Below are 288,358 nucleotides of genomic sequence, written 5' to 3'. Positions count from 1 at the left end.
AGACATAGTTGCTCAGGCAAAAAACACAGGGGTCACATGAGAAAAATGAGATGCCTTCCACAGGGGATGGAAATACTAAGAAAGCATGAACTTTAACAGGCTGAATAACCTCTTTCTTTCTCTGGTGAGAGGTTATGTTATCCTCTCAGTTGTTTCTTCTGAAATAATTTAATTGAAAACGTTGTTCTGGTTGCAGCTTGGTAATATTGTCAGAGGACTTCTTAATTCTGGTCCCAAATTTGCATTCTAACAATATATTTTGAAGACTGAATGTCTGGGTATTGTTAAGCAATGCTGATCCTTTTAGCTTCATTCCTTGAAGTATTCAGGTGAATTAGTGTAATGTGCGAGGATGTCAGGACAATCTATGTAATGGTTTAGTGTCATTTAAATGGTACAGTTTGTGATCTGCTCTGTCTTTTTTGGTGCAGACTAGTGAGGATTTTAGCTGAACTATTAAAGAAAATGCTGATGTTAAGCTCTGGTGATATTTTACAAAATGTTATCCTTTAGACAGTGTTTTTTTTTAGCTGCAAGGACTTCATGACCTTGCAATCACTATGAATTCCAGGGTGGTTTTGAAACTCTACAAGGGAAAATAAATCTAGATTATAATAATCTTCATATGATTTAATAGCATTTAATATTTTTCATGTGACACCAAAGTACGGCAGAGTTGTACCAGTGTGTTGAGGACAGGGCTGTCACTTAGTGACCTAGACGGTGTTTAGGAGTGGATCACCGTTAACCTTCTGAAATGCAACCAAAATACCTGCAAAGTTTTTCTTATGTTCCCCTGCAACAACATAAGATGGAGTCTGACTGGCAGTGACTGGCAGGGTGTTGTGGTGCACCAGTTTAGTTGTTCTCTTGCTCTGGGTGATTGGGAATTTGCACAGAATAGTTTTGTATTGCACTGTATAGCTTATGTTACATCATGTGGTTTGTTACCCCATTTCCCTATCACATGGTCTTTCCCTCACCTGTCCCGGTACCACCTGGTGGTCTCTCCCCTGGCCCCTCCTCACTGGTGTCCCACTGGCTGTGGACCTCTCCCTCTGTCACCATCCCGGGGGGTATAAAAGCTCCCTACTGCCAGGGAACGCCCTCTTTTCTCCCATGGGTTTGTCTGCCTGATGTGTGTCTTGGAATAAAGGACAACGTTTCCCACGTGGAGGAGAGCGCTTCTCTAATCTTTTACCTTTGTCTATGAAGTATCGTGTGGGCAAGGGTCCATAGCTAGCCGGAGCGGACCCCAACAGCCCAGGAAACACGTTTCTTCACAGGGAAGAGTTGCTCTGCTGGGAACCTGGGGAGTGCAGCAGCTGGGATGCCAAACAGGAGGCAGCAGTGTGTCCTGGCAACAGGGCAGGCTGAGAACAACCAGGTGTCTACCAACTTATACACTTGTTGTCAGCTCTGTGAGACCATTTTAGTGTCCTGCATCCATTTGGTTTAGTATCCTGATCCACTGTGGGGCTCTCCAATAAAGACACATATTATCTAGAGTAAATTTAACACAACTGAGGGGGGGCTGAGGGGATTGGGCTTGTTAGGCTTGAAGAAGAGAAGGATTTTAGGAGATATAACAGTCTGCTGTACCTACCACAGGTCTCCAAGAAGGCAGTCATGCCCCTCATGGAGGTCCATGGAGGGAGGGTAAGAGTCAACAGTCACAAATAGACACAAGAGGGTCAACCCCGTGGGCTCCACCTTAGGATATTGTCAGTACCTCTGCTTTAGAACCTCTGTGAAAGACGCTCTGCCTTCAGAAACCTTTTGTCTTTGACTGTAAATTACCTCAGACTTGTATCTGGGAATTGATTGCAGTTTTACCCAAGTCACTTCCATGAGGAGGCCCTTTGTAATATTTTAGTATCTGAAATTCTTTGTATGTTGGTTTCTCCTTTGTTTCTTGCTTCTTCAGGTCTTTGGTTAAGATTCTAGCATCTCTGGAATGGGACCTCCTATAGGGAATATTTTGATTTGATTCATAATTTTACTAGCAATATTTAAGTAAAGTTTTATTTCTTTAAGCACTAAAAAAAGTGTCACATAACAGTAAATAATAAAGGATTTAATGCCAGTTAAGAAATGTTTTTGTAGTGCTGTGTTGCAAATCCAGCTACTTACAGAGGGCATGCAGTCCCCTTCGCACACCTGTGATAGGCTGTTGAACGTTTGTGTATTTTTCTATATTTATTTTAATCCAGTGTCTTTTGCTACAGCCCTGATACAGAAGTTTTTGAGAAAAAACATTTTATTTTCTTCTCTCTTTTTTCATAAATACCATGCAGTTTCTCAGCTAAGCAGTTAAAGGTCAAATTTTTATCTTCTGTAATAAGAACATGAGAAAAAAACAAACAAGAAATGTCTGCATAAAACCTTCAGTTCATTTGAAGTATTTAGAAGAATGTTCTTTCAAATCTGGGAGTTAAATTTACAGTTTGTAATCCTAGAATTCAAATAACACTATTTAAAATCCTAAATAATTTCTGTGTAAAATAGATCTGGGACTGAAGTGAGAACTGAGAATATTGCAAAAAAATTTAAACTGCCTCTTTATGAGCTAGACTAACACTAGAAAACAGATTGCTGCATCATAACTAACAGCTTATAAGCTTGAAAAATATTTCTGTATGTGTGCAGAAATAACAGTTTAGAGATCATTGCTCCATAGTCCATATCCTAATTCAGATATGTTCATTGTAACTGAAATTCCTTACATGTAAAAATTATGTTTAACCTCACTGTGCCAGAGAAACACAGTTCCTTTGATGTATTAAATGGTCAGACAGAGTTATATAATGGAAGCACTGATAGAATTCTGGCTATATAAATACACACTATTATATGAAAGACAGGAGAGAAAGTTTCACTAAAACTTCAATAACAAATTATTTTAATCTGTACTCAGCCTAGAATTATTCATTTAGTGGAGGTACTGATATTTTCACAAGGTCTACAAAATAAAGGCAGTCATTTGAAGTTGCATAATGCAAATTAAATACGAACACAAAATGATACAGGATTATCTACAAAATTTCTTCTCACTGTTGTCATATATCACTAATGCTACCAACTGCAGTGCTGGGGCAGTGAGCCAAGCTACAGGTGATCTGACTTTATGACTTTTCAGGATTTCATTCCTAAAAAAGCTATCATTTCAATCTAAGCATAAATCAGTAATAGTAGTGTAAAACCACAAAGAAACAAAATACATGGAGGAGAAAAAAAACACATACCATCTGAAACATGCCCACACTGAAGAAAATGTATGTAGCTCTTAAGGTGAAGTGAACTTTTTGAGCTGAACTCCAGGTGGTAGCATGGAATTGACCTTAGTGATCTTGCCTTCCAGTAAACTGAAATATTTCTTGATTAAATTACAGTTCATGATTGTTCGCAGTAGTTATCCTGAGGTAAGAAGAAGAGCTTTCTTAACAGAGGGAAAGAGAAGGGTGAAAGTGCAGGAAACATTGCTATGCCTGAAAAAATGAACATTATTAAGGAAGGGCTTTAGTGCAGCTTGTACAACAGTCAGACACTGAAAATAACTGTAATTTGCATTGAGCTATTCATAGAATCATGGGATGATTTGGATGGAAAGGGACGTTAAATATCACCTAGTTCCAACCCTTCCACCATGTCAATGACATTTTTCACTAGATCAGCTTGCTCAGGGCCCAGTCCAATCTGTCCTTGAACACTTCCAGGGGTGTGGCATCCATAACTTGTCTGGACACTATTATAGAGTCCTGACACAAAAAGACAGTATATAGTAGTATTTCTGAGTTTCAGCACAAGGAGTGGAGTTTGAGCAGTGATCAAGAGAAAAAGAAAATACACAACACAATATGATACAGAAGCCTTAGGCCTTGGTTTGGCTTATTAATGGAGAATTTGATCCTCTTTCATGAGTCACATTATTATAAACTTCAGAATGAATTAGAAAAAAAGGGTCACTATTTAATGTGAAGTGCATTAACTTGACCTTTTCCCTCTCTTAGCTTTAAAAACTTCATTTTAAACAAAGTATTCATAGTTTCACTTCACTCATATCTTAGAGGTTAATTAAATAGTTTGAAATTCAGTATATTGTTGTGCTTTTCCTTAAGTATGTCTGAATGTCACCATTAACATAACGCATAGTTGTGAGCACCTGAATTTGAGCAGTGAATTTTTGTGCTCCTACTCCATCAGGCAAAACCATGTAAATATTTTGGTACTGATGAGCAAAAGCAATTAGCTCCAAAGATGCAAAGGGTAGACAATGAGGTGGTTTTTTCTTGACTCTGCAGACACAGACTAAATGGCATCAAATCAGCAGTGGCAGTTACTATTAGCCTGCAGCTATAGCAACACTTTTTCCCCCAGCAGGAACAGTTGTAGAGCAAGGAGTGTTAGCAGCAGCCACAGGGGTATACCTGGAGAGAATATTAAAAATGTCTGTATGCAGCACTGTCATATCATGGAGAGTGCTGAAATGTAGAATGATTTCTCCAGTACAAAAAAAAAAAAAAAATCTATTAAAATTAATTCTGAAATACCTCTGGGATAAATTTGGTGTTGAAGAATTCTGCAAGACGTGCAAATACTTTCAGCTTTGATAAGGGAATTCATTAAAAGCCAGGAAAAGTGGGTAACTAGAAAATTGAAACTGCCACAAATTTCCACAATAGTCCAGGACAGTGTGAAAAGATATTTATATTACCCTTTTTGTAAACATGCTCTAATTTTAATTAGGAAACCTCATAGCAGTTATCAGATTTCAGGTGCAGTTTTATGCACATCTAACTGCTTAACAGCTAAATGACTGTCCAGTGCAATCTTCTAGCAATCTAAATTTAGGGTTGTGTACATTCTCAGTCCTCTTAAATCTACCTCAAGCCTTCTCTGTGCACTCAAGAGAAATTTAATTTAAAAAAAAAAATTTATTGACATGCACATCAGAGAAAAGACCACATACTGTAGTGTTACTTCCAGAACCAGCAAGGTCCATGCAACTATTTAGGTTTGCAGGTCACTTGGAGAGAAAAAACACAAAGAAGGAAGTACATTATATTTGTCATGGTCTGTGCAATGCTTAGTCTCAGAGGTCTAATGTCTAACTGGAAAAGATTGAATTTAGATAATTATCTTCAGTTTCTTTATTAAGCCAAATCATCCTATGCAAATTCAGATATCTCCACATACTAAACACTTTGGGTTTAGAATAATCTCTTTCTCATATCTCAGTTATAAAAATAGCTGCAGCATTTTGTTATCCTGATGCGTCCCTTTTTAAGCACTTACTATAACATTTATTTTCAAAGTATCTTCATGTTAAAACTTTGCTTCTGATAGTTGGCTGCTACAATAAAAATACTGTTACATTTGAAAACATGAGCTATCATAGAAACATTTGGTTGAAAAAGATCTTTTGGATAGTTGAGTCCAATACAGCATTACCTAGCCCACCACTAAACAATGTCCCTAAGCACCACATCTACATAAATATTGCCAGAATGGTGATTCATCCAAGGCAGCCTCTTCTAATGCCTAAGAATCTTTGTGTTGAAGAAATTTTTTCTAATGTCCAATTTAAACTTCCCCATGTGCCATTTGAGGCCATTTCCTCTTGATCTCTTGCTTATTACTTGGCAGAAGAGGCTGAGCCCCACCTCTCTACCACCTCCTTTCAGGTAGCTGCAGGCAGCGAACACCCTCATGCTTTCACTACTTACCAGTGACAGTCCAGTGTTTACAGAGGGATGAGGTCCGCCCTTGAGCCTCCTTTCCTTGAGGATAACCAGACCCAGTTCACTCAGACACTGCCCATGAGACTTGCAAATATACAGATATACAGCAAATCATTGTTTTTCATTGATCTAAATAATAAAAACCTCAATATGGACTAAAAAACCTCAAATATTAAAACTGTAAATACAAGTAGAAGTGTTATTAATTTATGTGAATATAAACTTATATGCAGTTTTCAAAGATTTTTAAGCTTTTACAGATGTAAAAATGTTTTAAAACGAAGAATTAAAACACACCTCTGTCAAATTACTGTAAGTGAAGGTTGGATTATGTCCTTTCATTAATGAAACATAGCTAAAAGCGACATGGTAGAAGTGATTTTTTTTTTTTTTTAATGTGACTAAGTATTTAAGTTTAGGTGTCAGAAAAAGAGATGTTTTTCCAAAACACTGATTGGACTTGCTCTAAAAACAGATTCAATAACATGTTTAATGTTAGCCATACAGAATAGAGATATCCAAATTCATTAGTCATATTTGCAATCCGTGGCTGTTATTCATAGATTTGTTAAGCTACAAACAACAATTTCACTTTAATTATTCTTTTTATCTAATCCGTTACATTCTCAAGTCCTCAATCTCTTGTTATTTTGCAGTGTTTATGAAGTGCTTTGAAGTAATTTAAAGTTATTCCTTTGGATGAAAGGGACTGCATTATTAAAATCTCTCTAAAGTTACTGAGACATCAAACACCCCATTTCAGTTATCCTCATCTCCTTGTCTGGCTATGCATACAGAGAACAAACATAATTTGCTACATGTAGTTATCTCAGCCTTTTCCAAATCACTGCCAAATCTGAGATTTCAGATCACTATTTAGAACTGTGGACTCTATGAACTGTTCTGATTTGAAATCAACCCTGTATCCTCTTGTAGTAGATACAGTTATTTTAATTATAGGAAAACTGATTAAAGGTGTCTCACCAAAACCTCTGTAGTTCTATAATCCATATTGAAATTCATTGAACTTCATCACAGCATTGTGGAAGGAGAGCTTAATGACATGGGAACACCTTTAAAAAGGATTAATTTTTTTTATCACTAGGTAGGTGATAAACCTTTATTTATTTCAGTTCTCAGCTCCACAAATAAATTCTCCTAAATGAAGCTGTGATTATGAGAACTCTTCACAGAGGACATAATTTAAATACTGCCTTCCCTTCCCAATGAGGATCACACTACCTTGTTACTTCGCATAAAAACTGTTTGTAAACCTTGCCTAAAAAATAAACTAAGAAGGTATTTGATACAGGGAAAAGACAATTGCTAAGAGGGTGCAATTAAAGTCTCATTCAGTCCATCATTTCCTGCATGTAAGCATGGTAAGTAGAAGTAGAGAACAGCAGTCTTAAAGCTTGACCTCTTCAGGTTTACATGCACATTGTAAAGGAGAGAGATATGAAAATCTGTTTCTGCTTCTCAGAAAAACACAATTGCTATAGAACCCAGAACATTACTGGTCACAATGATCATGTTATTTAGACCAAGTCACTAAAGCCCTGCTTAATTGTTAAACAAGGAAGGATTAAGGATTGAAAGTTGATCAGAGCTTCAAATATTTAGATTTCCTCTAATGGAACAAATTGTTTTCAGTTATAACTATATAAAAAATAGCACCAGAGGTTTGTGCATGTGCAGTCAACAGCAACAAGGCTATTTGATTGTAATTCTGAGAACAAATTATACTGACATAACAATTTTCATATAAATCAGAGCAAGTCTTTTACTGGTTCCCTATAAGTCCTTAGGAGCAAAAAAAATTATATATTTCACATATTATGGCCCTTCTCATTCATTATGAATGAGAACTGTATGAGAACCAATGAAAACTGTACTCCACTATCTCCTTTTATATACATCAGCTATTAACACAGTTTGATAGACTATCATAGTTATTGACTTCATTTATGGGTTATAATAAGAGATAAACAGATGTGCAACATATTCCCCATTTAAAAAACTTTCTGATTCAGCAGGTGACATCTTATAGAACAGGTAAGTATTTTGCTGTGTCTGTGTGACATACAATAAACAAGAAAGACTAATATGTAGAATGATGTTTTCAGTGTATTAATTTTTCTAGTTTGTGTTGGGCTTACTGCTATTCTATCCTAGCACTTTCCAATATTGCAGTCTAATATAGCTTTTCTTTTAATGCATACTTACCTCATGCAAGTTCCAGACCAGCTACAAGTTACCTTACAAATTTCAGATATGAGAATTAAGAAGAGATTGGGACCACTTACAAAGGAATTAATAACAATTAGTATTCAGTGCAATTTCAGACAAATGATAAATCAAATCTGCCTTTCAGAGCAGTGATCATAAATGCATTCTATGTTAATATGAAATTTGGCTACAAAATTGAGACTAATGGCATTTTTAATCTCAAGCAATACTGCAGGAACAAAATAGTGGTTATAAAGTTGCTACACAAAGCTTGCCTTTCAAAATCCTAGGCAAGAATTAGAGAAAACTGCACTCTAGAATATGCAGTGTCCACTCTTAACAAATTCTGATATGAAGCCATTTATGCTATAAATGTCAAACTTATAGATTAGCCTACACAAATGCTATTAATACCATTCCAAATATCTTTGTTGTTTAAAATTTCCCTCTCTTTTTCCCTCCTTAAGCCTTTTCTCTGTTTCTGACTCATCCATTAAAAGCAGAGCAGTTTACTTTTTACATATTGTGCCTGTTGCTGTGTAGACTGATAAACTAGTACCTTGCTACTAAAAAAACTAAGAGTGTTTCAAAGAAACACAAACACACATCAACTATTAGTTTCTCTCTTAATATCAAGGTGTTTGAACACTTCATTTGGCTTTTCCTGAAGGTTTCTTTATGTGGATTTTAATGAGTAGAAAATAGAAAAATACATTGGAAATTTGCTTGAAATAAATTACAGTTAAAGTTCCTCAAAAACAGAAATGAGTGTGATAATCACAGATGAAACTTATAAACCTGAACTGTCAACTCATTATCCTTCTGTTCCAAAGGAACCACAGAGGAGACTGGCTGTCACTGTACTCGTGTCTTGCCAACAACTTAGTGACTGCAATAATTTACGAATGAGAACACAGAAGTCTTTCATAATAAGCTAAACAATTTATTTCAGTCTTGAAGTACTGGCAGGAAATAATATTCAACTAACACAAATGAACTTGCAAAAATCTTGCTGGATAGATTATTCCAACCTTGTCTTCCCTCCTTAGGATCTTCATAGCAGAAGCATGAAAATATGGGGAACAAGAAAACACTAATGAGTCGAGGGGCCAGTTGGGAATATAATTGGGATAGTAAAAGATTGCATATTTTAGTTAAGACTTTAAAATGAATTAGAAGCTGAGCTAAGTTAGTGATATAGCTAGCAAGAATCACATAACTTAGTTAAAGAGTAACAAAGATATTAGGAAAAGTAAAGCTAGGAGTGACAGGGATAGATGTAGCAAACGTGAAGGAGCAGAGACCACAGAAATACCTTGCCTTAAGAATAATCAAACCAAAGTCAGGAGAGGCTTGGACCGCCACCAGCAGGTCCAAAAGTCCTGCCAACTGGCCATGGGCGAGGAGTTCACCATGAGGAAGACAGCTTTCTTCCTCCCACACTCCACTTCCTTATTTCAAAATCCCACTGACCCAGTTAAGGGAGTGAAATTGCGCAGCTGTATGGATATTCAGCTGCTTATAATACAAAGCAGGCAGGCAATGATAGTACATTATGTGTCCTTAGAAACTGCTTGGATATGTAAAACCTTCTCTGTATAAATAGAGAGCAGGAGTCTGTGACTTCTTGCACATGTACTTGGAAATGATTCCCCATGTGTCCAGCACTGCAATAGATACCCTTCTTTTGAACTGTAATTAGTTGAAAAGTCATCTGTCAGTGCTTCACTAGAAGTTGGTATAGTTTCTCTAGGCAAGTTTTCAAACATTACAAGAGTGCATGACTGATTGTACAATACTGTTGTGATAGTTGATTTTGGAGGGTAAAATGCCACTTGAATTTCTTTTTTCAAATTGTGTAAATGTTAAACATATACACATATAATTATGCATAAGGTTTCTAATGTGTTTGCAAAATTCAGGCAGGGGTGTTTAAGAATGCTGATGAAGAATGGTGAAGATATTTCTTTTCTGGTGAACACACTTCTTTACATAAAGGGTGGCAGAGCACTGGAACAGGCTGCTCAGGGAGGTCATGAAGTTTCCCTCTCTGGGGACACTCAAAACCCACCTGGATGCATTCCTGTGTAACTGGCTCTGTGTGACCCTGCCTTGGCAGGGAGTTGATCTGGATGATCTCCAGAGGTCCATCCCAACCCTAAGGATATAGATAGCACCTGAGAGGAAGACAACAGCTGACTTTCCATATAAAAATTTTTAGTAGAGTGAAGCAGCAGTTTTCACTATGGTTTGCATGTGTAAGAGCCCTAGCAGATCCCTTACGAAGTTTGGCCAGTGGGGCTGGGGACCAGTGTGGCCTTAAGCAGTCCCACAGAACTGGTGGCTGTGGGGAGAGGCTCCTGGGAGTGCTGTGGGGAGACACGGCCAGGGCTGACCCCTGCCCATGGGGGCTGTTTTCAGCCACGGCACAGGCACCTGGTCCTTGGTAAACCATGGTCCCTCTGCACAGCCACTGCTCCTGGTCTGAGCCCAGACCTGCAGGGGCTGATGTCCTGGCCTGGCCTCAGCCTGGCTCCATGCATGGCAGCCTTGCTCAACTGTCCCCAAGGCTGTGTTGAGCCTGGTTCCTGTCAACTTTCCCCACCTGCAGGCTGGTGTTCTGGCACAGCTTTGGCCCACCCCCAGAGAAGTGTCATATGCTCGGGACTGGCACTACCTCCAGTTGCACCCTTGTAATGTATATATCTCTCTGTCTAATTTATGACCATGAAGTGATAGTTATATGACATTTATGACAACTGTACACTTTCAACAAGTGATTATAGATAGAGAGTAATGAAGTTTAAGAAATGCCATGCATCTAAAAGAGCTACTTAGGCCATTTTCCTCAATAAAACCTGAAATGCAATACACTCCTTCTGATGTCTATACCTTCTCATCAGTGTTCCTGCTCCTTTGCCAATCACTGAAATTGCTTACAAAGAGTAGCTATTTGTTATTAAAGATAATTTTATTATCACTTACATGCATGCACATCCACACTCCTGCTTTGATTAGTGGGACAGATGCTGTTGTCTGAAGGTGAATATTTGGCTTGTATGACCTGTACTATGAGTTTAATTTGAAAGTGGAATTAGGTTGAAATGACCAGATGTCCTGGTTTAGCTGACACAGCTGGGAAAATCAGGGAGTGAGTCCTCCTGGAACACTTTTTTGGGCACATGAAGGAGAAGAAAATGATTTAGAACAGTCAGCATAGATTTACCAAGGGCAAATCATGCCTGACCAGCATGATTGCTTTCAGTAATTAAATGATGGATTTGTGGATGACAGGAGAGCAGTGGATATCATTTGTATCAACTCTAACAAGGCTTTCAACAGCATGTCCCACAGTGTATTTTCATAAAAGCCACAACACTATGTTGCAAGTGGCTACGCAACATTAAAAATTTGGCTGGATGGTCATCCTCGGAGGGCAGTGGCTAATAGATTATGATCAACCTGGAAGCATGTAAGAGAAGTACTGCAGGGCTATCCTGGGATTTGTCCTGGTTACCATCTTCACAAGTAACACCTCCTGGAGGAGGTGAATGGTGTGTGCTATGCTCAAGATTGCAGATTACATCAAAGAGTGTGTGTTTGGGTGTGGGGGGACATGAGCTGGTTGAGCTGTTGACATGCTTGAGAGCAAAACTGTCATTCAGAGGAAGCTAGATATTGGATACAGTGTGTATCCTGGGAGGTTTTAAAGATTGAACTCTGCCAAGCCATGAGAAATCTGGTCTGATTCATGCTGCTGCTTTGAGAAGCAGGCTTGTCTGTAAAGGTCCTGAAGGTCCCTTCTATCTGGACTGTTTTGTGATGCTTTCATCCAGCATAAGCATCATTCCCTATGTTCTGGCAAAAATCTTTTGGTTACTCATCCCCTGTTTTTACCTAGGACTGAAGTATTTCCTCTTATATATACAAAAAGCAGGCTCTTTGGAAGCTAAGCCGTTCATGGCACAGTGCAGAGAAACTCAGCTTCTGAACTCTGTGGTGACCTCTTTGTCATGCTACACAATTTTGAGAAATTGCCTTTAGCATTGATAACTGCATTGGATCAAGTAATCTAAAACAGTGGGAATGTCTTTCTTACTGTCACCTACCACAAAAGCTGGCTCCCTGAGTCACCATAAACTAGGGCTGCTTTTGAGAGTGAATTCAGTATTTGTAAGGAAGCACAAAAACTATGTATGAAACATGGAAATGGCAAAATATAGATATAGAGGGAAAGGTGTTTACAGTATGAGAGATGAGAAGCTGTTGTTTGTAAGAATATAAAACAGTATAAAATATCCTACTAGGTCAGACCAGACATCAATGTAGCTTGTTATTCTGACTCAAAGAGTTCCTAGAAGACATACTGTTTTGGATGAGCATGAGAGCCTAGATAATTTCTGTGACCTACTTGCCTATTCATGGCTTGTCCTTTTAATATATATTTACGGATTTTTGTGCAGAAATTTTCTTCCATCTGAACTTGCTGATATTCTCTGTCTCCATAATCTCCTGTAGCAGAACTGTCTGGAACTTTGCTGTTGATGGTGCTGTGTGAAATACCCTGTTATTTTTTAAGAGCTCTTCTAGTAGTAACCTTGAGTGCCTCAGGCTGTTGCAATGAGGGATTTGGAAAAGAGCAACACAGAATTCAGGTTATCAGTTGTAATATATGCATGGTGTAATATTAGTGTCTTTAAAATAATTAAGATAATCATAATTTCTAACAGTGAGACAGGAATATTTTCAGGTGTGGAAAGTTGAATGAGGGTACTTTGGTAAAGAGAAATGTTGAAAAAAGAAAAGTCTGTATCCATCCTCTGAACACTAAAAGATCCTTAAATTGTTATCTTATTACTTCTCCATTATCACCCACAAGCTAATATATTAAAACACAAGAGGGAAAATTAGAAAATATATTATTGTCATAGCAGAAGAGTGCATGAGTGGCAATTTTCTAGCAACTTCAGAAACTAGATATATTTTGTCCCTTTTATTTTTTGCAAAAAAATAATCTGAAAACCCTCAATAGTAACTTTGCGTTATTCTACCAAATCAGATCCTATTACTTCCTATTATTAGGAAGTTTTGGTTTTTTTTTTTTTTTTTATGGCCATCAAGAAGAAGCAGCAGGAATTTTTCTTCAAAGTTAGAACACTTGAAAAGAAAAAATGTGAATGGGGTTTAGTATTATGTCTCTACTAGACCTACAGTCTTGGGATTTTCAACAAAACACAGATCTCTACTGAAATGAAACAAATTTACCAACAAAAATACTAACAAGAGTGAAACTGAAAGAAAATGATGTAGCTGTGTTGCATTTCACTATTACCAAAAAAACCCTTGCCTGTATAGTCCACGATGCTGTAGGCTTTTATAGTTAGATAATTACTCAAGAATGCAGTAAGCATTTTTTTCTCACCAAAATATCTATAACATCTGAGGATGTGCATGTAGTAATTTTCAGCAGATAGTGTGTAGCAAAGGCCATGGGTGAACATGTGGCGAACCAAAGGTCTGGCTTGATTCTTAAATTCATACTGTATCCTAGAAAATTGATTGTCAGGGTCTGATTCTGTAAGACTACAGGCAGCTTTATTAGAATAATATGCACTCTATCTCACATCAAATTCAGGATTAAGCTACTACATCAAGAATTATTTACTACACTTTTAATGTTATGTCCTACTTATTTTCCCCCTCCATACTTATCACTAAATAATCTTTAGGGGAAAAATGACTCAAATGGATTGTATTCCACTGCTGATGGGCCTTCTATCTGTTTCAGCTTTGTAGCACACTTTTTTCCTCCCATGACTTTCCCTTCTGTTGACATTTTTCTAACAAGCTAATGAACTCTACAATAAGGCTGCAGCACTGTATGTCAGAAATATGGAAAATACATATGTTTATGTAACTCTTATTCTGTGCTTAACTGTTGCCCCATAGGGAAAGTACAAAAAGGATTTTGGGGGTAAAAAAGAAATTAGAATTCTAATTTGCCACCAAGTCCATGGGACATTAAAAAGAATAATATTCTCAAAACATTATAATGGATCCATTGCCTTCCTAGAAATTTCCTGAATCTCAACATATTCTCTAACAGCTTGTACATGAGAGACAAATGCTTTTGGAGGTCTAGAATACAACTATGGGTAGAAGCAGAAAGACACACTTCAGGGTGCCACCACTTTTAGCCTGAAATGGAGACTTACATAAACATAACATTAGCTGGAAGTTAATTTTATGTTAAACTATGACTTTCAAAATGAAAAGAAAATCTCTTTCAGGAGAATTAGACAACATGCAGTTCTTCAGCAAAACAACGAACCCAAGAAACTCTCTGTTGTGTAACGCATCCTTATTCAAAGGATGACACCCTATGTTGCACCTAAAATTTCAGAATAAGAAGGTAACAATTCATGTTTTCTACTTGTCTCCTCAATAGTCATGATTACAACTTAAGGACATATGACACTCTGACATATATGACATTATGTCAGTAAATACACTATGTCAATGGATCCTTCTGAAAGTTGTGACAAAATCTTTCATTTGACTAAAAATTGTCTTCAAATGTCTAAACAACTGTCACTGTCCCTGGGGTTCTTGTATTGCCTCTCTTCTGTGAACTTAGTGGATCTCCTAAGTCCAGCAGTGCTGTACAGTATGTGATTGATGTTAGATAATTAAAACCTTATCTGTCTGGAAGCCAAGTGTGGTAAGCTGTAGTATTTATTGATACTGATTCAGGGACCTACCAGTGTATACGTCTGAATCTGTCTGTAGCAGCAGTAGTGCAAGAGTTATTGATAGAATGGTTTTATACATCTTACAGCTATTCTGGGCCTGGGAGTCATATATTGACATAATTTCTCCTGGTAATACAATGTCAGATAAAAAGAGAAAAGAAGCATTCTTATTTTTACATGTTTATATAAGAATATCTTATATATTCTTTTTAATGGTAAGTAAAACTTATTGCCTGCTGCTGCCTCTGACAATGTAAGTCCAATGGTATATGTTACAAAAGAATTGAACACCTTATACAAAGGTGCTTGTCATTTAGAGACTTGATTGTATTGGAATTCCTAAGCTTCCAAAAGCAGCAAGAAGGAAAATCAGTAGTTGCTTTGTAGAGGAGCATAAAACACTGTGAATTTTGTTTGAAACAGAGAAATGTCCTATTGATTGATACAGGGCAGAAATGTTTGTTAGCTTGTTACAATGCTAGATGAAAAAACTCTAGAAATGTCATGAGGTAGACAGGCAATATATATATTCATGCATATACAGTCACATATCCAAACAGATAAAAGAAGTGATGGGAATAACATTCCCCATTCATTTTGCCAGTTATTCTCCCAACACTCTATTCTTTTAAATAATTCCTCCTCTTCCTGCTGTTTTTCTAGACATACTCCTATTTTCTGATCTTCTGAGATAGATGGAAGATTATATGGATTACAAACTAATATTTTTGGGGCAAAATCTTAAAAAATAAAAGAACAACCTAATTTTTATCTCAGAATAACTGCTTGCCAGTTAACGTTTTGGCACATCTATCTATTTTTTAAGATGAAAAATCTATACATGTGTACAAGAGTTTGGAGTTAGCACATTGCTGAAATGAATTCAGGCTTCACAGGGTATCTCCATCTTTCTCTTCATTTTTATTGGTCACATTTTTAAGATTTCGTTCATAGCTATTATTATTACAGACTTGAACAAGGAATTGCATATATTTCTGGTATTTTATTAGAGGTACATTTTTGTATTTGCATACTTTTTTTCATTCCATGTCCTTGCTTACTTTTAAATTGCATATATTTGGTCCAGTCCATAGTAGTGCAAGTTAGGTGCATTTCACTAACTTTTATATTTGCTGCATCAACTTAACTTCATATTAGTACGTGATCCTTGTAACTAAATGTGTCATAAAGCTTTAAGCATGTGATCATGTTTCAGCATTTGTCTTTGAAGACAGTAATAGGGTTATTGAGCAACAAAATGATAATCAGGAGTTTTAGAGGTCGCTCATTATATACTGTATAAATATTTCATAAATTCCCCACTGTTTACAGATAGCAAGAGTTTAAAAATAAATTGCAAACATTCAGTATATAAAGCAGTTGATTGAGTTGTTAATGCTTGTTGGCTTTTGGGTTTTTTTTAAAGCTATCTATATGTTTATGTAAATTCTAACCTCTACATGACATAGCTTCATAGCCTGGTCCAGCAGAATATGTCATGATAAAATTTCCAAGGGTCATCACGTGCAAGTTCATCTACACTGTCAAAATGAGTTATTTTTAAAATAAGCTAAAACATGCCACTTGGTAAATATCCTTAAATCAGTAAGAATATCTTCTTGCCTTACTTTTTCTGGGTTTTAGGTATGCATGTTTAGATATATAATGGATGTAGAGTTATATAATTTTCAAAAATAATGTTTGTTTTGGAATTTAGCAGTTTCAATATTGGCATGAGGCCTGAGTGTTTGGTACAGTGACTGGATATATACTGAATAGCTCATACATTTTCTGGGACCTTTTGCAACCTCATATCCAGATGTTGGCCTCGTCCCAACTGCACATAAGAGTAGAACATAGATGTCCACAATTCTTCCCCTTCATAAAAGATATCTTTCATTGTATAAATAGAAAAGGATTTGTTTTGTTTTATAATTAAGCTGTACTAAAACACCAGAGACCACAGCTGCTGTTGAGTACAAATTTAACTTGTGCCACCTCACATCCAAAACTGTAGTGCAATAGGATAAATTAACACAAAAAATCCATTCTAAATTAGATGATCACTCTGTTAGTGAGGGGGTCTGTAGGGTCTTTATTGCCTGCTTTGAAGCCATGTAGAAAAGTAAGAACTAAATCCCTATTTCCCTGGTTCCTTAAACTTGCCATCCGGATTTGCACTGTAGAGAGACTGAAAACCAATTGTTTCAGTACATTTAGTGACTGCAATAATTTAGGAATGAGAATACAGAAGTCGTTCATAATCTGTTTCAGTCTTGAAGTACTGGCAGGGAATAATATTAAACTAACACAAATTAACTTGCAAAAATCTTACCGGATAGATTACTCCAGCCTTGTCTTCCCTTCTTAGCAAAAAGCTGAAGTCTGAAAACAAAGGCAAAAAACCATAATAACAACTAAAATCCAAACCATGCTATCTACATTTTCATTTCCATGGTATTGTGGAGCACATGGGGACCTGACTGCTAGATGTTCTTCCTACTTTCAGAATAATATAAAGCTCTCTCTTCTGAGAAGGAAGAAACATTAATTAATTAGTTATTGTATATTAGGAAGAAATTCTGTACTATGAAAGTGTTAAGGCACTGGATCAATTGCCCAGAGAAGCTATGGATGGCCCATCCCTGGAAGTGTTCAATGCCAGGCTGGATGGGGCTTTGAGCAATCTGTTCTAGGGAAGATGTTCCTGGCCATGGCAGGGCATTAGAACTAGATAAGGTTTAAGGTCACTTCCAACCCAAATATCTATTATTCTTTGATAATGCTGTCCAAGTAATTCCAATTTTAATGGTTTTCTAAGAAACTGCTGTTTTGCTATGATAAATCTCTTTTTCAGCTCCTAATGAAAATTACTTACACAGACATGTGTGGCATAAGAGATACTACTAGTCAGTCCAGTGCCCATGTGCTCAGAGAAGTTATTTCACTAAGACATATGCTAGTATTAAATATTATCATAGAAATAACTATTGTCTCATCAACAGACATCAATTTTTATGTTTTTTTTCTTCTTTACCCCAAGATCTTGAAAAACATTGTAGCTTCTAGTCCTGAAATGAAAACTGAGTATTTCCAATCTAAAGAATTTCAATGCACAGTTAGATTAAAATTCTTTTCAGGGGGCAGTTTTGTAAAAAAATTATTACATTCACTGATACATCTTAAGGAGCAAAAATATTCCTAGTTACATATAGATTGTAATGACAAGTTATTTTTTCTTTCTGTATATATTGCTAGATAGTTAGGAAAATTAACAGTAAAGGTCAACGAAGACTAGAGATGCATTCTAGAATTTTATTTATTTGCCTGAGTCTGTTCAGCTGCACATTGTTCAGTAACTGGCCATTTTGAGTCAAATTACCTACCTAAATGAGCTGAGCAAATGCTGGCTCAATTTAGTTACATACTATGAAATTTGTACTTTGAGTTATTCATTTTAGTGAATAGTTTGCTGAAGACTAACATTCAAATAGCATTTACCATTATCTTGTTAATAGGCCTTACTGCTCTAAATCTACTAAGAATGCAAATAAATGATAATTCTGCACTCATTAAGGAAATCTCCTGTGACTTACTTTGGTTAAATGCTCCAACAGGCATGTTTAGCACTTCTTTGGGGTTGGTAAAGTTCCAAAAATCTGTAAATTAAAGTTCTGTGGAGTGCTATAAAATATGCATAATGAAACCCTGGATGTAAATTAAGAAGATTTATATTTCGGGATTCTGCTTACGTTATTCAGTCTGAATGCTTCACAGGTTTTTATGAAGCAAATAAACTGTTCTTTTTCTTGAAATTCATTTTGAATGGTCACCATGGATTCATTGTTACAATACTTAATTCACATCATTAAAGACTGAATTGCTCTTTTTAATCTATATATCATACTGAAGTGTTATTGCACAATACCTTTGAAATCTAGGTGCTCCATCTATGGTAGCAGTACATTGAATTTTCCTGTAGACGTAAGTAGTTAAAATAGAGTTGGAAACAATGTTTATGAATGTTCTTGTACTTTAAGCTTATGTGCTCATTTGAGTCACACTTATGAATTCCATTAATCATATCCAATGAAAATTAACTGAAAAAAAAGTTTATTTCCAAACATCTTTAAATATTATTTATGGAAAATAAGTACAAATTGTAGTATAAACTAAAATACCATGTGGGTTTTTTGTGTGGTTTTCAGCAAGAATGAAGCTAAAGTGCTGAGGTTTTGTGCAACTGCCACCCAGAGTTGTACATGTGTCAAAGAAATCACATCAGGGCTTTGGGTAATCTTTAGCCTGAAAAAGAGAAAAAGCATGAAGAAAGAGACCCTGAGGTGCAGTTATTTTCTAGGCAGCTTGCTGCTGTGGAATTGTTTTGTTCAGGAAGAAACTGTCATCCAATGCGGAGGATCATATTTTGTATTTTAACAAATTGCTTCATTGATGGTTCAGTTCTAGATGTGTTAAACTAAGTAGTGGTGAGTGTATTTCAGATTTGTTCTGAAACAGAATTGTTTTGATACAACAAAATTAACCACAGAATTTTACTTTTTGGCTCTACATGCATATTTGTGTAAAACTGCACCATTTTTAGAATAAAGACCTACTATAGAACTGACTGTCTTTGGCTTCTAATTTTTCTAATTAGTGGTTCTGTTTCTTTTGGGATGAGGAAACTCATTCTGTGGAATTCTGGAAACAGTGGTATGGAATAATTCAATCAAGATAAACTAAAAAAAAAAAATAATAGCCAGAGAATTATATGTAAATAAATAGCAAGAATGTTGTTAAACCAAATATTGTAAATACAACATAACATTTGAATGGTTGACTTTTTAAAGTTTGAATTTCTCAAATGCAATTTAAAAAAATATTTTTAGATTTTGTTTTGGTATTGCCAAGGAATTTTCAGAAATTCGCAGCTCTACTATAATATAGCATTATACTAATCGGGTTTATTACACTGTATTAAATGTAGTCCAGCATATGTTCAACATATCTATTTTTGCAAATCTTTCTTATTTCAAAATATTTTATATTAAAAAACCCTAATATACATGTGCTGTGTTACTAAAATACTATGGTATTACACATAATTATGTTTGAACACCAGGGATTATAAAATACCTTTGGAAATTATCAGCTCAAACTGTTAGACTGTCTTGTAATGGAGAATAGAGAAGCAGATTAGTATTTGAGCTTTTGCATCACATTACTCTATGATGATAGAGTACATCTGAAAACAAGTCAGTGATGAATATGAGAACACAGAACTTAATTGAGGGGTGCTTTTATAATAAATAGTGCATATACAGCACCTCAGATTTAGAGTAGAAATCCAATTACAGATATATGATAAAACAATTTAAGATGGAACAGCTATACATATATTTGCATGAACATCCACATACTCATCCAGAAATAAGTAACACATTCTTTTCAAGGAATTAGCAGGGAGCAGAGTCAAAATTGAAATATGGTGCTAAGGAATGCAGAGTCCAACAGGATTTAATCTGGCATTCCATCATAAAGAACAATTTGACTTTAAAAAGTAGCACTCAGAATCAATGGTTCCTGGCATAATACTCAAACTGTTTGAAACCAGGCTATATGGAAGTGGATGGAAGGCAACATCCCTGGTAGTATCCTACAGGTATAGGGACTGTAGGTAGGGATCCTACAGTAGAAGAGAGGGCTTTTGAACTGTGGAATATCTCCAAGAATGGAGATTTGACAACTCTGTGCAACCTGTTCCACTGTTTCACTCATTGTGAAAGTATTTTTATTCTCCAGAGCAGGAAAAAAAAAAAAAAAAAAAAAAAAAAAGGAAAAAAATCACCCTGTAGTGTTTTAAACTCAGCTTGGTATCAGGCGCCCACAAAGCTGATTTACAACTTCTCTCTCAGAGGGACGGGGGAGAATGTAAGATGAAAAGATAACTAGTAGGTTGAGACAAGGCAATTTGCTAAACCAAAAAAAACGACAAGCAAAAGTTTGCATGCACATAAGCAAAGGGAAAAGTTACTCTCTACTTTCCATTGTCAAGCAACATTCAGAGGGAAGCAGGCTTCAGCACACACAATGGTTGCTCCAGAAGCTGAATATTGTAGAAAAACAAATACCCTCAATTCGTCCTGTCTCCCCTAGTTTTTATATCTGAGCTTACATGATGTAGTACGGAATATCCCTTCAGTTAATTTGGGTCAGCTGGCCTGACTGTGTTCCCTCCAGGATCTTGCCCACTCCAACCCCTTGATAAGGGAGGAGAGAAAGCATGTCAAAGAGACAGCACTACTCAGCAATAACCAGAACACTTGTGTGTCATTGGCTTTATTTTTGTCCGAGAAATCTATCGAAAACAATCGCCGACTCCCCTTTTACGGGACGGGACAGTCATCGCCCTTCCAGCTACCAGTGGAAAGCACAGCACCACTAAGGAAAAACGAACTCTAGCTCAGTGAGACCCAATATACGGCCGTAACACAGTTCATACTTACATGTGCATACATACATGCTTTTATGCATTTTACTATGGTTGGATTACAGTATCACATTTAAATGAGATCAGAGTGAAGCTTTTTTACTGTGCAGCCCTAGAAACTGTACCAAAACTAGATTATAATATTGGCCAGTTCCTCAGTGCTACCAGGGCTTAAAGGGGTCTTCTCAGTAATTATGCAATCATTTTAAGTTCAAGCAGTGTGGATAGAGTGTTATCATCATTAATGTATATTAGCCAGTTGTATATGTACTATATGTCTCTGGAATTATTTTACTCTGATGGTTAGCATATTTGGAAGTCACACATTCATTTTTATTACTACTCATATTACTGAGGTTACATTGCACATCTACTTGAGAAAACATATTTTTTAAATTGCATGTGTATATAACCCTGCATGATAAGGCAGGCAAGATATCTTATGATAACATAACTAAATGTTTAGATTGGCATCTTATTCTAGATTAAAATTACTATTGTATTAGAATGCTAAATATACTGCTTAACTAAAAATATTTCCTCATTGTTCTTTTAAATTCTTTAACAGAGCTCAATGTTGGCATTTTGCTGAAACCAAAAAATTGTGACAGTATTCATAATTCATAACTGGAGTATCATCTCTCCCCTGTAAAAGACTGCCTCATTCTCTCATAGGCATTCTAGACATAAGATGGAGTTTTCTTTCATTATGCATTTATTTTAATTTCTGGTTATGTTTTGTGGTTTTGACCACCACTAGTATGAATCTGCCAACCAATGGAGTCCTACAAACTCCCCTTCCTCTGGGTACTTGCCTGCTGCTAGCTAATACTTTGAATACTTTTTAGTCAGCGCTAGCTAATTTCCCTGGACAGTTCTTTGGTTCATAATTTGGCAAGCAAATGACATTTACATCATCTGTGTTGTTTTGTTTTGTATTTTCTATCTTTACTGTCTTTCTTTTTTGGTGACCTCTTACTGCTTGAGAACCCTGATGTAGCTTCTTGGCTCAAGAGAGACACATACAACAAAACAGCAGATATTTAGCAATTAATTGATTATGAAGGGGTCTTAAATTACCTGGTTGCCTAAGGGAATACTGTATTCCCCCAGAACAGTCACAAGCTGCTGTGCTTTGAAGATCTGCAGGAAGAGAATGATGTGGGAGATTTTGATTAGGGGACCAAGGGTAGATATTGCTTGAGTAATGGGATTTGTGCCACTCTATTATGTTCAAAATTCAAAACTCAAGATTACATATGACTTTTGTCATTATCCTTTTAATGAAAACTACAGTATGTGGCTGTGAACACAAATCCTGCTAAGTAAACTCAGGAGAATTACTTCACTCTACACTGGGATTCCAATTACTGTGGAAAAAAATCTGAACAAGAAGGAAATGAGCCACCAAAACACTACAAAATTTTACTGTAAGGACATAATCAGGTACTTTTTTTTTATTTCATTGGTGAATTCCTTAATTCTTCTGTCTACATTATGTGAGAATAAGAATGAGCAATACAAATTTCTGTAGCAACACTGCCTTTCACCCAAGTATCTCAATGGATTTTGAAAGTAGTGATTGATAAGTCTCACAATTACTAAGGTACTAGAACAAAGCACAGGTGCCCTGCCTGCCTTAGAAATTAATTACAGCCAATACAAAATTTAAGATTAGTGGTAAGAAGCAAGGCTTGGTTTCAAGACTATATGTTTAGTAGGGAGATAGCTAGTAATTTTACTTTAAATTTGGCTACTATTCTAAGGTTAATCAGCTCCCTGAGAACTGCTTCACTGTTTTTGCAATGACTGGTAACTCTGGTATCCCAGCTGCTGGACAAAGATAATTAAGAATATTTAAGAGACACTTGGAGTGAAATTTAAAAATATGTTTATTTCTTTCTCTTTTAATCAGCTACCTCACCAAAGCAAACTATTATTCATTATATTAATTCATAAGAGTATAGAACTTTGGTTTTTTGAACTGTATTTGATTTTGAGAAGTGGTGTAAATGATGACATGTAGACTATTAATAGTATTATTAAGTACTGAAGTAATAATATCTCAGCATCTTTTAAAATCGATGTCTTTGTAGTATAGTTGATTGCATTTTTCCCATTAAAAAGGATTTGTATTCAATATCAGATATCCAATAAGACAGTTTTATTGGCATAGTATAAGAGTTGAAGAATTTTGGAGGCTGAGCAGTGCAAGGGAAAATATTTCTGAATTATGTCTGCCGTATCTTAAAGATTTAAAAACCCTTAGTTTTTTGGGGTTTTTGGGTTTGGGATTTTTTTTGTTTGTTTGTTTTTGTTGGTTTTGTTTTATTTTTTTTTTTTGTTGTTGTTGTTGTTTTTTTTTGCAGTGGCACTGTGTTTCTGGATGTGCTTTCCCATGCCAAATCAGAAAGAAAATATTCTAGTCTATTATGTATTAGAGGGGCACAGTGTCAATATATGTCATGAAATTATATGAATTTTTTACTTCATTATAATTATTTATGACTTAATATTTATGTTGGTTCATTATTCACAGGTGCTTATCCTTCTAACAAAAGCCAAAGATAGTTCTTACTGACTTGATTTAACAGTGATAGTAATTGCGGAGATTCCCATGCTCACCATTGCTATGACTGAAATTCTCCGGGCAACCTGTTCAAGTGCTTCACTGCCCTCTGACTAAGGAATTTCTTCCTCACATCTAACCTAAAGCTCTCCTCTTTTAGCTTAAATCTGTTCCCACTTTGTCCCAACACTATCTGTCAGTTTAAAAAGCACTATTATTATAAGTCCCCTTTAAGTACTGAAAGGGTGATGGCTGTCTTCAAAATGGTAATGACAGCCGTAATAATCTCAATAAACTTTTCTGCACACAGATCAAACTCAGAGCACTTCCAAAATAAATAGCTGATTAGGGTGACAGCCTTTAGAGTAGAGCAAAATCTACTTTTAAAGTGCTTGTCATGATGGGGTTAGTCTATAAAGCTTGAATGGCCTCAATTTTTACAGAAGATGATACGACTTTTCAGCAGCAGTAATCTCAGTTCTTCTCCACAATCCTGCTCCACCACTTTCCATTTATGCAAGTGAGTGTGAAGGGGAATCTTCCAGAGAAATAGGGTAAATAAAGCTGTAATTCAAGATTTTCCCTCATGCTGAATCTTTCAAGTCATTCTGTCTTGCAAAGGCAAGGAAGAAAAAGGAAAACGTCAAAATGCTAACTCATTTTAAATCTTGATTTTCAATAATTTCAGAGTGTGATTGCAGCAGAACCAGAAAACCAGAACCTGAGATTCATTCCAGCTGCTTTCATGGCTCCACATTTCCTTATTTTCTGATATTTCTATACTTTGTACTCTACAATAAATATCAAACTTTTCTAATCAAGGACTAACTTGACAAATATATTGGAGAATGTGTTCGTTTTTAAAGCACATCAAATTGCATTTGTGGAAAAAGAAAATCCAACACAGGACATACAGTCCAAGTCTGAAATTAGGTTACAAGCATGCACAGCTCTTCTAATGACTTCAGAAATAGGTACTGTTCTGATATGATTGCTGCAGTATATCAGATGCTTGCTTTTGATCAGCATGAGCTGATAAAAACCAGTGCTGCAGTATGGCAGGGGCAAAGGCTGCTCTCCAATGGCTTTTAAGAACATAGCTGGCAGATCTGCTAGTAAATGCTATTGATTGATAGAGTCAGCATTATGTCATCTGGCAGGCACACTATTTAAAGAATGAAGTCATTAGTAGTGTGCTGAAGGATATATATCCTTCACATTCGTTATTAAGAGCCGGAAAAAGCATAATTCTTACACTGTCAATAAAAGAGTAACACATACAGCATTTGCAGACACATATATGCCAGGTGTTGTGTACAACCCATTCACAAATGTTATTGACAAGCCTGTACTTCATGACTTTTCTTCTATCAGTATATAAATATGCAAATATAATCCCAGTTGGTATCATGATAATTTTTTTTATTTTACTGTGTTCCTTTGCTATTAATGAAATAACAAAAGTGGAATTTTAAAGCATTTAAAAAGCCGTATACAGTAACTGCTTCAAAATTATGAGATAGATTCTTGTATAGGAGATCAGGGCTTTTAAATCACAAAGTAATTCAGGCGTTTTTATCAAAAATAAAATCTACTCTAGCATCCAGGATTACCTACTGATTTGTCACAACTTTATTCTGTGAAATAAGAAGAGGTTAATTGTTCCAGGCTGGAGTGAAAGAGAAAATAGAGGGATACATTTCATTCTTCATGTTATGCTTAAAATGTTGTTTGTATCCTGAATACCCAGAGACTGAATAAAAAAGTTAATAGATCTTTTCATGCAACTCCTCAGGTTGTTACCATATCTGCCAAGTGAAGCAGGACTTGGCACAGTAAGCAAGCATGCATGATCTCCAGGGGAACCTGAGGGCCGTAAAAATTGTGACAATAGTTGAAACTAGTTCTTTTAATGTCAAGAAACACTATCGCTTTGTTTTTTTCTCTTTTAAATAGTGGTCTGAGCTGATAATCTGATAACAATTTTTAGACTTATTTTAGATACTTTTTTTTTTTTCTCCCTGTCTGGACACATATCTAGTAGTCCTAGAAGACAATATTTGGAAACTACACCTGTCACTAAAAAAGGAAATTCACTCCATCCATGAGTACATTTGTGAATTCATATTCAGATACTTCCATGATCATTAGAGAAAACTCAATCAGTAGCATCCGTGTGGCTGTTATCTGGTTGTTCTTCATTAGTTTGTGCTGAGTTAAACACGGATTTACATTTTTAACTATATCAAGTTATCTCACTCTGCATTTGACACAAATAATGTGAAAATAGGCTGACAGACATAAATGGACCAAAACATGTAGTTTGCACAGGGAGTAACTTTATTTTCTGGCTGACTTGTATCAGAAAAATGTTTTGTACATGTTCTATGGCTTGTATAAAATGCACAAAGTAATGAGGCTCATAATTACCATGCTATTGTCATTTCAAAGCATTGAAATGCAAAAATTAGCATTATCATTAGTTCCACAAGTTTTTTCCACATAATGAAAACAATTAATCAGTATAAACTGAATGTTTCAACTGACTAGCAAGGAATGAATTCACAGACTCCTTGGAAGTAGTACTTGCACATATTTTTTACCTTCTCCATTATGCATATATGAAGATATTAGATGTCTTTTCAAGTGTCCAGGCATAGAAAATGGAGGGAAAATAAAGCTTATTCAAATGCTTACCTAAGGCAGGATCAACTATATCTTCATCAGTCCAGATTAGAAAAAATTATAAGTTTTTTTAAGGATTGATTTACATAGCTCTGGAAAATCATAGCTTCTCTGAGATTATGTGTTTTTATGTTCCTTTTGTTAAACCTATTTGACTCTCCATGGGCTTGGAAGCAGTTTATTCACTTTTTCTTGAAAGTTCCTCATGATATTTCCTCATTCTTCACCCTAAGCTTAGCATGCATCAGTCATTCAATCTTTTATCAATGCTGATGTCTTTCTAAGCCTCCGATCACTCATGTTTCTGTCCCCTGATTACCTCCAGCTTATGCACAAAATTCAGTGCAGCTCTCTAAACAAGGTTTATTAATGTGAGAGAAAAACATTACTTCTTATGTTGCAAACAGCATGAGATGTCCCTCCTGTGCAATATGACATTTAAACTTCTGCTCAGTTTGTATGTATGAAATTCCCAGGTTGCCTCTGAACTATTGCTGCCTGGCTGGTTACTCCCCACTGTATGTCACATTTATTTTTCTGAGGCATGGTGTGTCGTACTGGAGTTCTGCAGTGTTTCCTTCTTACTTGCCACTCCACTGTCTGATCTGTCTTGGACTCTTTATTCTAGTCCCTTTTCCTAGTGGTCCCCAGGGCTTCATTTCATGTGCCACTTTCATAAATGTTCCCTTTTTTCTACCATTCACAAAAGTAACAGTAAAAAGAAATCATTCTCTTGCAAAACAACTCCTGATAGAGCGCTCCATTCTGACAGGGAACCACTTATAACAACTTTCCAAGTACAATTTTTCTGCTAGTTTACACCCCTTTTATCTGCATCATGCTTTTCTAGCTTGTTTATCAGAATGTCACATCAAAAGACCTAGGAAAGGGAAGTTGTGACATCTGCTGCTTTTCCTTTCTTTTTTTAGGGTCTCCTAACATGTCAGACAGGGTGATTAAATTGGTTGACAGAATGTATTCATGATAAATCCATGATGACTTCTCAACTCTTTCTATTTCTCCATGTAGTTAAAGGAGTTTATTCTAGTTTCATTGTTGCAGTCAAAAAGTCTACAAATATAAACACTTGGTTCTTACCTTTTAAAAAAGAGAAGTATGCTTCCACATTTGTTTTCTGAAATTTCAAATATCATTTAAATTTCTCCAATTGCTAAAGGCAATTGATAAAGGCTCCCACTTTTTACTAGCTGTAAGACTGAGTACCTTTTCTACTTAACTGCCCCCTAAACTACTGCTCTCTTCTTCTTGCCTATTCTTACTGCTTGGTATTAATTTTTTAATTTTTTTTTTAATTTATGGATGGCATGTTTATAAATAGAAATATAGCTGTATTATGCAAAGACAGTCTCATCACACTTGTTTTTCTCAGCTTTCATGTACTTTATTTCAGGTTTTCTATTGTTACGAACTGGTTTAACATAGAAGACCAAAGGAAGTTATACCTCTGTGAATAAAATGGATCAGAACACAGAAAGGTTCAAAATACACCCAAGAAACATGATTAGAACCAAACAAAGTTGGATGCTGGTGCCAAAAAATTGCTATATTTCATTTAATAGTAAAAGAGGCAAAGAGAAAGAAGGAGAAAAGAAAGAAAGAAAAAGAAGTGTGCATGGGGGTAAGGGGACAGAGAGAGAGTGACAGGATTAGGTAGAAGCAAATCACCCATCTGAGGGTCCCAATGCCATCTCATTGCTCCTCTCCATCTGGTCTGCTGGTGAGGGTCTCCTGCTGCTGCACCACATCAGAAAGTACAGACTCCAGTGGATTAATACACATTTCGGGCCACGTGGGAATGTCCAGGTGCCTCCTGAGGGGGCCGGGTTTGACACTGTCCCTTGCCACACTGTGGATCTGTTGCATCGTGGTCTGGTGCAGAGTCTGGGGACCCCTGGGGGGCCTTTGAGGGCCCTGTCACCCCCTGTGCTGTGGATAAGCTGTTCTGGGGTGAAGGGCCCCTCAGCTGAGCTCTGCACAGCAGAGCATGGGCGCTCACTGAGCCTCTGACCAGACCAGAGGCTTTCTCACCACACACCCAAAACCTCTCCTCCCGCAGGCTGTGGTGTGAGGGGCTGTGGAGCCTGGCAGCTGAAAGCCCTGGCGCTGTGCTCTCCATCCTGAAGGAGCTAAGCTTGATCCCTCTGTGAGGGTATTTATCTCACCTCCAGAGTCAATCTCATCTCCATCAAGAATACTTCAGGGCCTCAGTCAGGACTATTCAGGGCATGGTGGTCTTCTCTGCAGCTTTTGTAATACAGTTTTGGTGTAATAGGCAAAGGTCCTTCATGAAAATGTTTAAGGCTTAAATTATAACATTTCAGTCTCTGACACCTATTTACAGTCTCTTCTTCAAATCAATATGATTTACAGATAATAATAAACTATTTGTGTTTATAGAATAAGCTTATGAAGGTATTTAGTCATGTAAAAATTGCACAGAACATTACAATTTTCTTGAACTGTAGTAATTGTTTGCTCAAGAGTTAAGACTGGTTTAAGATTTGCGTCATCCACCTATTCTTTGGGTGACTGATGCATTTGTCTCAAGCTATTAAGTTTCTATTAGATATGACCTGCTTATTGTTTGCCAGGTAGTTTGATTTCTTTTTGAAGAAGTTATAATCTCTAGAGAAAAAGCAGTTATGAATTCAAGGTGAGACATTCTCTAATCCAGTCTTTTCATATGCAACAAACAAATATTGAATCCAATTCAAAATTTTAAATAGGTAAAAATGTTTTCTGAGAGACTCATATAAAAACAGAAACCACACAGTTACATTCCTAGATCACATTATCAAACTGTATCTGGAATTTATATAAAGTATAGTTAAGTGTTTAAAGACTACACTATTACAGGAAGGTAGTCTGGTGTCATACTAGAGGCAATGTGATTTTAAAAATTGCTTTGAGGTAATATTTTTCTATTGTGTATGAGTCTGAGAAAATGAGAGCTATGAGTTCTTTATATATTTAGAAGTATAGGGAATTGATTGCTGTCTTAGAGCTGTAAAAATAAATGATATTTCATCTAAAGATATAAAACATGGAGTAATTTAATGAGAAGTTAAAATAGTCATCTGAGTATTGACCAATAGAGAACCAAGAGGTGTTTTAATCCCTGATTGTGGGAGAATTGTTTGAACCCTTGTTACAGAGGCAAATGTTGATGTTTATTGAATGCTAACCTAAGATTTATCTATTTTAGAAATATCTATTATTTACAAATCACTTCAGCAGCATGAGTGTCTCTGGGATATTTGAGTACTAAGTCTTAATCTCAAGTATGGTATGTTCATCTAAGGTATGAACTGAGTGAAATGGAGAGACCTATGTTCACATTCACAGATTCAAATGGTAAATTACACTTCAAGAATAATAAGCAAGGATTTCCCGTCTTCCGCCCTCCCCCCCACTCTAATTCATGTCTCTTTCTTTTCCTTTAGAGCAGAGCAGCTACTATGCCATACACACAGGCTTCACTGGAGTGCTGTCAAATGGGTAGGACATAGCTGAAACTGCTGATTTAAGGCATGATACATGTTCAGAATCATATGGAGTTCCAGAGTTTTTCGGTCAGCATAGTCTATTAGTAGCTCATTCTGCAGTAATACTTGAATTTGTTGTATATTTCAGGCAGGAGTTAACTTAATCCCATGGACTTTGGTGACCAGTCAGATCTGATAGTCTATTCAGAAGTGTGAACAAGTGCATAGCACTGAAAGACGACAAACAGAATCACAGAAATGCATCACTTCTAAGTCTTCTTCTAATGTGTTCTATTTTCCTGTGAATTCATATCTAAGTAAAGGTATCAAAGGATTTTTTTTCTCCCTAAACTGTTCTAGAGTGCTGTTCAGTTAAGGCCTGCCAACTTTCTTACTCGAGTGATTTTGCACCACACCTTTATTAGTTAGTCAATACAAATGCATCCTTTGGACCTTAATCCTATAGACATTAATTCAGCTGCATTTGGTAGTGACAAGCAGTGATAATGAAACCACATATAATAGCTGTAAATTAGGGATATGGAGAATAAAATTGCCATGAAAATAAATTTAGTATTAATGTATTTGACAGCACAAGGAACATCTAATCATTTAAAAATGGTTTTATTAAACCTGCAAACAATAAATATTCAAATTGCCATATGATTGTGTCTGTAAACTATATATTTCTGTCCTATCTAAATATATATTTAGAATTACAGAGTCTTGTGTGTTGGAAATGGTCTTCACAGTTCATGTAGTCCAAAGGAGTTGGACTGCAAAGCAGTTAAGAGAAGGCTCATGGCTTTGAATATATTTTACCTATCAAGTTAACCCACTGGCAGTTTACTTATTCCTCTTATTTTGCACCTAGCTTAGACATTGTGGGTAGGTTTGAAAGGAAAAGGAAGTATGAGAATTTCAATGGAGAAAATTTTTCAAAACTAGGCATATTTATTACATTTTGTGTCTTACAGTGGTTTTCTCTAATTTAGTAGTTTGGGGCACCTGCACACACCCCCCTTGTCTTTCCCTGACCTGTTCCTGAATGTCTTATTAACTGATTGCTTGTCATGAAATCTAAAATAAATTTCTTCAGCCCTGGTTTGATTAAAAAGACAGGGTTAAGCATCTTTTCCTGTGACAGGTGGCAATCGGTGCTTTTTTGTGTGCTTGTGCAGATGCCTGTGTACAATTCCAATTGCTGCAAAGGCAGAGCGAGTGTCAGGAGCATGTGGTTGTGATGGTGGCCACAAGGTGTGTGACTTTTGTTGGGGGATGCTCTGGTAAAGTTTTAGTTTCATGAGATCTGGTGGAGTATGCCTCACCCCAAAGTGGCAGGCCCCTGAATACAATTGCTATTAGCAGTTTCATTGCTCTTCAGCACTGCACACAGTGCCACAAACAAACAAGTATCCAGTTTGCATGGCAGAGGCCATGGAATTTAAGGTCCTGAGAGGAATGAGCAAGACAGTACCAGAATTACATCTCTGGACTTCAGAAGAGCACATTTCAGCCTGGTCTGGGAGCTGTGTGGCATATCCTATGGGAAATTATCCTGGAATTCAAAGGGGTCCAGGGGAACTGACTCATCTTTAAGCATACCTTTTCAGGGCATGAGAATTGTCCTCAATTGTGCCCAAAGAGGCAAGGCAGAAGGCAAGTGTGGATGAACATGGAGTTCCTGATTGAGCTCAGACATGAAAAGGAGATATACAGATAGTGTCAGCAGAAACAGTCTTCATGGAATGGACACACAGACATTGGTAACTCATGTAGAAATGAAATAACGAAGGTCAAAGCTCAGCTAGATTTGATTATCCTGGGGGCCTTTTCCAGCCTAAATGATTCTATGATTCTATGATCTTTTTGGGCCCAGAGGTGAGACTGACTGGCCTGTAGTTCCCCAGGTCTTCTTTGCTTCTACTTTTAAAAATGGCCATTATATTGCCCCTTTTCCAGTCAGTGGGTCACTGGACTGCCAGGACTCTTCAAGTATGATGGGTAGTGGCTTAACCACTTCATCTGCCAGTTCCATCAGGACATGTGGCTGCACATCTCATCAAGTCCCTGGTACTTGTTCACCTTCAAGTTCCTTAAATTGTCTGAAACCTGTACTGCTCCTATGTCGGGAGGTTCTTAATTTTCCCTGTTCCTGCCTTTGTCTTCTGAGACTTGGGAAGTGTGGCTGGAACACTGTGCTGATGAAGATTGACATGAAAATGTCCTTGAGTATCTTAGCCTCTTCCATGTCCTGGCAACCAGGTCTCCCATTTTCTTCTGGAGAGGACCCCCATTTTCCCTAGTCTTCCTTTTTATCACTGAGGTACATATAGAAGCTTTTCTTGTTGCCTTTGACATCCCCAGTCAGATTTAGTTCTACCAGGGCTTTAGCTTTCCTGACCCTGGCTGCTCAGACAAGTTGAATGTGTGTTGGGAGCATGCTCTTGCAGCCAAGGAGACCAAATTCATCCTGGGCTGTGTTGGCAAGGGTGTAGTCAGCAGGACCAAGGACATGCTCGCTCTGTTTGGCATTCACAAGACCTTATCTGGAGTACTGCATTCAGCTTTTGGGCTCCCTGCTGCAAGAAGGATATTTATGTTTTGAACTAAGTCCACGAACAGTCACCAAGATGGCTGAGGGCTGGAGCATAGGGTATAGGTGTGGGTTGGAGAACTGGATTTGTTCAGTATTGAGGAAAAGGTTCACAGTAGACTTTGTTGCTGCCTATTGGTATCTCACTGGAGGATCCAGAGGAGCAGATGCCAGACTCCTCACAGAGGTGTACAGTGATAGGACAAAAGAAATGGATTTAAGTGGGAATGTAGGAAATTCTAATTAAATGGAGGATATAGTTGGTTGGAGCATGGTGTGAATAACAAACACCAAAGTCGCAGGTTTGTTACTCATATGGCCAGTCACTGCAATGCTGAAATTGATGATCCTTGTGGGTGCCTTCCAACTCAGAACATTCTGTGATATTTATCTTTTTTATTATAGTGATGATCAGATGCTGTAAAATTTGTATGTTGTTTGTCCAGATTTGACTGGCCATGGCTGTGAGTAACCTGGTCTGCTGTAGACTTGCTTTGACCGGAGAATTGGCACAGTTAACTTCTGGATCAGATTTCAGTCCTAAATCATTCTATCATTCTCTGAAACCTTTACACTGGATGGAAGAGGGAAGACTTAGGAATGGCAATACAAAGAAAGCAAAAAAAATAAGCAAAGAAACACTAGATGAAGGCATAGCATGATAAATTCTTTTTCTTTCAGCTGAAAATCGTTCAAAATATTTATTGCAGAAATTTTTGAAACAAAAATCTGAAGTGTGAGGTCTTGTCTGGGGTAAATTGGACAAATTTCAATTTACCATTACTTTTGCAAATTTCTTTGTTTTTTCTTAGCTCTACTTGAATGAATAATCTTAGTATTGTCCAGTTCTGTTTTCTGGCCTTTGTTTGTTCTTTCTTTAAAAATCTTGTTATTTTAATACGTAAAAGTTTCAGAACATCTGCAGAAAAAAATCAAGAATGGTTATAATGCCATTGATTATCTATGCTTAACGCTGTACTTTATTTAGTAAAGAATAAAATGACTCAATAATGGGTCATAAGTTCCAGGCTAATTGATCTTCTTTCATCTGATGAGACTGCCTTAAACAATAATTAGTTCTAGCTGTACTTTGTATATCCAAGTGGAAACACTGAACCATATATCTTACATCATCACCGACCCTGGTAAGCAAAGTTGTTGAAAAAACCAAAAAACAAAAACAAACATCAAAATGATACAAACTTTAGCTATTCCATGGCACAAAGAAATTAACAAAAAAGAAATGAGAATTCTTAATGCTCCATGGTACTAGAAGAGACCAGTCAAGCAGAAAAGTTTATTTTAAAACACAAAATTTTGTATCCTGAAACCCACAGGCAGTTTCACAAGTATAACTTCTCTCTCCACTGATGAGCATCAGAGTCATACTTTATTTGAGACTCTAAATCCATGTCACTATTCTAAAATGCATTTATGAAGAAAATTTCATTTGTTATGTAGTGAAGGAGCTTTACAGTTTGCTTTTAAGTGATTTTGATTAACCTCAACAAGAGCTTAAAATATTTCAGAGTTGGAACTTTACAAGAAGATGTAAGATTTCCATAAATGCATCAAAGCAGAAAAGAATCAGGAAACCATAGCAGCTATGAGGTGATTGTATAAATTAACAACAAACCAATAATTAATAGAATTATTGTCTGTTACAAAATTCTAACAAAATTACATTCATAAACTTTAATACTTTTCTAAATAAAAATGGTCCATTATAAAAACATGTTTATATATAACTATATTAATACATACATATGTGTGTGTATGTGTATATATGATTTTTAGTGTATATAATTTCTGAACTTTTGATGTGACTTCAAAAAGTTAAAATCTAGCAAAGGAATTAATGAAGGTGCACTGATGAACATTAAGTTCATTGAATGTCAAATTGTGTTATTTCCCAAATGTTAAAATAGTACTTAATAGCCTTTGATGCAGCAAAATAAAATAGATGTTTTCTTTGATATGCATGTGCAGAACAAAGATGGCTTTGAAGTCTGTTTTTGTGTATTCCTTTAGCAGCAAAAAACTGACATATGATAGTAAACTTACAGTTATTTGAAAGTTTGAAAGCACATGAGACTTAAAAGGAAAAGTAGGACAATTTTCTTGACAGAAAAGTAATGCTACCTTTAGTGTCAGTGATACTAATTGACTGCACTTGAACTTTCCCAAGGCTTTAGCTGATCAGTTTGTTTAAACTAAAGGGATACTGTTGTGGACAGACTTTATAAACCATAAATTATATAGAGAAATAATAAAATGCAGTTGGAAAAGTGAATGATTTAAAGTGACTTCTCATTCATTTTGTGTCCAGCTGCTGTTTGACAGTAGATTTTTCAGACCACAGGCCTCCACCAGATAATAAAATGTAGGAATGTCCCTTTGCACATTCTGAAGAGGGATGCAGAATTTGATACATTGCCTTGTCTTGATTAGCTTCTTATGAAGACTGTAAACAGCTATTTGAAAGGATATTTGTCCTGCACAAAGACTAAACTAAACCAAATCTCCCTACTGCTTTGTAATATTTAGATACAACCCAAAAACTTTCTGTTCATTGTTTCTGTACCTGCACTTCAGATTTGGTAATAAAATACATTTCTGTTTCAAATGCCCTTGGTGAAACTTTCTGTCTGCCAGCCAAATAGCTCGTCAGATTCTGTGCCTCTCTAAATTTGCTGTAAATCAACAACAATTTTACAATTGTTTTATATCTACATTTTGATGACTGATGAATATATGAAATTTCTTTCACTTATGTCTCTATATCCAGTCTAAAATTAGGTTTCTTTGGAGAACCTTTGCTGTTCTTGTTTTCCTGTTCAGTGGCATTAATGTTATGCTTATCTTGTTGTCAACCAAGTCATTCTTCAACAGAATTAAATTCAAAGAATATCTAAAATGCAGACTGCACTAACCTGAAGATTTTGTCTTATTTCCTCCAAGTACTGGAAAAATATGATTACTTTTTCTGTCTCCTAGAATCTTCCCCTGTACTTTAAGTTTTGCTAGGGAACTGGTGGCTCACAGATATCCTAAACCTGTAGTAGTCTGTCAGGCTGCTTCTGTGATGTCTTGGGCAGCAGAGCTGGTGAACACCTGACAAAGAAACTGGGCAGACTCACGCCCTTCTGCCATTGTTCTTTTTTCTCTCTGCCCTTTCCTGACTTTCCATAACCTCCCACCACTCCTGCTGTCTCTGCCCTATAAACAGAGCCCTTTTCCATAGGCTCAAAGTAGCCTTTTTCCAATCAACAAATGTGGAAATTCTTCTCAGTCGTAATTCCCAGTGACGTCATCCAGGGTCTGAGACCTGAGTATTCAGTAACTGTCTTGAAAGAGGCTTCCAGTTTAGAATCAATGGACAAAAAAAAAATATTCTAGCTCTCTTCACTAGTATCTGCTTCATGAACACTTTCCTAGGCTTCTGAGTAATGTCAGGATCAAAATACACGTTAGCATGTGGATGCCTACAGTATATTTGTTGGTTTTGAATACTGAAGCAGGAAGGGGATGCAGAAAAGAAAGAGGAAAAGAAAATTAAAGGAAAAGAAAAAAAATACGCCAAAAGCATATTCTGTAGTCTTCAATTTTAATACCTTTCATTTCTTCTGAAAGGTTGATGTCAATGTAAAGCTAGCTCTTGTAACAAATGGAAATGGGGTATAAATGAGAGAGGCATTATCAGCTAGATGTCCTGACCTATGTAGTTACGTAGACGTAGTAGTAGATTATTGTTTTTAGGTATCTAGGTCTACCCAGGGATCCCTAAAGTATCCTAGACATTTGTACATATTATTTTGAAAGTATTTGTCAGAGACCTAACAAAACAGAGATTCTTTACATCTGGAAGACACAGAAAGACATTTATTATTCTTCCAGCCTTGGTGTAACCACTTTCTGAAACTGTTTTTAATTAGTCTGGATTATTGAGGATTTGAACTTTCCTGTTGGAAGAAAGAAGGATACAATTACATTTAAATGAAACAGTAGGAGGCTGAATCAAGTCCAGAAAATGTTCATGATGTGACATTTGAAGTATATTTGCCATTGATTGAGAACTTGCCCAAGAAAATCAAAGTTACATATGGTACAAGGAAGGAAACAAATCAAGGTTTACAGTCATAGTTCCTATAATAGAAAAATATCTCTGTAATAAAAACATGTTGGCAGGAGACCCAGGTTTACATTTAATTTCAAACTCCTAGAAAATTACTTTGACTTAAAGTAAAAGACCTGAATGAGATGAAAAGTTAAATAAGATTATGTTATCTTGAATTCTCAATGGAAGCTATTGTCCTACATAATTTATAACAAGTTTTTCTTTGATCTTTTATGTTTACAGAGAGTATTACTAGTGAATACAAATTTTAAAGCTAAAATATTCCCATTAATTCTACAATTTATACTTAAAGTAATTATTTGGATTTAGTTTATTATGGGTGAATGAATGTTGCAGTGACAAACCAGTCATTAAAAACTAAATCCATGCTTCTACATGTACTTACCAAATCTGCCTACAGGGTTTCCATCTCAGTATATGGATCATATTCTGTAGTTATGACAAACTTGCAGCTAACTGAAAATTAGTTGCTATTTTAAGCTAACAAATTACCTGATTCTTGCTCTGTCTGCTGTTTAGGTTTCCATTTATCTGGCATTCTTGGGAACTCTGACGTAATGGGCTTACACATTTGTTGACATTTTTAAATTCGCAGAGCAGTATGCCAGAAGAACAGCGAAGCTGGCAGTTGAAAATATTTAGTTGTATTTGATAACTGAAAGAAAAAAATATCCTGAAAGAACTAGTTAGACTGAGACTTGGCATATTGGCAAGAAAATTAATAAAGTCATTTCACTCCATCACTAAGAAGCACAGACTGGTAAATTTTACAAAGTACGTTTTCTTACAGGCATGTCTGGAAATTTCTCATTTCTCATAGGTCAGAGAAAAATCACTGTATCAGATTAATTAATTTACATCAGAATGATAACATAAAACTAAAAGACAACTTTGCATGTATAAAAGACTAGAATCTTCAAAAAATTGGGTGAGGATTATCTGTGCCTTTATTTCAAAGAAAAAAACAAGCACTATTAATGACCTTGTCTGTTTTCTAGTTAGTACAGACTTTTGGTGATTCCTTTAATTTAGATATCTGACATGTATTTTTTCAAGCAGGAAGTGTCTAATTTTAAAGGTGCCATTAAATGAACTGGAACTAAAGGAAAACTAAGTCTTAAAATCATTTTCCTTTTCTTCCTGGGTACAGCAGAGTGCTCCAAGCCTAGCTGTGCTTAGAGGATTATATATTTATTGACACCTCCATCAGTTACAGACTCAATCTAGCTCATGACACTGGAGGCCATAGAGAGTTCTCCCTTTGTAACTGAAGCACATGGTCACATTGTTCTTTGGAAATTTATGAAGCCAAAAAATTCTTATGAAGCATAAATATTTAATTTGAAAATTAGAGTTTCTGTCCCTAATCTTTCAAATTTTATGCATGAGAACACAGTCCTTTTGAATGGATTTTAGAGATTACACTGTTGGAGATCAAACTTTGTAGTTGCACAATTGTTTGCACAACCTTGCAGAAGATGGAAAATGCAACAAAATAGGAAATTAGGAAAACATTTCAGACTCTGCCTGAAAAGCTGCTTTAATTTCTATTTAAAATTTCAACATGTCATGCTATTTTTCGAATAGCATTGGATTTTCCTTTCTAGCAAAACCACTATGCTAGTAAAACTAGAGGGAAGAATATTGATATTATCTGTTAAATATTTTGTCCATATCAATAATCATTCTGTGTCTCTTGTTCTATGCTGGATATGCATTTTAAAATTAACTTTAAGATAACTTGCCTTAGTTTTTAAATTAATAGCCTATTTTGTAAATAGCATTTTTTAAAAGAAATTAATAAAATAAAACATTAATTGGGGAAAAATAGATGATTGTGTATCATTGTCCCAGTGTAAATTGCAAATTAGATGTATTGCACATGATGATCTACAAGGTTCTCTCCACCCAGATGCTAAAATCATGCCACAATTCAACAGCCCAGGTGGCTTTACCTCTTTGCTGCCATCTTGTCTGTTTCCATTGCTGTAGCCACAGCCACAAGGCATTGGCAACCATCCTTGAGTCACTATAGAAGTAAAGTATTGGCCATTTTTTTCATTCAGCTATGGTAGAATCTAAAGCCAGTTGGATAGCTTTCTCCCCTGCAAACTGACTCAATTCACCTTCACTTTCAGCAGTTCCTGTGACTTGTTGTGGGGGACTCTGCATAGCAGCATTCCACCTTCCTATATTACTACAGAATCCATCAGTGAAAAGAGTATATTGTTTCTCTTTTTCTGGTAGGTCTTTGTACAGTGTGTCCTTCTCTGGCAATATTCTGAAACCTTAGCTTTCTCTTTATTCAATCCATGATCACTTTCAAAATTCCTGGGTTTCCTGTTTGAGCCCATTGTGAGTTCAGTGTGACCCACTTACTCCATGTAGCATGAGTTGCATGATGTATAGAGGAGATCCTCCTGCTCAATGCCCAGGTTAGCAGCAGCAAATGGGATGCCAGAAGAAGCTATGCTTCAGTACCAATGACTTCCAAAACAGCTCAAACCCCTTGAAAAGATGCCAGTATCTCTTTTTCAGCTGGAGTATAGTGGCTTCAGATGCTCTGTACACCAGACATCAAAAACCTGGGGGTTGACCTCTAGTCTTTTCTATTGCTTTCTGCAAGAGCCTTCAGGCAAGGCCATTCTCCCTAGCTGCAGTGTAGAGCATGTGTTTGAATCTCTTGCTCTGTCCAGAGTGGCGCGAGAGGTACTGAATGGACTATCTCCGTTTGATTTGTTCAATGGCTTGTCATGAATCAGAACCCTACTTTAAATAATTTTTCTGTGTTGCTTGATGGAGAGGGCTGACAATCAGGCTGTAATCTGGAATGTGCGTTCTACAAAATCCCACAATGTGCAAGAAAGATAAAAAAATTACACAATGTGTAATTTTTTGCTAATTGGTTCAGACATTGATGTTATTTTGTTGATCACAACCATTGGGATTTGACAATTTCTATCTTGCTCTTTTATTCCTAAAAACTGAATGTCTTGTTCAGGTCCCTTGACCTTACTTTATTTTATGGAAAAACTGGCTTTCAGAAGGATTTGGTCTATTTTCTTCCCTTTCTCAAAAACTTCTGATGTATTGTCACACACAATGATATCATCAATATAGCTTCACACTGTTGCAGTCTGGATCAGTTCATGTTTGATGGTAGGGTTGTGTTTCCATCCCTCGACAGTTAGTTCCAGGTCTTCTGGATTTCCTTCCAAATGGAAGCTAACAGCATCCTGCTGCTGCCCAAGGAACAGACAAAACTGCATTAGCAATATAATTTTTGGCTTATTGCTTGGCTTCCTTTGACTGCAGTTTGTATTTAAGTTCCAGCGTGTTCAAAACAGCAGCGCTTGGGGGTGGTGTGACTTCATCCAGGCCACAGTAGTCTACCATTAGTCTCCACTCGCCATCGGCCTTTTGCACTGATCATATGGGACTGTTAAAAGGTGAGCGAGTCTTGTTGATCACTCCTTAAATCTCCAGTTCAAGAGTCATCATATGGATGAGAATCAGGGAATCTTGGTGTGCTGTTGCTGTCAGAGCACCATTGTGGTAGTGATTGGCAACCGTTCTTCAACCTTCAGGACCCCCACAAGAGAAGGGTCCTTTGGGATGGCTGATTCCGGCATGGATTGGTCCTTTGGTTCATCTGCAGTGCCTCTCACTGGGATTTGCACAGCCATGATGCCTATCACTGAGGTTGGAATAACCTGCTTCCTGTCACCAGGTTGGGATAGCCACGTGTTGTTTTGTTATTGTGTTCAGAGATCCTCCCTTGCTCTTGAAGTTACTTAATAGAACAGGACTCAGTAGGCCTGGGCCAGGCCTCACCACATTGCAGTGATTTGTGTCTCTGGATTGCAAGTGGACAGTAAATTTTCCCAAATATTTAAGTAGTTTTTCAGATTCTGCACTTATTCAAGGGCAATTCCAAAAGACTGGAACTGTTCGAGGCTCTTGCCCATACTACCTCACACAGCCTGCCACTCACAGCTATCCAGGCTCAGGGTAGATCTCTGGATGTTATTCTTATATAGTTGCTTATACCTTAAACAAGACCAGAAGCACATTTGGGAGACACAGAAATAGGAACATGATAGTTTCAAAATCCCATCAATATTTGAAATTCTCAAGAACTATTTTAATTTTGGAGGAGAAGATGGATAAGGTATCTCCCCCATAGATTAGCTCTCTGAGGAGAAAAGGTAAAAGGTGTAATTATTAATAGTTCCCAATAGATGGCTCCGGAAGTACAGAGTTGATGGCAATACTGAGTACAAATACCAGATTAGTGTCACGACCAACAGTTTTATCATCTCATAAGTCAGTGTTACAAAGTACAACAACATGATAACCTAAACCCAGCCCCCCCCAGAGACGAACAATACAACAGGGAACACGTACTACAAATGTGTTACATGACACAACTAAGAACACGTGCAAAAGCTCTGAGAGCAAATAAATCAACATTGTTACCAGCAACTATGAAACTAACATAATTAATGCATCTAAAAAAATTGTTTTAATAAACTCTAGTCCACTCTGTTGTTATCTCAAACCTTCAAACCCGATGTTGGTTTGCAAAAAGGACATAGTGTAATGTGACAGGCAGTTAACACTACACAGGGGCTTGCTCACTACTCTCTGCCTCATATAGATAGGGGAGAGAGTTGTGGGGAAAAAAAAGGATGGATTGACATGCAGACAAATCAATAAGACAAAAATTGAAGAGAAAATAATTAATAATAATAATAATAGAATTCAAGTACACAAAAAATATTATACACAATGGAATTTCTCCCCACCCACCAACAGATGCCCAGCCAGTTCTGGAGCAGTAGCTCCCAGCCAGTTTTCCTCCTAGTTTAAATACTGAGTGTGACACCATATGGTAAAGAATATCCCTTTGGCCAGTTTGGTGCAGCTGTCCCAACTCTGTCTGCTCCCTCCTTCTTGTGCCCTCCAGCCAACTTACTGGTAGGATGGTGTGAGACACTGAGGAGTCTTTGACTTAGGGTAAACAGTGCTTAGCAAAAACTGAAACATTAGTGTGTTATAAACATTATTCTCATCCTAAATCCAAATATATCACTGTAGCAGCTAGTAGGAAGAAAATCAACTTTATCCCAGCTGAAACCCAGACACAGTACAACAGAGCTAAACTCAGTAAACAGTGCCAAAATAGAATTGCTTAATTCCAGTGGATTTAGATCACACCTACACAGCGATGTGTGACTTCTTCATATCTTCTGAAGTATGTGAGATGAGGTCCAATTCAGCACAGTCAGATTCCCGGTTCTTCAGTCCCATTGCAATCTAGAGTCCATGCAGAGATTCCCTAGAGACTGCTCTGTTTTGAGTTGACGCAGTAGAGTCCCAAAGGTGTCTATTAAATGACAAGGTTTGTGCTTCAGGCTGAAGACCCTGGAAATACTGTTAACATTGTATCAAAATGTGAATGAATTATGTCAGCATTCATTAACCTTGCTTAAAAAGTATTCTAGCATAATTTGAATATTTTCTAACTTGGCTGGCTATACAGATTGTATTTTTTATTCAGCTGAATATACTTTAACTGTAGCAATTTTTTTCTCTTTGCTAAAATTGTTATATTTTCGAACTCACAGCTGTAACATGGTTCTCAGTATCAAATGTCTCTTCTGTTTGTGGAGTCATAACTGTAATGAGTGCTTACTTACACTGTGACAGTAAAGCCAAAATGAAGTATTCTTGTGGTTTTGCTCTAGAAACTCCAGAAGGGGAAAGAAGCAATAATAACAGAATAGGAACAGGGCTGCCTGTTTTAAATGCCTGGCAGTTGTCTAGCATTAGTCCCCACAGTATGTGGGAGAGATTTAGCATTATGATGGTGCCAGAACTTTGCTCCTGTTTTCACTTCTGGTAATGTGTTCAGGGAGAAGAAATTACTCAATTAAGAAGTTATTTCAAATCTACATTAGCTACAAAGCACTCAGGATAAAAAATAGGAAGCTGAAACATTTATTTTATATATTTTTACATATATACATATATATATATATAAATATCATGTAAATTTACAGAATTAGCATCCAAGCTTACCTCCCACTTTGCTCACTGCAGCAGCTGTATATATGAATCAACTCCACATAATATTTGAAGTCCTTCATCTCAATATTATATATATATATATATATAATGTAAATTTACGGAATTACCATCCAAGCTTACCTCCCACTTTGCCCACTGCAGCAGCTGTATATATGAATCAACTCCACATAATATTTGAAGTCCTTCATCTCAATATTTCTTTAAGGATCTCTGAGATTGCAAGCTAAAAGAAGACCATAGATTGATTGAATCTTTATCCATCAGCCTGAGTATCTTAGCAGGAACCAAAAAAACAAGATCAGAACTGAGATGTGTAAGAACTGAAGGATCAAAATTTACTGAGGTCAAAGGAGCTAACACTTGCAAAGTCAGATTGTGTAAGTGATCATTTTCACAGAGTGAATCAGTTTTGGAGACAGTCTGACCTCTCATAGTTAGGGATCCTGAGACATTTGCAAGACTCCATCTCTGCTAAACTTTACTTTCAGGAAGGTTGAACACTTCAGACTTTGCCTGAAGAACTGTTGAGAGAAACTGGTTTGCAGTCCAGCAGAGTGTGTGGGTGGGTAGAAATTCATTGACACCACAGCATCACGAAGAGTAGCTTAAAGAAAGCACAAATGCAACCTCTCTGAGAACAGTAGATTTAAAAAGGACTTTTGTTACCTTTCTTCAACTAAAGAAGAATCAGCCAATCAATGAACCAGAAACTGTGCATCTGATTGAAATTCTGTGTTGAGTCTCTTCAATAATTCCTTCGAACAATGAAAAGCAGCTTAGAGCTGTTGAGTGGAAAAACAATCCTTTGATGTCAGTTGTTTCTCTTGGATAGATAAGCTTGACTTTTCTAGTGGAAAGGAGAGAGAAAGGTTTAAAAGTAAGTAGAGACTGGGGCACATTACTAGCTTTTCTAACGACATGTGATTTAAATAAAATCAGTATTTCAACATAGTTATGATATTGCTCTGTTAATAGATAACTATCTTTCTAAATAGTTTGAAATCCAGATACTTATTTGATTAAAATTAGACCATCAATTTCAATCAGTCTGCTCTGCAATAATGTAAATAGTATATTTATTGTTAATTTACTGTTATAATTATGTTTTTTGAAAGTATTCTATTTTTTTCCATCACAAAGTAAGCCTTGCAGATAACTTAATTTCACTAGAACTATCAAAGTGTGTAGTTAATAACAGCCAGTCCAGGTTCCAGAATTACATTTGGGTCCTGTGATAATTCATTAACAAAGTTCATAAATATGCAGAAGTAGAAACCTACAGGAAATAATTAAAAACTTTTTCCATCACTTTCAATTTATTTTAAAAGCAGCTTCTTATTTTTGCTGTTATTAGGATGCTTATCCTAAAAGTATTTATTGGCTTTGAAAATGTGTATGTCAATTTTGAACATTTTAATTTTCAATTACTGGGTTTGAACTTTTATTTTTAAAGATGACTAATTACTGCAAAATTAAAACAAACTTTCATTTCTGAGTGAAATAAAATAATTAGGGCTGACTCGGCCTGTTTTTCCTGTTTCTTTCTCGATTATACCACAAACCAAAGTAACATCTCAAAATTACTTTTCAAGTAATTCAGCTACCAAACAAAATAATATCTCATTTTACTTTCATTTCAATATTATAGGTTGATTTTTTTTCCTTGAAATAGTTCCAGATAATAATTATACAGTGACATAATACTCTGTGTCTAGCCCCATTAAAAGGAAAGAAAAATTACAGTGTATACTTTTAAACAATACTCTCTAAATCACAAATTTTAAACCTTGTAATAGAAGATGTAGAAAACTGGGTTAGTTTCTTAATGTATTTTATAAAAATTTAGTGATAGGATGTTACTAAGCTAGTTAAAAATGGAAATTACTTTGGTAGTCACCACATCAACACACCTTTTGACATGAATTGGTAAGCAACAGTACTCTAACTCCTGATAACCTGTAACTTATTACTGGGTTTTTTAGTCACGTATGTAATGTGTGCTGCATGGAGGCTCTTCTAGATATGCACTTGTTCTACCCTCCCTTTACTCCTACTAATCAGATACCCAAAGTCTTATAAAATTGATGGGAACTCTAGCTGTACGTGATTATTGGATTCATCTGTCTGGGTTTTTGTGTTGGTTTTTTGTAATGTGTGCCTCTCTCTGTTCCATTTGCCATTCAGCAGTGATTAACTCAGATTTTGTATTTGACCCGGCCATACAATAACACTGTATGAATCATATAATACTGTAATAGTGAACTTTAATGAATGACTTAGTCATTTGAAATTTTATTTTTTCAAATAAAAGAAGTGGGTTTTTTTTTTGTCCAGGGGTATGATTTCTCCTTGAAAAACAAATAGTAATGAACCTGAGAGAGTATTTTGCATATCCAAATTTATGGTTCAGCATTCATTTTCAGCAGTGACAGCTTCAAAATACGTTTCAGTTCTGAACTCTCCATAACAAAAATTAAAGCAAAATTCTCATTTTTAATTGCAGCAATTAACAGTTAAAATGTGAATGAAGTCCAAACTTTCTTAACATTAGCATTTCTAATCATCTTATGTCCCATTTTTACTGAGGGTTATGTAGCAACTTAATTGCTTCATAATAACTTGTGATCTATATTTGCAGAATGATTTTTCTTTACTTCTTTGCTTTACTTACATAATTCTGCATAATGAAGGTTAGGGTTCATGTTCTTCTATAATTTTATTCTTTTTTTTTTTTTTCCTTATAATATGAAGAGCTGAGTTAGGTAATTTCAGCTGATTCATGCATATTTCTTTTTAGTCTTGTATTATGATTTTGTGTTAGGTCTGCATGCAATGGAATTACTTGTCCCCCACAGAAGCCCCCATAGCACTATGCTCTGCACTGGTAGCTGGAAAGGTTTGGTATCATATCAGTGTTTTGGCTACTGCTGAGCAGCTCCAGCACAGCACTGGTGCTGTCTCCACAAAATTCCACCCCTGAACCAGTAGACTGGGCTTGGGCAAAGTTTTGTGAGGGGCACAACCAGGACTCCTGGCCCAAAATGACCAGACAGAAATATGTTACGTTACGTATGTTGTCAGATCAGATATAAAAACTAAGAAAAGGAGAAGCAAATAAATGGACATTTGTTATTTACAACATTTGCCTTCTAGAGAAACCACTATAGTGCTAAAGCACTGCTTCCTGGGAAGTGGCTGGAAATATCTTGCTGATGGAAAGTAGAGAATAAATCTTTGTTTCATATGCTTGTCTGAACTCGACCTTCGCTGTTGCTTTAGTAAAATATCTTTATCTTGACCTATGAGGGCTTTTTTTCATCTTCTGTTCTTCACCCTAGTCCTGCTGAAGAGAGGAGTGAAAGAGTGGCTTGGTGATCAACTGGCACTCAGCCAAGGTCATCTCACCACAGATCTACCTATGGGTTTATTAAACTTTCACCAAGTCAGTCAATAGTAATTTGAGTGAAAAAAATCAAAACAGGGATAAAATAATCTAGAATTTATACAGTTTCAGTTTCAATTGGTTGGTATTCATAAGCAACTATATGTTCACATTTTAAAATGTGGCTATTTGAATTCTCAATGCCTGTAAGAGCAAAAGCTAAGCAAAAGATGCATGTGTTTAAAACTGCAGTATTACACTGAAGGCTAAAATCTTCTGCAAGGTTAATAAAGCAAGTATATTTTAAAATGTTGCTTTTGAATTTATCCTAATTCTTTTCTCAGATACTTTTATGGTAATGAGTAAATGATAGTTTACAGAGATCAGTTTTCTTTTGTACATAGAATCCTCTGTGGAGTATAAAAAAAAGTCCTTTACAGAATAAGGATTATAATAGGCAATCAAAAATGTGAGAAACTCTAAAAGAAAAATTAAGGCTTCTGTGTCCAAATGGCAAATGAAACATTACAGGAGGTAGAATATGATGCTATTCTAACTCAGAGATGTTTACACATTTTTAAATTAATAGCTTCTGAATAAGACCCATTTTTTTCCCACACAATTTGAAATGCATAAAAATTTCAGAGCTGTAATTATAAAAACTTTTTACACCCAATCTATTCTCAGGCAAATTTGACCATGTAGATTGCATCTAGTCTGATTACAGCCAAATCAGACATTGTCCAGTGTTTGATAGATTTCCATGACAACTTTAGAATATCTCATCCCAACCTTTTATCTGTATTTCTTAACTGTACCTTGATATTTGCAGAGTGTAAAAGTCGAGGAAAGACAGAAACATGTGGAAAACCTTCTTGCTTGTTTCTAAAGTCTCTCTGGCATCCTCCCATGCAGAGAACAAAAGAAAGGCAAAAAAATTCCTTGAAAGATTTCCCCAGTGTTATACAGGAAGGGAAGAGCATATGGTTAATTCTTTTTGTGGTCACTTTAAACCCTCTACTGATTCCCTAGGTGTGTTTCTTTTGTTTTGTTTTCCTTAATTGCTTTTTATTTGTTTGTGGGGTTTTTTTAATTAATTTTTAAGTTATGATGTGGAGTGTGGAATCTCATATGTATATAGAAATGCTGAGTGCAATTCTCCTCTGGGAAGATAACACTGGTCACATACTATGTGTGCCAAAACTACAAATTCTAATGAAATTTGTATGTGTTCTACTGGGAACTAAACATTGATTGCACTGGAACTGCTTATTTTTTTGTCTTGGATTATTAAAGCCTCTAAAAATTTTCACAGAAATTAGGTAGAAAAATTGTTTTAAATATAGCAAGTTCTGCTAGAGAAATTTGTAGGCTCCATAATATAACTGGAAATTAAATTAGTCTGTTAAGTATTGTATAGAAGAAGCCATCTATTCCACATAATTGGAAACAGATGGACATCACAGGTCTTCTGTAACCCTATGTGATTTGGTCTGTTTGCTCTTCAGAGGGATGGGCAGAAGACTACTAAAATGCAAAAGACATGGTCATGGTCACATCAGAACAACCATGTTCTTTCATTAATAAGTCCTCCTCAAAACAGGGCTTATTGGCTTGAGCAAATACACATTTTGGAACTTTCTAGTTCTGAGTTTCTTGAGTTTTAATCATCCAGCAAATCCTATGTATCTGTAAATAGATATACAGGCCTATCTGCAGTTACTTATCCTAATATCTGGAATATTGTGTCCACTTCTGGGCTACCTGGTACAAGAGAGACTCATAACCACTGCTTAGAGTCCAGCAAAGGCCCACTAAGATGATGAGGGGATTGGAGCATCCTCCCTATGAAGGCATGCTGAGAGAGCTGGGACTCTTCCTCTTGGAGAAGAAAAAGCTCAGGGAGATCTGTGTATGTGAATACCAGGATCTTTTCAGTCATATGCCGTCACAGGACCAGAGGCAAAGGGCACAAGCTCATACAGGAGATGCTCTATGAACATCAGGAATCACTGCAAAGGTGACTGAGCATTGCCACAGGTTGTCCAGGGAATTTTTGGATTTTGCAACCTTGAATATATTCAAAAGACATCTGTAGCCAGATCTAGGTGACTGTACTTGAGCGGGGTAGTGGACCCGATGACCTCTAATCTGTGTGTGCTTTTCCTTAGGTTAGTCTTCTCAGCAGTGATTCAGCCCAACATTCAGCTCTGGCCCCTCCAGTCTTATTTGCACTGATACCTTTAACAGCATAGGGAATAGTGCTCTCAATCTCTATTAATGCTCTACAATTTATAATGTGATCATCCTAAATGCATGTTAACAAGATTTTAATATAACAGCATTTGATAAAATATATCAAACTAATCTAACTGTAGTAAATAGAGCATAAAATGTGTGAGGTAGATATTGTTGAAGAATAAAAATCAATACAGTTATTTACTTCTCATCTGCTTCAGGAAGTTTTTTCTTAGATATTACTTAACTGCCACTGAAAGGTTTTTTCCATCCTCCTTTGAAGAATCTGCTGGGAGACATCTATAGACCCTCTTATATTAGCCATCTGGATAGTCCTCTGCAATTATAGAAAATTTCATACAGATATTGCAGGAATTGTTGTTTTGTGAGGTCCTCCTCAATTAGATGTTTGCCAATGAGAGAGCTAGCTTGGATAAATACTTGCAATTTTCTGTTTAATCTTTTTTTTTCCTCATGGCTAAACTTCATTCATGTTTGATAATATCCCATTATATTGCTTGCAAAGGAGCAGACTAAGTTACGTGTTACTTAAAATCCTAGCATGTATCCAGATTCTGCCAAAATTGTCACCTAAAACAGACCTGGCACTCTAAAAAGAATTTGAAGATGATGCTCATGGTTTAGCAGTTTTGTAGTTGCATGGCTCAGCCATATTATTCTGGTTAGATGAGCAGCTTAGGGTTATACTGTTTGTGAGTTTTGTTTAGTTAGATTTTTTCTTTTGTATTGTTATTCATTCACATTTCTTCTGTGATGTAGGACTACTTGATTTGAAGTCAGTCTAAGAGGAAAAATATTCTTCTGTAATCCCCTGTGCTTACAGAAAGTGTTTATAGTGTAATAGTAATGTGTAGTTAAATTCATATGAGACTTTACATTGCATATTTCAGAATGTTAAAAATGACATACAGCAACTGCTGTAATTTCCTCAAGTGTACCATTACCATAAATCTGACAAAGATGTGTTACTTTGCTGCTGTGTGATATTTTATTTGATTAAGTATGTTGATAATTCTTACATGCCTTTAATAGAACAGGTGATATTTTGCAAAAACCCATCTGAGTCAATGTAAATATAGATTGTCTGTGAAGTGATGCAACAAGTTGAGACTCATGAAACTCAAAAAACCATCTCTTCTTACTTCTTAATTTTCTTTTTCTATTTCTTTTTTCCCCTTCAATAATATGAAGAATTCTAACAACTGAGTGTGGACCAAAATTTTAACATCACTTGTATATAAACCTCTAACATGCATGGACATAAAGTGATGACAGTGCATTTATCTAAGATACACTATTACAGCCCCAGCCAACTGAGTGTTTGTCGGTTCTGGTTTGAATGAGTTCTATCTCCCCACAGGCACCCTCCTTCCCCCAATAATGTTGACTAGCTTTGTGGAAAATGGAAGCAAATAATCTGTATAAATATTTAAACCCAGAAAAAATTACATTATTGCAATAAATAGGTTGACAACAAGCATCACTATTGTTAACAAAGAGCAAAATGCAGACAAGAAGTTCTGACAATTCATCTGTAATCAGTCTCTTTAAATTGTGATTTTTCCTGTATCTGGCTTGGATTATAAAAATGAAAGGTGTTTTCTTTCTATTTTCCTATTTTAAAAAATACAGACTATGGCTTTCTTTGTAAAGTATTTTACAATTTAAAGGACTAAAAATGTAATAGGTAAAATTAGCTATTTTAATTAAAAAGTTAAATGTGAATTTTTGAGATGGCTGTAAAACATTAAAACTGTTATCCTCATTTTATGGAGTAAAAATGGATATTTAAAGCATAGAACTGCAGTATAGAAACTCATTTGGGTAGACTTGGGGACAGAAGAGGAGAAAAGCAGCTCTTCAAGCATAATGTCATACACCTTGTGCTAACAGTACTGAAGTACTTTAGGGAGTTCATGGAAAGCCTTGCTTCACTGTGCTTAGGAGACTTGTTTCACTCTGCATTTTCTTCTGGACTGACAATTCTTAGGAAAGGACACTAAAATGCAAAAAACATATAAGGCAGTCATTTTAGGGATCTTCTTATATTTGTTACTTCCACATATCATCTTGTTGAGATCTCTGACTTGGGCTTAGGAAATAATATTAATGCTCCTTGGGCTTAGGAAATAATATTAATGCTCCTGTATGCATTTGACCTACTGCTGTTTGAGTGACTGAAATGAATCATATTCTGAGAGTCTTGGAGAGATGTGGTAAATATTAGCCTTGCAGGAGATAGAAGCGTTATGTGTGGGAGATGCTGGCCTTTCATAAAAGCTGTAAATCCATAGTGCAGAAGATGAGATACAATTAAAGATAAAAATGTCCTTTTAACTGCATTGTTCCTGCTTTTTCAAAAGTAGAATGAAGAATGCCATATAAAGAAATGAAGATGAAAGTTCATTCCTTCCCCCAGAAGTCAGTAATACCTTGTTATTTAAGCCATGCTTAAGAGAATGAGGTAAATACTCTGTGACACATTGTAGAAGCAGCACTGTTAAAGCAGTTGTTTTTTATTAGGAAAACAGATTCCAAGGCAATGACCTGTACCTATTAGTCAGAGCTGGAAAACAGCAGTGTGACTCTGACAGATTCAAGAATAATTTATTTCTGTTTTTCACTAGGATGAAACTGAGAAGTCTTCAGATTAACTAGAAGAAATATTTACTTATTAATTTAAAGCAGTAGAATAAACTAAGTAGTAGCATGGAGTTATAAAACTTTTCAAAGCAAGGGATTGAAACAGGGATTGAATACCTTACATTCCATATGGATAATCTCACCATGCATTTGAGGCTTATGTTTTTTCCCTGTTGTGCTTTCTTTCTGTTTTGACAAGTCGTTCAACCCATAATGTCAAGACACTTTAGTTTTTGTACTTTAGATTTTGTATTGTAAAAAGTTCTCCACTTTTTTAGGTCTGCTTCTGAGGAAGGTAGTGGAAAGCTTGTATTTTATGTAGAATACATTTTGTTCTGGTTAATTACCTAGCATAGAATTATCTACAATCTTACTAGAAGCATGAATGTAACAGCAATGAAAACCAAAATTGGACTTGGTTAATAGCAGTAGTGGTAGCACAATCATAGAAGTTGGAAGACACCCACAAGGGTCACTAAGTCCAGCTCCTGGACCAGCACAGGATGACCTCAAGAGTCACACCATGTGCCTGAGAGTATCATCCAAAAGCTTCTTGAACTCTTGTGAGGGTTAGAGCTGTGACCACTTCCCTGGGGAGCCTGTTCCAGTGCCCAAACTCTGGGTGAAGAACCTTTCCCTAATATCCCGCCTAAACTTCCCTGACATAACTGCAGGTCACTCCCTCAGGTCCTGTCACTGGTCAACACAGAGAAGAGATCAGTGATCAGTGTCCCCCCACCCTCATCCTCTCATGAGGAAGTTGTAGACTGCAGCGCTGTTTCCCCTTAGCCTCTTTTCCAGGCTGAAGAGACTGAGTCATCTCAGGCAATCCTCCTGGACCATTAACCAACTTTTTAGCCCTCCTTTGGATGCTCTCTAATAGCTCTATATTCTCCTTATACTCTGGCACCCAAAACTGCACACAGTATTCGAGGTGAGGCCACCCCAGCACAGAGCAGAGCAGGACAGTCCCCTCCCTTGCCCGGCTGGTGATGCTGTGCCTGATGCCCCACAGGACAGAGCTGGGCGTTTGGCTGCCAGGGCACTGCTGGCTCATGTTCAGCTTTGCATTGACCAGGACACACAGATCTCTGTCTGCATGTCTGCTCTTCAGCCCCTCGTTTCCCAGTCTGGATATACATTCATGGTTGTCCTGTTCCACCTGTAGGATCTGGCACTTCCCCTTGTTAAACTTCATACAGCTGATGATAGCCTAACCCTCTAACTTGTCAGGTTCTCTCTACAGGGCCTCACAGCCTCCAAGCAGGTCAACAGCTCCTCCCAATTTGATGTTGTCAGTAAGTTTATTTAGTATACCTTCTTGTCCTGCATTTAAATAGTTTATGAAGATGTTGAAGCAGAGTGGCGCTAAAATGGAGCTCTGTGGAACATACACTCTTGTTTATGGTTTAACCACCTAGTACAGTCTGAAATACACTTTTTCACTTAAGTTTTTCCTGAGTACTATTTTGCTACCTAAACTAATATTTTCAATATATTTAGTGCTGAATATATTCTTGTTAAGAAGCTTCTGCAGTCTGGCAAGTAGTATGATAAAATACCAGCTTTGAACCTTGATCAGACAAACAAAGTACTAAAAAAAGCAGAAAAGATTAGAACATCTAGAAGGAAAATTGATATACCAAATCAATATATCTGATGTGCCTTGTGATACTGATGCAGAAACAAAGATGACACAGCTGTGGAATTTGCTTAAAAAGCTTACAACTTAGCTGATATATACAATAGCTGTTCTTGTGAAGTGCAGATACTGGAGAAAACAAATGGAAACATTTCTATTGTGCTGACAAGGAATTGGGGAATAGAGGGAATTGCTGAAGCCAATTCTCAAAGCATTTGAATTAATTATTTTGTAATGAAACAATTTAATTTTAAGGTAGAAATTATCTTCAGCTTAGTCTAACTAGGTAGGAGTAGTGTATTCTTATTTCTTAAAATAAACTTTTAAAGTATGTGCTCGGGGTATAAATATCCCAACTTAAAATGTTTCAGGATTCTGAAAATCCTTCTGCATTTGAATTTCCCTGTATGTTTGTCACATGCTTCTGAGAAATTAGTGTAATGATGATACCTTGACCTCTCTGTACAATCATTCATACTCCATGGAGCAGGCCAAGGGGAAAATACTGGACTGACGTATTTATTTTTCTCTCTGCTGAACACACATTAATGGTAAAACCTCCTAAAATCATGATTTTTTTTTGTTTAGTTTATGGCTAATGTAGAAGCCTATTCTTGACATGCCTCTGTTAGGTGAACCAAGAACAGTTATGTTACCTCGAGGAGAACACTGCTTTATTCTCAGTCCTTTCAACTTAGCTGGAAAGATAGCTCTTTTCATTAACAAGTTTCTAAAAAAATCTTCCATGAAATAGAATGAATCCCATATGTGGTGCTATGGATATTTCTGTGCTGATGTAGGATGCAGATTTACTAAAAGCAATAGGTTAGTACAGCCTATCAAGTCTGTGCATGGCCACGTCCGTTCACCTTTCCTAAATCTTTCCACATTCATTACTTCTTTTCATGTAGGAGGCACATTCTCTTGGCTTTCTTTTCTGTGAAATAAATAGAGAAAAACACGTACATTCAAAAAAGATGCAGAAGCCTATGAAAAAGAAAACACTCCAGTGCACACAATTCTTCCCTCAGGGACAGGCTGAGAGGGAGAATGAATTGCACATGACAGCTGTTAGGGTTTGGTTTTGTCTAATGCAGTGCAGACAGACACTGGAAAGGGTGGCATCGAAAGCCCAAACAAAATGAAACCTATCACTGAGCTATCAGGAAGTTGTGTGGAAATGCACATTCCTGTGGTTGTATTATGCCTGTAGATAAAAGTTAGCATCTAAGACCTGCATTTTCTTCTTTAATTGACACAAAATGCTATATATATATATATATATATATATATATATATATATATAATTTTTTTAAAATCTTGCTTATATAGCATGTAATGGCTAGGAGAAAATCCAAAGGAAATATTCATCTATATTCTTCACACCTACTCCTGCAGCACTTTACAACATGCAAGTTACTGAATTTAAAACATAAATATCTTCAATCTTCAGTAATATTTGAATTCCACTTTATTTTCAATAATGAAATATTAAGAAATAGAATTAAATTTAAGCAACACTGATGAAAATAATTTTAAATAATTTATCACTCCTTAAAATTTTGAGGGAGTCCATGGCTTCTTTTGCATGTGTTCTTCCTGCTTTGCTTTTTTAAAGTCTTCTATAACCAAGGCACGAGTGTGATGAGAGGAAAGAGCAGAACTTGGTGTAGATGGAAGGCAGAACAAGATCTTAGGCCAGCTGTCATCCCAAATAAAAAGAAATTATAAGTATTCCTGGGTGTTGTTTTCATATTATTAATTCAGGCCCCCCACCAAGCAATAAGAGACTCCCTTCCATTAATCCCTGAAGATATTTACAAGTGCAGTCTTTTGTAGAAGAAATGAGAAACTTTCTTTTTTTCTCTTCCCATCTCTTCCTTCCTTCCCTCCTGTCTTCATCTCCCTGGAATATTTTGGCTGGATTGCCAGCCAGAAATAGGTAGGAACCTGCTGACTTCTGGCTTCTCTTGGACAAGTGATACAGCTTCCATTAAACACACTAGTTCCCACAATCGAGCCAGAGAAACAGATGGAAAAAGTGTAAAATAAAGCTGTGTAAGCTCCAGTGAGGCAAAAAATATATACTTTTTAAAGTTTTGTTAGCTTTCTACAAAAATGGCACCCTAGGGAAAGTTCTGTCACTGAATTTTATAGGCCAGGTGTTCATCTGAACAAAAGCATAAAGAAAGAGATGGGCTTTTTCTAAAAAAAGAGCAGGGAGTTTGCTGCTTTCTCAATTATGTGAATGCTTTCACAAAAGAAGTCAACAGGGGTCCCAAAATGCAACTTTAAAACCAGCTTTAAAAGCTTTTTTAAAGTAAGTATTTAAATATTGTAAAGGTTTATTTCCAGTTTCCATTTCCCCTATATTTTTTCTGTTTTAGAATGATAGTTTTCGTTGCTTCTGAAGTGCTGAAAATTACTTATAAGAAGCCTTGTAAATGACAATGGGGCTTTTTTCCCTCCCTTTACTTCAGTATTCTGGATGTGTTTTAAAAAATTATTTCAAAGTGAAAATGAGCATGTATGAAAATTCAGTTATTTACAATGATTTTTTAAGATTTTTTTCCTTATTTTATGTTTTGACCTAGTTTTGACCAATGCTTAAATGTTTAGTTCTGACTGATTGATAATAAAATTGTGCATCACTAAGGCTCTTGAAGCAGTCCATGTAAGTCAATTTTATTTGTTAGGGGTTTTTTTGTGTGTTCAGTGTTCCTTCTGGTGTGAATAATAGTAGAAAGCTTATATAGGAAAGAATTATGATTGAGAGAACTATCAAGGGAAAACATGGGATGGGAACAGGCTCTTTAATTTTGTCTTTCTTCTTTATACATAGTGAGAACTTTTATGAAAAATATTGGAAAATAATTTTTCTTGCCTTCCATAAATAGCAAATCTTTTATATTATTGATTGTGTTGTTTTGTTTTTATTGCTTTAAAACTAGTTGACTAATTGGTCCTTCCTTCTGTTTTGAGTGGAAAAATAAAATACAACACCTTTTTTTATCTGGGAACTCAAAAAACCTCTGAAGGCTCTTATCTGTCCTGAGAGCTTTTAGTCTAACATTGTTCATGTAGAAATTTCTGAGGCCATATGGACACAGTAGGTTTCACAGAATTCTTTTCAGTTTTCATCTATGTCTAACATATTGCTATGCACAATCGTAACTTGAAAGACAAGACAGTTCATTTAAGGTTTTTAAAAGTTATAAAATACCAATAGATTTCTAATAGCAAGTTTTAAAAATATCTGGATTTAGATGAAATTATATAGGTAACAATTATGAGGTTTTTGACCCAAATGTTGACTACCTGAATTAAAGAAAATCATATTACATCCCTAATAAACCCAAACCTTGTATTTGCAAACTCTGGTGTATTTGCAAATTTGATGTGCAGATTCTACATAAACATTTTAAAATCCCTTTGCTTACACTCACAAAACATGAGACAGTTATTCATCTGAAGGTCTTTAAGTAACCACCCTGGAATGTAGATGTAGATTTCTCCTTGCAAAGAGAAATATATTTGAATAAAGTTTCTTACATGCCATACTACTACAATGAAGGCTGCCTGATGCTATTTGCTTCACAAGTTAGTCTGATATTTAATGAGGGAAGCAAGTAAGTTGTGATTATGCCCTGGAAATCTGGGAAATGGATCCTGGGAAGATGGTATTTTTTGATGTAGTGATCTGCTTTAAGCTCCTGCTTTAAATACAAAGAATATCTTTCACAGCTACCATCAGTGTTGTGTCAGCATTTGCAAATAATGAGACATAAGCAATAGTGAACATAGTAAATGAGGTTGGTATTAATAAAAAAAACAAACATAAATGGGACTTAAAATTTCACATTATAATTTTGGGCAGGTGTTCAAATAGAGCCTAGGGTTACATGAGCCCTATACGTTGGGAAGATTTGGCTTATTAAATTGCCTCCACCATGTCTATCTTCTGGAGCTAAAATACTCCAATAATTCCACTTGACTACTTTCCTGCATAAGTTAAAACCTCAGAATTTGAGGATTTGAGTAACTGCAAGGGGAGACGGGAAGACTGAACTATGCCACCTAGACTTCTGTAAGGCTTTTGACATGCTCTCACACAGCATCCTTATCTCCACATTGGAAAGAAATGGTTTTGAAGGGTGGACTATTCTGTGGATAAGGAATTAGCCAAAGAGTTCTTCAGCCAATTCCTAAACCCAAAACCAGTGACACATTGAGAGTCAATGAGCCAGAGGCTTGTGGTCCATGGCTCTATGTCTAGGAGGCCCTCAGGGTTCTGTCTTGAAACTGATATCTTTATCAATGTCACAGACAGTGAGATCAAGTGCACCCTCAGCAAGTTTGCAAATGACACTAAGCTGAGCAGTGCAGTTGACAAGACAGAAGGATGGATGCATCTGGGGGGACCTGGACAAACTTGAGAAGTAAGCCTGTGAGCCTAACCAAGTTCACAAGTGTAAGGTGCTACACCTGGGTAGGAGCAATCCCAGACATGAGTACATAGTGGGAAAAGAAGTCATTGAGAGCAGCCCTGCTGCTGGACATGTGCTAAGAATGTGAGTTTGCAGCCCAGACAGCCAACCTCATCCTGGGCTACATCCAGAGTGGCATGACCAGGTGGAGGGAGATGATTCTGCCCCTCTAATCTGCCCTTGTGAGACCCCACCTGCACAGTGCTGTGTCCAGCTCCAGGTCCCCAGACATAAGAAGGACCCATCGAGGCGAGTCCAGAGGAGGACCATGAAAATGATCAGATGCTGGGAGCAGCTCTCCTACAAAGTCAGGCTAAGAAAGCTGGGATTTTTCAGCCTGGAGAAGAGAAGGCTGCAGGGAGACTTGTTGAGGCCTTCTAGTACCTTAAAGGGGACTTACAAGAAAGCTGGAGAGGGACTTTTTACACAGGCAGATTATGCAATTACACAATTGTAGTTCCTTTTGGCAGGAACTATTCCTTTCAGATGTGTTGTATGAACTGCTTGTTTCTGGTTTGGTTTTTTATATTATAGAAAAATACTATTAATTAAATTCAGGACATAATTTACTTTTTTTTCTCTCTCTTTACTTTACTCCCTTACCTCTGTATCAAAGACAGACACTTAGATTTCTTACTAATGGTTACATTCTACTTACTTCCCAAATATGCATGCAAAAATGTCTATTATAATATATTTGAATCCTATTTTTATTAACTGATGATTTTAAGTTTGATATCTCAGAATGTATGTTCACAACAGCTGAAACATTTGGTAAATGGGAAGTTCTGGTTCCATTATACATTGATAACAATACTCAGACTTCAGTGGGCTAAAATTAAAGTGAATTTCTTAAAAGGATTTTGTATGATATTTGGAGGTTTACAACTGTCTAAGAGACATCTGAAATGATATATTTGCCTATGGAGAAAAACCTGACAAACACTGTGGATTTATTTAGAGGTACTTATTTAAAATTTTGATTGTAAATAAGAAATAAAATTAGGAAATAAAAGAAATGTATTTCTTATGTCTCTTACTATTAAGAATTACTAGTATTTTTGTCTGAAATGATAGCTATCTCCTAAAATGCCTTCACTGCTGGACTATTTCTAGCGGAGATACAAATTATATCACTGTATTTTGAATCACTAGATAGTACTGCCATTACTCGAATGACACACTTTATATAAAAAGACAGTCAGATTTCCAAACTGTTCCTGATATCCAGAGGCTACTCATGATTTACATTTAAAGAGCTGTGAAGAAATTAAAAAAAAAAAAAAAAATAAAAAAAGAAAAAACAACTTAAACCAGTAACATACTGTGTGTCAAATTGGGTTTGGACACAGTCTGAAGCAATTAGGATTACTTCATTTAATAAAAAGAACACTCATGAAGACTGATATGGTATAAGGGTATTAATTTGAAGTGGAGATTATAACTTTATTTTGACATATGCTGAATATTAGCCAGACATATCACAGAAAAAGAAATTCTGGGATGACAGCATGCAGTCTGACTGAGCATCTGCCTGAAGCATTCTGCAGCAAATTCCAGATTTAAACATCTGTCCAAGAAAGAGGTAAGGTGGATTTCTTATTAATTCACTAGATGGGTATTTGCAGTTCTTTATTACTTTATTGCGTATTAGTTCTGCTAATAAAGAGCTGAAGAGGAAATAAAGAAATGGTGAGGAGCGGGAAAAAGTTTGTTTTCATGGGTTTATCACTTTATGTTTCATTCTATTTTTTCCAGGACAGCAGTAGCCATGCTGTACCTATAAAAACTCATGCCAAACACAACTCTGCCCTTTTCAAATCTTTTTAAACTCCTGCCCAGAAAACCAGAGAAATCAGAAATACACAGCCACCCAAATATGTCATCAAGTGACTTACCAATGGAGGATTTTCCATAATGCAGACAATATGCAATGATGTTCAATAGGCGACCACTGAACAGCTTAAAAATATAAGGAGAAGTCTTATGTCCAGCAAATGACTGAACAGGCCTCTCCTCTAGGCAAAGACCTGGTTCTATATTGGATATACACATTTAACAGAGTATGTGGGGAGTGTTCTGCAGGCTGTTAGGGCACTGATCCTTTGCTACGATGAATTAAGCTGTACTGATTTAGACTGACTGAGAACTGGACCATATTTATAAACATATATACACACAAAGACTAACATTAGTTACAATTGCACTAGAGAAATAAATGTAGAATAGGTAAAAGAGATAAATGGCATGGTTAGGTATTTATGGCATGGAAGAGAGAAAGCTTTTGGCACTTAGTTTGTAGCATGTGGTGCCTGAAAATAGAGCCAACCAAAAAGAAAGGGTAAAAATAGGGTTAGACAATAAGGACGTAATCAGTTTAAATTCAATTTACTAGAAGCTACTTAAGAGAGAATTCTTGTATACATACAACTTTTCCTCAGTTAAAACTTTGTATTTTCTTAATCTTTCTTATTTCAAAAGGTTCAGTCATGTAGGTATATTAAATGATTAATTCTTTTAGAAGCGCACTGTTGGAATGAATCTTTGAAAACACAGTGCTGGGTATGTAATCGGTCTTCTTTAAAATTTCTGTAGGGAGACATTATTGAGAAGTGGTTTCTTAGGATTAATTTATGAGAGGTAAAATAACAATATGAGATGAATTACTTCATTTCTACTGATCTGTTTTTTTTTTTCTTTTCAGATTGTTTTTCTTTTTTTCCTCTTTTGCCATAGAGTAGAAAGTGGTAAGAATACATAACAAAATACTTTATTGTTTATATTCCCATACTACACGGGGGAAGATTAAAATACTAAAGAGTAAGCAAAAAAAATCTGAAAGTCAGTTTGTTCTCTAGAAATTACTTCATTTAAGTTGACCCTCTTATAGACCTTTCATAAGCATTTTCTGTCTTTCATCTGCTCAACCACTGCTGAATAACAACCTAATAACTTCAGTGAGTTATTTCAGAGACATATTTTTTCTGACACATGCTGCCTCAGGCTTCTCCTGAAAACATCATTCTTGAGATTTTGGCAATCACTTAGTGTCCATCATTCTTTGCCATTCTTCCAGTTTTTCTCTTTGTATTTTGACTACTTCCCAGGCATCTGTTCTCATTGTCTCCTCTTAAATTTGTCTCCATTTGGAAAAACGCATCAAGTTTCCAATAATCAGTCCACTTCCAGCTCACAACCATCCTTTGCTTAGAACAGTCTCACAGTTTGCAAATGCAAGAAATCATTTGTGACTCATTCATGTAGTATTTGTCAACTTTTCTTTTTAGAACACTTGTCTGATAGATCTTTTCCTCAAGGCAAATGTAAACCCCATGTGTTCAAGATTAGAGAAAAGCAATGTAATAACAAATTGGAAGAATAATTTGCAGATGGCATGTATTAATTAAAGAAGGCTATACTGGATATAAAAATCAATCCTTCACATGCAAGATCTTCAGAACTGAGCTGTTAAAAATGTTCCCCAGAAAGGGGCAAAGCTTGGCTGTTAAAATCATAACTGACAGAGTACAGCCTATAGTATGGTTTATTTAAATGCAGTGCTCAGTCATGTGAGTGAAAAATTGGTAATATTTCTTCTTTATACAGGGGAATGAAAAGTCTCAAAAAGACAGAGTAATGTTATCATTGCAAGTATTCAGAAACCACATTTCTGTTCTTACAGCAGGAATCACAGCTTTGTGTACTTCAACAACAGCTTGTCAATGTATTTGTCAGTATGTAGGAGCAGTTACAACCTACACTCGCTATTATCTGTATTCTCAGGAACAGTGTGATATACAAGGGAGGAAAGACTGAATAGCTGGGTGGTTTTTTTTTTTTTATTTAGAGTAATCAACTGAAAGATCTAAACTACACCTCTGTGTTAATGGTTCATTTACTCTTAGGAATTCATTTGTGCAGCACTTCAAACAAACTGTGCTTGAACATTAAAGACTAGTGGAACAGATCAGTTACTCTTTTAGTTAGTCTTTGCTGTCTTTGTCCAGGAAGAAAAAATAATTCACTTTGACAGGGTGAAAAGGTGGACTTGTATTTTTCTTTCACTCAGGTGGAAAAACAAAGTCTCCAAAAAACCTCATACTCTTGCCTGGCATAACACTTGTTTTTTTTCTTGTCAAATTGTTAAAGTTTTTCCTCCCTGTTTATTTATGTCTGCTTTTTCTTTTGTTCTGAATAGTGGATACTATGCAAGCCTTTCATACAATCCTGACCTTTGTTCAAAGAGCAAATAAATAATCCAGACTTCTAGATGTTGGAGTGAAAATGGAAGGACAATGAATTTAAAAGACAGCTTTAACTATGCTGTGGCTCTGTGACATGTCCATGTTATTGAGATTAGAAATTGTACCTGAATAAAAAAGAAGTGCTGCTGAATTTAGCTTTCTGTCTCTTGTTTTCTACATAGAGTTCTGACACAAATACTAAAGATCTCGCGTCTCATAAAATCAGGAGAGTTAGGTACCTTCAAATAATATTACAAAAACTCTTCACTGTAAATATGAACTACATACATCTAGTCAATACTTGCTTGGTTCTGAAGTGCACTCTGAAGTCTTTCATCTGACTTACGACTCCAGGCAGACATATCTTTTCATTTGATACAAATAATCCACTTCTTCAGATAACTGTGAACAACATTCCATTTTCTTAAATGTACTTTTTATATAAAATGTTCCACTGGCTATAGAATTACACAAAAAGTAGAAGCATTAGGTTGTTTTTAATAACTTTTAGGATATTGTCAACCTACTCTTTAGCTCAAGTTGTGCTATTGCATAGCTTTGAAACACAAGATAAAGAAAGAAGTGAGATTCTTTTAAGCTGTACTTATATTTCCATCTTCTATTAAATAGTCATTTAATAAATTCTTCTTTCTTAAACAGAGAAATTTCACCTACTCCTATTTAACTAATCTTTCCCTTGTTACCCCCCCCCCCATGCTATCCTTCACTCCAGCAGATTAATTTTTGCCCAGTTTTCCTTATCTAATCATAAAATGAGTAAGTTAATATCACAAATATCTGGCTGTAATGAAAGCTAATGGAAGCAATTGTCTGGTTTCACAAGATTTATTTATTTCCACGGGAATTGTTTTAACATCTATGGAGGAGACGAAGCTTTATGTCTGGACTCTTAGATTTTTAGCCTTTTGAGAAATTTTAATTTTTTTCTTGAGAGAAATCAACCCTGAAATAAATGACTAAAATAATTAAATATGATTGGAAGGAGCAAGGAAGAACTCTTTGTGCAAAGTTGTATTGATGATTAGCCATTCATAATCTTAGGTTCAGTGTGATTAAAGCATTAAGGGCTACTTAAAAGGCAACTACATCAGGTAACTTATAGAATTTATAGAATAGAATCAAAAATGTTTCCTTCACAGTAATTTCACTTCATTTTCACTTTTTTTCCTCCACACAAATAAAAAAGGATAGCCTTTCATAAAATGAATTCATTGTTATGATACTGGAAATATTTTACGAAGTAAAAATTGACTATAGAGAAAGTAAAATTACTGCAGTATTTTACAACCAATTACAAAACCTAGAGATCATTTCAACAGCAGACCTGGTATAATCTAACACACTAAATCACCATGGTAGTTCTCAAAAGGCCCTGAAGAAATACTTACTTAAAGCACTTTAGGACAATAGCAACTAAAATGAAATAAGATTAACCAAAACTCATGTCAACAGTATACTATTTCCATTTTTCTGACTGATTTAGAGTTGGCACTTTTTAGATAAGCAGGCTTTTTACTCAGTTGAAGATTTTGGCTGGTTGTGTACATACTCTCAAAAATCAGCAAGGTAATTGTAGTTTTGGTTTGGTTAGTTAAACTTCAGCCCGGGCAATGCTTGCATGTATCTTGACCATACTCATCAGATCTTAAAGTTATGTCTTAAGAAGTTATGTCTGAGAAAATTCTATTTTCAACTACAGAATAGTATGTGGAAAGGATATGAAGTATATCCAGTGGGAAGTGCTGATGTTCTGGCTAAGAAGTATACAGTTTCCCCATCCTTGCTTCCACAAAAAATTGTCTTAGCATCCTGGAAGGGTCTTAGAGAAGTAGTTATCTTCATGGAAAATTTTCTATTCTCTCTCACTCTAATAATCTGTTAATTTCTGTAACACTATCTTCAAATAAGAAGCAACAGCAGACTTTATTTTCTGTCAGGGAAGTAATTTCCTTATTCCACACACAATGCCTCTGAGGGTATTTCTGGCTAGGTACTCTCAGAATACTCTATTTCATTAATTAAATACACGTACTATAGTGTAGTGGTTTGACCTTGGCTGGACTCCGGAGACCCATCAGGCCTCTCTATCATAACTTCCCAATCCAGCAGCACAGAGGAAAGAAAATAAGATGATCAACACATAGTAGATTGAGAGAAGGAATTTTATTGAAGAAAAAAAAAAAACCAAAAAACCAAAACCAAAACAACACCCAAACTTGTGCCTGCGTAAGCAAAAGGCCATCTCAGACAGACCTAATACATACAGTATATTCTTTATATGTCTTTTTACATCGGCTTTATTGTTAACATTTTTTCTTGTTTGGTTTGGATTAGCCAGGGAAATAAAATGCATAATTTTAAGTATTTTTTTAAAAATAAAAATACTTTCCAAGTACTTTTTTTACAAATTTATGAATATGAGTGTGTGTATGCCCAGAAACCATAAATAATAATGATAAACTATTTCATATGTGATCATTCATTTCTATTTTATTTGGGATCTTTGTAGTCATTAAATTAGGTAGCGGAAATTAAATTCCATTCTATACTGCATTTTTGATTCCTTGCTTTCTTTTCTTGGAGAAACTAATCTATCCTGGTTTCCCGACTGACAGATATACCATGAAGCTACAGAATAAATGGTTCTTCAAATTTTAAGGAAAACTAGGCAAACCCTGAGCTCACATCATTTAAAAATTCCCCTAAATGAATTGACTAGTGTAATTTTTATGTGCCATCTAGTTATAAATGCCTTAAAACTGCTTTCACACAAATTGAACTACCTAGTAATTAATATACAAATACTACTGAGGAAGTATAAAAGTAAAATAAATCATATTTAATGCTTTTATTTTCCCTTCTCCAGCTTTAATCTGTGTTCATGGTTATTCAATTCAGTGGGGATGTATTTAGGCCTCAACCCTGCAAAACACTAAAAAACAATTAATATTTTAGTTAAAACTCTATTTAGCACATAGGACTGCTGCCTACTAGCTGATTTACTTTTTTACAGTGTGTGATTTGTGATTCAACACTTATAATTAATAATTGAAATAAAACTTTTCTTGAAATCAGTCGATTTCAGAAGTAAAAGTACTTCTGAGCTCTGGAGTCAGCACCATGTCTCATCGGGGAATTTGAGACATGTGTGCATAGAGTTGGAGATCAGAAAGGGCTTTGAGACAGAAAGTACCAAATATTATAGGAAGTATTCATCAGGAACAGCTACACAAGGTGGCAAACTTGTGCTGAGAAGGAAGAAAAAAAATTTCACTTTTAAAAGGCCATTATAATTATACATTTATATAAAAGTTTCATAAATAGACATTGTTTCTGCTGTTTATTCCAGGACAGTTACCCGTACTGAATGCATGCTTCACAAATGATCTGTGATGATCAGACCTTGTCTAGTTTGGGAAGAAAATAAGTTTAAAAACACTCTTCAGAGGCAACTAACTTGCTTTTTGTTAAATGTTCTTGTTTAATTTCTATTTTTTTTCACATGCTACCTAAAAATATATTTATATACTACCGTGTGTGTGTGTTTGTGTACATGTCCATATATCTAGATAGATATATAGATAGACAGACAGATAGGTAGAGATGAGTGTGTGTTATATTAATTTCAGAAAATGGAAATATTTATGTGTGTATTGCAGATTTGTTCAAAAAACATGCAGTCTGGAAATGATCAGCATACATATATCTCTGTGGGCAGATATTTATCCAGAATGGATGTAATATTTTTGAAGAGTGAAAAGCTGACTCAGACCAGTGTTGGTGGTGGGTGGACCTCTTACACACTCAGCTTGATTTGAAAAGTGGAATCCTGCCCAAGGAGATGTGCTGCTCCAGGTAGTTGTCTGACACGTTGTCCTCTTTAGAGAACTAACAGCACTTAACTGATTTGCACAAGGCTATATACTGGTAAATCAGTGTCAACCTCAGAATATAAATTTTTATACCTTTCTTAGCTTGTAAGTATAAAGATAAATGGCTGCACAGTTGTCAGACTCCATTTAGTTTTAATTCAACTATTTTCTACTTTATTTCTCTTCCAGTGGTTGAATTCACTCTCTGCTAACCTTCCATTTCCTTGTTAATAACTTTATATTTCCAACACTTGATTTAGCACCAGTGTGAGACTCTTGACTTATACCAGGTATATTTATCTTCTCCAAGACACAACAAATCCAGGCTTCTGCTATATTTTACATAAACTTTTTTACAGCATATATATATTGCATAAATCTAAACTTTTCAGCAAAACTTTAATAATGCAAGCCATAATGCAAGCCATTACAGATACTTTGTCTGAAGATAATTACTAGCTGCCTTTTAGGTTTATACTGTAAGTTAATAGTGTAGCAACAGAACACATAACTATCAAATAGGATTTTATCTTTTGCTCATTATCAGTACTGACTTGCTTCATGGAATATTGCAAGAAGTTGTCAAAACAATTGACCTGGGAAATATGTTCCTTCATAAGAATGTGATCATGATTAGTATAATTCAATTGCAGAATGATGGTAGTGGTGCCTGATACTAAAGTACTGATGCTTTCTGATATTTCAAGTAACATCTAAAGCCAACAGAAAAGGTTCGGTGAGACCTGACTTCCCAGAACTGTTGTCAGTTTGATGTGTTTCTTTGTAGAGAAAGCCTGACCTTATACACTATTGTTTCTGTAAGACATCAACAGTGTCAATGTGAACATGGAAGTAAACTGATAGAGGTGTCTTTTTCTTAAAATTCAGATTGGAAGAGGAAGAAAGGAGACATAGTCTGTGAGGATCTTGTCTGTGCACTGGTCACAGTCCACTTGAGGTCTAAGTGTAAGCATTTTAAAGAAAAAGGGTTTATGGCTACTTGGCAGCTGTGATAATTATGACTTGGGGCATAATTGCAAAAGCTAGTAACAACAAAAAATGATTTAGGAACAGAGCAATCCAGAAAAGTCCTTAACTACGAACATGATTCAGTGTTATGTTAACTTCTACCTTTTCTCTTTAGAGTCCATGGGGAAGATGCCCTCTCCACTCCCCCATTATAATAATCTTAAGGACAGAGTGTATACAAGTGATTCACAATGCAATTGCTCACCAACTGGTGACCAATGTCCAGGCAGCTCCCAAGCAGTGGCTCCCATCTAGCTTTCCCCCTAGATTACATTCTGGGCATGATCCCTATAGCATGGAATATCGCTCTGGCTAGTTTCTGTTTGTGTGACCTCTCAACTTCTTGTTCCCTCAGCCTGTGTGCTGGTGGGATCATGTAAGAAACTAGGAAGTCCTTGACTTAGTGTAAACACTGCTTAGCGACAACAAAATCGTAAGTGTTATCCAGGTGTGGTTTCATCTGTGCCGTAAAGAAAGGTGGAATTTTACCCTGATATCTCAGATAAACACCTTGAATATTCCTGAGCTTGGGTGTGGTAGCATTGTAATATTTGTCACTTGGTAGTGATACAGAAGACTGAGCAAGAGTCACCCTCCCCTCTGTGGTGGTGAGATTTCTCCTGGCATATTTAGGACTCTAATACTTATAGTCCCAGACTCTTGCATCAGAAGGCATTGAATGCTGGATTTCTCAGCTTGCAAAATGGTTCTGCTTGTTATCAAATGACCTTAAGGTTTTCTTCACTAGTTTTAATTGAATAATATGAAGCCTGAATTCAAACATGTCTTTGGCAGCCATGAGGAGAGAAAATTGTAACTTCTTCACGATTAAAAGTTCAAACTGTGATGGCTGTAGCTTTTAACTCCATAACTGGCTTTTACCCTGATCTCTGTAATCCTGTTAGCTTCATCATGTTGAAGAGATCATGACATTTTCCAAAGCACCTGGGGGAAGCATTACCTTCCAGTTCATTGACTAAGCTTTTCTCTGGGACAGCAGTGTCACCCAGCTGTGTCTAGTCTTTTTATGCTTCACAGAGTGGCTAAGGTTGGAAGGAACCACGGAGGTCAACTAGTCTGACTGCTTAAGTAGTTGCAATTAAGGTTATAGTGATCTTTACTCCTTTGTAGTAGTATATTAATATTTTTAGCTATTTCAAATAAAACCCAAAAACAACCTCCAAACCAGCTAGGATTAAAAGCAAGTGCATGGAGAAGATGAAGATTTACCATGTCATTTGAAATAAAATTTATATAGGAAAACTGTAGAAGAGGTTATAATAAAGAGAATGGTTGTGCTAATAAAATGCGTTTTTAAGTGATTTGTAGCATAGTCAAATTCTGTCTTGTTAGTTACTAATCTTAAAAATACTAGATTCCTAACTAGGAATGAGGTTAAATTATACTTCTTTTACGCACTTGTGGCATGTAATCTTGGACAAACTAGATTTGTGTGTCTTTTTCACAAATACAAAGGAGATTATGTTTTCCTTGGTGAGATCTTGGATAGGTACATTGTAATAAGTGGCATTCACACTACATTCAAAATAAGCAATGGGAATTGGTAATTTCTTGAGTGAGAAGAATAAGAATTCACTGAGATTTTTTGAGACAGAAGGAAAGAGAAAGAAATAAGATAAAGTGTGACAGAGACACAAAGAGGAAAAAAAATGCAAATCTATAAGCTACATCCCACTTAACCAGATTGGTATGCCCACATTTGTTTGGAAAATGGAACTTTGGTAGGTAAATCGTCTAGTTTGGACAACCTGTAAAATATAGAAACAAGTGCTAGCTAACATAGCTTCTTCTAGATTTATGGGAAGATTACATAAACTGATTGGTGTCATGTCTTAAAATTTAGGATGTGTTTCAGCTTTGTGAAAGAAACTTAGTCTGAAACAAACAAAAAACTGTTATGACCTGCATGATGTTAGAAAAGAGAGTTTTTCTAGTTCATACTTTGTCTGTTTGAAAAATATTAAATTTAGGATGAATTATGAACATAGTGTCAAAAACATGAAGCCGTCTCTACTCCCAAGAGAAAATAGTAGCAACTTGAAGTAAAAGCAACTGTTTTCTCATTATATTTATTCATAGAACAGTAAGTTTTGACAGGAGATCAAGACCTCTAAGCACTATTGCTATTGTAATTTATTTAATACAGTGAAGGAATTCATCTTAAATAGGGAGTGTTTTGACACAGAGCTGAATTGATGCCTCTGTATTAATCTTTAACTGGGCTTTAATCATTACTTTTTGTTGCAATTTATGTCATGAACTTCACTTAAGCTGATTACTCATTAACTGTTTAAATGGTGTGCTATGCACTTAAAATAATATTTGAATGCTCTTTGTCGTCAGCAGGATCAGGGCAGTGATCATGCCCATGTGTGGTTGAGGCCACACTTCAGTTTTGGGCACTGCCCGACAACAAAGTCATTGAAGTGCTGGAACAAGTCTAGAGAAGGGTAACAGAGCTGGTGAAGGATCTGTCTGATGAGGAGTGGCTGAGGGAGCTGTGGGTGTTTAGCCTGGAGAAAAGGAGGCTCAGGGCAGATCTTATTGTTTCCTGAGAGGAGACAGTAGGAAATTGTGGGCTGGTGTCTTCTCCCCAGAAACAAGCAATAGGACAAGAGGAAATGGCCTCAGGTTGTACTAGGGGAGGTTTAGACTGGATATCAGGGAAAATTTCTTCACCAGAAGTGTTGTCAAGCATGGACCCTGCTGCCTGGGGAGGTGGTTGAGCCCCTACCCCAGAGGTATTTCAAATACCTGTAGATGTGGCACTTTGGGACATAGTTTAATGGTAGACCTGGCAGTTTATGTTAGTGTTTGGACTTAATAATCTTAAAGGTATTTCACAATCTAAATTGGGAAATAAAATCTAAATCATTCTATCCTATGATTCCACATATTTCTCACTGTTTTACATTAGCATGAATACTTTGGATACCTGGTATATATACCTAGTGTGTATATATATATATATATATATATATATATATATATATATATATACTTTGGATAGGTAAGAAAGGAAGTAACATAGAAGGGTGGTATAAATTCATTGATTTATCATGGGCTAGGCACAGATGTTAGAATGGTTTTCAGATTCTATGTCTTGTAGAGAATATCACCCGGTTTGTGATGTTATTAAAATTTCACAAGACTGTCTCTTTAGAATGAGAAAGAAAAAAAAGGAAACGTCCTTAGCTGAGAGGAGGACCTAGTTGCCAATCACAGACTGTGGAGTTTTTTAGTAGTACAACAGATTATTTTGAATTGTTTAATTGTATAAGTGTTTTCTAATTAGGAATATTTGAGCACTGGCAAACTAAGAATATGCTGTGTTTGGAATTAGGAAAATTCAATGCATAAATATTTACCTACCTAAGTTCTTGTTGGGCAAAGAAACATAATAATCATAACTTCTTACTGTCTTAGTTACCTGTCTTACTGTCTTAGTTTCCTGACAGATAATAAATGATCTGTGTATGTCTTGTATGTACGACTTTGACTTCCCAGTGTAAAACTCTTAACATGTTTTTGCTCTTAAATAAAAAATGTTCCATTGAAAGCTAATATTAGCTATAATCAGTGAGTACATTTAAAATGACAAATGGTTTGCCACACTCTAATAGCTTGTCATCTGTTTTTGAAATTCTGTTTCTTTGAGAACAATAAAAAACTTATTCTCCAGGTAACATGTATTTTCTTCATTATTCCCCCTCACCAATCCCTAAAAGTAGGTGAGCCATCAATATATATTATGGAAATTTTCTAGCATAAAACCAGATAAGAATTAGAAACATTGAGCCTTGCTAAAAGGTAAGTCTTTTGAGTCAGAAAGTGCTGGACAGAAGGAAGAAGTCACAAAATGGGACTAAGAGAAAAATATGAAAGAGGTATTTGTCTGGGATCATTAGTTGAGTGAAATAGCCAAGGGGTATAGTGGATGACCCCAAAGACTCTGGTAATAGAAATGGGATGAAATTCAATAGCACAGCATGAAAGGTCATGCACTAGGGGTTAATAACAATCATTTTTGCAATAAGGTAGGAGCTGATCAGCTGAGGGGCAGTAGTCAATCACAGGATGGCTATAGGTCTCCAATGCAATGCAATCCAAGGATATGTTAGCTAATATATTTCTAGAAGAGAAAAAGAAATCCACAAACCAGTACAGAAACCTCATTGTAATATTAAGAATTGTTTTGATCATCTTGTTTTCAAAATTCACATATTTATTCGTTAATAGGTGCAAAAAGGTATTACTGAAATATCTCATCTCTTAATGCTTAAAATAAATTCTGAGAGGAGGTATGATTCATTCCCTATAATCACTTAAGGAAGGTGATTATATGGAAGGTGTAATATTTATATTTATAATAGATGTAGGAAGGTAAGTATCAGTACCAGCCATTAAGTCAATGTGTTTTGCTGGGATATGAACAGATGCACATTAACTGTCTCTGGGTCAAATTGTGTGGTATTTTAAAGGCCAAAAGCAATCAGAGTTGTGATGCTCTGGTTTGGCCTGCTAAAATAAGCAAAAGTCACCAAAACAAATAACCTAGATAAAGTGAATCTTTATGAATTTCAGATTTTTTGGGATCCAGCTATCTGTAAGATCTAGTGCTGTAATGGAAATAAAACTTTTTAGCCAGGTCTATGGTAGGGGGTGGTTGGGATTTTCTATTCCTAATTTCTGTGTGGAAAATTACATTAACCAAGGATTTGGCTCCAACCTCTCTCTATGATCTTCACTGACCAAGTATATGGAAAATCAATATTTTCATATTCATACACAGACAGTATGTGTCTATGATGGATTAAAAAACTTCACAGAAGAAAGGAGAAGCTGAAAGATACATTTAAAGAGGAATGTTTCAGAGAACAGTTCTGGCATATAAATAGATTTTGGACAAATTGAGGATTAATTTTTTCAGATGCTCTGGTGAGTGAAGGAAAAAGGGGGAGAAAAAAGCTGTTTTGGAGCTAAATATACTGCTCAAGATAAATAAATGAGTTAGGGTTGAAGAATAGTTTTTCAGAGAAGCATAGATGTTCAAAGACAGATGCAGGAGTTTATTTCTGACTTGGTAACTAAGTAATTATCAATGACAAGATGATTATTTCCATGAATCCACTCGAAGAGGAGTACTTACTTGCTACTTATTTATATGTAATACACAGAGTAGCAGGCTCATTAACTTTGACTTTGGTCAGCAGAGAAAAAGGATATGATGGAGGAAATTAGCTTTCCTGGTGGTGAAAGGCTCTGACACCTGCCATGGCTCTTTTCCTGACTTGCAATTGCCTCCGCAATTTGCTACTCTAACTGAATGCTCCCCCAAACTCAGGGCACATGGTAATTCACATGTGAGTACTTAATTAATTGGCTCATTTAATCAGTGTGTGAGCAGAAAAGACCTTATGCTAGCAGTATTTCTCCCCAGGAGAGCTTGCCCATTTGAGAGGCATGGTCTCCATGTCCCCTGATAGCAATTAACAACTACTGAATTGCTCCACTGAATAATCATGAAATTCGGCTGTCTCGGACCATTTCATGTAGTCTAATAGTGCTTAAATTTAGTATCTTCCCAAACTGGGGCCCATTAGAATCAACAGTGAATTCATGTGCTTTTTTGAACTAGTTTAAATGAATGCCTTATCAAGAGATGAAACTACTTCATGCTTGATGTTTACACATTGATAGTCTTTTGAATATTTTTACATCTATTTGGGAAAAATTGAAATTGAAAAATTTATATTAAGTGCCTTTGAATTAAAAGCCTTCTCTAAATAATCAAAATAAATAACAGCAAATACCAGCGTAAATTTGTGTTTCAGCTTAATAACTAAAAGTTAAAACTAAATATCATATTTGTGTACATATTTTTCATACTAGCACTTGACATAATTTCTACCAAATGTGATTTTTTTTTTTAATTTCTCTTCAGGAAAATATGGTGAACAAAGAAACATTAGTCTTGTATGTTTTGTTTAATATCTTGTTCAGAAAATAAAACTTTGCCGAGGTGTTGTTTGAAAAAGACACACTCATCATTTGGCACCTTTGAGTGAAGCTTCTGACCAGTAAGGGTCATTCTTAAAAGCAGGATCTCAACATCTGAAAAAAATCATAATGGCAGTTGTGAATGAAAGTAGTATTTCTCTATATACACTGCTTTTTGAGTCTGTAAAGAGCCCTGACCTCTAGAGCTTCAGGTTCTTGCTGTGAAAGAGGTATTTTCTCCACTAACTCTCGACATCCAGAAAAGCAGCCTTTGAAGACAGAGATCATTTGAGCCTGTATGCTTCTTCTAAAAACAATTAAATCCAACTCCAAGCTGTTTGAGGTTTTCTTTTTGGATTTCAGTGCTATGAATAATTCACCCAAGATGAACTGGGACTACCAGTCTGTTTGGAAAGGTCATCAGCCCTTGTCAGAATTTTATGAGAGAACATTCTCAGAGGTCTCTCAGATTGTCTGTGCAGGGCTGGATATGTACTTTTCTTAAATACTCAAATAAAATGGATATTTCAGTTAAATAATGAAAGCTAATCATATGTCAAGCAAAATGACATAAGCAGCATTGTGGTATCATTGCAGTAATGTGAAAGTGTCATTGACTTTCATCTTTCGATTGCCAGACTAGATTCCCTCTCTCTACTCATCTTAAAGTATTTTGAATGCCTTGATAATATGCGGTTACATCCAATTCACATTAATGTAAACCAAGCATATTAAAAAGTACTTTAAAGCAGCACTGACTTTAAAACAGCAAAACAGAATAAAAGGTTCCCATTTTTGATACTAAAGGACAGTTTTTACTATAAAGTTTCTACATTCTTAATCTCTATATACCCACTCATATTTTGAAGAAAAAAGATTGAGTGGAAAAAGTATTGAACTTAAATAAAGCAATAAGAGATTAAAGAAAAAGCCTTAAAAAGAAGCCTTATTTTTCAAATGGCTTCTATCACACTTTTAGCTCTAATGTAATTTTTCCTTTTACTTCAATCAATTTTTAATTTATTTCTTTATTGTCCCATTTGGTATGCTTTTGCATTGTTCCCTAGATAATCTGCATTGAGTTTGGTTTTTTTGTTTGTTTGTTTTTTGCATAACTTTAGTATAACTTCAAGTTCTGTCTCACAGGTAGTGTGTATCAGTCCTTCTCAAAGATCACAAAATTATCTCCTCTTCATTCTTTTCAAATACTGTCCATAGAAGCACAGAATGGTTTGGGTTGGAAGGGACTTTTAAAGATCATCTGGTGTCCTCCTGTTTTGTCCCCCTCCCTCACCCCACCATGGACAGGGACATCTTTCACCAGACTAGGTTGCTCAGAGCCCCATCCAAAGTGGCCTTGAACTTCCAGGGATGGGGCATCCATAATTTCTTTTGGCAACCTCTTCTAGTACCTCATTACCTTTACAGTAAATAATTTCTTTCTAATATCTTATCTAAACCTACCCTCTTCCAGTTTAAAGCCGCTCCCTCTCATTCTATCAATATAATACTCTTGTAAAAGTCCCTCTGTCTTTCTTGTATGCCTCTTTAAGTTACTGGAAGGGTGCTAAAAGGTCTCCCCGGAGCCTTCTCTTCTCCAGGCTGATCAATCCCAACTCTCCCAGCCTGTCTTCACGGGAGAGGTGCTCCAGACCTCTTCTCATCTTCGTGGTCCTCCTCCGAACTTGCTTCAATGGGTCCACATCCTTCTTATGCTGGGTGCCCCAGAACTGGACACAGCACTCCAGGTGGGGTCTGATGAGAGCAAAGTAGAGGGGCAAAATCACCTCCCTCAACCTGCTGGTCATACTTTTGATGCAGCCCAGAATAGGCTTGGCTTTCTTGGCTGCAAGTGCATATTGCTTGCACATTTCCAGCCTTTCATCCATCAGCACCCCCAAGTACTCTCCTCAGGGCTGCTTTCAATCCATTTTCCACCCAGTCTGTATTTGTGATTAGAATTACTCTGACTCAGGTGCAGTTTCTTACACACGGTGTAGTTGAAATTCATGACCATTGCACAGGCACACCTCCCAAGCCTGTCAGGGTCCATCTGGATAGCATCGCTTCCTTCCAGAATATGGACTTCACCACATATTTTGGTGTGTTTGGCAAACTTCCGAGGGTACCTTCTATCCAATTGTCTATGGCACTGACAGATGTTAAAGATGGCCAGACCCAATACCAAACCCAGAGATTCACTGGTCAAGACTTGGGCATCAAGCCCCTGACCATAGTTTTTTGATACAATCATCCAAGTAACTCCTTTCCCATCAAGTAGTCAATCCACATCTCTCTAGTTTAGAGAAAGTTGTTGCATGGGACAACATCTACTTGCACAAGTCCAAGTAGATGACGTCAGTTGCTCTGCCATTATCCACCAATGCCCATCACAGAGGGCCACTGAAATTTTCAGGCATGATTCTCCCTTAGTGAAGCCCTGTTGGCTATCACAAATCACCTGCTTATTTTCCATGTCCTAGCATAGTTTCCAGGAGAATCTTTCCAGATCTTCCATGATCTTTTCAGGTACTGAGATAAGACTGACTGGCCTGTAGCTCCCTGAGTCTTTCGTTTTACGTTTTTTAAAACGGATTTTAAAATTATGTGTCCTCTTTTCCAGTCAATGGGAACTTCACTGGACTGCCATGGACTTCACATGACTGCCTTCTCAAATATAATGGATAGTGGCTTATCCACTTCCTTCACCAGTTCTGTCAGGACCTGCAGATGTGTCTTATCAGGTCCCATACAGTTGCTCACCTTCAGGTTCCTTAAATTGTCTCAAACCTGTACTGCTCCTACAGTGGGAGCCTCTTCATTCTCCCAGTCCCCCACATTTACCTTCTACAACTCAGGCACTGTGGCTGAAACATTTGCGGGTGGAGACTGAGACAAAAAAACCCATTAATTATTTCAGCTGTCACTATGTCCTTTGTTACCAGGTCCCCCTTTTCTTTCCAGAGAGCACCCACATTTTTTCTGATCTTCTATCACTGATGTGCCTACAGAAGCTTTTGTTGTTTCTATTTACGTCCATGGCCAGATTTAATTCTGTCAGGGCTTTAGCTTTCCTAACCTGATCCCTGGCTGCTTGGACAATTTCTCTGTTTCCCTTCCAGGCTACCTTTCTTTAATTTTACATCCACTGTAAGCTTCTTTTTTGTTTTATTATTACATTTAGTATGAACTCTTACAGAAATTGTGCTGTAAATGGTTTCTTTTTACTATTTTCATGGGACAATAAAAAGGCCTTTATATGTTTTGTTTTCCCTCTGTTCTTCAAAAAAAAAATCAGCTCCACAATACTTTAATCTAAAAAGTTTTCTGAGGATTAGTTCTCTTAAGAAACTTAATACCCAAACCCAAATCCTTGTCAGATGACATAAATTTGAGCACATCTTCACATATGCCTGCCTTACTCATACCACAGGCTTCCACTTTATGTACCTATTTAAGGAACAATCACAGGAAAAAGTGACAGACGTCTCCTACAGTAGATATATGCCTCTGAAATCACTCTGAAGTCAATTCTAGAAAAAGTCACTAGAAGATGATTAAAAAAAAAAAAAAAAACGGAAAATATCTAGCATGTTAATTGAGTAATCTTTTTAACTTTAAAAAATTTTTCAACAATGTTAGTTACACTTGTGCAACTGCAAATGCCCTTCAGAACAACAAAGACAGTATTGGACAAAGAGAAGGCATTTCCAGAAATACCTGGTTCAAATTAAGGTAGTTTTGTTATTAAGTTTTTCAACATCTAACCGTATCTCAGTCTAGATAAAACTTACAGTAATATGTCCTGGATAGACTGGAATCCAGCATCAACAGACAGGTGTGTTTATGTCCTCCCTCCAGTCAAGAAATAAGGTAAGATACTTACATCCAATTTTCTTGTTTATATACTGTAAACATGTAGCAGTATAAATAAGAGAGAGGAGTCATCAGCTCGCTCTCTCACATTAAAATTGCAACATCAATAAAAAAGAGAGATTTAAAAAGAATTAACCGAACAGTTTAAGAGAAGAATGATATTAGAGTTGCTATGATACCTTTAAAATTGGACATAGAAATTTCTGCTACATTCAGTGTTCAGTGACAATTTCAACATCTAAATAGAAGTTACACAAACAGTAAGACCTAGTGCAGCAGAATGGGAAGTTGTATTTAGTTGGGTTTGTCATGTTTTTATGAAATTATTTCTGCCTATTATAATAATAATTCAAATTTATGCTAAACTGCTGAAAACTACAATACTTTAAAAAAATATTTTTTTCAAGAAAGACGAAAGAGATTTTTTTGTCACTTTTTTAAAAGTCTGAAACTGCTGAATTAAAGATTAGTTAATTTTTCTGTAAAATAAAGCAGGGATAACTTCAGCAGAAATGAAATTAATTTAATCTTTGTACTATCTCATGTTTATGCAGTCAGAATACAGTAAGAATCTGTATATATTTTGCAAATTCACAGACAGTGAAAAGTAGTTGTGCTCATGTCTCTTTGAATAGAAATTAGAACATGTATTATAATAAATAATGGCAAACAGAAACCTACCCTTAGCTATGGGTTGTGCAAGGTTATTTTAGCATATAGTGCCCCCGAGAGTTCTAGATTGTTGCCAAAAAATTCTTCATGTTCAAATTAATTAATGGGTACCAAGTTTAACACAAGACAACAGCCAGATTTAAGGAGAGAACTATGCCATTAGCCTAATTTAATTTGAGGTCAGGATTAAAACAAAATGAAGAAACTTTAGATTAAGAAAATGGTTTTTACTTTTTAAAAATATTTGGTATAGCTGCACTAATAGTGTCTTAAAGACACTTTGAAGATTTTTATATCCCATTTACATTTTCAGCCATTTATTTTAAACTGATTTGTCTGTCTTTGAAAGTGATTAATGCATGGAGCCTAGACACACTGACTAAATAAAAAAAAAAAACCAAAAAACATTCCCCTTAGGAACACTTCACTGAAAACATTGTCCTAGTTACTAAAATAATAATTATAGTGAAAGTTTCTGGAGATAAAATTATATCAAAATATGCCTCTGAGCTTAAAACTTTAGTCAAGCTAAAATTTAGCTTGACCCAAAATTTATTGAACCAAGCTATGTGTTTACAGAGCTATTTGAAGAAAACATAGCTTGATAATAAATCTGAGAATGAAAATAGGAATACATTCCATACAGGAAAGGCCTTTTACATGATTTATTAAAACATTTTTTTACAGACATATTCTCTCTACAGTGAGATTTTATTCTGATCTGAAGCACATTTATGAGATAAGAAGAAATGATAATATTTCCCAGAGCTGCATTCTTTTTAATTAAATTTGCATTCCACTTATCTGTGATAGATAAGTAGGCCCTTGATGGGAGATTAAAGTAAAATGATGCCCCTTACCCAACATTTAGTTATTTTTGTACATGGATTTATGAATTTCTTGGGCAATAACTTTAGGTTAAAAAAATGACAAACGTACCAACCTGTGTATGCATGTGTACTCACATTTGATAAACAGAAAAAAAAAAGTGCAGTTTGCACTAAATTGTCCATGTTTGAATCCTAAGTTTACTTCTAACTGCCTAAGGGCGTTTTGCCCCTCTTGAATTTTAAATACTGAATATCTGTTTAGTCTGGACCTTTAACATGATTCTTGTCATCCGAGCTCCTACTTCTTTATATTAGGTCATATGTTTATAGTTCCCTCAGCCCAAATTCCATTGATTTAGTATAAAACTATTGCACCTAATCATTACATTAAAATCAGTTTTAGGCACAATACAGTTTAATTTTTCCTAGTTATTGTCCACATATTTTAGACTGAAACTATAGCATGTTAGCAAACTTTTCTTAGCTGATACACTCTGGGTAGGAATCATAACTGAAACTGCATTTCTGAAAATCTATACTGAAATTTCCGTTCATATTTGTTACCATTTCCCAAACTGGATTTTAGGAGTTGTGGCTAGAGCCATAATGCCTACCTAATGGATCATGAAAATTAAAAAAATGTAGAGAGCTTCATTAATTCAGTGCTTTACAGCAACAATTCCAAAAGTGTGCTGTACCATATGGCTGGAAAAAAAAAAAAAAAATAAATGGCAGCTGTTAATCCATTTGGTTAGGAACATGACAGAAAAGACTTTGTTTTGTCTTCAGCATTTATCTTTGTCTCACATATTGTATCTTATGTCTCTAATATTGTTAACTTATATGCTTAGATACAGCATATATATGGTTGTAAATAAACTACCAGTAAAGTACCGAAATTGTGCAGAGAGGATACTAAAGGAAAAAACCAAGGACATCAGGCAAATCCAGAGAGTAAAGCTGATGTGTGTATTTCATTACATGTCTGGTTAATAATTTGCTAATGGTTGATACAATGATCTGAATCTTTCTTGCAGCTCCCCCATTCCCTTCTTACAGCTGTTCTCTCCAGCTCTTACAATCCAGCATTAGAGATCCCGTGTGAATTCATTTCATTCACTAAAAAGGGATCTCACAGCAGCTTTATGCTGTAAATATAAAGAAGAAATATACAGCTTAGAACAGTTCAGCTACATATTTCTTTTCCTTCACTGATAAAAATTTTTCCCCATTCTTTGTGAAATTACAATATTGGTGGAAATCTTGCCTCCCCATACCTGTATGGAAAAAAAAGCTCATTTTTTCCTTTCTCAATCTATAGCTTTTATTCTACTGAGCAGTCCCATTAGCTCTATGAAGAAGATAAAATGGAAGAGCTGTATGATGAATTGCAGTTTCTATCTTCCTTTATCCTACCTTCCTGTAGTACAAGTATGCTCGTAACGCATACATTTTTTAAAGTCATGTGCCATTCTTATGCATGTACTGTACATTTGACTAATATAAAATATTTGCCAGGCAGAGAAAGCCTCTTCTGACAGTTTACTTATGGTCGCACCTCATTCTTTTCACAGTATCACACTTTAATGGTTTATTTCCAAATTTGGATGTGGGCGAAGGGGGAAGAAAAAAAGAAGGTAAAACATAAAAATTCAAAGGAGACAATTTTCCACCTTTATATTCTCTTCCAAAAAAGGATCAAAACCAATTTAATTCTGTAATTTCCACAGCTCTCATCAAATAATGAATTTAGGAGTTGTGTGGATGATCAACTTTTTCTACATAAAAAGAACTATATTGTCTGGTCCATGGCATATTTCAACATTAATTCTGCTTTCAGTCTCACTGAAATAATTCTGTGTTCTGCCTGCCCTTGCAGCTCCTTATTCAACACTAAGTTGACTAAAACAAATTACAGAGAGTGGTTTGAAGTTTCCAGCATGGGGAATTCTTGGCTCCATAGACATAGGCTCTGAAGGATTTACTCCTGTAACAGGCCTGTTTCTGCATTACTTTGATGGTGAATAGTAAGCAAAGAAGCAAAAATCTTTTTTTCCGGAACAACAGGTCAATACTGCATGCATATTGGAAAATACATTTGAAAAAGTAGAATTACTGTCTGGGCAGACATCATTACTATCACTGTTGTCTTCTACTAGTTAGTGAATGAAAAATAGTCTTGAGACCTTACAGAAGGTGCCCTATATGTTTTCCTTTTGTTTTTTATGTTTTTAATATAAAGAGAATTTTGGTTTCACTCTTAGGCAACACATGTTTCATAATCCAGGGGAATCTTAATTTTTGTAGAGCTATAATTATTTTTCTGCTGTTCAGATATGATATCAGACTTCATCAGCACTACTCATCAGTACTACTCATTCTCTTTGAATGCATCCTTTTATCATGACTCCTCTCCATGAGGAGAAAGAGCAGGTGAAATAACTGTCCTTTTTCTATTTTCTTGTTCACTTAATGTGATAGAAGTTTTGATGCTTTGACATAAATAATCTCAGGGCTACAAAGGCTTAATTTCTCCAGACACTTTATTCTTTTAGGAATTCTAAATTAAACTACAGATTTTCTTCATTTGTTTTGTTGCTTGGAGAATCAAAGCACATGGATCTGACATCATAAATAATACTACATCACCCTACCATGAGCTCAGTTGCTTAGAGCATGCTGCTCATAATGCCAGTGTGTGGGTTCAATCCCCATATGGGCCATTTACTTAAGAGTCGGACTCAGTGATCCTTGTGGGTCCCTTCCAACCCAGAATATTCTGTGAATCTGTGAAATTAGGACCCATCTAGGCTACTAAACATGGGACTCTGGAATTACATTAAATGAGAAAAAGCTGTAGTCTAACTCCCCAAATACAAATCTGGAATCGACTTCAATGGGAAAACTTATGACACATGGCAAAAGTTTCCATTAATTAGTGCAGTACCCATGTGTTGTCATGTGTTGGCATAGAGACAACAAACCATGACTGAACAAATTTGTTTCTGGATAATTATGTGCCCTTTGCCCTGAAGGTATTTTCAATAGAATAAGAAAATTGGATGGATCTGATGTTTTGTGGATGTGTTTGGGAGAAATGCACATTTTACCTAGAGTACCTGAATTTGGCTTCAGACTTTGTTCCTGTGTGAAACAGTTCTAATTATGCGTATTGAAAGAGACTTGCTGAGAGGGACCAATCTGATTTTACTTGATGCGTGTGACACACGCGGTGACAAGTGGCCGCAGGGCTGTGCCCGCGCTGGGAGCGCTGTCCCCGGGGAGGCTCCGCCTGGCAGCCGAGCGGGGCACACAAAGCTGCCGCGGCCGGGCTGCCAGCGACCCCCCTTGCCGGCGGGGCAGAGCCCCTGTGCCCGGGGAAATGCCCGGGAAATCGGGCTGTGGGAGGAGCTTTAGCACATAAAACCAGCGAAGGCACCGCCATAGGCCGGGGTGGTTTTGTGGGCCTGTAGGAGGGACACGCAGCCGCCGCTGCTCGGCCATGGCGCCCGGCCCGGCCCGGCCCGGCCCGGGAATCGCGCCGGCTCCGCTCCGCTGCGGTACCGCGGCGTCCTCACATCTTGTTTCTCTCTCTTGTCTCTCTTTTCTCCTCTTTGCTCCCTTCTCTATCCGCCCTTGGTAGGAGCACTTACTTCCTTTTCAATAAACAGTTCTCAGATATAATATTGCCGCGTTTGCGCTTTATTTTTGTCCGAGAAATCTATCGAAAACAATCCTCCCCGACTCCCCTTGTACAGGAGGATGGGACAAGAATATTTGTTAAAAACATATTTGGTTTTTAATGTATGGCTGGCAGATTGCTAATTTGAAACAATTTCATATTTTTGGTATGGATAAAATAATTCTAGAATGTTGACAACATTTTGAAATATAGTAGTATTAAATTTCTCTTAAATCACATTTGAAGCCTGATCAGCTTTGGTTAATATTTTTGATTGCACAAAAGTTTTACTGTTTATAAAGTTCTTGCTATGGCACTGACCGCTACCTTCCTGATAACACAGGTGCCATGCAACTGAATGAAGTTCAGCTGTTTCTAAAGTGGCTGAGTCCATGTGAATTCCTTGATGGCACTGACAGTACAGATCAGAAAGTTGTCACATGATACTGGACACAGGGTAACAAGACTATAACTGTTTCCAAGGCCTTACATTTGTGCATTTATACTGCCCTTTCCATTTGGAGGTACCAATGACCATTTTGTATTTCGCAGTTTTTAGTAGTCTACGTTTAACATGGTATGTTTATCTCTGATTTTTTCAGCTGAATTCTTACAGACATTTTTTTTTTTTAATGAAGCTGGAACTTCTATTGGTCTGCTGCATTTTTTTAGGTTGTTTATCGTGTATTATGTAAACTGCTACTTTCAAACTGTTGTAAATACACCCACTGTCTGTGAACTTCATCGTAGAACACTTAGCGATTTTCAAGCAATATGTAAACTATTTTTGTCGTATTTTGTGGTACTAAAGCCAATTTAAGTTTGAACATTTTTTTATTAGCTGAAATGATGCTGCTTTTTCACTGCCTATTCACATGGGATACACCAACCAAACTGGAAATACTCAGCTACAAATGCAACAGCCTGTGATGTTGCACAAGGGATTTATTTTTACTTATGAGAAGATTCTGTGCTATAGTTTGTTGTGCCACTGGTACCATGGCATCTGCTATTTTCATGGCTTTTCTACCTAAAAGGTAAAAGTAAAAGACATCTAGGGAAGTTTTAGATCACATTAAAGATCACATATTCACTCAATATATCCAAGGACATAGTGGGAGCAATATATAGAGTTCATTTTATTATTCAAAGTTAACTTTTACAGTCTGCATACTGTGATTCTTCAAGTTGGTTGCTTGAAGTTTTGTTTAAAGGGTTTTCTACAGAATAAAGTTAGTTCAATGTAATCCCTTTTAGAGTTGAGCCATTACAGTTTATTTTTTGTTCTCAAATAGTCTCTTTATGTCTTGAGTGACTTTGGGGTGTCAATTTATTTTCTATGAACTCTTTCAGTGGTGCTGAACAGCATATTTTCTATGGTATCTGGAGGAATATTCTCTAAAGAAACTGTTCATTTCCAAACAGTCTAGACATTTATTGCCTCAAACACAGTATTTTTATCAAGATACTTATTCAAGAGTATTTTCAGTAGCATCAATAAAGCTCATAAAACTGGTTTTAAGCACCAGTGAAGCTCGTAAAACTCATGAGTTAATAACCTTATTTCGTGATTATCGTTGGTTATTTCACAGTCTGAGTACTGTATTTTGGTGAGTAACAACTGAATCAACTAATAGTTGCCAACTAACATTTGACAACTGGTTTGACGTCTCTGGCAGTAACTGAATAGTTATGCATGAAATGTCACGAATAAAATTAGTATTAACCTGTATACTGAGTTCCGAGATCTTCCTTATCTTGTTTGTTTTGGTTCAATATATTGAATGTTAGGGAAAAATCCTGTTATTTCAAGAAAGCAAGTAAAACTTAAAGAAAGCAAAAAACCATTAAAGAGCTTTCAGACAAGCAAGCAGATTTAGAAGGTTCTGAGAAGAAAATATAATCCACTTAGTATGCACTGGGAAAGACCTTTATACATAGAAGAACATATATATCAGGAAAAAATAAATTAAAAATATACCAAAAGGGAAAGGACAGCCCCATTCTCCCTTTGTCTCTATACAAAGTGAAGAGAAATTAATTTGTTCTAATAATGATGAAATTAGTCATATGTATTGTTATCAGTCACAAAAATAGTATTATCTCTGCTGTACTTTCTCTGCTCTTAAGTGTTGCCTACTTTTATATGCCTTCCCTTTTATGCTACGTGTGGATATTTACATGGGTATGAAAGTAGTAATCCTAGACCTCTGATTCACTCTCTTGGTATAGGTGGGGTGTCTGTATTTGTGTTGTAAGGAGTCAACTGCTTGAAGAAACTGGAACTGAAACAGACATTCCTCATTCACCATCTGAATGGACTTTGGTTTAAGAAAACAGGGAGATTTATGCAGAACTCTGTGTGTGTCTGTTTCCTCGACCCTCCAATGCATATATGCTTTATGCCCCTGAATGCCTGTGTTTTCAGTGAGACATGTGAAAGTGTTTGGTGGAGAAGGCTTTGTGACATTCACATTCTCTGAAAAAATCTCTTCACACAGGATTTTTCTCCTGGGAAGGTGAGAAGCCTCAGAGAAAAGGAAAACAATTCTTATCTCATTTGCTTCTCCTGTTTTGTGCTCATGTGGAATGTGTTTGGAGATTGTTTACCCACAGGTGATTGTTTCATTCAGTAAGTATCCTTTCTATATTCTTTAGCATAGTATAGTATAGTATTCTTTAATAAAATATAGTATAATAAAGTAATAAATTAGCCTTCTGAGAACGTGGAGTCACATTAATCATTCCTCCCTGCCACAAGAGTCCCTGCAAATACAATAAGGCTTAGTCATGGGATTCCTGGCTGGAAAGGATCCCTGGTACACTCAAATCTTCTTATGGGCAAAAGAGGAAGGTGGAAAAATTCTTTACAAGATGGTAAAATAATTAGTTTATATTCAAATTGTTCAGCACTTCTCTTTTCCGTTGTTTTTAGATATGGTTTTAATTGAATGCTTAAGGTTGCATTCCAATAGTGACCAAACATTGTTATTTTATAAAATACTTTCTGGGATGAAGAAGATTTGCTATACCAGTTTCTTTTTTAAAGAAGGAAAATGACCATTTGATGATTTATTCATCATCAAATTTGATGATTGATAAATCATCAAATGTGATTTATTAACTTGATTATTCTGAGAAATATTTCTTCATGTCAACATTCTTACAGTCACAAAGATGTGTGCATGTACAGCTTGAATACTGTTGTGTGAACAGGAGTATTCAATAAGAAATGCTCACAAACCACTATTGTATCACCTAGATTCAAAGTATAATAAGAAAGATGAGGGTGACTTTTTAGTAAGACCTATGCAGTGGGACAACAGGCAGTGGCTTGTCACACAAAGAATTAAGTGTCCTGATGTTGCAACAGTGTTTGGAAAGTTCATGACTCAATAGGATAATATTTTTTTTTCAATTTTTGTTGGCACTGCTATGACAAATAAGGCCACAGTTTTACTGTCCCAAGATCATGCCTGAGATGCCTGCTGTGACTGTTCCCTGATTTTCAAAGGTGTATTTAATTTAACATTTCCTGATTTCTTCAGTGGCACTGCAGATGAAGTGTGGAGAGAACATCAGAAATAGTTATCTATAATTGCACAGCAATTACATAAGGTGACATTTCTCACAGCATGCAACATATGTGACATTTCTTTAGGCATTCTGTAACATGATTTTCTTTTCTTTTTTTTAGTAGATTCAATATGAACTGTGATGCTATTGATGTGTTCTCTTATTAAAAGTTATTAAAAGGAAAAAGCAGTAATCTTACTCTACATCTCCAATTTAATTTGATAATGTAATTTTATATTAGAGGGATTGAAGAGTTGCATAATGTCTCACTACCTCATAGGCTATGATTCTTGTCACCTTTCTTAAAGAGAAAGTCAATTCTTAACAGTTTTTTTTTCCAGGCTTCTAAATAAAATGTAAAGTAATTTCTATTACTAGAAGAATATAGATGAGGTCTCATAATTGGAAAATTGCAGCTGAGGGAAGGTGACTGGAGACAATGCTACAAAAAGAATGCTCTGTGCTGCTGTTATTTTTGATGTGTGAGACAAAGATTTTTTTTTTCCCATTCTTAAATAGTTTCATTTTTTTTTCCACACCAGGATGGGGTTGTTGATTTAATCCTGCAAGAAAACTTCAGTTATGATATTCTATGACTGCATTTTAAGAGAATCAAATTTAAAAGGCATTAGGTGCTGTTAAAGTGAATGTGAAGTTGCCAGGACTCTTGTGGTGATTTATTATTTTCTTTGAAATAGATTGGAGAACTATGTCAATAGACTTACACTTGTGGTGTGACTTTTAATAGCAAGAGTATGCATTTGTCTTTTAAATGATACAACAGATCATTTTCCTATTTTCACAGTAAAATTACAGATTTTTTAATGAGAATCCCAGGAGTTGGGGGCGACTGGAGAAATGCAGCTCACTATTTCTGATAATATTCATTACCTTGAGTCATGATTATTCACTGTGCTAATCTTTGAGGAAGTAATAAAATAAAGAGTCTTCCTTGGTCCTTTAAAACATGTGAAGCTGCTGTTAGTTATTAAACAGCAGTTAAAGAGACGTTAGACTGTTTTGACAGTGGGGGAAACAAATTAGAAAACAATAATGAGTCTGAATGAGCAGCAAAAGACGTGCCTGTCATGAGTGGCAGGTGATGCTTAAAGAAGTTGCGTGGTTTGTCTGTTTTTAGAAAAAAGTACCTGCACAGAGAACAGAGAATTGGAGAAAACTCTTTGCCACAAATCCTCTGAACATAGATTTTAAGGAGAATGGGGCACAACTTGCCAGTTTTGTTTCGCTTTACTCCGACCTTTTTTTTCCCTCAAGTTTGAGAAGGATTTAAAACTTCTCAAAATGAGGGGATTGAGCAAAGCTATTTTCTTTTCTGCTGACCTCTGTTCTTCTAAAGTCTCTGTTGTACTACCAAGGTGATAATAACCAAGCCTGGCGATACACTGAAAGTTGCTAGATGTATTTTTACCATGCATTTGACAACCTAATTTTTCTGGATTAATCATTCCTGTTCACATGACAGGAATCTCCACCCACTCAAAGGGTGGCCTGAGATAATTTAACATAGGTGACATAACAGAAATATTTGTGTGTCTGGGGCATAGGAGGTCAAAGGGACAGAGAAAACAATTAAATAGCTGCTACAATGAAAGTAGAAGTATCATGGTGACCAGTCTTTTTGCACCTATAACAAGTACCCCCCTGACAGCAGGACACCATCAGGGTGAGAGCATGAAGGAACAGTTCTTCATGGCAGTAGTAAATAAACAGTTTTACTATACTTTCCTATATTAAAAAAATGTAATAATTTAATAATATATAATAATAAGATAATTTACATAAATGTAAATATTCCTGGCCAGTGTATTTTTTTTTTTTTTTTTTGTGTTTCCTAACTGATTTGTGTGTACATGCATCACCAAATACTAGGTTTGGAGGAATGCTGCACTGAATATTCACAGTTTGCTGTGTTTGGAGCTCTTCTGTCTTTCTCTTTCCTCTGTTCCATTCTTTGTTATGCCTGTGCATATAGAAGTCTTATCATATGCTGAGGCAGAAAATTCTCTGCCTCATCCCCTCCTAATCCTTCATTACTGGATCTGAAATAAATCACACTTTGTTTAATCACCAGATGGAGACAGCCTGTGCATCAGCTCTTCTGTGCAGTTCAAAATGTTCTTTATGGAAAAGTCAAATCAGATACTATCTGATAGGTATTTTTTTTGTATTAATGTATGGATTCTTTCCTTTTTGTCTGAAGCTTTTTTTGTTTGCACTTTTCTTCCTAAGCAGATTATATTTAAAAGAAATTTTAAATATTTTTCTAGGTAAAGAATCATCTTTTGGATTACAGAGGAAAAAAAAAAAGGCATGAGAAAGTATCCATCTGTCTATCAAAAATAACATTTATTCCAATTATGTTTTTCCTATCCTCTCCAGAACTCTCAGTCTCTGATGAGCAGATATGAAAATTCCATCAAAATTTGGAATGAACTTTTGAACCTACAGTGCTGAAAATTAATACAACAGCTCTGTCCTCTCTGGTGATACAATAAATGATATAATGCCAGTAAGGAAAGACTGTTTTGCAGAGTGATTTTGAGTTAGAAGGATTACACTGCAGCACCAAACACACTGTAGTTAGGGTGATCCTATTAAGAAGTGGAAGTATGAATGGAGTCATTTGTTAAACCAGTATACACACAGGAGGATGAAATAGTGCAGTACTGCTTTCACAGGGTAGGCTTATTTTGTTTTTAATCATGCTGCTACATTCCTAGGGTTGATTCAATTTTTTTTTTCTAATATGATAGTTAGAATTCTGTTCCCCTATAATAATTTAATATTTTTTCTGTGTAAAAGTTTATATGTATAGTATTTTATAAAGTGTATAATCTTGTGAGTAATTATTTTCTTAGTCTGCCAAGTTTTAGCTGAAAGTAACTAAAAGTGGGGGTTTTTTTGTTTTTTTTTTTTTTTTTTATTGTGCAATGGTATATGACCTATATTTGTCCATAGAGCTTGCTTATCTAGAAAGTTTTGTTGATTAATTTTAGTCTGCATTTGTCCACACCTATTCCAGATTAACAGAAGATAAAAAGCAAGCATCTTTTTCAGCCTTCTAAAATGTATCCAAATAACAAATATTCATTATGATTTTTAGGAAATCAGTGTAATAAAGACTTTTGTGAGATCTTATAGAATGAGAAAATGATCACTAAAATTAACAGTTCTCAGGGTCTTATCTTTTTGTCTCCAGCTGACTGCAGACATTCTCACACATCTCTTCCCCTTCAGTTTAGAATTGTTTGTTTTTTAGAAAAAGCTGCACTTCAGTGTTAATCAAAATCTTGCTTAGAGGAGGGGTCAGTCAGAAAGTGGCAGTGTTACAGAGACTCAGTATGTATTTTTGAACTCTCTGATCAATATTAGAAAAATAAATGGAATTTTCAAATATCTGCCATAAATATTCATTTATAAGAAATTGATGTATCATGGATTTTTTTATTCTGAAAACTTTTTTATTCTGTTCTAGTTATACATATCGGAGATGCTATGATAGCTGCCATAGATAGAGAACAGAGAAATACAATAAGTACAGAAATATTTTTTATTTGTCTTATGCTGCTGAATTGATGAAAATTCCTTATTGGTTCTGTCGGTTTAAAAAAAAGCTTTGTACTTCATGAAGTGTCAAATGGGGCATTCAGGTGAATTTGAATTTTTACATTTTATTTCTTGATATTTTAGTTCTATTAAGGAAAATAAAAGGCTTTGCCTTTCATTTAAGCTAATGCACCTTTATTATGCTGAAGTAATGTGTCAGTCTTTCACTGTTAATTCAACTGTCTTTTTATGTGAATTGCAAAAAGAAATATTTGTTAGGCTACCTCTTATTCAAACCAGAGTTTTGTATAAATGAGAATTGATCCCAAATTTTAAAAGAATGAATGCAAAGTCTGCTTGTTAAACTACGTATCAGTGATTTAAAAGATGCTCAGTATTTTATTACAAATTTCAAACCAAGTTGTTTGTGTCACAGTGATGCACTTTCTTGACAAACTTTATTCCTTGACATACATTTAAAATGAATTAAATCTTTCTAGGGTGGTAAAATCAATTTTTGCCTCTGTGATAATGAAAACAAATAACTATGCCTCTATATACCTTGATAACCTTGGAGAGAAAGTATAATATGTAAACTGCATGCTATGTTTCTATGCTATTATTAAAAGGCCATGAAGACAACACTGTTTAATTATTAAAGTATAAAAGTTTAATTCAGATATAGAGCTGTGCAAGTAAATCATTCACAATGTGTACTCTGATTGAAAATAGCTTGTGTTTTCTGTAATCCTATCCCATGTCTACTGTATCATGAGCCATTTGATGGACTACTGCTGTTCTGTGTAAAATAATGAGAAATAATACTCAAGTAAAACACTTGAGTTTTGTTATCCCTCCTTTAGGGAACACAATTAATATAATATGGCAAACTTCTACTTGCATTGTTCAGAAATTCTCATGATCTTTAAAGTAAAAGAAAAAAAAAAACCTGTACCTTAGGAAGCAATTTAAAATATAAAATAATTAGAGAGTTGCATGCGCTATGTGTACCGTTGCTTTGGAATGACAAAAAGAGAGGCTAAATTCAACAGATGGATATATATGTTACAAATTCTAGTTCAAAAATGTGTCTCATGTTTTTAAAAATTGTGTGGGGTAAGATAAGCATTTCACTCTAAATAATGGTAATCCAGAAAATCTACATTAGTGACCCTAACTGTAGTTAGTAGAAGATTCACATCAGAAGCCATATTGGGTATTTTTCCCACCAAATCTAGTGTCTTTCATGAACAGAGACTTCCTTCCCCCTTCTTCCTTATTCAGGTTCTGCTTCTACATAAAGTAGAGTAAAAGCGATAGGGAGATAAAAAGAAAAAAAAAAAAGGAAAAGTATGTGTAATACTGGGGTTTGCATATTTCAGTATTCATCTAAAGGTGGGTGTTTAACTGAAGTGCTGAGTTTTGTGACATTATTTTTTACAGCAATGTAATGTAAAATCCATAAGTGATATTTAATCAGGATGAAAGCCCTCCAAATAATTCAGATTTTGTTTATGGTTTAGGGGGAAAAAATGGTGCCATTTCCAAGATCTCTTCCCATGAGGAAGCTTTAAATTCTTTTCTTTTGTGTGTGTGTGAAGAGAAACTGCAGGTCTTCTGACTCGCCTTCTAACGTGCTCCCTGGGCCACTGTCCTTTGTGTCTTTAGTCCTAAATGTATCATTCAACAAGCCTGTACTTAGAACTTCACAGATGGGGTGACCTGTTAGAGGCTGAACTTGTACTACTTCATAATACATTAATCAATAAGATATTTAACAAAATATGTCCTCATGGAAAGCACACTGAATAATACAGTAGGGAAAATTCAGCTCCACATGTCTTTCGTTCTGTCTGGTACTTGTTTGCTAGCAATACACAACCAACTGGAATCAGACACTCTCTAAAAAATCATTCTCCACCAAAACAACTTGACACTTCTCAGAAGGTTGGATTTGTCAACACCATTAATTTCTGTGCCTGAATATTCTTTAAATTGGAATTAAATATTAAAATTTACAGACATGAAATTCTGGAAAAGAAAAGGACAAAAAAAGTCAAAAGACAAGAATTCAAGGGCAAGATTTCCTTTCTATGTATGTGCAACAGGTGTCATGGTCCTACATTTTTACAGGATCACAGGACAATCTGAGTTCGAAGGGACCCAGATGGAATCCAGCTCTTAAGTGAATAGTCCATCGGACAAAAATGCAAACCTTGAAGTTTTCAGCATCATGCTCCAACAAGGTAATCTCAGGGACTGTAGTGACCTTTCAGGTAATACGTGGCTGTTATGACTTTCTTGGCAGCAATATTGCAGTATTACTGTGTTGCTTATCAACTGTTTTTCAGCATAAGGACAGAGCAAGCTTGTTTTATTAGAACAGAACAAACATATTCCATCAATCAAATGCATATTGCTTTCAGGGATTTTGTATAAAGTGAAATCATACCCAAGCCAAAATCTATGTTGCAATTCATCACATTTGTTTAGATTCTGATGACTAATAACTTAGTGCCATAGTTACTTTCTGTACAGTAACAGCCTTAATGGAATTCTAGAATGATTCATTTGTAACAGGAAAGAAAAGTACATTCAGAGCATCAGATGGTAGAGGTCAACGTTGCAAAATACTCTGTCTAAAAGATGTATTGATTTGCGAGGTTATTATTACAGTTCATCTGAACTGTTTACTGCTGGAGACCATGAACTTTCCTTTGTGGTGAAAATTATAGATACTGTCCACCGTTTTAATCTTTAAAATGTCCATCAGCAAAATCTATTCCAGCATAGTTTATAAAGGGCTAGGTGCAGATGAAGAGAATAGCATCATCAGGAACTCTGGTCCTCTTAAGGCTTCCAGGAAATGTTTTGTAATACATATACATATATAATAAATTTGATTACCTTTCCTTCCCTTTTAAGGATGTAGTTTTGTTTAGGTGTCTATATTTTTGAGAGGATCAGTATTTTAATTTCCACATTCTTAAGTCACCAGATGTTTCCAAAGTATTCTAGGTCTCATTTTAAAGATAATGGAGGAGTGACTTAAAATAAATTCCCCTTAAATTTGTCCAATTGGGTTCCTCAGCTACATTTGAAAAATAAAATTTCACATCTAAATCATCTGGTGACCTTGAGAATTAGACAGCTCATCCCTGTGCCGTTGCAGTGCCTTTTCATTCATGTATTAATACACTGATATAAGGTTATGGAAGTTCATTCTTTATTCTTTATTTCTGTTTAACAGAAAGAGTTGAACCTCATTGTTCTGTACTTGTTTGTTAATTTATAAAAGGTTGTCAATCCTGCTAATTCTCACTTGGATTTCTCTACCCAGTAGGAAATGAAAAGGTAGCGCAATCAATATTCTAAGTTCATTTTTATTTCCTTCTTTTCCTTGAAGAAAGTATACTTCAGTCCTCTTACCTGCAATAAGCAGTAACTGTGCCGCAGCTCCTTAATGGTGCCACTCACATTTTAAGAGTTTTTATTCAGTTTTGACATTAGTTTTCTATTTTTTTTTTTTTTCTTTTAGTGACTGAAAGAACCCAAACCTAACTAGTTGCATTTTTACTTGTCTTTAAGCATAGGGAAAAACTAGTCCTTTGTTACACCCTTCCTCCTTTTCAAGTTTCGTGTTAAAAAAAAAGGATATTCTATTTGCATTCTAGTGACTGAATTGCCAAGTTTCAGACTATGAAGAGGTATTGTATTTGATTTTTTTTTCCAGTTAGTTTCTGTAGATTGCAAGGTAAGGCAGCTGAAGTATACCACTGACATAAAATATTTACAGCCCTTAACAGGATCACCTGGGTTCCTAAGGTGACAGTGTGGTGAGTAATTTAGGTCAAGTTCTGTGAATGTATGATTAGAACTATATGGTTTCCAACAAGCTGTTATAACTTCCAACAGCAACTATACATCACACTCCATTTTAATGGGATGCTGTTTGTTAGTAACATAAATTAAAGCATATTTGACATCCAAATTGGAAGCAGAGTGTGGTAATGAGAAGACAAATAAACTATTGATAAATTGTGAATTGAATAATTGCTAACCTTTCTGGCCATCTTACTAATGATTAATCAGTTAGCTCTAAATTTCTGACTTTTTAAGCCTGGGGAAATCAAGTTGGATATTCAGTATGGTGAAAGTATTTAACGATTTTGTCAGTTCTCTCTAAGTTAACAGTTGTGTGAGCAGAGATGGCCTTTTCCAGTGAGGTGACTGAGACAACTCTGATAATTTGAAAAATTTATAAATATGTTTTCTTTGTTGTTTCTCCATTATATTTAAGGTGTCAGATAACCTAACAATAAGTTAGCCATAAAAATAAATCAATGAACAGAGAAAATAACAAGAAACCTGTTACGTGCTTGAAACTAAAAGGGATGTGCACAGACCCACACAGGATGGTGACAGGGGCTGCCACAGACAAGGAGCTGCCTTCAACATCACCTGCTTGCAGGACTGACACTAACACTTGCACAGACAACTCCCCCCCTCTGGTAGAGGCTGAATCTCAGTATTGACAGCACACACTCAGCACATTCTTGATTTTGCAGACATGCACATCAGTGGGTCCCTGGAGTACTGACATGGCCCCTTCTGTCCAGACCACCCCCAACCAGATCACAGCCTGCACCTCTGACCTGTCTCCAGCTGCTGAGCCCACATCCATTCACACTGGTCCTGGCAGCACCTGGAGCCTGCAGCACTCACTCACACACGCACACACACACACACACACACACACACACTCACACACACAGAGCATAAGAGATTGCACAGAGATAGCCAAGAGATTTTACATTAAGACAGAAGAGACTGTGGTGAGGAGGTGCAGGCCTTAATGAGACAAGCACATTAACCATCTGTTTTTAAAGTGACTAACCTCTTTCACACCCGTGTGTCTATTCCAACTTTCTTCCTTTCTTCCTCCCTGTTCCCCTTCCAGTGCACATTCCACCGTCCATTTGCATAGCACCAAAACCCCTGGTAAGATCCTGGACCCTCAGGTTTGCATGCTTATCAGCAGCAAGGTCCTCATTTTCCTGCAGTTCCTTGGTAGCGCATCAATTACTGTGACTTGACCATATTGGTTTCAGATCATTGTCTCATTTGTGTTTGTCTGTCAGGTTGTGTCACCATGTATTTTGTTTATGGCTTTTCTCTTTTCCTTAGTATCCCATTTGGCAATGTCCTAGATCAGGTAGTAGAGAAATAATAATGATTTCTCTGTACCTTCATCAATTAGTTTGACTTGACCAGGCTTGGTTCTCCTTATCACCTGCCTTATCATTTCTCCGTGAGGTTTTTGTCTCCGTGTTTATGGCTTCCCTCTTTTCTAATCACACCTTATTCCCTTTCATTGTAAACCACAGACTATTACTCTTTCTTTTAAAGTTGACTGACAAAACACTGAAAGTTTATGCTTTTTTTTTTCTGCCTATTTCAAGCACTCTGTGTAATTGGGTGTCACTCCTGAAATGGTTTGTTTCAGTTGATCGAGTAATTCACATCTACTGATCAATCACTGGATACAGAAAGGTGCTCGTCCAAATCATTTGATGAATCTGGACTGAAGGTTTCAATTTATTTGCATCTCTCATTTTCTCAAAACCTTGATGCTGTTTTCTTCCTGCAATGTAGTTTTCTGCAGAATTGCAAAAGGTTTCATGTGGTTAGATGTAGCCCTAACTCCAGGTCAATCTTAACATCTTTTAGCATGGATGCATTCTGCCTAAAAGAAATCTTGAAAAGGGTAGTGGTTTGTTCAAGAGGAGAGGGAGATTGAAGGAAATCAACCACATTTCATTTTCTGTGCACAAAAAAATTAGTGCCAGGAAATTTCAACAAGAACATACAGTCTCATATAATGTTGTTTCTACCTTTGATAGGAGTTTCACTCTAAAACTATGTAGCCTAATTGCAAACATAAATATGTACACATGCTTAAGGAGGATTGCAAGAATACGTTTGTTTTTACAAGAGTGCAAAATGTATAGAGTGTAGACTAGTTTTAGAATATTATTATCCTTCTAACAATGAGGTCATAGAGATAGATCATTATTAATGTATAAAACTGAGAAATAAGAGAGTTATTGGAAAATATTTACTGAAATGTAATATTTCACTCATCTGTTTCAACAGCATGCCTTTCTTGTTTTTATGCTTCATTTAACTGATCAATACTGAATTATAACAACATGGACATTCATTATATCTTTGTTGTCTGTTGATGGTGACTAAACCTTGCCCTGCTGCTACCAAAATTTGCCTTTCATTTTTCTTGAACACCAATCATGAAATGGAAATTTGCCGTGAAAGCCATGTGTCTTCAATCACAATTACTGACCACTGCTCAGATATCACCTAGCAACTGTAAATGCTCAGCATAAGTTTTCACACCAGAGAAATCTTGCAAAGGTTTAAAATACTGAATGCCTGAAGGAGCAATAATTTTCCTGCAGGTATTTTTTGTGAGAGGAGGTACAGCACTAACTGAAACACATATGTGCAAAACTATCAAAATCTTTTGCTTTTGCTGTCAGTTAGCAACACTCCCTGTGTTAGGTGAGAATCCCATACATAAAATTCTATCAAATCCAAATGAAATATATGATTCAAGTGTGGTGAGCTCTATAACTTTATATTCTTCTAACAAATCCTTTATCCTGTGTATTTGCAGGGAATTAAAAATTTTCTAACTCAATATCTGTGAGCTGAGTGTGATCAGAATCTTAAACAAATATTTGTTTGCTTCTGTTCCTCAAATATAGAATATAATTATGTCTCCAAATGCTGCAAGTTTCCATCCTGTTTGTTTTTCATCTTGCAGTGTTAATAACATTCTGCTGATCAAATTCACGTACAATCATTTTGAAAGCCCCTGATGTTTTTGCCTTTGTTTTTTAGTAACCAGATTATAAATGCTTATCTTTTTAATACATGAGAGATGAATCTCTCAAATGCAAAAATATTCATTATAGAAAAAAACCCCACATATATCCTTTCTAGACATGTTGTTTCTTTTGAATCTCCATGGAGTTTGGCAACTTTCTACACAGAACATGGATTCTTCATTGTATTTTGTTGCATTTTTTTGTTGAAAGCTCTGAAAGAGGTTAAGACATAAGGATGGATAGAGTAAAATGCCCCATAATATATTTGTTAGCATTATAGCACCACATATCCTCTTCAAGTTTTTATTTTGGCTTGGATGTTTTTAGCCACGTACTTTGTTACCTGAACATGCCTATACCAAGAGATTCTTATTTGTTTTTAGTAAATGTATAAATAATTTAAAATTCTTATTTTAAATTTAACATCTATGAAAGAACTAGATAGGTGGTAGTGAGGGACTCGTAGCAGCGCATATTATTTGCATGGAAATCAGTTCATCCCATTATGTTAGGCTTATTGATAATTTCTTTTAAACAATTTTGGAGGTTCAAGTATGCCACTGCAAAGTGTCAGATATTTAGAAGTCATCATTATAACTTAAATCCTGCTTTTTTATCTCTACTCTCTACTTTTAAAGGTTCAGATTTAATTTGAAAAAACCTGACAGTTTGCATGATAATTTTGATGCCAGTCTTTTAACAAATCAGTAGTTTTGTTCATTGATATCCATCCTAGATTGCACTGCTCTAGGAAGCTTGTCTCAGAGCTGAAAAAGATTAATAACATTGCTAATAGATGGACTTTAACCAAAAAGAATAAATTTTTAGTCTCCAAACTTCAATTTATCTTGTCTTAAATCTGAAGGAGTTTTACTTGATCCATTAATTAGACGTGTTATTTATTCACATTTATTCTTTTAAAATATATTTTTAATAAATTACAAACGTCACATTTTTTCACTGAAATGTGAATATACTAATCAGTCATAAATTTTCCTTACACATTACTGATCTGTGCATCCTAGCTTTCTGCAAGATAATGACAAATCTTCACTCTGCTTAAAATATTTCGGATTTGATAATTTTCTCTGCTCTTCTTATCATATTCTTTTTTGGTCCTTGCATTACTCAAGCTGAACTTCATACTCCCTGGATGCAATTGAAACATTCTAAAGGCTGTGAGCTAAAGGGAGTGGAAATATTTCTGGCATGATCCTTTTGTATTGTGGCTGTGCTTAGCAATTACCTTTACAGCTTTACCTTCACTTCAACTGAGTAACATCTTTTTTGACCTCTTCTAGTTTTACTACCAGTAGTACTTTGTATGTCTGAACACAGCAATATTCTTCACATACTGAAGCATATGTAATTGTTAAGGTATACTGGCAGGTGAGCAGTCTTGAGGGGGTGTTGGACAACCTGGACATTCCCTAGCGCAAGGTACAAAGCAAAGTAAATAAATATTGAAAGAAGCACTGTTGTATATCAATGAATTTTAAGTTCAGGACAGAAGCAAATGCACAAACCTGTTGTGTTTTGAAAAGCACAAAGTGATGGGTGTACTATGTTATGTTTTAGAGGGGAAGAGTGTAATTTGAAACAGGAAAAAATTATTTGATTAAATTGGGCTAAGATTGATATGATAATAAATGAGCCATGGAGATAACATGGTAAATGAAAACAAGAGCCTCAAGAAGATAAGATTTCATCAATAAGCTGTTAGGGTTGCTGAACAGTCTATAATAGCAATTAATAATCCTTCTTAAGCAATTAAGGATGTGCTTGGGAGAAAAATCACTGACATCTAAACAATATCCAAAAGCTTTTACCTGTTCTGTGGGATGATATCACTTTTTTTTTTTTCCCCTGAGGAGCTGAATGTGGCTGTTTCAAAGGGTATTGAAACTCATAAAGCTAAGCTTGTAAAAGAAAACTTTATTTCTGTTCAAATTGCAAAGTCTTCTTTCTAAAGCCCGTGACAAAAAAAAAAGAAGAAGCTCTTCCAAGTTATTAATTGATTCCAGTTATTGAACTAAAGCCTGTGGGCTGCTTAAGCACAGAAATCTCTGATTGACTTCTTTTCTTTCTTTTCCACCTCCAAAGAACATGAAGGAGAATAGCAGTGGTGATAATACATTTGGTATTCTTTTGCATATATTCTTTTGCAATATGTACCATAGGAGTAAAAAAATTTGACTTTGAAATATCACTTTCAAGGGAGAGTGCACAGAGCACAGTGGGAAAAGCACCACAGTTCACGCTCCCTTTCCCTCAGGGGTTCTTCTTGGGAGAAAATGACTTGTAAAAGATGTCTTATTTCAAGATCCCTGAAAATTCTGAATCCCCAGAAAAAAAAAAAAAAAAAAAGGAAAAATCAGAGGGCTGGAGAATTTAGTTGGATAATGCATCGTTATAATTCATGTAATAAATTAATAAATTTATAAAACCCCAGTTCTTGCAATATAGCTGATTTGCTCATGTCTGTACTAATGGATTTACGGCAGACTATGGCACAGGCTTGAAAAGTGGTATGTGATTCTTGACCTGCTTTCTAGCAAGGTTTCAGTGTGAATATTTTTTCAGGTGATTCCTGAGAATTCCTAAGTCTCAGCAAGGGATTATTTCTACTTCTTGTTCATCCTTTCTTTTGGGAATTGGAAAACTGAGGCATGAGGAAATCGGTATCACTTGTCCTGTGGCCAGAGAATACGTCATAAAAATTATTTTTGGAGAAATAGAACATCAGCACTACTTTGGGAGATTTCATGAGAAATTGAGCTGTAAGAAAGAAATCAAATGCAGCTCCTTCTTATAAAATGATTATTTTAATTTTTTTACTGTATGGACAAGGTATCCAAATAGGACTGATCTTCACAAGTGAAAACTAGTGTTCCCTTTGAAGCTGGAAATTTGGTCTACTAGCATGGAATTAACTAGACATTTTTAATCTTGTTTCTCAAATATAGATTCAAGTCTCTTTCCTCAGTACAGAAGAAGAGGACATATGCCATATTCAGAATTCATTATGACTGGAAGAAAAGTTTTGTGCTTGGCAACACCTTCTTGTTTCCAAGCCTTTTGTTGTTGTAACAATAAAACTCAGAGGAAGTATTTTGCAGTTGAATGGTTTATAAATCACTTCAGCTAAACTAACTTTTATTAAAGTCAGGATTTGGAATCGTTCTCAAAATGTAGACAACCAACCAAATAACTGCTTCTCCTGGAGAGTAAAGCCAAACCCAATATAAAACCAATAAAGGAATAAATAGTACTCACAATTATAATAAGATTTCTTATTATTCCTGATTGCCAGTTTACTATCATGTTTTCCTGGATATTTATCTGGAAATAATCATTTGGTATGTCTGGTGTTTTCTGTAAACATTACCCTGAACTTCAAATCCCTTTAAATTAATTTTTATATTGCAAAATCTTTCCACTAAAATTGTATTTATGGGATCTCATCCAAAATTTTTTAAACAGGAAAAAATGTCCAATTACTTCAATTGGTGTTATATTGGAATAAACCCAGTTTTCTGGTGTAAAAGATTAGATTAGATTAGATTAGAGCAGATTAGATTGGATTGGATTAGATAGATGAATTTGTGGAAGATCAGTTTTATTAGAATTGTGGGTTTGCAAGCTTAGGCTGCATAAAGCTGGTTCAGGAAAGCAAGAAAAAGAAGTGATGACTCTTTACAGCTAATTAGTTGAAATAGCTGCATACTGTTGATGACTCCTCACATTCCCATTATAGACCATCCCCTTCACTAATTCAGAAGGTAAATTCTCGTTAAATATATGCTATTTTTGCACAATAGGGAACCTGCAAGAGGTTCACAATTTCTGAGGGCTTTTTCATATTGTGATTAATGTAAGCATCTGGAAGTTATATTTCTTTAAGTAGATTTATATGTAAGAAAACTTATTATGTAATCAATATTTAGAAAATAATAAATTTTTTGGCATATTTATATATATATATTTCTATAAATATTTTTTTTTTACGTCTGCATCTTTAAAACAAGAGTAATATTCCAGATAAATCAAAAATTTTGGCAGATAATTAGCTTTGAGGGTATCCAGTCATTCTTGATTTCTATTGACGTAGTAGATCTGTAGAACACAAGCAAAGTGTTAGTTAGGGGTGCTCTTCAGCACAGCAAATCACTGCTATAGCACTCTCCACACTTTGTAAGTCCTCTTTATGTCATTAAGACTGCTCTTGAAATAGGCACCACTTAACTTCTAGTGCTTGTTGGCTTGTTTCTATTATCTAGATTAAAGCTAAATGTTTTATTAGATGTGGATTGTATGCAGAGCAGATCAAATACCGGTAAGAACTATGTACTGGGATTAACTGAGCAATAAAACACCTTCTCAAGGTCTTCTTAGTTTTTTGTATTTTTTCCCTTCAGTTTTTGCTGTTGATGGTTTTTTTCAGTTGTAAATAGCATTAGCAGAGATTTTAAGGGTTGAATAGACAGACTGAATAGCTTTCAGAAATGAAAACAAAGTGGGAATTTTTTTAGTGACTCATTAAAAGGGTCAGTGCTTATTAATTTCTGCTAAATGACTGCTTAGCATGGAGGTGGAAACTCAGTCACCTTAGTTACTGAGGTAAACTGCAGTTTCATTCACAGATTTTCAATTTGATTGTATGTGGGCAAAGGGAGAAAATGGTTGTATGTGACTTCTCAGCTGCCTTGGCAATAATACAGCCAGAGGTAGTAAAAAAAAAAAGAAAAAAAAAAAAGGCAAGTCTAGGGAAAGCTTCAGTTCCTGTACTTAATTATTAAAAAAAGCTGCCTAATTGTAAGCTTTATCTCTGACAGTTGTCAGATGTCTTCCAGCAAGTGAAGATCAAAAGGAATAATTAGTATGTAGTCTCTTTGTCCCCCTGGCTAACAGAATTTTTTTAATCTGCTATAATGTGCATTGATGAGGTCCTTAATGGAAGTCAGTGATTTTCTCAGGTGAAAGTTTCCTTTCGTTTTATCTAATTCCATCTAGTTCTGTTTTTTAGACAAGTGGAAGAGTAAGAAAAACTTGCTTTTGTGTAGTTTTTAGCATAATTTCTTCAGCAAATTGACAAAAGGCTCCTACTGTGAGAAAAATGTTTCAGCATAGTTCTTTTGCTTTCATGTAGAACAAAGATGTCCCTGAAAATGTAATTTTGAGCTTTGAAACTGCCAATAATGTGTGAATCTCTTATTCCTTTCCTGTTTTATTCCTAATTAAAGCCTTAATTGGCTCCCAGCATTGAATATTTTGGACTCAATTCTTATCTGAAGTACGCAAATATACAAGTTAATTCAGTTTCTAGGTGAGGCAGTTAATACTTTAAATACCTCTACGTTTTAAAACTGGGAAAGTGAGAGGAGACACTTATCTCATGAGGACTTGAAAAGTAATGGGAGGGAGGATGAATTTTCTCTAGCAAACACAAAAGGGTGAATTCCTCAAGTTTGCTTTTACACTTTCATTCAGATGACCTCGCTTAAACAGCCAGAGTGGCAGGACACTCGTGGGTGGCTGAAGGAGATTACAGCTCATCTCTGTCCTTGAGAGGAGTCAGTAACACCACCAAGAGTAAGAGCTGATGTCTTCACCACAGAAGTCTGCTGGACAGCTAGGCTTATTCAGACACTTGGTCACTCTTGCCTGCAGCAGCATTATTTCACTTGAAACCTTAGCTTTCACCTATTCTTCTCTCTGCTCTCCATGGCCTTTTATCTATTCTTTTCTGACCCACTCCTAAAATTCACTTGTGTGTCTTCCTTTTTCCCTCTGAAATTGCTCTTTCTGAAAAAACATACCTTTAATGACACGCTGGTAAAAGAACCCCATCAATGACTTTAAATTCTATTTCTGTTAGCAAATAAGGACATACAACTGAACAGCATATAGTATTTATTACATAGTAGTTAAAGTGATTATGAAAATATAAATTCAGAACTCCTGAAACCAGTAGAACTGTCCATGTATGCTGGTCATGCTGAACTTTATAATTTTGAAAGGCATAGCAAAAGGAATAGAAATCATTCAAGACAGCTTAGTGCCTGACTATTTCAGATCACAGCAAATATGTAGACTTAGTCTGCAACATACCATGCTGTTACAGCAAAGACAGCCAAGGAGTCAGAGATACCCAGCCTGTGAAAAGATTGATAACAGAACCAAAGATTGAAGACCAAATTAGCATTAATTGAAGGTGAAGGGATAATAACCAATAGGAGATCAAATATTGGGAATTGAAGAACGGGGGTGGTTTTTTGTTGGTTTTTTTTAATGTATAAATATGTAAAAAATCTGGCAAAAACCCATGTGTGTTTTCTACTGCATATCCTTGCAATGATTTCCATTGCACATCCTGGCCAGAATAAAGAGATTCTCTAACACTTAAAAGATGGTGTTAGAGAGTTTCTTTTATCTCCACAGTTTCAATGGCAGTGGGCAGATCTCTTTTACTCAACCTTGAGGAGCATCCTTGGGGGCTGCCCCCTCCCCAGGAGAGAAATCTCCACAGATTCCATGGAAGAGTATGCTAGAAGAACCTAATCCTATAAGAGTGGACTGAATTTTATACCATAAAGTGATTCAAAGGCTGTCAAATTGCCCCAGTATCAGGACGTTAATTTGGAGTAAGTGAGCAGACTGGCTTTAGTACAATTTAACACCAAACCCAGCACATGATGCCCCCTGTCAATCTGCTGCTGGTAGCCTTGCAAAGAGGGCTTTGTCCAAGTTCTCTGACCACAGTCCAGGGCAGAGCATCCTGCTACATCCCCATCTATGGCCAGTTCCCAGGTTTCTTACAACAGAGTACGTAAAACTCGTGAAGGCTTATATAATGAGATGTATCTTCTTCTCATGCTTCTATTTCTCTCTGAATATATTCTAATTCTTGAGATCCTAGATTAATTTTGTGTTTTAAGTTTTTCTCCAGTCTCAGATTCCTGAAACAGAAATTATTGTTAATTATTGATAACAGGTAGAAAATTGTTGTATATATTTATGAAATCTGTGAAAATATGACTTGAATATATCTCAATAGCTTAAAACACAGAAAGCACATAGAAGTAATATTATAAACATCAATGTGCCATAAGTGCAAATTAAATCTCTGCATTTATTTATACATGTGTTGTTTATGTATGAGCATACATGCATGAAAATACTTGTCTTTTAAAGAACACGTTTGGTTTTCCAATATTTGAGTTGAAACCGTCTTCCTACATTCAAGGAATGTTCTTCTATCTGCTGTAAATATGCTTTAAATAATTTTATACAAAAGGCCCAACAGAAATGCAATAAATTGAAATCCTACTTTGATTCATAGCGTGTGTATGACTATGAGAGCTAAGTAATATGGAAGGCAGAGCAAAAAATGTAATTATGTTCTAATGTTCCGTTATATAACATTACTTTTTTAGCAAAGCCTAAATTAAAAAAGTCAGAACTTAAGAAACCTAGTAGGATTTTTAAAACCTGGATCAATCTTTCAACTGTTTACAGTTGATGATCACTTTATATTTATGGAAATATACATTTAAAGGTGTATTCTTATAATTACAGTAATCAGTGAGAAAAGGATGCTTTGTAAAAGATAAACATAAAGATGTAGAGAAAAAATATAACAAAACAATGTAAAATGAAAGATATAAATTAACATTCTTCCTTTTCTATAATTCTAGAAGTGCAAAATTGTTAAAATTTAAATGGTGAAAGGACTCTTCTTGTTCTCATGAAAGGTACTGAAAAAAACGGGTCTTGATATGAAAGGTACTTGGTGCAAGGACTTCAGCATGAGCTTTGGGTACAGGCAGGGAATACTTACAAAAGTGAGGGCCTGGAAACTCAGAGCTGGAAGCAGGAACTCAGACACAGGTGGGTAATTCTTCCCCAGCCCTGAGGCAACCTGAGATAAACAAGGAGTCTGGCTATTTTAGAGATTCATGATCTGATGTTTTTGCTTTGAGATCTGACACAGTCTCCCCTGTAAGTTCGTCTGAAGTAGATATTTTTTATTGTCCTTCTACAAAACTCTCAAGAACCTAAATCACACACCTTGTTTTTCCTTACTTTAAGTCTTAGCATTTTTAATCTTTATCTGATTTTTTCTATAAGTTATATTTCAATGACAACAATTGTGTTCAGTACTGTTCTCAATTCTGTTTATTATTACCCAACTTGCCATTATTCAGTTTATTTCTCTTGTATTCTGATTCATCAAATTCCACAGAAAAAAAAAAAAATTGCATTTTTTTTCTTTCCTTTTTTTCCATTTCTTTCAGATCTGTTGAAATGTAAAATGGTTGGTTGAATCAAATGATTTTACATTATTCATGACCAGAGAAACTTTCTGGAGAATTTCTATTACCTTTTGCTTTCAGAAGTAATCAGTGTCACATGCTATTAGTAGTTTTGCTGTGTCAATCCATTAATCATATAAAACTTGCCAACTCTTCATTCACTTTCCTCTTCTAGGGACAGTGGCCAAAATCCTTCTCATAAGTCCCCATTCATGTTTCATACTATTTTGCCAAATGTGTTTTCTTATTTGGGTGGCCAAGGCAAATTTGTTCTTGGGAACTAATAAGATTTTTCTTATTATCAAGCTACTTTCTTTCCTGGGATGAATTCCAAAATTCAGTGTGCCTATTCATACCCTTAATATTTGCCTTTAAAATGACCATATGCTAAGTTCATATAGTCCAAAAGAAGTAATCAAGAACAGTATGAAAAGTAGAGTTTGTACAGCAAAAAACAATAACGATGCTTTCAGTAATATAGTTTTAATTTTTCCAGATGCCTGCAGTTTATTGTGGTACTACTTAAAGTGCATAGATTGTGCTCCATTGATAGTAGCTTTTTTGTACAATCTCTTCATCTGGACAGCTGTTTTGAATGGATTACAAGTAGTTGAAATGCACTCTCCCTAGAGAATGGTTCCTAATATTTCATCTGTGAAGACATTGATTTCTCTACCTAGCTCATAACTGATCTTTATATGTTGAAAGAAGCTGTACTTGTCATCTATTTATTTGGTTGTATATTTATTTATTTAAAAGGTAAAGCAGTCACTTTAGTGAAATACCAAGGTTCATGATCACCTGTGGCAAAAATAAGTTAACGGGACTGTATTCCCTTTCATTCAGCTGAACTTGGCATAGTTTCTGGAATATGGTAAACCTGCAGAACAGAGCAGGAAATAGAAGGTTAATGTAAGGAAATTGCACTGAAACTAAAGGCTGTCTGGTGTATAAAGTTCTACAGACAAATAACGTCAGCATCTCAAAGGTGTGGTGGGGATTTAGGTGATCCTCATTTCATAAGCTGGAGGGTTTTTTATAGCCTTGTCATAGGCATATCCATAGATAAAATCTTAATTCTCGATCAGATTTATAGAATATATGCTATTAGATAAATAAATTACAGGGACAGATAAATAGAAGGTTTTGTAGATTTCAATGAGAATCAAATAAGTCTCTTACCATCCGTGTCAAGTGGACTAGTGATTAATGACATCATACTTCTGTAGCCTAAATGGGCATAAATTTATTCTACTGCAGGTCTTTTCACTCCCTCCCTGCATTTCACTGATAACATCTCCCTTGTGCTGACACAGGTCTTCATTCAGCCATGTACTACCCTGGGAACAGATTTGGGTTAAAACTCTTTTGAACAGGTTATTTCACAATGTGTGTTATTATGCTATTCCAGTTCATCGTGCAGCTTTGCAAACACCAGGCACTGGCACTCAGAGGAAGAGATTCACAGTGGTAGGAAAAAGCAGCTCAGAGTAGGGATGGCAAAGGGTAAGGCCTCTCCTGGTGCTACAAATTCTAGCTTATTCGTGCTCTAGGAGCTTGTTACAACAACATTGTTAGCCATAAAAGTTTCATTCTTTGCTGTGTTATTCCATGATCTAGCCAGACTTGAAGGTACTTTTTACTCTATCTGAATAAATCCTTTCTCTCAATTAGAAGCAGCTCTTATACCACAACCCATTATCTCAGAATACTGCCTGAACCGAAATTTGAAAATATTGGCATTCTCCTTCTAAAAACTCCCTTGATATCAAAGGATACTGTCTTCTTTACTTCTCTGTTAAATAATTGTTTCCCTGTCTTGACAGATGGATACAACATATATTTTTCCTATTATTTTCCTTAATGACACGCAATGCAGAAATATAAACTAGTACTATAAATATGTTTTATATATATATGTATATATATATGCAATTCTGTGTCTACATGTTGCTTATTTAATTGATTTTTAAATTAGTTTGTATTCTTTTTTAAAAATAGTTCATGGGTATTTTAACCACTGAGGAATAGGACAGTGAATGACACTGGTTATTGTGCCTTTAAATATTATGCAATTCTTTCATCTGCTAAGGAAATAAATTTTTTACATTTTTGGTAATGCCTCACTTTTCAAAATGACTAAGCAGAGTGTTTGACAAAACTAAATGGGGAATTCTGATGGGGAAAAAAAGAAAGTGGAGAGAATACCAGAAATTTCCAATTACTATTCTCAATAAAAACTTTTTGAAAAAATTGCATATACTCCCTTGAAAATAATTTTAAAATTCTAAGTAGTTCTAAAATCTACCTGTTTAATTTCTTAAACAGAAGAGTGAAATTAAATGTAATAAAATATGACAAGATGTGAGGCCACAATTATACATTACTGAGGAGATGATAAGTTCCTTGTGAGGATATGCTAAGGCCTGTGATCAGCTGCATGTATGAGGTGCCAGTGAAGAATCCCAATTCTTTCTGCTGTGTATTTTATATTTTATGTAATATAAAAATGAGTGCTGCAGCACCAGCTTAGGATTTGCTTTCTTTAATGGCTTGTTTTCAGCGCAACCCTGCATTTAACCAAGTAGTTTAACTGCAGGCAAATGAGAACCTCATCTAAATAAAAATGCAAAGGACTCCAAGGCAAAAGAGAAAGTCCTTCTGGAACTGTAGGTGGTTTAGTGTAAGAATTTAAAGGTAATATTCTTAACAGATCTCTTCTGCAACTAAATTCCTCTTTGCATATACAGGCCCATTTACTTATTGGCAGTCACTGTTTTCCCCCTGGTACTGGGGCTCTACCACTATAGTTTTTTATGTGAAATAGTGACTGGTTCTGTCAAGCCACATTTCCTCAAACATCTGAGTATCTCTACCTCTTATGTTCCATGCTTTACAGCAGGCTTTACATATCTTTCCAATAGCTGGATAATAATGTTTTGGGTAATGTGTTTGATAGCACATATAAAGAGGTTTTCTCCTCAACTAAGGTTAAGTTAGAAATAAGTTCAGTGAAAATTAAAGAAATCTGGTTCATTTGGGCATGCTTTTATTCTGATTAAGAGCAAGCAAAAAATAATCACAATCTTCTGTGAAGACAAACATTATTCGGAGATATCTAGTTATATCTTATTAGTTTTTGTGTATCTAAAATGATGTAATGACAGAAATGGCAATATTAAAGATAATTCTGTTCAAATAAACTTTTTTAAAATCCAACATTTCACCCTCACCTCCCTCCCTCCCCCAGACAAATTAACTGGACAGATTGCTTGGACTCCCTATGGCTTATAATTAATAGAAGTGATTGTGGTGGGTCCTCTGCCTGTAGACAGAAAGTGTTCTCCATCCTACTACAGGGTGCTTGCACAAAGACTGCTATTCTTTGAGGAATATTATTCAGAAGTTGCTGAAGGTGAGAGAGTAAGGTGATACGATTTGCTGATAAGTGAAATGTAACTTTGCATTAATGTTGTTTGGGTTTAGCGAGACACTTTCAATTAACATTGAGCTTTATTTGAGTTAGCAGTGCTTTAGAAGTAAAGCTAGTGTTCAATAAATTCCCCTTGCACAGAGGAAAACTTGTTTTACTATGAAGGTAAAATTCAGTAATTCACAAAAACAATGTGGTCAAATATTCAATTTTCTTAGTAAAAACTTTCTAATCTTAGAAAATTAATTTCCCTGCCATGGTTTCTAAGGTGATACTATAAAAAGGTTTTATTATTTAATTAATAAGATAACTGATGACAATGACTAGGATTTATGGAGCCACTATAACAAAAGTTTTATTTTTTCCCAGAGTGTTCTGGTCTAATTAGTAATCTTTTATTATAAATAAACCAAATTCTGAAAGAGCAGTTGCTTTCTTAGGCACTATGTACCTACTACAAATCCTTAGAGAAGAAAAAAAAAATTAATGCCTTTTTTGATCCTGTGATTGCTAGGATTTGAAAATGTGAAAGGATTTCAGGAATAAAATAAAGAGACATGGATTTGAAAACAGGGAACTAACTGAAAAATCACAGTGAAAAAAATAGTTTGCAACCTTCCCAAAGACGTAACACATTTCATATTCTTCCATGCTTAAGGACAGGGAATCAATTTCACTGCTTGAGGATTGCCCTTTCCAGCTCCCTCTTGGGATGGTATTATAAGCATGGTGTGCTCTGGCTAGATGCTGTGTAGAAAATGGAACCATGACACTGTTACGCTTCTGTGAAAGGAAAGTAAGGGATATTTGCCCCAGGAGCAAAGGTTACAGAGCTGCCATGCTGGATTAGGGCTGCTTTCAATGCATCATGTGGAACAAGAGGGAGGCAGAGGGGGTGAGGATGGGACAGGAGGGGACTGGATGGGATGGCCAGCCAGCCACTCTTCCACTTCTATTCTGAAACACAAAATGGAGGTCAGAGCTTCTCTCAGACAGTTTTCTTCAGAGTACAAGTATTTCAGTCTGAGTATATCAAAGCTGAAGAATTGTTTTGGATTCAACTAAATTTATACAAGGGACTTGTAGTAGGCCAGGATTCTAATTTCAGAAACAAAACAACTAATGAAATATACTATAGAGACACCTGAGCAAGAAACTCCAGTTAGGTTTATCAGCAGAAGAGAGCACCCTTTGTTTTCAATACTGATGTCTAAATGAAGCACAGCTAGACCATGTTATCATGTCAGGTAGCTTAATCATCAGGCAGAGTTCAGCAATCAGTGTTCCTAGGCTTACAGGGCTAGGTGTTACTCAGTATCTCAGTTAACAGAAGTTTAGCCAGCTTGATAGATTCTGTAGTGTGCTCTGTTACACCCTGGCTCTGGGAAATACATGTGAAGTCAGCTTTGGTCTGTCTGTGTTGGATAAATATATAGTCCTGCAAGGAGTGGCAGAAAAGGTGGGAAAAACATGCAGTGGTTGAGTGTCAGTAAGCCTCTCTGCATTGAATTATCTGAGAAACAGAATTTCTCCCTGAATGCATACCTGACCTACTCTAAATTTAATTTAAAGTGTATTAAGGAGTCAAGGTTTTAAGGTTTTGCTGAGCTAAGTTATGACTGTTCCAATTCTCTTTCAAGATTGTGTCACTTTACATTTCTCTAAGTGAAAGCTCTAGCTTATGTTCTTCTTGGGTGAAATATCTCAGGTAACAGATACTAAATAATCAGAAGGAGGGAAAGGAAACTGTAAATCACTATGTCCCCCTCATGCAACTTCCCCATAATTGTTCCTTGTATCACATGTTTTCTGTAGCTATATATTTTATAGAATACTCATCACTGTAATAATTTTGCACGTGATGGAAAGAGATGCTTCTGATAAATACATCAGTGAAGGTATCACCCTGAACATTTGTATTTTGCCACATTCAGGACAGTTAATCACAGTCTTAATGGTGTGGAAGACCTGCTTTACTGTGAGCAAATGTTCCTAAAAATGAGAGAATTGTCAAAAATATTGAGACATAATAATTAATTTAAAGTGAAATTCAGCAGATATTAAGGATATCTGCAAAAAATCTCAAGTTTCCACACCATATGGCTGTTAACTGATTGGACTCTCCCCACAGAATCTTTACCCCTTCACAAAAAAAGTTCCTTATCTTTTGAGGAAAGCCGACTATTGAAACTTACCCTGAGTTCAGGGATATGAAATGTAAAATAAAGTTCTCTATTTACGACTTAATTTGCCTCCATCAGAGAGAACAGCAGAGAGAACTTCAGCAGTCAGACTGCTACCATGCCCACTTGCAGCAGCAAGTTCAGGCAGCCCTAGAACTTGGAAAGACAAATTAAAAAATGCAAACAAAAATTTGTCAGCACTTAGAACAACAATACTGTAACAGAGAAAAGCCATTTTAATGGATTAAGGGATTAATATAATTTAGCTGCTGGAAGTGAATTTGAGAACCTTTAAAGATTTAGTGTAATATTGGAAAGCAGAAGAATTCTATATAATTTATTTTGACTGTTAGTTTGTCAGATCAAATATATTGTTCAGAAGTTGAAGAACGTTGGTTGGGTTTAAGACAGTATTTTGATGCTATTCATTATCTCATTTGAGTATTACACTCTGTAGCAGGACTGTTGAGTGGACCTTACAAGAACAGTCAGGTATTAGAGAGGTACTGTATTTTCTAGCTTTTCTTTACAGAGAATTTATTCATGCTGAGTAGCATTTTGTGTCTTTCACTAACAATTCATTTCTCAGTCTTATATACTGATGTCATGCACATGAGGTGATATGGTATCCTGAATCTTGAGCTCATAACAATCATAACTTTAGGTCAAGATATTGCCACAAAATTTGCAGCAAGATAAAAAATGGAGGCTGTTAAAAAAAGTCCTAATTGGTGTGTTCTTAAAAAAACCCCAACTAACCAAAACCAACCATAAACAAAGAGCACCCCCCTTCCTCCCTATCATATAGGTTTCTTAAACTAAGGGCCTTTAGATGAGATCTGAGTGTATTGATCAGAGTTAAAAATTCATTATTTTTCTTCATGTTTTTTTTTCTAATTTTATTCTAACACCTGAACTTAGTGTGAAAAGAAGCATGTTAGAAATCAAATATGAAGACCAATATGCTGTGTAGCAATAGATGCAGAGAGAAGCCCACAGCATAAGAGTAAAGCAAGCACACAGATTTTATTGGTGTGCATTCTTAGTGATAAAAATAGGCAGTTCCAGTGTTTCCTGAGCCTGAGGTAGTTTCTTGTGTTTAGGATGGATTATTCTTCCATGCATTTATCAAATCTTCCACTTACTTTTCTAAATGAATGTCCCAGGACCCAGGAATATTCAACCTATGGACAGGCAGAGGGTATGGTATTGATTTTTTTTTTTTTAATAAGCTCTTATTTTTACTCGAGGTTCTTGGAAATAGTAATTTATTTGACACATTATACATATGCCTGACAAAATCCAGTCTTCCCCCATTTTCTATTTTGTGTTCTGCTTTTAAGCTTTCTCCCACCCTTCTATCTTTAAGGTCTGTACCTGGAGGCATTCTGGCCCTTGGCTAACTAAACTGTTAAAATCAATTTAAAAAATATTAATGAATTGCATTAATTAAACTGCCTCTTTTTTTTTCTATTGTGGCAGACTTATGATGTAATTCTTGGATGTCTAATTGAGAAATTTCATACCTAAATTAATATTTGCAGTGACAGACACACAAACAAGCATCATAATTCATCAAACGTGCCAAAGACCAGCTTCCAGCTTCTGTAACTGAAATATGATACTGTACTTTCCTTGATGGTGGCATGCCTTGTTAACTTAGAATTTAATGGAAATGGAATAATAAACTGGAATACTTAATTCTGGAGAGGATCTTTATCTTTTCATCTTTCATTTAAATTCTCTAGTGGCAGGTTCCTATATCTATTCTATGAAATAGCAATTTTTGATAACACCGAAAAGCTTAAAGTGATTGGAAGGTTTTACTTGGAATTCATAAGACTGGTAAGATGCCATATTTTGGCACTGACATTTTGAGGTAAGATTAAACAAACTACATAATTCTTCTGTGTCAAGTCTATCTAAATGAGAGATAATGCTGTTTTACTTAGATACCTATCCCCTGAGTTTTAATAAGTTGGATCAGGTAGGTATGAGAGAATAGATAGTAGAAAAACAAAAGTATAAACACTTGTTTCAATTGTGACAAAAAAATAAAATGTGGAAAGCAGCATCTTACAAGCTGTGTCAAATTGCCTGTGGTGTGGAATCTCATTCTTCAGGAGCTACTGGAACTAATTCTTCCCTCATACCAATTCTACATTGTCCAGCGGTGTGGCAGCCTGTGATAAGAGAGTGTTCCACATTTAGAAAATAAGGATAGCAGCTGAGCTAAGGATGTTGCTGGAGACTTATCTTATATATTTTGACTTTTAAGGGTTTAAGTCAGACCCCCCAACTTTATTTAAATGTATTTTATATTGAATTATAGTCGTCATCCTACTTACCTCCTATCTGCTAAGCTGCTTAGAGAATAAACAGTATGTAGTGCCTAAGCATATGCACTGAAAATAAACTGTCAAAGAGCCATTACAGGATTATTCTTTTGTTGTAGCTGTCATTGGGAGAGCTGCTCCTCATACATTTGCTAAATTATATGACTTTTTTTTAAATATACTCCTTGCTTTATATGCCACAGCGTCCCTGCTCACATGTTTTATGTAACACTACTGAAATGAAACAGGGGAGCTTTATTCTGCAGCATTCCTTCCTGCCTGCCAGATGGCTAAGTGACTTCTGCTTCAGGAGTCTCAAAATTTTCATGCCCTGACAACTGGATTTACAAATTGTGTGATTTGGGTATCTTGAAATGAGAGGCAAGCAGCTATTAAAAAAGGATCTGCTACCTGCCTGTTCTTGTTGGCTTTATGGCTCTGCTGTGATCCTTCAGTGCTTCACTCAATGCTAATCTGATCGAAACCTCCATATGTTATCTCAACCCTACAGGAATCTCTCTGGTTTTACTTACTGAATGTGATCTCTGTGTAAGAGTAGACATTTCATTCTATTTTATGTCACCTTATCCTTCAAGCTACTTTTCAAAAGTCAAATTTTATTTCCTTCACAATTCCTTTAGGGATGTTTTACAAGAACTTGAATAAATCAATAATTTATGTTATACAAGTTATTTCACAAGTACATCTATGCATTATTTATATTGGACTGTTTTCCTTAAAAATGGTTATATTTTTTTAATGAATAAGTTAATACTGCATAATATTTCACGAGAGAGATACATGAACTGTCTGAAATTAATGGCGAAAGAAGAAACATTAGAAAGAGGTATTTAAGGCCATTAGCTACAGTGTTCTGTGTGCCCTGTGTAAAGTCACATATTTGGAGTATAAGAATCAAACAAATTAATATCAAATGTTACATGTATCAGCCAATGAAATAGAAAAATATTTTAGGTAGCAAGAATTCTGGAAAATTATAGGGTTTATTTGCCTTTTTAAATAGTAAGTGGGGTTGTTACTTTTATGGCTTCAACAATACTAATAAAGTGACACTTCAGATCAAGTTTTATGGCTGGAGTCTTGTCATATAAAATATGGGGAGTTGCTTTAAGTTTGTCAGTGTTTTTCTTTGCCTTTCATTGACCTGATATGGTGGTGTATTATTTGGGTTGCGGTATTTTGCAGGGAAGTATTTTCTCATCAAACTTGGTCATAGCAATGCCTTAGACATCTTATCTGTCAGGATTTACTGCATATTCTGTAGGAGGCACTGTGTTGCTAGGTCATTTTGTGGGAGAACCCCAAGTTAGCCTGGACAATCTTGTTAAAGCATATTTCTGAAAAAAAAAAGTGAACAAACTATGGTCATCAAACCAAAAATATCAGAATATGACTCCAAGAATATTTCAATCTTTTTCTTGTAATGATACTGTTGCAGGAATGAATGTTTTCATGTAATGTGAGCTACAACCAGAGATAATAAATTTACAGGGGTTGATACTAGTGATATACTAGATGGTTGGAAAAGAACACTTCAATCACTCTTGGCAGTAGGCTTACATGATAACAGTCCTCAGCAGTTCCCCAGCTGGTACTTTCTGCTTTGTCAATATCTATTTTTCCTCCTTCATTCCTGTAACTGGAGAGCTCTTTGCTAGTGTCAGATATCATTGGCTGGAAAAATTTTCTTTAAATCTCCTAGTTCTTTAAGTGGGTGAAGGCAGACATCTTCTTTAACCTGAAGTTGATTTTACTGGGATGGGGTTTTTTTGTTTATTTCAGGCTCAGCTATCATGATTTATATTTATATTACAATATAAATCATATTCCGATGCATATTCTTATATTTTAGCTTTCAGAAAATAAGTGACATGAGAATAAGGGGCAGCCCCTTTCCAGGTTTTCTAACTGTTTCTCAGAGAGTAATCCTTTAGGATATGCCCAAATATCCCTTGCAGAAGATGCAGGCAAACATTTCAATGGAAACAGTGAATCACTTTCTAAAAACGGGATATCAGGGAAAATACATTATTTTGTCTTTTTCTAATTTAAGCATGGGTAAGTTATTGTTGAAGATCTGCATAACTTTATTGCTTTAAGGAAGAGCTTGAAATCCTTAAAAGGAACAGTCAGGGCTGTGCTTTTCCACATCTGGTCAAACCCTCAGTTTAAACATCTTACATAGAGGGTTTATTTGACAGCAGAACTTGGATGCGTTGGTCATTCCCCACTGCAGGAATGAATCTTAGTGGCAAGGCAGGACTGCTTGCCCTGTGACTCCAACACCTGAGTGCTACAGGTCAGATTTAAATCACAAAAGAAACCTCATGTCTTCACTGAGCTCTTTGCTGATGCCTGTATGCTCTGATCATAAGAAGGCTCTGGTTGAGATTTTAGGAAGAATAACTAGAGAGTGGCTAAAGAGGTAACCTGAGGAACAGTGTTGAGGATGGAGACCAAAAGGTCAAGGTTTTGGGATGGGGAAACTGGAAATTTGCTGTGCTAGAGACGAAGAGAAGTTAGGGAAGAGGACTGAACCACCATGGAGGTAGGGAGGAGGGGGAAGCTGACTTGAGAGATGTCAGGAAGGTTACTTCAGGCAGGTAGTGTGGACTAGGAGAGAGAATGAGACAGACAGGCAAGGTGAAAAGAAGAGAGATCACACAGGTAAAGGCAGGAACTGGAAGCATGGTGAGAATTTGGGAATTACAAAGAAGAATCAAGAGGAGTACAGAACAAAACCAGAGTGGAAGGTCTGCCAAAATAAACAGATTGGGAAAATAATATTTGGCATGGGAATATCTTTCTAATATCTACTATTTAATAATAATATATTCTAAATTTTTAATGATCCATTTTTAAGCAATTATTTATTAACAGAAAAAGATGCCTGTGGTTTGTCTCTGACAATAGAGTTTTATCTTACTGACCTGCACTGAGTCAGGCCACATCTGCCTTGTGATATAATTTGAAGTGGTGATACTAATAGGAAGTTTTGGAAATCAAATGTGTGGTTTCTAGTTTTGGATCTAATACTTTTCTTATTCATCCCCTAGTGATCTCATTCTTTTAAAATCTTGTTCCCTCTCTATCCTTCAGAGTATTCTTTCCTTATAATTGCTGTGTTTGCCTAGAGGTATGTAACTGTGCCCAACCTCCTGCAGCTGAAATTCTTGCTGTGAAGATGTTTTATTTTTCCCCTGAAAACTGTCTATTTTCATGAGTTTTGCAACGTTGCTTAAAAGTAAAATTGGACAGTAATCCTTCAGAGTGCTTAGATAAGCCCCTCAGGGAATGATAATGATATTGGCCATTTTCTAAATAGCTGAAACAGAGCTTCTGTTTGGAGGAACCATTAAAGAGATGAGTAATCACTGGTGACAGATCTTCACAATGGTATTTTAACAACTAATTAGGATTGTTGTCACAGTTAGTGGCATTTCTTCTTGGTAAAGCAGCATGCAAAGTAGCCCTTCTATTACCAAGTACTGGGGCTGACAGCCCAGAAGCAGGTGATGGGTATGAGGTCAGTGTGCAGCTGCCCAGAATAGTGAAGAAATGATTAAACGTCTGCAACCTCGGAGACAGAGATGTTCTCCCACTAATTCTTGTGAGACTCTGACATGTCATCTGGTGTCAATATGAAGAATCTTTCTAGACATAATCCCTTATCTAGGAAAAGGAAGTGGCTCACTAACAAAAAAAGTTATTAAAGCAAAACCTTCACATTGTCCAGAATCTATGTTCGATATATATAATCTTGGGTGGTGAAATAAATTATCATATTTTACAGACTAGCAGTCTGTTTGGAAATTACTGAATAAAAACTGTATAGAGAGGAGGAATTGGAAAATTCAAGATTTTATCTGACTCCAAATATCTTCCCCATTTTAGTGACAGCTGTAAGTTCTGTTTTTATTAATTCAGCAGTTAATTAAGAGACCAACCTTCAGATATTCTTACTTACTCTATTGATTATAAGGTGCTATATTTAGAAAAGATTGAGATGGTAAAACCACAAGAAGTATATTAGTTGTATGAATCATGGTGTTTGGAGAGAACTCATTTATTTATGAACATGTTTTCACTATTTTTCAAGCATAAGAAAGAAGAAAATGTGTTAATATAATCCCTTGAGATGGAAAACAGGAAGTTTCTACTATCACCTTTACAGAATCACAGATTATTCTGAGTCAGTGACTGATTACCTTGAATAAACCAGGCCAAAGCCAGCTTATTTCCTGAGGCAGAAGTTTTTCATTATCATTTCTTTTCCATCACTGTCGAGGTGAAACAAACATTTTACTAGTTTTGAAATAGGAAAAACTAGAGTCCCTATGCATATCTGTATTGCCATGCAAACTTAAAACACTGAGAATCTGCACATACAGAGTTTTCTATAAGGAACAGTTTCTAGGATATAGGTTTTAATTTGTACTCCTAATAATTGATACAAAGAAGAAAAAATACAATCCTCACAAAATAGTGTATAAAACTATGTACTTTATATTCTTCAGAATTAAATTTGATCCAAGTAGGCATCTTTTCTCTAGAAAAATAGAGATGCCGTGATTATTTTTAAAACTTAAAAAGAAACAAAAAGCCAAGTCTATATATTTTTGAAGGAAGTTTAAAGCAAATGTTGAGCTTTATGTTTTAGCTTCAATATTTCTAGAGTTTGGCTTCAAATTCATTTCAGAATTGCTTCTTATTTATTTGTTTCTTATTTCCTCATGAGAAGAAATTGGGCAAAGTTGGTGCTTTCACAAAATCAAAATACTTTAATTGAATAAAATCTTCTAATCAGCTGATCTGTAAAGGTATATGAATGATGTACTTTAACAAAACATTCTTTCAAAGACAATAAAAAGTGATAATTAACATAGCATATTCAAAGACAATAAAAAAAGACATGTGGCTGGAATGGTAAAATATCAGCAAAATTTCCTTGGAAGTTTTCACCCTTCTCTCCTGCAGTATTTATTTTTGGTTTGTACTGTATATAGTGACGTCATATTATTTATATCCTGAAGTAAGAATTTTATTTTTATTGGCATTGCTATTTTATCTGGGACACTGTCATTCCGTGTTCCTTTTCTGTAATTACATAACAATTTTTTTTTCCAGTCATCAAATTATGTTGAAGTATATCATTACAAGTTTAGGGTTTTTTTGACAGAGACAGCTTAAAATATTTCAGACCCTGTTCTGCTTCTGAATTGCATTTTGTGTTTCCTCCCATGTAGTTGTACAGTGACAACTGTTTGTGAAGCTGTGTAATAATCTCAATTCCTGGAGAGACTGAAAAGTAGAAATTAATCTAAACTAATGTGTCCTTATTTTCTGCATAAATCACTTCAGTGGACCTAGTTCAGGTAATCAACCATATACCAGAATGTGTTGGCACAAATGATAAACAATGCATAAAACCAAAGCCTACAGAAAATACACATTTTTCTTCAGCCAGTTTTTCCAGTTTGGAAAATGTATAATGTAGATGCATCCAAAATTGAATGTTCCAAGTTGGTAACATGGATGCATCTGAAAGAATAGGTAATCTCAGTTTCCTTCTGCCACGTCCGACCCTGCCCTGCTCTATTATGAAAACCCATAACAACAAGGAGGACATGAATCCCCAACAAGGGGACTTATTCACTCCCCTATGGTATAAGGAAGCAAAACATTTGTAAAAAAGAAAAAAAAAATTATAAGACGTACTGGGTTCTTTAGAGCAAATTTGTAAGTGAATTACAATGGAAAGTAATCTTACAAAAAGCCTAATTTCTGCCACTTCAAAGTTATTGAAATCATATGAAGAAATCAATAATGGGTCATAAATGTGTAATGGTAGGCATGTTGCATTTGCCTAAGGCTTTGCAGAACTGAAGTTAATAGAGAAAATTCAAATTCTTCTCTGTGTTTAATAATTTGGTGACATTTTATTAAGTTAAATGGAATTCGTACCCATTTTTACTTTATAGTGTTGATTTTATTTTGAAGGAAACAGTAAAGGAAGAAATATTGTTATAAAACTGCTTGAATTTTTGATAAAACAATGTTTAATTGAAAATTCCAGGTATTCAAGTAAAAGCATTTTTCTGGAAATGGGTTAGTTGTTCAAATTTCTGATGTAGACAAATAGCTTTTTAGATTTCCAGAGAATCCCAGAGATTCCAGAGCTTTGAGGCTTCTTGGCTTTGATAATTGATAATCAGGGTCCTGTCTCTGAAATCAGAAGCCTGTGAGAACTGTTAACTGCAACCTCAGTCAGAATTTTTGGACTACACCTCGATTGGGAGTTGGATGCCTAGAAGGCTGTGATAGGTTGCAACTATATGTTTTTATCTATTTTCTTACAACTAACTTCAGTTAAAACAATATTATCTTCACATGCTTTCTTTCTCTCAACTATATTTTCTACTTCATCCCTATTTTGTGGTATTAATGCTATCTCCTTGCTAATTCAGTCTTTTCAGTTAATCCATATATTTATTCATTTCTTTATGATTTCCACATGTCCACATATTAGAAGTATGGGTACTTCAAATAAAATTCACATTTTTCATTTCCCTTTATAACTAATGCACTTACATTATTTTATTACATTAAATTGCCTTCTTCATATCTCCTCTAGAAATTCCATCAGTATGTTCCTGAAACACGTAACATGGCACATAGATCATGCAGCTTTTCCTGGACAAAATTGAGTATGTGGAGATTAATAAAAGAAAATAATTCCACACATGGTTTCTCATAATCTTTGATAATTAGTATTCCACTCCAGATTTCCATAGCAAGATGTAAGCTATTGAAAAACTTTTTACAGCCTAAAGAAAACCTCTCAGAAAGCAAGCCTGCTGTATATTCTTCAGTTATTATAATAATGTCTTAAGGATGTCCTGTTTCACCCACTGTGGAATTTCGATTTTGAAACATGATTGTCTCTAGTGACATACAGCTAAGTTTCTAGTGTTTAAAAATTTAAGGCAACTTGCAATAAAAGTTGGGAACCTTTATGGAAGTCAAAGTTGTCTTTGCACACAAAAACAAATAAAACTTTCATTTTAGTTCCTTTGTCACCTTAGTCTTGGAAGTATATAAGCTTCCGAATCTATTAGGACAGCTGGGAAAATAATAGAGCTGACAAATATCAAAATGTGGGAGACGTAAAGCTATTTTTTCAGAAAGATAATGACTGTAAAATGAGAGGAGGCAAGTTGGAACTGGTTTAACTGGGCACCTGGGAGATTGATTGAAAAGATAAGGAGGAAAGTTTAAAAGGTCTGCTTAGGAGAGAGGACATAACCTGGAAACTGTGTAGAAAAAGAAAATTTGGGCAAACTGTTTTGATATGTGAACTAAAAGAAAATTGGCTTCTTGAAACACCTTTAGTGGAAGGGAATCACCCCAATTAGTTTAATACCTAAAAGGGAATAATGAGTAAATTGTTCAGAATTTGAGGAAAGAACAGGAGAAAACAGCAGAATAGGAATAGATATTAAATAATTCAGCTGTACATTAAATTATGGAAGTCACTCCGATCATAAAAAAAAGGCCTCAGCAAAATCTGCAGGTGGAAGATTTTTTACATCAAGATGAATATGTGCTCTTTAATGTATTAGCAGGTGTTTTAAGAAGCCCGTATAAACCATTATGCATGGAGAACCCTTTTTATTATTGTTTGGAGAGCTCTAGTCTGATCTAATGAAATAACCCTAATTACGTATCCATATGCTCGATCTCATTTGTAAACAGTGGAGAGAAAATAAAAGATATTTTGCTGCTGATACTGCTATTGTTGTTACAGCCTGCTGCTGTGGGTATCACTGAAGCAGTTAGCTCCCTTCTTTCCTTCTGTACTACAGTATGTTAATTCCTGGAATGCGCTATGTTCTGATGCATACTTGGTAAACCAAATAGCCTTCTTACAACTCTTGCTTATGAAAACATATTTTTAAAGAAGTATCACTGCAATAAAAGCATGCCTGTCTTTTAAGAGTTGCACACACTTGCTAACTGACAATTTTCCGGAAAATAATCCCTTTAAACCCCAAGTCAGATATACAGAAATAAACAAAAAACATAGGTGCCTATATGGAAATTGGTTGTAACTCTGTAGAAAAATAGATGGGTTAAAATAGCAAAAAACCTCAAAAAGAAAAAAAAAATTAAAACCCAACTGAAAAAAAAAACACCCCACCAAAATCACCTCTCCTTCAAAAAAGCACCAAACCATCAATCTCAAAAAAAAAAAAAAAGAAAAATTCTAGGCATTTGCCTGAATTAGTCACATGAAATTGGGATTTTAAATTTAGTACAAATGCAGTTGTTTTGATTTGTTTGGAAAATACCTCAACTTTACAGACTTTGATCTTAAACCTAGACTTTCTTTGAACCAAAAGTACTGGGGCATAAAAATAATGCTTCTGAAGGGTTTGGTTTTTTTTTTTTTTTTTCTTTCTAAATGATGTGGCCATGGAAACACTGAGTCTGTTCTTGCATGCTTTTCTTTCCTATTTTGCAGGTTTCCAAGTGTATTATCTGCATTACCTTTAGTGAGCTGATTCCTGATAGGAATGATTTTGTTCGGATGTGATGTTTAGAGGTCATCTAGTCCAGTCTCCGTCTCAGACAGGTTTAAGCAGATCAGGTTACTCAGTCCTGTTTGATCAAATCCTGAACACCTCCAAAGACAGATTACACAGCCTCTCCTGGCAACATTTTACAATATTTGAACATCCTTATGCTACAAGAAAAAATATTTTCATATCCCAAACTGTGTTCCTTGATTCCTGGTCTGTTGCTGTAGAAGAGTCTGATGCTTTGGGAAGGGTCTGATTGTCTCCACTGTAATCCTGGTCAAGTATTTGTACTCAGCAATGAAGTCTTTTATTCTCCTTGTTGAACTGATCAGTTCCCTCATTATCTTCCAATGCACACACTGCTACAGTCCTTGACCATGTTGGTGTCAATCCTTTTGATTCCTTCCTGCATATTAAAATCCTTCTTTTACTGGAGGGCTCACAATTGGACACATTGCTACAGCTGCATTGTCACAAGTGCTGGATAGAGAGGAAACATCCCTTTCCTGCACTGGCTGGCTATGCTCTTGGTTGGATTTCTCTGCTGCAAGAGCAGACTATTGACTCACGTTCAGCCTGTTGCCAAGCCAGATCCCTAGGTACTTGTCTGAAGATCTGCTTCCTGTACAGTCAGTCCACAGGTTGTACTTTTGGAAGGGGTTTTCTCATCCTAGATGCAGGACTGTGCATTTCCTTTCATTGAACTCTGTGAGGTGTATGTCTATTTCTCCAATCTGTCAAAGTTCCTGTGAAAAACAGCCCTGAGATATAGCACATTGACTGCCTCACTCAAATTGGTGTTGTCTGCAAACTTTAATGCTAGTTTGATGCTAAACTGTGAGAGTATGCAGCACCATAGCATAGAGAGTAATAAAGTTGCTCAGAATGATATTGTCCTTAGTAAACCCGCATTGTCTGTGCTCATTCACCCTCTTGATGAATATAAAAATGTCATCTTTCTCACTGTTTTCCTGTCCTTGGTCACTAACAGGGTTAACATATGCAAAATGAATGAAAGAAATAGTGAAAAGGAGCAGTCCATGTTTCACTGTATGTATCTATAAGAAAGTGAGCTATATGGAAAGGGAAATCCTCCCTGCTTCACAAGGAGGAGAGGCAAAGAGGGATTTTGCACACAAAATGTCTGTATCTCTCTTTTCTCAGACATTAGTGGGTATCAAACCCTTGTTTTGTCCTGAACTGTTAAAGGAGAGTTTGATGCTCCATCTTAATGAAGATCTGGAAATTACTCTCTAGGATAGAGTGAAGAAAAACAGTATGTGAATCCCTTTTTTTTTCTTATCTTGGGTTTCTAAACAAGGAGCCTGTTGGGTATTTCATATTTATATAGTGACTTCATGAACTTATGAATGAGCATTTTGTTTCAAACTAAGGAAAGCACACATACATACTCTTATCACAGAATTGCATAGAGCAGTGTGTGTCACTGTCAGAGAATGTAATTGTTCTAAGAGGAGGAAAGCAGTGTCATTTTTGCTTCAGCTTTGTAGGCTGAGCCACATAAGCACTATAAAAATAGAGATTGTCTATTAAAAAGTGGTCTAAAACCACTTTTAATTAGTTCAAAAATATTAAGGCAGAAAAGGAGAGAAACAAATACCATTTACATTAATTGCTATCTCACTTATACCTACAGAAGATCCAGCACCCCATTTTACAGAAATCACACAAACAAAGAGAATAATGTTAGGAACACTGATTTACATAAAGAAAGTTTTCTTTTGTTGAATACTTCCTTTAGTTCCAGAGAACTAAAGAGAAATGTATTATATATTCAGTAAGCATCAAATGTATCATGTGGAACAGGGATAGAATTCTTGGTCAGACTTGAACACAGTTTAGGTAGCTCACAAGGCTTGTGTGGAGCCCTGTTGCAGGTCAGTATCTGACCTGTTGAAACAACAAACCACTCTGTTTCTTCAGCACAAGTACTAAATAAGACTCTGTCATCCTGTGGTGTGGCAGAAGTGCAACAGGCTTAATATAATAATCATTTGAAATTCCTAGCCATGGTTGACCTTTAAATATTTCTCTGAGCCAGTAATGGATTTCAGTTCCTAATGTTAAAATATTCTACCTGCAACAAAGTTTTAACTTTTGAAAATGTAATTTGTTCTTGTAATCATAAGTTTTCAGGAGTGGAAAAATAAGATAGAAATGACCCAAATATCTGAGGGAATTAACACAGGACACTCACTTCACACTTGGTCTTTGAAAAATTGCATGTTAAAACTGTGTCAGATGTTGAAGTGGTTTAAAGTCCTTAATATACAGTATCAATCTTGTTTAAAGTTAAATTACTGGATTTCTCTGAACAAATATCAAAAACAAAACAGGACAGTGAATTGAAGCTAAACAAAACGAGTCCTGTCCTTTTTTCACCCTCAAACATTCAATCCCTTTGTAATTTTTTTTTTTAAAATCTTTTTTTCATGGAATCACATACTCACAGAATATCCAAACCAACCAAAACCGAAAATTGCATAGCTCCTATGAATCTGTAATCAACTTGGATCAAAAGTCTAAGCAGTGAGCTGGGATTCCTTTGGGTCAAGAAGCTTCAAATGAAGTCAGTACATTGAAAGAGCAGGAAGATCTGTAAACAAGAACAAGTTATTCCAGCTTGCTTTTTCCTCAATAGAAATAATAATTTTAAAGACATATTATTCTAAACCACACAAAATGTCTTATTCACAATCATGGGTGGGTGAATTGTAAATCTATGGTTTTATTTATGTCCATTAACTTTAGGCAAAAATGTCCTTCTATTAACATAACTGTTTCATTGGTATTCTTTGCAATGATCAAATAAAAAATAAGTATAGGGAGAATTGTATCTTGATAATTTTATATTAATCTTTATTTTCCTTTATTTTTTATTATTTTTGAGCAATCATAAGATTTGTTTACCTATTAATCTTACACAATTTACTAGCAAAACTGGCATGTGGTCTCCTAAATCAAGTGAACTCAGAGTTAAGCTTTGTATGTGAGTAATTAGTGCTTTTCTGAGCTCTTTCTATGCATTTCTTTTCTACCTTCAAATCAGGTGACGACTAAAGAAGTTCCTAACATGAGTATTCATCCTCACTACCCTTTATCCATAGTGTGAGTAGCATGTGTTCTAATGAAGCACATTATTTTTTGGTCAGGTTTTTAACAAAGTAGTAAGAATTTGCAATTTTTGAGGAGCTCAAACTCTTCACTAACACTGTCAGCTTTTTTAAAGGCCAGTCATGACAGTTATTTAAAACAAACTTGTGAACAAAGTATTTTAGAAAATGTATTCATCTGATGATTTAATACTTGTACATTAACTGCTCTCTTTTGGGAATGGAAATATTGCATGTGTTAAACCATGTAGAGATCCAGGAAAATAAAAGCTTAGGCCACAGATTTTACCACAGAGCAGATAGGAAAGGCTATGTTGTAGGGATATAATGAAAATAGTATAACCTGGATGTTAAATATCAATGAAAAATCTGAGCAGAAAGTGATGGACTGATTACAAGTTTGAGATATTACTGCTTTACACATTAATCAGAGCATGAGGGACCAGAGAGGGATTTGGAGGTGAAAACATTGGGATTTTTTTTTTTTTTGTATATTAAAATTAAATTCATAACTAGTCAGCCATGAAATCAAAAACTCCGAGAGATAAGCCAATATCTCCCTGAAGGCCTTAAAAGAGCAAAGGTAATTTACTGAGACTGTAAAAAATGTTCATTTCTTGAGGGAGAGTCAGGAAGAACTTAGAACTCTTCTATATACATATTTTTACATCATTGTGTCCTGCTAACCTTATTCAGTTATCATGACTAAAAGTTGCACACTGTAAAATTTTCCCCCACACAGTGATTATATAGCAGGAAGTTGCGATAAAAGGGAGACATCCTTTAGTAGTGTGCAATTTTTTTCATTTTTAGTTTCACATATCAAAGTGCTTTACCCTTCCTGAGAACATTATTATATGTAACTAATAAAACTTTTTGGGCTGTTACAGGAGTGTCACAAGGAAAAATTTTTATTCCTTCATATCAATAGTTATATATTTGTCAGTCAATAATCCAAGGCCATGGTGCTCAGTACAGTGCAGGCAGAAGTGCTTTCCCTCTGAGAAGTGATGCTACATGATCACATGAAAATCATGAACGAATGTGCATGAAATCTGGTAGCTGTCCTCTGCTGAGACCAAAACTCTGTCCTTTCCATTACCACCTAGTTAATTCCAACCTGCAAGTCGATAAGACATGGGCATCACGAGAAAGCCAGAAGCCTCCATAAGAGGTAAGAGCTCTAAGTAATGCAACTAAGAACATGAGTGAGCAGCTAACAACAATTTCCATATCCCTCAGTCATTTCCAGACCTGTATAATGTGTCAGGAAACCACTACAAAGTGAAAGAAACAAACAGAGTTTGAAAAAAATAAGCAAGAACCACAAGTAAGACAACACTAAAGAAAACCCAAATAACCCCAGGAGGAAACATGAGACCTTTGTTTGCAGTATATTTTTCTCTTGGAAAATGAAACTTTAAAAGCAAATGTTGTCAGGTTCTTCTGGAAGATGAAAAACATGTTACAAGCTTGATTTTGATCATGTACAAGGCCACTCAAGAATGTCTTAAACTGACATGAAAAGAAATGCTTCTGTTTTCTTCCTTGTTTTTCTACCAGATGAAAAGAATGCTGTATTGTACTGGATGTCTTGGTGAGAAACTGAAGTCTAGTTATACCAGATGAACAAGCAACACCTGGTGTGAAACTTCAATCCTGCTTTTTAATTCTATTTTATCACTTCACTTGAAAACTTAAATATTTTAGTGTCCAGATTTTTAAAAATACTGAAGCCTTTTGAGATTCATCAGTGTTTAGATATCCACTGTGGATAAGTAAATTTAATGAAAGCATGTTCCCAAAAGGCTGTGATGAAATTTCATGCTGAGTAAGGGATCTGAATGCATATCTTAGTGTACATCACAGGCATGGACAGGGAGAAGACATTTGGAAGGAAAATAAGATCCTCATTTCTACAGCAAATAAAATCCCTCATACATCTTTATCTCTACAGCAAGGGAATGTTATTTGCCAGAACACTTCTCATTTCCTACAACGACTTTAAATGAAAGCAGCAGCCTTTGTAGATTCTTATGTAAGTCAGGCAGTATTGTTTGCTCCTGGGGAATATGTGTGACAAGGCACAGCTGAGAGGCATGGAAAAACACTTATGTTTTCATCCTAAGATTTTACTGTCTTGGTTTCCATGTGCTTGAGGGAAAGTTAAATGCTTGGACGATGATTAAGTGCTTTATGAGATACTTTTTGAGCTAGAAACATTTTAGATCCGGACACTCCTTGTTTCATGTATATGTTTTTTAGATGTATTCTTACAACTAAGCTAATATTACAAAAATAAATTGCATTAATTTTCAGTTAATTAAATAGAATAATTCATTCTCTTCAGAAGTAACAAAATAAAACCATAACATAGATACACAGAAAAATATTCAGATGCCAAATTGAATAAAAAAACATAACAAAATGGGAGATCTGTTGGCAGCATACACCTGATAAGTGGCTGCATTTCAGAAACTGCTTTGACAAAAAGAAAATACTTTGAGCCCAAAGAGATACAGAACTGCAATAGAGATGTATAACCTCTAGTCGTAATCAAATTTAATTGATTATGACTAGATGATGCACAGTTGAGTGTCCCAGTTCAGCAAATCTTTTAAACTTTGCTGGGAATTTTTGTTTATTTATCCTGTTTGATGCAGTAAACATCCATTAGACATTAAAAGAGTACACCAATATGCCACTGATCCTCTGGTCCTTGATAAGGTGCCAACCACTCAGTATCTCCATTTGCATAAACAGCTGGAGTTTTTCTGGACCTATTCCTATCATGTAGCTGGATGCCTTCCTGATGGTCTGCGCTTCATCGTATCTCCAGTGAGCTAGCTTGTTTGTGATAGATCTGAAAACTTCACAGAGAAAAAAGGATATTTATTTAGTCACATTTAATTTAAGCAGACTTCAATATAAATTTAATAGGGAGCATGGTTTGGAACATGCAGAATAAGCTGTTCTCTGCACTTTTATCAGTTTACTAGCAGACATGGGAAAATCTCTTGGTTACAGTAATCTCTTCTTTTCCTTAACAGATTGATTGTATGCATGAGTGGTTTAATCTGTTCTCCCTGGTGAAAAAAGCCCATAAAAATAGTATATTTCCTAATTCAGTAAAATTTCATGGTAACAAAATCACAAAGTTGTAAAATGAATGGTACTGTGTATGAAAAGGCTTTGCATACAACAAGACATTGCTTTTTGCAATGAACATTGCATAGAACAAATGACAAAAGTATAAAAGTAATTTTTTTTTTTCAATTTTATGTTGCACCACATTCAGTGGGTAAAGTTTCTGGTTTTATTACTTTATTTCTAATAAGAATCTGTATGACAGATTTATGCTTTGGAAATTTGAATCTACAGTGGATCGTACTATTCACAGGGTGTTTTCTGGTAGTCTGTGCCGATCCACTAGAGTCAATGTTACATGATCTCAAATTGAAAGAGACATAAAAATGTTTTAAAATTAATTTTCCCAACTTTATTAAGGCTGTCACATTATACAAGGTTAACAAGTGACTAGCCTCTCTCTTTTATTCAGATTGCAATAAAAATATAAAATATGAAAAGAAATATAAGTAAACTATTTTGTAGTGTTAGCCTTCATTTCTGTAAAATAAAAGAGGAACCTGGGAGGGCTGGTGGGTGAGAGGCTGGACAGGACCCAGCCATGGGCACTCCCAGCCCAGAGAGCCAAACGTGTCCTGGGCTGCATCCAGGGCACCGTGGGCAGCAGGGGAGGGAGGGGATTCTGTCCCTCTGCTCTGCTCTGCTGAGACCCCACCTGCAGGGCTGCAGCAGCTCTGGGGCCCAGCACAGGTAGGACAGGGACCTAACTGAGGGCCACCAAGTTGATTGGAGGGATGGAGCACCTCTCCTGTGAGTAAAGGCTGAGAGAATTTGAGTTATTCTGCCTGGAAACGAGGCTTTGAGGTGTCCTAATTGCAGCCTTCCAGTACCTGAAGGGAGACCACAGGAAAAATGCAGAGCAACTTTTTACTAGGGCATGTTAAACAGGGGGGGCAGGACAAGGGCAAATGACTTCAAACTGAAGACCGTCGGTCTAGATTGGATATTAAGGAAAAAAAAATATTGTCAGGGTGGTAAGGAACTTGAATAAGTTTTTGTGGATGCCCCATCCCTGGAAGTGTCCAAAGCCAGGTTGCATGGAGCTTTGAGCAACCTACTCTAGTGAAAAGTGTCCCTGTCCATGGCAGGGGGTTGGAGCTAGATGATCTTTTAAGTCCCAGGCCATTCTGTGACTCTAAAATTTTATGAATTCTCTTTTTTTGGGGGAAAAAAAACCAAAGGATATTTTTGGAATATTTCAGAAGCTAGAAAATTGTATTCTAAATAAATAAATTTGGAGCAAGGATTAAATGTTCAGAAGGGCAGAGTAAAGAGGAAACATTAATAGATCTATGATGGATGATATCTAAAGGCACTGATATTTGAGATAATATGCATTAAAAATAGGGTTATGAAATGTGAAACAAACTAGACAAACCTCATTATAAATTACTTGATTAGAAAACAGAAGATTTATTATGGCTAGAGGTAGTATCAGTTTACCATAATTTATTTGGGTTTTTTTATTTAATTCAATATGGAGGTCATGTGATGGGAAAAGACTAGAAAAATCATGCTGAAAAAATAAATTATAGAGTTTTTGGTAGAAAAAGTCATTCTCAGCCTTCTTCCTGCCAAACTTCCCTGTCTGGAGACTAGCATATGTTTAGAGCTGTGCATGATCCTGGAAGAAATAGAAGATTTAGTCACTAGTTTTGGAGTTCTGTCATACACTTTTTTTGTCTAACAGACAGTAAAGCACAACAGACAGTCCTATTTTTAAAATGCTGAGATGGAAAACTGGTTTCTGTATTTCAACAAAAAGTCCCTGTCTCATTCTTAGCTATACAATGAAGTAATTAGCTGTTCTCTATTCAATTACACATTAAGAAGAAAAAAACAAAAAGCAGAAACACAGGCAGAAAGAACTAAATCCTTTGAAGATTATTTTCACTGTTAACTAATTTTCTTTTGTAGTGTAAACCCCAAACATCTGAGAAGTGAAATTTAAAGACCCAGTTCCAAAATCCATAGGCATGTATCTAATTAAAATCACACAAAATCACCAACATTTGTCCTTAATGAAATGAAATGGAAGCTGAGAAAAACAAATCCAGTAAAAAGTGATTGCTGACATTGCACAAATGGCTGTTAGTTTTATAAGGGGGTTAGCTATTTTAACAAGCAATCTCTTCTGAAGGACTGTAAAGTGTTTCAGAATAGAGCTGCTGTTTTTAATTTGATTTCTTATCACTGCAGTTTTAGTTAGCTATCTTAGACATCTATAAGAAGAAGCAGCATATTGACAAAAATATTGACTTGACTACAAGATCAAAGAAGGAAGATTAAAGCAGAATATAGCAGAATGTGGTAGGAAAAATAATTAGATTCTTATTTTTGCAAATATTAATTTGTAATGCTTCAAAAATAGTCCATTCTGAAGTTTACTCTAAGTTTTCCCCTATTTAATTTCTGTTCATCAGCTACTTACATGCTTTATATGATATTTAGCAATGCCTTATAGTAGTTTTTGTCAAAATTGTCTCTTATGACATTTCTTTCTTACTTGCTTCTTCAAGCAACACAAATGTCATGGTCAAAACAACCATTTAGAAGCTTTTTCTTTCTGATGTTGGTGTTTCTTTTTTCTTTGAATATTAAGAAACTCCCTGAAAGGAATGTTTTTTTGCTTAGCATTTTGGACAACATTAGAACTTCTGTCTTTTTTGGTAGCACCTTACAATTGTGAAACTCTCCTTTGTTCTGAGCCACCATCAGCCAGTCTAATCTTTGTTGGCATGAGACATGCTTGTGCTGCTCATAACCCTCTACAGCATCTCTCTGTCAAACTCATTCCACTTGCTGACCTTCTGGAGCTTTCAGACATTGGAAGAAACCTTACAGCTAAAGTGGGAGAAAGAACACACACTATAAATGAAGCTAAGAATTTGTTATTAGTCCAATGGAGCAGTTTAATGCTCTAATTTGTTTGATTAATGCAGGAAAGATCCATTAATAAGAGTTACTAATAAAATGAAAGCCCAGCCACACTCTCCTCCTTTTTTACCTTCTAGCCTTTTCTCTGATTTTATCTTCATCTTCTCAATGTACTTCTGGATCCCACAGTTAACAGATTAAATTTTCCTCAAGAAGAAAGGTTTGTGTGTCTGTCTGCAATAAGTTGTGACACCAGCTCAAGAGGTCCTCACTGGGAGGCTGATGTCCTTCATAGCACGCGTTTCCTCCCCCTCAGTTCTGGTTCTTCTTGGGATTGCTTATGATTTTCTGTCACAATTTGTTTCCTTCTCTTTGGCGTCCATCTCAAGTCTCAAAGTTGCACTGGGCCTCCCCAGCCACAGCTGACAGCAAGGGCAATCGTTTGTTGTGGCAGGACCCGTTTGCTGGTCAGACCTGGCCATGATTTTCATTCACAGAGCTTCAGCAGAAGCTGGTGAGACAGTGGGCACTTGTCCACCAACCTGCTATTCAGAGAAACTGAGAAAAACCCAAGCCAAGCAAAGCCCAGGGATCCTGTACTGTCATGTTAGTGCAACATCTCTGGCATTTGAATAATAATGGCAAAAAATTTTAGTTACTGTGCTATAGTGAGAAATCCATAGAAAATGACCAGCTTCTTTGTGCTCTCTCAACCTTTTTTATGGTGTCCTCTATAGCTTTTATTGGATTTCAGCATCTCAAGAGAACTCATGTAGCCTAAATCTTTCCTGCTTTGTTTTATTCTCTCCCTGATCATTAGTCCTGAATTCTCTGTACTCTTATTTTAGTCAGGTTAGACAAAAGTTATCCATCATAAGGCATCTAAATTCATTCTACTTAATCATTAACCCCAAATTCCATATGATGCTTCAATTGTACATATTAATTTTACCATCTTCTGTAATGCTTAATAATTTGGTTATTTATGTTTTACATTTTATTTCTAATCCATACTGGATTACGGAAGCAGCTGCATGTATTTAGTTTGGTGATGTTAAGACAGCTGTTTATTTTGGCAATCTGGCTCATTCATACAGAGCAGAAAAAAAAGATGTCTTGAGAACATGAAATGAAGCTTTGAAGTAGTGTAATTCTCAAAATAATTTTCCATTTTTCATAGTGTTTGTGGAATCATCTCTGTTTACTGGTCCTTGTAGACAGCTACCTGATTTGGTTAATATTACTCAGCAGTTGCCTTGCAGTGTGTAGCATTATTTTTAATTTTGGTGGTAATTTAAGCTTTTAACTGCTATTCTCAAGTTTTTTAAGGATGCCTAACCTAAATAAAATTACACTAGAAAGACTTTGCCATTTTGAAATCAGCATTTATCTCAATTCTTTTTAGAGTATCGGCATATGAAATCTGGGCCAATATATTACTTTGTTTCTTACTCTGAATTATCTTTCCTGCATTAATTCTGAAGAAAGTTCTCAATGTTATTTCCCCCTTTCTGTCATGTACTGTTCTGTACATTCCCAAGGCAGTCAATCATTCTAGTGCTGGTGTGTAATTTACTTTGTGAAACAGACATTTTGCCATTAATATATGTGAAATTTCTTTCAACTCTCATTCTACATAGTCACTTCCTCCTGGTGACCATTTGTACTTTTCTGTGTTTACTTGATGACTTGTGTCTGAGACAGGCTTTACTGGTTGGCTAAACTTCAGGTGAAACTACTTTAGCATACAGAGTTTTATTATGTGTCTCAAACTTACTGAATTCAACTGTGCTATTACAGTCACATTTTCATAGAAAACAAAATACCTCTGAAAATGATATTTTTTCTCAGTCTCTTTCCAAGTTCCTTAAGGTGTTAAAATTGGTGGAGTCCATTTTAAGGTCAAAACAGATAGCAAAGATTTAGTTATAAATATCAACAACTGTGTGTCCTGGCAGCTGAAATGGCCAACAGTATCCTGGGGTGGTACAAGCTCAGTATCATCAGCTTGGTCCTTCCCACTGGGTTTTCCTTTGCCTGTATTAAATTGATTGTTTATTTTATTGTGGACAAAATATCTTTTCCTTCTTCTAACAATTTCCATGGAGATTGGAATGGTCATATATTTAACACTGCAGATATAACTGATTCAGAGGAAGTTGAAAGGAAAAGATTTCAGGATTATCATTGCTGAGAGGGTTTCCTAAGTACTGTTTCCTTTTCTCTCTTTAGGTTATGGTATGTAAAGGCCTTTAAAATGGATTTGAAATTAATAAATAAACAAACTTCAAAATTCAACAAACAAAATAGGTTAAAGTAGATATTTTTGTGGTATTTTTGAGAAGTAACAGTACAAGCTCTGAGCATCTCGAGTATTTCTCTTATATTTGTCTTACAGGATTAAAAATTAGTTTTTTCATAGCTGAGGAAGGAATTAAGCCTGCCTTTAGCCTACTTTTTAGCAGGTACGTTACCACAGTAAATCCATCGTGCTCCTCTCCAGAAAAGCTAGCTCTGCAGTGCATTAGACATACATTCTGATTCTATCTTATGGTCTTACCTCTTCCAGCACTATAACAGCTGCAACAGAGTGAAAGGTTGATTGTGGGATTTTTAGTATGTTTTTCATAAGTGACCATAAATGTGTATAAAACTCAAGTGACCGGGGAATTACAGAGGAGAATAAATCAGATTTCATGTGCATTCTTTTCACTGGCAAGGACACATATTGTTCAGGTTTTTTTTTCAGAAAAAAAGAGAAGTATATTAAAAAAATAAAGATATAAAATTGGCACTGTCCTTTGAGAGCAAGAACGAGATGTTAGGGATCCTGCCAACTTTATATTGATCTGAAAATCCTCTGTGTGAGCAGCATGGCATAGTGACCAAGCAGTATTAAATATAGCAGGGGAGCACATGATTGGACAGCAATGCACTTAAAATAGTACTGGGACAATTTGTGTGTGAACTTCCAGGTAAGTCTGTCTTGTACAATTTGGTGCTTTACAGAGACATCCAATGCTCTTACTAAGCCATCAAGGGAAACAGTGTGGCTAAATTGTTCCTTGGGCTTGGCTTGGTATCTCTGCTGGCCAAACTGGTGCCATACCAGGTTATTTCAGGCTAGCAGGACTATCCACTCCTTTGGAGACTTACATTCAAGTGCAGTGTTTTATGACCTTTTATGTTTAATGCAATTATCATTCTCTTTTCCTATAAATAGTACTTTACAGTAAGTTTACAGCAGCAATTTTCATTACCTTGTTACTCAAAGTTATTTTTCTTTTTGATTGTTTGGTTGTTTATTTTTCTTTTTCACTGTTTAACAACTTCAGCTGTATTTTTATTTATCTTGATTTACAAAGCATCAATCACTGCTTCTTCAAAAATTTTATCTCATTTAGCAGAATGCTCAGAATTTTAACCATCTAAAAATCAAGCATACACAAGAAATAGTTAGATTTATCTTGTTATTCACAGAAAAAGAAAATAAATAAATAACTTACTCTGTTTTAGAGGCATTGTTATGTATTCAAAAGAATTAGCCATATAAGGTATTTTGTCTGAGTTGATGAGGTGCAACCTAAGCATTAAAATCCAGAAGTTTAATTTTTGGATGCCTGTAATGAGGAGATAGTATCCACCTCCACCTAATTTAGAGTACAAAATATTCTGAATCTTGATTTCTCCTTGGCTGCAATTTAGTTCACTCCTTGGGATATTTATTTCACTCCCGAGCCTAGAACTGCCCAGAATTCAAATATCCTTTCTATGAGTTTTCCTCTGAAAGAATTGATTTTCTTTATTCTTCCTTTTTTTATTTATTGTAGATTAATTTAGAAGTTTTTCCAAGGACAAAGCATATTTATTGAGATTTTGATAAAGTATAACACAAACCATTCTATTCTTACTGTGCCTTCACAGAAGTCTAACAACTGAGGGTAGACCAAAGTATGAAAATGTTTTCTCTAATAACAAAAACTGTGCATAATTTAAAAGTGATTTCTCAAATTTTCCTTGTAGTCCTGACTGAAATTCTCTTTTCTATACACTGCTAGATTATATCACTTGAAAAGAGGCTTGATAAGGTTTGCTTAACATTGCTTAAAATTATTATTCTGCTAAAATTAGTCACTACTGCTGCTTTTTGTTTTAATGAATCATGTCCATTCCTTGTATCCACCCAGGTGGCACACTGTGTGACTTCACCACTTTAGCTTAATGAGGACAGTGAACCCCAATGTGCATTACCTAAAAGGGTGAACTGAAATGTTGGAGATGTCTAATCTCTATAGGTATCTGTCATTTCATTTTACACTCTCTGGATGATGGACATTTGCAGAAGAGTGAATTGCCTTTAAAGTTTCAAGTCAAATCAGGACATTTGCTCAGCCTCCACTGCACCCCTCTTGTACCCCGCATAGTCTCTGAGGATTAAAGAACTGTTACTTGTCACCTTTATCAGTTAAATCAAGAAGGAAGTACATATACTGTTCCAAGTGATCATTAAAAGATTTGAATCTCAGTTGCCTTTGGAAGACTCCTGGTCTTTATAAAGGATAAATCTTTTACTGTTGGAATCTGCAAAGACAACAGAATATATCTCTTCATATTTTTCCCTTTGAAACTCCTTGCTGTGTTTTAGAAACATCTTAAAATTTAGAATTTTTTCCCTGATAACGACACTATCTAGCATATGTTTCCTGACTGGATGAATACAAAGCAGACTTAAACAATAAACTTATTTTTTACCTTACAGCTATGTTAGTAAATTATTTTTTTCCCATGAGTTACATTTTAATTTTCTGTAATAATCATTCATTCATTTGCATTCACTTCCCAGAATTCAAGTAGCAGGAAAAATGTAGTATTTTTCTTTCTTGTTTTGTATAAAAATCTACCTGTTTAGCTTATTCATGAAACAGCAAAATAGTTCTTGTTTAAACCTATTTTAAGAAGACTTTAATATTTGACTCAGAAGACTGATCTGAAGTGACTATGATGGTTAGATATTGGCATTAATTACATTAAACATAAAATGAGATTCACATTTTGTTTGGGAAATAGAGTATTTCTGATATCTTGGTGTCTTTGTAATTGAAATGGATTTTCTATTTAAAAGAAATGCCAGCCTTCATTTAAACTGGTAATTAGGGCCATCCCAAGTAATTTGGTGTATATCCAGGATTTGGCACATAAAAGTCAGTCAAAATTATCTTTGTAATCTGACTTACCTTTGTGAGATATGAATTTACCATTGCTAAGGAAAAAAAAAACGTTTGGCAAGAAAGTTAAGGGAAAATTCTCCCTGCTGGAGCCTCATAAGAATTTTTTCCCTTTTTAAAAATAAATTTATTTTTGGGCTGTAAAATACTAAGAAACCTTTCATCTTCTGGAAGAAACACTTTTGTCATATATTCCATCCTTACATTTTTAAGTACCAAGGAAACTTCCAAGGAAACTTCCTGCAAACAGGTAAGATGTAAGCAATGACTTGTCTTTCACACGATCACATTGTGCATCAAAGATAACTTATCTTTAGGAATGCTTTGCTGACAGTTATCCATATTCGGGAGATAAAGTCAGAAAATTATGTAGAACGTCTTATATGGCACATGTGGACTGACCACACTAGAATTTCTGTGCTGCCCTTCCTGTGTGCATGTTGTGCTTACCTGTGTTTGTGTAATAGCTGACGACATTCACATGCAAAATTGTACATTTGTTCAATTATGTGTGATTTTTTAAATATCTGTGCAAGAGTTCAATCAGAGTAACCACCTGTATTTAAAAAAAAAGAATAAAAATGTTGCTGTCTTTTGCTAATTCGAGACACAAACCTTAGTGGTACATAAACAACTTGATCTTGAGTAATATAATTCAAATTGACATCTATATATACTAAGAGGCAGAGAAAGTTGTGATAAAAGACTGTGCAGAGCTTTACTTGCACTTGATGTTCTATAAGTAGGGACTTAAGATGAGGGCTTTTTAAATTAAAGAAAAACAAGATATAGTGCTTATTTGGGTGTCTGGGTAGTCTTATAAAGGTTACATGAGAAATAAGTTAATGGACTGAAGTTTATAGCTGTGTGTATAACTGTCAAATCTCTGTGTAAATTACCTTTCTCTTCTGCTGGCCAGAATGCAAAAATCCAATATACTGTTAATAAAAATGGAAAGGTCATATGTAAATATCACACATCTTGAAAATGAATCAGAAAAATGTGATAGTTTGCACACAAATATTTCATATTCTGCTTCATGGTGCCTAAAGTGGGATGGGACTTATGATGTGTTTTTTTTATCAAAGTACGTGAGAAAATGTTTTGTGAAAAAAAGATTTGCTTTAAATCCAAAAACAAGTGTTTGATGACTAATTGGTATTTGTTTCTCTGGCTTAGAAATAATTTTTCTACTTTATTAAGAGCACTGAATAAAAAAGACTGATTTAAATTTTCTAGTACTTTACCAAGAGTGTTTAAAAGTGAATATATATTCTGTCTTTTGAGTCCACTTCAGCTTGTTTATGTATTTTTATTTACACTGAAATATATTGGTAGAATATTTTATAAAATAAAAGATGAAGGATTTTGCAAGAAGACTAATTTAATGCTCAGAAGATTAGATTTTACAGTGCAGCCTTCAATGAAGACAGTATTGCCTGTATTTTGACAGAATCATAGAATGGTTTGGGATGAAGGGACATCAAAGAACATCTAGTTCCACCTGCTGTGCTGGGGGCAGGAAAGCTTTCTGCTAAACCAGGTTCTCAAAGCTCCATCCAACTCGGCCTTGTACACCCCAGGTTGGGGAATTCACAGTTTTTATGGACAACCTCTTCTAGTGCCTCACCACCCTTTTTCTAATACCCAGTTTAAACCAGAATTTCAGTTTGAAGCCATTCCCCCTCGTCCTATCACTTCATTCCCTTGGGAAAAGCCCCTCTCCAACTTTATTTTAGGTCCTCTTTAGGTAGTGGAAGGCTGCTAGAAGATCTCCCTGGAACATTCTGTTCTCCATGCTGAACAATTCCACCTTTCTCAGCCTGTCTTCATTAGAATGGTTCTCCAGCACTTTGATCATCATCATGGTCCTCATCTGAACTCACTCCTGAAGGCCAAAGTCACTAAATTTGTCCTCATTTTGTTCCTGAAAAAAACATACTTTTATCTTCAAAACCTGAGATTCTACAGCTACTGGAGTGATATGCATTTATGTAATTTAAATTGAATAGAATATATTAAAAAATGTATTTTAAACATATTGGTCTATGTTGTGATTGGTCCATTTCACTCCTGAGTTTTCCTTCTTGTTTACTTCTTTTTTTTAACATTAAATATGTAATGTAAATGTATTGGATATTTTCATAGTACTGCTTCCCTATGTAAGAATTTATTGTTTTTCTTCTGGACTGTTTAACAATACTACTAAGGGATGTCAACCTTACTACTTGTAACTAGAAGAGATTTTTGTTAAGGATGTAATTTTCTCTTAGAATGATCTTCAGGCAGTGGATTAGTAATGAAATGACCTGTAAGATGTGTCCTTTGTAATCAACACATGAATAAAAAGCCCTACTGCTTACTGCAAAACAACTTCTTTATATCAAAGATGCTCTAAAATTAGAGTGATTACACACTTATTTTTCTAAACAGAAAGATAAATAATGGCTTTAATCAAGAATGACCTTCAAAAATAAATCAGGAAGGACACAGGAGATTTAGCCACAGGGTTACAGAGCCACATTAATGAACAACTTCTCTGTATCTTGTTATGTAATGATTTTTTGTCATTTTATTTAATGAATCATAATTTTATGTGCAAAGGTCATCAGAGCCTTTGGACTCCTAGGGTACTCTATTCTTATATAAAAACAATATTAAAATTTTTGTTTATTTTTAAGTAAAGTTTTCCTTTTTCCTCAAAAATTATAACTTCTGACTTAGACAAAATTTATATAAAGAAAGAGATGTGCCAGCAGACCAAAAGCCTAGATGAGACTCATGCAGTATTGATTTGTTTGGGAAATACTGGCATATCCCATTGCTTATCTGAAGGGAAAAGGGTGTAGAATAGAGTACAACTTCATTATTTACTTGTACTCATTCTTTTAGAAAACCAGATGAAATCTTAGCCTATATTCAAAAACTTCTGAATGAAAGTGACCCCTGAGTTTTGTGAGGTTGGACATACCTCCCATTATAGACCTCCATTTATGAATGCCTCATCCTAAGAGTTCTACTGGCAGTGCAAAGCTATTCTAATTATATACAAAGAAGCATAAAATCCACTGTAGAAAAGCCTTTTCAGGCTGTCAGACACTGAAGTGTGTCCACATAGCACTGCATTTTATGATGCAGAAATATAAGGTAGGATTCATCTTGAAATGTATTAATATCCCAATGCAATTTTTCTAATTCTACTGCAAGAATGAAGAGTCCTAGTTTTTGCTGACTCCAAGAAAAGTGTTATAATTTCCTCATTTTTTTTTATATTAGGAAAGCCTGGTGATATTGAATCCATATGAAGAGCTGGGAGTAGCTTAGAAATCATAAAAAGGTTAAAGAAAATACTCAACATATAAGTTCCGCTCCTTTAGACATAGCAAATTAATTCACTGGTTGCGAAAAACAAAGAAACTAGAAGAAAAACATGCTTTCCCATTAGCAGAATACAAAATGATGCCATACATACAAAAAACTATATTTATTTTGCAAAAATGAGAAATTTCTGTTTTGTATACTTAAAGGACAGAGTTGAAGATTTCTATCTATAAAAACCAATGAAAATCAACCTAAAGGAGCTGCATTTTCACCAATTAAAAAAAAATACAAAAAGCATTACTTCAAAAATTTGGTACTTCTATACGCACTTGGTGGTGCTTGTGTTTTATTTGGTAAGATAGACCTGTACACTGGAAAACCTGAACAGAATTAAATTAGCATGAATTCAAATTTTCTTAAACTAAAATATTACATGATAAAGAGTTTTAAGGATATGTGTTATACACTGTCATTTTAGGCTTACTGAGTAATTCTTGACTCTGTCCCCAGCTCCATAATTAAAAAAGTTATTCCAGCTCTTTTCTGCACAAGGCTTTTTAGAGTCTTGAGCTCAGTGACTTTTAAAAGCACAGGAAGGGGATTGATCACATAATCTTCAGAACAACTGTGCTGTCATTTTTTTCTTCTCTGTGCATTCTTTTCTCTATGTGCTGAATCTCAGGGAAGAGAAAAAAGTACATGCTCTAATATCAGTAGAAATAATTGGGTTAAACACCTCTTCTTTTTTTCAAGTAACTCACAGCATTTTTGAAATTTTATGCCTTGAAGAACCATGGGACTATTAAGTGTAACCTTGTAAGTGTTTTCAATTAACATTTTAGTGCTGCAGACTTTCAAGCACTATACAAAAATTTTTAAAAACCCATCTATACAACTGAAGGCTCATGATGGATAATTAATAATTGCATGGAGGCTAGTGAACACTATACCTTAGAACACTCAGGCTGGGATTAATTGTGACATATCTAAATACTTGCCAGAGTTAGAAGAAATGGTCTTTTAAGTATTTTAAAGATTTTGATGACACTATCAGTAATTTACACAGACATACAATTTGCCTTTTTCTACTGTAAACACAATATCTTCAGAATAATCTTCAACCTCACTGCATTCAGTACAGACTCCTACTCTCTTTAGCTGGACAAACAAAATATCTGTATTGCATATGTTATAGATTTTTATTCACCTATCGGTGTCATGTGAAATCCTGAATGATGTCGATTGATCACTGTTTTACCATTCAGAAATAATTTTTGTCAGAAAATACTGATAAAAATAAGATAAGGAAAAGATACCTTGGGGATGTATGAAAATATTTTTAACAATGAAAGTACCTCATAGACATTAATTAATTTAGATTTGAATCTTTCTATATTCAAAACAATATTTGACATTTACCACTTTCTTTTCCTTTGACACTTTTCATGTTTTCCATTTCTTTGAGCTTGCTCTCTAGGCAAGCTGATTAAAGAATTCTGAAAAGCAAAATAAAATAAAATAATTTTTATAAAAGAGAAAAAGAGAAGAAGAACCTTGACACTCAGGCTTTTGTTTTGATTTTGTTCTTTTTTTTCCTACTCAGTCTTCTCACGTATCAGCTTTAAATAACATTAAAACCTCTGGCTCCATAGTTTTCTAATGATTTGAAAGACGGATAATTTTTAGGTACTGAGCAAATGTAAAGCTCTCTAGATTCCTCAATCAGATCTTGTGTATTCTGCTATCCGTAAACTAAAGTGGCTCAGGGGACACCCTTTACCAGATTTTCTCAGACTATCAGGCACCTCTTTGAAAAAGCTCCCAGTATTTGCTGAGAATATTCTGTAAGAGACATACATTGCATGGAAAGATGAGACCTGATGCATAGCTTCTGGACAATATCCCACCACTTTGCCATGAACTTTTATTTCTTTGCAAAATCTTCAAGTTTGTGGGCTTGTTTTCTTTTTCTCTTTAGCTTTTCTTTCCTAGGAGACATTTGTTTTCATTTAATCTTTTTTCATCTGCAGAACTACAGTGCTGATGTAAGTAATAATGCTTTCTCAGCTATGGTGTTGCAGCTACTGAGGCTGACAATATACCAAAATAATATTTTAATAGGATTTTGATAATATTACAAAATGTTAAGGATACAGTTGAATGAATAAGAATAGAATAGAAAAAAAAATAGAATAGAAAAAATAGAATAGAATAGAATAGAATAGAATAGAATAGAATAGGAAAAAAATACATAACCATCAGTTTCTCTTGTAAGTCTCGTAAGCCAAAGTAGCTGGGCTGCAGTGTTCATGTTTTGCTCCAATGTCTTTATCCTTTTCCTTCAAATGAAGCAATATTTCCAGACATTTCAAGCCTTTGTGCAGCGAATTTCACAGAACTGTTTGAACTCTACCATTCTCTGAGGTCTTGGGGCTGCAGAATTCGGCTCACTGCTTCTGGAAGCTGATGTTGAGGACAGCTGATCTTAAGTCACAAAACTTGTGGATGGCATAGGTGTTAAAACGTAAATTAGATTTCTTTGTTAAAGTGAAAATAGAAATCTGATATCAGAGGTAACAAGCTAAGACCTTGCAGATGATAATTTCTGTTACTAAACAGAGAAATTTTTGGTATTATTGAAGGAGATTGATAAGTTTCTTTTGCTGCATTTGAAAGGTTTATGTATTCTACAAAATAAAATTGAGGGTGTCAGGCCCTTGGCATCAATCATTTTGTTCTTCTCTTTTCCCACTGTACTATATGCTAGTGTAATCATATCATTAAGTAGGCAAGGATTCTTCAGTTTTGGGAAAAAAATCCACTGAGTGGGGTGAGCAAAAATTTAACAAAAATTTTTAATGGAGAGAAGAATTTAAAGTGACTTGGAATCCTTAACATCAGATTATATATATATATATATATGTATATATATATATATAGCTATAAGTTAAAAAGCAAAAATTACCTTAATTCTTTTCTTAACACCTTTTTAATAAAGAGAAATATGTCTTATATATTACAAAAAAAAAAAAAACAAAAAACCCAACAAACAAACAAGCAAAAAACCCAAAAAACAAAAAAAAACCAAAAAAAACCCAAAACAAAACAAAAAACAATCAAAAAACCCAACAAACAAACAAGCAAAAACACCAAAAAACCAGAAGGGAAATACAGTAATCAAGAGAGAGAATTTTAACATGACAGTAATTTATTCTTTTCATTTTCCTTTTGTGTGATTTGTGTTGGTTTACGCTGCTGCGTTTCATATTCACCATGGCTATAAAGAATTTTCTATCTATGAGGTGTAAGCCCATTTACTCCAACAAAGTGAGTCATCCAACCAAAACTTTTTTTTGTGAGATTGTGCCTTGTTAGAAATTCCCTAAACTCCTCTACAAATCACGTATGACCCATATTCCTCACTGTGTCCCCTTGCTAGAATTGAGATTACAGAAACTACTGAAGCAACAGTTCAGCACTTACAGCCCTACCAGAGGGTTAGCAAGATTCAGCTCATTTACAGTGCATTTGGAATACCACTGTTATTTTTTCTTTTCTATTTCTTTTGTTCCTTTCAACTTATTTCTTTAAAAGCATGCTTACTTAAACTAATAACTGTGATTTGAGTCTCATTATAGTCTAAAACCTTTATATTCATAAAAGCTTTTCCTCTGGCAAGCTTTCATAAAAGTTTAGTGCAGCACTTGTGCTCTACAACAAATCTTCACATAACAAAAGGGAAATTCACTCTTTACCCCAAGCAAACTTGTTATTGTGTTACTTGGAGATGCTTATGGTGACAGTGGCCACTGTGTGGCAGGTGTTCCATGATGCTGGATAATAAAATTCCTATGGGAAACTGTATATTCTCTTAATGTTGATACCTTTCTGCCAGCTTCAGCTTTTGAATGATAAAAGACGCAATTAAAACTTTTGAGATGTGCATAAAATAACTTGCCTGGTTCCTGTTAACCCTAAATAATTCTTGGGACATTATGGAATAAATTTGAATTTTCATCTCAGGAAGAATTTTTCTTTTATTTCAAGCCTGACTTTCTTCATAGCTTCCAAACAACAAAAGGAAGAAACCAACTAAAATTTTTCAAGAAAGCTACAATTTCCAAGGATGCCTCAAGTACTGGCCAAAAGTAGCAAGATAATGAAAATTCTAAATTACATGTTCTCTATTTCTCTCCTAAATTACTGGCTTACTGCTGGTTTTATATTTGAAATAAACCAAATTTTATTTACCCATTTCGTTAGAGACTGAATGTACCCAACAAGTTTTTTTCAACATCTAATTGACTTTAAGGAGACCTCATTTTGCCTGTTGATATCCTTCTTATTTTGAAGTTATACAAATTTCATATAAAATTGGAAACTGTGCCAGTGGGTGACTTAAAAATCCTGCTAAAATTATTTTAAGGGCATAATTTTATTCAACTGCATGAAAAAAACTGAAACATTTACTAGATAACCAAAGACTGTATTAGCTTTACTCCACACAATTTATTTCCATGGGTCATATAATTTGGAGCTATACTTTTTATGTGAATTGAAGATTTCACTGAATTTAGGAAGAGTTTAAGTCAAGAACATTTGAAAATTTTTGAGCTTATGGGAAAAAAGAAGAAAGCAGCCACCCCACACCGGAGGAGTAGGAAGGAAAGCATAAAGGGGGTAAATCAACACAACTGATTTTTTTATCAGCTAAGTGATCAAATACTGACTGTACTGAAGTCTGAAGGCACTTGGATCTCTGGTGAGAGAGACATGGTTGAGGAATGTTCTCTACATTTGTAGTGTTAGCTTGTGTCATGCCTTGTTTCTGGAACACCAGCTGTGCAGCTGCCACCTGTGCAGGCTTTCATGAATGGAATCATTATAATAGGTGTTGCTTCATATTTCAATATCTTGCTCTGCTAAAGCTTGCACTAGTGTGAAGAAGATCAGGATAGCATTTGAATACCATTTCTCATTATAAAAACAAACAAACTGATGAGTGAAGAACTCATCAGCCCAAACTGATGAGTTTGAGTCAGATCAGAAGATAGGAATCAAAGCTCTCAACCAACCAGAAATCCTGTCATAAAAAAGATTAACACTTTCATGCTGATTATGTTGTTGTCATGTCAATTAACCTAGAATGTTTCAGTTTCCGTTGCCAACAGTGGCACCATTTCTACAGGCAAACTGGGGGGTTGCATTGGGTCACATTAATTTTTCTAGGGAAAGCTACTTTAAAAATTTTTAGCTTTAAAAAAAAATGAATATTGTCACAGATAAAGATTACTATTCTCAAATGGAAAATAATTTTATTTCGTGTCTCTATGTATTTGTGTATGCAGGTATGTACACAAGCATACTTCTACATACTTTCTAGAAATGTACTCCTTACAGTGAAATTTCTACTGTTTCTTGTAAAGTTTTCCAACATAATAAAGCAAAACAAGAACACAAAATTGTTTGTTATATCAAATCTGAGAATTGACTTAAAAGCACCATGCAGACATGGAGGTAAAGGAGGGTGCCTTTGCTGTAGTGTTCCTTCAGATCAACTGTGATTTTGCATTTCTTTATAATTTATAATTATAAAAAATAATTATATGTTTATATATAGCTGATATAATTAGCTGATAAAATACAAGTACATAGTTACCTCTCTTCTTAAAACCCAAAAACTAGTCATTTTTTACCCCATACAGCTAGAAGGTAGAATTCAAAACATAACATCAAATAATTTTTACTTATCTAAGTGTCTGGTAAATATTCCATAAACAGAAATTCTATCACATGAGTTTGGCAAGAAATTGATTTGACAGTATATTTAAGTAGTATGACGTTTAATTATTGTATAGCATAGTAGTCTATAATGTTCTACCAATAGGAGAATATATATTATAATGTCATCATTCATCACCTGATATATTATAGAATGAATTACAGAATTGTAGAATGGTTTGGTTTGGAAGGAACATTACAGACCTTGTTTCAACCCCTCTGCCTTTGCAAGAGCCTTTATCTGGCCTTATCCAGAAAATTGTGATGAAAGAAGAATATGCTGACAAAAAAAAGAGTAAAAATTTAAGCACAGTTTAATGATAGTTCATATTTTTGAAGATAGACAGTATTATAGGTGTAATTGTCAAATTAAATTGTAAATGCAAATTATTTTGTTATCACTGCTGTGTATTTATATTCCTGTTTGTTACAAAGCATCTTATGATGCTATTCAGTTGCAATGTTGCTTATAGAAGACTTTCTCATGATACAGAAGATGAGGAGTGTTTATTGAAAAGCAATAAATTTTTTCTTAATAACTGATAACTCTGGCCCTGACTATCTTGTGGTACAAAGGTCACCTCTTTCACTGACTGTGATTCCATTTTATCCATCTGGAGATCAAAACCACAAGAACATATGAAAAAGCAATATAAGAAATAATAAGAAGTAAATGGGAGTGTGTTTTCCTTTCTTTAATTGCCAAAGAATTTGAACAGTAGACTCATGTAAAAAGACTTCCATTCAGTTTACATTTGTAATCCAAATGTGAACATAAGCACAAGAACCCTTGCTCAGTCAAGATCTAAACCACAGTGTTCCACTTACTCACTGCTTTTTAAAATGTCATCCACCCTTAAATTACTTTTCAGTTTTTTATAGGTGAAATATGGACAGTACATAGTCATTTGCTAAGAGATCTGCCAGGAGACAGTTGGCAATTCTTGTAATACTTTTTGATCTCTTCCATGTGAAGGTGCAATATGAAAGATCATGACCTGTACTGTTTCTTCTATTCTTAATGAAAACCATAATTTATAAGGTGCTGTCAAGCAAGTCCAAGTGTGAATGTTCAATTTTTAATTCTCATTTTGAGACAGATGTGATTATGTTAACTTAGAAGTGGGTTTGTTCCAAAGAAGAAAAATAAAACCACCCAACTGTGCATAATATCTTTTGTTCAAAGAGACAAGTCTGTAGGTGGAGACATTCGACCAGATTTCAATTTAAAGCATTTGTGCTTATGTGCAAGATACAGTGTTTTGACAGGTGATCATCCTGCCCTGCTCTATATGGGTGTAGCTTCACCTTGAATACTGTGTACACTCTTGGGCACCACAATGTGCAGTGGGTTGACCTTGCCTGGATGACTCTCTACCATGCCACAGATGGATAGGGGAGAGAAAATATAACAAAAGGTTCATGAGCAGACATAAGGCCAGAGAAAGATCAGTCATCAAATACTGTCATGGGCAAAAAGGACTCAAATTAGAGATATTGGTTTATTACTAGCAAAATCAGAGCAGAATAAAGAGAAGTAACACAAGATCTTAAAAACAATTTTACCTCCACTCCTCCCTCCTTCCCAGCTCTGCCTCCTCCTACAGCAGCACAGGGAGACAGGGAATGGGGATTAGAGTCAGTTCATTGTATGTTCCTTCCACTGCTTAGGGAGAGGAGTCCTTTCCCTGCTCTTGCATGAGGACCCTCCCAGAGGAGACAGTTCTCTATGAACTTCTCCAGTGTGATCCTATCCCATGGGCAACAGTTTTCATGATCACAGAGTAGATGCACTGCATGCAATTTATCTTGTACTAAGGGCAGAATCATAGACTGTATATTGTATGTTAGTAGATAGCTGCCTATAAAACATTGCTCTTCAACTCTTACCTGTATCGTGCATCTCTAGGATTTAATGGTTTGAGGTCTGATTTGTTGGTAATTAGTACATTTTATTTTGTTAGCTCCTTAGTAATGGCAGTTGTTTTTTTCTGTCCTCTTCCCTAGAAATAAATGTTGCTGGAGTCTAAGTGAGAACTTCTGGAAAGTTAGAAAAGATAGGCAATATGTCAAAGAAAAATAGGGCAGGTTTTGATTAGAAGGATGTAGATCTTTAAAATGTGTGTTTGGGTGGGGATATCCTTATAAAGAGCAAAATCAGACAATGTGGAATTTGAATAGGTTTGTACTAAGTCATTCATGAATCAGGTTCTTCAAAGGGCTTTAGATAATACAGCTGTTTTACATAAACTTTTCCCTGTATAAATTAGATATTCCTGAAATAAATTTTAATCCCATTTTCAAATATAAGTAGTAGATATAATGAACCATTAAGAACAGCAACAGCAAATTTTATCTGCCTGGGAGAATACAATTGGTGCATTCCACTGAATATCCAATTAATTCAATATTTTATATAAACAGTGACCAGAAGTCAATTTATAATGTATGATATAAAAATTTCATGTGATGGTGAATCCATGAAACATCTTAGGCATATCAAGTTGCTGAGCTTTGGAACTTCCTCCAGCTAAAAAGCAATACAAAAAAAATGCTTTAGAAGGGCAAGTCTCAGACTAGTAATACATTTTAAATTTTAGCCGGTGATTTTTATTTCATGTTATTGACTAACTGAAATAGTAGCTTTGTGTGTGTGTGTGTATTCAATACAAACAGATATCAGGTGTAAAGACAGTTAATAGATACATTAGAATGAGTGACCCAGCAATGTTCGCTTGCAGCCCAGAAAGCCCACAACATCCTGGACTGCATTTAAGGAAACATGGTAGAGGCAGCTTGAGGGAGGTAATTCTACCCCTCTAGGGAGAAATTCTTTACTGTGAGGGTGGTAAGACACTAGATCACGTTGCCCAGAGAAGATGTGCATGTCCCATCCCTGGATATTTTCAAGGCCACGTTGGATGGAGCTTGGAGAAACCTTGTCTAGTGGAAGGTGTCCCTTCCCATGGCAGAGTGGTTGGAACAAGATCTCCAAGGTTGCTTCCAACACAAACACAAATTCTGTGATTCTGTGATTCTATGAGTAAGGACTGAAACAAAGTCTCTTGTATAAAAGAGTAAATGTTTTTCATGAGCACATGGGAAAAAATACAAGATGCATGAGTGGCTATTTAATTAGGCATCAGTTTCACTAAGGTCATTCTTATAGGAACCCCTTACAATAATTTAGTATTTAGTGGGTTTCCTCTCTTAATAATACCTGCAGGACAGAAACCTCCCTATATCTTAATGGACAATTCTCAGTTTCTGTGTGGGACTCTGCTAATTTCCCTATTTCTGAAGCACTTGTTCATGTTTGGTTTTGCTAGATCAGATAATAAGGGATTACAGATTCATTCCCAAGTGTTTTTCATGGTTAAACCAAGTCTCCGCTGCACTTTTTCAGAATTCTTGATAACTCCTGCCACTCAGAATAGCAACACTTACTAGATAGTTGGCTTAGAGGGACAGTCCAAAATTTATATCCTGCTTACGTCGAAAATGCTACATTGACTCAAAACACATAGATTATAATTTGGAAAATTTAGCCCTCATCTCTGATCAATATTATTGTGAAGTCAATTTTTAAATTTTGCATACACTCTTTATGCTTTCTTATGATTCATATGTTTCCTGGACATATATTTACTGATAATATAACATACACAAGTTTTCCATTTCCTAGTCAGTATTATCTATCAACGAATTTAATAGTTTACAGCCAAGTGAAAAAAGTCACTTTATTTGCTCTAAACCTTTGCTTCACTTTATAAGAGGCTTGAAAGTTCAAATGTTTAAAGATCACAGACTGTCTCTAGTTTTTGGTTGCTTCCCAGCTATGAAACAATTTTGAAATACAGTATTGTACCATGCAAGATCTGTCCAATGATGTTCTAAGAAGACCCTGAAATAAATATTTACCCTTTCTTCCCACTTCTTTTCCACTATATTTTGTTCATCTGGTTGTATGCTGAACTGCTGCAACAATGGAAGTGCAGGAACATTTTGAAGTGCAATTGGATGTCTTCCTGAAGACCAATCAATTGTTGTATGTGGATCAGTTGAAAACTCAGAAGCTTTCCTTGCTAAATTTGTCAGATTTTGTTCAATTCTAGACACAGAAACAACCTCAGCTCTCTTTAAAGGGCAAAAATATACTTTTCGTCTTGTTATAATTTTTGGAAATACATTAATAAAACAGATTTCTTTGGGATTAGAAGAAATTTAGAATTAGACTATCAATCTCCAGAGTCCATTGAAGTCCTGTGTAATGAGTACAATTCTTTAATTCCTGGTGAGTCAACACTGATTAAGTCAAAGCTTAAAAAAAACTTCAGAAGGTGGAATTTATTAAAAACAAAGTCCCTGATTAAATGTGTTGTTTATGAAATTTTCTATTTTGCCAGCCCTAGAAACTAGAGTCATATATATTCCAAATAAAAGGTTCTCTGTAAGTAACAGCAAGGTAGCTGTCCAGTATTTCTGCAGTAGCTTAAGAGACAGGATGGATGAATGCTGGGGAGCATCCAGGAATATAGAATGTGTCTAAAGTTGGAAACGTGTAGGAAAATGCTTACCAGATAGAAACCATCTGCAGACTAAGATCTGAAAAGGAATTCAGATTGCAGAGCAGTTAATTCAGTTGTCTGACTTTGTTCATGTAGTTCTACTAGGAGTACAGAGGCCAGGTTTACGCACTTGCTTCTGACTGAAGTGGTCCATGTGGTTCTCATCCCAATTCTGTGTCCAAGTGTAGCGGAATAAAAGGGCAAGCTTTAATCCATGATCTAAGAAGATTCCTCTGTATCTACTAGTATGCTTATGCTAATGGCTGAATAGTTTTCACTGGAGGAGTAAGACAGACCACTCAATTTCAAATTCATCAGTATATTATGTAGGCTATAAGAATGGAATGTGAAGGGTTAAGCTTTTTTTTTTTTTTTTTTTGTAGCTAATGCATTATTTTTCATTGACAAACTCCACAAAGAAGAAGAAGAAGAAACAATGCTCAGTCTTCTAACAACAACCTTCAGCATCTGCTTTTATTTCTTGTTATTTCTATTATCAGCATATTTATGGTAGTGCTGTTTGCAGACTGAGAGCTTTCAAAAAAACCAGTGAGAAGTGGGTATATTTTCAGAAGATTCAAAACCTAAAGTGTTCCTTATATTAAAATTATTAACAGAAATAAGGAAAGAATTTCAATATCTCTTCTCTCCATTTAGAGTACAGCACAAAAAACCCTCTGTGTAAGTAAAATGAAAGTAGTAGTTATGCAAATGGTAGTGTCCACAGCAAAGTATGCTCATCATCCGGTTTTGTATACCATCCAAGCAGAAAACTGGCAGGAAAAAAATCCACAAAACATTGGAATCTATTATATCTTTACCTTCAGTGCATTTCACCTCATCCTTTGCAATTAATTTCCTTCCCTTTTCTGTAATTTTAGTGGTTAATAATCAAAATGGAACACCTTACTCTCCTGGCAGGGTGGAAGTCCTTTTCTAATAAGTCTTGTGTGATATGGTTCACTTTTACCACGGAAACAGATGTATAAAAATATAGTTCCTACCATTGACATTGTAGATTGAAGTAACACAGCCTGATGCTATACTGGGAAAAATGTAGCAGACTTAACTTTCCTGTCCCTTCATGAATGCTGAATTTTATTACTTGGATGATATTCTTCCTGTAACAAGGGGATTTTGTACCATATCAGTGAATTTATACAAGAAAAACATTTGGCCCGAAACTAGAGAACATTGTCCTAGCTACTTAACCACAGGCACTTTGCAGAAGGAAAATGGAAGTCATTATTAAAAAAATAAAAAATACTTCCTATTACTGTAAGACAGAAAGTGATTAATGAATTGTTTGAGTAATATGGATGTTATAACCACCTACTGTTTTCATATCTTACTGAGAAATGTCAAAAGATGCAGCAACAAAATTATTCCAAGTCAATTTCCTTCCAGTTCCCAGTGTCCTACCCAGGCTTAGTAGCTGACAAAGTTCTACTTGCCAAAAGCTAATGATAGCTGGTATTGTGCTGGCCCAAAAGAGCCGTCATCATTTTAGCTAAGGTTATAATGACTCTTCCTGCCATTACAGTTCACAGTTGGCAGAAGACCTACAGCAATTGGATCTTTCTAACAAGCTATTCTCATGTATTTGTGTCAGCTCCATATTCCCTGCTTAACAGGTTTTTCTTTACTTGGATGTCATGCCTTCAAGTTAAGCATTTTTACAGCTGACATTTGTTTTAGCAATTTATAGCTGTCCTGGGCATATATCCCAACTCTCAGATTGAAGTGTTATTGGGAAAGATACGAAGAAAAGTCTTTGATAAATCTTTCTGTAAAAAAAAATTTACAAGAAAATAAAAACATTAAAAAAAAAAAGTCCTCTGCTTAAGTACTGTGTGGGGATGATGAAACAAAGATGGTGGGCAAGTAGTACTGGCATGATTGGCATATTTTCACTTATTTTAATTTGTGTCTGGTTAGGATTTGGACCAGTATCTCTGACAAGAAAACTCTTTGCAGTGCGCACTATTACTTTGCAGCAAGCATTGCACTTAATTTTAGTTAAAAATGAAAATTATTTAGCTGACATATAGGCTGTAATATCAAATATCATATATCAAATATGGTCAATAGATCATATCTGATGTTACCAACAATTATTCAAGAATCTTAAAACATCAAAGCTTTTTAGTTACTGACCACCTGCTATTTTTAAAGCCCAGAGGGAATTTTTCTTTAACATCCAAATGGCTTTTTAAAACACATTTCTCACATTTTCCACTAGCTTTTTTGTTCAGATGTTGAAGCACCAAATACAAGATTGTTGTCACCTTGACAAGCGTATTACATTCTCAGATACACATGACTTCCTACAGCAGAGGTGAACAGGCAAGCAGTTATTCTGTGACAACAGTACCGATAAAAGGGGGTGAACAAAATATCTCTGTCTGTATTTTTGCCTGTGTACCATACATATGCTGTTGATTTATAGCAGGGTATGCAAGGAGCCTGTAAGGCTGTCCTTGCTACCCTACATAGTATTTTATTTTCTTTTTACCTATTGATTGTTTTTTCTTGTTTCTGCACATAGAAACAGGACTCCTATCTCAATTCACATATCAAGACAGCCAATATTTGTGCTGGTTTTGTATAGATGCTCTCTGTTATTGTACTACTACTTAGTTTTCCAACAAGAAATCAGGACTTCTCTTTCTACATGTAAATTATTATTTACTTTCATATCATACAGCTGAACAATATGAAACAAAATATTTAAGTTACCCTAAAGTCAGTGCAAATAACTGACCCTTTGGAAAATGGCCTGGGGTTGTTTTCCTTTAGAGCAGTTATAGAAATATCAAGGTTAAGAGTTTATCCCTCACTCTTAACATTGTACTTTCACTTCACTGTTACTCCATTGAGTAACTGGATAAAGGTGAAGCTTGAGGAGTGACAAGGAAGGTGACTCTTACAGGAGAAATTGATGTTAGGGTAGAGCTCACTTCAGTCAGATTAATGGCTTGAATCAATGGATCTGAGATGTCCTTCTGTACCCAGAAATTCCTGCAGTTTCTGGTGTCCTTTTATGTCCATGTTTTGCTGCAAAATTAAAAGGTATTTTGAGATAACCTTTTGGGGTTTGTAAACCAAATAATGGATATAGATGCCAAAGCAGCTGCAGCTTCAGCAAAATAGCTGAAAAAAAATTCCCAATGTGTAATTTTTTAAAATAAATAAAAATAGATGTTATCATTGCAGTTGTGACTTTAAAGATCTATTGTGCAAGCAGAGTCCAGCAATGTTTTTTTACCATATCCTCTCTATTTTTACAACATTTTGTAAGATAGAAAAGAATCAAATTATTTGCTTTGAAATACATGCTGGTAATAATTCACTGGTATGAAAACATTGTGAAATAGATTGTGAAATATCTTTCCAAAATATTCAGTGACACGGCAATACAAGATTATTCACTGACTATGACAAAGAGTTAATAAATTCTAATGCCCTAACATAAGATTTCTTCATAATCTAACTATGGAAAGTAGAAAGTGCCTTTCATAATTTCCCACAGCTTTAAGAGTTAAAAAAAGAAAAAAAAAAAAAGAAAGTGAAATATTTTTAAGAGAGAAAGATGTTCACTGGCAGAACAATAAAATGATAGTTTGAAAGAACCACAGTACGTGTTAGGATAAATGCTTGAAAACATTGATGCATTAATTGGAACATCTAATTAAAAAGTACCATTTAAAAAGACTAAATCATATGAGAAAATCTGAATCATATCAATTGTTCTTCATGAAAAATAAACCTACAAATTTTAGTTTCATAAATACAAATGATATAGTCAGGGACAGTCCTTTAGACTCCCAGATTAATAAGAGAATTTATATATTTGCATGTGACTCATTCTCTTTGTTAATTGTCAAATTTAACACAAAATGTAAAAAATTTAATTCCTGACTCTCACATTAGAAAGGAGACTTACTGCAAAGACATTTCCATTTTATTTCAAGCAAAGTAATGGTTTCTTCAAAGATATTATAACTGTAAGGGATCAGAAATGAAAACAAACAATATGATCAAACAGAGTAGATCTCAAAAAGGCACTTCCAAATATATGTGTCCTGGTGGAATCTATACCCTTGATACACTATACAGGAAGACAAGCAAAACTTTTAAGAATGGGATTCACCAAAGCAATTCCCTTATTATCAAAAGCTGCTTTAAGTTGTAAGCAGGAAAATCCTCCCTCTAGCTGTTGGCAACGTTCCTCCTTATGCAGCCCAGAATATCATTCACCTTCTTTACTTGCAGGACACATTGCTGGCTCATGTCAAACTTTGTGTCTACCAGGGTCCTCCAAACTATTTTGCCAAGCTACTTTCTAGCTCCTTGGTCCCCAGTGTGTATCACACATGATGCTATTTGTACACCGGTGAAGGAATTTGCACCTCCCTTTGTTGAACTTCAAAAGGTTTTTGTCAGCCCATTTCTCCAGCCTGACAAGGCAGCATGACCCTCTGGTGTATCAGCTACTCATCCCAGTTTTGTGTCATCCCCAAATCTGCTGATAGTGTGCTCTACCCCATTATTCACATCATTAATGGAGATGTGGAACAGGACTTGACCCAGTGCTGGTCTCTAGGATACACTACTAGACACTCATCTCCAAGCAGAATTCATGCCTCTTATAGTTAGTTCGATGGTTATGATCCCAGACTATCATCTGGGTTATGGACCCAGAGACTTTCTCTTAAAACCCAGGTGTTGAAGAAAATCTACTCCTCTATAGTGCAGAGGTAAAATTTGGATTCAGTTGTCAATTTTCCTGCATTTTTTAAACCTGCTTAGATTTTCATAAGGATACTTAGGTCACAGACATCTACGGTACAGCAACATTAAGGCCTGTGATTAATCAAGTTTGCAAGCACTGATTAAATGCTGATTTAAATGGAAGAAAAAAGTGGAGGTATATAAGTTAAGGCAGATAACTGAAGAAAAGCATCATGCGGACTTTGACTTCAACATACCAAAACTCTAAATATAAACAGCTTAAATAAAGGTAACTGGAACTGAACATAGATGAGAAAGAAAAAGCTAAATAAAAAAGCTTAATAAAAAAGGACCACAAAATGGCATGTTCTATAAAGACAGCTATTATTCTGAACTCACTTTCTGGAAGAGAGGAATAGCACATAAATGTATATAAGATGAGAAATCAAATGAAAAATACATATTGATAAACTGTACCAAAAATTATACATTTTGACAGATTGGAGTTACTGTGAGAATGACTGACTGGAATAAGAATTACTGAACACATAAATAGGATTTTGTAGATGTGTCAGTCTCATATTTTCTGCTATTTTTATTTTATTCCACTGTGCAGAATGTCTTGAATGACCAAAATTATCTGAAGCAATTTAAAGACCTATTTAGGAAGCAGTTTACAAGGAGGAATGAAATTTATGTTGAGCAAACTTGAAAGGCTTTGGAGGTTTGATTTAGATAAGCATACAAAGTGTGAATATTTATTTGAACCTATTTAACTTCTTGCAGCTGGTTTTTGTTCTGTATCCAAATGACTCTTTCAAAGCTATATTGGATGAATATTTGTAATAAGAAAGAATATATTAACAGCTTTTAAAATGTTTGAACTTGAGCTGGAAGGAAATGTTTTCCTTTTTGCCAGTGAAGTATTACTCTATAACTGTAAAATACTAATATGTCACAGAATCCCAGAATCCCACAATAAACTTAATTGGAAAGGATCCACAAGGATCATCAAGTCCAACTCTTGTGCAGCACCATCCCCAAGGGTCACACCATGTGCCCAAGAGCATTGTCCAAATGCTTCTTGAACCTCAGGCTTGGTGCTGTGGCCACTTCCTAGGGGAGCCTGTTCCAGCACCCAAACACCCTCTGGGTGTAGAACCTTTCCCTAATACCCAACCTAAATCTCCCCTGACACAATTCAGGCTGCACCCTCAGGTCCTGTCACTGGTCACCAAGAAGGGGAGATCAGTGTCTGCCCCTCCTCCTCCCCTCACACGGAAGTTGTAGACTGCAGCGCTGTTTCCTCTCAGTCTCCTCTTCTTCACGCTGAACAGGCCAAGTGACCTCAGCTGCTTCTCACACAGCTTCCCCTCAAAGCCCTTCACCATCTTTGCTGCCCTCCTTTGGCCACTCTAACAGCTTTATGACCTTACACTGTGGTGCCCAAAACTGGCCCCAGCACTTGAAGTGAGGCTGTCCTAGTTCAGATCAGAGCAGGACAATCCCCTCCCTTGCCTGGCTGGTGATGCTGTGCCTGATGCCCCCAGGACAGGGCTGTACCTCCTGGCTGCCAGCGCACTGCTGACTCATGTTCAACTTGCCATCAATGAGGACCCCCCTGTCCCTTTCCGTGTCACTGCTTTCCACCATGTCATTCCCCAGTCTGTCTGTACATCCAGGTACATCCACCATCCCAGGTGCAGAATTCAGCATTTTCCCTTGTTGAAATTCACAGATTTTTGGGGATCCAGCTGGAACAGCAGATCCCACACAGTTTCAGGGTCAACTGGATGTTGATCATTCTCACAGTCATGGTCCTGCAGTTCAGGGTACTGAGATCCCTTTGGTCCATCATCTGTGTTGCAGCAGGGGTAAAGAATGTATTAATCACCTCTGCCCTGTCCCTGTCTGTGTTTGTGAGGTGATCACCCTCATCCTGTAATGGGCTGACGTTATTTTTACACTGCCTGTTGCCATTAATATACTTGAAAAACTCCTTTTTATTTAAGTCCGCCAGAATTCTGGCCAACTTCCAAGTCCAGCTGAGCTTTGGATGCATGAATTTTCTCCCTACAGTGGCAAGCAGCATCCCTGTATTCTTCCCATGTCACCTGACCTTGCTTCCATTGGGTGTACACCTTCCTCTTTTGCCTTATTTCCAAGAGAGGTACAGCCAGAGCAGCCTTCTGCCTCATCTGCTTGACTTGTGACATTTGGAAATTGCCTGGTTCTGTTCCCCTGGAATGTAATGTTTAAAAAGTGACAAGCACTAATGGATCTCAGCATCTGCAAAAACATTTTCCCTGGAGACTTTATTTACCTTAAGCATGAGGAGAAGTCTGCTTTCCTCATGTCCAGAGTTGAGATTTTGCTTGCACTTTTCCTCCCATCAACACGGATTTTTAACTCACTTACTTTGAGATCGCTGTGGCCAGAATGACAATCACAAAATCCTCTCTGTTGACAAGCAGCAGGTCAAGAAGGACATCTTTCTGAGATGGCTCCCTTAGGACCTGTTCTATAAAGTTGTTATCCAGGTTTTTGGGAATCCTCTGGACTGGTTTGCACCAGCTGTGTGATATTCCCAGTTAATTTCTGCCAAGTTGAGGCCCCTCATTAGGACAAGGGCAATTGGCTTGGAAGCTTCCCTTAGCTCCTCAAACCGAAATAATTTATCGGTGTTATTGTCCTGGCTAAGATTCTGCAGCAGACTTCTATGATGTAATTCACATTATTTGTTTGCCCTTCATTCTTATCCAGAGGCTCTTAACAGTCTTATGACACAGTTGGCCATTGCCAATTGTGTCATGAAGATAAGAAAAAAATTTAGAAAAGAGAACAGATAGCAAGAGCATACCATCAAGTACTGAAAAGGGGAGGAGAATTATCCAGGGTATAAATAGTGTGGGCTCAAAGTCGTTGTCTTATTTTTTAAGGGCTATGAATGGTGCTAATTGACCATGGAATGAATCCACAATAAAAAGTTCTATCTCTCAAAAATAACCTTCGAACAAAAATACACATGAAAAGTAATATTGAAAAAGTCTTAAGAGGAATTCTGCAGGTATTCACCGATAGGAATACGGTTCCTAAGAATTCAAAAAACACCAGTGTATAGAATTAACTGAAGATAAGACTTATGTGAACACTAGACTATTTCTGTGTGCTGTGTTGAACATCAGTTGCAGAAAAAGGCTTAGAAACTATTTTAAGAGATCAAGCGAGACAATACATTGAAGGACTCAGGCTGATTAGGAGCAGAAAATATGGGTTTAAGAAAAAAAGAAATTTATGCATTGGTGACTTTTTTTTTTCCCTTCTAAGAAAGGCACTATAGCTTCTAAGTTGAAGAGAGAAAGCTGAAACTTTACCGTTTGAAATATTTTGGCAAGATTTACATTACAGGTGTAGAAGTTTTATATTAATAAATAACTGAAAAAATAGAATTACTCATTGGCTAAAGGATAATTAAGCAAGAAGTTTCTTACTGAAAAGAAAGTGTGAGAGCTTCCCTAAAATCTTTTGTCCATGCAGACATTTTAGTGTATTAAAAGACTCTGAGACTAGCTCAGCCTCAGCAGGACCGAAGAGAGGCACAAGGGCTAGACATGAGCTGTTGAGGCTAGGGAATGAAACCTCTCATCTCATTTCATCATTTCTAGAATGAGTGGACAGAGATTTACTTGAATGTGTTACCAGAAAATTGTATTGACTCCTTTAAACTTCCTTACTTTTGAGAATTTTCAGTAGGTTTTAGCGTGTCTTGGATATTCAGCAGTCACCCTTCAAGCCCAGTGATTGAAGAGATGTCATGTTGTATTATTTCTGTTTCCTGAGTAGATGAGCAAGTGAGCAATGTTTGTGTGGTGCAGTCATGCTGCTACAACTGATGGACTAAATGAACATAAATTGACTTTGTGCCAAAAAGACTTTGGCTTTCTCACTTCCTTGCAAAGAGTAACAGGACAGAGTTACCACATGAAATCTTGTATTGTTTAGATGTGTTATACCACATTGTGGAAGTCCACAAATTATTAAAGTTGACCTTCCGTTGTCAAATTAGCGAAGTTTAAGAGCAGGGTTTGCATTCTATTTTCCTCATTTTCTAATTATGTCTGATGCTTAAAAATCCACCATCCTTCTTTTGTAAATTCCCCATCATAGTGAACAAAAAAAGGAACAGAGTAGCAGAGCACCAAAGCAAACACAAAACTCTAAACCTGTAGACACAGAAGTCGGAGGTAAGATCTGCTGTGTACTGAAATAATAGTCCACAGCAGTGGAGAAATGAAACATACAGGCTATAACCTTCCAAGAGTGTCTTAATCTAGTGTTGGAACAACATGATTGTTAGTGAATGCAGCTTTATTCCTTGTTCATTTGTCATCTTATTAAGTTCAATGCATATCTAGGTCATATATCATCTGAGGGTTTTTTTTCATAAAATGGAACTTAAAAACAGTTATTGCCTCTCTAGATAGTGTTAACACCAGCAGACACATGTACAATTTGATCTTTTAACTTATAGTGTCTATCTTGCAGCAAAATGTAATTGGAAGAATATACGTTAAAGTGGAATTATATCTTTTCCAGAGAAAAAATCCCAATCACTGATGATACAAAATGGTGAAAGTATTGAAATAGTAAACCCACAGCCTTGTTTCTCTTCTGAATTATGAACAGCAGAGACACAAGTCAGCGTATGTTTTATCTAGAGAGAGTTCTGACTGTAGGGCTATTGGCTATCCAAGCCTCTATTTACTTCTAACACTATAGAGTTTGCAAATACTACTGGCTTGTGTGATTTTCATCTTTTTCCCCATCAATGAACAATATTTTCAGCTTTCAGAAGCAAGGATTTTTTTAAATGAAAGAAACAGGTTGCCTTGCCAGTCCTAAGCATGCTAACACCATATCATTACAGTAATTATTAGTTTAAGAAAAAATAGCTCCAGGAGGGACAAGTGGTTCAAGTTTAATGCATTATTAAAACAATTTCTGAGCGTATTGCTGTATCAGTATTAGTTTGCAAAACACTGATACCAAAGCTTACTGTTTCCCCACATTTCACAAGAGCAGTCACAGGATAGAGAAAGAATCTGCAGCCAACATGTTTTAATCCATATGGAAGTGAAAATGGCTTTTGTGTCTGTCTAACACAGAAAGATTATAAGGGTTTGGCTAAGGTTGGCTTTTTTTCTTCTGAAGGATTTTCATTAGGAGTTCAGAATAATAGGTCAATGTTCAAAATATCCCACAACTGCTATGCATTTTTCAAAGATCTGGTTAGGATTGAAATTGTGTAATAGTAGTGCAATAATGTTCTCGCTTCAAGTTTTCAGCGTCATCTTTTCTGTTTTCCAGGTCATTTGCAGAACTCATAGGCATGAGTGATTAATGCAAATCAGAAAATGCTTTGATAATGAAAGGAAAATTCAATAAAATCAGGAGTTTTACGTGAAGATGTAATTTTTTGGCAAGTTGTTTTGATTATATATTTTTGATTGGAAGGCATTTTTTGTAATTAGCATCAGAGATAATTTATTATTTATCTAATAAAAGAATTAGCTATAAATCCTACTTTTAAAATTTTTCCCTCTTACCTAACTACATTTTTCAAATTTTAGAAAAATATATATCCTTGTGTTTTAAATTTGTATTTCTTTCAAGATTGAACAGAATTAAGCAGCCAAAATTTACAGTAAAAGAAAGAAACCCCAGATAGCTGGGTGTCACTTCTGTGTTACTGGTATGAGAAACATTTGTATCTGTAGATCTCTTCTGATCAATTCACATGTTAAATAAAAGAAAGGATTGATAACTACACAGATATTCTACAGATGGATGTTTGAAATTCAACAATTATGCATTTTATTTTGGTTTTCCTTTTTGCTTCTGGTTTCTGTTTTGGCTTTGTTATTTTTTGTAATCATGAGAATCTATAGCATTGTTGTTAAAGACACTGATAGATTTTAATTTATTTTAAATTTCATATAATATTGAAAAGGAGACAGAGAAATGGGCAACAGGTGTTGGCAAGACATATTACAGTATATTTTACTCCCAAACCAAGCAGGTAATACAGGGAAAGCATGGTGAGAAAAGCTAGACAAGTTGAGTATACCTGTAAGATATAAGAAATTAACTTTTCCTGATACATCAGTCCACTAAGGGTGACTGCAGGATGTAAAGATTTCTCAGTGTGTTGGCTTTTGTGGTTTAGTTTAAGAAGATAAACAATTTGTAGAATTGGTATTAAAGAAAATTATTTCAATTTCCACTTGATATTCATAACATACCATTTTAAAAAGTTGTATGAATGAATACTAAGTCAAATACTTTGCTGTTAATACTTAAATAATGACTACAATACAAGAATTTTTGTAATTATCAGAGCTTCTTCTTATAGAGAAGTATCTGAAAGGTCCCTTAAAAGCTCATTTGAAAAGTAGTTTGTTTGGAAAGTAAAAATGTGAACCAGGAAGAATGATTGTCCAAAAATTATAATCATAATTACCACTACTTCTCAGTTTTAATATATTGAATACAATAAATACATTCAGTTATATAACCACATAGTCATCTTACTTTTAGCACTATGTAAAAATTGTCACATTGAAAATTACAGTACTGCCTCAGTGATTTGTTCATATCATTAAGAAACAGATAAAGGCAAAAGATGTAATTCTAAATGCCAAAGATAATTTTCTAAGATTATATGACTGTCTTGCACCAGTTCACTGTTGTGCTGGGCTTATGTGACTTGATTTTGATTACAGAGGTGGCTTTTGTGAGAAGCTGCCAAAAGCTTCCCCCTTATCCAGCAGAACCAATGCCAGACAGCTCCTGCATGGATGTGCTGCTGGCCAGGGCTGAGCCAATCAGAAATGGTCACAGCACCTCTGTGATAAAGGAGAAAAAAGTTATTGCACAAGACTAAGTGCAGTCAGAGAAGAGCGGGGTGAGAATTTGTGAGAGGAACAACTCTGCAGACACCAAGGTCAGTGCAGAAGGAGGGGAGGAGATGCTCCAGGCACTGGAGCTGAGATCCACCTGCAGCCCGCAGAGGAGACCCAAGCCAGAGCAGGTGGATTCTTGAGAGGAGGCTGTGAGCCCCCGGGAAGCCTCTGCTGGAGCAGGGTCCTGGCAGGGAGCTGCAGACCCATGGAGGGAGGAGACCATGCTGGAACAGGTTTGCTGGCAGGACTTGTGACCCTGTGAGGGACCCACTACAATTGTTTCCTTATTTTAAAAAAAAGCTGAAAATTATTATCTCTTTGTTTAAATAAACTCTGTGGAGAGGAATGTGTGTTATTAAAAGCTGAAGTAATTCGAATGGTTAGACCATGTTCCCCATGTGATTTAACTTCCATTTCATTGGAACTAATAGACTTTATGAAGCTATGTAGAAAAGCAGAATATGTCTAGTTCTGTTTCTATCCATCAGTTTTCATATTTAGAGGACTAGAGGCTAGAGCCACTCGTCCAAGCCAAGCCCAAGCCAAGCCAAATTGGGGCTTGCTCCCAGCCTTCCAGAACAACTCACATCTTAAAGGTATTGTGGGCTGACTGCAGATGGGCAGGTCACAGTCTAGTGTTACTTTTAAGCTGTTTTTGAAGCTGAGGATTGAGTGGCAAACCTGGTTATATTCCATTGTACTTACACTGGGCAAGGGGAACGCAGAGTTTTGAAAACCCCAGAAAACCCAGCCATCTACTTGGTTGAATATTTTCCCATTACAGAAACTGTTGACAAAAGATTCAGCTGCACAAGACGGGTGTCAGGTATATGCCAGGAACAGAAAATATCAGAATTGAGGCTGAAGATGAAAAGGCTCTCTGAAAGAGGAAATAGTACAAAAGTGCTGTTGAATTTTCATCTACAACAGCAAATACACACCAAGAGAGCCTGTGTGTAGTATGCCCCTGTCCATGATACTTCATGATCAGAAAGTCTCAGAAATAACTGAAAGCCACCAGTGTAAGAATTCTGTGATGTTTCGCAAAAATCTCATGCTTTTGTATTTTATTATGTGGAAAATGAAGAAAGAGGTTTTGTGGAAATTTTGTGCCTCTGGAATCAGAGGAGACACAAGCTCCTTTACTCTCATTTTATTTTTCTTGAAGATTTTTTACTACATCTTATGAAAGTGATATGATAAATCCTCATGTCACAACTGGCAGGAATCCTTTTGTTCCTACACAGCATAGCCTGCACTCCTCCACAATTGAGAAGTTTCATATACTGATATTTGCAAGTGTAAAGAGTGAGGAATCTCCTGGGAGAGATGAAAGTTGTGTTCTATTAGATCCTGATGATGAATCATTACAAGTAGGGGAAAAAAATTGCTCCATTAAATTTTCACACACACTGTGTTTTTAATTTAATAAACAACTATGTAAGGACATATAAAATATGTTTATTATTTTGGAAGAGAATGAAAACTACTTTTTCAGAAACTAGTTTTGCTAGTTTTATAACATTAATCATATTTCACAAGTTTCTAGAACTTTAGGTGCCATACCTTAAATTACTAACAACGAACCCTGCAAAAGGATGCTTGTGTTTATGATGCTGTTTACTCTAATCTCTGTGGCAAATGAAACACTGACATAAAACCAGCCACATTTCCATTTTTCATCAAATGTGTTGTTGATATTTAGAAGTAGGTGGGCACACTTCACATTTAACAAATGATCAGTTGGATAATTCTAACGGCAAATACATCTCTGTGTGGTCTGCCATTTTCCAGGCAGAGCATTTATCCCTGTCAGCACCGCTGTGAATTTCAGTACATCAGCAAGACAAAACTGAACTCAATCTTTCACCTGCCTTGGGAAATATCCAACACATTTCTGATTTTATCCTAAAATGCAGCTGACTAGGATGCAGTGCATCTTAAATTAACAAGGATTCATCAAAGAATAATTGTTACCACTCTGACCCCATGACTTTTTCCCACTCTGCACACCTAGTCACATTCCTTTAAAGCATGCTGTGCCACAAGGAATCTGTGTGTCTGAGACAGGACAATTCTGCTGTTCTGACAGCTGTGGAAAGATATATGCATCAGAACTTTATTGACATGGAGCTATCAGAAGAATTTTTTGCCATGCTTTCATCTTACATAATAAATACATATTTTTGTAGTCTAGAATACTTTTGTACAAAATTTGTTGACATATTCTTCTTTATTTAAATTCTGCTTTGTACAAAAATAAAAAAAGATAACAGGTGAGTTATGCTTTGAAATATGTTCTCACAGATATACAAAACCACTTTTAATAATTTCTGCTCCCATTCACATCAATGCAAATTCCATGTATCCTCTGTATCAGACCTAAGAAAAAATCTAGCACATACTGACACCAGGCTGCAGCTAAAGCCTTGTCTTTTCCATTGGGTTTCTTGTGAACAGCTGAATGCTTTGAGTGGTGTGAGCTATTGTCAGCACGAGAAGTTTCATGCAGGGAAAGAGAAGAAATGTAGAGATAGATCGTAAAATAAAATTTCTGATGAAATTGAGTTATCAGGTGCAAGCATGGATCCTTGCTATGTAACTGTTATGGATCATTGCTCCTAAGGGCAGCAGAAAAAGTCTTAGCTAGTAGGGCCTCTTTGTCCCTCATTTGCAGAGTTCAGAGGTTAGCTAGAAAAACCCCGAGATTCATTCCAGTTCTAATTGAATTTGAGTTCAGATGGTTCAGAAATAAGAGCAAATTCTGTCCATGGACATGGATACTGGAAAGGGAGCAAAAGTGTGGAAGGGTGTCTGTATCATTGCTTTGATAATGAAGCACTTGAACTTCCACCCGTTTGTTTTGCTTCTGCATAATATAACAAGGTTTCTTTTTGTCCTTCATCCCCAATAATAATATTTTCTTTCCTGACCTATGGGTTACAGAAAAAGAACTGAAAAAGAGCAATGCATTATTTGGGTCCTGCAGTGTTACAGAGCAGCATCAATTCTTGATTTATCACCTTTCATTAGACTGGAATTAAAAAAAAAAATACAAATGGCTATGAGAAAATGGGATAAGACAAATGAAGGTGTGGATAGTAGTAGTTTTTCTCTACCTTCTTGGCTACAGATATTTAGTATTCTGCCCATAGTTCCAGTCTTTTATCCTGCCTGCCTCCTATTTCTTGTTGTTCTGGCATTCAGCCTTACTTTGGCTGAGCTGATAAGAGGCAGCTGGCACAAAGGCTTATTTGCATCTGTCTCCATCTCTGCAGTGACTCAATGTGGTCGGTAACAGCTATGGAGGTGGAAAAACTTGGGATAAACTAAGATTCTAGAGGAAATGCAAAGGAGAGAATAAGTAATTAGATGGAAAGCCAAGTCAGCAAGAGCTACAGAGATCAATGTTTCTGAAAATACACTGTGGGGACAATAACACTCTTAAGACCTTCAGAGAAGGAGACTGATTCTCTGCAAAAATGTTCCAAAGAATGGTGGAATAGATGTGATGAAGGATAAGGGATTTATCTGGGAACGAATTCTTAGGTTGGGGGATTTTTTTAGAACTTTTAAATATTAATTGTCATAAAAGCAACAATAAAATGATGGTCTTGTTTTTCAGTTTATATTTGTATTTAACATAAAAGCAGTAAATATATTCAATAAATTTAGTAAATATATCTATGTTCAGTAGAGGAAAAAGAAATTCTTGACATACATAGCAATTTGCAGTATTTTATAATCTTCAGTCTAAAATATTTTTGTTTTCATTTCTGGTTTTGTTGGCTTTTAAATGAAGATATTTTAATGTACCTACATTAATGATTTCTCTCTCTTTCTGTCTATGGTTTGCCCCTTACTCTATAAGGAAAAGCATGCATAAATGTTATTTAAACTCTTAAAAGTGTGGAATGTCCTAAAGAGCAGGAATTACAAAAGTGAATGTTTCAATAATGAAAAAAATGCAGCCACATTTCTTACATTTCTCATATGATTTCTTAATGAATTATTTATAGGAAGACTTGAATACCAAGGACCTGGAAAGTTTGTTTCTAGTCATGATTTCACTTATCAAATCACTGCATAAGTTAGAAACATATTCGATTCCCAGCTGATTGCTAGTGTCCTTAGTTTTGATTGGGGATGCTTGTTTTGCAGATAGATGTCAGAGAAATATTTGAGCAGAAGCAGAAATCAAGCCCTTAAAATGACTAAGAATAAGCCTTATCTTAGCATGTTGAAATTGTACGAGAACATAAAAAATGTTTCTCTAGATCAGATCACATGGTCCACCAAGTTCAGTGACAATAAGATAATGCTTAGGGAAGGCACACAAATCTGACCAAAACCCAATATTTATTTTTCTTATGCTTCTCCACAGTCACTGGATTAATGATCTTGACTGGTCTCTTGATCATCTAATTTATAAGCCTATTTCTGGGGGGTTTTTTTAATCCCTTTTAGAAGCAGCTGATTCCATCTACCTCCACAATCTCTCCTAGAAAAAAAATCCAGAAAATTTCTGCCCGCTGTGCAAAGAAATATATTCTTTCACCTATTTTAAGAGGATCTCCTGGTAGTCTCAATGGATATTCTCTAATTATAGGATCAGATAATTAGGTGAGTAACTGTTCCATGTTCATCTTACCCATTTAATTAATGAATTTGAAACCATGAACTCACCTCATTCTTCTCCACAAACAGAGGGGTGCACAGTTGTTTTCATTTCTCTGTTTGAGGAGGTGAGAAGCCCTTCATCATGTCATTTACCCTCTTTGTGCTTATTCTGTCACCAGGAAAGCCTTTTTGGGATACAGAGAGCAGCAGTACAGGTGCCACTACAAAACCTGCACAATTTAAAGGTCTTCAGAGGAAGGTACTGATGTTTCTTCCTCTCTCAGGAGAGGAAAAGAAAGATAGAAAAAAAAGATATTTAATAGTCACTGTACTTAAAGCTAAAATTTGACAGTACTAAATGGGATTTGAGGAAGAGAACATAATAAGCAGAAATAATTTTTAGTTTGTCATAAAACCTGTACAAAGTGTGATTATGTAATTATTCTGATTGCACATAAGAATAGTTTTCCGTGGATAGGCAATATATGATTACTCATATGAGAACTAAAGCTGCAGATTTTGTGCTTGATCTGAATACTCTCTCCTTCTGTGTTCATGATAACTGCCAGTTATTTTGTCACAGAAAATTTTGGGATCAGACAGTACGGCAATGACAGAAAGTGTATCTTGTACTTCACTACAAAGTAATAAGAGTTCAGCAAGAGTGTAAATTGTCAGGATATCAAGAAAGGGTTTTAGAGTTCAGAAAGACTGTTCTCCTCAGAGACAGAGATGAGTGTTTCTGAGGCTCCAATACCTTCAACAGATAAGAGTTGGGAAAGGCTCGTGCAACTCTCACAGTAATAGATGCTGTTATGGAACTGTCATTAGAAAATCATTGACATTCTAGCATTCCCCTGAGTGTGTCTGATAATTTTAATGAGATCCTAAATAAGTTCTAGCATGAATAAAAATAACAGGGGTTCACATTATCACATATGATTCTATTTCTGCAGTCAGCATCTAACAAAGCAAATTACAGACCTAATTATGTATGATATTATTTTGTCAAAAAAGAGGAAAAAAATTCAAACACTACCCCTCCCCTCCCCTCAAAAATCCCGAATCCCCAACCTGACTAGAAAATACATAAAAAACCCTATATTTTCCGAAGTATTTGACTTCCTGTGATCCAAGACTGGAAGAAGGAAGCAAAAAGTGAGGTTTCTGAGGAATTTCAGAAGGCTTTACTTTTATTGTTTCCTCATACAAGTATGATACTTTAAAATTATTTATAAAAATATGCTTCTTGTATGAAACATCTTCTCCAGATTTTCTTATTTATCAGAAAATCTTGTGGACTACTCTTTCCTCATGGCTGAAATTTTCAGCAAGACTTCTGCATTGTTGCAATTCTCTCATGACACATTACTATGTTCCTTGCAGCATAGCTTTTAACATGTGAGTGCTGAGACTCTTGTTAGGTGAATACAATGTTTGGTCTTGTTATGTGTCAGGAACCATTTTTTTCAGTTTGCTGAATGCATTTTAGCTGTTTTATTTCAGAGGCATGAATCTTTTGTCTTAGGTAATCTACTGTCTTTTGTACTTAGACAGGTTTTCTTGGGTTCTTACATAAATTTCATCTGATTATTTGCTGACACTTTTTGCGCAGCCTGAAACAGAATGTTGTCACTTACTGTTTTAATGTTCTTTTCATCTTCATCTGTAGTAATAGGATATGTTTTGATTTTCTCCTGTTCTGAAGAAAATATGACACAGGACCATGTTTTTTCTTTAGTTCTTGCAGGGGAGGCAATTCTAAATCACACAGGAGGCTGATAGACAAGGAATGAATTGTTCCACCTCACACAAGTCTAAGCTAAACCACTTTCAGAGCTATGCAAATAGTTGTGATTTGATGTTCCCCTTTTGAAATCATGGGTTAGGTTTATGGGCTTGGTAGAAAGAAATTATCTTCCAAAGTGAAGTGGACGGGGAAAATAAAGATCTGCTCTTGAGACATGATATCCTTCATGTAAAGATTTTCAAAGCAATAAAAGAATAATTCTTTTTCTTGGTGATTTGTAGCACAGTAAAAGGTGGGAACATCAGAGATGGAATGCACCCGTTTGTTCAGTCAGTAGACTCTTGGTATAAAGTTTCTCTGGCTATAAGTACTACTAAAAGACATACAGGGCTCACACTCATGCTTCATGTGCACGGACAAACTAGTGGCACAATTGCTACTACTACAAATTATTACAGATCTGGAAATAAATCATATCTTTGCAGTTGAGATAAGGGAAAAGAAGATCTGAATGTCTCTGTTCCTGCTTTTTTTTTTTTTTTTTTTTTTTTTAGTTTCCTTTAAATATACATTTTCCACAATTTTAACTTCTATTTAGTGACCTATAACCTCATCTGTTTTCAAGGGCACTTCAATTTAAGAGCAGCACTAACAGCAACAGGAATAGCAGAAGTAGCAGCAGCAGGGATTCTGCCTGTGTAGCTATGAGAAGTATTTCAGTAATGAAAGGGATAATTTTGGCTCCCTGCCTCTGCTGTAATTGAAAGTCTAGGATAGTGCCTTTTTCATTTAACTTTATTGCTTGAGTTCAAATTGTTGTATAGAAGGGAAAGCCACACTAGAATAATGTCTCTACTAGTGCTTTCCTGTACATTCACCAGTTTGAAACCTAGCATTAAAGTTAAAAGGAAGAGCAATTAGACATATTCAATTATTAAAGAGGGAAAAAAACTACAATTATATATTTCAGTAATGACAAAGGATTGCTTGCCAAATATTTACTTACTAGTTCTTATTACCAGGTTATCTCCAGTGAGCTGGGAAACAAGCACCATGGTAAGACAATTGTCCAGGTAGTTTATGCTGAATTAAAATAGAAAACTTTGTCACTATTAATTGCAATTACTTGTAAATTAATGGCTACAGGTGTTCCACCCACTGACAAAGCATAACCTTAAATCTGCAAAATGTTGAAGTATTTTCACTTTTTAGTGAATTGCCAATGCAGATATGTAGTACATTACACAGTACTCTGTGTAATAGAACAACTATAAGATAATAAGAATAGAATAACTATAATAAATAAGAATAGAACAACTATTCTTATATGCTTTACATGTTTTTCTCATTTTATATGTTTATACGTTTTAATATGTTTTTCAAACTTTCTTTTTTCTGCTGATCTGATATCTGAGTCTCTACAACAGCATACATGTGAAGAGAAATACAGTGGGATTAAGCATTCTAAATACATCTGAAATATTACCTTCATAATTTGCAGGTTTATGTATCACTGTGGAGAAGAAAAAAGCGATTTTGAAAATAGGTACTAATTATGGATTTGAGAACTATATTTACTGTCTTATAAGAAACTGTGGACCACAATGCTCAGTCTTCCTCCCATTTTGACATGGCATCAGTCGGCTTCTGTTCTCAGAGTAAAACTCATGTAGATATTCTGCAGTGGTAAATCCATTAAGTCTAGCTTTATCCCTATCAATACTTATATTATTGTATTTCAAGTAAAATTAAAGTAGCTACTATGGATTTACCTCCTTTAAAATTAGAGCAAAAATTTTCTTTGTACTTAATCCATGGGTGTGGAGCAGGGGATACTCAATATTTTACAGCAAAATTCAAAATAAGAAACGCAGGGAAAGAATCTTCAAGTACATGAAATTTAAAAAAAAAAAGCCATAAACAATCATATTCATTCTCTCCTGCCTTCATGAAAAGTGACCATGCCCTGTCTGTTTTTCATGTTTTTATATTTTATTAGCTGCTCAGGATTGTAAATTATTTTTAATAGGTGGATATTTCTAGTACGTATAAAGGGATAGAGAATCATTTAGACTTTGAATTCTATAGCAGTTTAATGTTTTTGAGTCAATACATGTCTAATTCATGTCCTGTGAAGAGTCAGGCATCCTATGCTACTGTTAAAGAACTGCTATGGAAACACAGAAGCAAAGACAAAAGAGGAGAACAAAATGAGTATCACTGTGATGTCATGTGATGGAGAAGATCTCTGACCAAGCTGAGATTGTGGAGATTTCACTGCTGTGTAGTCATTAGATTAATTTGGTTTGGGTACAGACAGAACAGGGGAGTGGGAATTATTAACTAATAACTGTGAGTTCAAACTGATTTGCGTAATGTGAGCCATTGGACAAAATGTTTATTCATATTTAACACTTGGTTATCTACTACGTATCCTGTAATAAAACGTTTTATATTCTTATGAGCTATTTTGTCTCTGTTCGCAACTTCGTGCAAATAGTTCCAGTTAAATAATCCAATTCTACTTGGATTATACTTTGATGTGCATGTGAAAGCATTTCCATGTCACTACTTAATATCAAAGACAATGGCAACTGTCTCAGAGCAACTGCTTCCTAGCTTTACTCCGTAGAGCACACAGAATTACAAATTATTGGACAAATACACACAGTTTACACCAAGTCAAATCTCTTCCCTAATCATCCTAAAAGATTCAGTAATAGTGAAAAAAAAAATGTGTGTAGTTGCATAAAAATGGGGTGAGACTTGTAATTTCCACCTTAAATATCCTACAAACCTAGTTAATTGAAATTCATGTTGAATTTTACTGCCTATGGCATTGGGGTTGGAACTAGATTAAAGTCCTGTCCAACCCAAACCATTCTGTCATTCTATGGTCTTAGGATAATTTTTTCAAGTTCCTTCTAGGCAGATCAAATTAAATAATTTCCATTGCCATTAGAAGGTAGCATCTTGTCTCGACTGTGCTGCACAGTAAAGAATATTCCCTGCAGTGTCCTTAAAGAGAGATATGAGATAGAAAATCTGAATTTTACTTGCTTTATTTGCTGTTTTGTCTCCAGTACAGTACATGCAAGAACAATTTGTTTTCTCCTCACTATATTTTTTTCAAGTAAGATTTAGAGACTAAGTGTTTTGTCCAATTGAATGACTATAAGGAAAGTATAAAATGGAAATCTAGATTTGTTTGAAAAAAGGTTCAAACAAATTTGGGATATCCAAAAGAACTGGATATCCCCAATCTCCATTAAATCAAAAAAAACCCCAGAAAATTATGACTATACAATTAAAAAAGGGGACCTGAGACATGGTTTAATTTCAGGAGAAGGAAAATATTATCAGTTCTGAGAAACAAGCAAAAACGAGCAAATAGTAGAATCGTTTCCTGAGTAGTCATTAAAAATTAGAACTGTTGGGAAGCCTTAGCTCTCCTTCCACAGTGGAATGCTAAATCCCTGTTGATAAGGGAAACAATGTGAAAATTAAAATTCCAGTAATGGAATTATAGAACTCATGAAATTATATGGGAAGAAATTTCATAATATAGAAATGTAAGCTTTGTATATGTACTGAAGACAGCATTTGCATATCAAATTTGTTGAGGAGTTTGATGTTAGGCTATCTGTAAAGTACATGAGGTTTGCCCCACCACCACCCCTAACAGGCAAACAGAAACTATTTTGCCATTATCATAAGTGTCATTGCTATTTTTAACTGCAAAGAATGCATATTCTGTGTTCTTGGTAATATTCTGGGAAGATTGTAGGAAGGGTCTATTAAAAAAAAGTGATGAAAATGTACTCAATGCAGACTGAAATTAGAAGAAAATATGCCTGATATAAAGGTGGAGAAAATTATTTTCTAGGACAAACTGGAGAGAGTGAAATTGTATTTGGGATTACGATTGTGTGCACACTGCACACTGGGACGAAGCAAGATTGGACATATTCACACACTATCCAAAGAATGGATTTATTCCAAGATGTGGGTGGAATTTCAGTTAGGTTACTCTTTTAAAGGAATGATCTTTTCTTTCCTATTCTATCACTTCAACTTCTGGACATGTAGTCGCAGTCATGGTGAGAGCAGCCCAGTTGAAATGCACATAATAATAGATATACTTCCTTTATTCAGCAAGATATAGAGTTCAAAAATGTTTATGCTGGATGGATGCTTACAAACTTAAGCTTTTTCTAATGGAACAGTTTTGACAGCTGAGATTGGTTCAGCTTCATGACATTCAGAAATGCATCAGTACATGCCATATTTTTCACAGCAGGATGCTTTATGATTATGTGCTGTAAATTACTCTGCAAACACATAGGTATAAAATAATTCTAAAATATTAGGAATGAGGAACAGAAAACCCGTTAATGAATATTGTGACCATAAAATGCAATGATATTATATCTAGGGTAAAACAGACTGTAAAAAAAAAAAAAAAAGAAAGGCAATTATGCCTTGGTGAATGATTTTATTTGTTCAAGTGAAAATCAGTCTTACAAATAAAAATTAGCATTATTTCATCGCGAACCTCAGATATACCATGAATACAATAATGAATACCATTAAAATTGTATTTTGAGAGAAGTACATTATCAAAGGCTTTTGTCTCTTCTGATATAAATCAAGATGCACCTTAGGGATATTCTACTTTCTTTGAGTTTGTAAAGCTTATGTCTTCAGCTATGTGAGATGTGCAGCGTGTGATGGAATTATTGTTCAGTATTTGTCAGTAAGGTATAGTAGTCTTAGGAATGGCTAATTCTGCCAAGTATTCTCTGAGGTGATTAATTGTTACTCCTTATTTCAGTAAGTGACTAATTTATGATGCCAGAGATTTACTGCCTGATGATTAGCATGTGACAAAGTGATTCCAAACTGTATGAAGTTACTTGAACTACAGCGAGGCTGGAGTCATTACAGTGTTATATGAGTGGAATTTCAATTCAGTATGAAACAGTATGGATGGACCCAGGGAAGTGTAGAGCGCTCTTTTTTTTTTTCTCTGTATAAGATGTTGGTGCCATACCTGAGTGTATCTGCAAAGAAATAATGATGAATTCGACATAGAGATTTTATTTATTTATTTTGTTCAAATTCAATAGATACTTTGGAAGAAAGAATAATACATTACTTATCAGCTTTCTAAAAGTACAGACTACAAGGAAAAACTGTTAATTTAGTAAAACATGTGGTTAAAAATGGAAGGAAAACCTATATCCAACTGTTGCTACTCAAATCTCTTGAAATGGAGACTGGAACAGAATGTTAGTGTCAGATATAAAGAGATAAATTTTCTTGTCTCAGCCACATGTTCAGCTTAAGAAACAATGAAAGAGCTTCTACTAAACAATCGTTTTAGTTCTTTACTTATGTTCATAAAGTCTTTCAGCCAATGCCCAGTAGATAAACTTGATCATCCACCCACTTTTGTGTTTTACAGTCCTGTCTTGTTCTTTGGCTTGAGACTTGAGAAAAATAAGATAGTATGCAATCATTTTTTGTCTTTCTCAGTTCATTCAAGTCACATTTCTAATTGGTTTGTTTGGGTTTTTGTTTTTTTTTTATTTAATGGGTGAACAAATTTAAAAACATGCATTGGAAAACACACATTATCTAAACTATTTTTCATTCTTTCACCTACAGCAGACAGTGCTGTGAAGAGACAAAACAGAATTTCAAATCTTGAGCTAAATACTGCAAGATCTGGGACAGAATCAGAAGACCCAGAAAAAGCTTCTGTTTTTTATGGAAATCAAAGTTGTGGTAAAAAAAATACTTCTGCAAATGTGGTACTTTCATTACTCTTGTAAGATAAACAGAAAAGACATGCATCCAAAAAAATGAATTGATCTTCACCGTATGCCCTTTGAAGTTATTGTGATGAACTACTAATAGAGTTCCTCACAGAGAATCTACTTTTGATCAGCAGTAGTATATGTCAGGGATTTTTTCTCAAAAATAGATTCCACTGTTGAACACCCGTCCAGAACCTTCTATGAATATATCCAGTTTCTCCATACCGAAGTTAGATCAACAACCTACACGCACATTTGAAACTAATCCTAAAGTGTGCTACTAAAGTAATGTTTCTGATAATGAACTTTTAATGCCTCAGGAGACTTCTTTGTTGTAATAAATCAACCAACTTTATATAAGGATCAGATTAGGGATTTTTATACTGGCCAAAGTTTAAGCAAAACTCTATGTTGTTAGTATTTTTAGTTTACATCTTAAATGAGGTGTAACATCATCAGAATTGCTGGTTTGACTTCCCTCTATTTGACTACACAGGACTTGAGTTTCCTTAGATGTATTTGCAGTCATCTCATATATAAAAAGTAGAGAAGTATATGAATTTAGAAGTCATGAATCGCAAGATTTCCTGTTTAACACAAACCAATTTGCACATAGGTAAGGTATTTCCATGGATCATTCTAATGCAAGCATATTATCACCTATCAGAGCACTGGAATGGTTTCTATTAACAATTTTTTTAATTTAGTAAACTTCATGCCAGCATCGTAAAACCTCAGGCTAACAATCTAATGTTTCTCTTTGCAACCAGAAAGTGTTGAAAGTGTTTTGCTTCACTTTTTGTAACTCAAACACTGGTTTTTAGGTTACATTACTAATGGTTAGGTAAAAACGGGCTATTTTTGTTTACTTTCTCTGTAGGACTGTAAGTAGAATCTTCTAAGTATAGAAGGTTGTTTTTTCCCTGGTGACAATCAATGCAAATATGGGAAAATTCTTCTAAAATCACTCTAGATAAGGGAGGATAATGTTTCATGAAGACATGACTATTAGCAGGTACACAGCTTTGATGAAGAACAGCAAGGGAGAATATTAAACTAATGGGAAGAACTGATTCAATCTTATCAGTACATTTTTGCTTCTTTAATTTGTATTCAGAACTTGTTTTTCCGAGAGACTAAATTTCATTTACTTAATTTGCTTTATAGTTTTGGGGTTTTTTTCTGTTTTGTTTTGGGTAGGTTTTGTTTTTAGTTTTGGGGTTTTTTTGGGAGGGGTAGGAGGGGAGATTTATGTTCCTTTCAGGAAATTAACTTAATAGGAGAAAAAATTAGGAAAAAAGCTATAGTAATGTTAGCTAGAAATTAGTGTCATGAAAGACTAGAGAAAAGCAGAGAGAAAACTAAAGAGTATCAGAACATCCTGTAACATCCTGTGATAGTGTCCAAATGCGGATAAATTGGTGTCTACATGATTACTTGCACCCTCACAATCTTCAGAACTGTAAAAGGAGAAAATTATCTAATTGAAATTCAGCTGTTAAAGTGACTTTAACCCACCACTGCTATAAAGCCACAACATGAGTAGTTGTAGTCCTGCCATGCACCTAACTGCAGAGAGATAGGGGAATATAATATTAATACAAACATTTTAGATCCTAAAAAGAAACCACATATTTTTGGAAAGAAATCTATAATTTAATAGTTGATGAGGATAGATGTTGATGTCCCATAAGGTGTTTTTTCTGGCCTTTTTCCTATGTTTGCCTTTTCCAGTTTATTTCCTAGTGCACAATTAATGCATTGCAGTAGCTGGAGCTGCACTGAATGTGAGTCAGGGCCCAAAGGAGGAATTTCAGCTGCCATTATCTTCACATGTAACATGTTAGCTGACCTAATGACATTCTTAAAGATCTTACCCCAAATATCAAAATTTCTCTTTCACAAACACAATATAGGCCACTTGGATTTAATGGGGCGATCAAAAAAAAAAAAAAAAATTCAAGAAAATATGATTCTGGCCTTTAGTCTTTTTATTCAACTGTGTCTTCAAAAGAATATGTCTAAGAAAGTCAGTAATATGAAGTCAAAAACTCACATTATAATCACATTTAACACATATATGATGGTCATAGTTCTGAACTATTACTGAAATTTTCTCACAAATTCTTTTTGCCTTTTATACTTCTGTTATTAATATTCTGTATGACTACCTAAAGGAAAAAATCATATATATACAGGGAAAAAACTTAAATCTTTCACAAGCTATTTTGTTCATTTCTGGGAGAGGATAGGTGTTTTGACCTCAGAACAAATTGAAATTACTAAGCTTTACCTTCAACATCCTCTGAGGACTCAGATGTTTCAGCACCATGAAATGAAGCTGCCAGGAATTCAGATTTATGGAACTTGTTGTAATGTATAGAGTGAATAAGCTAATATGTTAGCATGTTATATTTATAAAATTAATCTCAATGTCCTTGTTATTAAAACAAAGGCAAAAGCTAAAAAGGATCAAAATTAGCTAGCTTGTTGGTTCATTTTGATATATCAGTAGGTTAAAAATCTGCATATTCAAAATAGATAGGTTTGTTTTTCTTGTAGTAGCAGCACACAATACTCTGCAAAAGAAAACTAAATAAAGAAAAATTTACTCCAGTAGGGATGTTCTGGTAGCTAACACTGAGATAAAGAGAGAAGGGCATTTTAACTCATGATGGCAACCGACAAAGGGGAGGTAACCCTGATATGATAACCCTGCTGGCTTCCTCCATGCTGAATACTGTGTCTGCTTGGGTCACCCTGGCTGTACTGAGGTCTAGTGCTGCCCTTCAGGAAACAAGGTCCTTATCAGGTAGTGCTTTAGAGGCAAAGCCATTAGCTTAACTTCTCCCAAGTCCTTGGAGAAACCTAACTCCAACTGAAAATCCAAGAGTACAGATGCTCTGGAAAGATTCACTCTACAACAATGATACCACAAATTCTTCTGCTGAGTAGAAGACGTCCTTCAATTTAGGGTGTATCATAAAAATTCCTGTTAATACATAGATTATAATGTAGAATGAGCCACTATATCCTTAATGCTATACATGGTCATTAATTGTATTCTCAGCATTTCTTTTTGCTTAGCAACATCTTTTGCATGTTATTACAAGTGCATATATGTACACATACACAGTGTAATAAATCTGTACCAAGTTCTGCTATATTACTGAATCATACAATGTTTAAGCAAAAACTATTGAAAGCAAAGAAGGGTAATAAAGACAGGGCTGTCAGATCATGCTAAAGCAGATTTCATTATTGACAACAGCATTCATACATAGCAAAATCTGAAATTTCCCACCCTCCTAAAGTAACACTGATCTACAAGGCAAAAGAGTGGCAGAAGACATTTTCTCCACACAGTACCAGCATTTACAAAGGCAATACTGACAGAAATAGGCTCCCTGAAATAATATGAAACTGGACTTAGAAGGGGACTTTATGGATGATATCTCAGATCCTGATCCATTGTGTGGATAGTGGGAAAAAAGGGGAGGGGTCATAATTCGAATTGTTGAAAAGATTTTAGATTCCTGTAGAAAAGAAATAGGTAGAAACTAAGTAGATTTTAGTGAAAATATACCATATGGTCCACTGCAACAAGTATAATTGCCTGCTGACTTTGGGTATGCAATTAGAAACACTAAATTGTAGTGGAATTTGAGGCATCAGCACAAGTTTCAGTCAGTGAGCCTCAGATCTTGCTAAAGCCAATCCCAGCAAAGGATTTTAAAACTGCCTGTGGCATTTTCAAATCAATCTATCAGTCTGTAGGTAGCAGTGTAAAGAATGCACAGCCAGCACAATACCTATTCCAAGCAGTGACAACTCTGCTAGTGCATTCTGAGCAAGCCACAAGCAATTCAAAAGTCCTGAGAGGAAAGAATCACAATAAATGAGTCTCTGCTCCCAAGAGGTTGAAACATCATTACAAACATCATTACAGAAAAAAACAATGTCACTTGAACAAGGAATAACACATTCTAAAATTAGGTACATGGAAAAAAATGGTTTTGCATGCAGATCACCCTAGCTTATTACAACATTCATCTTTCTAGTAACATTTCATTTTTTTTCATGGAATCTAAAGCCTATTTTCTTCATTGTTGCAAATTTTTTTCATAATTACTGAGAGAAAAACTGCAGTATTTCAGGCCAAACTTAAATGAATCTTGTAAGGCTTGACCCATCAATGAAAATGTTCTCTTCTGTGCAGAGCAATAAAACTTGGTGCAGGTGAACAGCAGCTAGTTGCTACTCAGGTTGTTATAATGTGCTCTGGAAGAACATGGTAAGACAGGCTTTAGAGTCAGATTTTAGGGACAGTATTAAAACAACTGGCTCACATTGGTAATGGTGCTCTCCCATTAAGTAGTATTTGTGCTAGGGCTTCATATAACTTTATCCTTAAAAATCATGTTTTGTATGGTCATGTGTTCAGTATATGGCTTCAGATAAATTCTCATGAGATTACTGGAACATGAGATCCAAGCTAAATCAAAAGTAATATTGAACAAGTACTTTCTTAAATATAGACTTGAAATTTCTCCTAGTTTTTGCCATCTGCAATACGTTGTCACTACATCCAGTTCTGTTATTACCCCCTGTTCCAAAAGCAAATTGCATACAATGCTGTTACATGAATATACTTATTGTGACAACCCAGAATGATTTTTTTTATACCAGAGGAGCTTATATAAGGCGAAAATTAGAAGGAAGTTACAGAAGGAAAGAAGGGATATTGAAATATAAATATTTTCTCAATTATTTCTGTAATGTTTTCCATAATTCCTTGTTCTACAAACTGCATAATTTTGAAGAGCATAATATTTATTTTCATAAAATCTAAAACAAAAAAAAAAAAAATTTGTTTATTTAGATACTGTCAATGTCCCCTCTAATAGTTCAATAAAAAGTAATAACTATGCTCTAGTGTTTTACAGTGGTTAATTACAGTAATATTTTTCTACTGGTACATTTTATTTTTGATCTTTTTTTAGGATAAACTGGTTTTGAGTGATAACAAATTCTTTTTCATTTCACTTATGTTTGCTACAAATTATTGCTTGTCTAGAAATTTGCATTAAAATAATCTCTACTCAGGTGTATAAAACATGCATATTATTAAAAAATTCATTTAGTGCAGTTGAAGGATTCAAGTTTACGGAAACAGGAAAAAAGTGTTTAAGAGAATAAAGGTATACTAAGAAAAAGGATAGGTGATAAAAAGTGTTTCTAAATAATTTAAACTCAAAGAGAAATGTAGATTATGATTGTGACACAAATTATAGTCTCTTTCTTTCTCTGTGAGATGGAATAACAGAAACAAAACTGAAAACCAGGATGATGATGTCTAAATCAGGTCAGTTTAGCAACTGTAAGCATGTCAAAGAAATCTACAGTTTACAAGAGAAAAATCCACCTTCTCAGAATGTTATTGTAGGTACATTTTGTTCTGTCTACAATTCTATTAAAAAAATGAAGAAAGAAAACCACTAGGAAATTTACAAATTTGCAGTATTTAACATGCAGAAAACTATGAAGATTTCTGGACTGTTATGGCATCATGGCCAGACTAAACTAAACCCTCTTACTAAAATAAGCTGTTCAATATAGGCATATCTCCTGCAGTCATTTTCAAGTGGACTTCTGGGCATCGCCTACTGTTGCCTGCTGTGGTGACTTGATTGTGGTAAGCAATGAAAAGGCATCACTTCATGGATGATCAAGTTTCTGATTATGAAAAAGCAGAGCAGGAAGCTTCAACAGTTCCAAGATTTTGGGCACCTTGGGCCTGGATACCAGAGTGAATTATTCTCAAGAACCACACTCCAAAACACATATTCCAATGTTTTTAAACATTAATGATGTTTGTGATGTGTTTAATGCGAGAGTGGAACTATGCACATCTGTACACAGCCAGATGTGTGCATGCAAATTTACTCCACACAGCAAGAGCCACTCCAGGACTGGGTCTGACTCTGACCGTGCTAAATTCAGTAATTTGCAAAATTGCAATGGTACAGCACTGGAGTGAAAACCAGCAGTGCTCTCAAGAAAACCATCGTTCCTACATTGCCTCAGAGATCTGTTTAGGAATGGTTAGTGCAAAAAAAATTCAGTGTAACAGCAGTTAGCACTTACCGGTATGTTATCCTTTATCCTTTCCAAAGTACTTTACAAGCCTTGACTAATTAATTAATATGTATAACTCATCATTAGACAACATTGCAAGAACTCGGTATGTGATTCTCTAATGGCTGTTACTAAGAAGTCCCTTTGGGAAGCACTCAAAAAGGTTAATGATTAATGTTGCAGAAGTTATTAGCTCAGCCTTTTAGACAAGTAGCTCTTGTATATACTTAAGATATCCCACATACTCATAAATTTTTATGGATGTATGTCTTTGAAGCATGGGGTTTATATAGTTTTTGTTTTCTAGAAAAATTTCTAAACGAAGGTATATTTTAATATATTTTTTCCATATTATTTTGAAGAAATTTATATGCAGTCTACGTTGTCCAGCCTGTAAGAAGACAAGGAAAGCAAAAAGCAGTAATATAAGGGTGTTGTACAGTGTGCTTTGTATGATGCTGTTCAGAAATATGCGGCATGGATCAGAAATGAGAAAATATTCAATAGCAATGTTGTTGCTTTTTGGCAGCTTTCTGAAATGCTTTTTAGAAACTTGCTTTTTTCAATTAATGATAAAATCACAAGTTATTTGTTTACAACTGTCCAAATCCAGGAAATATTGACTTTCAGCCCTTTGATGAGTTACAACAGGAAGTCTTTAAAATCTCTACTTTTATGATTCTATCAGCAAAAGAACCCCAAGCCTCTTTTCTGGGCTTCTATCTGGGGATTAGGTTAATATAGCTCATTTGCCCTTTAACGTGCCACTTAGCAATAGTGTGCTGAAACTGACAGCTGAGGCATGACAGCAACTTGTTTGACAATATTTTGCCAGTTACCAATATTTTGAGCAGGTTTATTAGAAAGGCTGGTATATTTTGTCAGTAATGTTCATATTTAAGCTTCTTTTCATATGAATAAAAGGGGAAAATATGTAAGAACGCACACATGTAAATTACTACTGCTCCAGTTGAAAGCATTTCCTTTTTTGAATTTTCACTGAATAAAAATAAACCCATAAACATATCCCTTGAGTTATGCGTACTCCATTTTATGTTAATCATGCCAAGGGTCATGTTTAACTGGAGTCTGGATCTGTACCTTCCTTCATCCAAGCCAATATTTTCCATATTTTCCTTCCAATGCCTGTTTCCCTGCTTTAGGAATAAGTTGGTTTCTCGAGAACCGAACCAAAGTAAGAACTGCAATAGGCAGTATAAACAATTAGGTGCAGAAGGAGCTAAGCAGAGTTGACTTTTTAATCCCATGTTATATTCAGCGGTATTAAATCCTTCTGGACGACAACTTTTTCTTGTGTACATTAGCCTTTCCTTGGAAAAAGATTGTTTACAATATTTAATCTCACTAGAAACTTCTCCTCCAAAAAAATAAAAATAAGCACACCTAAAAAAAATCCCAAATGATTGACCTAAAAAGCATTTAATAGTGCTTCATTTTATGTCTTAACAAAAAGAAAAACCTAGATTTTTTTACAAGCAATACTAAAGGTACAGAATCAAAACATACAAACGAATTTGTGAAGCTAAGCCTGTGACCAAGAATATTGCAATTTTCTCAGGGATGCAAAGCTCCCTTTTACATTACTTTTCCATAACACAACCATAGTCAAAAGCTACTGTTATACCCTTCTTCACTGGCAACAACTATATTCACACATCCTGTTTAAATATTCTATTTTAATGTACGACTTGTTCATAAAAGTTAAATAAACAATGTTTGTCTTTTGTCATGAGATTTAAAAAAATTCTATATGCTCACTTGGCATTTATAGCAGGCGTTTTGTTTATTTTTAGATTGAAGATTTTAAATTTGTTTTAATTTTAATTTGCACAAGCCCCTAACAAAAGATGAAAGAAAATATTAGGTTAAACTCTGTTCTGACTGTATTTTGCAATGATGTTAACGTAATTGTATTTAACTGCATTGCATTTGCACCAAGCTTAAAAAAAAAAAAAAATTAAAAAAAATGTAAGATTAGATCTCTTTGCCAAGCACTTCAGTCATTCTTTTCTAAGTACATGAATTCCAGAATAGATTGAGTGAGCTTCTTTGCAGGTGAAATCTGTACATGTTTGAAAAAACAATTTAGCATGTGGTCTTCAGCAATTATTTAGGATTTTAAGATTATAGACCAAAAATAGATACTGTAAATAATTGATATTCTATCATTTCATCAGTGTTTTCCTATAACCTTAATCCAAACTAATTATAATATTTTATTTGATATTCTTATTCAGATATCTTATTCAGATAAGAAATAAAGTGAACATTTGGTATAAATTTGATTTGGCATGTATTTTTTGGGGTTTTTTTGTGTTTGGTGTTCCTTTTTTGGTTTGGTTTGGTTTGTTTGTGGGGTTTTTTGTGGGTTTTTCGTTTGTTTGTTTTGTTGTTGTTTATTTGTTTGTTTTTTTCTCTCAAGGAAGTAGAATCCAGAATCCAGAGTTCTTTAATAAAGTTCTTTTAAAATTGTTACAAAATGTAAGGAGTATTTTCTCCTTTTCCCTTTCCTTTTCTCTCTTTTCCCTTTCCCTTTCTCTTGATGCCTTGTGAAGGCTGACTTAGAACAGAGACTAGACAGAGTTAAATAATAAAGTAGATATTTATTAAAAGGTCTCAATGGACACACCTTGGGCAGTACAAGAACCCAGCCAGGGCTGCACCCAAGATGGAACCAAAATAGTCACAAAAATGGGTGACCGGTTACGAGGTATCTCACTTTCATAAGTTTTGGTCCATTTGCATTTTGGGATTAATTGGCCAATTATAGTTTCAGATTATGAAGTCCCATCCTTCTTGTTTTTCTCTCTTCAGTTCACCATTTATGCTCTTGGGCCTGAAACTTGTGTCGGTTGTCCTTGGTCCCAATCTAGAAAATGAAGTGAAGAGAGCTTACCAACACTTATTATGAAGCTCAGAACTACACACTAAAGCAGCACAGAATCTGAAAAAATACAAAATACAAAAGCTAGAACCTAAAGCATCACTTTTTCCTTTTTTTTTTTATCCCCTTATTTTTCCCTTTTCCTTTGGCCTTTTCATTTTCTGTAAGGGAAAAAGAAGTCGTAGAGGAACTAAAATGATCCCACATTTAATTTGCTAAAAGCAATTAGATTAAAATAAAATTAAAACACATCTGGAAACTACATTTGACTGCTTGAAAGGACTCTTGTTTCGTACTGACCTTGCCATTCTTTCACCACACTTGCTTGTGCAGCAGGTGTCTTCTTGTACTATGACATTACGATAGGTACTCTGCCACCAGAGTACCCGGGAGAAAGGGCGAGCCTCGTAAGGGGGTAGCTGCTCAGCCCTTTTCCTCCAAGCAGTGTCACCGAGTGGCCGCTCCCTGCCTCGACCTCCGTAGCTGGGGCTGAGGGATGCGGTTCGGCCTTCGGCTGGAACCTCTCCTTCCACTTGGCCTGGCCAAAAGTGTACATCCCAACAGGTTCATAATTATAGCTGAGTGGTACAAAGCGAGAAAGGGACTGTCTGGTGTTAAAGTTCCAAGATGTTTATTCCTCCTTACAGGGAGAACGATCAAGGTGTTACAATAATACAAACTTGAAGGAAGCACATGCCAAAGAGTGGTGGTAACGAGATTACAACAGTTTATAAAGGGGGGGCAGTCTCAGGGGAGGAGACTGCCTACAAACCAGTCAGGGGCTAGCAAGGAGGAGCATGAAGGGGGTTCATATTAACATAAAACCAATGAGGAAGAAGGAGGGAGGAGTGAATACATAATCTGCAAATGGATGAAGGGAAACAACATAACTGACATAGAAACTTCTGGCAAAAGGGGTGTAGCAAACTATAACTGACAAGCTGCAGGGGCAGGGTTTAGAGGACTGACAGGGAAGAGTCCGGAAACATGGGAGATATGGAGGAGATTGACATGGGGATTGACATAAGGAAAGGCGGGAAAATATGAGGTAAACAACTTCTGGGAAGAACCATTAGGGAAACTGAACAGGGGGATATGGAACGAACCATTTCCTGACATAGGAAAATCTAACATATTGCAACTTAAACAATTAAAACTCAAGAGCAAATCACAATAGTACTCCTTTCCCCCAAATTCTTTGGAAACTACCTAGATGATGGCTAACTCAGTCTGCATTCTTCCAGTAGGACTGACAAATACTAAATTTTGGAAACAGACACTATTTCACTGTGGCAGGGGGGTGTTTGAAGATGTTTAGTCTCTCCCGGACTGTGGCAGTGGGGGTTTGAAGAGTATATGTTTAGTCTCCATTTACAGGTGTTTACCACCTGTCTTCCTGCCTTTTGTCCGTGGCAGTACTGATAATTCCAGATTCTTCCCTATCTATCCTCCAAAATCCTGTCCCTGCAGCCTGTCATAATTTGCTACACCCATTTATCCAGAACCTTCACTGTCAGTTATATTTCCCTTCTGTCATTGGTATGTACCTTTCCCACTCCATGTTATGTTTCCATTTGTCCTCCCAGACCGCTCCTATCTAGCCCTTGTTAGAAAATCTCCTCCCAGGAATCCACACCCCCCCCCCCCCCCCCATAAAAAGCGCTGTTTTTCTCTGTTTCCTGCTTTTTGCCACTGCTCCCTCTTCAAGCCACGCAGCCTCCATGCCTCACTGACACCCGTGCGGCTCTGCAGGTTGCAGCCTCGGCACCACACTCTGCCGTGAGAAATAAGAACACCCGCATGGCACTGTGTCACCTGCCCTGTTTCAGTACCACTCCTGCTGCGGGAAAGAGCACCCGTGTGGTGCTACGATACCTGCACCACTTCCACGCGTCATTGAGGCTTCGGTGCTGCTCTCACCACGGGAAAGAATAACACCTGCGCAGCGCTGCCAATCCAACGGGGCGCTGTTCCAGCACCGCTTCTGCGCGGGAAAGAGTAAAAGCAGAGAGAAGCAAGCAAAGAGTCCTTCCTTTCTCCTTTTCTCTGGGTCTTAGATGTGGGTCCATGTTTATCAGCTGTTCCTGGTGGTCCGGGACCCCAGCCAGTGGCCGAACTGTGATCCTGCCCGACGGCAGCTAAGGCAGGGCATGGCCACTCCTGGTGCACGTGCCGATTGTCCCTCCTGCGATCGGGACTCAACATCATTTCACCATGATAGTATGTGACATTGAAGGATTAAGAAATTATTTAATCTACACAACCCATAATTTGGTCAGAAGCTGGAAAAATAAAAAAGATCTATTCATTAACTTGTGGTATTTTTTGTAATACCATTCATCATAACGTTCCAATTAGCTAATAATGTACATGTCACACGTGTTATTATAAGGTTTGCCATGTAACTCATCATTGATTAACTGGGCGATCATTTCAAAGTGCTAGAGGAATTACACAAAGTAGCTGTCATCTGCTTTCAGCTATGTTTAATTTATGCTCATTACCGTTGTCAAGGATACATTTTTTTTGCTGCATATGCAAATTTTATAATGCTCTGTTATTTAATAAATCCAAATAAATATTTTGACAATGAAAAATTCAAATAAAAAAATACAACTCATGCACAAATAATGTAAATGTTTGGGAGAAAAATGTTCCTACTTTCCTGTGCAAGTTTTAAAAAAATAAAAATAAAAATAAAAATAAAAATAAAAATAAAAATAAATCACCCTTTACATCTATTACTGCAGTGCTTGGAGGTATTTAGTACTGCAGTTAAAACCCAATTTAAAAATACCCAACATGACAATTAAAAAAAAATCCAACCAACCAGTGAAAATATTCATGGGAAAACAAAATTAATCATGTTTCATTTACAGAAAGTACCCTTATATTCCAAAAAAATGACTTTGGAACACTGATTCATCAAAAAAAATTACCAAATTTACTTGTCCCTCAGATGCCAACTGGACTGAGAGTCATTGTGGTACGTACAGCAGAGCATAATTAAATTTACTACATTTAGATGACTCCACTAATATATTGTCAAATAATACTCAGACATTTCCATTCCTGTTTACACTGCTACCCGGGCAGTATTTGTTTGAAAGAAGTGTTTAGGATGTTCCACAAAGACACTTGGACACCTAGAACATTACACATCAGAGGGTGTACAGATAGAGGGACAGAAGGATAACAAAGAAACTCCCATGAATATGTTACAATAAAGGTTAAAGAGACTTTTAGTTTACTTCAGAGCAAAAATATTGCCCAAACTTATTAAAAACAAACACTAATGAGCAATAGCAATTAATGTGTCTGATGCAGATTTGAATACTGGAAACACGTCCAAAAACAGGACTTTTTCTAGTAAATAGTTAGGCATGTCTGAATCTGTCTTTAATATATAAAAACAGAGAGTTTTGGGTGAATAATCAAGGTCTTAATTTTCACATTGATTATTTGCTTTTCTCTCTTTTTGCTTTCCTATAATATGATACTTAACTGGGACTTTGATATTTATGAAAATTGGGAGTTCGTGACTAGGGGGCAATGGCATGAAACTAGCATCTAGATACTAGGCAGAAGATGTTGTAGGTTGTTAGTAAATGATGGGTCTTGCAATTAATTCTATTATTCCTTTGCAGTGAATTAAACTACTTAATTTATTCTTCTGCACATGAAAGAGTCTGGTCCATCCACTAATTGTATTGCTTCCTCTCATTTTTGATGAACATATTTTCATAATGTTTTGTAATTTGAATTCTGCTTACTTTCTCCCTGATACAATTGAATTCCATCCATCAAGAAGAGAGGAAGTATATTTTTCCTTTGTGATGTGGGATCTGTGTTGTCCCAGGAACAGTTTTAGCTTCAAGGAAATAAGTACATTACAAGTTCAGTTTCCTTAACTGCTGTTTAAGACTGTTGCTTGGTTTCAGCTATAGAAACAGGTGTAATCTTACCATCATCAGAAATTAATATTTTTAGCCCTTTGGAAATAGAAAAAAATTACGCTGTTTTTTAATGATATATTTTTCTGACAGATAATACATTCTTCTGACAGATAATACTTCATTTATTAGGTAGCATCACTAGTGGAAGAGCTAGTGTGAACCTTATAATCTATTACAAAATGAAACTTGTAGAATTCTCAGAAGATAAAAAGTTCTTTTAAATGGTTCGTTTCATTATTTAGACAAGGACAGACATTGCATTATGTATGGCATTTTCTTCATGAAAGAAGAAAGAAATAGGCTCCAAAGTTTCTGGGGAAAAGCTTAACCTGCATCAAAGTGATTAAAATAAATTGAAAAAACCTAACTGGGCAATGTGCATTTAAGCCAATCTTCTAGAAAAATGTTTTATGATTAGCTAGTTCTACTTTTGGGGGCTGGATAGTGATTTAGCTGCATTAAGTCTGATTACTTTGGAATGCTCTTTCAGATAGTTTAAATGGAAAAGAAAAAACATGAATGGCTGTAAAAATAACTTACTATTTAGACACAAGCTGGTGTTGAATTTTTTAAAAGGGAAATTTATTACAAATATCAAATGAGAAAAAATAATCCAATTTAATGTATACCAGAAAATGAGAGAGATCTTTTATGAATTATTTTATTAGGAAAGCTTAAGAATTGACAATCTAAAAGTACTATATACAAAGTAAGATTACATTGAAATAATATTTCTGTAAGTATGTTAGTATTACACTGATTTTAGATGGCATGGACTTACTATAAGGCCACCTTTTCAATAATTTATATATTACAGATACTTAACTGACTTTAGAAAGAAATACAAACTGTTGTATGGTTATGATTAGCAAAATAACAAATCCAGAACTATGGAAATAAGGGTTACTGAACATCTGCAGTTATAATTACTCCGTGAATGTTAGTATTGCCACAAATTCACTGAAGTATCTAAGAGTATAAAATTAAACAGATTACATCTTAAAAAAATTGTATAATAGAGTTCTGCAGAAAAAGTAAATATTACTGTTGGAGTGTATATGACACGTACATGAGCTTTGAATAAAAAGATGCCTTGCTCTGGACCCCGTAAAATATACAATAAAATACTTAAATCTGTAGAGCCATGAATCTCCAACTTCCATCTTGTGGAGAGTAAGGACAGAGGACTGAAAGGAAGTTCAAAGGCTGGCAGTTTTGTGGCAATGTGTTATGCTGTTTGTGTTTCCCATTACAAGTCAAGATGGTGTCTCGGCAGATCTTGGTGGTTTTCTTCTTCCCGCAGTGGCATTATATTCACATCTGGCATTATATCAGCATAGTGTAAAAGCTTCCGGCTGTAGGACTTGAAGGTGAACTGACCCTCCCATGTAACAAGAGATAGGACAAGAGGAAGTGTCCTCAGCCTGCACCAGGGGGAGGTGTAGATTGGATATTGGGAAAAAGTTTGTGGCTAAAACAGTTGTCAAACACTGGAACAGGTTGGACAGGGAAGTTGTTGAGTCACCGTCCCTGGAGCTACTTTAAAATGTGTAGTGGTGGCACTTCGGATGGTTTAGTGATGTACGTGGCAGTGCTGAGTTAGCAGCTGGACTTGATCTTAAAGGTCTTTTGCAACCTAAAATGTTGGATGATTCTTATACCTGTTTTCAGGAACCACACGATGGCTGCTCCTTCTAATGTTTTTACATTCATGGTGAAATTTGACAGCTTTAGATAAAAAAGAAAGTATTTGTATCTGATAATTTAACATTTCAGTAAGAAATCTGCCCAGAAGTTTCAAAATGGAATGTATGATTTCTTTTCCTTAATGCTAGAAATTTTCTTACACTTCCATAAAAAATGTTAGCTTTTCCAGCTTTTAATCTCTTATTCTTTTATTTTTTTGTGTTACTATTTTTTCCTTTGTTCTATTCAAGGCAGGATCCTAATAAGCTCCTCTGTCTTTTATTTTACAAAGTAAATGCACTGATGACATGATCTGCAGCAGAGTAAATCTTCCACATTCTTCTAACTGTGGAATTACCTTCATGCCTTGGAGGTTTCCCTTAATATGTACAAAACTATTTGTTATATTTCATCTCCCCAAACCCTTAAATATTTTGTTTGAAAATCCAGTGTTTTACTCACACTTTTCCAAAACAAAACTGGTACCTAAAGGAAAATGTTGTGCCTAAATGCTTGTTCTAGTTAGCTGGACTGCTTACTTTACCCAGATGGAAGGGAAAAGCCTTTGGTTGTATAGTGCTTAAATATGAACCTTTTCATCTACCTTTTGAATAAATGAGTTGGCATAGAGCTGTTACTATTTTAATAACAAAAAAGAGCAAATGTTCAGATAGCGACTCTGAGGAACTGACTCAGTGTTTAAAAAAAAAGATATGAAAGAAAAATACATTAACTTTGCTTTCATTATTTACTTATTACAAACTGGAAATTGAAGTTTTAAGTTACATTACCATTTTTCAAGGCTTTTTTTTTAAAGATGCGCATTTATAGCTATGAATGATTATCCTCCATTTTCTGCTATTAAATTAGTTTCTAAGACAACATGTACATATTCTAAAGCTGTGAACTATTAACAAAAGAGAAAGAATTCTGAGTTTAGACTGATGTGCAGTAGAGATAGAAAATTACAATCTTTTTTTTTGTAAAAAATAATATTGTTTCCCACCTGAACACTTAAAATATAAAATAAAAATTGCCCATCCTCAAAAAAAAATTACTACTCTAGATTATTAGATTAAAGTTTTAAATTAATTTTTCATAATGTCTCATGTGAAATATTCTTTTATGTCATTTTTCAATGAATACACAATTTACTTTTACATGTAAAGCCCCTCCTGTATTAGTAAGAAGATGACTGCTAGAGGTGTGTTCTATTATAAAATAATAATACTTTCCAGAGAAAAGAGACACTTCAAGTAACTGTACCTTGAAATGTTTCAGGAGTCTGAGCTGTAATCAACAAAGTTTGGATAAAATATGTATGAAAATAATACCCACAGAGAGGAACTTCTTGGGAACTTTACAAATTACATGCCTCTGGAAACATTTGCTTCATATGATGTCTTTTTTTAATTAATTAAAGTTTTTCATTTCTGCTAAGGTGTAAGTGTCCAAAACTCTTAGGTCAAAAACATTATCACTTAAATAAGGAAATGACCAAATAAATCTAGGTAAAATTTTTCTCTGTAATCTACACTATATTCCCATGAGTTCTGAATGCAAAAGAAAAGTCCCTCCAAAGTTTTCAAGGGAATAAAGCCTGGACCAGCAATAAATAAATAAACTAAGAGTTTTTGAGACCAAGGCTAATTTCAAGGATATTAGCTTACAATATTTATAACATTTATTGGATTATCAGAGCATGATACATGTGTCTCATACAGATCTCATGCTTGATTTTTTTTATCCTATATTGAGATGCAAATGAAAAGCAGAATAGTATGTGACATCATTCTAGTATTTTTTTTTTGTTTAATAGACATTAGTGAATATTATTTCTCTTAAGGTGTATAAATAGATCTTTAGTCTTTTCAAAGTAGATGTTTTTCTGTAAGTGTGATTTTTACAAAAACTTCTGTGTATACCTGCACAAAATTTTGGATATTGAATCAGGACATTTTTGATTGCAGCAATGTTGCTCCTTTCTAACTACCTTAGTACAAAAAAGTTGGTTTGATTGGATAGTCTTTAAAGGAGAACTAGGGCCCTGAAATTAATGGCAGCAGCAACAAAACCAACATGTTTTCCATGTAGATGTCTGCAGGCAGAGGAGAAAATCTTGGCAAGGATCTTATTCAAGTAGTGCTGCTGTCAGGGATTGCCCCTGAAAGTAATTTTTTTTTCCCATTTCCAGTTGTTTTTTTTGTCAGTTGCTGGCAAGTATCTGTGCCAGGAAGAACACTGTGAGAGAAAATGAAGTACTCTGACAAAATTAGAGATGGATAAGTGCCAACATATGTCTGCTTATTGAGGATTGAGGGAACTACTGTGTTGGCACATAACAACATAGCATTACACCGAAAACATTTACAAAGCGAAAAAGCCAAGATAGAAAAAATTTTTCTATAGGCAGTCCGCCAGTTCTTTTAATATGATTTAATTTGCTAATTGAGAAAAATGCTGGTGCAATTTACTCAGCTTGCACATGCTACTGCGTCTTACCAGCCCTGCAGAAAAAGGACTCTCTATTTGAACGCCATGAGTGCTATTAACTTGAAAAAAAACTACTCTTTCTCATTTTGGTACAAAGTTTCAGTATCTAATGATGAACATTCATGATGTGTTACTTATTTAGCTGCATTTTATCACATTTTCGCTCTTTTTTCGAGGTTATTTCCCCTGATCTTGGCTTCCAGTTTACTAGGTGACTTCCAGGCATTTTGAAATCAGTGAGGACTTAATGTATCATATGCTTCCAAGTTCAGCAAAGAAAACTCCTCCTGTATTCACATATGCTTGGAACAACTGGCTGCAGAGCATATCTTCAGGAAAAAAAAGGGCCCAGGTGTTCTGCTTGAGAATGAGTTTAATGTGAGGCAGCGGTGCACCATCGTAATGGAACTTCACCGGGTTTTGGACTGCAGCTGGTGACAATTTGCAACAAAGAAAATTCCAGGTAGTAATGAAGAAAAAAGTCCTCACCTTGATAATTACTCAGGCCTGTAACGGGTACCATAGAGAAGCTGTGGTATGTTCATCCTTAGTGTTTTCCCAAACTTGACTTCTAAAAGCCTTGAGTAACCAGCTTTAACAAGACTAGGGTTGATCTGGAGAGTGTTGCATTAGAAGATTTCTTGCATAAAAATCTGTATTTTTCCATGGTTGTATATAAAATCTTGCACTACAGATAACTTTATTATCTTTCTTTAATGAGGAAATCTACTGCCATATTTTATTTTATTTTAATTCTAATATTAATTTTCTTACTGATTATTTTGATGACATCAGCCTGTTTCTTAAAGTGTTCTGTTGTGACTTTATTTGCTGATTTGAAGGTTCTTTTTTTTTTTACTGAATGTATTCAGAAATTTTGAATCAGAGAGTTTAAGAAAAAGGCATTTTGTAAAAAGCCTTTTCCACTATCTTTGTCACCAGGTCCCTTGCCCCACTGAGCTCTTAAACTTCTTTCTTGCCACGTTCTCCCAATGAAATCTTTCATGTTACCCTTCACCTTCTTTGCCTTCATTAGGCAATGTCTTTTTATGCCTTCCATACAGCCTGTCCCTGTGTCCAGCCACTATGGACTTTTCATGTCTCAATTCTATTTAAGAGCTCCATGCTATCCCTACACAGCTTCTGCCTTGCCTGCCTGATATTTTGTCCTTTGGAATGGACCATTTTTGTTCTCTAGAAAGCTACACTTAAATGGCAACAAATAAATAATCTAGGACCAGGTTATAAACCACTATTTGCTTTCTTTTTTTACACAGCGATTACCCACATTTTATAAAATTTGTTAGGAATTTTAATTACTAATCCACCAATATAAATGCTTAGTTTTATTATGTTATATATTAATTGATCTAATTTTTCTTAGAGACTTTAGAATCTTCAGCTAAGTACTTTGAATACAGATAAATTAATGCATTTACAAGTCCTATGCACTACATCTTAATAAAGCAGAAGGCATGATTGCCTCCAGAATCATAAATAAATAGAAATAATTTGGGAGGGACACCTCACAAATTTATCTGCCCTAGCTCACTGCTTCTAAACATAGAAAATGAAACTAGAAGATGCTTGTCTTGCTTTTAATAGTGTTCAGTCACTCATATTCCAGTGCGTCCCCTACCCTACAGTTCATTTCGAGTTAAATTTTTAATAGAATTGCGTCACTCATATTCCAGTGCTTCCCCTGCCATACAGCTAATATTTCTTAAATTTTAGCTAATTTATTTTTTGTTTTATACCTCATAGACATGGAGAACATTCATTTTTGTGACAACATTTAGCAAATAGCATTGTTATTGCATATCTTCAGGTTTGCTCCTTTCTAAATAAATGAAACTCAATTCAGTCTTTTTTTCTGAAGATGTTTTTGGTTTTTGTTTTTCTGGATTACTTCTCACTATTACTACTCTCTTCTTATTCATTTAGGAGTAATTCTCCTCAGATACTGAGGCCAGAATTAAGAAGTGTTTAGTTCCTGAGGATATCACCAAAACTGAGTGTGACCAGAGAGGCTGTGCAGGCCAGGTAGGGAATTGGTACTTTAGTCAAAACAGAAGTGATTTTTTGGTGCGAGTCAGAAAGTCTACTTGGGAAGAAGTGTTTGGGAACGTGCTTAAATCCTAATGTCTCCCAGGGAGTTTAACAATGATTATTGTAGAGGAAAAAATAGTAAGATGAGTATGATATTCTACCTAGTGGAATATTAATAAAAGGTGACATATTATGGAACCATAAAAAAAGAAAAAATTAAAAAAAAAAGGATCTCATTATTACATTCAGTGTGGTGTTTCCTGCCTGTATGGGAAAAAGTTTTAGAATTGCATACAGCTTCTTGGAAAGGCTTTATTTGGACTCAAACATATAATTCTGCTGTTCTGGTAAATAAACTTAGGACATGAGTGCAAGGAAGAGCTGCTGAAATAACAAAAGTACTGGTCAGATTATATTGCAATATTTGAGAGTCTTTGAAAAAAACTCTAGCGATTGTAAACTCCGGGAAAGGTAAAAATAGCTTCCGAATTAAAGGGTGCTAGGTATGCAGTTAAAAATAACAATTGAGGATATGTTGATCATTAATATATTTATAACAAAACTCATAGCCATTTGAGCAGAAAGAGTCTGGAGCAGAATCTTATAAAGGAAGAATAATGAAGACTAACAAGCATTTGTACTTCTTATATTGAGATTAATAAATATATGGAACTAGGGGAATGAGATTTGGTGTCTCAGTAGCAGGGGCTATGCTCAGTGATCCATATAGTCACTCTTATTTTGTGCAGGAGCAGTTTCATGATGGCCCCCCTGCCTTTCTCTTCATTGTGGCAGTGGGGATTTGAAGATATTTGGTCTCTCCCTGCCTGTAGTACTGGGGGTTTGAAGAATATGTTTAGTCTAAGTCTAAAGTTGTTTATCCCCTGTCTTGCCATGGCAGTTCCAAGAATTCCAGATTTTTCCCTGTCTATCCTCAAAAATCCTGCCCGTGTAGAATGTCTGTCATTTTCTGTCACCCTCCTTTATCTAGAGAATTCTCTGTCAGTTGTGATTTTTCCTTTCTGCCATTGGTCTGTGGCTTTCCCGCTCTAGGCTGTTTACAGTTGTTACCCTTGGTCACTCCTATCCAGCCACTGCTTCTCTGGACGGTGTCCTCCTGGGATTCCACCTCCCCTCTATAAAAACCGCTGGTTTTCTCTGTTTCCCTGCTCTTTTGTCACTGTTCCCCTTCGAGCTGTGCTGCTCCTGCATCTCGCCTGCTCCTGCAAGGTGCTGCGTCACCTGTGGCACTCCTGTGCAGTGCTGCAGCCCCGGCTCTGCTCCCATCATGGGAAACAATAAAGGTAGCTCAGAGAAAGCAAGCAAAGAGCCCTTCCTTCTTCCATTGCCTCCATCCTTAGACGTAGGGTCCATGTTTATCAGCTGCTCCTGGCAATTTGGATCCCAGCCAGTGGTTAAACCACGATTCCTGCCTGCCCGCGGCTGAGTCGGAATGTCGCCACACCTGGCACGCGCGCCGAAAGTGAGAGGAGTTCGGGACACGCAGGTGACCGGCGCCACCATGCCTTCCACGATCGAGGCGCAACGTCACTTCTTAGTACCAGGGAAGAAGTGAACATTGTCAGGCTTATATTCCTGACACCTTGAATTCCATTAATTCCTTGTGTGTCTAGGAAGAGCAACTGAAAGGTGTACTTCTGGCCAGGGAAGGAGAGGGCAGGACTGTTTTCCTGTGTCAGGAATGGTTCTGATCACACTATATGTACTAGTATAAACATACCCCCTATTTCTTAATTTCTGATATATAATTATTTTATAAAGACTAGTGTTCTCATGCTACCTATATGTATAACAGCAGTAATGTGATATATTTAATTATTATTATTTGGGAGGGGAAAGACCTGTGCTTGAACATCTAGGCAAGAGAGATAACTTAGGACTGCATAGCATACTGAGGAGGGGATAGTCAAGTATTCATTTGATTAATGGTCCAGCCAAAGTGCCACGAACCAGTTTTAAACCCAGCTGAGGACTGAAACTGAAATAGAATTTTGCACCCTAAAGATAATATGTAAAACATTGCCTTACTGAATTTTATTGAGAGTTTATAAAATCTGCAAGCTTGATACATTTACTGACATTTAATATTATTTATTCTATAGGCTTTTGTATCTGTGATCATGTTTTAACTAGGGAACAGTAGTCAGTAGTACTGATTTTATCTTGCAATTTTCTCCCCACTTGTTGCCCTACAACAAAGTAAAAAAACTCTAAGGAACCTGGTCCAGTGCAGAATGGATTCTCTTATCTTCCTCTGTATCTGTTGTCAGTAATTTTTTGTGTTATAATAAATTTATCCTGATTTTGTCATGTGAGGTTGGCTGTCTCAGGTTTTAAAATTAACTTTAGGAATTTTAATGCTCAGTGCCCTGTTACATGCATTCAAATTTATATGCTTTGTGCAAACAAATTTAGGATTTATTTATATTTTATTATTCATTCTAGCTAGGAAGGTATATCTATATGCTTATACTATTCTCTCTGTCATATTGTTATGCACAACAGCATTGAACATTCGTATGCTTTTAGGTGTACCAGGAGCTATCTCATCAAGCTAATAATTAGACATTGGGGATAAATTCCTGTCTCCATAGCCTGAAGCTCCAACTTTTTATTTAAAATTATAGCAGAGATGGTTTACAGGCATCCACTCCTTTTGAAAGTGAGAGTAGATTTACTCTAATGTACATATTGGACAAAAAGCTAGAGTACAAAGTGATTTCTCTTTACTCACTGCAGCTTTTGACAGTTGAAGATGCTGTAAATGAAAGGAAAAAGAGATAGGGAGTATTTATGCAGAAATAAGGAATTGATATAAGTAGAAAAACATATTTGATTGGCATGCTGCACAGCATGTATAAGCATGAGTACAATATGCTGAGTTCATATGAAAAGAAAAAAGGTATTACTTTTTGATGCAATGATGCCTGGAGCAAGACAAGTAATAAATTATATATCTACCATAAATACAATGGTATTTTAACATGCAAATACCAAACAATGAAAATGTAGTGTTTCTTCAGTTAAAATAAATGATGTAGAATTTATTTTTTATATTCTTTATTTTTTCATGTTATTGTCTTGTGTCATATAGCAATTATTTCATTATTAGATTATTTGATTCTTTGTTTTGTAATTTAACTTAGAATCACAGTAATCTATATGGTTGTAGACCATATTCTCATTTTTTTGTGTAATTTTACAAATACTTGTAAGTATAAAAAATAAACATACATACATATATATATATATATATATATATATATAGTCTTACATGTACTTTCATACATGCACGTATTTTAATAAGCCATAGCAGTCAGGTGAAGTCTGAGGTGAATGGAAAAAAGGAAAATTTTGCCCTCATCATTAAAAAGGCAGAAAGGAGGACTCTGAGAACTACCAACTTGTCCACCTCACCTCTGTGCCTGGGAAGATCATGGAACAGTTCCTCCTAGTAGCTGTGTTAAAGTACATGGAGAACAGGGAGGTGATTCAACACAGCCAGCATGCTTGGCTTCACCAAGGGCAAGTTCCTGCCTGAATAACCCAACAGCCTTCTACACCAGACTGACTTCAACATTGGGAAGGGGAAGGGCTACGGATGTGATTTATCTTCTCTAAAGATAAGTGTAAAGAGTTCTGTAAAGCCTTTGACATGGTCCCCTCCAACATCCTTGTCTCTAAATTGGAGAGAGATGGAACTGATAAGCGGACTGGTAGATGGATAACAAACTGGACATCAGTGGCAATGGTGTCCATCAGCAGTCTATATTGGGACAAATGATATTTAATAACTTCATTAATGACAGAGACAAAGGGATCAAGGGAACCCTTATAAAATGTGCAGATGACACCAAGCTGAGTGGTGCAGTTGACACACCTGAAGGATGGAATGCTATCCAGAGGGACCTTGACAAGCTCAAAAACAGGAATGTCCTGCAGTTTAACTAAGCCAAGTGTGAGGTGCTGCACCTGGGTCAGGACAGCCCCTGATAGACACATAGACAAGGGGAGGAACAGATCCAGAGCAGCCCTGCCAAGAAGGACTTAAGGTGTTGGTGGGTGAGAGGCTGGACGTGACCCAGCCATGTGCACTCACAGCCAGAGAGCCAAATGTGTCCTGGGCTGCATCCATAGCCAGGCAGGGGCCAGGAAGGAGGTTCTGCCACTCTGCTCTCCTCTGATGAGACCCCACCAACCTGGAACCCTGCATCCAGGACTGGGATCCCAGCAAAGGAAAGACATGGACCTGTTGGAGTGCGTCTAGAAGAGGAACACCCAGAAGATTAGTGGGATGGAACACTTCTTCTATGAGGAAAGGCGGAGAGAATTGGGATTTATTCAGCCTGGAGAAGAGAAGACTCGGGTGACCTTACTAAAGCCTTCCAATACCTTTAGAAGTCCTTCAACAAAGCTAAAGAATGACTTTTTTCAAAAGCATATAGTGACAGGACACGGGATTCAGACTAAAAGGGAGTAGATTTAGATGAGATATTTGGAAAAAATGCTTTACTGTGAGGATGGTAAGACACTGGAATACATTGCTCAGAGGACTTGTGGATGACACATTCCTGAGAGTGTTTAAGGCCAATTTGGATGAATCTCTGAGAAACGTGGTCTAGTGAGAGGTATCCCTGTTCCTAGCAGGGGGCTTGGAAGTGGATAATCTTTAAGGTGCCTCCCAACCCATGCCATTCTATGACTCTAAGATTCAGTGATTCTCTGTGTGTGTCTTAGATGAGAATACAGATGTGAACAGTATCTAGTGCACAGGTGTCTTCCACTATTTATAGTAGTGATTAAAAGAATTGTAATATTTATATCTGTCTGAGGATGTTTGTGAGCAAAGAGGAAATACACCTAGTATACTGGAGTCCAGAAGTTCCCAAGTCTTACATAAAATCAAAGTATTTCACATGATCTTTCCTATTTCTTGCTGTGGGGCTGCAGCCATGTACATCAAGACACACCAAATTTGCGCCACAAATTTTACCTCTGAGGATTTGCAATAAGTGATTTTTCCCAATAATCATTCACAACAATTAACACAAATTAAAAACTTAAGTATTAGATGGGGTCACTTACAGTTTTGCATGTGACCTATTGTAGAAGCAATACTGAGAATCCGTAACAATTAAACTCATTGACCAACACTGAAACAAACTGTGTGATAGAGTGGTACCCAAAGAGAGTAATACTGTCAGTGGCTGGATTAAATCTGTGTTTCGAGCCAATGCCTCAGTGTGTGCTTGTGGTTTGGGGTGGGTCAAGCCTTGTTTTGTGGTGAGAAAAGGCCCCATGAGGCAATCATGTGTTGGACTCTGCCAGCTCCCCTGGAGTTCCTACCTCATGCACACTGGAACCCTAGGAGTTGGTAGTGGTATGTGTGTTTTTCTAAATTTCTTCTATCTTTTCCCCTTTTTCATTCTTCTCCTGCTAATCCTCTTTCACGGAATGTTTTTGGGTAACTCATAGGTTTAAAGGTTTCTAGATTATATGGGCTAAGATTATGCTACATTAATGCAAAATTCATGCTAAGTAATGCAATAATAAGTGTTTTGTATTGAATTTGATGTTGCATTTACTCCTTTGCCGAAGTTCTTTAATTTCTTTTGTGTGATTTTTACCTCTTAATTCTGTGTCAGATTTCTTCTTGCACCAGCTAGAGTAAAGTAACCTCAGTTAAACTCCCAAATTTAAGTATTTCAGGGTGTTACAAATACTCACCTTGATTTCCGTGACAAGCAGACATACCACTACCATGGTTTGAATTCTCAGATAAAATGTATTACATGAGCTGATAATTTTAGCAACTTTTTTCAAGTGAGGAAAATTGCTGGCGAAAAAGAATGTTTTTAAAAGAGCAAACTATTTGCTCTTTTTATTGTGCTTTTGTCTTTCTGTAAAGAGATAGAATTAGTCTCGGGCATCTACAATTTTACATGGCATTTGGAGCAGTTGGAAAATACACTGCTAATTTTCCATCTATTAATTAGTGGAAGGTACTTGCAGAAACAGTCATAAAATAGATCCATTACTAAACAATCTGTATAAGAACGTTGGGGCCTAGGGCACTGCCTTTCGGATATCTTTAGAATATAGCCTTATCTTTGATAATAATTATTATCTTTGATAATAATTAATATTAGAAGTTCTTCCACCCGATACCCAAATTTAAATTTTCCTGGATTGGATAAATAATGTGTATACACTCTGTAAGTCTCTTCTCAGTCCATAGCTCTTTTTCAGTGGATATGCAGATCTCTGACTTTTTTCATCCTCCTTGAGGCTCCTGTTAGCCTATGTCTTTAGCCTGTATTGTGTTTTTAACATACAAAAATTTATCATGTTCTGTTATGTGGGTGAGAAACACCTGTCCTTCTCCTTACCAAAAGAGCTAAAAAACCTCTTTCTCACCTCCATAAACTGTACTCTTTCCAAAACATTTGTTTTTTCTTTGCTACAGAAACTTCTTCATCCAGGGTGCTACCCACTAGAATACACAATCACTCGAATCCAGCATATTAATTTTACATTGGCATATTTCAACTCATGAACTCTTTCACAGAGAAAGGTGGCATAGTTTATTTCACCAAATTCAGATTTTATGAATGGATATGCTTACAAAAATGTGTAAAAGGGACTTTGCAGACTATTATGTTATTCAATAACCAATTGGCATCTTAATTTTTTGTTTTCAAAGGAGAAAGATGATTCTGTCAAAAATGGCAAGACTCCCTACACTTCAGTAGTTTTCCTGGAAGTTCCTTCATACACAGCCAATTTAAAACCCCTAATTTTTCTCTGATTTTGACACTTTTCAGTGCCTATGGACTATATATTTGTCTAGCTCTATACTGAGATTGAAGATGTTTTATGGAGAAAACAGTCTTTGCATGGTTCCTTTAGAACAAATTCTGAACTGGAAAACCATGAAGTTAAACTATGCTTATGCTGTACCATTTTTCTTGAGAAGTTGCTGAAATAACTGATTTCTAGCAGATGAAGTTTGAGTTCAGATATCGATGAATCTGAGGGGAGAAAATTCAGGATTATATTTATTTTCTTAATGATTCTCCCATATTAATGAGCATGATGTTCGTATAAAATATTCTGAGTGTCAAAGATACATAATATTTACTGAAATATATGCATACTTTTACAGGAAAATCAATACAGTCGCCAAGAATATTTTTTCACCTGATGTGAAAATCACCATTAGGATAATAACATTTTATTTAGAAATGCACTGTCTTCTAAACAAAACCACACAGTGTTATTAAACATAATATTAAACATTCAACTTATTATAAAATAATATTGCATTTCATTTTCTTACAGTTAAAAGTTAACACTATTTTAAATACTTATTGGTCCTGCAATTTCAAATTGTCTTTACATTCTGGTAAGACACTGATGCAAATCAAATAAATGGGTATGATTTCTTCTTACACTTATATTTATTTAGTACATAAAGCCTTTCTCTTCCTTTATTTTCAGCAGCTGAATCCCAAGAATTAAGATGTTTTGAAAAAAATAAAGGAGCAATAAACTGTGAAATAAAGACTTCCAAAATGTTGAATTTTGCAAACCTTTTATTCTCTGTGGAATATGCAATAAAATTTTGAAGCACATTATAAAATCAATATTTTACACTCACTTTAAGGCACTTATATCTGGAAAATACTGATGTGATTTATGGGTCAAGTGCAGATTATTTAGGTCATTTGAGGTCTGGTGATAAAATGTCAGAGTTCTTTTCATGATCTGTACTGCTAACTCCTTTTAATAACTACAAAGAGACCTAAATATTTCAGTTTTATTTCTTCTAATGTGCCGAAAACTACCAATTTATTTTCCAGTTTTATGGAGTGATGGATAGTTCCAACAAACAAACAAAAAATATTGGCATTTACTGACCTCTAAATGTGTCACAATTTGTGTTCTCAGGCTTGAGTTCGGAAGAGTCTTGAATGCAAAGGAAAAAGGACAGAATATAAAACGTGCTAACAAAAGGACAAATTATGAGTAAATTTAATGTCAGAGATTCTCAGCTCACTTCTTATAGGTGTACATGTCTCTCTTTCTCATCTGTCTAAGGTTAACTGAGGAGATGCAAGTTCTTGGATAGCACGTGTGGAAGAAAAGAAAAAATGCACAGAAGATTATTATTAATGTGGCTGTAATGGATTATAAAAATTAGGAATCTGTAAAATATTGCTCTCATAATTTGATGTAGAACTTAGTGGTTTTTTTTTTTTTTTTTTTTTTTTTTTTTTTTGTAATTTAGTGCAGGCAATATAGAACTGCAACAATTTTCCAGGTCAAGAAACTTTTCATCACTCACCAACATCCCTTCATGGATCTGTTCAGTCTAATATCTTTGCAGATATTCAACTTCAAGTAGGGTTTTCTTTCCTTCACTAAGTGATGTGAAGTGGCTCAGTCATTATTCCCCAAGGTCAGAGTTTGCATTTTACACTGATTTTGTACACTTTGCCTTGTGCTTTGAATTTTTCCTTGTTTGCCTTTTCTGATGTGACACGTATACCTTCCCTCAACAGTTCTGTCTGATATTAATTCTGTGCAATACAGTTCACTAATCTATAATCTATGACAGCAGTGTGAAATAGTTTATATGGACATAGAATGTTTTTTTTAATTTGAAAAAATATATTTTCTGTACATTTCAGCATTTCCTTTTTAATAACCACACAGCTCCTTGCTTAATTTTCTAATTCTAAGAAGTGAATTTCCATTATTAAAATTCTTGTACAAACATAAATAAGTGTATAAAATACTAAAATATTGGTGGTAAGAAAAATGCAATTACACTCAGAGTAAGCAAATGTTTTATAGCATGAGCTTTTTTTTTTTTAATAAAAGTTATGTTATATACTCTTACTTTATATAGAAATTTTTGAACTCTCACACTCATCAAGAAAAAGTAGAAAATGCAAGGTTAATTCTGGATTCCTAAAATACATTCTGAGTATTATTTATTCAAGATCATGAAAATGTTCTGGCAGTGAAACTATGGAAAAAAACAATCTTTTCAGAAGCACATTAGAATTACAGACATTTAAAGTTATTCCATTTATGACTTCCAAGAAATACAATTTTGTTTTTTACCTTTCTTTTTTTATTTTTTTGTTTGTTTGCTTGTTGCTTTTGGTTTTTAGTGTAGCACTTTTTGCAGTTCGACTAGATTATCCTTCACATATAATTTTTTACACACAAAGTATGAAGACAGCTAGGTCAGGCATTTATATTAAGGCATTCAGAGACAATACCCAAATTAGGAAGTACTCCGGGCTCCCTCTATGGCCGGTGCAAAGAGATGCGCTCTTCCAAATCTTCATTCCGATCTTGCAAGGATTGTATCATCCTTGAATCTGTGGACCTTTGAAAGTCTTTCCAAAGTTAGTGCATCCATGTATTTTTGTGGCAAAAACCTTTTATCCACAGAAGACAAACATTTTGGAAGTTAAGTTTCATGCACTAAAATCTCATTAAGAAATAGTTTGGGCAAAACGTTTAACCGTATTTTGTGGGGGAAGAAAAAAGGCACTCCAGGGCTTTTCTTGGGTCATCTGTCTTGGTTCCTACTGGGATGCATACAATTTTCCAATTTCAGTGAATTTGAGAGGTTAATAACATTACATGAGTGTGTGTCTGGAAGGAAGAGAAGAGCAATTGCACAGTAAAAAAAGGGGGTTTTATTTTGTTTTTTTTCTTTTTTTCTTTTTTTTTAGCACAGACTGATGAAACATTTGCCTCTTTTTGTTTTTTTGCATTCTGAAGCAGCAGCAGTTTTTGTGGTCTTAACTTTTTATGAGTTAGCTGGCAGTTGCATGTCTGGAGGCTCATTTCTTTGCTATTGCCAACATGTGAACCAAAATAACTGAAAAGGTGCTAAAAAACAACCAAAAATATGCTGCATGTTCATCTTTAGCAAGAGAAAAGGAAACTCAGAATCAGAGAATGCTCAGAGGGTAGAGTCTGATTCTTCTTCTACTTTGAGAGATGTATAGCTATATTTTTCACTCCATAATAGTTTGCAGAACTTTGGTCTTTTCCAGGCAGAAAAACAATTTGAATTTGAATTTCTGCAACTGTGGTCTTAATCTGTAGATCTTTTGCTGAAGGTTCACTGAAAGTGATCTAATTTAGGTGGACATTTTAGTTCCCAGAAAGTCTAGGACTTTTGTTCACCTGTGAAACATTAGTTGGCTCTGGCACAACTCCTGTGCTTTTATCTCCACTCTGCAGCAGTAAAGTGGATTTCTATGCATGCCGGCTTTGGTCCAGCACTAGTGTAAGGCCATAGAGGAGGACACTCTGCACCAGAGCCACAAAACTTGGAAATGCTCCAGATTTTACCAGCTGAGATACAGCCTGAGGTGTATGGTTGTGTGCAGCTGTCTATTTTCACTTTCTAGCTGCATGAGGAAGGAAGAAATTAAATACAAATTAAAGGGAAAAAAAAAACCCCAGCAGGAATTAACATAAATATATTGTGTAAAATACAAAAGCGTATATCTCAGTATAAAAGCAAAACCATTGAAATACCTCCTACAATAATTTCAGTTTTATTTTGACTGATTGTGCACTCTCTCAACCTGTCATGAGGTGTCAATAGCAAAACAAAAGGGAAATGAGATCTGTGCCATTGCCAATTGAAAAGAAGAGATATACAGCACAAAATGGACTGATGATGAGAGTTTCAGAACTCCTGTTCTGCTCCCTTAACTGCTGAAACCATCGGTTCCAGAGATCTTCATCTTTTGTATTGGTTTGTGTTGTTTATGAACCATCAATCCTTACAGTTTCAGCAAAACTGCATTAGTTTAGGTTCAGCCATTCTATTTTATTCTTCATACTTTGTCACTATGAAACCACAAAGTTTTAATGAAACTCCTATGCCATTGTTTAAGACCTAAGAAAGGAAGTCAGCCTTTGTTTATTAGGGATGTGGATGAAGTATTTCATATTTCAGATGGTCATATACAATGTCAATAAACCTGCAGTTTCACATACCTATTCTTAGTCAAGTGGGCAGTGGTTTCCAGGGAGTTCAGCTGTCCTATATCCTGAAATAATAAACTCAGTCAGAAAAAGAATATAAAATTCATAAACCATATTAGACAAAGAACAGTCTAGGAAATGGAGTTTCACCTATAAATTTCTTGACTGTAAGTGGTGAAACAGCAGAAATCATAAATAATACAGGATTTTATGTTTTGCATTGTGTGAGTTTTATAGAGTTCAAATGGAACATAACAAGGAAACAGCAAAGCTCTCCCTGGGTACTTGATAAGTTGTGGGTTGAATTTTCCTCATTGATGCCAAGTGAGCTTTTTTCCCCCCACTGCAATATTCATATAAACAGCAGGAATGCATTTAATTTCAAAAAAGCTATATATAACAGCTAATTATAAATGACAAGAATTGATTGATGTATACCTGATCAAGCATAAATTTTGTTTTAAAGGATAGCCCTCTGTGGTCCAAATACTAGGTTTTGAGAAACACTTTTTGCCTTGAAATTGCATGGTTTTTTTGGTTTTTTGTTTTTTATTTAGGTGATAAGTCTTCAAAAGCACACTGGATAGAGACTGAGATTATACGGAAAGACGATTAAGAAAGTATTTAGTAATAAGATAGGACAAACTGCAGTGATGAGGAACAGAGTTTACTGACCAGCTCTATTTTACAAGTGACCAGCCCCTTCCATACCCCTCTCTGTCTATTCTTTCTTTGTTCCTACTTGGTGCCCACTCTTTGCACATTCCCCCATCAGCTTGCCCCAAAGACCTTCTGTAATAACCTGGACCCTAGGGTTTATATCTTAATCACATGCAAGCTCCTGGTGTGCCTGCATTTTCTTGATAGCCCATCAGCTCAAGTGCCTGACCTGGTTTGTTTCTAGGTATTGTCTCACTTAGTTTCTGTCTTAGCTCTGTGCCTCGGTGTATTTTGTTTATTTTCCCCTTCTTGTCATGCCATTTTCACAAGGTCCTTGATTGCATAATCTTACAGAAATAAATATTCTCACATTCTATATGCCCTCATCAGTTAGTTGATTGAGTAGCTTAGGTTCTCTTTATTGCTTCCTTTAGCACTCGTTAGTCATGTTTGTGTCTTGGTTTGTTTGGTTTTGACTTCTCTCTTTTCTTCTCTTCCCTTTTAACATTAAAAAAGTCCTTAAGCAGATACAGTAGGGAAGGAGGAAACAGGCACTTTCTTCTTCCACATACCCTTGCACTTAGTCTGAAAAATTTCTTTTCATTTGACACAATGTCATCCCTTTAGCGGAGCAGTGGTCGTGTAAAACCAAGTAGAATCTCAGAATGGCTGAGGCTGAAAGGCACTTCTGGAGATAATCTAGTCCTACTCCCTGCTGAAAAAGGTTTAAGTAGGGCAAGCTGAGCACCCTTACCAGGCAACATGATCCAATGTCCAGCCACGCTCAAGCTGTGTTTCTTCCACCAGTCCTGATATTTAAATGGAATTTCTTGCATTTCTGTATTTTTTTCTTGATGTCTTACTGGGCATCTCTGAGTCTCCCTTGTCTTCTAGACCGCTGTGTCATCAGGTAATTATACACATTCTCATAAGATCCTAGTGAATGTCTCCATATTAAACATTTCCAGCCACTTTCTGTTGCAGATGCTCCAGTCTCTTAAAAACCTTTGTGGCCCACAATGGTGTCCTACTGTCATTTCACTAAAATAGTGATATTCCATGTCCAAATAATGATTTTTTTTTTACACCATCAGAGCAAAGATAGACTAAAGCAGAGGGGTAGGAGGTAGAAACTCAAAAAAGTAAAAGCTTGGGAAATTTTAATTTTAACCTGCAGGTCAGTAAAAATACTGAGCCAAGTACTGATGAAATCCTAGACTTGAGCCTCACCCTACTTGGAAAAAAAAAATCCAAATGCTCCAGAGTTCAGTCTGAAAACTCCCCCCAAGGGAGATTGGTTAGGGGCCACAGCAGCTGTGGCTGTCCCTGGGGGCCCTGGCAAGGAGTGCAACCAACTGGACTCATCACACAGGTGAAGCATGTAGGGTTAATAGCTGGGCTTTTTAAGACTTCTGAGAAATTGCATTGTGATGCTCAGAAAAGTGGTCGTTTATCACAGGCTTTTTTTAATCTCTGGCATTGTACAGTCCAGTGTGGGGCCTTCCAAATTTTACATAGCACATTGCCCACATGGCCAAACATATAGACCAAGAACGGATCAGTAGAGAATCCAGGACTGCCAGTGAGATCTGCTGATATCTCAGATACAACAGGGCTGTAAGCTGTAGTTGTCAAATTCTGGAGTGTCCAACTCAGATTTTTTCTGCCAGTATGGCTAAGGGAGTCAGTAGACTTTGTTATCATAAATTGTCATTCCAGCATTAAAATCATGCTGAAAATCATGTCTGAATTCTTCCTTACAGAGCTAGGGGTGATGGCATTTTAAGCATACACCTTCAGATTCTCTAAAGATTTAGCTTAACACATAAACATATTGCTAATAAACACATTGCTGATAAACACACTGCTAATAAATTTCTTGGATAAAGGAAAAAAATAAAATAATGCATGAATATAAGCCTAGTCCTCAGATATGACCATCAGGTTTATTTATAAATAAATGAAAATAATTTGAGTAAATCATTACTTATTATTTGAAGAATATAAACAAATAATAAAATTAGTTATATGTAACATTCAAAAAGCCAGACATATCTCATTACATAATAGATAAAAAATAGGCATTACTCTTTCTTCTACCCACAATTTAAACTACTCTAGATGAGAAAATAGGCTTCAAAATGAGTGTATTTCTAAGAAAATGAAACAGCTATGAAAATGTCAAAATGAAACACTTATTTTTTAATTACTTTCAAGTATTTCTACAATACAATTTTTTACCCCACAGTTAGCATTATCTGATTGACACTTTTGTTAATCTGTGGGGTTTTTTTTCTTTTTGTTTGTTTGTTTTGGTGGGTTTGTTTGTTTGGTTCGGTTTTGGGGGGTTTTTTTGTTTTTTTTGGGGGGGTTTGGGGTGGATTTTTTTCCTGTGGAAAACAATCCTTTGGAGGCCTTTTTCTTTTCTCTTGTGGTTTGTGGTATTATGTGTTTGATATGTTGAAGCACACTGTAATTATCAGTCTATTTCTGACCTTTACACTCATTCCCTCTTCTGTAATGTGTGTTCATTAGCAATAACACTCTAGCTCTTTTGGCTATCTAGTTAATGTGATTTTTCTTCATTAGGAACTGGAAAAAATTTCTTCCTTCTCTCCAGATGGGGATTATGTAAAGTATAAACTCTACACCTGTGCTCCTTTGTGTACATATAAAAGTTTTATAATATCTAGATCATTGTAGGCCTCAAAGGTAAATATGTTTATATTTTAAATAAAGGAATAGCAACTATAAATTGTAAAACAGACTAGGGAAATTTTGTAAATCAAGTTTAGAAGTACTGTCAGCTTTAAGGTATCATCTCATGATTTATCAGAATACTTTTAATTGAAATACAGATTTATAGCAGAAGAAAAGTTCCTTTCTTCCTGAAAGAAAAGTATGTTTTCTTCCTGAAGTGTGCACTGTTTAAATTTCATTATTTAGGCAATCTGGATTTGAAACTGAGGGAAATTAATGGCATTTTTAACAATTCAGAGGATTTGTAGCATCTTTTATCATAAACAAGTGATCCCCAGAGTAGATGATCACATTTTGAATTATGCGTTTGCTTTTGACAAACCTCAAAATGAATAGGGAAGAGCTACCAGAGTAATCACACAATAGGATCATGTGTGTACAAACAGGAACAGATCTATGTTAGTTTTGCCTGCTATTAAAACTTGTGGAAAATAAGCCAATTTAAGCACACAGGAAACAGCATTAAACTGCACCTCTTACAAAAAATCATATCCCTATGGTTTATTTTTCCTATTCCATTAAGTTTTTTAAACTCAGGATTCAATACTAGAAAATTTTACTTTCAATATCATTAAATGAGACAGATTTGTTAGACTGACAATCACAATAATGGTAGTGTACAACTTTTTGTTGATAAATTTATAGTCTTATGTCATGGACAAAAGTATATTTCTGTTTTATGACCAGTTTCTCAAATTTCTCAAAACTGTTAAGTGCAATTATTTTTTTTTAGCCTGCCTTTCTCTTTTTCAATTGATAATTTGCTGAACTTCACCCCAGAAGACAGGTTTTTTTTCCATAAAATTCAATGGTAAATTCTAAGTGTGGAGCAGTGAAAGGTGTAGGATATTTGGGTACCAAATGTGTCCTCAGAAGAGTCAAGAAATTTTTCAATGTTTATGGCTTTAAAGTGTAAGTGAAACTGTAAATTCCTCTTTTAAGTCAAACCAAAATTAGATCAGTTTTAAGAATTCCAGCCTTGAACAGAAAACAGATAGAACAATCTTGAAACCAAAGAGAAAATCCTCTAATAATTAAATGCTTTTTTTGCTGTGGTCAAATGTTACTTGATTGTGAACTTAGCTGCTTTCTGCTGTATTGGATGTACATTTAGTTACTTAACTTGTATGGCCAGTAAGAATTCTGAGAATGAGGTAGAAAAGGAGACTATTCATTCTGAAGCACATGGCTTTCAGTAGTAAAGAATTGCTGTCTAAATTATGTTTTATCTCAAGTATTATTGTTGCCTAATGGGAGCATTCTAAAGGGATAGGAAATTCTCTATTTGTGTGAAGGCAGGTTTTCTGTATTACTTAAAAGAATAATAAATTTAAAAAAGCTCTGTCTTTGAATAGAATGCATTTAATGAAATGCATTTAATTTGAAAACAGATGAAAGATTCAAAACATGAATCCTAAAAAAAATATGAGCAGCACAAAAAGGCTTCCTGAAACCCAGATTTTATTCCCTCTTTTAGCTGATCAGATTTTTTAAATAAAACAAAAACTGATTCTAAAAATTTTGTTTCTAGAGGGAAAAATCAGTGCTACCTTTTTTCCCAAATAATGTCTTAGGAGAATGATAAATACAGAGAGAAAATAAAAAAAATATTTTTTGCATTTTGTTAGTCATCAGGTGAAAACATTTTGTGAAATAGCAGGTTGGTGGTCTTTACTGCCTCTCAGAAGAGATCCTCTTCTTTCAGGTTGTTTGTTCCTGGAGAAAAATTGTCTTGACACCTGGTAAGACCATCTGTCCTTGTAGTTCTCTTTCCTCTGTGCTCTTAAAATGCCTTTGGATGTCAGTTTGTGGAATGTGGAATATTACTTTAAAAATAGTAAAAATAAAATAGCTCATATGTCCACAGTCATATGTAGCCTAGCAACCACTGTAAATGCAGTACTGCATTAAGCTAACAACAGAGGCCACAAAGCTTATTAGACCTTTATAAAACTTTGGCCTGTCTGGAGTTGTGTTTAATCTTATTTAGCAGTTACAAAAATTACCTAAGGCCCAGACTTATTGACTGTTATTCAGTCAATAATTATTTGATTTATTTGACTTGTTTTAGCTGTTGCATCTTTGTTGCATAATGCTTATTACTGTAAAGATTTATTTTAACTCTTAGATATTATTAACAATTGCTTCTTATTTACAGAATGAACTATCTATGACCCTTGAGTATAATGCAGTGTAGTGTAATATTCTCTGTGGTGTGACAGCAGTAGACTCAAAGTACAAGCACAAGATGATACTGGAATTGTAAAGAGCCGACCAATGGTCACGTACTGATGCAGTCTTGGGAACTGCAGTTTTAGCTGTAGTAAGAAACCTAACCAAAATGTGGGAACCACATGATACAGCAAATTGCATGGAACAAGTGAAGAAATTACAAGTAATTTCTCTGTGATAACATCCTGCAAGAGTGAGGAAAAAGAAACCATGACCACTGCAATCCTCCTGGAAAAAAAAAGGATATGGTGAACTGAAGACCTTTTCTACACTTGCACAGAACAAACCCATTTACCTGAATACCCAGACGGTGGGAAGTTCAGCATAACAGAAGAAAAAAGATGTGCAATTTTCAAATTATGAGCGGAGGTACACCTCTATTATCCAATAAATGTTCTACTTGGTCACTGATTATCTGTTTTCAAATAAATCAGAGGTCTGTGGCCTTCCACCTCAATGCTTTAGGAAGAATTTTTTCATATACACCTTAACTTCAAATTCCACCGTTTTATGACTTAGTTAAGTTCCCAGGTGCGGTCTGAAAGAGTATCCTAATTATAAACTACTTTAGAAAATTAATAGAATGTTCATTATCTACTCCATTTTGTGAAAGTCAGAGAACACCAAACAATTCTCTGTACAGCTGTGTTGTCTTTTAATGCTAAATTCAGATCTTGGCTATGCCATAGAAACTCAGGTAAAGAAAACTACACAGCCATAGATCTAATTTAATATGATTCACAAAGTATTAAATTAATTAGAATGTTTCAAATATAGAGGAAGTACTTAATTTTACTCTTTCAGCAGCTTCCACATAATATTTCAAAGATTTATTCCAAAATGAAATTTGGAAAAGAAATCTATTTTCATGATACTCAAAACTGGCTTGAATAATTTGATGCTTTCCTGGTTTATGTATTGCAACATGGAGTATTTTATGATCTAGGTGTGACATGTCCTTTACAAGTGCGCTTCCTACAAAAACAAGAACAAAAACAAGCCAAATTTTGCTCAAAGAATTAGTATTCTCATATAGGGGAAAATAATAATAATAATTACAAAACCACACCACTTTCCAAACACAAATCAATGTAAAACAACCTGGTAAATATCCTGCCTTGAAACAATAAGCATGTCTTTCTTTTAGAAACGTCTTTTCTAAAGCTAAATTGTATTATTGAAGGCAACTAAATGTTTCTTACTTCTTGTCATTTAAAGTAAGACCTACAAATCTTCCATCTAACCTCTTAGAAATTAGACGGTGATGACTGGGAAATTTGCTTATACTTTTGTCCTTTGAGACTGAAGATTAAAACAATTTTTGTCTTTCCTACTTTTTAAAGCCTGCTTTCAATATGTGCAATAGAATTTGAATAGAATATATGAAATAGCCACTAAAACTACTATTAAAACTATGTATAGCAGCACATAGAAGGTTGAAATGCCTTTCTAATGTATTCAGGCAAGGAAAAAGGCACACAGTTTGAGAAAGTACGTATTAGCAAAGCTTATAAACACTTCAGAAAAGTTTTACAGTGTAACATTTTTATCCTGTTTATTGGAAATGTTTGTCCTAAAGCATAAAATCATTTTATTCTGTCTCTTCTGTAACCACAGTTATTCAGTGTTAAGAACAAATTAGCTGTGTAGGCGTGTCTGCTGTACTCTGACAGTAACTTCTGTGAAGATCAGAAATACCATAGCCTAGTCATTGCAGATATTCCTCTGTAAAAAAAAAAAAAATGAAAAATTCCTAAATAACTATCAAGAGGGAGCATGATTTTAACTCAGTTTCCACTAAAGCCTTATCTATTCACTCCGGCACAACACAGACTTCAAAACAACAGGTAATTTGTTGAATTACAGTACATGCTGTCTCTTTGTTCTGTGAGAATCCATTAAGCTCAATTAGTACTTCTGTTTCCATAGAGCCTTTAATAACCTTTTTCTCAGAGTATTTTGCAAAGACCAATACTGTACATTTTCCTGACACTTACAGATCACTGTTTTGTCATTTTTATTCTTCTATATAATTAGTAACATTCTAAAATTTAAGTTCTGAATTTTTCTGGGGCAAATAACTTAGCAAATTCATTTAGGATGCTTAATAACATAGCAAAGCTCTGGTCAAATGACTTCTTCCTCCTACCGAGACTGAAGGTTCGAGTAGAAACATCTGGCTAAAATTCCATCAACTAGCTGAGAGGATGGTGAGAACAAGCAGGTAATTAAATGTATTCATTCAATTAATTTTACTTTTCATATGCATATCTGAGTACATGGGGATATTTTGACGGATTTGTAGTGTAGGTTTTTTATTGTTGCTGGGGTTTTTTTGTTTATTTTTGTTTGGGTTTTTTCTTTGTTTGTAAGGCCAGGCATGGTACTATAATGATTTAATATTTTGTGAGAGCTTCACTCCATTGCCACACCTGACAGATGCAATGAAAACCCAAAACTTGCTTCGCTTCAGTAGCAGTAAAAATCTGTATTCTTGCACTGCTCTCAGTGCATATTCTCTTTCCACAATTTATGTAGATAAGAATCAAAAGACTACTGAAAGGACATTTTGTGTATACAAAATCTCTAAGTTTCTTTCAAAGTTGATTCTACTGCACCTTTCTGATACTGCCAGTGAATTTGTATTTTATGTGAAAGGTAAAATATTTTATTGCAAAACTCTGGTTAAAAAAGTTAAATCACACTGTATGTTAGAAAACTTAGATAATATAAACACAAATGCAGAGGGATAAAGTTTTTAGCCAATAATCTCATAGAATAGTGTGGATTATCACATTTTTTTGAATTTTGAACACATTCTAATGAATTCACAAAACCAAAATGTAACACGTCTATTTTCCATTTGATCATTGGCAGGCACATGATCATAATTTATATTTAGAATATTTTGTGAAATATTAAACAGGTGTGAAGAACATTCATTTGTCTTCACCCTGCTCATTTGTTTAGGAGTGACAACTACCCAGCTGCAGTATATCCTTGCTTAAAATGGTGGATGATGACACTTCACTCCTATATATGGTGTGCAGAAGTACTTCTGTAGATTTGAAAGAAGCAGAACAACTTGTATATTCTTTTAAATGTCATGAGCTTTCTTTCTGTTAAAAACAAAAAACCAAACAGGAAACAAAAACCAATCAACCAAAACCAACCAACCAAACAAAACCCCAAAACCAACCAACCAAGCAAACGAACAAACAAAACCCCAAAACACCACCAAAAGCCTCCCAACTTTATGCATAGAGCTGTACCCACATGACATTCAGGAACTTTGCTAAAATTCAGTTTTGCTGGTTGTCTCATATTTAGTAGATTTTATCTTAAAATAAGTAAAGAGATAACTGATTTTGTACCTTGATGGTGCTAGTCTTGTCTCTGTTCTAAGATTTTAGAGTTACTGTATCCAGATACACATATTGTACTAATTTCTTTACTTTCTGTAATTGGCAAAACTTTTGAAAATAAAGCTCACAGGAATTTCAAGACCAGTCAGTATTGCTCTTACTCTTTGCTGGTGTAATAACAATAATTATTGACTCCAAGAGGAACACAGTTTGATAACAGTGCATTTTTCAGCCCTTCTCTCCCAGATAAATCCTGTATCCTTTTAGGTAGCTGTTTCTGTAAAGAATACGACTTTAAGCTCTGTATCTTAAATTTAAACACATCTGCCATCTGACTCACTCATCTAAAAATCTACTACAATAAAAGAGACTTCTGATTCATAATTTAAGGAAGTCTTTAGAGGAAACTATTACATTTGTCTCTAAATTATAAGTGATAAGAAGGAGATAGCTATTTTAGATTGCCTCTGGCAAAGAAAAATGCAATATAAAAGCACTACAATCTTAAAGAAATATGTGTAAAAAGCTAAAATAATGTAGCCATTACATTACTATTTAATTTTTCATGAAACTTCTGCAGGTACTGAAAAAAAATAAGTGAAGTCTTTCAGGCAAGTCCATCAAATTGTAAATGACGACAAAGAGCAAAACTGCAAACCTATGGGGGGAAAAAAGCCCCACACATCTTTGCACAAGTGTGGCTAAAAAAAAAAATAATGTTTAAAACATAGTAGTTGCATCAAATATTTCTTTTCTAATGCCTTGCAATTTCTGTAATGAGTCTCTTTAATAATATAAGACATTAGTTTTTTAAAATTTTATATGTATTCATATTATCTGTTAAGGTAAAATTTAGAAAAACAGTGGAATGTGGGGTTTATATCTTGCTTCAAAGACCTCTCAGTCTTCGGTTTGAATGAATAAGAGCTTATCTTGAACCATGCCTTGGAATTAATTTCTGGTTTTAATGAAGACAAATGGTTACAAATTTTAAAGTGAAATCTTGGTATTTACAGATGAAGTTTTTAGGAGAAGAGAAAGATAAAGGACATGCACCATCTAAATATTTTTTCATATATCATTGTGGAATTAACTGGTATTGAAAAAGTCAATGACAATTTAAAAGCTACTTAAAAATTATTTTTAAAATATTTATTAGTGTTTTGACCTGTAACTGATAAGGGCAATGTCTGTAATTTCCGTATAAGTAGGTGTTGATAAAGCAGGGAATTCCCAGGGGTTATAAAGAAATGCATCATAGTAATTCAAAAGGAACTTGAAGAATTCAGTAAGTCTTGAGTCTAAAATGACAGAAGCAAGATATTCTCAGCTACTTCAAAAAAAACCCAAAACCAATAATTTTCTTTCTCCTTGTTGACTGGCTTTCTGAAATTGTAGTTGGCTATGTCTTCTTTCTTCTGTGATTTGTCAAGCCTCTCAACTTCATATGGGAACTAAAATTTTAATTTACTTTAAGTTTAATGAACTAACAAATTGTAGGTAAACCCATGATGATCTAAGTAGTTTGGATTCCTGTTTTATTACTTTTTGTAATCTGTTTAAAGCCCTGTTTGGTGGCAAGAGACATACTTCTCACTCTCAAATTAAGAGCATTATTTTCATAATCTGCATTTACCTCAGTTAAAGATTTGTGCTTCATTAAGTCGTCTGAAAATATTTGTTGCCTTAAAGAGTGAAGAATCTTAGCATCTACCTTAGAATTGGTCTTAGCATTTGTCTAGATATTTACAGTCTGAATCGATATTTTATGCACCTCTTGAATTCTCACTTTTACGCCTGTGTTTGGATACTGATGCCTTTCTAAGGGGCTGCTTATTGGGGTTTACTTTTTACAATAGTTTTGATGAACTGGAAAACCTTTCCAGCAAACTATTTATGTTTAAAGCCGGAGTCACTTTAAAAGACTGTGAAGGACTAGAATATAGTCATGCTATAGATGCAAATTATTCACTTTGCAATAGATTGCCATCCAGTGAAATTAGTGTTCAGCCTTTGTTCGATTGCGTTAGCTTACAAGAATTCACTTTTCCTGCCCCACTTCCACCCAAAGAAAACTGAAATGAAGTAAAAATGCTGCCAGTGAGACATGTAGCAGATTTCAAATCATGCAAAAAGTAGGACCAACAGCCAGTGTTAAGAGCAGATGGCCTGTAGATAGCTTCAAGATTGCAGAGGATATGGGCCACCCTCCTACAGCTAAAGCAGAAGGAGGGCTCGTGGATCTGGTCTTCTGCAGGGAATTGCTACAAAACCAAAGATTGCATCCCTTGTTCTTCTGTTACTCCAGTTTAATTTCTCTGAAACACTTCTGTGTTTTTCCAAAAGTACTCTGTTTACAGGGAGACAATCTTACATTAAAATGAAACTGGCCTCTTATGGGCTGTTTACAGATTAAAGGGGAAAAAATTCTCTATTCATAATACAAATTACTTTAATGTAAATTCTTTATTTAGAGTGTTTTTGTGTCATCACTTACAAAAAAAGTACATTTGTGCATCTAATATTGTATAAATGAATAAATTTCTAACAGCCACAAGAGTACTGTTTTGAATTACTTAAATTCTGTCTCAGCAAAATGTTTCTTTCTATATATCATGAAATGCTCTGAATGTATGAGTTTGTTCAACCTAGAAACTAGTGTCAAAAACCAAAGTGAAGAGATAATACTTTAAATAAATCAGGATTTTTCAGTTACTTTTTATCTGCTTCCTATTTGAACACATCAACTCCCATCCAAAGACTTAACAGTACTTTAACTTCTATATAATAGTTTTCAGTATCCACCTGTAATTATTTCTGCTCAGAAGATTAAATAGCTTTACAAACTGCTGCCATTTTTCTACATATGCACATGCACAGCTGCTAGAGCTACTAGTCCTTAAAAAAAAAAACAGTGCCTAAAAATAAAACCTGAAAAAGAATTCATAAATTTAAAAGAGACTTACATTAGATAAAATCTTTTTATGTTAACATCATATAATTTTTAAATAGTTAAATATTTAGAGCTTTGCTATTTAAAGCCTTTAAAACACATTCAATAGTGTCACCTATTAAACTGCAAGATAAATTATTTTCAATAGAATATCATATCTTTATTACAGAATTTACATTTTCTATTTACTATCCACTAAACAAAGGAATTTGAGTTTCAAAGGCCACAATGTTAAATGCATATGCAGAACTGTTTACTACAGAGTGCCTTGCCAAAACATTTCTGTTGGTAAAATTAGGATGTTGTGTAGAGCATAAGGACAAGTCTAAGACATATGACTGGAAATATTGAATTTTGTTCATTGCTATTGTCTCATTTTGTAACCAACAGGAAATCTTTAATTTCCAGAGTATAAGAATTGTATTTGTATTTAAGAAGAAATATCCTATAATGATTTACATAAAATAACTGGTGGCCTTTTTTTGGACTGTTTGGAACAATTAAATCTTATAATTTCAAAAATGTTATAATACAGTTTTGAAACTTTTTTGAATGCATAATTCATGCTACATTTTAAGCAGAAATAAACTCCCTCAAAAGAAGTATCAAAATCTACTATCTTTTTTTTTTTAAATCTGCTTCTACTCTTCGTCTTCACAGAAATCATGACCCCAAAGCAGACTGCACAAGGTCCCAGGCCTACAAGAGCTTCTAAACCAGCTTTTGCCACTATAATTTGCATGAGTTTTTGCAGTTGCCAGCACTCTTGGCAGATCAGGCCTTGAAGATGTACCACAAGTTTCTTCATAAGGAATGAAGAACATTGTCAGACACAGGCAGGAAAATTGACATTTATTAAAATCAGTATTTTCTTCTGTGTAACTTGTTAAGTGAAGTGGGATGACACCATTTGTTGAATGTCGGACATAATTCCTCCTTCATCATACACCTCCCATTACTGACTGCACCAGCATGTGAAGCACAATCTGATCTTCTCCCTGTCTCATATAACAAACAGTTCTCTACTGACTCCTTATTCTCATTTATGACAGTTGGCAGCAGGACCACAAATTTTTAGTAATGAAAGACTTGCCAGGTGTTCAAGCAGCACTTGTCTTCTTTCAAAATTTTCCTGAGCAGTGGACATTCTGAGGACCTCAGATCGCCTCATATTTTCATTTAAAGTTTATTGGCCATTGGTGGTCAGAGTTGTCACTGTTGTCACCCAGCAGATGACACTGCAACCCAGCCTTTGTGCTTTTCCTTCAGCTTTGCTCATTGTGGATATCATCAAGACTATCGTAAGAGGAAAACAAACACAATTGAAGACTCACAGTAACTACACAAGTATGTGTCTTTATAGTCTACTGTGGATTGTTTGTCCTAAGTGTCAATTTCTGGTCACTTAATAATAAAAAAAATTCTATTAGTCAATCTCACAGTGGATCTTGAAGAGATGCCAAAGTTTGCAATCTAGCTGAAAATAATTCACCAATGTTTGAGTAGCTGATCCTCCATTTCCCCACTGGAAGGCTCCAGGAGCAAAAAACCCCATATCTTGGGTTTGGGGTTTTGTTTTTCCTTTTCCATTACTTTTTCACATGAATTAAGAAAATAACATTTGTAAATGGTAAATTGGAAATTACTGGTGGGTTTTGCCTAATACTACTTAAATGTTAGAAATCCACAGCTTTATGTAACACAAGCTGACATCTTAAGCAGCTGTTTTGGTGAATTTGTTCTAGAAAAATCAAAATTAAAAAAATTCCAACAGCAAACAATGACTAAAAATAATTAAACACACAGGGGAATAGACAGCATGGTCTTGGCAATTTTATTCTCCTATTGTTTGTTCTGCCAAACAAATTCAGGCCTGAGGGGTTTTGGATTTGTATCAAATATATGGAAACAATCCTGTCCATTTCCTTACTGCATCTGATTTTCTGCATGTTACCAAACAGGGCATAACATCTGAGAATTCCTCTCACAGTGAGATTTTTTTGTGCTTGAAAATTAGAAATGGTGAAAACATGAATGACTTAGTTGCTTCTGAAAACAATATTGCCAGAAGAAAAAAGAATATGTAAGTATGTGTGGCAAAAAAAACCCCCAAAAAAAAACCCAAAAAACAAACAAACAAAAAAACCCGTTTAGTGTAAGTAATCTGTTGGAAAAAACCCAAAAAACAAACAAACAAAAAAACCCATTTAGTGTAAGTAATCTGTTGATTTTGGAAACAGTCTGGAGACCTTGCTACTTAAATGCAGAGCTGATAATATGCATTTCTGTATCGAAACTCATATACAAGTCATACTCCTAAAAATTATGTTACCAAATCAATGTTTTGAGCTGTCTCCCATAAGAGGTGTAGTCCTGAAATACTAAAATTCCACTTTTATCTACTACTCTCTCAATATTAAAATGCTATATAAATAAAACAAATAAATGGAAAAATTGAGGCTAGTACAGAATTTGTCAGTCTCCTGGCTAAACCAGTTGACTTGTCTAGGAGCTACTGTTATCTATTTTAATCTACTGTTTGGGTTTAAGTAATGTGAAGGCACTGAACAAATGGGGAACACACTACTTATTAATCATTTTATAAAATTAAACCAAGCATTAATTGAAGTGAGAACAAAATTAAAATGTTGAGGAATAATTTCTTACTTCTGTTCTTCCCTATATGAAATGGATAAAACCTTATCCAAATATATGGTTCCATGCTTATATATGAAATTTTATATTAATATAATTCCAAATATATATGTCTATGTAAGAATATGGAAACTTGTCCAAATGTAATAGCTGACTTTCCGTAATTATGCTCAGTTAAAGACAATTCAAAGCTATATAATTTCTGAGTCATTAAATTATTTTAAAATTGTCATGGAGCAAAGTAATCAGTATCATGGAGCATGAGAACAAAAGAGGAACAAAAATTTCAGTTGCTCAAAGCAAATAAAGAAAATGAAATCTTTTCCTGTGTGAATAGCAGTATTGTTTGGTAACCTGCAAAGAAGTAAATAGCTTTCCATTTCTGTGAAAATTGAAGGGTTAAGAATAACTGCTGTTGAATGAAATAAAGATTTTCAATTAAAGGAAGGGCTTCACACATTAAAGTGTATTCCTGAAGAGCAGGACGTGAAATATCAAATGATCACAGCTGAGATCAGGGTTTTTTACATGTTATGTGTCTCAGCCATTGGTGCCAGGGATGATTATAAACTCAGTTAGACAGAAAGATAACAAAACTTCCAAAAGATTTTTGTTGCTAATAGGCAGATTTTTTAAAATAATTAAAGCACGTTTTTAAAGATTTTTTAATATTTGCGCTCAACTATTTACTTGTCATATTAAAATTGCCCCCACAAAGAACAGCTTAGAGGACAATGAAACAAATAAAAAGCTAGAGAAGTATAAAGTTTAACCGCTTACACAGTTCCACCACACAACTAAAATCTAGTTGTGCTTCTCAAAACTGTTGCCTTTCAATACTTTCTACAGCAGTGAAGAGTTTTGGAAGCAACTCATCAGTTGAGTTTGAGGGATATCTAGGTATTTCTACCTCTGCTGAAGTGAGGTCTTTGTGACTCTTTAACACAGGTAAAATGAAGTAGAAATAAATGAAGAACCATGCATCTTACAGAATAGGTTTTTGGTCAGGATATTCAGAGCTCACATCCAATAGCTTCTTCATCGTAAATTATAAATTTTTAATGACTATTGTATATACATATACACCATATACATATACATATATGAAGACACTCAAGGCTATCATAACACAGATAATTTAGAAGCTGTAGAAATTCTGTCCATTTGTTTTCAAGACCTTTGCTTTCACCCTTGAAAGGAAGAGAAACAAAAATCTTGTAACACCACTCTCTCCTATGAAGCTTGGACAGAGTTAGAAACCACTGCAAGATTTTAAGCAATATAGGAAACTGTAGCATAGATTCACTTCATCTCATAGCTGTTAGCTTTTGATTTAGGGTTGCTTTATCTTGCCAGAAGTGTAAAACACAAATGAATAATGGTGAACGGGCTATGATGTCATACAGAACTAATGGCTATTCAGCTGAAAAGTTTAATTAATATTGCACATAAACAATTTTACCTGTCACTGTAGATCTGACCTTGCAGTTTTCAGGTATGGGCAGATAAGTTAAGAAATAGGAATACACAATCCAGAAGTAAGGATATTTGTATCCTTGACATGTGACAGGACAGCAATAAAGGTAATTGAAATATATGATGCATTTGGCATTGATGCAGATACCTAATTTTGATGGTGTAGGAGAATGACCGATGTGACATTTTACTCATTTTCTTCAGCTGGAGCTTGTACAATTCCTCAAGAGTAAATGACCTTACAGTATTAGACAATATAGTCTTGACCCTGACTATCATGGAGGCTCAGAGTGTGAATATGCAGTCAGCAAAATAACACTACTAAAATTTAGCTACATTTTACTGTGGAGTAAAATCAATTAAAAGTTTCAATGATAATGTCTGATGGCCTTGACACCCTCGATGTTCTCTCAGCTGCCTCTCAGTTTCTGTTCCATCTGCTTCTAGCATTTTCTGTGTTTCTTAAACATATTTTCACTGAGATGCCACCAGCTTGTCTGAGGGGCTCCGCTGTGCCCTGCAGTGTGTCCTGTAGAGCCAGCTGGACCCATTTGTGTGGGCACAGGGCAGCCCCAGTCCCTCCTCACAAAGGGCAGCCCTCAGCCCCTGCTGCCAGTGCCTGGGCAATACTCTCAATTCACTATTTTGGATAGCTAAATGCACAATTGAAGGTCTAACTACATTTATTTCTACCCGCTGTGTGATCCAATAAGCAACCTCAAAGGACATCCACCTTATTAAGCCTTAAAAAAGGACTGGAAAAATGGGGTGAAAGTTCCTTCTATATATACCATTCACCCATGAGAAACACTAATGTTGAACAGACGGCTCATGAAATTAATTTATATCTTTTAATTAAACTACGGAAACTTTTACTTTCTGTAATCAGTTAACTTTAACTGAAAGCTTATGTCATATTACAGGTCAGCTGATTTCAGCCTGACTTACCAAAGGCAACATTTTTATAAAAAGTCTTTGTTCTAATATTCTTTTTCACTGTTTTAACTCCACTAAGTAGACTTGCTGTTAATTTTTTCTATTCAGTGTGCTATCATGAGTCTAGAGTTAGGACTTCAGTGTCATTGGATGACTTAAAAATCCAATGTGAATTAAATGAGCATCTTTAAAATTAACATAGTAAAGATAGACTAGAAAGAATGCAATGCCAGTATGTTACTTTTTGGCTTAGCAATAACTTAAATGACTATTTTTTTTAGAGAAGGATTTTTATTGTACAATGTGAATTCCATGTGCTCCTTTTAAATCTTTTAAATACTGTTCTGAAAAAAAGCCCAACCAACAGCCAAATAATTAATTTATTTGGTTATCTAATTGGAAAAAAAAAAGTATACAACTTGCTCTCCAAAATTCATATTTGCTAGGTATTACAGTCAAATATATATTTTTGTATGATCTTTCATCGTTTATCAGAATAACTCCAGACATAAGGTGAGATCACCAGCAAAGACCAGCAGCCAGTTACCGTCTGTCAGAGTATGTCCTCTAGAATTATGGAGTACTCAATACACAACTACTTTTTAATTTTTTTTAAACTCCAGATCTTTAGCATCCATAGTGAACCAGTCTGCCTTTCTGGAGGCTTTGTTTTAGTAAAGAAGGTTAATTTTACAGCTGCAATCCTTAAATGACAGTGGTTACGTCTAAAAACTGTAAAAATGGCTACTTCAGCTAGCAAGTATTTTTACTGACTGCAATGTTTTCCTTTCACATATTCCCAATATTTGGGCAAGGATTTTTGTGGTGGGTTGACCCTGGCTGGATGCCAGGCATCCATCAAAGCTACTCTATTACTTCCCTCCTCAACTGGTCAGAGGAGAGAAAGTATAATGAAAGGCCCACAGGTCCAGATAAAGGCAGGGAGAGATCACTCACCAATTACCATCTACCTAGACTATTTTTAAATTCATGCCCTTTTTTGGAAATAATGAAATCACTTTAAAGGAAGCAAGATATATTTTTGGGTACTGTGTATTTCTCTTAGCGTGTAACATGGATATTATGTAAATTAAGATAACTTTTGCAATAAAAAATAATGGCCCCCAATAATGAATTTTTGTAACAGAAGCAATCTTATAAGTGGGAAGAACATTATATGAAATAATATTTTTCAATTTTGTAACTGCAGCAATATGAGTATCTTCACTGTGAAAAAACAAGGAATAAAATTAATACTATTCACACTATATACAGAAAACATTATTATTTTGTATTCTATTTCTTTTGAGACTTATGCTTTCTGATACAAATTTTTATTCCTTAATAAGGTGGTTTATAATGATACTGAAACCAATATAAGCCATTTTAAAAACTCAGAGAATTTCCTTAATCCAAGTGGTGGACTTTGTGTTCATGCATAAAAAAATTGCTTAGTAATAAAACGACATAATAAATAAAGGAAGTGAAGTAAACTGTAAAACAGGTTCCTGGACATTCAAGTGAAACTAAAGATAAATCAGATCCTGGGCTTATCAAATGGCTCATCCTTACTCTGTGCTATTGGCAAGAAACAGCTGAAAGTCACTGTGTATAATTATGTTTTTTGTCAAGACTTCTCTGGTCCACTATTTTTGCTGGGCAAAAGTAAAGTAAAGTTTTCTGGTTCTTCATACCTTGTGCAATTGGTTTGTTTGTTTTTCATTTCATTTCTGAATATAAAACACCAAATTAATGTGTAGTAACACTACTGAATACATATGCATTCTAAGGTGTTTTAATGCCCCTAAAGAACTAGCTTAAGAACCAGTAGAAACAGCATATTTTAGGATCTGTTTTGCTGTAGAAGTATTTAGCACCCACGAATAAGCCCTGTCTTGCTTTGGCTATGTTATCCATTTCATAATCTTCTCTTTCTCATCAATTAACTGTTCAGCTGCCTAAATAAATCTACCTAATATAATTTGATGAATGCAAGGGTGGTTCAGACATCCACTTAAAGCTGACAGATAGACCACAAGCAACTTTATCAGGTAAAATAAGCTGGTAGCAACTACTGACAAAGTAAAACTAGTAGCTAGTACTTACATTTAGACAATCAAATCCAAGCCAAAATGCAATTGTAACTTCAGTCTTGTCTTTACTGAAGGGCAAGAGTAGGAAACGTGGGTAGAGAAGACAATGGAAAGGAAGAACAAAAAGGAACAGAAACATTTGACTACTAAACCTTTTCTCTCCATGTTTAGAGCTCTTATTTATGTCCCTGTACCAATATAACATACCAGATCTTTCTTTGGTAATGAAATTCTTCTCAATGAATATTAATTAAAATTATGACTGAAAAACAAATGTCTCTGATCTCGCAACACTAATTATTAGGGTACACAAAAGCTTGATCATGTTCTTTCTCATATTTTTTTAAGAATTATGTATTCATTCTTTTGAAAATGAAATGGGTTTCAAGAAGAGTGAGAAGAGATAGGTGATGGAAGTAGAAGGCAGATGTTCAGACTGTCACAGCACTGAATTGCTCTAATTATCTTGCAACTACTTTAGCTAAATGCCTAGGATGCCTTAATGCCAAATATTAACAGGAAAAAAACCCAGGCATCTCATGGATATTTAGTATCTTTATATTAATGATTTAATTATTTAGCATTTAAAAATGTAGGCATACAATTGACAAAGTTAATGTAATTTTATTTAACTTACCATACTCAAATAAAAGAAATTTCTGATGTCATATTAAAAATATTAACCTACAAATGAAAAAGTAAAATCAGCATAGAATTTCAGACACATTAATTCTTCTGGTGTTTTACAAAACACTTGTTATCAACTGACTTGTTAAATGTCTTGAGCCATTTGAAATATGAGGTGCTCTTCTTAGTGTGTTACCTCTGACATCAGTATAATAGCTATTGCATTTTATCTACAGTAATATCTTTTCTCAGTCCTGTTTTGAATGTCATTTTATATTCCAAATTAAGTAATATTTTCCTCTTACTCTTCCTATTTTCTACTGTATTACGTACTTGCACATTGCTTTTTTTTCTCTGACTCCCTTAATAAATACTTTAGGTTTCTTTTACTTGCATTTTTCTTGGAACAGCAAGCCTGCTAGGGTACTGGAAGAAAACTTCAGAGCTGTAATTTTTGTAATGTCTGTTTGCTTGAGCTTGCTGTAGCACAAACAGCTTACTCTAATTGTACCAGATAAATCACAGGAAAAACACCACTCCAGTTCTTAAATTTTATATCAGCTAAGTTGTCCCCTTTGGTGTTTTAATTTAGTGAAAGAAGTTAATTGATGCAGAAATAGTTTGGCAGCACTATTATTTGAAGAGTCTGAGACAGACTGAATGAAGATTTCTCTCTGAGTCTAACGTGAACTTGATCATAAACCCATATCTGCTGAGAGAGAATACAGTCATCACTTTCTTCTAGTGTTCATTATTTTGGTTTGTGTCTTCATTATTTCACTTTGTGTCCTCTTGAGGCCTTCTCAGAAGAGCAAGTCTCTAAATTACAGTCCCAGTTTTGACATTGCCATGCATGTTAGCAGAAACTTCTGCTGACACAGTGGCAGACTTAAGTCAACAGTGGTCTGTAATAGTTTGGAGATATTTCTTTGTGAACTGCTTTATGGTATTAGCAGCCAAAGTCAAAACAAATGTTTACATTTATTTCTGAAAAAATAGGTTTACAACATGACGTGCATTTATATCATAAGCCTTCTGCTGGTCCTTGCCTGTGGATATATCATTCCAGGAGCTGGACTTTGGTTCTTGTTGTGCAACCCTTCCAGTTCAGGATATTCTGTGAAACCCCTCTTTATCTTTGTTCTTTTTCTTGGAATGACATGATCACTCACCTTTTTGATCTCCTTTTTTTAAGAATCCTGTAGCTCTCGTTCAGCTCTTTGCGTAGGTCTGTAACTATAATGCAACCGAATCTGCTCTTCAATGCAGTTTGTCTGACACTTTTAAATTATGGATTACGGGAAAATGAACAAATACCAGTACAGTTCAAAGTCTTCCACTGCTCTGTCAGAACTGAAAAAAACATCACTATTGTCCTGTAGTAGGGAAACTGCATTACTTGTATTAAAATGTTCCAGCTCATTGAATCTAAACTTATTGTATGCTCAAGTAAACTAAGTCTACTGCATAATTATGGGGAATAATTCTTATACTGCATACATAAGAAAGTCTAAGTAAAGCCCGTTCCTCCTTCTACACATTATAATTTTATATTAATTCCTTTTTCATGCCTACTTAAAATATTATTTGAACAATAACAGCTTTGCTAATGCTTAACTTGGTTCTTTCCCCAGCTTTTGGGGATTTTTTTAGCAGTAAAATTATTTAAGATCTCTTGTACACTGAGGCCATCTATATGGCTGGTACTCGACAGGGACATTTCTTTGACAGTACTACATTAATTATGCAGAAAAAATTAAGTTTGAAATATATACTTGAGAATGCAGACTGATAACAGAAGAAACATACTCATATACAAGCATTGTTTATCATTGTAATTCCCTTAGTGCTGTACATAATAGGTCAAATGTTCAACAATAGTTCACATTTAATAGGTTTTTCAGGTAAAGAAAATGCCAACCATGAAGTTCTCAAAAATGCAGAAATAGGATGTTGATAATGTACTAATTTCAGGAGTGATCAATGGCAAGTCTCCTGGAAGACTGCAGCCATCCTGTGAAGGATATGAACACATTCAAGAAGGAAAGTGGATGCAACATCAAATTGAGAGAGAAAGACAGTGGTACAAAGAAGTCTATTCCTCCTCCACAGTTCTCTAAATTAACATCTCCTTTGAAGGAAAGGAAAAGATCCACTGAGATCTTCAGGCATTTAAATAAACGACTTCTGTACCTTCCAAGAAACTCTATATAAGTTCAGAAATTAACCAAAATTCTCTTTTTAAAAAGGCATTGATTTTAGCACTTCTAATTTCCTTATTCTTTTCTGAAATATTAAAATTAATATAAATATTGTACATGAAGTAATATAAAATACAATAAATATGATTTTTTAATGTAACCTTTACTGCAAATCATCTGTGCTGAAGTATTCAGTATATTAGAGATTATTCTGACATTCAAGAAATGCTTTTACTGAATTCCTTTTGCTCTTCACGGAAAGAATTAAGGGGGTTTTGATTATTGACAAAATACAAGAATATAATTCTGTAGACCAGTACTTGGAAAACTTTAATATAAAGGAATAGTCCTAGTCTAAAAGTTGTTAAAGAACTCTCTCTCTCCTTTATTTGTTATTAAGAAATGGTACCATTTGCTTTTTGCATTTGGCAACAAAGAATCCATGTTATTTCTTTACAGTTCTCATTAGAAGCCAGACTTTCCTTAGGTGCTCCTGAACGAAGTTCAGTAATGTTTACTTGGGAGGGGAGGAAATCATAACTTCACAACAATAGAAATATTTTAGAATAAATCCCATATTTTCCTTTTACATTATGAAACTATGGATACTAATCACTTTATATTTGTGAAATAAACAGCAGATTTTCCTTGTTTTTTTGTAACTTTGAAGTACATGAAAGAAATTTTTCTTTTGTCTGGTTTTGGATTTCATTTGGGATTTTAGCTGCAGTTTGCAACTGTGTGTAATGTGAGTTCATTGGTCTATGAAAAGAGACACACTGAGGAAACTGCTGCCTCAAAATAAATTTCCTTATTAGTCACACACTGTGCAAGCTAGTGTAGTGTTCAGAATACTGCAGTAAAGTAAATGCTACAAACTGGAGCATATTTATCTTTCAAATGCAAACACAGTTTTAGTATCTCATTGTGAATTTAGAAATGTAATTTCATAATTTGACCATAGGGAAATAAAATAAACATACAAAGACAGAAAAATAATTTAAAAAGCAGTAGCCGCATGTTAGGACAGTTGGAACCTTGACTTAAATTTACAAGTGCCTTGAAACATTTGAACTGTTTTCTTGTGCAGAATGAAAAGAATGAAAACATAAAAAAATATTCAGTAAATTTTCTGTGGCACCAAAAGTTTTCCCTATCTCTGGGCCATTAAGATATAGGAATAGATGATAGTATAACCTTCCTTCACTGATGTTGAATATAGTCATATTTTTTAAAATATGACTATATTTTTTAGTAATTTTTAGTCATATTTTTCTAAAATAGAAGAATATTAATGCATTTTAAAAAGAAGTCTTCATAATTTCAAGAAGATGGCCTTTATCATAAGTAGTTGCAACTCATTTTTAATAAATGAGCTATGTGGATGACTTGGACAAGCAATATGTTTTGAATTCATATGTCAAATATAGTGAAGTTTCAGTAGCTCGAAAATAGGATGGAAAGAAATACATATTGCTTACCACTGATAAGGGATGTCTGAAGTAGTTCATAAGAAATTTAAAGCGATTTGTTACATGAATTATGTGTTAAGTCACTTAGCAGTCTAAGTACTTCCAGATTATCTGCTTTGTCAGAATTAATTATCCATATTGTAATGGGACAAAGTGGTACTTGCAGATGTAATCAAAAATTAAAAACAAGTAAACATTTCCTTAAGAATCTACATTCTTAAGACAATTTACTACATATTACTATATAGATTACTGGCTAACAAATGAGTAATCAAACTGAGGTCAAGGTTAAATAATAAGTCTGAAGTTCAAATAAAAAGAATAGCTCGTTTGATCTATTTAGAAACTTCTGTTATTGTAGGGCAGTGTAATCAAAGTATGCAAACATCAGTGTCAGCATATAAGATCAGAAAAACATAGGAAAATTACTCAAGCTGGCAACAATTGCATATTATCTTGGATTCAGAAGACTTTTCCCCTAGCAGTATTAGGTCAAATATTTACTCCTAATGTCTTATTGCTGTGTCCTTTTTCAGTAATTTTTCAATCTTCTTCCACAAAACCACATACCCTTTATGTGAGTTTAATCAACCTTAAAGTTAAAGCATGCGTCTAAGAAGATTGTCCAATTGCTTCCTGAATTCTGACAAACCTGTTGCCTTGACCACTTTCCTGGGGAGTTTTCCAGTACTTGACCATCCTCTAAGTGAAGAACTTTTTTCTAAATTCTAAACTAAACTTCCTCTGATTCATCATTAAGCCATTCTCTCACATCCTATCACTGGACAGCAGAGAGAAGTGATCAGCACCTCCCTCTTGGTCTACCTCGTGAGGAAGTTGTAGACAGCAATGAGTTCACCCCTAAGTCTCCCCTTGTCTAAGCTGAACAAAACTCATATACTCAGCCACTCCTTATAAATCACTCCTGCCTGTCCTTTCACCATCTTTGTTTTCATTCTTTGCACATGTTTTGGAGTGACAGGAAAGAGCATCCTTGTCAGAAATTTTCTGTTACAATTTTTCAAAGGGAAAGGAAAAGAAATTCCCCAAGTAAGCCAGTGTTTGTAACTTATCTTTTGCAGAGAAGGACTTTGAGATACTGGTGGAAAAGCTGACCACGAGCCAGAAAAGTACTCTCATGGAAAGAAAGCAAGAGCATGATGGCTGTGTTAGGCGGTGTTGGCAGCAGACTGGGCACCTGCCTGACTGCTCAGCACTGATGTTACCATATCTGGAGTGCAATACCTCAGTCATTTATCCCTCAGTCAACCATTCCTCAAACGGTCCCAGCTCAATACCCTCAAATGCAAGGTTTATATTGGCCTCCTCAAAATTGATACACCTTTTAAATAATTTTTATTATGAAAGCATTCCTACTAGAATTGTCAATTTTTTTCAATAAAGACAAAATTTCTTAATCCTAAACAAAGCCAACAACAAAGTTCTTAGGCTTTCAGTCCTTCCCGCCATTGTTTCAATAAATTGTAACAAAGAGCTAGTAATTTTAGCTCTTACATATAGTAATCCTATAATAATTCTACCAAAAACACCTATAACTATTGCATTTCTTTTATCCATGAATACAGCCAAACATAACTGCTTTCCAAAGAGTTCACTTATGTCTGTGCCATTTAATACCTCAAGCCCTAAAGTCTTTTAACTGCAATGTTTAAACCACAATCAACCAAAACTGACCTGTAACCTGACTCACCGTAGTAAAGCTGACTCACCGTAGTAAAGCTGACTCACCATAGTAAAACAATTTACGTTGCAAACATGCCAAACATGCTCTACATTCAGATTTTAGTCTGAAGACTATCAGAAATGTCCTCAATAAATTAACAGCATATAAATCTTGGTTGGAAGGGATCATGAGAACAGTCTGTGCACTGTCACCATTACCCTCCTTATATTATGCAGTGTCCAAATAGCCTCATCATCAAAATTGTGTAAATGGTGGGAACACTTGCTTCAGGCAATTTATAAAATGATATAAGGAAAAATTACTACAGGACACAAGTACATTACTCTTACCCAGCATATATTGCTCATCATATTTAGGGGAAAAAATCCTATAACTAACCAAACTCTACTTCTTGTGAAGCTCAGACTAGACTCTGACTTTATGCCCTTCATTTCTATTATTAAGGATTAAAAATAAATTCAAAGAATATTTGCGTTCCTTAACAGCTCACAGAAATAAGCACTAATGTATATTTAAAAGTAGGTTAAAATATATATTTAACTTTTCATAGAAAAAAAAAAACCTCATAGGAAAAAAACCTAAAATAAACATGTTTTTATGTATGTAGTTCTGGGTTTGTTTTCTGTTGTTTTGTTGCAGTACTTGTATAACTAAAAAGGATTGAGTTCCTTCTAATTCCTCATGCTTAAGAATTCTTTATTAAGACCATTTTTTTTCTTTTGTCCTGCTTGTTATTCTTTGAACTTAGGTCTCCTTCAGGCTCTTCAATATTTTCTATTGACTCTTCTCACTTTAATTTAATTACTTTTTCTTTTTCTGAGACTTTGCAGAAATGGAAAGTATATACACTGTACTGAATTCTATTTTTTACTTGACCTTTAAATATTAAAAGATGAGAAAAAGTAACTTGAAATAGATTCAAACTTTAGATCTGTGATTTTCTTTCAATCCTATTAAAAATGGGTTTTCTTTTTGAAGTAGGTTTGCATGCAGGAGCTGAGAATAAAATCAATAGCAAACAGCAGATTTAGTCATAATATAATAGGAAAAATGGAAATACTTGTAGTGATATACAAGCTCTGAAAGTGAAATAAAATGAGGTGGGGAATAGGCATGATGTTGCTTAAAAACCCACTTAGAGTTTATATATGAATCCTGTAATTTCTTCCCAGATCTATACTTCAGGCAAATTTTGATTGTCATAGGGTCAATAAAAAATATAATTTCATTTTGGTATCTCTTTGCAATGACATATGGATAAGACTCATAAAGATAAAATTTGTAACTCTTGTAAAATTTTGTTATGAAAGAATAAAACCAAAGAAATCCCTGTTTAGAAGGAAAATTTTCTTTTTTCATGATCATTCAGTAAATAGCAGTCCAATTATACTGTCACACAAGTAAAATCTCTTCTAGTAGGTTTGGGGTGTCATTATTCATAAAGAAAGACACTTTTAAATTGATGAAAAATTATGCATGACTTTTTGCAAAATATAAAGTTTGGCAAGTTTAGGGACTAAAATAATGGTAATAACAGATCATTTTTTGATTAGTAGGTAAACATAAATTACTCTTATTCTTCTTTTATTTGAAACATCGGGACTCTGACCATGAACTGACATTTTGTCGCTTTTGAAAATACTCTCAAAGGAACAAAGGAAGAAGCCTACATAAGCCATGGGGAAATGATTAATGATGTACTACTCCACCTAGACGTTCACAGCTCTCTGGGGTTGGGTGGACTCCACCCAAGAGAATTGAGGGAGCTGGCAGAAAAGGTGTGGGGGGAAGGTGTTTAAAGATTTGGTTTGGTTTCTCTTTACCCTGTACTGATTTAAGAGGTAAGAAATTTGATTGCCCCAAGGCGAGTCTCTTTTGCCCATGACAGCAATTGATGAGTGATTTCTCCCTGTCCCTAACTCAACCCACATGCCCTTTGATCTATTTTTCTCTCCCCTTGCACAGTTGAGGGCATTGATAGAGCGGCTTTGGCAGGCACCTGGCATGCGACCGGGGTCAACCCACCACAGCCTCCAACAGACAGATCAGTCCTACCAGTCCCAGGCAGATGTTTCAGCTAAAAAAGGACATCTAAAATATTTCTTATGCTTGGGTTTGGTAAACAAATCACTCTCCAGACTATTCCAGTACTGACATTTATCTGTGGCTGAATTTGAACTCTAAACAGATTATTCTTGGGGAAAGAAGAAAGCACATTAACAATTGACATACATATTATCATTGTTCACATAGATTCATGTTTAAAGGATGCTGACACATCCTCTGCTCAGAGCAAGGTCTGTGTCATAATTAAGGGAGAAAGAACCATAGGAACTCGTTTATGCTCTTGAAAAATCTTACTTATCTGACACCTCACTTCAAAGTGTAAAACATACTTGTAAAATATTCCAAAAACCAAATGTTCTACTCACTGGAAACTGATCTTCTTTCCATTTAATTTCATGAAGTCTGTTCTTTTTAAAAGTGTGGACATCCTGTGAGACCATACCTTTGCTCATAACTCACTGTCTGGTTAGAACTTCTAGGCAATTATGTATAGAAAGCTGTTTAGAGGACAGCTGTTTACTAATAGTTCATAGACACCAATTATTGTGGCTTATCTTTTGTATTGCAGATATTGAAGAATAATACTTGGTTCATAGACTGCCAGTTAATTATATGTCAATAAAAGGTCAATAAACTGCTTTACTCCTGATTTGGTTTAAAGAACATTAAGTAAGCATTTTTTTTCCTGCAACATCTATGAGTATCTAACTCACAGAGTACATAAGTATATCTACTCAAAATCTAACTGAAATGGGAGTTAGAAATTGATCAGGTTATTTTTTTAATTTCTCCTTTAAAATTTTGGGTCTGCAAACTCCACTACTCAGGAAGGTACCTAAGTGTTGATTGCATCAGTACTAAAAATTTAACATCTGCATACTTTTAAACTTTGAACATGAACTAACTTTTTTTTATTTCTTGATTACATTAGAAAGCAAAACTAAATTTGTACTAATAAAGTAATAAATTCAGCATTATGCCAGGGTTAAGGTTCTTTATGTAGTTCTAACATACAGAACTTCAACATCTTTGTGAAGATAATATAATCACTTAATGTAAATATATTGTATGATATGTTTTTTTAAAAAAAATTAGGTTTACATTCGGTATAATGTTTTTGATTACTTTAAAGCCTTAATTATATGTTTTAAAGTTTTACTTGTATCTTACAAATAAAAAACAACATTAAACAAACATAAATACTATCAGACCACATCAAAAAGCCAAATCAGCAAAAGGTCCAAAGTAAATGGGAAAATGTTTGGTGTGGTTTTGGATAGGAGACAGACTTTTCATTCTTAAGTTATTTTGAATTCAAGCCAAATTTTGCATATGCTTCTCTTGTTTAAACAAAGTTTTATCCTTTCGATTGCCTTACCTTTTTTCCTGTCTTCTCTCAACTTGTGCTGCTCTTTGTAATACACTTTCTTTACAAAAACAAAATGGGATATGAAAAGTTCTGTTTTCAGATTTTTTTGTGTGTCACTTAATACACTGTGCCGCTAAGCAGGCTTTCTCTGTCTCAAAAATTGTTTGTTAGATATAAGTCGGTATGTTAGAAGAAGATCTTTTGTTGTTATGGTTTGATAACTTTTAGAAGACATTGCATAACTTTGCCTATTATCTAGCTTTGCTTGCAGTTCCTGACATGTCTTGGTATTGATTAGAGGTGTGTAGGGCAGTCAAGGCTAAAGTAAGGATAACAATGTCTATTAATTCACTGAGGTAATCTACATGTGACCAGTAGGGAGCAAGACCATTCACAGCTAGGTACCCATAGCAGCAATACTTTATAAGGTTGAGACTGCTCACATACTGATATCAGAAACACCAAATTTAGGTGTACAGACCCTTATGGCTTAATACTATTAATGTTTCAGGTTTTTAATTTTTTTTTTGTCCTCATGTGCCTATGTGTCTGTAAGAATGCATATGGCATGCATGTTGGTGTGAATATGTAGCTATCTGTTATGTCACAGAGCATATGCTACAGTCCAGGCACTCAATGAACTCCTGTGAGATGTTATCTTTTCTTGTACAAATTCCCTTTCATTCATTCCATTCTTCTAAGTGGGAACAAATGCCTTTCGTGACACTGTTGTGTACTGGCCCCCATCCTGAGAGTTCCTTTAAGTTTTCTTGTAGACCATAACTTCAGATACATGAGAAATCACACCATATTTCATTGTACTAGTGGCTGAACATTGGCTCTTCATACTCTCCTTCTCTTCTGGGGAGAAAAAAAAAATTTAAAAAATACGCATTACAGCATATAGTATACTGTTTTGTAAATTTCATGCAATCATTAATTTCAATTATGACATTTTCCTAACAATGGAAGTGTGGTAGACCCTTTTCATATTTGTCAACAGTGACTTAAACTTTGGAAGTGCTTTATACAGCTTTCATCATTTTCACTTTTGAAAACTTAGAGGTTCATATTAATGTGTTCACTATATTTTTTTCAAAACCCAATGTTTAAAATTGTTCCACCTGTTTTTACTTATGAAATGCATTATACTTCAGAAATGAAAAGAGCAATGTGGAAATATTTCTGTGAAAATGTAGATCATCACGGTTACAATATTCTTTACAGTAGGCATGAAAGCGTTCAGCTGATCTGCTTGAATATGTTTTTAACAGCCCACTCTTTAGGAACTTTTGACAAGTCTTTCTAGCTAACACTCTATTCTCATTAACACAGTTAGTATATAATGCGTGGAAGTCTGCTGCTCGGAATGGTCACAGCTCAAAACAAGCACAGGAAATCGGGAGCAGAGTACTCAGAATGGAGACTTGAATCAGGCCCTGCATGCATCTTCTAAAGTGTGCTTTGCCATTTGACGATCTTTCAGTTTCCAAGCTATACGCTATCCTATGAAGCTCTCCACTCAACTAAGAATAAATTATTTGGAATATTATCTATGATCTCCTCTGATCATTGCATCACAGATCAATTTTGTGACTCAAAATTCCTGTTGAGAATAAAGATGATTATTCGTCTGTTTAAATTATGACTATACCTTTGTCCACTTTAATTCACTCTAATTTCTTCTAGTATATGGCATTTTTTTTCTGAGAATAGTATTTTCTTCAGTTCATTTTCTATTTGTATGTTGCCTTTGATTTGTCACATCAGAATACTAAATGTCTCTGACATAGCTTTACAGAACTGAAAATCAGCTCATTGTAAATTAAATACACCCTTTCAATGTATGCACACACATCCTCACTGTGGAGTTAATGTATTTAAAATAGTCAGGGTGTTTGCATCCTCCAAACACATGTTCAAATAAGGTGGACACACTCTTAGGGTATTTTCAAATCAAAGAATACTTTTCAATTTATTAGGATGAGTGTAACTAGTTAGGAGAGAATGTGAGTATATGGGGATTGTCTTCTAGCTGTCTTTCAGCTGATGTTTTCAAGAGAATTTGCCAGTAAAATAATTATGCCTGAATATTTTCAAATCTCAGATTAACTTTTACATCAAATACCTTTATTCCTTATATTAAAAAGTTATCTAAGAAAACTAGTCTACCATGAAATACACTTTGAAGTGTGTGGATTTAAAGAATTATCATCTTCTTATTTATAGGAATTGGCTGACATCTTATTTTAGACTTAATTTGGATAATTCTACAAAAATATAGTCCAAAGATAAAATTTAAACTGGCAGTCGGAACTGTGGTTATAAAATGAAATTCTAAAAGACTGAATTGAAGAATACAAATTTACTATCACTCTTGGTTTCAGGCAAAAATTGTAGAAATCTTACATGAGCTCATTATTTTAAATTAATAATATGTAACTGATGATGAAAGCAAGTGTCTTCAGATGATAAATCACACTGCTTTGCACTTTTTTACAAGGGAAATGTATTCTGATTCAACAATTAGTAAGCAGCTTTATGAATTAAAATGAGCTAATTTCACATAATACATTTTCAACAAAATATAGCCAAAGACCTAAAAATCTATCTTGAAGTGGAACAGTTTTGCTCATATCTTGATGATTGTTTATACAAGCTCAGTGAATTCAACTTGCTTTGTATCTGAAAAAATCATGTTTATGTATTCATGTTAGCATTTACTATGCCCAGTTCCCAAAGGAGTAATTAATATCTCAACTTAGATCATCTTTGGCAGACGAAATCCTGTTTTTCACACGGCGTCTTAAGCTATTACTTTGTGCAGGTGTTAGAGGAGCAAAAGGTTCATCAGTTTCAATGTCTGGCACATGTGAGTGATGCCCAGGGGACTTTAAAGACAAGTTGAAGAGGCCTGCTCTCACTCACTGGTTACACACTTCCATGCTGTTAATGGTCTCATTAGGCATACTACACAAAATGTGTAACTTATTAATTGTGGCCTCTCCTACGTGCAATTGTCTACACACATTTGTTACTCTTTGAAGCATCAAGTAATTTTAAAACCATGGAGTCATTAGCGCTGCAATATCACTATATTGTCACCAGAGAAACTGCTCTTGTTTAAGTCTTGATATTTTTAATTATGTGTTCTGAATTATATCACAAATGTGCTATGTAGCATCTAGTTTAAAAATTCTCATTCAAAAGAATAGAACAATTTGCTTATTTTCTAGTAAGTTTAAGAGTTGAGAGTGAATTTACAAAAAAAAAAATCTTTGTAGCAAATATCTTTTTTTTGGTCCCAGAAGTTTTGGCTAACAACAGGTTAAATGTTCCCTGATGTTTCAGTATTCCTTGGTAACATGAAAAAAGCAATAATCTAAATTCTTGAGTAATATCCAGAGTAAGTTTCAGAGATAACGTGCACATCTACTGTCGTTTGTTTATCTATTCAATGTGTGCATCTATTCAGGTAAGTACATTTTTACTGTTTTTGTGTTTTTAATTAGTGTTGTTACCAAACAGGACCAGATTAATTTTTAGTATTTTTAAAATCTTCTTTAAACAAAGGGTAAGTGTGAGAATTTTCTGCCTCAAACAAAAGGTTTGAGAAAAAATATAAGAAACTTACAAATGAAATTTGAAGGGGTTTATATCTGAAATTTCAAAATAGCTTTAGCTGCCACTGCCCCTGTGTATTCCATATAAATAAACATTTATATAAATAAAAATATAGATAAAATCAGTGTATGTTTGCCAAAAGAAAAGAAAGAAAGAAAAAACTAATTGTATTTAAAGAACAGTTCAGGTGCATGTAAAACAGAACCTTTTGTTTTTCATGTAATTTAAATACTTGGTACAAATGTGTCAAACACTTTTATAGAGTGGGAAGATCATAATTTAAGCTGTCAAAGGGTGAAATTATTTTGAGAGGTTTCATCAGCAGGGGGTTGGAAACAGTTTAATGTAAGAGTGCCTGCAATTAATAGAGTTATATCTAGCCAGAGGGTTGATTTATTGTGCTACTGTTGTCTTTCTTTCTCCTTTCCCCGCAACTCCGTCCCCACTTTTGAAAATTCCTTTCATGAATTCTATAAATCAACATGAAGTGTTTACAGCACTCTTAGGTATTCCTTCCTATTTTCCTTCCAGGTATTACTAAATTAAGGCTTTGGGGTCAAATAGGTTTAATTTAACCTCAAGAGTGTGCATTTGGCAGTAAATTAAGACCATTTATGTTGTATTTCTGATGATTTAAATTATTTTAAAGTTTTTTTTTGCATATGAACATTGAGAATTTGTCTTTCAAACAAACCCTTTTTCCTGTAAGATGTGACTATACAATTTTGCATAGACAAGAAGGTTTTTTTGCACTGTACAGGTAATAGGTTTTTTATCAAATTAATCAAACCCAGAGAGACAGAGTCTCAATGGAGTTTTCATTAAGAGATTGTGCCAGTTAAAATTCTTGTATGAGAGATTTTTTTATTATAAATTAGGTTCCCCAAATATCTCCAGCATGTTAGTGTCCTTCCTATTACTTATTAAGTACAACTTCATTAGGCTAATGAAGTTAGGTGAGTAGCTCTGGAAGAATAAGTAACTGAAAATTTAGATTTCTGAAAGACATGCTTTAAACCATTGCTCTTTTCACTCTATTCTTGTGTCTGTTAGAAAAAGTTCCTTTAACATGGCATCATTGATATAGTTTCCTTGTGTTGAAAACACGAGTACTGACAGCAAATGTCTGAGAAATGCTGAATTTCCTGCACACTTCACCCTTCTCATCTCATTTCTGAAGCACAGCCCAGAATTTTCCTCCTGAGAAGATCCTTTCTATTTTCAAACAGCACATACAGTGTGATGTAGAATTGTCAGCTTTCAGCCACAACACAAGGAATGGATCTATCCTACACACCATGCCTACTGGACAGTTTGGTTTTTCCTTTCTGTTCTTTGTTTGAGTACAGCAACGCATCCTGCACAAAGAGTGCAATCCTGAAGTAGGAACTAGGCACACAACTCAATATTTCAGCATTTTCTGTTTCTGCTATGGGCTTAATTGAGGAACTCATCCAGTTTTCCTGCTGTTAGAAGGAACCTTCGTATACTTATATTACTTTTTGTCTCATGACTTTTATAATTCATAATAAGAAGAAGTATTAAAAACTATGGTCAATCCTTTTATTTGTCACTTGATTATATTGATCATGGTTATTCTTAAGATCTGTGAGAGATCTTGGAAAGAATGGACTGTGGAACTAGGGAAAATACATTAAGATAAGAGACAAAAAAATGTTTTTTCACTAATAGGGTCTTAATTTTTTTTTTATGGCTTCACCTTGCAGTAAAATGACTTGATATTTTTCTGCGATGCATTTAAGCAGGTTCTTTTTTTGAGTGACAGTTTAGACAGCTGATCCTTTTGCTCCCTTGAATGAATAAAACCAGACCTTCAGAAACTCATGATGTGATAATGGAGCTCATTTCTCCAGAGAACTCAACCACCTGGGTTGAACAACTAGAAATGAGAAACTGCCAATGAGATAACAATAACAACAGCAGCAACAACTAATAATACCCTAGGAAATTATATGAAATTCATATCACCTAAAAAGATCTACCAGAATTATGTGTTTCAGAATCTTTGTTTTCAGATGGAGCCAAATCAGAAACAAATGAAAAGAATAAAAAGACAAAAGTTAGTTGAATGAAATGCAGAGAAGGCCTTTAAAAAGGAAGAAAAATTGTTTGATGTTGAAAAAATATAAAAAACAGCTATAGTCATCATACAATTTTAGGACTGCATTCATTTAATGAGACAGAGGATGTTAGTTTGTTTTTATAGCAAACATTTTTTTCTTTTCCAAATACAAAAAAGAATTGAGACAAGTCTGATTGTTACTGAAAAAGTAAAACCTTGGTGGAAAGAGAGATTGTTTTGTTTCTCAAGCTTTAGTGGGACTTTTTTTACCACTTTACTAGAAAGGCCAGGTAATTTCATACTGCAGGGCCTTTCTGCTTATGCTTCTTTACTACTCTGCCAGACAGCAACAAGGAACAAAACATCTTTTCAAAGCAAGTGAGGATCAGATAAATGAAAATACATTTATATCCACAATATCTGAATGAAATATGACAAGTGATATCATCCAATATTTTGTTTTTCTGGTTCTTTTTGGGTTTGGGTAGCATTTTGTAGGGATAGAAAAAAACAGGTATATATTTTTTTTTTTAGTTCAGTGCCAGACAGTGGTGTAGATAGAGAAAATTCCAAGCAGATTGAAAGCACTGCTAAAAATATCTTACAAGGAAGGCTAATCCATTAAATATAATTATAACCATAGTTTTCTTCTATGTACTATATTCTATGTACTACATACTGTGTTCTATGTTTTATGAAGTCTCTCTGTACCCCAGATCCTCAGATGAGTTGGATTCTCAAAGGGTTTGTCATCAGCACTGAGAGTGTTTTGGGGTTTCTGTTTCCCCCCTCCCCCTGCAGTCTCCAATACAAAAGGATTTAATTTTCTATTTCATGTGAAAAAAACACCATAGTTTTGAATGTTTCACTATTCATAAATAGATAATGAAGTTTAAAGTGCTTTGGTTTTTTTTACTGCCATACTCTCCAACAAATTACAACAACATTCTTGCAGTTTCCATCAAAAAACTTGGTCTCAGTATTTCACACTTGGCATGTAAATGTAAACTTTTGTTAATAAGGATTATAAATTAAAAATTCCTCCCATTAATACTGTAGTCATTAGTATTGTAGCAGTGATTAGAAAACCCCAAATCCTCTTATGATACTGTTAGAAACAGCATATGATAATATTTAAAAAACAATTATTAGATCAATAAATCAAGATTTTTAATTATTTCAAATATGACTAATTCTTCTTGAATTATTGTATTTAAAATCCTGTGTCTTTTAGTAGAGAAGGTTTTTGGCTTAGTATTTACAATAGCAATATAAATGATATCTAGTCACACAGTTGTTAATGATATTTTTAGACACCCATTGTTTAAATACAGATGTAATAATAACCTCTTATAATACTTTCATAGACAAGGAATAGGTTATTTTAAAAATATATATTTTCAGTTTTAAAAAACTGTATTAACTTAAAATGTTACATCTTTAGTAGCCTTTTGATTAAGAATGATACTTGAGTGATTGATGAATTACAGTCCCTTGAGAAATGTAACTTAAGTCTTTGAAAGATGTATAGAACTCACCATAATAATAGTTTACATTTTTAATTTTTCATTTATTGGGTCTGCAAATATATTGTTAATTGAATGATGATTTTTCATTTTATTAATTTTTTTATTTTTGTAGCTTTAGTCCATATTAGTAACAATACTTTTAAAGTAAGAAAATAATTATTTTGAAAGCAAAAGTAATATTTTTCATATGCATAAGCTTTTGATAGAAATAGTTGTGTTTCTATATATTTTTCTACATTTTCTATGTATATTTTTGATGAAAACTTGTATTGTACACTACTGTTTTCTTCAAAAATTGTGGATGTCATAAACAAACTTTGCATTATTCATCAGTTCTTACTGAAAATCAAAATTTTGCCCAATTGGCTCTATCATTCTGGATTACATAATGCCATAAAAATACTGTAAACTGTTATTTGAATGCTGCCTGTATCAGCTACCAATTTTTGTTTAGCTTCTCTGCCTCATAACAGCATCCAACAGCAAGGGGAGCTCTAAGACAAGTTGGAGTAAACTGAGAAACTTTTGAGAGAAGATTAGAAATACTGTCAGGAAAAGACAGAGTTTGCAGGAAAGATTTGGAATGGGGGAGGAACATAGCTGTTATTCACCATAAGTGAGGCAGCCAGAGGTGTTTACAAAGTACATGAGAGAGATTAAAAAAGTGTGGGAGATTATAAGAAGCAGCCAAGTGACTAAATAGAAATGATCCAAACACTTTAAAAAAAATCAAACTCACATCTCAAGCGACATGTGCCAAATAACTAAGAAAACCACTAGATGTTATATAGTGGGTAGAAAGTGGTTGAAATAAATAGTAAATCAGATGTAGATTGATCTATCCAGGATATAATAGCACCCATGAATTACAAATATAATTTACCTTCAAGTAAGAGAAGAAGAGAAAAAGGATATAGGAAGGGGTGTTATACTGACTTTCAGTGAAAGGCATGAAGGTTGTACTGAATAATTTTGTCTACAAAGAAATATTCTTTCATGAACATGCCAAACTAGGGTTTGGCTTTTTTCCAGCATTCTTTTTATTAAGTTCAAGATGGTAACTTCTGACGCAAATCAGAAATAGTCTGTGATCAAGCAAGCACCAGATTTGTAATAGCCTATTAATTGCCGTTGACATTAAGGTTCTAAATGAAAGAATTTAAGAATGATTCCTGTTACTTAAATTTCTACCTAGCATTTAGATAAATGAATAGTAGAGCACTGTGAAATATGATTGTACAAAATTATTTTACCTGTGCTGATTTGGAGTTTATTTTGCACATCCAGCTTTTTTTGCCCATCCGGCTTTATTTCTAGCCACCATAACCCACATTGTGGGATGTAGCAAGGATGACTTTCCTGATCAAAGACTGCTTTGCTCACAAAGACCACATAATGTGCTATATGAGAAATACTTAAGTAGAGACATTTATTATCTGACTGTAATGGCAGACAAGACTAGTTTTCCAGTACATTATATGTACTGTGGACGCAAGAGGAAATTTTTGTTAAGACAGGAAAAGGGATAGTCAAACCAGAAGCAGAAAGGAATATATAGCTCTATCCTACCTCAGTACTTGGGTGATCAATTAATCCTGAAGATGTACATTTACACTGTAGCCTGCTTTGTTGCTAGCTTGTAACAGATGAAACTTCTGAATTTGATACAGCCTAAACATCCTGAACTGAAAATCTAAGAGTTGTTTTCATAAAGTGAATTTTTTTAGCCCAAATGTAGATTATTAGAATGCTTACCAACCTTGCATATGAGCTAAAAACTATAATGACAGATGTACTAAAATTAGTTGAGCATACTACTATGTTAATGCCCAAACTTGTCCTTCTTATGGCATTTCTGCTATTTATGTTAATTTTTTTTTTTTTTTTTTTTTTTTTTTTTTTTTTACCCCAAATTTTTTTTTTTTTTGTGTTTTTTTTTTTTTTTTTTTTTTTTTTTTTTTTTTTTTTTTTTTTTTTTTTTTTTTTTGTCTAAGAAAGGGATTCTTTTTGTTTGGTATCTGAAAATTTAAGAAATTTTATTTTCTTTTTCTTTCTTGGCTATGGATACTCAAGCTTGGCAGAATGAGAAAGCAAATTTGCTTAGAAAGTAAAGTCACAAGTAATGAACAAAAAGAAAAAAAACAAATACTAATCAAAATTAATTTGTTACATGTTCAAGTCAAACATCTATTTAGGAAGCCCAACGTTCTCTGGAAAACATTATGTACAGTGCTATTTAAAGAAAAGGGACCATGCTGTCACAAGGCAGGAATGACTTCACAGCAAAGATAAGAATTAATTTTAAGCAGTGGGAATTATTAAATAGAAATAACTAGCACTAATCTTACAGTACAGAAGTGTGAGTGGTGAGCAGGATAGAAGGATTCAATGAGCTGATTTTTTTTCCCACATGAAACATGTTATAGGGAAATGTATATTCAAATTTATATAGGAAAGTATGCCACTTTCCTACAGTTTAACAGGAATAGAAATTTTTGGGCTAATACTTACTTCTAGTTACAAGAAGTTTCTTAGCTACTGGTAGTATCTGATAAATGCTGTGGATTGTTACATAAGGAAAATGCTTAGGGTGAGTTTATCTGAAATTTTATCACATGTTTAGAAGGTATATACGACAAAAAATAATTAAATCCATTCAAATTTTTACCACCTGGGAATTTGTCTGTGAAACCCAGTTCAGAATGATCAAATATATCGGTTATGCAGTCATCAGTTCAATAGTAGTCCTAGCTAGGAGATGATGTTCCAGTCATAATGTGCTGGCTTGATACAATAAAATCATCCGTGAGACATCTCTAGGAAAATTCACTATATTCTCAGTGTTCTGAGGTGTCAATTATAAAGATCTTACCATCTTCTCTGCAGGTCTGACTTAGCAGAGAGTTAGTTTTACCCTTCGTGAAGCTGTGGTGATGGTATCAAAGTTATTCTCTTAGACTGAGGTTGCTTTTTTGATTGTGCTCTTTGATTTTTTGATGGTTTGAGGTTTTTTTGTGGGGATGTTTCTGTTATCTTGTTTTGTTATCCTTTTGTTATCTATCTTGAGAATACAGCAAAGATAAAAATATCATGAACATTTAAAGGTGATATTTCAATTCAACTGGATTTTGGAATACATAAGGATTTACTTTATCTTCTCCTTTTTTCCTGATCACAAGAAACATTCTAATAAATAAGAGTGGTAGCAAATGTAATTCACCAACTTAATAAGGAACTCTCATCACTCTGGTGTGTTTATTTAACATGTTTCCAAAAATCAAAAGACTGAACATTGTTATTTTACTGAATTCCAGCAATCTGATGATTTCATAAAGATTCTTAAAATTTATTTTAGATTTGCATTTATGTCATTAAGCATGTAATTCTATTTCAGAAGGAATGCACAGATAAGGGACTAGTATTTTGACAATTATTTTATGTAACAAACTGAGAAAATCAAAAATAATCTTTCAGTCAATTTTAGGTATCTAATCTGACACTTAAAAATAAACACAGATATACTGACAGTAACACTGTGGCTTGTCCTTCATTGAGGCAGTTAAAGGTTATCAAAATGTTGATAAATACTTTAGTTATGAAAAAAAACCTGAATGTGATAATGAGTGAATTTAATCAAAAATAAGGGAGTTGAAGAGGAATATAACTGCTTATGAGCTGGGTTACTAGGCTGAACCATGTCTGGTTTTGAAATGCAATGTAAAGGTGAGGGGAAAAAATGGATAGGCAATTTCAATTTTCATTTGAGCATTTTAAGCTTTTTTCAAGCCTTTTAATTTCCACAGTGTGTTAGTACTAATTTTACTGGTAAATTAAAACATCCAAATATTTTTTCTCTCAACCTGATTGTGTTACTCTCAACCAGGAGAAAATGATTGGTTATAAATTTCTATTTACTTTTAGATATACTTTTTACAGGAGCATGTAGTGCTCATAGGACAAGGACTAATGGCTTTAAACAGGAAGAGTAAATTTAGTAAATTTAAATTTAGAGTGATATTAGGAAGACATTTTTTACTGTGAGGGTGGTGAGACACTAAAACAGGTTGCTCAGAGAAGCTGTGGATGTCCCATCCCTGGATGTGTTCCAAGTCAATTGAATGGATTTCTGAGCAACCTGGTGCAGTAAAAGATGTCCCTGCCCATGACAGGGGGCTTTGAGCTAAAGGCTTGGTAGTGTCGCTTCCAATCCAAACCATTCTAGATCTGCTTTTAATAAATTCCATTATTCCTACTCTGAATTTCTACAGAGAAAAATTTGTTCTTTGCCTTAGAGTATTTTGCTGACATAAAATCCCATTATATGTGAAAGAACTATGTTAGAAATGTATATATCTTGAAGTTTTTTCCTCATATATTTCTGTAAGTAGGAGGGGGTTGGGTGGTTTTTTTGTGGGTTTCTTTTTTTTTTTTTTAATTTATTTAAAGCGTGATGCATTTTATTTTCAAAACAGGATTCATTTAAGATCTGATGAAAAATATATTTTTGTCTTTTCTGCCCCATGTAAGCAGGTAAGTAATCTCCTGTTTCAGTAACTATAAAGCAAGAGAAACTACTGCAATCTAGATAGCCATAACTGAATCCTATCTTTGCTTTACTCATCTTGGAAAATGTTACCTTGGGCCTCGCTTTCCTGTGAGAGATTCTTCTATAGGAATCCTGTTTCTTCTGAATATTTTCAGGATTGAACAAGAACCTTCTCCTACAAGATGCCTTTCCAGTTAGCTCAAGTGATGAATTCAGCCTCTTGCCCTCCTATAAATTTTTTGCTTGCTAACGTATGTCGAGAAAGACATCTCTGGCCAAACCAGTTCCCCTGGCTCCCAGCTTAGACTCACTGACATTGAGTCTGCTGAGTCTGAGCATTCCTTGGAGACTAAACCAGTAGGATCATTTAACATTCCTGTGAAATGTAACTTATGCCGCAAGGTCTGTACTACCGGTCATAATATCAGGGAAACTGAAGACTAATTTTTCCTTAGTCATAGGTTCTGTTAAGGAAATGGCTACTAGATTTGAAAATAGAAATAAAAGCAAACAGCACAGTCTGTATAGGTGAGTAGCTGACAGAAAATATAGAAAACTGGGATATGCATATATGTTATGTATCTAGGCAAAGTCTTCCTGCAGAAGAATAATTTCTTGGAGCAGTATTTCAGAACGCAGTTTTCTTCTGTGATGAATCTGTTGTCAGTCTCTGAAAACATTCCTAGCCTGGCACGAAGATTTGCCTCCTTTTGGCCACTCTCTGCACAACTACCTGCAAAGCCACACTGTAATATTCCGTAACATGTAAATACTACCTCTTCCCACTCCCAATGCAGTTATTTTTAAACTTAATCAGTGCCTTAATTTTATTGCTAGAGTAGACTTCCAAAAAAGTTGTTATACACAGGGGGCATAACAAGCTGGAGGTGGAGGTGTAAGTAGAAGTCACTGGGCTGAGAGCTTTTAAAGAGGCAACTCATGAAAGACAACATATTGACAAATCAACATTCTGAAATTTCTCGTCTTTATAATTTTTACCCCCTGGAGGCTACTGGATGCAAGTGTACTTCCGTATCTTTCCCTTTGCTTTCCTCTACACAGCTGGAATACAGTGTCTAGTTCTGGGTGCCCTAATATAGGAAAGATGTATACACTGAAGCAAGTCCAGGACAGGACCACAAATATGATGAAGGATCTGAAGTATCTTTCATAAAGGGAAAGGTTGGAAGAGGTGAAAATATTCAGCTAAAAAGAGAGTGGTCTCAGGGAGAATTCTATCAATGTGTTCAATTCATTGAAGTAAGAGATTTTTTTACTACAACAGTAGGCAAATTTAACTACTGTTTTATGGAAGAGAAGTAAACCCAAGTACTTTTCTTTATGTTTCCTACCTGCAGTAGTAAATGAAGTATGGTGAATTTGGTTTCAGTTTCCAGTCATTTTAATTTTTGTTTTTGAATGTTACATATTTATGAAAGTTGCATAATTTTACCCAAAATTTCAACAGTTTAGTATGTAGCAATGCTAGCTTTTTCAGTGTTATGACTGGGAATTTAAAAGAATTTTACACATTTGCTACCTGTATGCTGAATTCAAGTGTCTCATGAGGGAGTAGTAAATCAATGTGTTTTATCCAGTGGGATGTGTAACCAAATAAGGACAAGCAGTTCTGTTATAGTTAAGTGACTAAGAGTCTGAATTACTTCTGTCTGTTTACTGCAATAATATTGACCTCATATAATCTGACTGTGTCCCTAATTCTGAGATTGTAAAAAAAAAGAATAATTAATGTGAAGAAACATGTTTACTTTAATAATGGAATTCACCTCAGATACATTTGTATTAAACATTTTGTACCTGAATCTAAGCATTGTTAGCATAAATTTCATTAAGTGCTCTTCTGCTTTTGTGCCAAAGAGAAGCAGAACATATTTCGGATATAGCAGTAGGTTTGTGCAGGCAATTCATAGTAGATAATAAAAATGCTGAAAATAAGCAAGTCTGGAATCAACAACTGGGAAAAGAATATAACATTGATGAAAAAATTGAGAACAATGATAAGCTTTTTATATACAAGTTCATGCTTCCACATCACAAAAGATCAAGAAGTATTAAAGAAACAGGGCTTAACACCAGTGGAACAAAAGCAATCAAAAGAATTGCTTAGTAAGCTTATACTATTGGTTGTTTTTGCCTGTTTGTTTTATAATAGCTGTGGGGTTTTTTTTCTCAAGTTTCCTGAAAATTAATGGCATGTTGTTTTCTAAAATACAATTACTGGCTGTGTGGACAGCTAACTGAATCTGACAGTGCTTTGCAGCACTTTCCAGACATTTGTCAGTATTGGAATTTTTTGTTTGTGTTATCTTTTTCTGTAAGCATTTACTTCCTATTTTCCTAAAGTTTGTGTTATGAATAAAACTTCACAGGCATTTGAAGAAAACTTGAATTCAAACAAAGGCAGCAGGAGACCTGTGTTAATGAGCAAGAAGCTCCTGACTGAACTCAGGCGTATGAAGCAAGATACAAGATTCCAAAGCAGGAGCAGGTGACTCAGGAGATGTCTAAAGATGCTGTCCTGTCCTGTAGGGATGAGGCTAATAAAGCCAAGACTAGTCTGAAGTTAAATCTTGTGAAAAAGAAAAAAAAAAAAGATGGGGGGCGGGGGGGTGCAGGGCAGGGGGAAGACCATGACAACAATATTATTCTGAGGGCCTAATTGTACCACTTCTTTCCTTCCCTTTTTTCTAATTGTATTAAACAATTTGCCTCTACTACTTTGTTCCTGAATTATTTCCTGTGCTTGCCAAGCCTGCTGAGAGGCTCACAAGAATTGAGTCAGGTTTTCAAAAGACTTTTGAAAGTGAAGAAGAAATGTCCCACAAGACAAGCTCAGCGAGGATATATATATATTTTTGGAAGGATATCATCTAGAGATGTACCAGACTGAGAAATCGTCATGTATATGACTGTGTGTTTTGTATACATTGAGAAAAAAAAATCAAATTGGTAAAACCTGACAGTTTGAGAAGCACAAAATGTTATTTGCAGTTGTGAAAAACTTGGTTTTTACTGAATGTTTTTACGAAGAAAAGATCTAGAGAAAACCTTGAAATAAGGTAAAGAGGTAGCCCAAAATGAAAAGGAATATTATGGGGTGTTTTTATTGATAGGATGATAGGCTAATTTGTTTGACGGGATCTGGAGTCACCTAATCTAACCTTTTCCTCATATTGGGTTTATCTGAAGCAGGTGCTCAGGGTCTTGTCTTGGTGACTTCTAAGCACCTTCAGAAATTGAGATCCCGAAACGTCACCAAATTTTTTTGAGTAGCCTGTTCTAGGATTTGATCACCATCAGGAAGAAAAAGTTTCATCACAGAACTTCTTCTGTTGCCCGTTGACCTTTTGTAATATCTTCATGTCCTTGCTTACAATTGTTGGGAAATCCAGAGAGGTTCTCATAACAGAAGAGGAAACTTGGTCTGATCTGGAGCCTGTAAGCAGAGGAGAGAGCAGTGAGAAACAGGAAGAGAGGGGTGTCAGTAAAGAAAAAAATGGTAGAATTTAGCAGGATTCAAATATCCTCAGAACATATCATGGCTTATTCCTCTGGTAACCCTGCAAAATCTAACTACACTTTTGAATAATCACTGTATTCTTTCTGGAAATAAGACTGTTATTTTTTTAAGGACCTCAAGAGAGAACTGGGTGTCTCTCTTTGCCCTGTTGCTATTGATTATAAGAAGGAACTGCATTGTAGTCAATGCACCAAGAATGCAGCTCTGTAACTTTTGCTCAGTCATGTATGCTTCTTCCTATAAGTCAGTACATTAAAGTAAAGAATAAGATATAGAAATGTCCTTTTTTTCAGAGATTCCACTTCAGGAGCAAGCAGTAAAACATATTTAGTGGCATTCCTCAACAGCAATTTGTTGTATAAGAAAACTGGCATTGATTTTTCTAACAAATATGCCTCTCTCTCTCTCTCTCTTTCCAGTGTTCCATAAAAATCAGCACCACTAGCAAAAGGATTGAAGATGCAAAGCAGAGCATACCAAGTGTAAAATAAGGTTAGCTCTTCAGTATCTATTCCTTTTCCATAAATGTATGGAACCATTTACCCTCAGTGACAGGTAATAGAATCTGGGGTTTTAATGGAAAATGTGTACTGTATTAATTTGGAATCTCCATTCTTAAAACAATTGCTGCTGGTTTTATTTATTTATTATTTTCAGCTTTTTTTTTTTTTTTTTTTTTTGCTGACATGTAAATTTTTGATAAAACATAAATACAAAGCGTAAAGAGAACAGTATACGTTAGCAATATCTGCAAAAATGTCAAGATTCAACTTTTTAACAACGAAATTTTAACAGACAAAAATTTTTACTTTTTTTGTATTGCAAATTAGTAGTATTTTGTTAAGCAGCTAATACAAAAAATATTTTTGCTCCAAATTAATTTTTTTTTGTTCTAGCCATAAAATATTTTTACCTGTTCAGTAAGGTATTAAACTGAATTTACCTTTTACTATATACTTTCAAATATTTCAATTCTGTTTTTCCATTCTCTGCTGACTTATGTTTTCTGGTGAAAAATATTCATAATGACATGTTTTCCAGTTGATAAATGTGAGCTATACAACTAGTCATAAATGTGTGTATATAAAAATATATTTTAGCCTGGAATGGGGAAATGAAAAAGAAATCTAAGGTTTAAACTGCAATCAACAAGATTCTATCTTACTCTTTCAAGGGTAAATGAGAGTAATATTGAAAATTATTTAATAAATTTTGAGCACTTCAACAAATGAAAATTAATTAGGTTTTTTGGTAATACTGAAATATTCTATAACGAAAACTTTTCACAAAAATTTTTTTGCAAATTTTTCATGCTACTTCCATAATTGCAACATTTTTTTACCCATGATTTTAACTGTATCATCAATTTATATCAAAACGAATGCTAAAAACATCTTCAGAAATTTTGTGTACCGTAGGGCAGTCATGTGAAAGTTTTTGTCATTTTCACATACTTGAGTATGTTGAAATAGCTAGGCACAAATGTAATTTTACTTTAATTTCCTATCCATATGGACAGTGAATTTTAGAGCAAAATTTCACAGCAGTACTTGGAGAAGAATGCCATTTTTTTTCCATAACAGTTTATGGACCATGATTTTGGATGCAGTACATTCCTACCTGTAGACCCAAAGCTATTGCCAATTAAATTAAGTTGAAGAATCTGCAACCAACGGAACGTGGAATTTTTTTTTTTTTTTAGTTCTCTCGAACAAACATTCATAGAATCATAGCACAGGATGGTTTGGGTTTGAAAGTGACTTTAAAGATCATGTAGTCCTATCCCCACCTGCCATGGTCAGGTACACTGGAACAGGTTTTCCAGCAGATGCAAATGCTGAAAGTAATTGCACAGGCAAAGAAATGTGCGAAATAAATTGGCAGGAAGCAAACCCTTTAGAACATGCTTAGTCCTTCCATATTAAAAACCTGTAGGCAGAAATCCTGCTCCCACTGCAGTAAGTGGCACAGTGTAAATTGGATTTAACTTTTCCATATATCAAAGTTAGGATCTCCCTATCAAAGAAGATCAAAACAAGCCCGAACTGGTTTTGTATGGGTGTTTAGCAAAATAAAATTCTATTAAGTCTTGTCATTCCCATTTTTTTCTTTGCCATAAGGTTCTTACTCTTTCTTAGTTATGTAATCACAGAGTTGCTGCAGGCACTGTTAGCAAGTCCTCTCAAAAGTGACTGGAACTCCTGATGTATTTCCATATCAACCACCCCTGCAGACCACATGCACATGCATACAGGGCTCTGTTCACTCGGGAAAGTACAGAAATGTCCAAGTCTTCCCAACTGCTGCCATTCAAACCTCTCACTTGTACACAAATACCACACACCCTGGCCTCACCATCTACTGGCTCCAAGAATTACAGCCCAGGAAACCATTAACTTTTCTCTAGCTGCCTGCTGTTAGACCTTGCAGAGCTCAAATTACAAAGGAAAAATAGTAAAGAAAAGGATTTGATAATACTTCAGTTATCAGCATAAGGCTTGGTACTGACCAATATCTGCTTATATGAAGAGAATTGCTTTATGTCTTCTCTGTGTTTCCACATCCCTTTCCCTGCTCAAGCCCACCCTGATTCGAACCCTTCCTCATCTTTGGTCCTTTCACCAAACACCTCATAATAAATTTTATGATGGACTGTCACAATGCCCCTTCTGGTATCACATAAGAAGCTTTTTACAGTCCTTCAGGACTCCTCAACTACGACATAATATTGTGATAATCATGCTCCAGCTCTTATCAAGTACTAAGTCAGACTGACCCTTCCAAGGCTGTGTCTGGGTAATGATTGTTTTAGTGGCCCATGAGTCACTGGCTGAAGAGTTTTGGTTTTTGTTATTGCTCCATTATCACCTGCTTATTTATTTCTGTGTCTCTAATTTCTCTGTTTCCTTGCTTTTTGTTATTTCTTTTATACAAAATAGTCCTTTAACAGGTAACATAGTGAGTTAGAATGTTCCACATACCCTCACAAAAAAGTCAAAGATAAAGGAATATTGATATATAAACATCGGAAAAATAACTTTTAAAAGATTAAAATTAAAATAATAAGATAAGTAGCTTAGCACCAGCTAAATTTTATGAATGAAAACTACTTCATGACTAGCAACTAAATCTAGTAGTCACTTAAAATTATTCACCACATAACTTATCTAAATAGTTCCCATCATTTTTGTGAGTATTAGGAATCAGAAGTTTTGAGAGACATAGCTTATGTTGAAATAGGGAAGAGAAATCCAAAAAACCAGGAAGAGTTCAACCTAAGAGAACTAATTAATGTAAGTACAAAAGGTAGATAAGAAGCAATATGTGAAAAAGAGAATAATTCAGCCCGCTATCAACATTGCAGGATAATGAATATATTTTTTTATATATTTGTCCTCAAATATTTTTATATATTTGTCCTCAATTTACAATCTTCAGACTTGAGACAGCAAAGATTGGCACCCATTAAAATTTCATGGGCACTTAAACATCAGGAATCCCTTGTGAAAGTCTAGATATGAGGAAGACAAAGAAGGAACATGGAAGTTAAATAACTTAATGAAAGTCTGAAAAAAAAATTGTTGCTGTAAATACTGTGGCATTCTATTGCTGACTTGGCATGACAGATGATACAGGATTTCACTGTAGGTCATTGAAAGGTAACCAGAACATTTGTTTTGAAATAGGATATTGTCCTATTTTTGGCCAGGACAGAGTTAATTTTCTTGTAAATGGGAGGGTGCAGAGCTTGGAGACAGTGGGTGCACCTAGGCTGTTATTCTACGCCACTCATATCATCTCCAGGGGGTGGAAATAAGGGATTCTCACTCCCAAGAAGGAAGGGAGTGCAGAAGGCCTGTGCTGTTATTTGTCTTGGAAAGCTGTGTGGCACTGGTCAGACTCTGTGAGCGTTCTGCCCTCTTCTATACACTGCTGTGATTAGGACTGCTGCTGTTGCTGTCCATTTTCTTATCTCATTGCTGTTTCCACTATTTTAGTTATATTTATGTGAAGTTTATTTAATATTGATTCATAAACTGAAAACTGGCCTATGTCACATACTGAAACAAATGTCATATATCTATAAAATAGTATAGTAATTTTTTAGAATTTTCTAGAATAAGATGTGTTCTTATAGATCAGATGAAATGGAAAAGGAGCTAATTCAGCTTCTACAACTGGAAGATAAGTTTTACTCTCTGGAGAATATTGCCACTGAAGGACAAAGGTAGAGGTACAAGGCAGATATACGCCCCTCATTGTACTTTTCCAGGTTCTTAGAGTCTTTGTCTAAATAACTTCTTCAACAGAGATTATTGCATTCTTTTTGAATAGCCCTTGATGGACTTTTTTTTCAATAAGTGTCTAATTCAAGTGAAGCCCATTGATAATTAAGGTCTGTGACATCCAATGACAATTAATTTTGCAGTTTAGTAAGAAAAAAAATAAATGTTTTTTCTTTTACTGCTACTGATAATTTCATTTAAGGACCACCTTCTAATTTTCTAAGAAATAAAATTGTGTCAGATTCCAAAATTATGTATGTGTCCTCGTTCAGCCCTTTCCTTTTATTATTCAGGTGAATGCTCCCAGATTTTTATCAAAATTCTCTTCCAGTATCCACTTTTTATAATTTCTAGCTTCTTTTGTTGAACCATGTCCTTCTTTTGGTGACCAGAATTGCATGTAATGTGATTATGAATCCACGCATTTTACTTATGTTTCTTATTCTACATTCTGTTCCATTCTTGAGGCTTTCTGACATTCCGTTTGCCCTAGAGGCTCCTTAAGCAGAGAGAAATTTGTTTGACATAACTCACAGAGAATGGTGGTTCTGTATTTCAAATGCTTCTCTCTGAAATGAAACATCATCTTTTTAGGGGCATGAAAAGAAGGAAAACAAACATTTTAGTGGTTTCAGTATAGTTGTGTATATATACATGTCTATATACCTATATAGATACATATACAGATATACAAAAGATGCATAGCATATATAGCACAAAACCCACTAGATATCACAGTATAAAAATCCTGAAAGAAAGAATTTATTTTCCTGGACCTTTGACAGTGTAATGAAAAGGAAGCAGTTTGGCTAAACAATAATTTCCAAAACTTGCAATTATTCTATTAAACTCTATTCCCAAAATATTAAATATTAGCAATTGATAATAATTTTGACATGGTGTTTAGATACTGCATTTCTGTTTAGTGAGTAAAATAATGTATAATTTAAGGCAAAGGTGTGAAAAAGGTGGTTGTCTGTTTCCATTTAGGGTTACTGCTGAAGAATATCTGCTGCTAAAACACAGTTGTAGCTGGCTGATTTTGTGTTGAAATGCTTTAAAGTTAATCCTTTGACACAGGACAAAAAATTAATTCCTCTGTATCTAGGTCATCTCCATAATCTTTTATCAGTAGTATAATTATTTTTATGCTTACATAATACATGTTAAGGGAACCAAGCTTAAATAGCAATTTCTGAGATCTATATTGTAATGTAAAATTGATTTCATCACTGAAGACTCCATTAAGAATTGCAGTTGGGTTTTTTAACATCATGAACCTCTTCCTCTTGTTAGATAATGCTACTCATTTTTATTAACATTTTGTATATTTTTGAGGAATATTTCTACCCAAGGGTATAAACTTCATGCATTAAATTGCATGTATACCATCTGAAATTATTCTTCTCTGATGTATTAAGATTGCAGTTCTAGTCTCCTAAATCATAATCAAGTAACTTATGTAATATAATTATGTAACTTGTCATATCTTGCAAAGTTCCTGATCCACTACACTATAGCTTTGTCAAAATAATTATTAAAAATGTTAGAAATTATGATTATACTATCAGCTTTTTTATCTTTCTAACACACATAAAATACATATCTTTTGGACAGACGTATCATATTTAATTTTTTCCTGGAATTCATGGATTAACCAAAATCTAAGGCATCTCTACCTTAATTCCTGTGAAATTTTGTCTGAAGATTTTGGAAAACCCAAACGGAGAGTAGAAATGTGAGTATCTGTGATTGAAAATGTTAGCTAGTTGACATCAGTGATATCTTTTCTGAAGTTGTTTTTGAGGAATTGGTGTTATAAGATACACATGACTTCCAAATAGCTTTCCTACAGATTCTTTGTAGTTTGGTTTATTTTAATTCTTTGCCTTCTATTCTCTCTTCCCATACAGCTATGTAAAGTCACAATGTTAGGAATGGGGAAAAATTACTTTGATTCATTGTATGAGTTAATATGGATGTGTTTGAGTTTTCAAAACACTTTAAGTTGAATTTGAGAACAAAAGTGGAGTGAGGAGAATAAAATATGATAAAATAACGTGTACCATTCTTAAGGGGTTGGTATTGGGATCAGTGGTTTTTTAATATCTTTGCTGGTGACTTGCACAGTGGCATTAACTGCGTCCTTGGAAAGTTTGCCAACACCAAACTGTGTGATGCATCTGACATGCTGGAGGGAAGGGATGTCATCCACAGGGACCTTGTTGGGACCTGAGAGGTGAGCCTGTAGAAACCTCATGAACTTCAAAGAGTTCAGATGCAGAGTCTTGCACGGGGGTCAGGGAAATTACACATAGAGTCTCAGAGGAGAATGGATTGAGAGTAGCCCTGAAAGAAGGACTTCAGGGTATTGGTATTGGTGGATGTTGGCAGCTCTAAATGATCTGACAATGCACTTGCAACCCGGAAAACCAACCATGTCATGGGCTGCATTAACATAAGACTGAACAGAGGGAGATGATTCTGCCCCTCTATTCAACTCTTGTAAGACACCAACTGAAGTGCTGTGTTCAGCTCTGTGGTCCTCAGCACAGGTGGGACATCAGAAAGTTAGGGTGAGTCCAGAGGAGGGCTACAAATATGATCAGAGGGCTGGAGCACCTCTTATATGAAACAAAATGAGCTGCTTGGGAGTGTTCAGCCTGCAGAAGAGAAGCTTGAGGGAGATGTCATGTCAGTCTTTCAGTACTTAAAGACCTACAAGAAGGCTGGAGAGGGACTTTTCACAAGGACATATAGTGATAGGACAAGGGGGAATGGCTTTAAACCAACAGAGGGTCAGTTTAGATTAGATACTAGGAATAAAAAGTGTTTACTGATGACACTGGTGAGACATTAGAACAGGTCACCCAGAGAAGCTGTGGAAGCCCCATGTCTGGAAGTGTTCAAGGCCAGGCTGGATAGGGCTTTTAGCAACATAACTTTATCCATGGCAGGGGGATTAGAACTAGATGATCTTTAAAGTCCTTTCCAACTCAAACCCTGAGAGTCCCAGGACCAAGGATATATAAAAATTCTAAATTATTGGACATTATAGATTAACTTCAGGAGCAAACATCTCAAAAATAAAATACTTTTAAATTAATTTCAAGTTTCAGTTTTTCCCTCTCATTGGTCCTCCAGTGGTAATTTTACCATTTTGTATATGAAAAAACAGAAGTTAAAGAAGCAAGAAAATCATTCAAAACATGACATAGTTAAAAGTGAACTTCTAAAAATGAGTTCTGACTTTTGATGGGGAAACAGGAAATGTAGTCAGTTTTTTTTTTTTTTTTTTTTTTTTTTTTTCTACTGGATAACTACTTAAAATTTATTCTAGGCATCTTCAATCTTCTTTTTTTTTTTTTTTGACATTCAGTTCAGATACTCTGAAGCTAAAATAGAAGTACTATAATGGCAAAGTCAGACCATTTATTTTGTTTGTTGTCTTTTTAAATTGCAGCTTATAAGGCAATTAAAATACAAAATCACAGCAAGCCTGAAACAATTTCAGCATGAAATTGTTAAAGAAAATTGTCAAAGAAAACATTAAAAAATTAATTTCTGATTATTTGTTCATGTGAATAATAGACATCTACTCCATCTAACATGACTGATGTGAGTTTTTCCAAAATATATAAATATAGTAATTTTATTTTCCACAAATTATGATGTCATCTTCTGCTGTGTTTCTTGGTCCTTTTTACAAAAAAAAAAAAAAAAAAGAAAAAAAAAAAAAGTAGTGATCTTATTTTTTCTTGACATTTGTTCTTAATTTTATTTTTGTAATCAGGACTTGTCTTGTTTTCACCAGATATCTCTCTTGCTTATTCTTCTGGATTATTCTGGTTGCATGAGTCAACTACTCACCTGCTCAATCTTACACATTACTACTGCATTTTCCTGTACCCTTTTTATACAACCACAGGTTTCTCTTTTCTCCTTTGCGAATATGGACATTTAAAACATATTTTTGCTAAGCTGTTACAAAAGGTTATTAGGGTTAAAAAATAGTTACTGGTTACAATGTTACTATAATGTTACAAAGTGATTATATTAACTGAGTGTTTAAGTCAAACACATGACAATATTTTTTATTGTGCTTCTGTCAGAGCAATAAGCCTTTGCTTTGGCAGCAATCACCTGCTGCATGATTTTGGACAAAACACTTCCTATTTGTCTCTTTTTTCCATGTCAATTTCTGTGTATAATTCACAGGCAAATTATAATTTACATCAAACTTCTGGAGCAGACTGTCATCAGAAGTTGCTTGTAGAGTGTCTGTTAAAGTCATGCTGTCCAAGCATTCCTTATACTTCTGATACTGGTATTTATATAACTAATACATTCTTTAACCTCAAAAAAAATCTATTGATTCTGCTTTACATATTTGGGTATTCATTTTTGTTTAATGTTTTCAAAATATTTTAATCCCCTTTGTGTTGTCCTTTCTTTGGTAACTGAGAATCCATTTCTACTAACCAAGGAGAGGCTCAATTTTAATTCAGTCAAGTATGAAGGACAGAACATGGAAACATCATGCTTTGCGTATTATTTGGGCTGTTTCATACTCAGCCTCATAACAGTCTTTGATCTTCCTAGTGTAATATCCTTGCACTATATTGGGGATATGATGAAACAGAATCACCTAATTTAAAATAAGTGGCTCCCAATGCACAGGTAATTGGGTCTAAATAATTTCAGACCCACTTACACCTTGCAGCTACATCTATCAAAATGACTTGGGAGAGTTGCACAGAGTACTGAATAAAACTAAACTCTCCTAGTGCACTGGTTAGCACTACTACCAGCAAAAGAAGATTGCTAGAATGTATTAGTTATGTCTCATCATTGATCATAAATATGCAGGTTATGAATTAAATAGCACATAAAATGTAATCTCTTTAAAAAGAAGAAGGAAAGAAGTGAAGTCTGAGCATCATTAAGTAAAAAGTGTGCATTCCAGAAAAAAGAAGTTGCTTAGACTTTTCTTCTTAGATCAGATTAGATGAACTAGAAGAAACTGTCTTTCTCGGTCCATAAAATAAAATAAACCAAAAAAACTTAGATCTGTATTTCAATTTTTGCCTAGTTCAAATCTGCTTTTTGTCTTTTGAGTGCTGACATATTCATGTGAGTCAGCAGATGTTTGTGCAATTTCATCCTTTTTCATCCTTTTGCTCCATCTTTCTTGTATATATGACATTCTTCACCTGGCATATTACGTTAGCTTTTGCCCTTTCTATCACATTCTGCCTATCTCTGTATTTCAGACTCCTAATTACCTCCTTGCCCATCAAGCTGTCCTAATTCCTTACACCTTGCTTCTCCATCCTCTTGCTTAAGTGCACTCTTCTGTCCTTCAGTTCTGCCTTCATTTGAATATTTGTGTTATTCATTTTTTTCCCACCCTGACTTTGGGATTGAAAATAGCCTGAAAAATTTTCAAGGATATAGCCAGTGGAAGTTCTTGCTAAAATTAATCCTTCTATGAAATCACAATATTTCTGAAGTTTTTCTACTACATTTAAAGTATTATTAAGTTTGAAGGTATAAAATAAAGAAAACTGTACAGCAAATTGTAACAAAATACAGACTCTCCAGCATGATTCACTTCCCTAGAGGATTATGCTATCAATGCAGCACAATCAGCTTTTTAAACAGGTTATAAAAAATCAACTGCATTTGCTTTTTTTGCATGACACACTAGGTAACCTATACTAAAGTAAAGAAAATGATACAGTTCAAGTCCTGAAAACCCCTTTATATACACTAAATAAGCATTTTTATTAGACTTGAAGGGAATCTATAGTTCTGCTGTTCACATCATTAAGCTTTTGGTAGTACCATTAAGACGATAAAGTGCAAAACAATTAAAACCATCATAAATGACCTCAGTGATTCCAAAGTTAAATATGAGTGTAACTAGGTCTACCTTTGAAGAAAGAAGTTCATGGAAATTACATGTTGAAACACTGAGCTTAGATTTCTGAGTAGGAACTTAATAGACTGTATGTAAATGTTGAAAAGAAAAGCATATCAACACAAAACAAGACTTTGATAAATTGCTTTGCTGTAATAGAGGTCATGTGATGACCATCTTTTATTAACTGTGTATTCAGTCAAGGGCAATTTACTTAGGTGGAGACTCAAGTAACAAAAGATACTCAGCTAATTTGCTTCTGTGGTGAAAGAAAGGAGGGATAATATTATCTGCTATAATATCAAATTTTACTTAGAGGCCAGCTGACTATTTTTTACAGTGTTTGAATGACCTAGCCAATACTGACAGTTGCTAGCATATGAACAACAAAGCTAATAGTTTTATAAAGTGGGCAGTAGTTTTTTTACCAGAAGGGAAAATCAACTTTTCAGTTGGAGAAAGTGGCATGAATTCATGCAGAGGATAAAGGATTGGTCTTGAGTAAAACTAGTAAATGAATATTTTACTGATTTTGCTTGTTTTGCAAAATTTATCATGACAGTATTCAAACACAGTAGCTAAACCTTTTGGAAAACAGCCATTAAAAAATCTGTTGAGAATACTTTGACTGACTGACAGGAATTCTTGCTTGGAGAACTGCCTCTGTGAAGAAGGCTCAGGAGAGGCACAAACATTTGCAGACTGATGTGCCTTTCAAACATTAAGAATAGATTTGTCCTTAATTGTAGATTACTGAGTCTTTTGCTATTCCAATGAATTAAAGCATGTGCTGTTTTAGTCTAATAAAATGCAAACTGTATCATAACTCTGTTATATGGCAAACTTACTGATAAAATCTAATGCAAGTGTTCATAACATCCGCATGATACACCCTTGCTAAACTTTTTTCCTAGGCTAGAGAGTGCTTCTCTGTGGCAATTACTGCCTCAGGAAATGTGTATAGCAGTTGTATTCATCGATTAAAAGACAAATCTTACTCATTGAAATACAAATCAGGTCTTTTTTATCTATCAAAGACACTAAATATAATAAAATTTCTTCAGGGCACATATGTACTTCATGTACTTCTTAACTCTTCACCAACCTAATAAACTGATCCTCCACAATTTTTTCAGGACTACAATAATTCTTTTCAGACTATGTTCAAAACCAGAAAGATCTTCACATGTATATTTAATGAAGAAATAAAATAGTGTTTAGAAAAGAGCATATATTTAATTCCTTTTTATTCCTTTTATTTTTTTCTTTTTTTTATGAATAAAGGCAATTACAGTTAATTCTTCTTCCTCTTTCTGCTCTGTCTATCCCTCTCTATATGAATCTGGAATGCCTCGTTAAAAAAGCTATAGGATAAAAACTTACATGCTGAAAAGTCTTGAAAAAAATGAGCAAAGCTATATATATCTAAACTTAGTACTGTTTTTAATTCAGATGCTGGAATTGCAATGTCTTTGCACCTTTCTTCCTATTAGTTGCTAACACCTGAAATTTGGCACATTCTTTTATTTAAATTCCTGTATCAAACACCTATTTTGTTATTCCATTTACAGGTACTATTTTTTGCAATTATAGAAAAATGCGTTATTTCTCAAGACAGTTTTAAAATTACATGCAAATACATTCAAATATTGACTTTAAATTTGGGGGATTCTCTTTGTAGATTTCAAAACTCTTCACCAATTTGACAGGACTGTAAAAGCATGGTCTGGGATTAATTTCTGTATTATGGGCATCATACATGCTCTTGACCCTATCAATTAAATTTTTTATAAAATTATTTATCATATTTGTTGAAAATGTAAGACTTCTACCAAACTCATGCATAACTGCAACACTATTAAAGTACCCAGTGTTGTTAGACCACAGCTTCTGTGTGTCTGTGATATGGTTGCTTCCAAACAGGCTAATCTTTTACGACATTAATGTTATCTTTCCTGAATTATGGTTGCATGAAAGCCTCAGCTTTTCACATTTTAAAAATATTTGTTTGGGTTTTTTTTACTAAAATAATGTAAGCATCTACTAGTTCTGTCCTCTTTGCTATCATGCTCCTATTTGGATGTGCTGTTCAGAAAATAGAGGTTTCTAACAACTCCATGATAAAATTCCATAGGCTGCTGAAAGGATGTAACAAACCTGTGCTGTAACATATTAAGGGTTTTTGGAAAGCAAGTTAAAAGGTAGAATAGGGAATGATGTGTCTCAAAACAGATTGCTGCAGTTTGATGTCTCTTTTTATGTAAAATAATCTAAATATTTTTCTCTAAATTTGGATCATTGTGCACTAATTAAATATGAGGTGTGATTTAACACTACAATGAAAAACTTTAAACTTCATAATTATGATTGATGTATGGAAAACCAATGCAGTAAGCCTCCCCAAAACAAAATAATGTAATTTTTTAGAGTAAACAGCTATTTAAAATGCTTAAATTTTCATAAGTTGGAAAATACACTAATGATTTAGTGACTTTGATCAATGAAAATCACATTCTACATTATTGAAATAATGATTATGATATCAAGAGGATTTTCAGTGTATTTTTGCATATTTTTAATATTTTTTGCAAACCAAAAGACTGAAAATCATGTGTAGGTTACATTTAGATGACATGCTTAAGTTTCTATCACTGTGTGACAGAATACAAAATTTGGAAGATCCAGTTGCTGCTTAGGATACTTTGGTGTATTTCTAAGGTAAATACTATGTTTACTTTCTTCTGACAGTGATTTGAATTGACAAACATAATTTCTGGAAATTTATGGAATGTGAATTCAAGTCCAGAGCTTTACTCAGGTATTGATCCTTTAAGGTACATAACTTTATTCAGCTTCATGAAATTTTGCTGTTTGCTATTCTTCAGATAATTTCTTTCTTTGTTCCTAATATAATTTTTAATGAAGGTTATATACATACAGAGTCATTCATATAAAGATTAATTGCCAAATCCTTTTAAGGAAATTAATGCTAGAAATAGTAATAAACTAGGCCTTAATGATAGAAAAGTATAGTGATTACAAGAAAAATAGTGTAAAAAAGCAGAAGGGGATAATGGCATGGAAGGAGAAATACTGGTTAGGAAATACTTAGTTTATATTAGCTGATAAAGTGAGCAAACAGGAACTTGTCATTAACTGAAGGAAGAAAATGTGGTAAGAAATGTAGAACTTTCTAATAATGAAGCACTCAAGGATGCTTAATGATTTTCAGCATCTGTTCACAAACACTGTTCACTTTACTGCACTGTTATCTGTTCATGCAAGAGATGGATTCTTGTTTTACACATACATCCTGCTGCCTTTGTTACCCTAGGGAAGAGAGAGACTGAACCCAGAAGAAAAATCCATCTGTAAATGCATATTCTAGTGATCCATTAGTAATGAACCTGCTCCATTCAATAATTTTAACCAAAGCAATCAATGTCTGAACCATTTTTTCTTTAATCATGACATATCTCATGGAGAAGCCTGAGGGTATTCTGTTGTCTGAATTTAGGCCAAGGTTCTAAGCTAGGTTTTGTTTTGCCAGTGTCCATTAAAAATTCAATTCGTTAATGACCTAGACATTTCAATATAATTGTTAACAAGAGTTTCAACCATAGGAATTGTATTTTCTGATTTTATAGCAGTCTATAAAAATACAGTCTAAACACTATATAATTTTTACCCATGTACAATTAACACTGACAGTATTCACCAGAGTTTCTAATCGAGACATTTATTTTATACTTTTTATTCAGATCTAAATGTTCTGTTTCATAAAGTTGTGTCTTATCTTTCCAGAGAGTGTGCCAGTTTCTTAAGGGGGTGTGTTTTTAACCATTCTCAGCCTTTTCTGAGTTAAAATGCCCTTGCCCTTTTAAGAGATGTGTTAACAAAGACACGATATTTCACTATTCAGTCTGCATCTTTAATTTCTAAACAGAATTAATAATAACAATAATTATTTATAGTTCAGGAAAGCACTTGCTGAGGCACTAAATTATGTCTTCCCTCTTTCTATTTCTCTTGACCATCATCAAATTCATCCTACTGTTCAGTCCCAGGTGTTTCTTCATTTGTAACAGTAGGTTGTAAACCCTTCAGGCTGGTTCCCTGGGCATCTTCTCATGCAGGAACTTCTAAAGCACTCACCATTGCCCTAGATCTGCTTCTGTTGGTAGTTAAAGCTTCACTGACTTCAGAGTGGCAGTGTTAGGTCAGACACTTCTGAAATATCCCAGTGAACATTAACTTGGCATGGACCTGACACAGTTCTTGGTACAGGTAAACCATGAATAATAGTGAAAAATAAATAGTGACCTTTCAATTTACAGCTCATTCTTCTGCATATATGAAAGGGGAAGACTTTCTCATATGCCTTGCCCTTACTTTTAACAATAACAGGCCATCAATTTCTTGATTTGTACCACCTGAAACTGTATTTGTTACATCTTACAAACAGAAGACCTTGGCATACATGATGCATGTGAAGCACACATAATGCAGCAACCAGGCACCTGTGACCATCTCCACAGGCCAAGGGCATGAGTCTGACATGGTCCTCAAGACAGTGGCAGGCACTCATCTGAGAGCAAAGGCTGCTGCTCTAGCTGGAGAGTCCACACCACCTACCCCAGTGGTGGCTAAGCTGTTCATCAAATCTAAGTAGTTGTGGCAGTCCAGTAAATTTTTCACTGACTGGAAAGGGGAAAAAATAACCCCCACTTTTAAAAAGGGAAAAAAGAAGACCCTGGGAACTATAGGCCAATCAGCCTCACCTCTGCACCCAAAAAAGATCATGGAGGAGATCCTCCTGGAAACTATGGTAATGCACATGAAAAATAAGGACTGGTAGCAGCCAACAAAGATTCACTACAGGTAAATCATGCGTCATTAAATCATAGTCTACAACAGGGTTACAGAACTGGTACATAAGGGAGGAGCAACTGATATAAAGAAGTCTACCTGGACTTTTGTAAAGCATTTGACATTGCTCTGCATGATATCCTTGTACCTAACTTAGAGAGGAAGAGATGTGACAAGTGGCATTCCTCGGGGATCAGTGTTGGGTCTGCAGCTCTCTAGCATCTTTGTCAGTTCCCGGATGATGGGATTGAGTGCACCATTAGGAAGTTTGCTGACAACACCAAGCTGTGTTGTCGACTCAACACAGTGGAGGGAAGGGATGCTATCCAGAAGGACCTTGACAGGCTTGACAGATGGGCCTGTGTAAATTCTAACAAGGCCAAGGGTAAAGACATGGGCCTGGGCCAGGGCAATCCCAAGCACAGATAGTGGCTGGACAGAGAATGGATTGAAAGCTGCCCTCTGGAGAAAGACTTGGGGGTTTTGGATGAGAACCTTGACATGACCCAGTAATGCATGCTTGCAGTCCAGAAAGCCACTGTCTCTGGAGCTACATCAAAAGAAGTATGGCCAGAAAATTGGCAGAGGGCCTCTCCCTCTCCCTCTCCCTCTCCCTCTCCTCTCCTCTCCTCTCCCTCTTGGCTCAGAGACTTGAAGTGCTGCACTCAGCTCTGGGACACTCAAGATGGATGTGGAGCTGTTGAAGTGAGTCCAGAGGAGGGCCAGAAATATGATTAGAGCACTTCTCCTCTGAAGTCAGTCTACGAGACATGGGATTATTCAACCGGTGGAAAAAAAGCTTGAGAGAGATGTAATAGCAGCCTTTCAGTATGTAAAGGGGGGCTACAAGAAAGCTTGACAGAGGCTTTTCAAAAGGGCATGTAGTGATAGGACAAGGGGTTTAGTTTAGACATGAGGAAAAAAATCTTTATTCTGAGGATGGTGATGCACTGGAACAGGCTGCCCATAGAAATTATGAATGCCTGCAAGTGTTCAAGACCAGGCTGGATAGTCTTTGAGGAACCTGTCCCAGTGGGAATGTCCCTGCCCACGGCAGTGGGGTTGAACCTAGATGATCTTTAAAGTACTTTCCAACCCCAGCCATTCAAATTTCCATGTGTGTCATAGCAAAGTAGAAAAAAATTGACTATTACAATATTGACACCATGATTTTAAATCCTTGTAATGCCAATATAATCTTGCAGCAGTAATATTAGAAGAGTACTGTGGTTCCTGTGGTTCTGGGTGTCTGTTCAGTGCTGTTGCAGTGTCTGCTGTGTCTTTGGTTTCCATCTAGCTCTTCTCCCTCTAGTTCAGACCTTTGAAACACACCTTTGGGACCAGAGACGATTATTTTTCACATTGAATAATAAAAATAATAAAAAACAAGTATAAACTGAGGGGCGGTGTAAATAGATGAAGTATTTATTACCAGCCTAAATTGATGAGGCTCATGTCAACAATTACTAGCTTGAAAAAAGTGATGATTTTTAATCATCTGTGGGAATTGATCAAAAATGCTTACAATACTAATGACTACTTAAAATAATAATACTTACATTATCATTGTCTGTATATTTTTGATACATTCTCATTGATAAAAATGCTTATTTTTTGTGTTTTTAAAAACTTCATTAATAAATTAAAATAAATAAAATAAATGAAATAAATAAAAATTTCTTTTACCCTATGTTCCGTATTGGCTACTATTGCTGTGAAAGAAATCTTGGTTTTTATTCTGCAGTATTATTTTATAGTTATTTAAGCAGGATTTGGACATGAACACAAAAGTTATAAAATTTAAGGTTAAATGAAAAGAAAAATAAGATTGAAAAGACATATAATTAAATTCTTGGAAATAACATCATATATGATGCTTGTCTATTTTTAATTTTGTTGTCTTTAAATTAACATCATTATACAGTTTTTGAATCATATGACCAAAAGATTCCTTCTACATGGACAAAACCAAATTTGTAGCAAATTCCAAGAGAAATGTTAATATAAGGTAAATAAGGCCATGAAATAATCTCATGGATGTAAAATAATCCACTGAACAGAATGATGTATTAGCACTTATGACATAATTCTTGGGCAATTCTTAGCATATCACATATGGCAATAATTTCACAGCTTGCTATTAAATGTGGATCCTTCTTTTTTTAAACGCTGAACTGGTTTTGTAGAATGTGTGAATTGATTTGTAGAATCATTGAGTACCTACAGCTTTCTCTTGCTGGGACGTAAGAGCTTACTTCACAGCAGAGTCATATAGATAAATCAAGTGATGTTTGCAAAACACTAAGGTATTGGAAGAATAACATAGGAAATCCAAAATGAAATTAATAGATCTCCAAAAAGCTCAAGATTTTGATTACATGAAATCAGTAAGGCCCATGATCATACATAAAGGACAAAAACCCAAAAAATATCCCAGACCATATTCAGAGCAGTAAGACAGCTATCTTAATGAGATATAATAAATGAAACAAAAACTGAATTAAAAAAATGTATTTTGAGGTATATTGCAGAAGAGTTAAATAAAATAAAACCAGAAATAATTGTTATTCCTTAGTTTTAGTAAAATATTTTAATTTTTTTTTGGATGCTTCAAGTCCAAGTGAATGTTTCGTATCACACGCATGAATAAAGGAATATTTATGAGAAATAATTTGAAGCAGAGCTGTGGCACCATTTTCATCTTTATGTATATAGTTTGAAATAAACAATGGGTGCAGCTCTGTTTTGTTTTAATGTCTCAATTCAGGCTGTCAGGGACATCAGACATGCATGTTCTTATTGGTGCCATCAGTACTTAAGAGTAAAAATAGCTAATCATGTGACTTACTTTTAGCTAGTTGTAAAACTAGAGCGTACAACACATGCAATAAGAATTTCAGTTAGCTAGAGTACTTTAAGATTAAAATACGAGGAACTTGCAATATTTGGGCATTTCCAGGTTTAAGAATCAGCTGAGAATACACTTTAAAAGTTTTAGTCTTACATTTGTGTTGCTATTATATTTAACTTTATTCTTTTTACATGTATCTTTCTCAAAATACATCTAACTATTCTCCAACATGCAAACTCTATGTAGGTGAAATATATATATAGTAGAATTCCTAGTGAAGAAATAGGTGGCCCAGAGACAAACATTAAGGTAGTGGCTGCTGGAATAATAGAAATATTAATGATCCTGAAATCTTCTGCTGGAGGAAGTTATCTCTTAATATTTAGAGGATCAAACCCAATTATGTGAAGAAATTGCTGTGTGATAGTTTGTTGTAAATCAGTTTTCAAGTTTCAGCACTCAAGATGTAACCAAAAATTAATAAAACAACCAAAATGTGGATCACATTAATGAAAATCAGCTGAAACCAATCTAGTTTTACATTTTTCTGAACATATTTGAATGTCAATGTTGATTTTAGAAGTGGTCTGAAACAGATTAGTCTTTGTAATTTTGGGGGTTTTTTTCTGCCAATATTATCTGTGAAAAATGTAAAATTAATAAAATAAATTACTCTGAATTTCAAGGGATAAAATTAAAACAAGAAATATTAGATTAAAAGTGACTGATAGATACAGATACCTCACACAATTTCTATCAAAATGATAGAAAATTAGTACAAAGCTTATCCATGTAACAAAGATGTAAGAGTTCAATTCTGTTTCCTCATACTATAAGCAATTTATAAAATTAGCTTGGTTTACATTTGATATTTCTCATTGTAATCGCAGATCTCGTAGAGCTACTAGGTTTTTTTTATGTACAACAACATAGAAACAGTGCTTAGAAAATGGTATCCTGATATATCTAAACCAATCTGCTGTTGGTATCTATCTTTAAAATATAGTATTACACACTACAGCACAGTTTATCATTCTCTGAATGTTAATCAATTGTTATTACTGCCCTTGGGCTTTTGAAAGATTGTTTTAATTACTAAGTCATTTTATTCCAAACTTACAAGCTAGATCAAAACAAACATAAGTAGGAAAAAGGGTATATACATTTTTTGTTGTTTCTTTTCTTTCAGGGTCAGACTGCTGTAAATTCTGCAGTCTATCAATATGAACACAGAAAGTATTTAGGTGAGTACAGATAAATGGTGGCTGTCTTCTGAGTTCACTGTAGGTCTTGTTTTCTGGATATGTGCTGTCACATTCAGTATGATTGGGAAAAGTACTGTAGTTTTTAAGAGAAAAATGCTTTGTATAGTTATTTCAAATGTGGAACTTAAGGAAAAAAAGACACACTACAGCAAAGGCCGTGGTGTGAAGCGCATGAAAACTGTTAGTGCACAGCTGTACGTGTATTCGTGAGCCCTCTATCACCCTTTCAAAGGGATGAAGGTGGCTGGAGGTTGACAACTCTCTCCTGGACGAGTGTGTCTGTGTGTGCCTCCCTGCAGCGTGGGAGCTGCAGGGACATCCCAGTGACGGGATGGGGGCCAGGCTCTGGCCAACCTCCACAGCTAGGAGCTCCAGAGCTGCAGGGACATCCCAGTGATGAGATGGGGGCCAGGCTCTGGCCAACCTCCACAGCCAGGAGCTCGGGAGGGCAGCCCCACACCACGGCCTGGGCACCTTGCTGGGTGGGATGGGATGGGATGGGATGGGATGGGATGGGATGGGCTGAGGCTGGGCTGCCCTGTGCTCATGTGTGGAGCCCATGGGGTGCAGTCAGGGCAGCGGGGAGCTGGGGACCAGCCCTGCTGCGGTGTCATTGCATCAGGGGCTCATGGACCTGGGCGCTGGCCAGAGCCACGGTGGCGGCTCAGCCAGGACACAGGGGTGTCCACAAAGCCCTGCCCTGATAAAAGTGACCCTGCAGAAGGTGAACATAATGAAAGGTAAACATAATGAAACATGATAATTCCTCACTAGCAAAGAACCAGGACACAGTGAAGCATAACTGTAGAGAAACTCTGTTCTTCTTGACACACAGTTCATTGCAATGATTATATTGTATTTTGTTCTTTTTATATCTTTTTCTAATCTGACAATATGATTTTTTACAAGTCTTTAAATCATTAAAATTTATTTAATTCACTTAAGATTTCTCAGGTTTTGTACAATTTTTGTTTGATTATAACAAGGTTAGGTCCTCATAGAACATAATTGCTGCTCTAAAACAATGATCAAGTAGTCAGACTGAAGACAGATCACTCTTGTTGTGGCTTTCTTTCATTTTCCAGTCCTTATACTTATTTTTTCTAAGTGTTTTCTGGTTTTTCTACTATTATAGGGTCAAAATCTGTTGCATGATCACGTCTTGAGTTTGAAAGGTCTGATTAGATGATTATACCTCATGAGAAATGCATTTTGTCAAATAATCAAATTAAAGCAATTATCATTGTTTAATGAGATGTAAAAACTGTTGAAGATATATTTCCCACCCATGTGCTAAGACATGAATTTGAGGCTGAGGGAGCAGAGGTTCAGGTCTAACATCTTTTCACAGATGTTTATGTAACCCAAACCAAAAAGTAAACATCGTATAGATCTGAGGTGGGGGGTTGTGTTGTAGTAAAAATTTAAAATGTTTAAGATGTCACAACATTTACTGATTTCAATAGAATTATTGTACCAATAGCCACATATGAAAATAAATTTAGATAAATTCAAAAATAAAATAATATCTCTCTAGTATGAAATTTATTTGTTGTGATAGATCTGAATACTTAAATGAACTATAAAATACTTTTTCACAATTAATGGTATTTTGGAAATAAGATACTTCAGATGAGCACTTCATGTTGTGTTTTGCCACTGACTCTAATCAGATAAAAAAACCCATCAGTATTACACATACTCTATGTCTATAAAAGTAAAAGCATTAATTTTGTTATCAGATATATTGTCTATAATGCCAGGCAAAATCTTAGAACCGGAGTATCCATCAAACTTGCCCCATTCTAAATTATAGTGTATGCAGGAAAAAAGCACATAGTAATTGAAGTTCTGATTGTGGATATTTCAGCTTTAAATTAAATAGTTCATATTAATTTCATTTGGGCATAGAATATCACATTTAGCTATTGGACAAAGATGATAAAGTTTGTCTCTTTACTATTGAGATTTCCCTAAAATATTGTTTCTCTACAGTTCCAGCAAAAAGTACTGCAAGTATATTGAGCTATTTTTTAAATTTAATAAATAGCAAATACATAGTGTTTTGCATATTTTCACAGTAATTCAGTTCTGTAGTTCAGAATTTTTCAACTGTGAAAGACAACACAAAAAAGTAATGGCCAATAAATAGAATTTTTGGCTATCAATAACCCTCTTTCTTTTTAAAACAATATGTAAATAAAATCTAATTCATTACTTCTCTCGGAACAACATCTATACTATAGCAAAGTTATTTGTCACATATTTTTCTTCCTTAGTCACAGATGATAATGCGTCACACAGCACACAGGCCCAATGAAGAAAGTGAGAAGAAACCTTGTTTCCTCCTTGGGCTTTGAATTGAACCTTTTATTCATATCTTGTTCATTTTTTTTCCATCTTTCTATTCTCTGGATGATTGACTGAGAGTATCTTCCCACATTTCCAGATATTCCGTGGAATAGAACAACTTATTTTTATAAATCACAATTTGTTGTAAAAAACACTTAACATACATGTTTATGAACCAGTGTACAAGGTTTATTTGTAATGTATTTCAGAATATATTTTCAGAAAGATCCTTAGGGTCATGATCTTTTTTTCCATTTTTGAGATTCAAATGGTAACACTAAGCTTTATTTCTGACATAACCTGTACAGTCAAATCACATATGAATGACAATAATAGGATGTCTAGGAAATAAACAGCTTTTTATACATATGTATACATATGTTTAAAGGTTGGAAATGTATTATGAGGTAAGCCTTTGTTACACTTCGGGTATTTCCTGAGTGTCACCAGTTAAATATATTTCATCTGGCAGTGTAAATATGAAACCTGAGACTTGGAACTGAATTATACATCCCTTTCCTCTACAGTTTCTCTTTGTCTATTTGTTTCTTTTCTGAGCTTTTTTAGAGATAGTACAATTTCTAATCCCTTCCATGTTTATCAATACAACAGTGGAAATACATATAAGATCTATCAATTTTGTTCAGTTTTAACTGCTTTTTTTTCTATTTTGAGAGGGACATGTTTCTCTTATTTCAGTTTGTCTCAAAGCAATAATTTCCAGCATTCCTATATTCATTAAAATAATTTATCTTGAATCTGAATGAATTAACTAATTAAAAGATGAACTAAAAAAGAAGACTAACAGATCAGTTGGTGAAAACTGAAGGATGCAGTATATCTTGATATCTCTGCTTTACTCTTCTTCTTAATGCAGCTGTACAGTGTGGAATAAGAATGCTGATCTTGCAAGAAAATTCCCCTCCAAAATATTTTTGCAGCTTATACACAAGTCTAATATCAGTACTATACCAATCCCAGTTGTGTAGTAGAAGTTGAAGTGAATGATCATGAGAGGTCAAAGTTAAAGAGATAACTTGCTGTAATGACAAGAATACTATGGAAAATCACGAGACAGACATCTCTTTGGGCAATGAATGAGGAAGTTTTCAATCACGTGATCCTTCAATCATTTATTTGTTCATATATTTGAGTCTGGATTGGTTTTGAAATTATTTTTATTATCTTTTTACTTAATGTTAGTGCTGATCTTTTTGAAATAAAAAGGTTCTTCTCATCTCATCTCCAGACAATTAACAAATGTCTTAATAAATTCATGCTACGGAGACTAAAAGCTGTGTCTATGTTCATTAGATTAAGTACTTTACTACCAAGCTTTCATTTAAGCATTAGGAAACAATATCTTTTGAAATATTTTTTTTTAATTTAGGAGTAAGAATAATGATTATTGTGTACCTTAAAATTCTTTCAAAACATATTAACTGGGCAATTTATGAAATAACAAAGGACCTGGATACACTCGACAGTTCAGAGTTACATATTAGATTATAGATCAAGTGTGTAATCTGATACATTCTAAATTGAAAACCAGCATGGAGAAAAAAAATGCACAAAACCTACAGAAGTTGTAGCACTGCAAGATAAGTATAAAAAATGATGGACTTTTAGGTGTTTTTTTTTTTTTTTTTTTCTGTAATTCCAAACCAAAATTCTCAGCCAGTTTCAGACTGGGATTTCCATTTGCATTAGTGCAGAAAAAATTGTCTAATGCTAGTTTGTCAGGAAAGGGCAGGCAAACCAAGCTCTACCATATGATGTGCATGCCATGGTAAGCTAAAGGCCTGAAGGAAGTCTATCCTTCTAAATGACAATTTGTTCTTTTTCTCAGCTGCTGGTGAAGTGCCACATATACTGCTCATTACACAAAGAAGATTTTATTGCTGTAACAGGGCACATTGAATTTAATGTTCACTGAGGACATCATGCAGTTCACAAGAGTGAGTCACACAAACTTTAGTCATTCTAGCCTCTTTTTGAGCAAACTGGATAAAAGAAAGAAAAAATCTTCAGATATATGCTAGATCTTAGACTTATAAAGGGGAACTCCGAAAAAAAAGCAAACAAAAACCCATCCTCTTAGAAAGGAACTTGGAACTGAAAGAAATACAGTCAAATTCATGTATTAATGAGAAGAGAACATTCAGTTTCTTGTCACTCAAGTTTTCTAGCTGAGTACCATTCCTTATTGTATGAACTGCTATGAACTGAAAATGTGCTAGGAAAGTAGTGAACTCACTGGGATCCTTCCTTTTGAGCTGCACTTACAGTACTGACTGATGACAGATACTGGTTCAGCACCATGAAAAATTTTCATTCTGAAGGACTAGTGAACTCAGGGAAATTCAATTTATACAGGAGTCTTCTGGTCAGGTTTAATTCATGTGTGTCTGACAGACTGTGTCTGCACATTATTGTGGTACCTCAGGCATTTTCTAAATACTTCTGGGAATTTTAGAAGAGGAAGATAGGTAATCATTCTGTAAAGAAATATTAAGCAATTGTTCATCAGGCAGTATAATCTTCAGAATGTGATGAAAAGCATTACTTCTGGTTTGTTCTTGCATGTTCTCTTTTTATTTTAACCTGTGATAAAAAAAAAGACAAAATGCAATCTGAAGAAATCATTATTGGGGAAAAAAAAAAAAAAAAGACAAAATGCAATCCAATAAATGCTCTTTAATTAAGTTCAAATATTTTTTCCCACTAAGAGTCAGGCATCGCCGAACTGTTTAATATTAAATAATACTTTCAATTAAACATTATGCTCTCAAATGTAAAAGAATAAGTAACATGAAAAAATTTAAGTTGTCTAACACTCTGAGGTGAAAAATCCAGGATCTCAGGATAGTTGCATTGATATCAGTAAGTTTGCATCAGTGTAAAGAACACAGAGGAGTACTGAGTAATAAGATGTGAGTGCAGTAACAAAGCAAGTGTGAAAATGCAGAAATGATATTTTAGTATCCTTATTGCGTTTTTTTTTCAGTTGCTAAATGAACTCCATGAAAAAAGACAATGCCTTCCTCTCTGGTTCTACTCATGCATTGAGAAAGTGAAATGTAAGTTCCCTGCTATATGACTTCTTTAGTTTGTCTGTATCTAATTACAAACATAAGATTGATTTATTAAACATAAGATTAATTTATTAGTTTGTTTACATTAGTGAATCAACTGAATACTCAAATCAATAAAAAGAAAGCCTAACAATTAGTATTATTATTTATAATAATATCTCCTTTATCTTTACTTTGCCTAACCCTAATTTTGCAAACCTTTTTACTAACTCTGTATGTGCTTAAGTGCTAAATTTTATCAAAGCATGTTGTATCTCAGGCCTACTGCAAATCTGTGGTTGCTACTTAGTCACTTGCTTAGGAACCACATCCTGCTCAGGAAACACACAGTCCACCATTATAATGGTTTCATGTATATAAGGCACAGTTTATTTAAAGTACTGGTATGGAAACAACTCCTTAGAAAACCCACACTCTCGATAAATCATTTGAATTTTTATTATGTACTGGCTGAAGGAGAGTGCAGATGTCAATCCTATCTTCCCAGCAACAAGCCTGATTTAATTCTCCACAGTTCTTTCCACGCTTCCCCAAAGTTTTCTTAATAAAAAAGAGAAATCTAAACACTGCAGAGATAATTCTGATTATTTTGTCATGGGTGTGACATACTCAGTGATTAGATAGGCAATTCAAATTCACAACTTATGAGATTCCAATTCTGTAGAAAGAAAACATCTTGCTAGCACTGTGACTTTCAGCCTTTCCACTTACCAGAGTGTGTAGGGTTTTGTTGTTTCAGAGTCAAAGGTTGGTAGGTATGAATTATGAGTAGTCATCTAGAGCTGACAAAAGGAAACAGGTTTCAAAATAAAATTATTTCCAACAAAAAAAAAACCACCAAAAACCCTACAACAACCAGCCAAATAAAATCTACAGCCCCAGCCCCTAGTCCACCCACACCCCCAAAACCTCAAAAAAACCCCAAGTTTGTGAAATTTTTAGCCAAAGTAGTAGGTGGCCAAATAAGAGATGAATATTTATTTTAAAATGGAAGACAGCTTTTTTTTGCAGGAGGTAGATGATGAATATTTAAGGAAGCAGCCTGTGATATGATGTGTACCCTATATAGGTACTCTACTGTAGCTGTTATACTAGTTAATAACAATTAAAAATATAATAATAAAAAAGGAAACTTCTGTGACAAGGTTTAACTGCATTTATAGATAATAAATATATCTTTTAAAGGGCACTGGTAGAAATTCTGATATAAGGAATGTGCTGCTCTACCCCCTACTTCTTTCCCCCAGGACATCTTAAGAACAAATTTCTTCACTGAAGGAGGCTGAGAAGAAAGAATCAGAAGAGTGTAAAACATGCTCATTGCTCCTAGCAATAATCATAAAATCATGCAAAAAAACATAGGGGGCACACTCCTGAAACTGCTAATAAACATAAAGAGATAAAAGCTGTGATTCATTTTAAAATAGTGCAATGCACATGTTCTCTATAGTCAATGCACTTTCTTAGATAAGAGATGCATTACTACTATAATGCAATATTAGTATCTAGTATAGGATGTTTCATCATTTCTACATTGTAAAAATGGTAATATCATGGATGATAATTCTTTGGTTTCCCTATTAAACCTGAGCAATGGCACTATCTCATTTGATTTTCTGCTCCAAGTCTATGTCTAGGGTGACAACTTAAATAACTGCTCAAAATATTTTCTGTGGAGGAAGGCTAGAGTGATGCAACATATGGCTCAGACATATTAGTGATATGATCAGATATAATGGAATTTAGTTCATTAATCTGTCTTGAACGACCACCATAACAGAAAAAGCTTAAGTCAAGAACTAAATGAACTGAACGGACATTTGAATGGAGATAGACATTAGACTAAGAGAATACTGTCTGTGTATATGTCAAAAGACAGAAAAGGGGTTTGATGTGGCTGATAAAAATATATTGAATAATGTAGGGCCTGAGAATGATGTAAATGACATGGAAAAAGGCATAGAGATTGTAATGAATTTGGCTGGGAGGAAGTTAATTTTCTTCATAGCAAGGCTGTATTTAGATTGGCAATTTAATATTTTAGATTGGTGAGCAAAACTGTTGATAGCACACCAGTTGTACCTATTCTTGAATTGTGCTTGCACAGTGTAAAGACAGCATTTGTTTCTTTCTCTCTGCCTCTGTCAGCAAGTTTGCTAGGGGATGACAAGAAGCTCCAAGTTGTTCCAGTCCATGGCAGTGGGGTTGGAACCAGGTGATCTCTAAGGTCCCTTCCAAACAACACCTCTCTGTGATTTCAGGATTACAGAGATAGAGCCAGAGCACCTCAAGCCAGCTGGCCAAAGGGACATTTCATACTCTGTGATGTCGTAAACAACAAAACTGGGACTGGGGTATCTCCAAAGTAACCACTGCCCAAGGACTGGCTGGCCATCATTCTGCAAGTGGCAATGACTGCTTTTGCACCACTTGAGTTTGAGGGTTTCTTTTTGTTTGCTTGTTTGTGGTGGGTTGTTTTGTTTGGGCTTTTTCCCCCTACTATGACTCCCTTTGTCTCAACACAGAAGTTTGGGTTGCTTCCCCCTACTTTTGCATTTCCAAATGTCTCCCTCATCCAGCTGTGTGTGGTCTTACCTGCCACCTGGAGCCAACACACCATATACAGGAAATGGAAGTATAAATACAATTACAAGTGGTAATAGCTGTAGCTATGATATTTTATTAAAAATCCTTTCCTAGGATTTTTCCCCTCCTGAGAGCTGAGGGCGTCAGGAAAGAAATGTAAACAGTAACTATCTGCTGCTGTGGAATGCAACAGGTGCATCTTCTATTGGTCTATGTAGATTGTTTTCAATTGATGACCAAACACAGCCACCTGTGCCAAGGCACTCACAGGATTTTGTTATGCATCTATTTCTATTCCAGTTCTTTGTAGCCTTCTCGTCTTTCTTTTCTCTCCGTTCTTTTAGTATAGTTTTAATGTAGTATTTTTGTATAATATATAACATAATAAATCAGCCTTCTGAGAAAAATGGAGTCAAGCCTTGTATCTCCAAACACAGAGAGTTCACCTCAACAAATAGCCCTTATATTTCTACCCTTTTTTCTGGTGCTGTTCTTTCACTTTGCTCTTCTGTGTTCAAAGGCTGATTGCTGTGTGAAGATGGTGGGGACAGGGGTGTATTACAGCAAGTTGTCAGTGTCTGCAGTCACCTGTTGGAGAAATACCATGCTCATGTGAATAGTTTGGGGTTTTTTTGCTCTAAGAACAACATTCACATGTTTGATAATACAGTTTTAAAACTTTGATCTTTCTTCATTAGTCTGCAGCTTCACACTACTCCAAATTAATGATATCCGTGTTTTTAATGTATTTTAGATAGTTTTGCCCAGATCTGTATTTCTTTAATCGACCATAGATGAGCTGATTATAGCCCTGAGGTCTTTTGTGCCAGACCAAAATCCCATCCCCTACCCCACAGCTGCACTCTTCTACAGTATCTTCTTTGTCTACACTTCTGAAAGCACCTGCTATTCAATAAACTATTAATTCTCTATTCTGTCACATTAAGGTTATAAACATCCAATTCTGGATAGACTAGTTAATAGTTGTTACTAATGTCTATTTAAAACTTGTATTGTATAATATACAGATAAATAAAAGTAAAACAAAATAGTCATAGACTGCTGATCTCTTAGAGATGTTGATAGAGCTAAACCAAGCAAAAACAAACTCACAGGAAAGTTGAGAAAAGTCCTGACAGAGCAAATCTGAAAAACAGCAGTTATGACACTTTTGACTTCAGTACAAGGCTCACAACCCATCACTGGCAATATGGGGGTACATGTTAAAATTAGCACAAAGAGAAAGAAAATCAGAGTTAATATTTCAGACATAAAATTATACACTTAAAGTGAGAGGGAAAGGAATGGTATTGGTAAACTTTGCTTTTCTGTAGAAGTGAAATGTTTCAGGATTAGTGTCAAGTACCTGAATGCAGAATAGCAAGTGCCTGCTTCCATCTCTTACTGCAGGCTAGGTTCCAGTATTCATGGGTTATTTCTTTATATAGAACTGTATTCACAGCAGGTATTCAAAAATATTCAAGGAGAATTTTCTATTAATTTCATCTGAATACATAGCTGCCTTTAACTGAACTGCCTATTCAGGTAGTGGTGAAAATATTTCTATTTTCATGTAAATAAATACATGCCTACCTAACAAAACTTTCAGCAAGTTATGGTCAGAGTTTTATTGCATGTAATTAGGATAGTGTTGCTATTACTATAGTCAAATGCTTGGAAAATTTCAATTTGACAAAAGTGGGAAAACCAGTGAGTGTCACAAAGACGTGCAAGTGATTGTGGATGGATTTTTAAGAAATAGTGATACTCATTTTGTGACCCAAATAAAATCAGGCTGGTTGTCTCTGAGGACACCAGTGTGCAGTAAGCTAAATCAGACACCAATAACAGAATTTTATAAAGTCTTATTTATTCTTTTGACTATTTCTATTGAATCCAGAAAGACTGAACTGGAATAAAATCCAAAACTAAATTAATCTCATTAATTTCTAAAATACTCAGCAATTTCTAAAGTACATTATATAACCAAATATTTAGATTCCTAATTTAGGCTCACAGATCTCATAATCTTGGCTTGACTGTGAACAAGAATCATATTATAATGGACTGTTATGAGATGCAATCTGCCAGTTCAATATTAAAAATTTTTGCCTTTTTTATCCTTTTTTACTTCAAAAGAGAATAGAATATATCATAATTTCAGATGAAAATAATTGGGTATAATACTAAAAAAAATACACTGGCTCTTATGAAAGAAATTTACCTTTTCGTTTGGTACTTCAAACTCGGTGGATGTGTTTGGTGTGTAGAAAGAAGTAAAGGTAAAATGAAGTATTAGGGAAAATACATGGAATGATAAGTGAGCAGAAGAATGAGAGAAAAGGAGCTTGAGGAGCAGTGGCAATACAAAGATCAAGAAGCTAATTAACCAAGGAAGGATTAAAAATAAGTTTACTTAATTTATTCCTTTGGGAGACAGAAGAGTTGTTAATTCGTATTTTCTTTCGACAATTGACGGTTAACAGCCTGAGAGGAAGTAAATCACCCAGCAGTCCCAGGAAGTGCTCTCCAGGCTGCAGATTCCCTCTTCTAACACAGAAGTATCCTTCTGATTGAGTAAATCCCTTTTGATGACACATGACCACTGGTGCTTGTATGCCACTGATCCATGAACTTCAGTGCACAATTGCACTGTCTTGTCGACAGGAGGAAAAGACTGACTCATGGCAGCACAAAATGCTCCAAGGAAACAAGGGACATAGAGAGCTCTCAAGTAATTCAATGTGTCATACTCTGTTTTCAGGCCAAAGTAAATCTAGTAAAGGCCAAATGGACAAACTAGATTTATAGTTTAGACTTTAATTCAATTTGAATAATTCAATATGAATAATGATATTTAGCACCATGCTTGAAATCTGTTATGCTGTATGATGTGGTTTATTCTTTAGAGTACAATACCAGAAAATCAGCAATTTGATTCTTTTTTGTTTAAAATAATTTCTTAAAGTCAATGATATTTCCCAAAAGTAAGAACCTGGAACAATTTAGATGAAGGTAATTAGAATAGTAATATTTTCTTTATAGTTTTACAGGTGAAAGAAAGTGGAATAAAATAGTAAATGCCATATGCCTTAATTGTAAATATCAAGAACATTGATCTGGATTGATCTGTTGTTTGTATTTTTATGCAAATCTTGCCATTCATGGTTAATCTTTAGAAAACACAGATAAAACAGAAGAATTCAGTAGTTTCCAGAAGTTTGACAGAGACTGACAACACTACTGTATTCCAAATGCTTCTGAAAAAAGCTTTGACAACTTAAAAGAAAAGAAAACAACAACCAAACAAAAACCAATTAACTGAGATATTAGATGCTGTACTGGGTGGAGGGAAAGAAGTGTCTCCTGTCTCCTACATGTCTCATAACTAAATATATAACTTCAAAAACACAGGGTACACATGGCACTACCAGTTTACTATGGCATTCAGGAAATATAAAAGCAACTGCATTTCCCATAAAAAATCTGAAGTTTCTAAAATTCACCATTATGTTTCTGTAACTGCCACTAGCTCAACAAAAATTGCATCCATTTTTAATAGCTAAGAATGTGACTGCTAATATTAGTTTCTTTATATTCCATTATAAAGATTATTTTGGTTATCTCAATTATTAGCTATGTTAACAGTATGAATAGTCATATATGCAAGTTTTAGTTTTATATATATTAAAAGCCATTTTCATTTACAGAGTTTTGAAAATACTTTTAATAATCATACTTAAAATACAAAAAATAATCCTCTGGAACATTAAAAAGATAAATTAAAATTAAATACTGCACAACATTTGTTTTTATTAATGATTGCTATTTTGTCACATGCTGCTGTTGTTGAAACAAATAAAACACGCAGTCTATTTAAGGTTGTTAGACTAGTATTTTGATGCTATTATGACATTTCCAGCAAGATTTTTAATCACATGATTTTTATTATGTTCATATGAGCATATTCTGTTAGTCTTCTACCAGAGTCCCCAACTCTGTGTGACTCTTCTGTTATACTACCCCAAACAGGCTCTTTCAGATAGTCCACATGCAGTGTGTAGTTCAATAACAAATTTACTTAAGAAAGATCTTGACCTTGCATGAAATTAACAAATTAGCAGAGTGATGCAAAATATACTGCATAGCAGAATAAGAATGTAATTTATGTCTAACAGACCACGTAACAATTGCAACACACGGTTCAATACTGTTGTCATTCTCAAGATCAGTGTCTACAACGTGCTCACCACCACGATGCTGAGCATCCCCAGCCCCCACAATGGAACTCGCAAGTTGAAGCCAGCTGAAGCCTATTAGTCCCTTCAAAACACTTTTGAATTTCTCTACTTTCCATAAACTGTGTCAGGCTGAGACACATATTCACTCCTTCCCCTCCCTGCCCCATGCTTGTCTAGCTAATTAGCGCCACACTTGCACTGTTTTAATGAGCTCAGGGGTAAACATTTACACTACTTGATCCACTCTGGAGCCCTGTGCCTGAGATACAATCAGCTTCTACAACAGCTTTGGGCAGTCACACCCTGCATTGCTCCCAGAGCTTTATAGGCTCATCTCCCTTATTCTGCTCTGAACATTCTTCCATTGTAGGGATTTATTGGTCAGTAACACCTTCCTTCTCAAGATATTTTGATGTCAGGAACTGAAACTTTTTCCTAAAAGAGCAAGGTTAAAAAAATTCTCTCTGTATCTGAAGGAAAAAGTGATGAGATTTGAAGTTAACTCAGCATGATATATAAGGGAAAAATGTAAAACTGCTTAGTACAGCTATTATTGGCAACTAATTTTTAATAGTTTATATATTTTGAATACTATAAATAATATTTTTATTTTTGTCTGGTATTCCAATATTAGTACTGGAATTTGAAGCACACCTTGAAGTTACAACTCTTAAGCTCTCTTGATATTTGGCTATATATATTTTGATTGAAGAGTCCCTCTTGCATGGCCAGCATCATCACTGACAGCACTGTTGGCAGGATATAATGTTAAGTCTTCCTTTCACATCCAAACCAATTTGAGCTGTTAAAGCTAAAGAGAATTTTTGTATAATAAAATCTATTCTTCTGAGAAGCAAGATACATGCAGTGTTAGTGAACTCTGTATTTACCCAAGTAAATTTCTGAGATGTGAAATTATAAATATTTCCAGAAAATTGACTATAAATGCATTTTTTCTGGCTAAGGATATGTATTAATATTTCCATTTTTAAAATATTTAGTAGACATTCAGATGCTTTAGACTGACAGAATTTGTTGCACATTTCTCTATTTCACAGGTAAGTTGTTTTTGAAATATTTCACTCTGCTTTCCTTTTCTAACCATCTAGCTAACATCCACTGTTTATTCTGTTATCACTGTGTTTACATTTTCAGTAATTAAATTTCTATTTAAATGCCTGTAACATAGATACAGTGTGTGGAAGCATAATTTCCCATTTCATTTATGTGCTTGGCTCATAGCTGCATAAACAAAGAGAGGAAAAAAACCCACAGAAAATCCCTATTTTGTTATCCTGTTTTGTGGATACTTTATCTTGTGGGATATTATGAGTATTCTTTAGATTCATTTTTTCATGGTAAACTGGCAGCTACATTCACCACTCTTTGTTGAGATGACGACTAAAACAGTCTAACCAAAAAGGGTAACTAACAATTGCATATAATAATAGAATAGCAAAAGCAAAGGATGCAGAGGCTATGGTATAAATATAAAAAATTGAAAAATACATAGATACTGAAACATGGGAGGTTCTATCTGAGCATCAGGAAATAGTTTTTTAATGTACTGGTACATGTTGGCCACAGAGGCTGCAGAATATTAGATAGCAGAGGAGTGGGAGTTGTACGGCATGGAGATTGCTGGAAGATAATCAGAAGTCATTTGCACGTGGTCCTGGGCAAAATATTGCAACTGATCCTCCTGAGTAGGGGGACTAGACTAGGTGACCACCACATGTCTCTTCCAATACCAACCTTTACTTGATTTTTTTGAGTTCCCTTTCAGATATAATTTATATATTATATAAATTAGCAGGAGAGGAAAGGCAATGAATTTAACATTGCTAGCAAAGCCCTAATAAACCTAATAGAAAACATTACAACAATCTCTTAAGTTGATGTTGAAGTAAAAGTGATTTTATTAATAGACAGTGAGCTAACTTAGAATATTTTTTTCTCTGTCTTACAGCTTTATGCTCCAGAACTCAGACTTGTCATGTGGCCTGTTGTATTCCACTGGGACAGATTTTATCGTGTTTCAGGTTACACTCTGCAGAAGACATTCAAATCCATTTCTTTAGCCTCAACTTTATACTGTGATGTGCAGTCCCTTTCTCAGTTCTTTGCTGAGGCTTTTATTTATGGAGAGGAATGAAGAGCTAAATATTGCCATAATGCCAGAAGGAATTTTCCCAGTCAGGATCTGTATCTCCAAAACTGTAGGGGAGTCATTCAATGGATAGTGATGCTCTGTGTCGAATCCCTCTGACATGAGAAAAAACCCCATAACTTGTCTAGACCACTAGTTAATTTGTTGTTGAAACAAAAATCTATTATGCCTTCAATTACCTGAATGCCCTTTAATTATGTCTGTTGTTGCTCTAGAGTTCTTTAAGAGTTTTACACTGCAAGTAGATAGAAGCTTGTAAGACATATGAATATTAAAATCCTGCATTTGCCAGGAATACCTGGAGTTATGGTAGTAAATATTTATTTGTGGCAGGCAGAGCTAAATTTACCTATAAAGAAAAGCATGTGATAACTATTTGTATGTGGCCTGTCATGCCAGCTTTTTCTAAAGTAATTGAGAGGTTACATTATTTTATTTTTCATGTTATTCAGGATCATGTCACTAAGAGAAGGCATCTATAACTTTTTCCAATAGAATTGGAATTTTAAGATCTTTTCAGAAGATCTTAAAATATTTTAAAATTATTTGGAAACTGTAAATGAAGTTTATAGATAACTTTTATTAGCATTAAACTGAATGTAAACTCTGCCAAATTTGGTCTTAAGTACAGAAATCATATTTAGACTCAAACAAATCCTTTGTATGGACCTTAAAGAAAACTCAGATAATTATGACTCAAATATATAGCCATGTCTGTGAGCAAAGAGCAGTTCACTCAGATGCTTCCAGGGTTCACAAATTTTTCAAGGGTTCTGAGGAAGCCTGATCAATTTACTACTACTGAAATGCAGCAGTTGTTCAACAAATCACATCAGCCCTGCCTTCGGCCAGCAATAAAGATAAAGAACTTCTCCAACAGAAACATCAAGAGATCTTTAAAAGTTCAAAAGGTAGATGGCCCAACATGAATTTGGCCAGAAGACTAGAGTTAACAATCTCTATTTCAGTATTCTAGCATCTTAAAAGAAATTTCTTGTTACATTTGAAAAATATCACCACCAGCAAGAATTTCTCATATCAGTAGAAATTTTGTAAAAAATAACCCGGCTGAAAAAGGGAGGAAAAAATAGGGGCAGCTGTCTCTATAAACATGAAAGACATGTAAAGGATAAGAAATAACAGTTCACACTGTATTTGAGAGTGCTGTAGAAATTGGAATCCCAAAGTAGATACCATTCTGTAATAACAGATTCTAAAGCATTTCTCAATATTTTTTTAGTTAATAAACTATGAAAATTACACACTGCCTTACATCACTGTCTTATTCAACAAGATAATAAATTACCATTTGCTTTTTTTCTTTCTCATATATAATACCATATTTTCCTTCCTAAACTCAGATACTGTCTCTTTCAGGGGGTCTAACTGACATAACTATTTAAAGAAAAAACTTATTAATTTTTATTTATTCCTAATTATCATGATTACGCTTTTAACTTAAGTCTTGAAGAAGAACCAGTAAGCCTGGCAGCATATCTTTTCTAAGTCTTAAAAAATCTACTCATTGTTTTGGAATTAAATGAAAAAAACCAACTCACATCACAATTAAAAAAAGAAACAGGAAAAAGACAAAAAAAACCCAAACAAAACAAACCCCAAAAACAAAGACCCTACCAACCAAACCAAAACCCATAAGCTCAAAAAACCACCAAAACCAGAAACAATAATTCATAATATAGTTGGAATTAAGTTAAAATGCCACCACATCAGATTAAAGTTGGATATGCTAGACCTGAGTGAAAATGGAGAAAAGAAAAAACTTGTAGTCTATGCTAGAGGAAAAAAAAAAAAGAAAAGACTAACATTCACACTCCCATATGTGAGGAAAGAAATAAGATATTGAGTCAATTATCTATATTTTATAATGTTATAGATAGAGAATTCTGGTAAATAATCAAAAATAATTAAAAATAATCAATAATCAAGGTAATTAATCTGGAATAATCAAGATAATTAAAAAGAAAAATCAAAAAGTAGGCCTAAATTTTTTTGAGTATGCAGTGCTTTGAAATAAGCATTTTGCACAAACCTAACATCTGCTCGAAAACATATATGTTGTTACTAATAGGGAAAGCAAAAAAAAAAAGGGCTTTTAAGCATTACTCTCTGCCAAACTGAAAACTGGATAAATAAGAACTCCTACTGAGTTTGGATTTAGATTTAATGTGCTGCTTCCAGTTATATTTTAAAGCTTAAGAATACAATGGTCTTTCATTACCTGAAAATTAGATTTCTGACAGTACTTAGCTCAATTGTATATATTATTTACCAGGAATTAGTGTTTTACCACTATTCTCTAATAGTGGTGTAAGTAGGATCATATGTTTTAGATGAAAAAAAAAATTAAGTAAAACCCCAAGTGATTTGGATACAGTGAACTGACTAGAGCCAATGCATATCTCTGATAAAAATAAATACTGATTAAAAATATGGGGAATAGAGCTAAGGCAAAATTATCACAAAATAATGAACATAGGATTAAAGTAGAGGAAGCTAAAGAATGAGCTGCAGTAGAACATGTAACATACAACTTTTCTTCTTGTGCTCTTCATGAGATACATCACAATTTATTTGTGTGCCTTGGTAAGGGCAAGTAAAGAATTTTTATGGACTTGTTCCTAGACTGTTATTTTTCACTATATGCTACCTTAGTTCTGAAATAAGGAAGAAGAGTCAGAAAGAAATTTTAAGAACAGACTGTCATTCAAAGCTGTATACCTCATAAAGACAGTCACAAACAGTGAAAAAAATTACAAACAAACAAAATTACTCTCTTATTCTAGAGGGTACAAATAAAATTGAGGCAAATTTACATGCACAAAGCTTTATTAGTGGGGTATGTAGCTGATGGAGTACTCAGATCTCAAAATTACTTTAGGAAAACAATTTTTTAAATGATGGGGATAGTGGGGGAAATGAGAAGAATCTCTCTCCCAACTCATGTATACCTTTTTATGTATTAATAACAGTTGTCCTTTATGTTACCTACTAGGACTTCAAGTTACAAACTGAAACATGAGTGTATATGGCCAATCAGTTTTTATTATGGAGTGAGACAATAATATCTATAAGACAGGAGTGAGTAAGCAGAAGAAGCAAAGAGTGTTTTAAACAATAATGATATCAACGTTCTACAAGGAACCTGATCTAACAGACATAATTATCCTTCAGAGTCTGACACTGTAAGATTGTGAAGATAGCAGCACCTGAGGTACTGGGTAAAGACACAGTCAGAGCAGCTTCGAGATGCATAATGAAAGGTTGCAAGAGTCTAAGTGAGCAGCAGGCTATAGAGCAGAAAGAGAAACTCCTCACTACAACAAAAGTTAAAGCACCTGCCACACTGTGCAATACAGTAGAAATGTTATTGGGACAGAAAATTTTCTACATTAGTCCCTAAATTTGATGTTCCTGCCTGTGTTTTTTATTGTTTAGCTATCTCAGTGAGTTGGTTGCTCCACATAAGAGCAAATCCTGGGAAATTCTGTGCTCATGACAGCGGTTTCAGATTTTGCAAAATAAGCAGGAAGTAGTTTCTTGTGTCTTTGATACACTGGACTAATTCTGCATTAACACTCTCAGCCTATTTTGCATGCAGACTACCTCTGGTGCATTATCAGCAAGCAAAGTTATTTTGAGCATATTGGAATTGCTGGGTATTTGACAGAAGCAAACGTGGGTGGAAACATGTGATTCATGACCTTCATTAACTCACACTTTAAAAAATAGTCAATGAATATTAAGTAGCTAATTTCTTTTTCCTTTAAAGGATGTTTGTGGTATTTAGGAACATGTATGATAAAAGTTGTGTGACAATCTGTTTAGTGCATACAGAAAAATTAAACATGAAATTTGCCAGGAAACATTATAATTGTGGTTGAGAAATTTTTTAGTCATTGGATCTCCAGAGTCATAGCATGAACTGTTGTATGTATAATAATACATACATTATTATTTTAATACCATGTAATGATCATGTGACATCAGAGACTCTATGAGGTTATGGAAGTTAACATTAGAATTATTCAAAATAATAAAAAAATGACATTAATAAGAACAGCAGCTACACAGGCAAACGGCAATTTTGCTTTAATTACTTACAAAACATTGCAGAGTCCTAGCAGAAGGGTATCAAGGAGTTACAGAGCCAAAAAACTTAAAAGGTTAGAAAAAGCTATGACTAATATAATTAATTGTAACTTAATAAGAACTGTTTATGTGCACACCTTCTGTTGCAATTTTACTTATGACCTAATTTTTATGCTATGGATTCCCTGATCCATTAAGTTTACAAAACACATAATTCTGAGAATAAATCCCAGTTGTCAGAGGAAAATATTTCATACTGGATTTGACAGCCTGAGAGAGGCAAGGCTGCTAGATCTCCTTGCCCCCATGTCCAGCCTGAAGTGAGGCTGAAAATATGTCCCCAGTGGACACAGACAGAGAACATTTGGGTATATATTTGGATATGAAGGGCTATCCACACAGATCCCAGAGACACACACAGAGCTTTCACATGAACACAGACAACATCAACAGGCTTATCCTGCTACCCTTTCTGGTTGAGCCTGAACAGAGCTCAGTAGTGGAAATAAATAGACCTATGAAATATGCTTATCCCCACAGCAGCTGGGTTCAGACACCCAGTGTCTGTGCCTGGAACCCAGCACCCCCAGTTGCTGGCATTTGAATTTACAAGTGCCCAAGGTCACAAGTCCTCACTGACAAGGATCATCAAAGTCCAACTCCTGACCCTGCAAAGATCCCCTCAAGAATACACCATGTGTCTGCAAGTGTTGTCCAAAAGCTTTGTGTACTCTGGCAGGATTGGAGTTGTAACAGCTTCCCTGAGGATCCTGTTCCAGTGCCCAAGCACCCTGTGGGTGGAGGGCTATTTTCTAATACTCAACCTAAAACTCTCCAGATACAGCTTGAGGCCACTCCCTCAGGTCCTGTCACTGGGCACCACAGAGAAAAACTGCCCCTCCCCATCATGAGGGAGCTGTAGACTTCACTGGGGTCTACCCACGGTCTCTTCTGCTCCAGGCTGAACAAACCATGTGACCTCAGCTGCTCCTCATACAGCTTTCCAGCTAAACTTTTCACCATCTTCGTGGCCCTTCTTGGAACACTCTCGTATTGTGGTGCCCAAAGCTGCACACAGCATGTCAGATGAGGCTGCCCTGGTGCAGAGCAGAGCAGGACAATCCCCTCCCTTGCTCAGCTGGAGATGCACCCCAGGACACAGTTTGTCCTCCTGGATGCTGGGACACTGCTGACTCATATTCCAGTTGCCATCAACCAGGATCCCCCTGAACATTTTTCCATGGTGCTGCACTCCAGCCTTTCATTATATTCAGGGTTGCCCTGTCCCAGGTGCAGAAACCAGCTCTTGCCCGTGTTAAACTATATACATGCACAGAGTAAAGAGATTCTTACCAGAACACAATTGATAGTGGAGTTTAGTAAATGATAGGACAGACCAAAGTGGTTCAGGAATAGGGCATGGCTAAATAAACCTATTGATCAGCCCCTGCTTACATGAGACTGGACAATTTTTTTCTCTTATCCCTCTAATTCCCTCATTTATTCCTCCCCAAATCACAGAAATCCTTTCCCTTTCCTACCTTTGATTTCTCTTTTAAATACCCCATGAAAAATTATGTGGAATCCCAAAATGCTTTTCCTGTGCATCCCGTAGCATTTCCTCCATTTGTAGGCAGCAAATAACCTTAATCTAAAAGGTGATCAGGAAAGCCAATTCCATGTCTCGAGAATGGGACTGATGATAGGGTCTGGACAGTGTGTGCCATCCTTAATCTTTACTTTGAGTTCCTTTCTGTCCCTGTACTCCTGTGTTCCTCTGGTGTTGCAGAGATGGGCCTTTGGTGGGCTGATGGCTCTTCTGGGATGTGATGGGAGCTGCTAGGCAGGGTATGATTTCCCTGGTCTAACGCAGAGTCTGCCATTGTCTCTCTGTGCTCCCTGCAGCCACATATCCTAAACCTGGACATATAAGGGAGACTGCTCTTTGCAGTCTCTCCTGCTTCAATTGTTCTAAACATTGGAAAGCATTAGGTGAATGAGGCAGAGGAGAAATGCCCAGAGAAATGGTCTGCTTTCAGTTTTCTGCTCAGCTTTCCTGTGTAAGTCTGGCTCAGTCACTTAAATCACATTATCACAGGTGGACAATGATTATGTATTCTTCATTTTCTGGGTGACTGACTTTATTCCCTATGGTCTGATTTGCAAAACAACTGGGTACTCATAACTGCAGCATAAGCTAGTTAGAGTTGTGCTTTGAATTCATAAACTGTAATATGCAATTATATTCTCTAAAAATCAGGTCCAGGTTATGTGAAATTGGGCACATACAATTAGTGACTCTTTTTGACCTTATTATCTCAATGCCTTTGTTCTCAACCTATGTTTTATTAATTAAATATGACATAAATAATAATGACATCCTTCCTCATATAATGGTTCCACAAAAATCAGTTTGTGTTGGGAAAGCTACCAGTTATTGTCACTGTTAAATCTTCTATATTATTGATACGAAAACAAAACATTTTGTGATGGAATAAAATACTGTAGGAGTTAGTTCTTCACATATTTTTTCTTATCCTTCATTTTCTAATATGACAGTTATTACTTATGCTACCTCATTTTACAGATTCTTCTTTCTAAAAGATCTTAGGAAATTGTGTTCCTCCCTGCAACATCTGGACCTTGTCCCTAAAGCAGTTTGGGTATATATATGGGTATATAGTGTCACACATATTGCCAGTTCCGCTTTACTGAGGCTCATTACTAAGAAGATGGCTGCGTGTGATTTTAAATACATTTTTGACCCAAGTCAGATTAATGTCTATGTGTAGTAGTGTCGCTACATCTCACGTTAACAAATTTTGTTGCAATGAATACCATGCAGAAGTTCCTGAACAAAAGTTTTATACTCAGAGAAGGTTTAAAATAGAAACACAGTGATAGAGGAAACAATTGTAAACTCTGAGCACCATGCATTCCACATAGTAGAAAAGTATTTACAATGTGATGCTAATGTAATACTGAACACAGTTTCAATGAATCTGCATAACACAATTAGATCAATCCCGCAATATTATTTTTCTTGGTTATTCAGCTTTGCAAACCTAATAACTTTAAAGTTTTTCTTGTGTTTAATAAATAAAGGTGCATAAGAATCTTATTAAGACTCACAATTGAATATATTTTAATCTGCTGTTGAAAAGCTGTCAGCTTTCAGAAAAAGAGACAAATGCTAAGAAAATTGTCTATACTAGGTTAACACTGATTTAACTATGTGAATGAACAAATATTCAGTTGATTTTTATGCTTTTGAGTTACAATAACAATGAAAATTAATGAGTCATATAATTACAAGAAAAGTTAAGATAGAGGGATATATGATAAAATTGAAAACGTTTTTGCAATTTTATTTAAGCAGACATTCTTTTGTATAGAACCTGTATAGAACGTGGTTTTATTATTTTCTTGAAACTCTATTACAAAATAACTCAGGACAGATTGAAATCTCTTGCTATGATCAGTATTGAAAGATGGAAGCATTTTTGAAAGCCAATTTTTAAATTTGGAAAATTATTTTATTTTCATCCTGATCTTAATGTTTTTCCTCAAACATATCCAAGAATACCCATACTTTCTTTAATTCATATTGTGTTTCCCAGGAATAAGAAAAAAACCCCAAACTTTGGTCAGCTATATTCTTCCAGAAATATCATCAAAAGAATTTGACCATATAATAGGAGAAAAATATTTAAAATATTAATTAAATACATATCTAATATACAATAAATTACATTTTTCAAGTACTGCATAATTCTGTTGATGCCATAAAATGTACAGCACAGTCATCCTTTAGCAGTGTAGGGATAAGTAAGAAGGCTCAAAGAGATGTCTCTTGGTCTTGTATTATTTTGACAATGCAGGGTAGGGTTCAAGGGATGTTTATTGTAACACATTTTTGCTCTCAATTTCTATATATTTTGGAGGTATTTTTGGGACATGTATGATGTAATATTTGGAAGCCAGTAAATACTGAAAAATCCTGTAGAAAACATTATCTTTTTTGGAGTGCTACTCAGTGCTCTGTGATAAATTTATGAAAAATCTTTCCTTAGGCATGGAAATTCTTCTTCAACTTAATTTCATGCATGAGTAATTCAT

Source organism: Pyrgilauda ruficollis, unplaced genomic scaffold (assembly GCF_017590135.1).
Source record: "Pyrgilauda ruficollis isolate IOZ18807 unplaced genomic scaffold, ASM1759013v1 scaffold1, whole genome shotgun sequence".
Taxonomy (NCBI): domain Eukaryota; kingdom Metazoa; phylum Chordata; class Aves; order Passeriformes; family Passeridae; genus Pyrgilauda; species Pyrgilauda ruficollis.
The sequence above is the reverse complement of the archived record's forward strand: the minus strand, read 5'-3'. Positions refer to the sequence as shown.